This window comes from Typopeltis vanoorti, chromosome 2 (genome assembly GCF_054136105.1).
Source record: "Typopeltis vanoorti isolate ZY-2024b chromosome 2, IOZ_Tvanoo_1.0, whole genome shotgun sequence".
In the NCBI taxonomy this organism is placed as follows: domain Eukaryota; kingdom Metazoa; phylum Arthropoda; class Arachnida; order Uropygi; family Thelyphonidae; genus Typopeltis; species Typopeltis vanoorti.
Window position 1 is genome coordinate 68633618 of NC_143550.1, and position 260844 is coordinate 68894461.

The following is a 260844-nucleotide window of genomic DNA, read 5'->3' on the forward strand; positions in this document are numbered from 1 at the left end:
TGCTTAAAAACAGGTGGGAATATAAACAAAAAGGTGATCAGCATGCCTATGAGCAATGCAAAGTTCAGACAAGAAGAATAACTAGAATGGTGAGTGATGCAGGGTGATGTTTATCAGTTTAATGTTGTAAAACGTATGGTTATATAATACAAGTCCAATACCACCAGTATAGTATGGTGCCTTACACTGATGGCACTGGATTACAAGAACCTGATGTGACTGGGAATTTGAGGGTGATGGTGGATCAAAAGTTGAAGTTCAGAGGACATATTCCAAAAGTTGTTAAAACAGCTCAAAGGATTACTTGGATGTTGAAGAACACACTGACAAGCAGGGATGTACACAAGTTTTCCACTGACATGCAGGAAAAAGGTATATGATACCTTTTATGATAGAAACTTTTAAGTTATTAAAGTTGTTCTATAAGACTGATACAAAATAAATTTTTCAATATATGAGTAGAGAGAAAGAGAGAGAGAGAGCTAGGATCACTCCTGAAAACTGTGTGGTTAGTAGGGGGTGTAAGGACCAGACTGTGAGTACTCAACAGTGAACAAGTCTAAAGAGAGAGAGAGAGAGAGGGGCATGATAAGTATTATGTGAATAACAGTTAGTGTGAGCCTCCCATTTTGAGTCTTCTGACTCCATGTAGGTACCCATAATAATAATAATAAAGAGCAAATAAGAGTAAACAGTTACAAATTAAAGAACACTCATTAAAGCAGATATTTAATATGAGAAATTTTATTTAGCTGATACTGATATTTATACTTATCACCATATGGATTAATACATGTATACAGCAGAGCACCAATTATTCTTTTTAAGCTGGAGACAAACCTGTTTATGCTAATTAATTTCTATAAGAAAACTTTTGATTATTATTTATTTATGCAGTGAAAAAAAATGCATGATATTATGTATCTTCAATTGTCTCATAAATGATCTGTAACATCTGCAATGCTTAGGTCAGCAGCTAGCACTTCTCAAAAGATGTTATCGTGTTTAGTTTTTAAATCCTTTTTTATCTGCAGACAATAATGCAGAATTTTTTCTTTTTTTGTTAAATTTAGGCAAATGTGACACCTATTTTAGTTTGCACACTTATTTGTGAGACCATTACTGTTTTCTCTGAGTGATTTCTGGCTTACATCACTATTTTCTTCCTTCTTTCTCATGCATAAAGGAACTAGATATCACTGGTTTGGCTCTTCATGGCCACAAATCTAAAAAAAGCAATGAAGATACTTATGAAACATCTACTTGATTATAATGGACAATAAAATTCTCCCATCTCAAACATGAACTCTGCCTTCAAATGCATGGTTTGTTGATTATTTTAAAATGCTTGAATAAAATTAAAATAATTGATACTCTCTTGTACATATGATATTAATGATTACTTTTGAGTTAAAAACCATAAAACATGATTCTGAAAGCTTCAAATCTTAAGAGCTGGTATACTGTGAATAATAATGAGAATTAATGCTTGAAAATCATTATGTAAGCAATAAAATAACATTATATATTGATAAGTAATATTAGAAATCTGATAATGCAAATATAATGAGATTCAAATTTTGTTCAAATAAGGATGAGCTAGCTGATTTCAGACAGAGGTGGCTAGCAGTTTGTAAAACAGAACAACAACAAAAAAAGTATATACTACAAATAAAGAAAGGGATGCAAAACACACAGACATGCACATGCAAATACAGTTAGTTGACAAAGTATTATTCTTACAGCTATAATACTGTGTCAATAGGGTTTCATATAATTTATCACAAAGAAAAAATCTGCTGCATACACATTTGGTCAATTGGTAGTCTCTGCTAATGGCTAATGCAAAAAGTTAAGCAAGTTTGAGCACGGTTAGTAGTTGGAAGGGGTTTAATTGTTCGATGCTGTTGGCACACTCTCCCTCGATGAGTCTTTGGACTCCCTGGAGGTGTCACATAATAATAATAATATTCATATTTAAACCTTAAGTAGAAATAATCAAATAAAGATATCAAAAATAGAGCAAAAAGCAAGTTGTCAAAAAAAATTTATGTTTAGAAATAATAACTCTTTCACACATAAATGGAAAAATGTGACAGAACACAACATCAGTATTTGTTCTCAATATACAGTGTATACTGAATACATGTGGTGTATGAAACCAATATCTGGCACAAAGTATAACTTTTGGGAAAACAATGTTTACATTTCTGATGGGATGGTGAGGAATTTTCATCTTAGATTAATGAAAGAAATATTGAAAAACAAAAATCAAAATAAGTCTTTCATTAATCAGAGTGATATATGCCATTTAGTTGGAAAACTATGGGTATGAATCCCATTTAGGACATCAAGAACATTTATAAGTGCTAATAAATGTTCACTGGCCTTACAGGGAGATGGCAGAGTTGCCTGCTTCTGAAAACTTGTGTGTGTGTGGGGGGGGAAATCAAAGCAGGGCAGAGAGATTAAATTAGGTGGATGAGCATATGAATCCAAATGAATTTCTTAATTATTATTATTGCGTGACACCTCCAGAGAGTCCAAAGACTCATCGAGGGAAGGCACCTACTCTACAGCTCTCTGTCTCCACCGCTACAACTACACCAATGCCATCTACCGCCCACCACCACCACTTTCACAGACAATCACAAACATCCATACCCATGGTGAGATTTGAACCCGCAGCCTTTTGGCTGGAGAGCGGATACGCTAACCACTTGGCCAACCAGGCCAGCAATGGAAGAAATCTTGATTTAGTAATTCACTTACATGTTATAATAAAAATGACAACTGGCAGGGAGAATGTCTCACATTTTACAAAATATATTTTATTACACATGGATATTTCCTAGAATTTGCTAACATATTTCATATATTATGTCAAATTACTGCATAAATTAAGATTGATTGAGATGGCTAAATAGATTAGGAAAGTAGCTATCCTCAATATATCAAAGCTTGGAGTATGGAGGAACAGTGTCAAAAGAGGCATTAGGTTCTCTTCTCAAATATTAGTAAATGGAGTTATCTATTCTCCTCTCTCTCTCTCTCCAGAGTACTAGTCACTCATGTAGCTATTTGCAAGTTTCACTTATCAGCTAACAAAACCCTTCAATGCAAACCTAAATGTAAATAATAAATTACTACTGCTGTGCCTTTTTTTCATTATGAGTGTATATTGTTTTTTTTCCCCTTAGCTGGGAATATTTGGATACAAAGTGTTCCACTTTTTCTGTATTGCAAGAAAGAATAGCAAATAATAGATATACATGTCAGCTTGGGGAAATAGAAACAGATTTTTTTTACTCCGTTTGCCTTAATATAATATGAGGCCAATAATTGGAATATATGCAGTATTTGGTCATATAGCTTAAAAAGAATATTTTAAGAAATATATATACAAATGCATGATCTGCTTTCAGTATTTTGCAATTCGTTCACTGGCTTCCTTTCTAACTGTTCACTGTGTGTGTGTCATGTCGATGGCTTGACACACACACGTCAGATTTCCCCCATCAATGCAAGCATACTCCAGAGTTCTGTAATTTCATTAGCATTTCTCTCTCTCTCTCCCCCCCTCCTCAATATAAATAACTTTCTCCCACTGACCTCAAATCCTATTCATAGCTATCCTGAATCTCAGCAATACAGATTCCAAAAGCATATTGTATATGAAGGTACTTTTTTTTTTATATAACTTTTAAGTTTATATACTGTATATAAACTTAAAACATTCACGAAGAAAGAACCTGTACACCCCTTGAGGGTACGTCAGGAATTTGTTGATGACGACAAAGAAAGATGTATATCTTTCCCTTGTTTTGTTTTTTTTATAATTTATGGACTCAACAATACATCCTCATCAATCAAGCCCCCACATTCAGATATTACTATTATTATTAGATCTCCAGGGAGTCAACAACTCATCAAGGGAGACCATACATCACTACACCAGCTGTCATACTGTCTCTAAAACTCATTCACCCTAGATGTACTTACTTACTACTTCAACAGGCATGCTGTTCCACTCACTCACTGTTATGTGACAGAAAAATCTAGCTCTGAACCCTTTCTTAACCACACACAAACTTAACTTCGATAGGTGTTCCTTTGTCATCTCTCCCACCTTCCATATGAAAACTTTTATCAACTGATATTCTATAACATCCTCTCAAAAGTTTATAGACCTCTATCTTATGTATGCTGCAGACCAGCATCTGCAGCCCACATAATCTCAATCTGTCCTTGTAATCTACATTCTGTAATACCAATATAATCTTTGTAACTCTTCTTTGCACCCTTTCCACAGCTTCTTTATCTCTTTGAGCCCGGGAGACCAAATGTATGCACAGTAGGCTGGGTGCAGTCATTTTGCCTCTTTACAAGTCCTTGTAAAGAGGCAAAATGACTTCAATATTTTTACATGTCAATATTTGTTTCCATGTCTTAATTATCTTATGGTTTATTTGCAATTTTTGCTATGAGACTCTTGAACCACCATAACTCCAAGATCTATAGCCTCATTATTCTAAGCATAATCTCACCAATATAATAGGCTGTTGGATATCTCTCTCATGACAAAGTGCATAACTTTACACTTGCTAACACTGAATTGATAACCATCATTGTTTGTCCACATTTCCAGTCTATTCAAATCACCCTTTAAATGCTGTATATCAGTATCATCTCTGGTTACCTGCCTATTTTTGTATCATCAGCAAACAGTTGAAGATCTCCTGTCAGGCTCGTAGATTAAATAACAATGGGTTCAAGGACTGATCTCTGGGGCACATCATTGGTCACTCTAAATCTGGCAGATTCACACCCCCATATACCACTTTCTGATACTTGTCCTTTAACTATTCACTTATTCAAACCAATAGTTTACATGATAATCTCATATTCTTCAGTTTATGCCTTTCATGTTGTATCCTATCAAATGCCTCATGAAAGTCCAACAGTATCATAGTGTGTTCATTCTCTTTATCCGACTCATTATCTACTATGAGCATGCAGATAGAGCATTTCCTTGTACAAATAATAAATGAAGATAATAAGTGATGTTACTCAAGTTATTTATATATATATATATATTTTTTTTTTGCTATACTATAAATAGCATATACAGATTATTATATGATTCATATGTGGAAAATGATATTTGCAGGACACTGCATATTTCTTGGTTACTAATGCACTTACTGAGATTGCTATAATCTAAATCAAGAAAATCTACTATACATTTCCATTACATGAATTACAGTTCAGGAATAAGTTCAAAAAGTGAAAAGGCACAAAAATATCCATTCATGTTGCAAGTTTAGATATAAGAATGCTAAATGAAATTATAGGGTATGATAGAGAGAAAGACAATGTGAAGAATGGTGATAGGTCTAAAGAAAGTGTGAACCAATTATAGGCAAATAAAGTATAATTAAAAGTGAAATCAAGGGCATGAAATGGTATAGAGAATCTTTAGCTTAGTCAGTATTGACAATATCATTTAGTTGGAAAGACATGAGTTTGAATCCCATTTAGGATGTGAAAAAATTATCTTGCTAGAGGCTATTCAATTGAAGGAATGGCTCTTGGAATCTTGGGTTTTTTTTTTTCATCCAAAAAATGAAATGTAAGGAAATTGTGTGTGATCTTCATTCAGGAGAACATACATAATTTACTTACACACACATATGATATTAAAAATTATGATGTTGGAAGCTGAGGATACTTGGCTGGCTGTGGACTTTAAGGATCTGTAAAATACCAATTGTGGTGATGATGATGCATGAAATGGAACAGATTCAGAAGAAAGTGACAGAAGAGAAGTGTAAGAAGAATGGAAGGAGTGAGTAGCCAACATGCAAAAGAAGAAAGATGAAAAAAGTGTGGCAGACAGGTGATCAAATCTAGAGAAAGAAAGAAAGAATGAAAAAACAAGTGACAAGCATTCAACTGTTAGGCATGACAGAATGAGTGGAGATATATGAATGCAAGAGGAAGATGAGAGTGATGTATAGAAGAGAGAATGTAAGAGATGAAAGGGGGGAAGGTACGAATATAAAAGTATCGAACGGAAAAGCAGTAATGGTGTTCAAAGTAAAATAGCAGAGAAAGTTTTGTATTTGGTGACTTTGAGCACTCAGAGTGTATAAGAAAATGGTAAGTAAGAGTGGTGAGAGTGTATGACAGAATCTATGTTGTCTCAAGTGGACCCCCCACGATGAATCTCATGATTCCACAGAGGTCCTAAATAATAATAGTAATACACAGCACTGAAGAATACTTGCCTGAGGGTATACTTGAGAATAACTCTGCCAATAATGTAAATGGATGAAATGAGAGTGGTAATTATTACAAATGACCTGAGAAGCCACATAAATTATATAGCAAGAGGACTGTGGAAATAAGTATGGAAAACAGATTTTGCACTGGAGTAAATGTGAATTAGGGAAGTTATTATTATTATTCAGGCCTCCGTGGAGTCAAAAGACTCATCGTGGGCGGCCCTTCCTAAGAAACGCAAAGTCTATCAAGACTCATCGAAGGGAGGTCCACCCCCCTGAGAAACATCATCATCAAATTCCTGACATGTACCCTCAAGGGTTGTACAGAATAGTACTACATGAAGAACTTGTATCATTACTAACTTCCTATCAACAATTTTCCTCCAAATCAATCTGTTACCTGTCAAGACTCCATCATTATCAGATCTTATATTTCTGTCTTCTAAGGCACTTTTTACTGTATGAATCCACCTACATCTTGGCTTTCCTCTGGGTCTTTTTCCTGCCAACTTGGCAGAGAACACCTGTTTTGGTAATCTTTCCACTCCCATTCTGTTTAAGTGACCATACCACCTGAGATTAGTTCTGCTAACACATTCCTGAATGCTAATAATGTCAAGTTCTTTCCTAATATCCTCATTTTTAATATGATACTGCCATCTGCTCATGCCCCTAATCTTTCTCAGGACTCTCATATCTGCAGTCTCCTGTCTTTGGTCATGTGTTTTATTTCTAAACCAGCTCTCAGATCTATAAGTTAAAACTGGTTTGAACACTATCTCATATACAGCTAATTTAGTGTTTTGACTAATTTTTCTCTCTTATTCCATATAAATCTATTCAGTTGACTTCCTACCACACCAGCTTTGTTGACTCTGTTGTCTATTTTCATATTTAATTTACCATCCTCACTGTTTAAAATGGAGATGGCTTCAGACAGAGATATCCGATCTGTTTTCTCCATGACAACTGACAACCATGGAGAAAAAAAGGACTGGATAACATCTTGCCTGGGTTGGATGAAACTGAAGTGTACACTGAGTTAGCTTTGCATTAGGAACACACCCCAATTTACATACTTGGTGCAATAATGAAGTACCACGTAACATCAATATCACGTGCGGCTACAATAAATGGACACATCTGTTCTCTGTATGTAATCAGTAAACATTTATAAGTAATGGGGAACCATGGCAATGTAAGCCAATTTGACTGCAGGCAAATTGCCCTTCTCCAGGCAACTAAAAAGTGTACCTTTTCTGGGCAGATATCTGCCCGGAGAAGGTACACTTCTCCTTCGTTTTCAATGATTAAGAAATGGGCTGCTGAGTTTAAATGGGGCTGTATCAGCCTTAAAGATGATCCACATAAAGGATGTCCGAAAAGTGTAACAACACCAGAAATGATGATCGATATTTTGGAAACAGCTGCACTTGTTGATTACTCCTGTACTACTACTACTGTACCACTTGAGCATTGGGTGCCACGACTGGTATCTCAGCAACAACATGCAATAGTCACACAGCTCGCCCACAAACACAACAGTGGGGCAGTTCGACCTATTTTCACATTCACCATGTGTGCTTTGGTTGGGATTCCACAGCTGGTGACCAACAAGGGTACTCATGATGATGGCTAAGCATCACAAACAACACCTTGCCGGCAGTGGACCCTTGACAGATGAAAGAACGTCATCTGGAGTGATGAGTCCTGTTTCCTGCTACACCACGCTGATGGATGAGTTCACATTTAGCATAAACAGCATGAAGCCCTATTCCCTGGTTACACAGTTGGGGTTCAACAGGCTGGTGGAGGTAGTGTTATGGTCCGGGGGAGCTTTTTCCTGGTATGCTCTAGGTCTGTTGGTTATCATCTCACAAACAGTGAATGCCACAGGGACCTGTTACACAACCATCTCCATCCATATCTGCAAGAGGTCTATCCTGACCAAAGTGCCATCTTTCAACAGGACAATGCACCTTGTCATCGGGCTTGTAAAACTACTGGAGGAACACAACAATGAATTGCCACATTGCCTTGGCCGCCAAATCCCCTGACCCATATCCCACACGTGTTCAACCCAACTGAACATGTATGGGATATGCTAGAATGGGGTGTGAGAACTGCTGATCCTCCTTCATGGAATAAGCATGAACTGATGGAGTTTTTGCAACGGACATGGGTTGAGTTACACATGGAGGATGCTCAACACCTTGTGGAATCTGTTCCTATTCATCTGCGAGCTGTGATCGCACACAGAGGTGGATCAATGCATTGTTAGGTGGGTGTTCCTAATGCAAAGCTAACTCAGTACAGTATATAGCTAATGTACATTCTAGCGATGCACTGCTTTGTTTATACACAAAGCAGTGCATCAACAGATGCAATGCTTTGCATATAAATGCCAGAAACTTTACAACTAAGGGAAACAAGTTAATGGTTTTAGTAGGCTTCTCCCAAAATTATTGGTATTAGCAAAACATAGTTGACTGTGGATGATATTCCAGCAGGAATAAAGATGGAGAGATATAATACATTCACTGAAGAGAGAAGAACATAGGAGTAGGATTACTGAAAATGACAGCAGAAGAATTATGTTCATCATGCCTCCTCCTCCTCCTCAGAGTAGAGAACCAGGATGGAAATGAAAGGGCTAGCTTTGAAAGTATGGTGTGAAGTGAAGATAAGCATAAAAACATTTGTGGGTGGTCTGAAAAGTTCTTGACCTCGACCATAGATGGCAACACTATTGGCAAGATCTTTTTTTTCTAAGTTGGTACATCTGTCTGAAGCAAAAGTGTTGTCTGTATCCCTTGAAATGGATAAAATTGAGTATCGTGCGATTATAAAATTCTTTGTAAAAGAAGGTTTAACACCAAAAGAAATTCATTCGAAGTTCATAAAGTTTATGGTTACACTTCTCCTTTGTTTTCGATGATTAAGAAATGGACTACCAAGTTTAAATGCGGTCATAGCAGCCTTGAAGATGATCCACGTGAAGGATGTCCAAAAAGTGTAACAACACTAGAAATCATTGATCAAGTGCATGATATGGTATTGGATGACCGGTGAGTCAAAGTGGTGAAACTGCTGAGACTATAGGCATTTCAAAAGAACATGTAGGATATATTTTGCATGAAGAATTGCAAATGAAAAAGCTTTGCGCAAGATGGGTGCCGTGCTTGCTCACAGCAGATCAAAAATGCACTCGCATGAAAATCTGTGATCAGTGCTTGGAGCATTTTAACAAGAATAAAACTGATTTTGCGCATCAATTTATTACTATGGATGAGACTTGGATTCACCGTTACACACCAGAATCCAAACAGCAGTCAAAACAGTGGACAGAAGCCAGTTGTTCAGCATCAAAGAAGACAAGTTGGTTCCATCAGCAGGAAAGGTCATGGCATCGGTGTTTTGGGATGCTAAAGGCATTTTGTTTATTAATTATCTTGAAAAGGGTAAAACAATAACCGGGGAATACTATTCTGATCTTTTAACCAGACTAGATGAAAAATTCTTGAGAAAAAACCCGGTTTGCAGAAGAAAAAAAATATCTTTCATCAGGACAATGCACCTGCCCACAAAGGTGTTTTGGCAATGGGAAAATTAAGGGATCTACAATATGAATTGTTGGAACATCCATCCTATTCCCAGATTTGGTTCTCTCTGACTTCTGTCTCTTCCCAAAACTAAAACTCTTCCTCGCTGGTCAGCGTTTTATCTTCGAATCAAGAGGTGATTGCAGCTGTAGATGGATATTTTGCAGATCTTACTGAAAACCACTACAAGGATGGGATAATGGCACTGAAGCATCACCTTAAGACTAATACATCACATAAATGTATTAGTCTTAAGGGAGATTATGTTGAAAAATAAAAATAATTTTGAAATTATAAATTCGTTTTTTTCATTGTTAGGCCAAGAACGTTTCAGACCACCCTTGTATTTAGTAGGATGTTACCATAGACCTGGAAATGTGGAAGGGAGTGACAATATGCTTAAGCAAATTATCTTGGTAAGTGAAAGAAGGTACTCTTCTCTTTTTCTTGTCATCGTCCGGTAGCATCCTCTAGCAAGAGGGTTGCAGCAGATGAGCAGCTCTTCTCCATTTCTCTCTGTCTGTCGCTTCCATCATTCTTAAACCAGTCCATTTCACAATGTCATTAAACCACCTTCTAGTTGGTCTTCCACATCTTCTCTTCCCCTCAACTTTCCCTTGTAATATATATAGTTCTTGTCAGGTGTCCCGAATCTGGTCTTTCTTTGCATAATATTCTTTAGCAGTGTTCTTTCCATCCCAACTCGTCTTAAAACTTCTTGATTTGATATTCTTTCTGTATAGCTAATCTTTTCCATCTTTCTATAACATCACATTTCCAATGCATTAATTCTTTCCATATCTCTCTTTCTGAGTGTCCATGACTCACTTCCATAATTTGCAATACTCCAAACTGTTCCTTTAACTATTCCAATTCTAACGCCTATTTTAGTGTTCTTGTTTATTAATATTCCAAATCTCAGAGTTGGAAACTAATAAGTTTCCAACTCTGAGATCCAGCTACCTAAATATTGAAATCTTTCCTCCACATCTTATTTTTACATTAATTACTTTTTCTTGTACTCACTAATTATTAGTATGTACAAGAAGAGGAATTTCAATTATGGCTGATATAGACTTAAAGAATCAATTCATGGAAATAAAGAGTATGAATTTGTGGTGTTTCTGAAAGCTAATTATCTTAAGCCATGTAATAGAAGGTAGAATGGGATGAATTGAGAGAGAGAGAGATCTGGACTTTATAATAGCATCAAAGAATGTGACTAGAAATGAGGTGCTAGATTTTTCTTCAGTAGAGGAGAATAATCTGATCATGTGATTATTACTTGAGAGATGAGAGGGTATGTGGAGATTTCATGTAGAAATAGCAGAAAGTTTTTTTCAGTTGGTTAAAATTTCAGTTAGACTTGCCAAGAAATTATACTTGTTTAATCCTTTATCCCAGTGTAAGCAAACAAAATTTGCACATGAGGTATCTTCATCACCAGGCTATTTGTATATAGAGGCTGATGACTTCACATCAATTGCCTCAGTATCCTGTAATGCAAAACACACTTTCTTTCAGAAGTGTATACTGCTATGCTTTATGGGAGGGGTCAATATCCAGACCTGCTTCAATCTTTATTGAGGTCTCATCAGTGGAAGCCAGATCCAGAAGATATATCAAGGCTGAATTAATGCAGATTAATCATATACTTTTCATATAGAAGTATGGATATACAAGTTGGTTAAAGGATTAAAACAGAATATAATTTCTTGACAAGTTCAAATTAATTTCTAACCACATGAAAAAACTTTCCATTACTATCTCTGATCCAGAGTATTTTAATAAGGAAATATGCCTTTTTACAATTTGTATATGAGAAATATATGACTTCTGCATTAATTTACCTTGGTATCTCTTCTGGTCTGGCTCCCACTAATTGTGGGCTTGTTTCCTGTATTCTCCCACTAATTGTGGGGAATACAGCAGTTCTGCTCCATGATGGATTCACCCATTACTGAGTGGAGCCACCTTTATGTCCAGAAGTGATGAGTTTAGTAGTGATCCTTTCAGGTTACTCAGTGAGATTTAGAGTAATCGTGTAGATCACTCAGAGTTTTTGCAGCGGTCCCCCTGCACTTTAGCAGGACTTAAAAAGTTGAAACCAGTCTGGGTAGCAACCCTTCCTATAATACATAGCAACATACACTTCAGAAAGGAGTGTGCTTTGTATTATGAGATACTTGATGGGAAGTCAGCAGCCTCTACAAGGAATGTTCAAAAAAAGACTGAACTTTTGCTATAAAGACTTTATTGCTCATTTTAAGCACTGTGCATTTCAAAGTAATCCCTTCTGCTGGCAATACACTGTTCCCAACATTTCTTCCACTTTTGGAATGCTTCCTGGAACACACTTTCTGTGATGTGCGCAGTTCTCTTATCACATTTTCCTGAATCTCCTCTATGGTTTGGAAACGATGTCCTTTCAAAGTGGTTTTAAGTATGGGAAAAAGGAAAACGTCTGCTGGGGCTAAGTCCAGAGAATAGGGTGGATGGGGCACAATGGATGTCTGATGTTTTGCTATTGTCAATCAACAAACGCAGCACAAATTTTGCACTGACGTGACACATCTGAAGTTTTTCAGTCAAAATTTGATGGCAAGATCCTATGCTGATGCCCACTTCATCAGGAACTTCTCGGACAGTTAAACAAATATTTCCACAAAACGCAGCATGAACTCTCTCGACATGGTTGTCATCTGTTGATGTAGAAGGTCGTCCGGCCTGGGATCTTCATTGTCCGACGTTCTGACCTTTTTAAAATGCTTAAACCACTCATAGCACTGTGTTTGGTTCATACAGTTCTCCCCATATGCTTGGTTAAGCAATTCAAATGTCTCTGTAAAATTTTTACCAAGTTTGTAGCAAAATTTTACACACACACACACACACACACACACACTGTTCTTCAAGCTCTTTCATTGTCACTAATCCAACAAACAGTTCACTTCACGTGCTCACTTCAGCAGATGTGACTCGACAACTAATGCTCATAGCAGAACAGGGCAAATAACAGTTTGTTATCAAAACTGCCACTAGGTGTGCTCAGTAGCCACAATGTGCTTTCTGTGCCAGTTGGCACACTATTTAAAAAGTTCGTTCTTTTTTTGAACACCCCCTCATATATACAAGTAACCTATTTGTGAAGATACTTCACATGCAATCTTTGTTTGATTACACTTGGATAAAGGATTAAACAAGAATATATTATGACAGATTTTGAAGATATCTTTTCAAAATATTTTAACTGAAAGTGCTTAGGGGGAAGGAAATTAATCATACTCAAGTGCAGTTAAGCAATATTTGGAGTCAGTAGTGAGGAACTGTATTCCCAGGGTTAGATGGATACATAAAGTGAGATGAACTTAGAGTACAAGATGAAGTTAGCAAAAGAGGCAAAATGAATCTTAAGTTTTCCATTATATGTCTAGTAGGGAAAAAAAATGTCACGAAATGAAATAAAAACAAAAGAAAGGAAATGGAAAAAATAACTTTACCGGAAAGAACTAGTGATAAAATAATTAGTGGGTATAGTGGAACTATTAGTGATCACTTTGATAAGGTGTTTCACAGTAGTGAAATAAAGTATTTCTAGAAGGGAGAAGAGCTGTCATTTTGAAATTAATGAGATGTTCAGAATATCGAGTAATCTAGATATCAGTAAGGCTGTTGATCTGTATGAGATCAACATTGTGTTAAAACATTGTGTTTTTAAGAGAGAGTTGTTAGGATGCTAACTTAGTTATAGGTGGAGTAGAAGAAAGATAAATAGTGCCACTACACAAAAGCATATAAAAGTTGACCCACTGAATTACTAAGCTGTCCTAGATGCATACTTCTGCAAATGGAGATTATGCCCAAATCCTAGCAAAACAGAAGTTTCATGCTTCCACCTGAACAATAACCAGGCGAAGAAAAGAACTGATGGTCTACTTCAACCACAAACTGCTACGTTACAACAGATTCTTGAAATATCTGGGTGTCACTTTGGATAGTACAAAAGATATAACTCTATCTTTTAAATCACATCTCATTAACACAGTCCAAGATAAAAACAATATATTGCAAAAACTCTGCTGAACAACTTGGGGTGCCTCAGCAGCAATGCTTCACTGCACTGTTCACCCGTATGGCTGAACAGCACCCTTGTGTACTTGACAGATGCTCAGCTTAACACCACTATCCACCTTATTTCTGGAACTGTGAAATCAACCCCAACCAGTACCGTTGCTCAGTACTGGCTCCCAGTACTAAGCAACATTCCACCTCCATAGATCCAACTTTCTTCTACATGATTACAACAAAATCATAGAAATCCAAGATCTCCCAATCCATGAAAACATCCCACCCCTAGAAATAAATAGGCTTATGTCAAGGCATCCTCCAATCCTAACAGCAAAAAATCTTGCAGAGACAAGTTTTAACATGAAGGAGAAGTGGAAAGAGTCCTGGTGTAACACTTCAACAGGGGACTTCCATGAATTAGTGGACCCAACACAGAAGTCTTTGGGTTTTGACCTACCTTGGAAAACTTGGTCTACCCTTAACAGAATCTGCACCAATCATGGCAGACGTGCAGACCACCTTTACGAACAGGTAATGATTGCCTCACCCAGGTGCAACTGTGGATCACCCCACCAGACAATTAGTCATATTACAGCAAAATGTGCCCAACGTGTATAAATAAAATGGAAACCTGCAGGACTTCATCCACTCAAGTGGATGAAGTCCTGCAGGTTGCTCCAGTCGATTGGATAATCAACCTAGACATACAGCTGTATTCTATTCTTGAGTGTCTCTTTTATGACTATATTATGTCACATATGTATATTAAATATTATGTTTATATATACTAAAAATTACTATAATGTAACTTTTCATGTGTGAGCCATATATATGCTAAATAAATAAATACTAAGCTGTCTGCATTTATGGAATAGTGATTTAGACTTTGTGACAGTTGGTTAGAGACCAGCATGCAGGATTGAATGGACTGGAACATGATTCTTTCTAGAGCCAGAATGGAAGTAATATTATGTTTTAGTAATTTAGTATACTTTATAATGGAATAACAGTGGAAGGTACCTCTGGATTTTGCAAAGGTATTTAATTTAAGATTACTACATGACAAATTAATGTTCAATATGTGAAATAGGCATGAATAACAGATTAGTGAATTGAAAAGATTGGTTGTTTGGTGGAAAAAGTATCAAAAGGAAAAGAATGATACATGCTATTGGACTAAGGACAATAACCAGGAGAATGGTTTTACAAGAGATATTCAGTTGTTTGTTGATAATGCAAAGTTTGGTTGAGTTATTAGAAATGTGGCTAACATGGTAGCTACCTAGAAGGATTTGGATCAACTGACCATATAGGTGGGTTGAGTAGGGGGATATTAGGTTAATGCAGCTAAATAGAATTTTGCACTTTAGAATTTAGAGATGAAAAGCTACATGCTGTACTCATGGACTGTAATGCAAGAAGCAGAAAAGACAGAGGATCTTGCAGAGAAAGTGGATGAGCTGTTGAATTTCTAATGACACATTGAAACATTACTGAAAACAACCCAGAGGATTGCATGGTGAGTAAGATGTTAATAAATGAAGACAATGAGGTAAGTGTTCCATTAAAGGCCTTGATCTGATCAGATAATATCTGGGCTGCCATACACAGATTTGTACACCTAGTTTCAGGATGATGCGGAAGTTGTATAGATGTTCTTAGGAATAGACTTAATCGACTTTTAAGAGCCAAGAATGTGCCAAATCTTCCATGGAATGAAACCATTTGACTGCATAATACACTGGATGTTATCAAGTTCTAGTTTAAGATAATAATGGTTGTAACAAACAACATAAGTTCTGTTCAGCAAAGTTTAGGGTGTGAGCTTCCTGTGATGAGTCTTTTGACTCCATGAAGGTATATTATAATAATAATGAAAATAATAATAAATGAATTTCTTTAGAAAATCTTGACAAATAAAAATGCAAACATGATGGATTTTTCTGTATGGAGAATAACAAAGTAATTCTTTGCTTATGTTACTTTTGTAATTTAAAAAGTTAGACCAAACTTTTTTGAAGTTTTCTAATGCTTTTTCATTACTTTAAATTGATACTATAAATGTGAAGTTCAGAAACTCTTCTGATTTTTGGCATTCAACAATTCATCCGAGCCTCCATAGCTCAGTCAGTATAGACGAAGCCCCTTTGGTCAGAAAGATCTGGGTTTGATTCCCATAAGTGATGTGAGGAACCTTTATCTGGTCTCTTTCGACTGAAGGTGAGTTAGCCAGTCTCATACGGAGTTAGGGTTTTTTTTTCACCCAGAAACTTGGGATTTTCATCCCCTAGAAGACATGAACACATGCATTTAGAGACATAGGAGTAACCACCATATCCTTGATACGGTAGTGGTTAAGTGAACAGAAAATCCTCAACACCGCAAAACAAACCCTTTGCGACAATTTGCTCTTGTTAATTTTAATAAATATTGATTCCTGTTATTCTCAACATTTTTTTGGTAATCTTTTGGATCTAAAGATTCAGGTAGAATATCTGATAAGAAAATGAAATGTAAAAGACTTCAAACTCCTTATTTCTGAATGTTATTGTAGATGTAAGTTTAGTTGTCCCTATGTTATTTCATCATTGTATTGAATAACATACAAGGACATACAAATAATCATATATTTTTAATGTGATAATGTAAGGCATGATTCTAAGATGACAAAAAAATAAAATGTGGAGAATAATAATAACAACATACTATTTGAATAAGAGAGAAGATATTTAGTTGGTGTTATGATGGAACTGGTTTTACTAGAGAAAAAAAAATATGGAGAAATTATAGTCTCTTTATTTCATTTTTACAACTCGTTTTCTTTTCTTTTTGTGAAAATAACTGCATTGTGAAATAACAAACATTCTAACCCAGTAATTCTAGTGAATGGATCATGATTTTTTTTTTTTTTTACTTAGATTTAGCCTTATTTAATTCAAAATCATACCATATTCTGGGAAGACCTACTTTTAATTCCAAAATAGTATCCTCTATCAAATGAGAATTACTTCAAGTTATAAACTGAGTACATTCCCTTTAATTCAAACAGTGCACATTGTTTCAATGAATTTGAAAAAAAAAAAAAAAAGAATGAATGAATAAATGAGTCGAGTTGTTAAATTTTGACCTATTCAGAATGGTGATAATATAAATAATGGTTGCGCAACAGTTATAAAGAAGACTATTTGCATTAGCTCCTTTTTGCATTAGCTCCATTTCAACATCTACCACACTTAGTGGTAGATGTTGAAAGTGTTTCTGGTAGTTTGCAAAAATAAATAAGCTAAGCAGTTAGCTTCAATCATAAAAAAAAAAAAAAAAAAATTGGGAACAACAGGAATTTGAAATTTTACATCTGATTATATAATAGGTGACTGTAGAATCACTCTGGTACTTAAGCAAACAAACTGCAGATAATATTTGTCATATAAATTCCTTAATCCAAGATGAAATGCACCTAAAACCCAAATAATATTTGGGTTTAAGGGAGAGTGAGATGAGCAGAGTAGAGTAGTGTCCTCCCATATTGATTCCTTGGGTGTAATGCAATAATAATAATAATAATGTCGAAAAGTTTAACATCTTGCTGTTTGTATTCAGATAATTAAAACAAGAAAACTTTACCTGAAATAATGCTTTATTTGGATAAGTCTTCAGATAAAGCATGTGACTGAACAGGATAAAGCTGATTTTATCCTATTTTAGTCTTGATTATATATATAAAGAACATCTCTGTAAGATTAGTATTTTCTGAGTATTCATAAATATACACAGCAACCTAACTGTATACATTGTGTGACTTTAATTCCAATACGTTATAAAATGGGCAAGAGAGAGAGAGATGATCTTGTTGTTTGCTTCACTAGTAGTTTTTTTTTCTTTTTTCTTTCAGTAATTCTAATTATTCAAAATAAAGAAAAAACTACTTAATGTAATTTAAGTTAATGTATTGTGTGATATCTATATATTTTATACTTGCTTTCATTTTGTCTGACAGACAATCACTCATTTTATATAATTAGAATAAATATATAGTTTATAAACATCTGAATTATGAAAATAGATCACTTCCACTTTAATATTTATGTAACTATAATTTGTAAAGCACCTTAGATAAATCACAAATCACACTGTACAATGATGCTGATTAAAAAGTTTCTTCTTGAAGGTAATGAATCAGTAATTTTTTGATATTTATTCATAATCATCCATCTTCTATTAATGCTATTTTATTCAGAATAAACATTCAACTATCAAACAACCATCATGTTCAGTATAAAAAATTATTAAATTAATTTTCTTTGAAACCTACCCCCCTATGTATGAGTAGCAAGGAGCAGGAAGTATGCAGGTACAAGAAGATTCTATGATCTGGTTACTCTATTGACATCACCCTGTACATGATATTTTGCATGACGATTATCAGTAACCAGACCTGAAGTGAAACGTATAAACAGTTCAGGTTTGCAACAAGTAGGCATATATTGATAATACAAAGTCTGAAGAGACTGGTTGTTTTAGGAGACTACCTCTCACATCATGGATTCAGCAGCCGGCACTTGTAACTTTATTTCAAGAACTGTCTTCCTAAAAAAAAAAAAAAGTTATTGCAAATGAAGCAATTTAATTTAGAAGTTTAACTTTTAAAATTACAGTGGAGTTCTATTCCACCAAAAATAAAAAGAAAAGGACTTTTTTTTTTTTTTTGCTATAGGAAATCATGGTGATTAAAAATAAAATAGGCAGATTGCTCTGAAAGTTTTGTATCAAATCTGGAATTGTTTCTAAGATTGATAAGAATGGCAGTTAAGAAAGGTAACTATAGTGATTTTTTTTTTTTTTTTTTTGGTCACTGCTTGCATCAAAGAATCAATAATTGCTTTCTCTTATTTCTAAGGTATATATTAAAACTAAATATATATAATAGACAGGCTTCTAAATTCATGATAAGCTCCTTTATTGTTGAATTGCATTGATTTCAGCATTGATTATGTAAAAACTTGTTTCACTATGATTTTTACCATGTTTCAGTAAATAATTTAACATAAACTTAAGAATGAGGGCATATTGAATTAAGCAATCGAGAGGTTTATCATATTGACAGTGGGAAGATTTTTCATATGTAGAACAGGAAGGGACCACCTTTGGAAGCAGTGATTAAGAGCATAAAAACGACTTTTATTTATTTATTATTTTTTGCATGGAAAGCAGCAGGACTATATTGCCATGGGAGGGGCATAAGGTAGTGAGAGTGTAGACAGTGAATAAGTTTAAGGAGTGATATGACTTTTGTTCCCCCCCCCCCACTCCCAAGACAAGTCTTATAAACTATAAGGAACAACAATAATATTTTGACCTCTCAGTTTGTATATACAAGTAACTCTCGTTATACGTGATTTCATTATCCACATTTTTGCATATATACACTTTCATTAATACAGTATGTAAGGATTATTATTGTTCCCTCTACAAGGGAAGAATGGAAATTGAAGAAAGTGTTCAATTAGCAAGGGTGAAAAGAACTGGGTATATAATTTTGCATAACATAATGAAAATAATTAATAATTATTTACATGATGAACAATTGAATAAGTTAATCCAAATTTTTTTTTATCCTGGAGGAGCCCTTGAAATAATTTTCAGATCTCAGGGAACCACTGCATAAAAATTATTACATCTTTATATATATATTATTTATACAATGCTTTTTTTTTTCATTCATGATCTCTCTCTCTCTCTCTCTCAGAAAACCCTGGTTGAGAAATCCTAAACTGAATAATTAAATAGCATTATTATAATACTTTTTGTCAAAATTTAGATCTGAGTACATGTATTTTTTAATTCTTTTTACAATGATAGATAATTGAGATCAAGTTGGAGAGTTATACTCCTTAATTTATGAACCCTTAATTTATGATTCATAATCCTAATATCTTTGAAGCAGGAATAAACTTTTACAAGACAGTGAAAGTTACTTATTCTGTTTCAATTGCTTAGTACTTTTTTCTAGAGAGAATGCAGCCCTGTTTGTTGTCATTTCTAACTTTTGTGCCATGTGGTTGTAGGTGTACCTAGCTTGTGGCATATTGATTGTCTTGATCAATTTCTATAGGTTCTGTTTTAATGTTCTATAGCTGTTTAAGCTTCATTCCATGCTATATTATTATAATACAGGTATCTCCAGTAGCAACTATTTAGCAGAGAGGTACCATCTAGAGTGGAAAAGGATGCCAAGTTGTTGAGAAGCTAATGATGTAATTAATGAAATTAATGAAGATAATGATTTCTTTAGAAGCTAAAGAAAGTGTTGCTGGATGGAAGTATAGTGTGTGTGGAAGTAGAGTGTGTGATGCATGCCAGAGATCAGAAGAAAGAGATGAAAGGAAAAATTAGGAGAATAGTACTGAAGAGACAGAAGTGCTTGGCAGTGGAAACAGTAGTAGTGTGAGAGAGGAAGAGAGAACAGGAATACAAGAGGAACAGGGAAATAGGAGCAGCTCAGGTGGACAGGGAGTCATAGAGAGAGCGAATGTTGAAAGTGAGAGTGAATGTGCGTATGAAGATGGAATATATTGCGATGTTGGTGGAGAATTCAAGACTGAGCAGATGTATGTGGTAAGCAGTGATAAAGATTATTGGGCAGGTAAATCACAACAACACATGGCTTGGGTGAATTAAGTCCACATAAGGTAGATATGAAAGGGGGAAATAGTGGCATTGGTTATGAGGCAGCGTGGTGTAATGTCAAGGTTGAGAGGAAGATGTATTTTGTTGGATGTTGCTATAGGCCTGGGAAAGTGGAAGGTGGTGATGAAGAAATGTATAAACAACTCGGATTAGTGAACAAACGAAGGGTAATTATTATGGGTGATTTTAATTATGGTGGTATAGATTGGAATGAAGAGATAGCATATAGGAATAAGGAAAATGAATTTCTCAAGTTCTTGAGAGATAAATATCTCAGGCAGCATGTAAAGAAGGGCATGCGAGGATCAAGAGTTCTAGATCTCATCATTTCATCAGAGGATGTAATTGTTAGAGGGGGGTTTCACATTTCTCTCCAGTTGGTGGAAGTGATCATGAAGTAATTACCTGTGTTGTAGCTAGTCATATGCAAACTTTTGTGAGGAAAGGATATATGTGGAATTATAAGGCTGGTGATTATGACAAGCTTAGGAGACAGCTTGGAGCTATAACGTGGAATGAAGAGTTGAGCTGAGTAAGGAAATAAATGCTGCATGGGAACTAACTGACAAAAAAATACATAAAAGCATCAATGTAACTGTATTCTGAAGGCCAAAAGGTTGAATAAGGTAGGTGTAAAATGCATGAATGTGAAGCTTAAAGATGAAATCTGGAAAAAGAAGGTACTGGAGGAATTACATGATGAATAATGGTGATAATCAGTCACATGAAGAGTATAAAGAACAAGCCAGGAGAGTGACTTAGTAAGGAAAACAAAAGTAGAGTATGAGCAGAAATTGACAAATCAGGCAAAGAAAAACCCTAGAGTTTTTTTTTTAGATATGTGGCAAGTAGAAGGAAGAATGATCATGGTGAGATGAAGTTACAGGATGAAAGTGGTAGAATGGTAACTGCTGCAGAAGACATTGTTGAGGTATTCATTGTTCAATTTATAATGGTATTTCATCCTGATCAGGGTGAGGAACTTAAGCGTAGAGGATATAGAAGAGGATGGCTTAATTGCAAGTGAGCAAGAGGTATTTGAGGAAATAAATAAACTCTATGTCAATAAGGCAATAGGATTTGATGACATATCACCATGCATCATTCCCTTATGATGTGTGGTGATATGTCATCAAATCCCATTGAATTATTGACATCGAGTTTATTTATTTCCTCAAATACCTCTTGGGAATTGGCAGTAGCATTGGCATGCCTGTTTAATAAGAGTCTTACAACAGCAAAAGTTCCAAGGTAGTGGAAGGAAGGTAAAATTGTTCCACTGCATAAAGGTGGTGATAAGGCTGTAGCTTCAAATTATAGGCAGGTCTGTATATCTGGAGTTGTGGTGAAGGTCCTGGAGAGATTGGTTAGAAGTAGGATACAGAAATGGGTTGATAACAGCAGTCTTCTCTGTGGTCATCAGCATGGGTTTGGTAAGGGGAGATCATGTTTCACTAACTTACTTATGTACTATAACAGGGTGACAAATGCCTTGGACAGGGGAGATGCATATACAGTGGTGTACTTAGAGTTTGCAAAGGCTTTTGATAGACTGCCACACGATAAACTCTTAAATAAGTTGAAACAGATGGGATTGGATAACAGACTTCTGAGTCGGATCAGTGATTGACTGTCAGATAGGTATCAGAAAGTTTTATATGGGGAGTGCAGTATCCCAAAAAAAAAAAAAGCTGTGTGCCACAGGGATCAGTTTGGGGGGCCACTGTTGTTCAATTTGTATGTTAATGATATTGGATTGGGTTTAACTAGTGATATTCAGCTGTTTGCAGATGATGCAAAACTGGGAAGAGCAATGCAGAGTCAAGCGGATGTTATTGCCTTACAAGAGGACTTGAATAGATTGCATGATTAGGCAGGTAAGTGGAACTGTCAGTTCAATGTTGCAAAGTGTAAGATTTTGAGATTTGGTAAGCAATGATGGGATGCAAAGTATACACTTGATGGGGCAACTTTAATGGAAGCAGAGGAGATGAGAGATCTAGGAGCGATGGTGGGCAAGGACCTGAAATTCAGGGGCCACATTGCACAAGTTGTGATGACATCACATTGGATAATGGCAATAATACGGAGGACCCTGACATGCAGAAATAGAGAGGTTATGATTCCATTTGTATAAGGCCTTGATCAGGCTTCATATGGATTATTGTGCTCAGATTTGTTTGCTGGGTTTTCATGGTGACGAGGATATGTTGGAAAGGGTCCAGAGAAGATTCACTAAGGTAGTTGTCTTTGGAATGTGGAGTATGAGGACAGACTGAGAAAATGTAAGTTGCAGAGCCTCGTGAATAGGAGAAGGGGGGGGGGGATATGATTGAGACATAGAAGCTAGTTAAGGGTTGTTATCAGGTCGACATGGAAGAAATTTTTCATAGAATGGGAGAAGGGAGTAGAACAAGGGGCCATCACTAGAAACTGTATAAGGAGGGGGGGGTGAACAGAGAAGTGAGGAGTAGGTTCTTTGCATGGAGGTGGCTGGTGATTGGAATGCATTGCCTGAATGTGTTGTGGGTGTAGACACATTGAATCAGTTTAAGGCATGGTTGCATGAGCACTCTGTGCAATAGTGTGTGGGTGTTAGATGAGCATTGTGTGTAATAGTGTGTGTTGGATGAGCACTGTGCAATAGTGTGACTTCCCACGATGAGTTTCTGACTCCATGGAGGTCAAATGTTAATAATAATAATGATATAGAACTGATATGATTGTGCCAAGAAAGGTTTGGAGTAAGAGTCAATCTGAGAAGAGAGATCTGGTCTTGACTGTTCAGCCAAGCATTATCAAAAGTAAGTGGAGAAGATTTGGGGTCTTTTTTTTGTGAGAAAACAAGCAAAACTGTGGTTTAGAAACATTGAAGGTGACTAAGTTGCTTTTACCTCAATCAAGGATACTATGGAGATTAGTGTTGAGGGCACTTATTACAGATGACCTTGAAGCTTGAGCACTGCAAGGCTTGCATATGCAGTCAATGAGAGCAGGTTGCTTATATAAATCAGGAAGAGGTTGGGTGAAATGACAGAGCTCTGAGGACAATGGCATTGATAGGAAAGTCTGAAGAGAGAACACCGTCCACTATTACATATAGGGATTGATCTGGGAGAAAACTGGCAATTCGATTATACAAGGATGAAGACAGTCCAAATGATGGTAACTTGTTGAGTAACCCTCAATGCCAGAACCTATTGGAGATATCAAGAGCAATGGCACAGGTTGCACTGATTATTACTCTTTCCAGTTTTGCATTGTCAGCAAACAACTGGATATTTCCCCTTAAATAATTTTCAGTATCGCTGATGTAGTATCCTGTATCAAATTAAATAGTAGTGGACCAAATATTTAATTTGATACAGCACCAATGTCACCCACCTTCCTCAATTTCCCATATACTGCTCTTTGATGTGTGTTCATCAGTCACTCTCTTTTCCATATCACTAGCTTCATATCCAACTATTTTCCCCAATTTATGTAACAGTGTTCCATGTGTTATCCTGTTGAATGCCTTTGCAAAGTCCACCAGTATGTATTACTATATAGCCATTTTCTTTATCCAAATCAAGTGTCACATTTTTTTAAATAAAAAGTGAGAAAATTACATATGCAAGACCACTTACTTTTCAAAATCCATTCTGCCCCTGTAGAGTTATCATTTTCCTATTCACCCATTCCTGAATTTTGCCTTTTACCAACTTCTCCAAAACCTTAAACACCATTCCCGCAGTACTGATTTTCTGTAATTTGCTACCTTGTCCTGGCACCTCCTTTATGTAATGAAACAATTTTATCCTCTTTCCATTTCCTTGGCATCTTCCCAGAGCTAAATTAATTTAAATTTAAATTTAGTTTTAAATTAAGTCTTAGCTCTGGGAAGATTCACCTGCTTTGAATTCCACATGTGCTCCTTAACTGAGAATTTTACATGTCTGACAAACCCCAATGTCCTTAAGACCACGTAATCACTCTTCCCAACCAGAGGCAATATCTCTACCTTGGTCACTGCAAAGTTCTCTGTTATCACCAGATTCATGTATGTTCTGCACTCCTAGTCCCCTCCACTACATGCTCTCTCTCCCTCTCTCTCAAGTAATTATCTCTCAGCAGTTGTATAAATTCTACTTCCTTCCCCCCCTCCTGACTGTTCCTCTTTCTAATCCATGCCTCCATAGTTGATATTCCTCTGCATTCATTGTGCTAATTAGCTGTGTAAGTAATTAGTAAGGTGGTACAATACCACCTTACCCCAGTCCTGAAGATACTTTCAGGCGCAAACTTTGTTTGCTCACACTTGGATAAAGAATTAAACAAAATTTATTATACTCTAACCAAGTGAAAAATAAACTTTCAACATTTTTTCCTAAATCCAGAGTAATTTATTAAAAAAGGGTGGCACACCATTTGGCAACTCCTATAGGTAGAGATGACGCTTCTGCCTGGTATCTCCACTTGGGCCTGGCTCCCACTGAAGAGACCTTAATAAAGGTCGAAACTAGTCTGGGTTGTTGGCCCTTCCCTTAATGCATAACATTAGACATATCCGCTAGGAGATGTGTTTTGCATTATGGGAGATACTGAGATAGGAGTGTTGGTAGCTTGCTCCACCTTTGCAAGGAGTGCCCTAGTGTTGTACCACCTTACCCCAGTCCTGAAGATACTTTCAGGTGCAAACTTTGTTTGCTCACACTTTGATAAAGGATTAAACTAAATTTATTATACTCTAACCAAGTGAAAAATAAACTTTCAAAACTTTTGGCCAAGTTGAACTAACTTCCCTTTCTACCAGCTGCTTCCAGTATTAGTATACACAAACTTCAGTATTCAGTATTCTCCAGTGTTTTTAAAACTTTTTGAGACAGCAGAATGTTACATTTATGTTTATAAAATATATTTTTTAGAGTTCCTATATAAAAATGTTTCTTTTTTCACAGAACTTCCATGAAAATTTTCATAAAAATTATCAGAAAGGATGACAACGAACCATTGCTTCAATATATTTTAATCAAGAAAACACATGATAATATGATATATAATATTACAAATGATAAAGTATCAAAACTTTTGTAGAAATAAGTTGGGTTACTAAAAATTAGTATTTCTTCCCTTCGCTGAAAGTTTTGTTCAGAACCTGTCTAATATAAGTCATAAATGTCTGTATGCTCTGGGGAATCCCTACAAGTTTTCATGTAACCCTAGGGTTACTACACAGAATGTAGCTTAAGAAATATCAGTCTATCTCACTTAACTGCAGATCATTATTCTACTCAGTTGTGTCAAGGCCGCATCCACTCACCTGGGTCACCACAAAAAACACTAGTTTTCCTGACTCTGCACTTCTGAGCTCACAATCAACAACACTTTCTGCAGAAACCTAACTCCAAATCCCTTCAAATACAAACCATCAGCTTTATATAAGTAGTATTTTCGTCCATCCAACTCACTCCATACTATTCTTCTTGCACAACCTATGCATTGACTTATTTGCAATCATGGTTACTTTTCTCAACATGCCTCTCTTACACTATGGCAGCAGACTCTTGGTCTTTACTCTCTCTCTCTCTCTCTCCCCTTCAATTGTGCCAGAAAACTCTGTTACACTTTGCATATCACACCTGTCACCTGTCAGATTATTTATAGCTGTCAAAATAATGCTCTCTCTCTCTCTCTGTGTGTGTGTGTGTCTCTCCATCCATCCATGAGGAGAGCGTCATCATGTTTCCCTAGGGAAATATGATGACATTCTCCTCATACACATACACACTTCTCTTATCAATGTCTTCATACAAAACTCTCTCTTTATACTCCCTCTTTCATACTCTGTTTTCTCCTCACATACCTCCCCCTCTCTCTCTTCTTACACTTCTCTGTCATGCAACTTGCCAGGTGTTTCTACAACTATTCTATCTTGTGTTTTGCTTGTGCAGGACTCTAAGTAAGAAAACCATCTCTTTTATTACCATCTTATCACTCTTCCTCATCTCTTGCATTTTCTTTCATATTATCATTACTCATACTGCATTCATCCTTGCCTGCTTTCACCATCTTATTTTCAACAACAATCTAGCCAACATTCTCAATAACTTATTATTAGATATATGAAGAGCCAAAGGCTTCAATTCGGCGACATATGACTTGTTAAAGTTAAGGGATATTACATCCCATATCGTTTCTTAGCCGAATAAGAAACTCAAAGAGTTTCATGCCGAATATAATAGAAACTATATAAAGTTCGGCGATTTCAAGCTTACGCTTGGAATCGCGGAATTTTATCGCTCTCATCAGTGAGTAGGTCTACCTACTTACTGATGAGAGTCTACCTACTCACCTACTCACTCTCATCAGTGAGTAGGTCTACCTACTCACTGATGAGACCTCAATAAAGGCCGAAATAAATCGCTCTCATCAGTGAGTAGGTAGACCTACTCACTGATGAGACCTCAATAAAGGTTGAAACCGGTCTGGGTAGCGACCTTCTCTCATAATGTAGAACAGTAATACAGCTCCTAGGAGCTAAGTTCACATTATGGGTAAATATCAAGAATAGTGATCGGAGCTTGCTCCACCTTTGACATGAGTTGCCTCGGCTTGCACTACCTTAAGGGTCAGTTGCTGCAGTATCCAGGTATTTGCTTACACTTGGAATCGCCGAACTTTATATAGTTTCTACTATATTCGGCATGAAACTCTTTGAGTTTCTTATTCGGCTAAGAAACGATGTGGGATGTAATATCCCTTAACTTTAACAAATTCTCAATAACTTTTCCATTTGCTGTTACACTCTCTTTCTCTGCACTTCTGGCAATAGTTCTCAAAACATTTCCAATACATGCACTCGCTAGGTTCACTTTTTTCCAAACCTATCAAAGTTAATACATTTTACACAAACAAAATCCCACTTACTGAATTTGCATGTCATTGTTCTGATATGCATTGGTGATATAACAATATATATATGATATGCATATATATAATACAAGTAACAGTATTTTTCCCCCTAATAACTATACAAACAATACTTAAAAATAAACAGGCAAATACTTATAAAATCCATATGCTACCAAAAATTAACCTGATATCACCAATTATTTTTAACATAATACTAATTTTTCAGCTATAGATATTGTTGCTACAATTGAGAATGTTCAAAAAAAGGGCTTTAGTCTTTTTGTGTGATGATTAGTTTATGTATATTAATAGAATAGTTTAAGATTACTTTAGAATTATTAATTAATTAGATGTAAAATTCTCTGCTGGAGAGGTTGTGTTGGACATATTGGACATATTGTTGGGACAAGGACTACATTCATCCTAATATAATAACAGGCATGGAGAGGCTGACTGTAGATTCCCTATTTTGTATTAAGAAGTCATTTGTAGGAATATTTTAAGATGAAATAGTGAAGTTAAGGTTATAACTCAGGACGATGACAGCTATTTTGAGGGTGTTGTAGAAGAAAGGTTCATTACAGTGTGTTTGAGCAGAAGTCAATTTTCGAAAACAGCATTCTTCATAAGAATGGCCAAAATATGAAATGTATCAACTGTTTTTTAAAGTTCTTTGACTGTTATGCATTGTTGACAACTAAAAAGACTGTCCAAAGATCAATGTAGTGGTGAGTTATTATGGCATCGAGTTATTATATAATCTATGCTGTCATTTCCTTCCTATGTTTAAAAATACCAATGCATAAACTTGAACATCAGAATGTTCTATTTCAAAAAATCTGTTTATCCTAGAGATATCATTTAGGAATTTGTACATATTTCAATAGTGATTTGTTGTTAGTGGTTAGGACATTTATCCGACAACATTATATAAACATTTAGTTCTTAACCTAAGGACATGCACCACAAAACATGGCTTTGTAGAAAATGCATTTTTCAGTTATGTGGGAAACTATGCTTGAATTATTATTATTATTATGGCCAATTCCAATGAGTCCTTAGACTCATCGAGGGAGGCCCTAAACGTCATGTCAAGAGCTATCCAACATTTGTGCAGTATCTATCATACTTTGCTTGGAACTCATTCACAGTAATGGCACCCACAACAGAATCTTGCAAACCTATTCCAATCATTTCCTACTCTCAAAGCAAAAAACTTAGTTCTAACAACACTCTTACTTAGTTTCCATGGATGGCCCCCCTAGTTCTACCACCACCAGACCTATTCTTAAAAATTTCCCATATTAATCTTGCAAAAAACGCTTCAGTAATTTGAACTCAATCATATCACCCCTTTTCTGCCTGTCAACCAATTTCTGTAACCCACAAACCTTCAACCTGTTCTCATAAGGTTCATTCCATAGACTTGCTACTATCTTGGTCACTCGCCTCTGAATCCTCTCCATCCCCCTCCTCATAACCAAGACACCTTGGCACCCGGATCTACCTACAATAGTTAAGATGGGGCTTTATCAAGGCTCAATAAAGAGGAACAATAACCTGCTTGTCAAAGTATTCTTCAGTAACCAAGTGATCTGATGAGCTGCTTTAACCACCATTGTTATGTGCCCCCTAAACTTTAACTCCCTATCCACTAACACTCCCAAGTCTATGGCTTTGTCAATTTCCTGGAGTACAGTTCCCCCAATGTCGTATACAGCTGATAATCTTTTCACCCCAAAATGCATAACTTTACACTTTGCAACATTAAACTGACATCCACTCTCCTTTGCTCAGTCTGCCAAATCATTTTGCAAAATTTTGACATCATCTATATTAACTATTGCTCTACCCAACTTCGCACCATTGGCAAATAACTGAACAATTCCTCTCAGATCCTTTCCTATATTGTTAATGAACAAATTAAACAGTAGTGGTCCTAAAACATAACCCTGTAGCATGCCACTAGTCATAGGCCATCTTTTGGACTCTGCTCCTAAATAAACTACTCTTTGATATCTCTCCATCAACCACCTTCCTATCCATCTCACCAAGCCTATATCCATCCCCATGTGCTGCAGTTTACTGGTTAGGGTAAAGGTTGGATAAAGGTAATGGATTTAAAGGTAAACCCATTACCTTTATCCAACTCAGCTGTCACTGTATTATAAAATGTGAGCAAGTTACTGAGGCATGACTTACCCTTTACAAAACCATGCTGTTCCCTCATACAGTATCCCATTTCCATCTATCCATTTCTGTATTTTGCTCTTGACCAACTTCTCCAATACTTTGCAACTCGTATGTTGAGGCTTAAGTGCTGTGAAGAATTCATGTTGGAGGTTTAATGGAATATTATCAGCACTGAGAAAGAATTAAAACTAATTCTAATGCTTCAATATAAAACTAATTTTAATGCTTCCAGTATTTCGTCTCAGTCACAGAGACATCTTCAGGGATTATAAATAACTTTTTTGTAACAACACACACAAATACAATACAATGATAAGTAAAACAAGTGAGTGAAACTAAAGTCCTTTGGGAAACATTAATTATCAGAGATCTCTCTTTACATCCTAGGCCATCTGCAAATGCCCATAGAGGGCGCACCACCTATATAGGACTTTAGTTTCACTCACTTGTTTTACTTATCATTGTATTGTATTTGTGTATGTTGTTACAAAAAGTTATTTGTAATCCCTGAAGATGTCTCTGTGAACTGAGATGAAATATTGGATGCATTAAAGTTAGTTTTAATCCTTTCTCAGTGCTGATAATATTCCATTAAACCTCTAACATTGATAACTTCTGATATGCTAATCGGTTGGTAATTTGCTACATCAGTCTTGGAGCCTCCTTTATGCAATAGAACTATTTTCTCCTTTTTCCACCCCCTTCAGGACTAACTTAAGATTAAACAATATGGTCACAGGCACTGACAATTCATGTACCGCTTTAAGTAAAACTCGAGCTGCTATACCATCCAATCCCACAGCTGGATTCAGATTAAGGTTCTATAATATGCTATGCATCTCCATTTCATTTACTTCAATTTCAGTATATGTTTTTGGCTCTCTCATCCCTGCAATATCACCACCTGGATGATATACTCTAGCAAAGTGTTCACTTAGTAATTCTACTATTTGACTGGTTCATCACCATCAGCATTCCTTAAAATCATTCTTCCATATATTTTTTCTTTTACTTGCAGCATATCGAAAGAACCATTTGGGATTCTCTTTAGCCTGAATTGCTAACTTCCTTTCATAATCTGCTTTTGCCTTTCTTACCACAGTAGTTACCCTTGTGGCCTGTGTTCATGTGTCTGCAGGTCACCTTTTTTCCTTACTTTCCCTTAACAATTGTTTCTTTTTTGCAGCTTCAGCTTGATGATATTCATCCATTTAACTCTCACTTGATTTACTCTCCTGACTAGCTCTGCCATTACCTCCCTCAAACATTCCTTTACCGCTTCCCATGTACTATCAACATCCAACCCTTGCAGTTTTACATGCTGATCCAAACAATCTCCTAAGCTTATCATACATACCAGCCATGTAATTCAACACATACCCCATCTTAACTGAAAATTCCACACATTTAGCCACTTTGCAGGTCAAGACCATATGATCACTCTCACCGACTGATGGCAACATGGTCATATTCATTATAGACAAATTCTCAGATGCAATTACTAGATCGAGCACTCTTGAACTCCTAGTATATGAGGTGTGACAATTCCCAGAATGCACCTGTAAAAGCCTACATTCAGAACTATACATTAGTGGCTACTGTCACTTTCAAAGTAGTCCCCTTGTGCATTTATACAGTGGTTTAGACGGTGTTCTCATTTTTGGAAACAGGCCTGGAACTCTTTTTCCAGAATACTTTTGAGTTCCTTTATTACATTATGCTGGATATCAGAAAATCTTCGTCCTTTTAGCGCAGTCTTTAATTTTGGAAACAGCCAGAAATTACAGGGAGCCAAGTCGGGTGAATAAGCATAAAGACCTAATTCCGTAATTGATTTTTTGGCCAGAAACTTTCTCATGATGAGCGCACTATGGCTTGGGTATTGTTGTGATGGAGGATCCATTTGTTAGGCCACAATTCAGGTCTTCTTCTCTGAACAGAATCTTGTAATCTTTTCAGCACCTCTAAATAGCATCGTTGGTTGACCATTTGTCCCTATTCAATGAATTCATAGTGGACTATCCCCTTGTGATCAAAGAAACGCACTAGCATGGTCTTGAACTGTGAACGTGACATGCATGCTTTTTTTTGGACATGGCGAACTCAGGGTTTTCCACTGCATGCTCTGGCATTTTGTTTCGGGATCATACTGGAAGCACCAGATTTCGTCACCCATAATTACTCTTGGAAACATTAGTTGCAACTTGAAGCTGAAAGATTAGTTGCAACTTGAAGCTGCTGCTTCTGTTTGTCTGTCAAGATCCAAGGCACAAACTTTTGCATACCCAATTCATCAGTTAAAATTACCCTGACTGTTTCTCGATTTATTTGCAATTCATCAGCCATTGATCACAGACTTAATCCTCTGTCAGACCGTACCAAATCTCTCACTCTGTTCACATTTGTGTCTGTCATTTTTGTTTTTGGCTGCCCACTTCTGGGGCCGTTGTTCACATCTTTTTTCCCACCTTTGAATCTCTTATGCCATTCAAAGACACTTGACTTTTTCAGAGCATCTACTCCATGTACCATTTTCAACAGCTCCAACGTTTCAGTAGCAGTTTTGGTGATCTTCACACAAAATCTGATGTTAACATGCTGCTCCAAATTTGATCACACAATTTTATGCCAAAGTTTACACGCAGATCTCTATTGTTTTTGCAATAGCCAACTAGAAAATGGCTTAATCGTCTTGAGATTTATGCAAACACTAGTTAAAACATGTACAAAAATGATTAATCGTGTGACTCCAACCAAATCACCACTCGGCGACACTATGCGGCCATTCCAGGAATTAAATTATCACACTTTGTATTCTATCACATGCTGTCTCAGGTAATTATCCCTTAGTAACTGCATAATTTACATTTTCTTCCTCCCATGTGACCTCTCCTCCTTCCAATCTCTGTTTCTATAGTTGAAATCACCCATAATATTACCTTTCTTCCATTCATTAAGTCTATTTGTCAATATCTTCTTCATATTTTTCATCCCCTGGTCTATAGCAGCATCCAACTGTATATTTTGTTCTGCTGGTCTCAATATCATGGCAGATAGCCTCAAATGTCTATTTTCACTGGCCTGCGGTTGAACTTCTACTCTTTTTGGTTGCAATTTATCAACTATCATCAATAACAGTCCTTCCTCCATTCTTTTTTTTTCCTCTGTCCTCCCTGAACACTATAGTTCACATTCTATCCCACTAATTATATCATCATCTGTTAACCATGTCTTACTTATGTCTTAATAACCTTCGTCCAGGAATTGAGACAAGACAACCTATTTGTTCCAAATGCTCCTGGCATTAGTATACATAATGAGCAAATGCCCCTTAGGCCCACCGCTATCCTGATGCTTTATACTAACTATCCCATTCTGGTTTGTTACCTGTGGTACTAACTTAGGCATATTATACACATTCTTATACTCAACTGCCTCACTGATGTCTGCACATCCACTCAACAGCTTATCCCCACCTAAAAGCTCTAGTTTCCCACCACTTTCACTTCATTCAACAACACTTTTTCTAGTCTCTGAACACCAAATCCATTCAGATGAAAACCATTTTTCTTGTATAAGTCCTTTTGCCCATCAAACCTCTACACATCCACAAACTCCACATCACTCCTCCTACATAACCTATGCATCGAGTCATTAGCTATTATGGCCCTCCTTCTCAGCTCTACTTTGTCATATTATGGCAACAGACTCACTATTTTAACTCTCTCACTCTGTTCTTTTGCTACTTCCAGTAATTTTTTCATGTCCTCTCTCATGCCACCATACTTTTCTCTTTTTAAATCATTTGTTCCAACCACTATGATCATTTCTTTCACCCTACTCTTTTGTACTCTAATAGCCTCATTAATTTTCACACCTGGAAAGCATGATTTTGTCAAACTCTTGTTGATCACACCTTTTATGATTGAACTCTACAACACTCGTTCCTTGATTTTTCTTTCTCTCTTGGTAAGTCTTCATTTCTCTTATCTCACACTTCTTTCTTTCTTTTGTTATCAGCTGACCCACTCACCAGACATTTCTGGATTCGTTCCAGCTCCTGCTGTACCCTGTATATCACTCCATGCAACCGAGCTATCTCCCTCATTGCAGCCAACTCTTCATGCTTTACATTAAAAAAGATTTATTTTTATTTTATTATTATTATTTTATTATTATCATTAACACTTATTAAGAAAAGAGTAGCAGTGGTAGTAAGCAAAGCCAGCACTATTCTAATGGAACGAAGCTGGTAACATGGGATATGGAGTATACCATAAAAAAAGTCTTTCTTTTTTTTTAATCTGCTTTTTTCAACAAAAAAATAAAATAAAATAAATAAAATAAAAGAAGTAGGTCCAATCTCTTTCCATGCAGAAAGCTACTTCTCACCCTCTTTACTTCCTTTTGCCACCTTTCAGGAGTGACTGTTGTTCTACCATTTAAAAAAAAAGCTATTTTAAAATCTAGCATCTGTTGATATTATACATGTGATGTGGTCAATATTTTGTAAATTACAGACAATTTGCCATGAATTAATCCCTTGATATGAGATTAATGGGATTTTCTGTAAAGGACATGATTAAAAAAGTAGAGGCTATAAAGAATAACAAGAATTTCATTTTATGCATGAAACAACACTTACTAATTGCATTGTTGCAATTAATGTTGTTCTTCTTGGATTGTTACCATTTCTCCTTCAGATATAGCTACCTCTTCTTCTCTTGCTGTATGATCAATGTATCCATTTTCTCGTTCCTTCAGTTTTGCTTCTTCACGAAGAATGGCAATCCAATGGTCATAGTTTTCTTGTAAATGTTTGGTTTGCAGGCATGCAATTTTATGTCGCTTTTGGTGCCGAAAGGAATGCCGCCGTAGTTTTGTACCTAAATAAAAAATAAAATAAAATAACATTGCTGAATAATTATTCAGAGGAGAGTTGCTTATCTTTCAATATGTTTTGAACAGAATAGGATAAGTGAAAAGAAATATTTAAAGGTTGAAAATGCTTTATTAAAATAATAAAATGAAACAAATGTAGTGATGATGCCCCCAAAGCCAGCAAAAAGGGTGCTCTGAAAATTTGTTTATTATTAAAAAAAATAAACCCCCAAAAAACTAGTGATACTGCATATAATTTTAATGGACATAGTTTATAAGTAGTTTGAATTATTAAACTTGAATTGATCAGTTTTTAGTATTAGATATATTAGAATTTGTGTATTGTACATTTCATAGTGTGCCACTGGTACTGATGCTCACTAGAATAATGGTGCCCAAGTTGTCCTCTTTGTTTAATGAGTTCAATTTGAGAGAACTCATGAAGTGAGTTCTCAAGTGAAATGCATTCTTTACTGAGAGTGAGTGGACTTTGCTTTGAAAGTTAGAATGTGAGAAAATATGCAGGAAGCGTTTTGAGAGCGAGTGTCAAAAACGTTTTGGTTGAGTTGAAAGAGCAAGAGTGAAACAGTAGATGTAACAGGTATGAAAATGTGAACTATGCAGAGAAGAAGGATAGGAATTGGGGGGGGGGGGATAAGAGAGAGAGAGTAAAGGTGATCAGCATAAGAATGATAGCATGGATAATGTGAATAATGATGAGTTGGTTCCAGAACAGGACTGAGAGTATTTGATGCCCCTAGGCAAAGAAAATTTAGGTGCCCCTATACATTCTCTCTCTCTATACATATTTTTCATACTCACATAAGCACACGTACACCTATACATGTGGGTGTAGGTGTTCATAATGATATTATAAAGATAATATCATTATGAACATTAAAAAAATTTATTAATCAAAACCAATACATTTGTATACATATATGATTACTCTTAATATCTGTATAGCAAGAAAATTATTACATCTTAAATAAGTCTTAGTGCCTCTGGGCGATTGCCTAGGTTTGCCCAATGATAAAACCGGTCCTGGTTGGTTCTAATGAGAGAGGCAGTATGTTCATGTGGAATCCTTCACAGGATGAAATGCAAGCTTAGGAGATTGCATAAATGACTAGCAAGTGGTACAGACAAGAAGAGACAAAAGAAAGAAAGAAGTGCAAGGAAAGAGAAAGGAATGATCAACCCAGTAAGAAAGGAAGAATAAGGAGAGAATTTTTATGTAGTAATTAGATGATAAGAGAAGTGTTTGGAGAAAGTGATTAAATCATGTTCCCAAGTGTGAAGAGATTAATGATGTTAGCGAGGCTGTTAGGATGCAGAAAGAGTTGATAGTTTTGGAAAGCACAAATGACTTTGCCTGACAAATGACAGCCAAAAGGTTTCTTGTTTGCTTACACTTGGATAACGAATTAAACCAAGAATATCATTTCTTGGCATTATCAAGTCCCACAGCCTTATTATTATCTAGTTTGCTCAACCTCCCATACACCTATTGCTCACTTACAGTCAGTCTCTCTTCCCCATCATCAACTGCTCTCAATCGCTCCATGAAGTCATGTTCACAAAATTGAAAGACCTTTATGAACTGCTCATTAAGTATCTCCACCACATTTCTGCAACAGCTGTCTTTATACCATTTCCTCCAATCAATGTCATCCATCCATAATCATTCTTTCTTTTGCTGGCTACATATCTAAAGAACTCCTTAGGATTCTTTTTGGTTTCATTAGCCAACTGCTGTTCATACCTCTCTTTAGCTACCCTCACCAACCAAGTCACTCTCCTTGCTTGGTCATTGTAGACCTCATGGAATTAGTTATTTCCACTTCTCTTATGCTGCCTCCATAGTAACCTTTTTCTCTGTATTGCATGCTTAATCTCTTTATTCATTCATCTCACACCTACCTTATTTAACCTTCTCATCCTGGGAATACATTTAGACATTGCATCTACTAGATAGTTTTTGAAAATCTCCCAAGCTGCATTGATCTCTTTTCCAGTTAACTCCTCATTCCATGCTACACCTGCAAGTTATCTCTTGAGCTCTTCATCATCAGCCTCCTTATAGTTGCACATATACCCTTTTCTTAGAGGTCCTCACACTGTTGGCAATCACCCAGGTAATCACCTCATGGTCACTCTCACCAATTGGTGGATGATTTGACACCTCATTTATAATTACATCCTCTGATGAGCTGATCAAATTCAAGACTCAATCCTCGTGTGTGCACCCTCTGTTACATACTCTCTGAGGTAGTTATCCCTCAAAAACTCAAGAAACTAATTTTCTTTACTTCCAGTTGCTATCTCATCATTCCAGTCTATATTGCCATAATTAAAATTGCCCATAATGATCACTCTTTTCTTATTTGCTTGATTAATTTGATTATACATTTCATAGTCACTACCATCCACATTTCCTGGTCTATAACAACATCCAACCAAGTATTTCATTCCATTCACCTCTATCTCACACCATACTGCCTCAAAACCACTGGCACTATTTCCCTCTTGCATCTCTACTTTGTATGGACATATCTCTTTCTCTATCATCAATAGCACTCCCCCTCCTTTTTGCCCCTTCTATCCTCACGAAACACATCATATCCTTCCATCTCTATTCCTGCCAGGATGTCGTCCTCATCTAACCATGTCTCACTTATTCCAACAATTTTTGGGTGAACAGACTCAATTAGTGCAACCATTTCATCTGCCTTGTTTTTTGCACTTCTAGCACTTGTATATCAACACAACAGCTCACTCCTGGATCTAATGCTAGTTCCACTGATAACACTCATTCGATGTGATCTCTCCATGCTCGACTGGGGCCATTTCCCTTTATACTTATTCATTTTAGAACCTTCTTCAATTCCAACTGTTTCCTCTTGATCCCAGGTCATCCCATTCATTTCCTGTCTACACATGCTCTCAGATCCTCTTGGAGCATCCACCTTTCTCACGCTGTGTACCTCTGTCCACCCTGAGCTTCCCCGTTTCTCTGTTCATCTTGCACACCTATTCTCTCATTTTCCAGTACTCATGCCACTTACTTTTTATTTATAATCACCTCTTCAATCTCTCCTATCATACTCTCCTGCTCTTCCACATCACTTCCCACTTGATCTGATTCATTCTCTATACTCACTTCTCTACCTTCCAGCAACAGTCTCTCCAAATGACTCGCACCATAACCACTCAAATGCAGTTCATCACTCCCATACAGTTCACTTTGTCCTTCAAACTCATTCCACACATTAACAAACTGTAATATTATAGAGTATTCTAGAGAAAACATCAATGACTAGGCACTGTCATTTCCCTAGTACATTTAATTTAAGTTTCAGCTCTGGGTGGCTACCAAGGGAGTGGAAAGGGAAAAAATAGTTACCTTGCATAAAGGAGGCTCCAAGACTGAGGTAGGAAATTATTGACCAATCAGCATCTCAGAGGTTGAGATATTGGAGAAGTTGGTTAATGGCAAAATTCAGGAATGGGATATTACATAGGGGTTACAACATGGTTTTGTGAAGGGTGGATCATGTCTGTGTAATTTACTCACTTTTTTAATAATAAAATGGCAGCTTCATATGTGCATAAATAATGCCTGTATTTATGTGCAAAAATATGAAGCTGGTAATATGAATAAGAGGATGGCTTATGGATAGACATCAGAGAGTAGTTTATGAGGAACAGAGCGCTGGAAAGGCCTCTGACTAGTGGTGTGCTCTGTACTTAGCCCACTGTTATTTAATTTATTTATATAATATGTAGATGTCCACCCAAGATGCAACACTGAGTAGAGCAATAGTTCATAAAAATGATGTAGAGATTTTTGCAAATGATTTAAACAAGTTACCAGTATGGGCAAAGGTGAATGACTATCAGTTTCAGGTGGCAAAGTATGAAGTCATGAACTTTGAAATGTAAAGATTACCAGCTATGTTATACGTTAATGGAATTGGGTTGCAGGAAATTAATGAAGCTATGGGTGTAATAGATGGTGATGGACATTAAATTAAAGTTGAGAGGACATGCTGTAAAATTGTTAAAAGAACTCACAGGATTATTTGGTTATTGAAGAAGATACTGGCAAGCAGAGATAAGGGGAGATTGTTGTTATATCTCTTTATAAGGCTTTGGCACAGCCCCATCTGGACTACTGTGCACAGATATGTTCACTTTGGTTTCTTGGGAAAGGAACAGGTGAATAGGATTCAGAGGTGAGAGACCAAATACTGACAGATCTATGGAAATTCACTTTATGAGAATAGGTTGAAGATTTGTGGAATACAGAAACTGGTTGATAGGAAAAAAAAGGCAGAGATGATAGAGACATATGAGTTACTTAACAGTTATTATAAGATCGCGTTGCCTTGGTGTGGTACTACCAAGTGGTCACTTACGCTTGGATTCGCCGATAGTTCGTCGGCATGAAACGCTTAGATCGTAGTTTTAGATCTTAGAGCTTCGCATACTGGCTGAAAAACAATAAGGGATTTTTATCCCCTTAATTTATCAACTTTGCCAGAAAAATAGCCGTTTGGCTTTTCATCTAAGTTATTATAAGACTAATATAGAGGAAAATTTTCAGTACATGACTAATGGGTTACAGGAAAATTCATCGAAAAGCGAATTCATCGAAAGACAATTCGTCGAAAATGCAATTCACTGAAAAACAATTCACCGAAAATTTTAAATTTTCGATAATGTTATGGTAAAAGTAATCCATTTAGAACAAAAACTGAACCATGCAGACAGCTTCTTGTACCGACAACTTCTACTAAGTCATTTGAGTCAGAGAGTTTTTGTAATACAGTACATAATTTGGACACATTATTTCATTGTCTTCCCGAATATAGCTGAACTGAAAACTGGAACGGTTCGACATTTTCTTGTAAAAGTTTCAAATAGCGAATCTGAGTAAAATTCATCCCATAATAATTGCTGTATTGAAGTCGCATATTACTACTAGCAACAACAATAATAATAATGAAGCCCTCATAGTTCAGTCAGTAAAAACGAAGCCATTTAGTTAGAAAGACCTGGGTAGTTGGTCCCATTTACGCATAATTTTTATCAGTCCTGTTCTGCTAAAGATAAGTTAGCAGGCATAATATAGATACGGCTGGGCTTTCGGAAACAGGCAAATCAGTCTCATGAACAGACATGAAACAGTTATCGGACAAGAAAGACTATAAGAACCATATTGTTCTATAATTTTTCCCTATGAAAGTAGCATTGTAATCTCCTTATTCACGGTTCAGGGTTTGTTCAAAATGGATCAATTTTCTCATAACATTTTCGAAAATATTTCGATAATTTTAAATTTTCGGTGAACTGTTTTTTCGAGGAATTGCATTTGCGATGAATTGTCGTTCGATGAATTGCTTTTCGATGAATTGTCTTTCGATGAATTGTCTTTTCAATGAACTCTCCGGATACTGACTAATGGGGGGAAGAAAAAGAAGAGACATCTCTGGAAATTGAGCAGGAATATGATTAGCGAGAATGTGAGGATTAAAATTTTTGCTTGGATAGTAGTGAATAAGTGGAAGGGATTGCTTATTAGTGAATTAATTCAAAGCAAATTATAAAATAGATATTTTGCAATTGTGAAAAGCGCTAGGTGAAAATTTTAGGGCTTTCTTTGATGAATCTTGTCTACAATATGAAGTTGATTTCTAAGGTCATATCAACTGAAGGGGTTAGCTGTTCTCATATGAAGATAATGGATGTTTTTCTCCTGGAAACTCGTTTTTCCTTCTAAACATTAGACAGAGAATGAATATATACTAATGGCCATTAGCATGAATGAAAGGAGTAACTGCGTTATCATTACTATAAAGAAACCAAGTTACTTGCTCTAACAAAACATATGGCCTAATATACAAAAGGGAGATGGACATGTATACTCATATATAAATAGGTACACATGTAGCTCGGCATCCTTGTTGTCTAGCAGTAATTCTACAGGTATGTATATGCAAAATAGCACCTACTTTTGCACATATATGATGAGCCATAGATATTAAAATTCACAAAAAATATGTGTATATTTAACCTTTTTGAACCTATATTCAGGTCTCGTCTTGAGTTCCAGCTAGAAAGTGAATTCTAAGAATTTCATTTATTAATTTAATATACTGTATATATATATTATTTTATTTTTTTGAAATCATAAGTTATAATAATAACTTATCATTTCATCACTACCACTGAAAAGTGTTATTATACACACTTTTTTTTTTTTTTGCTTATTTTAAGAGGGAAGCTTTTATTAGCACAGATCATGAATTAAGAGACTAAGAAAACTTTGGGACATTACCACAAACAGTGAATTTCTATTGATGAATTCTAGTTTGTAATTTTTCCATCCTTCATTACTTCTACTACCAAATTAAAGTAATGGCTGTAATCTCATGCAAGGTTCTGTACAACATATAATGTTACACATAAAGATTCTGCTGTTAGCAGTTATTCTATGAAGTGTCTGAAAAATTCAAGAGAAGCTGCTGGGAATATTTAAAGATGAAAGAAATCATAACAACAGAGTAATGAAACAAGAGATGAGGCAGGAATACTGTTAATAATGTATCCTATCTGTTTTTATCTTGTGATGTCAGCTGATTTATTTCACCTTTTTATAAAATATGAGTTGGTGAATTTCTATGGGATTTCTATCTATGATCATCCTAAGATTCCTTGCTTCCTCCACTTTTTCCAGTATAACTCCACCAAGTGAGTATGCAGCATCCCATCTGTGGATCTCAAATTTCAAAACCTTATATTTACGTAATGCCATCATATTGTTTTTAAAGCTAACTTAGTTGTTAATTTCAATAACAAAACCTCAAACAAATATCGAATTAGCATATATTATGTAGTTAAATTTAATTGTTTTCAAAAGTTATTTGTATTTTTTAAAGATTAATTTATAAATGTTAATTATATCTGAAAAATGCATCTGAAAAGGCTGATGTATGTTTTGATTAATATAAATTTTTAATTTGATTTAAAACAGTATTCAGGATTTTTTCAATGTAAAATAATGTAAACATCTTTCTAATCTTAATATGAATGTTATATATAATGTGATTATTTTTGTTTGCTCAGAAATACTTATCCTCCTGTGATATATATGATAAATATTTATTATTATTGATCTCTTTTCCAGCTAACTCCTCAATTTTATAAAAATATAAATATTTTTATAAAACATAAAATATGTTTTATAAAAATATACTTATTTTTATAAAACATGATTTGGTGAATATCCACCAGGGGCCAAAACTTCCTTCTTTTTGATACCATTCCCATAATATCCTTATTATTATTATTACCCCAAGACCTCATGGAGTCAAAGACTCATCTGGGAGGTCCTTTTATCACACACACAGCTCATCATACTGTGTCTTAAACACATTCAAACTCCTTGCAGACACCACACTCTCAGACAAGGGATTCCAATCCTTTACAACTATGCATGAAAAAACCTGCCTCTCACCCTCTTTATACAGTTTCTAGGGATGACCTCTAGTTCTCCCCCGATCTTCCACTATTTTCTGTGGAACCTCTCCAGCATTGATCCTACAACAACTTCTTAATAACTTGTAGGTCTCTATCATATCTTCTCTCTTCCTCTTGTCCACCACGCTCTGCAAGTTGCATCTTCTCAATCTTTCCTCATACTCGACATTCCAGAGGTCAGAAACTACCTTAGTCTTTGGACCCTTTCCAACATCTCTTCATCCTTCTGAAAACCAGGTGACCAAATCTGGGCACAATAGTCCATGTGTGGCCTAATCAAAGCCTTATACAATGGAACAAGAATCTCCCTACTTCTACACGTCAATGTCCTCTGCATCATTCCCAGAAGCCTTTGTGTTGTCTTCACAATTTTGGCGATGTGTCCTCTAAATTTCAGATCCTTATCCACTCTCATTGGTTGCTTGGCTTTCAAAGGGATGATGAGTTGTTAAAAAGGGTTCAGAGAAGATTGACTAAGTCAGTTTCTGGTGTCTGGAATGTGGACTATGAGGACAGATTGAGAGAATGCAAATTACAGAGCCTATCAGATAAAAGGAAGAGAGGAGACATGATTGAAATATATGAATTGGTAAGGGGGTAATTACCAGATTAATGTGGAGGAGATTTTCATAGATTATCTGGAGATAAGGGGAGAATGAGGATCCATCCAGTGGGGGGGGGGGGGGTAAGGAGTACATTTTTTGCATGGTGAGTGGTAGGTTAATGGAGGACATTTCCTGAGAGTGTGGTGAGTGCAATGACAGTGAAGAATGTATTTAAGTCAAGGTATGATGAGCTGTGTATGTGAGAGTGGGACCTCCCATGATGAGTCTCTTGACTCCATGGAGGTCTGTTGATAATAATAATAATAATAATTATTGTATTATTTTGCAGAATATAATGTATATTGTAATAAGGGAATTATCTAATGAATTTCGAAGAGAATTGTATATATTATAATTTGAAATTATATAGCTATTAAAGAGTATTTATTTGTATTATATAGCTTTAGAGACTTTGAAGAATATTAGGTATATTTAGTGATATTTATGAATCAAGATTGGCCACACATGCATAGTTTCAAAATCAGAAGGCAAATAGAATGGAAAAGATACTGTATCTGGTGAGGTAGAGATCAACAATGCAATATAGTCATTTGCTGCTATAGGCCTTCGGGGGGGGGGGGTAAAAGAAAATGTAGATGTCATGCAGTAGCAGATAGCACATTTAGCACAGGATAAGTAATTATTATGTGAGAGACTTTAACTTTGGAAACATAACTTGGAAGGCAGAAAGGGCACAAGGAAGAAGCAAACTGAATTTATGCAACCACTGGGAGATAATTGCTGAAAACAGAATACAACAAGAGGGGACTTGAAATATCTTTACACTGATTGAGAGTGGCTGTCTATAATGAGGTTTGCTTTTCAGAGCAGTGTTACTGACCTCACACTTTCTGAATCTGTAAAATGTGCTCTTCTTGCCAGCAGGTGACTTTTCACTATGCAGATGCTTAGAACTTTTTTTTTTTTTTTTTTTTAGAACTTTACTTTGCAAGTTTAAACTGCTGTTGATTGCTCCAGCAACAGCAGTTTAAATTTGCATAGTAAAAGTTCTGAAATTAGACATTTTGAGCATTATTCAATTAAAATATTCATCTTGAAAAAAAGCATGTTTTTTAAATTTAATATTCAGAATAGATCTTTATTTGTCATAATGTATAATAATAAGTGAAAAATATAAATATATACATTTTGAAAACTTTTGGAATATGTTCGTATTGTACAAATTTGAAATCTTAATCAGAATGATTCTCTTCGTATCTCAGTAATATGATCAACTCTCCAATGATAGGTAATGGTTTCACATAGGTTATTCTGCACATATTTTGTGCACAATGTTATTTATTATGTCTCCTCACAGTTATTAAACGATAGTTTGTTGAGTATGCAAACTTATCTAGAGTGATGTTAGTTATGTACTTAATGTAATGCTGGAATAAAATTGTTTATTCTAGTCGTTTATTATTAGGGAAAAAAACAAAACAAAACAGTTTACTATTTGAATAAACCACTGTTCATAAAAGCTATTTACTCCACTGAAGCAAATTTAAACTTGAGAAGCTTTTCTTGTATCTGCTTCTTACTTCAATATGTAAATAGTCACATTAAACTGCCTCTCATCCCGGAAAGGCTCATCTGCAGATAATCAGACCAATGGCCAAGAGCACTCAACCAGAGTCAATAGGTGGTGCAATTTAGGACCATAAGCCTTTCTATATTTCTTCTATCCATTTTCACTTACTGATATAGTCATGTCTGCATTGATGAAATGTGGGAATAAATAATAAGTACATTTATTTAGTTATTATATTGTTTGTGTTGTTAATTTCCTTAAACAACACCACAAGTAATAATCAATCTATAAGCTTGAACACTGGAACTGACTGCTGTCCATGTGTACATGGATTTCCCAAAAAGATTGTTTTTGTTAAAAGGACATGACAAATGCAATCTTAAACCAATATACTTACAAAAAGAGTTTTTAAGGTATTATTATTTATTTAACAAATAGTTTTATTGCATACCACTAGGAGTATTGTCAGCAACAGTAATAGGAATAACATTTTCTACATCCTGACTATCTTCTCCATCTCTGTTGCCAGCAGCATGTTCAGCATGATCTGAATCAGTAGTAGCTATAAATAAAAATGTAATGTCATAAGAATAACAAAAACAAGAAAATATGATTTTCAAAAAAGTAATGTCATAAGAATAACAAAAAAAATCCAAAAATTATATTTGATAACTCCTATCTTATTTTGATATGCAGCTGCAATTTATATTCAGATAACAACAGCAGCTGATAAGAAGAATAAACATACCATAATATTTTAAGATTTTGCAAAGCCATTTTGATCTGCAAGATCAAAATGACTTTGTAAAATGGCTTGCAGATCAAATGACATTATGTTTGATCTGCAAGATCAAACATAATGTAAACTGATATTCAAGTTGGAATGAATGGATTTTAGTTAACTGGTTAGCAGACTGAATTAATAAACCACCAATCTGGAGGTATCAAATGAGATATCAATTGTTAATATAAAAGCACTTGCATGTGGGAATGAAGAAGAGTTAGGTATGAAAGAGGATTGCAAGTATGGTTATAGCTTTGTTCTTGAGTTGCTATTATTTAACTTAATTATGAAACTGTACTGCAAGGACTCTTGGGTGATTGATGGTAGATAGGGAGTTGGGAATCAGGAGCACATCCCAAAATACTAAAAACAATATAGAGAACTGCTGTGTTAAGCAAGACAGTAATGAGCAGAGAACAGAGATGTATGGTTTATTATTATTATGCAGGCAACTCCTTGGAGTCTAAAGGCTGATTATGAGAGGCTCACAGTAACCATCAATCAGATAATACCCATCATACCTCTTTTTAAACTCATTTGCTAACAGAGCACTCACAATTACCCCAGGCAATCATTCTATTCAATATACCACTCTCCAAGTAAAAAATGTAGTTCTCACAGCCATACTACAGTCTTACCAAATTTACAGAGATGATCCTTGTTTGCTCCCCTCTTGTCATGCACTGAAAAATTTCTTCTGCATCAATCTTATAAAACTCCTTTTGTAACTTTTCTATCAATCCCATCTTTTCCACCTATCACCTAAACTTTGTAGCAAACACTCCTTCAAATCTATCACCACAGAGACCTGTCAAATCTTAGGTCACTCACCTCCACCTTTACCACTTCTATATCCTCAAGAAAACTGGATGACCAAATTTGTGCACAATAGTTAAGATGATTATTGTGCATCTCATCTTGAGAGTACACATAAAAAAGTTATTATCCCTTTTTATAAAATGAGATAATAACTTCCTTATCTTACAGGGATATAATTTAACAGATATTGTATTTTCAGAGAAGACAGGAAATAGGGCAGGAGGAGAGGTATATTATTATTATATAGCACCTTCAGGGAGGCCACAGACTCATCGAGGGAGGGCACCTATTCTACAACTCTCCGTCTCCACCAATCACAACTACCTTCATCATCTACCACCGATCACCACCACTACTACTAGTATTTTCACAGACAATCACAAACATTCATGCCCATGGGGGGGGGATTTTAACCCACAGCCTTTTGACTGGAGAGTGGATATGCTAACCACTCGGCCAACCAGGCCAGCAAAAATCCATCAAGGTGGATTTGAACCACTGGATATCAGTATTTTATATGGATATATATAAAATACTGATATCCTATGGATATCAGTATTTTCACTTCTACAGTGCCCTGCTTTGCCAGATGAGCTATCGACGGAAGCCAATATTATTAATGATAGTTGAAGAACTTCAACCAACAAAAAACAGAAGTTATGGAAGAGTGTAGTACTGAGAGAAATGTTTCATTTGAGGCCTTCTGATGTGAGATAGGCCAATAGCAGAAAATATATTGTTTGTTGCTGCTATAGACCTTTGGGTTCAGAAGAAGATGTGGATGACATGCATCAGCAGATTAGCACAGTGAGTGCAGGCCAAGTAATTATCATGCGAAACTTCAACTATGGGGGATATAGACTGTAAGGAAGAAACGGCACATGGCAAAATAGAAATAGAATTTATACAGTTACTAAGGGATAATTACCTGAACAGCACATGATGAAGGGGACCCAAGGGTTTGAGAGTGTGTTAGATTTAGTAACAGGATCAGAAGATCTATCCATAACTACAGTAGTAACTTCCAGTACCTCCAATCGGGTAAAGTGACCATACAGGTTTGTCCTAGAAGGTTGCTCAACATGGTGATTTTTCAGTAAAAAAAAAAAAGGGGGGGTATGTGGAACTACAAAACTGGTGATTATGACAAACATAGGAGGTAACTTGGAGTAGTGCCATGGCATAAGAAACTACATGGAATGAATGTTATTAGTGCATAATAAACAGTCAGGGATTGTTTGAGCGAGACAGTTTCAGATTGCATACCCAGGATCAGGAGGATAAACTGAGTAGAGAATAAGTGGATGAGTAGCAATATAAAGGAGGAGCTGCAAAAAAAAAAAAAAAAAAAAAAAAAAGAAACCATTGTGGAAGGAATATAACAAAATGGTGATCAGCATGCTCATGAGCAATATAAAGCATAAGCAAGTAGGGAAACAAGTATGGTAAGAAGGCTAAATCTGAGTTTGAGAGAAAATTAGCTAATCAGGCCAAAGTAAATCCATAAGAGAAAGAAAGAGTGACTGCTTCCTTGGACACAGGAGAAGGATACACAGTAATATACTTAAGATTTCGCAAAGGCTTTTTGATAGAGTATCTCATGATAAATTGATAGTCAAACTAGAGCAGATAGGGTTGAATATTAGATTAGTGCATTGGATTGGAGACTGGCTATCTGATAGGTATCAACATGTGTATGGCGGAGCGATATTCCAGGAAAAGGAAAGTCACTAGTGGAGTACCTCAGGGGTCTGTTTTTTAAGGTTAAACATTACTGTTTAGCTTGTATATTAACGATATAGGTGAAGATTTGGATGGAGATATTCAGTTGTTTGCAGATGATGCAAAGTTGGGACGAACCATGAAGAGTAGTGAAGATGTTGTGGCCTTACAAGAAGACTTGAATAAATTGAGTGATTGGGCATGGAAATGGAGTTGTGAGTTCAATGTTGCAAAATGCAAGGCTTTAAAATTTGGAAAACAAAGATGGGACAGAATTTATGCTTGGTGAGGATATATTGTTGGAGGTGGAAGAAATAAGAGATCTGGGGATGATAGTGGATAAGGATATGAAATTTAGGGGACACATAGCCAAAATTGTGAAGACAACACAAAGGCTTCTGGGAATGATGTGGAGGACACTGACGTGTAGAAGTAGGGAGATTCTTGTTCTATTGTATAAGGTTTTGATTAGGCCACACATGGACTATTGTGCCCAGATTTGGTCACCTGGTTTTCAGAAGGATGAAGAGATGTTGGAAAGGGTCCAAAGGCGATTATCTAAGGCAGTCTCTGACCTCTGGAATGTCGAGTATGAGGAAAGATTGAGAAGATGCAATTTGTAGAGTCTAATGGACAGGAGGAAGGGGAGGAGGGAAGATATGATAGAGACCTATAAGTTGGTAAGGGGTTGTAATAGGATGCATGCTGGAGAAGTTCTACAGAAAATAGTGGGAGATCGGGAGAGAACCAGAGGTCATCCATGGAAACTGTATAAAGAGGATGTGAGTAGGGGAGTGAGGGAACAGGTTTTTTTTCATGCAGAGTTGTAAATGATTGGAATGCCTTGCCTAAGAGTGTGGTGTCTGCAAGGAGTTTGAATGTGTTGAAGGCAAGGTATGATGAGCTGTGTGTGATAAAAGGACCTCCCAGATGAGTCTTTGACTCCATGAGGTCTTGGGGTAGTAGTAATAATAACTTTACTCAGTGCTGATGGTAGGAAAGAGACAGAAGCAGAAGAAATAGTTCAGTTACTAAGTGATCACTTTGCAAGGGTACAAACCACTCAGTATATTGAAAAATATCAATGTGAATACAGCAGTGGGCCTGGACAAATGGGAATAGCATGTCAGCAAGTGTGCTATGAGAATATGCAAGAACTGACAGTGCTTCTGACAAAATTGTTTAATCTAAGTCTCGGCTCTGGCAAGGTTCCAAGGGAGTGGAAAGAGGATAAGATAGTTCCATTACATAAAGGTGGCTCCAAGACAAAAGGAGCAAATTACAGACTAATTAGTATCTCTGGAGTGGTGTTTAAAGTATTGGAAAAGTTAGCTAAAAGTAAATTTCATGAATGGATGGATAAGAATATGATACTCTATTGGGGGCAGCATGGCTGTGTTAAAGTCCTGCCTCAGTAATTTATTCACATTTTATAATAAGGTGACAGCAGAATTAGATAAAGGAAATGGCTACACCAAGATACTGCTGGACTTCGCAAACGTACTTGACAGACTGCTGCATGGAGTATCCATATAAATAATAATCGTTACCATCTGTATTTTTGTAAAGGGATTAGAATATACTCTGTTGGAAAAATAAGCGAAACTACCAATTTAATGCTGCTAAGTATAGGGTCATGAAATTTTGTAGGCAAGGACAGGATGCAGAGTATGCAATTAATGGAGAAATTTTGAAGGAGATGAGAGATTTTGGAGTGGTGGTAATGGGAAAAGACTTGAAATTCAGGGATCACATTGCTAAACTGTTAAAACACAACAGATTATGGCAATCATGAGAAGAGGATCTTAATGATATTATTATTAACATCTGACCTCCACGGAGTCAGACTCACCATGGAAGGTACATACTGTTGCACACAATACTCATCCAGCCATGCTTTAAACTGATTCAATGTGTCTACATTCAAAACACACTCAGGCAATATATTCCACTCACCAACCACTCTCCATGCAAAGAACCTGCTCGCATACTTCTTATACAGTTTCGACCAATAGCGTCTTGTTCTATTCCCCCCCCCCACATTCTATGAAAAATCTATTCCATGTCAACCTGTTAACAACCCCTGACTAACTTACGTCTCCATTCCATCATATCCATCCTCTTATTCACGAGGCTCTGCAACTTAAGTTCTCTCAGTCTGTCCTCGTACTCCACATTCCAAAGATCACTACCTACCTTTGTGAATCTTCTCTGGATCCTTTCCAACATATCCTCATCACATGAAAGCCCGGCGACCAAATCTGTGCACAATAATCTATATGAGGCCTGATCAAGGCCTTATATAATGGCATCATAACTTCTTTATTTCTTCATGTCAGGGTCCTCTGCATCATTATCCAATGTGATGTCTTTACAACTTGTGCAATGTGGTCCCTGAATTTCAGGTCCTTGTCCACCATCACTTGTAGATTTCTCATCTCCTGTACTTTGTTTAACGTTTCCTACCAAATGTATACTTCGCATCCCATTGTTGCTTACCAAATCTCAAAACCTGACAGTTCCACTTACCTTCCCATTCATGCAATCTGTTCAAGTCCTCTTGTAAGGCCATAACATCTGCTTGACTCTGTATTGCTCTCCACAGTTTTGCATCTGCAAGCAACTGCATATCACTGGTTAAACCCATCCCAATATCATTAACATACAAATTGAACAATGGTGAGCCCAAAACTGACCCCTGCAGTACACTACTAGTGATCCTCCTCTTTTGGGATACTGCACCCACATATACAACTTTCTGATACCTATATGACAGCTAGTCACTAATCCATCTCAGAAGTCTGTTATCCAATCCCATTTGTTTCAATTTATTTACTAGCTTGTTGTGTGGCTGTCTATCAAAAGCTTTTGCAAAATCCAAGCACACCACTGTATATGCATCTCCCCTGTCCAAGGTATTTGTCACCTTGTTATAGTACATAAGTAAGTTAGTGAAACATGATCTCCCCCTTAACAAATCCATTCTGATAACCACAGAGAATAATGCTGTTATCAACCCATTTCTGTAGCCTACTTCTCACCAATCTCTCCAGTACCTTCACCACAACTCCAGATATACAGACTGGCCTATGATTTGAAGCTACAGCCTTATCATCACCTTTATGCAGTGGTTCCACTCACTTGGAAGCTGTGCTGTTGCAAGACTTTTATTAAACAGGCATTCCAATGCTACCTCCAATTCCCTGGAATATCACCATGCATCTTAAGGGAATGTTATCCTATATCCTTATTGACATCAAGTTTATTTATTTCCTCAAATTCCTCCTGCTCACTCGCAATTAAGCCATCTTCTTTTATGTTGTCTACACTTAAGTTCCTCATGATTCCACCTTGATCAGGATGAAACACCCTTATAAATTGATTGCTGAATACCTCAACAATGTCTTCTGCAGCAGTTATCATTCTACCACTTTCATCCATTAACATCATTCTTCCTTCTGCTTGCTACGTTTCTAAAAAAACTCTATAAGGTTTTTCTTCACATGGACTGCCAATTTGCAGTCCATTTGAAGAAAAACTTCACATGCTCATACTGCACTTTTGTTTTCCTTACTAACTGAGTCACTCTTCTGGCTTCTTCTCTACACTCTTCATGTAACTAATTATTACCACTATTCGTTTTGAACTGTCTCCAAAGTACCTTCTTCTTCTACCAGATCTCATGCTTATGCTCCACATTCATCCATTTTACACTTGCCTTATTCAGCCTTTTGGCCTTTGGAATACATTCTCACATTGATGCTGTTATGTATTTCTTTGTCAGTTCCCATGCAGCAATTTCCTTACTGCTCAACTCCTCATTCCATGCTATAGCTCCAAGCTGTCTCCTAAGCTTGTCATAATCACCAGCCTTGTAATTCCACATATATCCTTTCCTCACAAAAGTCTTCATATGACTATCCACAACCCAGGTTATCCTATTTCCTCCAAAGGAAATAGGATAACCTGGCACACTTTCCACCAACTGGAGGAAAGTGTGAAACTCCTCTCACAATTACATCCTCTGATGAAATGATCCAATCTAGAACTCTTGATCCTCACTTGCCCTCCTTTACATGCTGCCTGAGACAGTTATCTCTCAAGAACTTGAGGAATTAATTTCCCTTATTCCCAAATGCTATCTCTTCATTCCATTCTGTACTGCCATAATTAAAATCACCCATAATAATTACCCTTCCTTTGTTCACTAATCCAAGTTATTTATACATTTCTTCATAACCACCGTACACATTCCCAGGTCTATAGCAATATCCAACTAAACATGTCTTCCTCTTGACCTCCATGTTACACCACACTGCCTCGTAACTATTGCCACTATTTCCCTCATTCATGCCAACTTTATGTGGAGATAATTCTCCTTCTGTCGTCACAGTACTCCTCCTCCCTTCTTGCCCTTTCTGTCCTTCCATTTTTATTCCCATTATAATATCATGTTCATTCAACCATGTTTCACTTATTCCAATGATTTTGGGGCAAATAAACTCAATCAATAAAACCATTTCATCTCCCTTATTTCTGATACTTCTGACATTTGTAAACAAATACAGCAGTTCATTTTTAGGTCCTAACCAGTCCTATCCAAGCCACTTGTTGGTTTTGTGAATTCCTCACCACACTTGCCCTTGTCCAATCACTTTTATCACTGCTTACTACATATATCTGTTCAATCACAACTTCTGCCACTCACATTGCAATATACTCCATCTCCACACCACACACACACACATGCATTCACTGCTACTTTCAACATCCACTCTTTCTCTATGCCATGTTTCCCTGTTCCTCTTGTATTCCTGTTCTCTCATCATCACACTACTACTGTATTCACTGCCAAGCACTTCTGCCTCTTCGATACCAATCTCTTGATCTTTCACTTCATATCTTACTTCTGATATGTAGGAGTAGGAAGGTTATGGTTCCCTTGTATAAGGTCTTGATCAGACCACATACAGACCGCTGTATGTGCAGAGTCTGGTTACCTGTTTTTCAAGGGATGAGAATATCTTAGAGAAGTCCAAAGAAGATTCACAAAGTCAGTGTCAGGTCTTTGGAATGTGGGATGTGATGACAGATTGAGGGAATGCAATTTGCAGAGTCTTGTAAAATAAAAGAAGAGGAGATATGGTTGAGACATATAAGTTGGTGAGGGATTATTACCAGATTAATGTGGAGAAGATTTTTCACAGAGTAGAGTGAGACAAAGGTAGAACAAGAAGCTATCCCTAAGGAGCCTTTGCATGGGGATGGTTTCTAAGTGAAATGAATTCCCTGAGATGTGGTATGTGTGTGTGTGCAAAAACTGTATGGGTTTAAGACATTTGATGATCTTTTTTTCTGTAAGAGTGTGGACCTCTAATGATTAATCTTTTGACTCGTTGGAAGTCTGGTGGTAATAATAACAATAATCTAAGTGATTCCTCGAGTTATTCTGCCTCTTTTGCAATATGCTCTGAACTTCAGCTTCCTGTCCATCATTACTTCCAGTTCTTTAGTCTCATCAATTTCCCACATTCCATATATACATCTTGGAATAATTTCATTCCCAAATGTGCATCTTTATATTCTCCCCACATTCAAATGGTAATCATTATTTTTTTCCACACTGTCATCCCCTCATTGCTTTAATTTGCATGATAACATGAATTCTATGCAGTATCCTGTCAAATGTCACAGTAAACTTCAGCAGTATAATGTAATAGCCATTTTCCTTATTAACTCAGCTCACTTTCTTTTAAAAAGTGAGTAAATTACTAAGGACCTATCCCTTCATAGAGCTGCATTTCCCACACACCATGGAGTAATTATACATATATTTTATTGCTATCCACTTATTCCTGAATAATGTCTTTAAATAATATTTTCTAATACCTTAACCACTCGGGGGGGGGGGGGGGAACCTCACCCCTACCAAGTGTGTCCCTCAGGTAGTGGATAAGGGGAGCCCAAGCAGGCAGCTCTGAATAATGAATAAGGAGCCATGGACCAAAGGCGCACTTCAGAACCATGGTCAGGAGAAGTGCTGTAGATCAGCGTTCTTCAACCTTTTTACACCTGTGGACTGGGGAAAATACAAGAAATATTTCTCCAATGTAGATAGTATTTCATTTATTAAATCCAATGTTATAAAATTAAAGTTTTTAGCTAATGCAACATCTGCTGCTTAGATGTTAGAAAATTTGATATACGTGGCTGGAGCGTTGTTTCTGAGAGACGAAGAAATTTTTGGGGGACCACCAGGAAATTTCCGCGGACTGGTGCCCGTCTGCGGACCACAGGTTGAAGAACATGGCTGTAGACCACTGTAAAGATGCCAGCAAGTAGAAGAAGTAAAAGGCCCCCAGTGCTGTGCAGCGCTTTGCAATCCAATCAAGGTGGTGGTGAGAAATCTGCAAGAGCAAGGGGGTGTAAGAATACTGCAGAAGAAGGTTGATCACCATCTGGAAATCTGGAAATTCAACCCTATTTATTGGTTCTTTCAACACTCGAACTCTGTCTTCTGATTCCCATATTGATTTTCTGTTTCGAGAAATGCAAAATGTAAAGTTTGATGTCCTTGCTATTTGTGAAACCTGAAGAAGCTCTGAATTAACAGCAAAATGGAACAATGGCAACCAAATTTTCCTGGGAGCTGCAGATAATGCTACAATGGCTGGAGGAGTTGGCTTCATCATAAATGAAAAGCTAACTAAAAGTATTATTTCTTGTACAATCCATTCTGAACAACTAAGAACACTAAAATTAAAAATAGGAAAATCAGTTATAATAAAAATCATAGTAGTCTATGCACCTACTTCAACAGCTGACAAAGAAGAAATAGAAAACTTCTATGAACATCTACGAGAAACATTACAGAAAAAAACAACATACACTATAGTGTGGGGGGGATTTCAATGCAAAGATTGGTACAGGATCTATTGAAGAAAAATGCATTGGGCTGTGGGAGAAAAGGCTGTAGACCACTGTAGTGGTCTACAGTCTTTTCTCCTTTTCTACAAGTAAAAAGAAATGAACGAGATGAACTCCTGGCAGAATTTGTTGGACTTGGCAATTCCCAAATGGAGAGACAAGAAATGAAATTGATTACATTCTAACAAATTGCAAAAAAATAATAATAAATGTTGTGGAAAAACTTACTGCGATATCCATTCAGACCACTGTCCAATAAGAGCCACCCTCAAAATACTTAAAAAAAAAAAAAAAAAAAAAAAAAAAAAAAAAAAAAAAAAAAAAAAAAATGAAGAATGCACATGAGCACAGTCCAACCATAAAAAACACTCAAAACAGATAAATCCAGAAGAATTTAGAAAAAATGTGGAAGAAACTTCTTCCACATTTTTTCTAAATTATATCGTAGATGTCATTTTTTAATTTCCAAAAAATGTCATCTACGAAGATTTAACAAACTTTAATAACCTTGGGTATAATAAATGTTAAAGATACCAAGCTATTTTAAACCTGGTTTTACTCCAAGTAAGCAAACAGACAAACAAGTCAAGTTTGCGCCTGCAAGTGTTGCAAGTCTAGCTGACCCTGCATGCATAGTGCAAGACCAAGGCAACTCATGGTAAAAGTAGAATAAGCTCTGATCACTAATCTTAATATTTACCCATAATGCAAAGCACATCTCCTGGAGGAGATGTATGATGCTTTGTATTAAATATTAAAGGCAAGGGGGCCACTACCCAGACCGGTTTTTATTTTATTAAGTATTTTACCAGAACAAGTTATCATAAGGTGTTTTAACCTTATTAAATAAAAATCTCAGGAGGAGATATAAATGTAGAAAGTATTTTACCTTGGGTATAATAAATGTTAAAGATACCAAGCTATTTTAAACCTGGTTTTACTCCATTTCCCAAGTAAGCAAACAGACAAACAAGTCAAGTTTGCACCTGCAAGTGTTGCAAGTCTAGCTGACCCTGCACGTAGTGCAAGACCAAGGTAACTCATCTTGGTATTTCTAGTCTGGCTCCCACTCATGAGACCTCAATAAAGGTCGAAACTGGTCTGGGTAGTGGCCCCTTGCCTTTAATACAAAGCATCATACATTTCCTCCAGGAGATGTGCTTTGCATTATGGGTAAATATTAAGATTAGTGATCAGAGCTTATTCTACTTTTACCATGAGTTTCCTTGGTCTTGCACTATGCGTGCAGGGTCAGCTAGACTTGCAACACTTGACTTGTTTGTCTGTTTGCTTACTTGGGAAATGGAGTAAAACCAGGTTTAAAATAGTTTGGTATCTTTAACATTCAAACTTTAATAATCATTTATTGAACTGCAAAGAAAGAGCCTCCTATGAACTTCCTCCTGAGACCAGGGAATATCAGCAAGAACAATAGAACTATTGAAGAAAAGAAGAGTACTGAAAGACTGTTTAGAATATAAAATTATCTGTAAACAACTGAGGCAGAACATCAAAGATGACTATAATATATATATATATATATATATAGAATGACAAAATTGGCAGAAGCAGCTAGGCTCCATAGTAGCCTAAAAAAAGTAGAAAAAGAAATAAGTCTAAAGCAACCACTACCATCAGCCTTCATAGACAATCAAGGAAACAGACACACAAACAGAAGTGAAATGGAAAAAAATAATAAAATCGTTTTATGAGAACCTTTACTCATCTAAACAGGTAGTCACAGTATCAGATGAAAATTTGGAAATACCATCTATCCTACCTGAAGAAGTAAAAATGGCTATCCACCATATGAAAAATGACTGATCACCAGGAATTGATGGTATAAAATCCGATAAAAATTGGTAGACAAGTACTCTATGAAGCTCTAGCAGAAAGATTTACTCGATATATACAATTAAGGAGAAAGCACCTACTGAATGGAAAACATCAAAGACCATAATTCTGTATAAAAAAAAGGTAATAAGGAAGACATAAGTAATTACAGACCCATCTGTCTATTATCACACACATAAAATATTTGTCAGAGACATACTATACAGAATACAAACCTCCATCAATGAAAATAGCTGCAAAGAACAGGCCAGTTTCAAAAAGGCTTTTCGACAATAGACCACATTCAAACTATTACTCAACTAACAGAAAGATGCAGAGAATATCAGATTCCACACTAAAAAGGCATTTGAAGCTGTTGAGCATAATGCAGTATTCCAAGCTTTAATAGAACAAGGAGTAGAAATAGCATACATCCAGCTCAAAAAAGATCTACAAAGACGGCACAACAAATATCACTCTTTTCAATCACTCGATTAAAATTAACTTAAGTAGAAGAGTATGTCAGGGCAATGTCTTATCACCTAATCTCTTCACATCTACTCTGGACAGCATCATTTGAATAAATTGAAAGGTGGAATAAACATTGATGGTGAAATGTTAAATATCCTATTATTCACCAACGATGTGGTATTAATATCTCACTCCCCCAAACTATTAGAATCAATGCTGAATGACATTAGCCAAAACTGCCAAAAAATTGGATTGGAAATACATCCAGACAAAACAAGATGGATGAAAAACAAATACTGTAAAGTATTTGTTTTTCATACCATAGAAAAAGTTGAAGATTACATCTACCTTGGACAGTCCATAAAAATGAATAACGACATATCAAATGAAATAGCAAGGAGAAAAAGAGCTGTTTGGATAGCCTTCAAGAAAATAAAATCAACAATCACCAACCAAAACATAGATATAGAAATAAGAGCCCACCTTTTCAATAGTCACATCCTACCAGCATTAACTTATGGCAGTGAAACATGGAACTAACTTTAAAAGAAGAACAAAGCGTATTAACAACTGAACGTACAATAGAAAGAAGAATGTGCAAAATAAATAAAATAGACCAGTAAGACACACAGAAATCAGAAAGAAGTCTGGACTCAAAGATGTAATAAAAGCAATCTACAACAGCAAAAGTAGATGGGCAGGACATCTCGTCAGAATGAGAGACAACACATGGACAGTCAGAGTAACAAATTGGTATCCAAGAGATACCAAAAGGAAATCTGGAAGACCAGGTGGGATGACCCAATGATTAAGAAAGTTGGAAGAAAATGGAGAAGAAAGGTCGAAGACAGGAATAGCTGGACTCTTTACTACCTGCAGTCATGGAGAAATCCTGACTGAAATCACAGGTCCATCAAAGTAATCAAGATAACCTTAACCACTGCTCCTGATATAATGATCAATCTATAATTTGCTACATCTGTGGTAGAGATTCATTTATGTAATGTTACTATTTTTCCCTTTTCCCACTTATCAAATTTATCACACCTTATCAAACTCTGCTTTAAATGCATTCACTCTGCACTTACCACATTCTCATGTAATGCATTTCAATCACTCACTACACTCCATGCAGAAAACCTATGTCTTACTCCCTTGCTCACATACCCTTCTTCTACAGTTTACAGGAATGACCTCTTATTTTCTCTCTCTCTCTCTCTCTCTCTCTCTTTCTCCATCTGTCCCTATTCTATGAAAAACATCTTCTACATTAACCTGGTGATATCCCCTTACCAACTTATATGTCTCTCATATCCTCTCCCTTCTCCTCCTACTATACTAGACTCTGCAAAGTGCATTTTCTCACCCTTTCTTCATCCTCAACATTAAAGAGATCATAAACAACTCTAGTCAGTCACCTCTGGAACCATTCCAAAATCTCTTTGTTTTTTTTAAAATCAGGTGAACAAATTTGTGCAGAGTAATCCATATGTGGCTGATCAAGGCTTTATACAATGGAACCATAATCTTCTTACTTCTACATATCAGTGTCCTCTGCATCATTGCTGGAATGAATTTATTGTGGTATCTTCACAATTTTAGCATTCTATCCCCTCAATTTTAGGTTCTTATCCATCATCCCCCCCACATTTCTTATTTAATCCACCTCCTCCAAAGTATTCCTTACAAACTTTAGTGTTATTGATCTATGTGCTTATTTAAAAAAAAATTTTTTTTAAATATCTAAAAAATTTTTTTTAAAAATATCTAAAATATCTTCAGGACTGAAGATATTTTAGATATTAAGGGATTGGCCACTACCCAGACTAGTTTTGACCTTTTTTTGAGGTCTCTTCAGTGGGAGCTAGGCCCAGTGGTGGAGATACCAGGCAGAAGCAATAGCGAGGTCATCTTTACCTATAGGAGTTGCCAAAAGGTGTGCCACCTTTTTTTATTAAATTACTCTGGATTTAGAGAAAGATGTTGAAGGTTTGTTGAAAGATGTTGAAAATTGAAGCCTTTGGCTCTTCATATATCTAATAAGATGTTGAAAGTTTATTTTTCACTTGGTTAGACTATAATAAATTTAGTTTAATCCTTTATCCAAGTATGAGCAAACAAAGTTTGCACCTGAAAATATCTTCAGGACTGAATATGGTGTTGTACTACCTTACTCTTAATTTTTCAATAAGTAATGCATCATCAGTTCCTATATCCGCTGATGTTTTCTTCAGATATAATGTTTCTATTTATTATTATATGGTCTGTTATGGATAAGTTTCCTAAGTTATTTATTCACATTATTTTATGAATTTCTTTATGCTGATAGAATGTTGAAAGTTTATTTTTCACTTGGTTAAACTATAATAAATTTAGTTTAATCCTTTATCCAAGTGTGAGCAAACAAAGTTTGCACCTGAAAATATCTTCAGGACTCTACCTTACCCCAGTAAGGTAGTACAACACCATATTCAGTCCTGAAGATATTTTCAGGTGCAAACTTTGTTTTGCTCATACTTGGATAAAGGATTAAACTAAATTTATTATAGTCTAACCAAGTGAAAAATAAACTTTCAACATCTTTCTCTAAATCCAGAGTAATTTAATAAAAAAAGGTGGCACACCTTTTGGCAACTCCTATAGGTAAAGATGACCTCGCTATTGCTTCTGCCTGGTATCTCCACCACTGGGCCTAGCTCCCACTGAAGAGACCTCAAAAAAGGTTGAAACTAGTCTGGGTAGTGGCCAATCCCTTAATGCATAACATTATACATATCCGCAAGGAGATGTGTTTTGCATTATGGGAGATACTGGGATAGGAGTGTTGGTAGCTTGCTCCACCTTTGCTACGAGTTGCAATGAATATGGTATTGTACTACCTTACTGGGGTAAGGGTAAGGTAGTACAACACTATATTCAGTCCTGAAGATATTTTCAGGCGCAAATTTTGTTTGCTGATAGAATGTGTTATTTATTCTGAATTCATTGTTTGCACAGTCCTGTCAGGTGTCTTCTCCCTCCAGGAGATTGACTACTATGTGTCTCTACCATGTCCTATTCTGTGCCTCTCTGCACTGCAGTAAATTAATTCCATTTTTATTTTGCACTGGTTCATTGAATTCATTGCTTGCACAGTACTGCAGTAAATTAATTTCATTTTTATTTTGCACTGGTTCATTAAATCTTTGGCATTTTCCTGGTATTATCTGGTTCTCAATGGAGGAATAGCATCATTAAGCAGAGGTTGTTTTAAGCACTCCTATAATCACAGAAAAGTGATTAAAGGAGTGCTTATGAATGGGAAAATGAGGAGAAGGAGAGAATAGGAGAATTTCAAGACAGACAGATAAATGGGGGCTGTCACAGTGGACAGGAAGACTTGTAGTGTAAGAAGAGTAAATGTGGGCAGACAAGAAAGAAATTAGACAGCCTGGGATGGGGGTCTAGAGAGAGTTGTGGGATGGGTAATGAGAGAGGAATGGCTAGGGGTAAGGTGTGGAGAAGTAACATCTGAGAAGTGGTATCACTGGGACTTGTTACAGAGCCTGCAATGAACATGAACTATTATGTGTAAAATCAATGAAATCTCCAGCTATAATGATCATTTCTGTTGGTTTTATTTTATTTACAGTTTCTTGTAATTGAATGCAGAATGTATTTATTTCTATTTCTGGTTCCTCTCTTCAAGACTATAAACACTTATGAAATTTATTATATGCCTTTTTATCTTTAACTGCACATGAATGATTCTTTCTGATATGTAGTTACATTCTTTTATATTTAACTGATATTGTTCATGTATCATTATTGCTTACTCCTGCTTTTGCCCTTATTTACTCTACTGTATGCTATTATATAATTTTGTATTTTATACATTCTGTTTCCTTTCTTCCTAGTTTCAAATAATGTTACTATTTTAATATTTCTTTCATTAATTTCTTTAATTAGTTCATCTTCTTTTTGATTTAATGATCTTATGTTCCAAGTTGCTATTTTTAAATCATGCTATTTCGAAGTTATTGATTTCCTTGTCTCATCAGTTGGTTTTGTATGGTTAGTCTGGTTGCAATCTTTACTGCTTCCTTGAGCAAGCAATTTTACATTTTGAGACAGGTTGCTAATCTAGTCTCTCAATGCTCCCTATATATTAGCTGGGCATAGTGATGTGGCCCTCATACCTAGAGTGGCACTTCTGGTAGTATACACTACTGATATGCTTTCTCCCACATCACATCACTTATTTGCCTTGTTACCATGCTGAGGTGCAAGAAGGATTAAGGCCCCTCAAAACCATTGCTACTATTTCTTCCTTGCATGAGCAAACTTCCTTTTCTATTATCATCACCCCCCCCCTTTTTTTTTTTTTTTTTTAGAAACATCATACCCTCCATCTTACTGTCAGGATATGGATACTGTCTTCATCCAACTACATCTCACTTATTTCCAACTATTTCTGGGTGAACAAATTTAATCAATCAATGCAACAATTCTGTTTCCCTTATTTCTGATACTTCTGGCATTTGTATACAAACATAACAGTTCATGTTCATTCCAGGGTCTCTAAAAATTCACAGTGATACCACTTCTCAGATGTTACTCTTCCACACCGTCCCCCTAGCCATTCCTCTCTCAAATACCCATCCTACAACTTTCTCTAGACCCCCATCCCAGGCTATCTAATTTCTTTCTTGTCTGCCCACATTTACCCTTCTTACACTACAAGTCTTCCTGTCCACTGTGACATCCCCATTTACCTGTCTGTCTTGCATTCCTTTCCATTTACCTGTCTGTCTTGCACTCCTGTTCTCTCATTCTCCTAATTTTTCCATTCATACGCACTCCTTTAATCACTTTTCTGCAACTTCTGCTTCATGATGCTACTCGTCCATTTTATTCCCACTGATTTATTCTCCTGACTTTGAGCATTCTCGATAATGCAACTTCCCTCAAACACCCCTTGACATTTCTTATATGTTACTTATTATATCAAAATAAAGAACTATATTTGGAATTGTCAGTTACACAGATTCAAAATAATCTCTCTCCAATTCCATACAGTGTTCATTTGTTGTACAGGTGTTCCAAGGCACAGTGAAAGTCCTGGATGGGAACCTCCTTTTGTGTCTGGGTCACACTGCATTGGATGTCCTCAGTGTTGCTGAAGCGCTTCCCTTTCAAGGCACACTTCATCCTTGGGATGAGGAAAAAGTCTGTGGGAGCCCAAATCTGGCAAATGGGGGGATGGTCGATCACACAGATCAACTTCGAAGCCAGAAACTGCTTCACAGATAGCGCACAGTGTGTTATCATGCAACAGAAACCAATTGTTGTTGCGGAACAGTTCTTTCCTGACATGTTGCATGCAGCTGTACAGATGTTGAATTACTCCTAAATAATACTGACTATTCACTGTGGTGCCCCCAGGAACAAATTCACGGTGGATAATTCCAGCAGTGTCAAAAAAAAACAACGACCATTGTCGTGACAAGTGATTTTTGCATCCTGACTTTCTTCTGCTGGGGAGAAGACGCTCCACAGGATTCCATGCTTTGGTGTTTCATTTCTGGATCAAACTGAAAACACCAACTTTCATCACCAGTGACAATTCTTTCCAGTAGATCATGATCTTGATCAACTGCATGGATGAAATTTTGATAAATCTCTTTCTACAATTCATCTGGCCAATTCCTTACTGACACCAAGCTGTATGGTGAGTAGCCTAATGGTTATTCACCTCTCATGGGCAACAATATCCCTAGCTTTCAGCACATTTTCATTTGTTCTTGCAGAAACTGGCCATCCACAGTGTGGTTCTTCCTCCAGGGACTCCCTCCCCCCTTTAAATGTTGAAAACCAGTGGAACCTGGCATAACACAGACAGTCATTGGTATAAACTTTTTTTATGTCTTGGTACACTGCTACAAAAGTTTTTCCTAATTTATAGTAAAATTTTATCACAGCTCTTTGTTCAATAGCACAACTTTTGACATGCTCCACTCACACACTCTTAATTCTATGGTTGCCACATGAAAACTGCTGCATCATGTGACTTGAAAGTTGCACCTGCGATTACAACACACTTTAGTGGTCAAAACTATAAACACATGTGGTACTTCTATTTAAAGGGCTGTCCTGTAAAAAATCAATCTCATAACTTAATGAGCATACTGTGTACACATCCCTTGTTATATGAAAATTCCACATGTTCTTTCCTAATTAAGACAGCATGATTATTCCCTTCAGGAAAGCAAAATAGCAAATCAAAATTGCTTTCTGAAACTAGTTTCTCTTTTCCCATTAAAAAATAAATAAATAAAAATAAATAATTACTAAAGAATAGCAAAACAGCTTTGTTTAATTAAATTTAATAAAAATAACTAATAACTGAATATTTCTTCTAGTGCAAAACAAATAATATTCAATTTATAATATTTGCAAAAATATTATAGAATAAACATTCTGCTTACGCTCATCCTCACTTTCCAAAGTTTCTATCCATAAACCAGGTAGAAGTCCTGCTTCTCCATATGCACTGCATAGTGGTGCCACTAAATGATTTATAAATGATTCCTGAAGCTTTGCTAGTTGAGGTTTGAGCCTGTCCATAAATGGAGAGATGGGGAGTCCAAGATTGGCCTCTTCATCTCCCTAAAAAAAGCAATGCTCAATGAATAATAGAGAGCAAGAATAATAATATGATTTGGAATATTAACTGTAATTTCGCTTAGCATTTGAATTTAAAGGAAAGTGGTACTTCTAGAAAAAATTTTTCTGTTGTGCTAGAAGTATTAATTCATCTGCAGTTTTGCTAAAAATAATAAAACACATGTATAGCATGTGTGTGTGTGTGTGTGTGTGTGTGTGTGTGTGTGTGTGAAAGAGAGAGAGAAAATGGAAGACTTTAAAATATAAGATGAAATCATGAACATTTATTATACTAGAGTGTGCATTATAACTAAATACTTAAGGAATTGACAGTGTACACTAAAAATATAAATTAAATCAACTTTAATATATATTTTCCGATATTTTGGCAACGTCACGTTGGCATCTTCATGGGAACTTAAGATAAAGACATGTGCATGCAAGTACTACATAACAGCAAATGAGAAACGAAGCGAGGAAGCTATCGTTTTCCTAAAGTCCTGATGGTGCCCTCTGGCGGGCTATATTAGGTGTTCTTGGCCTTTGGGCTGAAGTTCTTCTGATATATGTTTCCCAAATTTGGGGCAGTCTCATGCATCCAAATTTGTTGAGGTTTGGCATGCTCCTAAGGGCTGAGGCAGATTCCATGAATAGTCTTTCATATTTGAACTTGCTGCAGTGTATTACTGTGGCTTTCTTCCACCTTATTCTGTGGCAAGTATCCAGAGCATGGTCTGCAAGCCCAGAGTGGCTGTACTGGTGAAATCAGATGTAGTCCTTGTGTTCTGAGATTCTGATATTTGCTGTCCTGCCTGTTTGGCCAAAGTAGGACAATTTACAGCTGCAAGGGACCTCGTATACACCAGGTAGGTCTAGTGGAAGTGGTTGGTCTTTAGTGGAGTGGATAAGGGATGCCAATTTTCTATATGGTCTGTAACAAGATATCAAGTCATGTTTTTTTAGGATTTTGTTGATTTTTTCCAAGGTGCCTCAGATGTAGGGAATGGTGATAGATTTAGAATAATCTTTTTTGTGAAGAGGTGGGTTGTGGATAACTGGTTTTAGTATTTTTTTGGATTTTTTTTTTGGGTGAGGGGGTACCCATTGGCTGAGAAAGTGTTAAGGATGTGATTTAGTTCAGTAGTCAGGGCTTGGTCATTTGAACAGATTAGTTTTGCCCTGTTGAATAGCATCTTAATAACTCCATATTTTTGTGAGGAGGGAGTGGTGGGATTGTTGGTGAATGTATCTGCCTGTATGGGTGGGTGTTCTATAAACTGAGAAAACCAAGGTTCCATCAGGTTGGTGGGTGACTAGTGTGTCTAGGAAGGGGAGGCTATTATTTTTCTCTTTTTCCATGGTAAACTTGATTCTGGGGTGTTGGTTGTTTAAGTGTGTTAAGAAGGAGAGGAGTGTATCCAGGCCATGTGGCCAAATAGCAAACACATCATCAACGTAGCGAAGCGATATGGTAGGTTTTTGTGGGGCAGAGTTTAAGGCTTTCTCTTCAAAAGTCTCCATAAAGAAGTTGGCCAAGGGTGGGGAAAGTGGTGAACCCATGGCTGTCCCCTCTATCTGTTTCTTGAATTTTTCCTGCCAAACAAAATAGCCTGAGTTCATTGTGAACTGAAATATGGCTGAGATATCGGGAGGAAATTTAGCTTGGATTAGCTCTAAGGTTTCTTTGAGGGGGGACATTTGTGAATAAGGAGGAGACGTCAAAACTGACCATTATGTCATCATGTTGGAATGTAAGGATTTCTATGCTGGCTTTGAAGTGGGCTGAGTTTTTTTATGTGATAGTGTGTTGTCAGTATAGTGTGCGAGTGCTTTGGCCAAATGTTTAGCTAGTTTGTAAGTGGGGGAATCAATGCCATCCACTATGGGACATAATGGCACATTTTCTTTACATATTTTTGGGAGCCCATATATATGGGAGGTCTTAGAGTTATATGGTTTTAGTCTGTTAGTAATCTCCACAGGCCAAGAAGTGACCTTCTTAAGGAGCCTATGGAGTTTTCTAATTTGTGAATTGGTGGGATTGTATTCAGTGGGGAGGTAAGTAGCTCGATCTAATAGTAAAGCCTTAAGCTTACCTGTGTAGTCATTATGATTGAGTACCACAGTGGCATTCTCCTTATCCGCTTTGGTAATAACTATTGTACATGTAGGCGGGATTCGCCTTCCAAACGACATCGCCAACGATATTAGATTGGATGTAGCCTGTGTTCTCACAAAAGCAAAACTACCAAAAAACCAACATATCCATTAATAACTGGTAATTAGTTTACGGAATTAACAACGCATATAAAGTATATTAATTAAAGGACTTTAATAAATAACTTCTATATTTCGGCAACCGCACGTTGCCATCTTCAGGAACATAAATATTTCGGCAACATGACGTTGCCGAAATATAGAAGTTATTTATTAAAGTAACCTTTAATTAATATACTTTATATGCGTTGTTAATTCCGTAAACTAATTGCCAGTTATGTATGACCAACGTATAAGCCTTGCTACTAGAACATATCCATTAGTGAATACAAGTCTCTACAGGAATTGAAGAAAAACAAAGAAATAATTATCACCAAAGCTGATAAGGGAAGCACCACTGTGGTACTCAATCATAATGACTACACAGGTACGCTTAAGGCTTTACTATTAGATCGAGCTACTTACCTCCCCATTGAATACAATCCCACCAACTCACAAATTAGAAAACTCCATTAATCCTTAAGAAGGTCACTTCTTGGCCTGTGGAGATTACTAACAGACTAAAACCATATAACTCTAGACCTCCCGTACATATGGGCTCCCAAAAATATGTAAAGAAAATGTGCCATTATGTCCCATAGTGGATGGCATTGATTCCCCCACTTACAAACTAGCTAAATATTTAGCCAAAATGCTCTCACACTATACTGGCAACACACCATCACACATAAAAAACTCAGCCAACTTCAAAGCCAGTATAGAAAACCTTACACTCCAACATAATGACATAATGGTCAGTTTTGACGTCTCCTCTGTATTCACAAATGTCCCCCTCAAAGAAACCTTAGAGCTAATCCAAGCTAAATTTCCTCCCGATATCTCAACCATATTTCAGTTCACAATGAACTCAGGCTATTTCGTTTGGCAGGAAAAATTCTACAAACAGATCGAGGGGACATCCATTGGTTCACCACTTTCCCGATGGAACCTTTCTCAGTTTATAGAAAACCGACCCATACGGGCAGATACATTCACCAACAATTCCCCCCCTCCCCACTTCACAACAATATGGAGTTATTAAGACACTATTCAACAGGGCAAAACTAATCAGTTCAAATGACCAAGCTCTCTAACTACTGAACTAAATCACATCCTTAACACTTTCTCAGCCAATGGGTACCCCCCCCCCCAAAAAAAAAAAAAAAATCCAAAAAATACTAAAACCAGTTATCCACAACTATGGGAACTTAATGGCAAGTATGTAGTACTTGGTACTTGCGTGCACGTGTCTTTATCTTAAGTTCCCATGAAGATGGTAACATGACGTTGCCGAAATATCGGAAAGTATATATGACAGTTGATTTAATTTATATTTCTAGTGTACGCTGTCAATTCCTTAAGTATTTAGTTATCATGTTTAACCAGCGTATAAGCCTTTCTACAAGAAGAGTGGCATTATTACCCCCCTTTCACAAAAAAGATTACTCTAAATCCATCACCATTCCCTACATCTGAGGCACCTTGGAAAAAATCAACAAAATCCTAAAAAAACATGACTTGACCTCTTGTTACAGACCATATAGAAAATTGGCATCCCTTATCCGCTCCACTAAGGACCAACCACTTCCACTAGACCTACCTGGTGTTTACCAGGTCCCTTGCAGCTGTAAATTGTCCTACTTTGGCCAAACAGGCAGGACAGCAAATATCAGAATCTCAGAACACAAGGACTACACATCCGATTTCACCAATACAGTCACTCTGGGCTTGCAGACCATGCTCTGGATACTCGCCACAGAATAAGGTGGAAGAAAGCCACAGTAATACACCGCAGCAAGTTCAAATATGAAAGACTATTCATGGAATCTGCCTCAGCCCTTAGGAACATGCCAAACCTCAACAAATTTGGATGCATGAGACTGCCCCAAATTTGGGAAACACATATCAGAAGAACTTCAGCCCAAACGCCAAGAACACCTAATATAGCCCGCCGGGGGCACCATCGGGACTTTAGGAAAATGGTAGCTTCCTCGCTTCATTTCTCATTTACTATTATGTAGTACTTGCATGCACATGTCTTCATCTTAAGTTCCCATGAAGATGCCAACATGACATTGCCGAAATATCGGAAAGTATATATTAAAGTTGATTTAATTTATATTTCTGGTGTACACTGTCAATTCCTTAAGTATTTAGTTATCATGTTTAACCAGCATATAAGGCTTTCTACAAGAAGTAGAGTGTCATTATATGCATAAACTTTATAAATATACTAAAAGTCCATGAATACTTTTAATATCAAATAAAAGTATTATGCATGGGACAAAAGATCACTCTTTTGTCCCATGTCTTTTGTCTATGTCGATAGATAGATTTATAAAGTTTCTCCTATTGCCACCAGATGTCTCTAGTATAGAGAAATTATTGAAAAAACAAGGTTTATTATTATTATTCATGACACCTCCAAGGAGTCCAAAGACTCATCGCGGGAGGACACCTATTGTACCTCTGTCTCCACCACTACACCGAACCTCTACTATGCAAAGGGAATTTAAAGTGCAGTGAGAAAATAAATGTTCCCATACCAGTAAGAATTGTTTCTGTGATACATTCAAGGATCATCCCACTTAGTATTCTTATAATGCCAAACAACATGTGGATATAGTGGCTGTATGAGTGTTCCATGGATGAAAGAATCAATTACTATATTGTGGTACGAATTGCTAAGAGAACAAATATTATCCATAGTATACTTAGAAGGATCCCTAGTAAGGAAGAGATCTAGAGTGTTTGGAGAGTGGTTAGGGTAATCTATTATTTTGACAGGCATGTGAACAATTTGTGTAAGATCTTTGGTGATTGCAAATACTGCTTGGTGTCAATGTGCACCATAGTGAGAGGAACAAACAACCACTGTGTCCACTTTAATAAGATGTAGGACCTCCTTTTGCCACAATGACTGCAGCAATCCTGTGGACATACTTTCCACAAGCGTACAATAGCAATCAATGGGAATTTTGAATCATTCTTCCTGTAGGTATGTAATGAGATCCTGGCCTGCTGTACCCAATGCTCTAGATCATCCCACAGATGTTCAATAGGGTTGAAATCAGGGTTCTGTGGCAATCAAGAGTGGCGATGTTCATGTGCACAAACCACACAGTTACAGCAGCCTTATGACATGGTGCATTGTCTTGCAGAAAGAGACAATAGTCAGTTCTGTAGAAATGCTACACAGTAGGAAGCACTGCATTGTCCAGAATGTTCAGATACTTCTCGCCGTTCAATGTTTGTGGTCCTACAAACAGAGGTCCTAGGCCAAACAAGGAAAAACAGGACCACACCATCTGACTGCCATCTTCCAATTTCATAGTCAGGATTATGCACTCTGGTGAAAGATAACAACTCTCCAAGCTTCCACATCACACTATACATGCTCTCTTTGCACCACTGAAAACAATTCAGCATGTTGGTTCAGGTAATGTTTGGCTTGCATTCAATGTATTGACTGATGAATGCTGGTTTTTCATATTATCCTTTATGCCACCTATGGTCACATTTGGTGAACATGGTGGATCATCCACTGCCAGTAGCATGCATTTGACTCCCTGTGCTTCCATCTCAGTATGGTATCACTGATTGTTGACCTGGGATGGCCCAGTTTGTCAACATTTGCCAAACAGATAGTCCTGCAACATGACATCCTATCCCAACACCTCTTTCAAACTCCATTCCTTTCTCACAGCCATTTCACCTGGACACAGTTGTAATGACTTCATGACTTTGTAAGGAAGCATCATATTCCACCAATTTATACTGGTTATAAACATGTGACTCATTAATATGGCATGATGCACCTTGCCTATGGAGGTGTCTGTTGACTTCTTTCTAAGCAGTGTGGTTCCTCAGATAAGAAATCAGAATGAGATAGCTACAAGGTCAATATAAATAAAGTTGTGGACTCTGAGATTACTATACTATTTATTATTATTATTATTATTTGACACCTCCAGGGAGTCCAAAGACTTATCGAGGGAGGGCACCTGCTCTACATCTCTGTCTCCATCAGATGCCAGAAGTATTTGGAACAAGGGGGGGGGGGTCAGAATTGGTTAACTAGCATTAGTAACACAGGGCTGACAACAGTTATTGGAATAGAATGTGAGTATAATGTTTTCAGGCAGGATGGAGAGAACAGAATGGATACAGGTGAGGTATTACTGATGGCAGCAGATGAATGGTAGCTAAAAAAAAGCAGGGATTCCATAGAGGGCCAGAGAAGCAGAAGGCAGTGTATTTGAAGTTATATTGACTTCGAATTGTTGTTCCTTGATATCCATGTGAAGTAAATGAATAAGGAAAAGGTTATCTTTTCTGTATACAGAAAACCTACCACAATGGGAAGATTTTTAAATGCCACTTCACACCACCATCCATTACAATAGATAGGCATAATTAAAACTTTATAAGACAGGGCATACAATATATCAGACACATCAATCAAAAGGAATAAAGAACTGCACTACCTGAGACAGAACCTTGCACTTAATGGTTATGAACCAAGATGACTGGAAAAATACTTAATACATCTCCTGCAACTCCCTTACTTAAACAAGATTTCAAGAATACAATCATGCTGCCTTACATCAAGAATATCACAGACAACGTGGCTACATTGCTCCATGAGTATAATGCAAAAGTAGCTTTTTTACCTTCACAAAAAATCTCATGATTCTTACATCCACCAAAACCTCCACATCACCCCATTAAAAAACCAGCGTTTATGAGATTCATTGCTCTTGTGGAATTTGTTATGTAGGCCATATGAGAAAGTCGGGAGAGATCCGCATGTCTGAACATGTAAAAGACATCAAAAAAAAAAAAAAGGAAGAGAGAATATATCAGGCCTGGCATTCCACACAACTACTACAGGCCATCAAGTACCATGGCAACAATCAAAAATGTCATATTGATCGTAACTGTTTAAAGAAGCCTTGCAAATGCTTAGAATCCCTATACACTGATAAAATTCAAGGCTTAATTTTACATCAAGTATGGTCTGCCTTCATCAAAAATTTAACTGCCATGGACCTAGGATATAACATGTGTGATACCACAGAACATGATAGCAACAACTAGCAATGTTCCAATATGCATACAGACAAATTTACCATTTGTGTTCTGGTTTATCAATTATATGTAACAGTTGTGAAGTTATCAAAACATCTAATATGTGTAATTAATTGTTAATAGGCTTTTGTTGTGTAAAACTTTTTTGTACCAGTACCCCCCCCCCCACGATGTAAGTCTTATGACTTACGAAACTTGTCGGGTTTTAATTGCTTATTTTGTTATTAAACTCTTTATTTACATCATAATATGGTCTCAGTACTGAAAACTTCCCACAGAATTACTAAACCACAGAAACTTACAATTTTCTTCATTACACTGAATGATGGTATGGAGATCAGCATTTAATGCACTGGTGCAGAAGATTTTGAAGCTTAAAATGTCAGAGCCTTGCATGGTTTGTTGATTGAGTAGGATGAATGGAGTGTACTATCAGGGCTAAACAAATTATGCAGAATTCTATTTGTCACAAAAAAAATATATTATACTTGATTAGAAATTACATCCTTGTCAAGTATAATATACTCTGTTTCTGTCTATTTTAATCCTTTATCCAAGTGTAAACAAACAAAGTTTGCACATTAAGTATCTCTTTATGACTAGTCTACTTGCATGTAGAGGCTGCTGACTTCTCATCAATTGCCTCAACATCCCATAATGCAAAAATATTATGGGATACTAAGGTGACTATTGTGAAGTCAACATCCCCTGTATACAAGTAGATTAGTCTTGAAGGTACTTTTTGCATGCAAACTTTGTTTAAATATAAAGGATTAAAACAAGAAAATAATTTCTTGACAGGTATAATATACTTTGTAACCAAGCATAAAAATAGGACAGGACAAGTATAGTCAGCTATAAGCCAAGAGATGCAATATCCAGAGAGCAGAGAACCTGGGCTAGTGTTCCCCAGGGCTCAGTACTCAGCCCCTTACTATTTCTTTTATATGTCAATAACATTCATCCTTACCTTACAGAAGATACAAAAGTAGCTTGCTATACAGACGATATAGCCATCTTGCACACTAGTGACAAAATGAATCGAAAGAGATCCTAAACAAAACCATGAAAAGATTAGAAAAATGGTCAGATGAACTTAAAATCAACCCAGATAAAAAAAAAACTGAGTACCTTTAGTATAGACAGGAAAAATAGACATTCCTAAAATCCCAAAGTCATGATCAACAACAGGCTAATCGAAAAAGTCACAAATCCAAAATACCCTGGTATTACGCTTGATGAGGAATTATGTTTTGCTCAACACATCTCTGACACTTCCAACTCTCAATAAACAAAATATATTGAAAAGGCTTTGCGGAAGAAATTGGAGCACAAAATCAAAAATTCTCAAAACTATTTATATTACACTAATAAGACCAATAATGGAATATGCAGCACCAGTCTGGTCACCTTCTGCTATATCAGTATAGGAAAAATTAGACAAAGTACAAGCAAAAGCATCCAAGATTATCATTGGTGCAGTCTCATCCACTAACAACATCAGAATCCAACAGTAATGTGGGCTTGACCTGCTGGAGGACAGACAGAAATAAGCCACCATAAAATTCATTAATAATATCAGAAGCTACCAAAGTGATCATATCTCCCTAGAAAACTTATGAACACTGGAATCAAAAATGCAGACTTCACATATCATCAACTTTACAATATAATGACACTATCAGGAAGAAAATAGCTCTTGATCATCTAAATGCCCAAATAAGTAAAGAACCTCTATTTTCCAGACCTTTACTTTCAAATACCTCCATAAATCTTAAGTACTGAACCAAATCTTAACCTTACCGAACCTATACAAAAAGAATCAAAAGAAATGCTCAAAGAAAAAGGCCTAAATACTATCAATCTTCTTTCATCCTCCAAACAGGTCACTTGTTATATCGATGGATCGTTAGACACCAATATGATTAATGGAGGCGCTGATGCTCTCCTTATACTCCTAAAAGGTGAAAAAACCTTCCAATAAAAGTTGGATCTGGAAAAATTGCTTCCAATTTTACCAGCAAACTCTATGCAATAAATAAAGCACTCAAAGCCTACTTAAAATTATCATAATCTCAACAATCAGAGGGAATTATAATTTCCAGTGACTCAAGATCAGCTATGGAGGCAATCAAAAATGGATACCAAGCTCACCCAAGATATCCATAAACACTTAAACCAACTAAGGTGTTTGGGGAAAAAGTTGCATTTTACAATGGATTCCTGCTCATGTAGACATTGGATTGATTACAATGAAGCAGTTGATAAATTTAATTTAATTTTATTTTAAAATCAAATAATTATTTTAAATTATTAAATTATAATACTGCTAGCCTTTGCAAAGTCGTCATTATTATTATTATTATTATTACATGACACCTCTAGTAAGTCCAAGGATTCATCATGGGAGGGCACACTACTCTACTTCACTAATACATCTCATCCTCTCCACTACTAATTAATTCTCCAACTACAACATAGTGCCATCTATTGCCCATCATCAACAACAATATTTTTTATCTGTAAATTGCGTTTGTTCTGAAGGCCGATTTGTTTGTATGCAGGATGAAAAGCCCAAGTTTCCGGGAGAAAAAACCCTGCTACTACCGTATGAGATTGGCTAACTCAGCTTCAATGAAAAAGTTCATATAAGGATTCCCCACCTTTGTACACAAATGGATATGGATATATTTATATATATATCTTATATATGGATATTTATAAGGAGTTTTGTCTGTTACATTGTAATTGGCTGTAGATACTATTATGTTTTGAGATTTTTGTTGTTTAGAGTATATTTTTAATATATTTTGTCAATGTCTTTGTAATGATATTACAATAATGGTAGGCTGCTGTACGTCTCTTTGTCAATATGTTGTCGCTCAGCCTACCACCATTCAAGGAGTACATTTTACATCGCATCCTACAGGATTTTGTGGCATGTGATGCCTGCAAAATGTTTGCATCTTGGCAGTTAGAAATGTTGCAGGTAAGAGATTGGGGAGTGCATGTCTGCATAAAATGTAGGAGGTAGGAGGAGCTGTGTGACAAAGATGTCAGCATAGATTTAAATAGCTTCAGTAAAAGTGTATCAGAAATGAGTGAATGCTGGCAGAGAGAGAGAGAGAGCAGTTTAATTGAGAGCGAGGAAGATGAGCATCATGTGGAAGTGAATCCAGTAGATTTAGAGGATTTGGTAGTCAAGCGAGCATAGGTTGCTTGGAGAGAGAGACGTACAGATACCAAGTGGAACATATAAAAAATGAGTGTAGAATCATGAAAGAAAAGATTACATTACAAAGCTGAAAAGGCTAAATAATATGAAGCAAACAAGACAGAATGAGAGAGAGAGAGAGTAGGAGTAACTGGGATTGAGAGAAAGGCAAGATCATGCAGGAGCTAAATATGGAGAGATGACTGGAAGGTAGGTAAGTGGGAATGCAAGGAGAGAGAGAGAGAGAGAGAGATGCAGGCGAGCAGGAAATGGATGGAGCAGTGGCAGCCCGTGAAGCTTTAAGTGGGGGTGCTGCCTATACAAAATAATTTTAAAAAAATTCTTTTTTTCCTAATCAGTAACCAATTTATTAATAAATAAATCTGCAGATTTATTTATTAATAAATTGGTTACTGATTAGGAAAAAAAGAATTTTTTAAAAATTATTTTATTAATAAACTGGTTACTGATTAGAGAAAAAAGAATTTTTTAAAAATTATTTTGTATAGGCAGCACCTCCACTTAAAGCTTCACAGGCTGCCACTGGGATGGAGCAGTGAGAGGAGTGATGTATGGAGATTCATTTGTGGAGTGTAAACAGAATGCTAGATAAGTGCTTGCATGGAGGAACAATAGAGAGTGTGACTATGGCAATTAAATGAGATGAAAGAGTGGATGAGATTATTGTGATGGTGGGTACAAATGACCTGAGAGGTGGTGTGACTCGAGTAGTGAGAGATTTGAGGTTTGTGCTTGAGGCTGTACAGCAGAAGAGTGTGAGATGGAAGACAGTAAGCATGTTACCTAGATATAATGCAGAGATGAGGAGAAAATCATCAGTAACGAATGGCATAATAGGAAGAATGTGTCAAAAGAGAGGCTTGGATTATGCAAATGCTTGGAGTGCATTTGAGGATAGAAGAGAGCTACATGTGAGAGATGGACTGCATCAGAATGAAGGAGGACGTATGCATCTGGAGAGAGTGTTGTTTTGCAGAGCAAATGAAAGTATTAGTGCAGTGAACTTGAGTGTCAGGAGTGAATGGAAATGGAGGTGGCCTCGTGTGGGATAGACACTCAGGAGATGAGGGAATGTATGATGTTATTCAGAGTCAAAGAGAGTCTGGAGGGAATAATAATAGGTACAAAAATACTGACAATTCACTGATGTTTCTTTATACAAATGCCAGGAGTATCAGGAATAAAGGAAATGAATTAATGGTAATAGCCTCAGCCAGTTCGAAGATTATTGGGATCAGTGAAACATGTTTGAGTGAAGAATATATACTGACAGGAATAGAAATACAAGTGTATAGTGTTGAAATACACTATACACAAGTATATAGTGTATTTCAACAGGATAGGACGGGAAAACATAGTGGTGGAGTACTGCTTATGATAATTGATGAGTTGTGTCCTTTTAGAAGAATGGAAGATTTGGAAGGAAACACTAATGGTTTTAAGAATATATGGTATGAGGTGGGGTAGGCAGGTTTATCATTAGACCATTCTTCTTTGAGAACATTTGTCAGTCAGATCCTGTGGCCTGCTCAGTTACTACTGAGAGGTATCATGATATGATAAACAATTTTGTTGTGCCATAGCTACAGCAGCACCTGTGCATGGATTCAATCATTTTCATGCAGGATGGGGTTCCTACGACATAGCGGTTGATCCACACAGGTGGTCCTTTGAAAACATTTCATGGAAGCCAGAGTGTTCAGCTGTGTGTTTCCCCACTGCATGGTCACTTAATTCATCAGATCTGACCACATGTGACTTCTGGCTCTGGGGATTTCTCAAAGAAACGGTTTATTGGGATCATCCTGATAACCAACACTGAAAGACAACATAATGCAGCATGTGTGTAACATCAGTCCCGATCAGCTGTGTTCTGCCGTTGAACACGCTGTGCAAAGAATGCAGTTTGTGGCATACTGGGAAGGCAGGCACAGTGAACAGTATAGCTCATGAATGAATAATGGAAGTGAATAAAAATGCGTTATTTGTGCTTGTGTTGCTTTTTTTTCCTTCTTACACACAGAGAGAAATTACTAGATCTACATTTGGTACAGCATACAGTTCCTTTGATGGTGAATTTAAAAAATAATTTTTTTTTCTTAGATATTGCTTCTGCATCATGCACAATGTATTCCTGCAATGTTTGGCAGCATTTGGACCACTGAGTGGCACTCCACAAGGCCTTAAACAGGGATACTTTAATTTTTATCACCCTGTATATAAAAAAATTATGCTTTTCAACCAGAAAACAAACTGATAACAAATAGAAAGAAGGCATGACAAAACATATTATCAGATTCCAAAAACAGAAAGAATTATTAGAAAAATCATAAAATGGAAATAAAGTACTTAAAGACTAGTTGGGAAGACCAAGGAAACTGGAAGGATGGACTGTAATGAACACTGTTGCAATAGGTCTTAATAGAATTGAAAAAGGACATGAAGTGGATACCAGGAGATTACTGAGGAGAGTGAAAGATAACTGTGTGGTAGAGAAGATAGTTGCCCAGTTATGACAGCAAGTCAGTAAAGATCTAATCAAGAATCAATCAAAGTTAAAATACAAAGAAATATAGGTAATAATTAAAATTAATGATTATGGCTACCACAGAATGAAAGTGATGATATAGTTAGATACTAAAGAGAGGTAGAAGGGAAAATATGATTGCATGCATTAGCAAAAATATAAAGGCTGATTCCAAAATCAATGTGCCTTCTTAAAACTAAAAATGAAATTAATGCTGTTATAGGTATACTCAGCACTTTTTTTTGGAAAAAGAATAAGCATTGATATGCATTATTTTCTAGCAGGAGAAGTTGAATAAATTCATACTGCTTCTACATATCATGTTAATAAAATTGACGGCATACCGTACTATTGCATAATGTCACACACACAATTAATTGCATTACCTCATAACAGGCTATGTTGACCAGGACTGTATAGTTAGCACATAAAGATTAAAATATTGATTTAACCGTCTTCTTTGGCTAATGCTGTAGTACAGATTATTGATGATCATGCTGACAAATCAAAACTGAAGCAGTCAAAATGTCTCTACACTCACCTTTTATATTAAATGTCCAAAAGTATTTACAGTTTCATGTGCTGAAATTCAGCAAATAAATTCAGCATTGCTACATCTGATAAGCACTATGACAAGTCACTATAGGAAAAAAATGTCTTAGATTGGTATTACAGAAAGCTTTTTCTATCAAAATGCTGGCCCTTCTCTTAGTGCATAACATTATACATATCTGCAAGGAGATGTGTTTTGCATTATGGGAGATACTGAGATAAAAGTGTTGGTTGGTAGCTTGCTCCACCTTTGCAAGGAGTCGCCCGGTGTTGTACCACTTTACCCCAGTCCTGAAGATACTTTCAGGCGCAAACTTTGTTTGCACACACTTGGATAAAGGATTAAACTAAATTTATTATAGTCTGACCAAGCGAAAAATAAACTTTCAACATCTTTCTCTAAATCCAGAGTAATTTAATAAAAAGGTGGCACACCGTTTGGCAGCTCCTATAGGAGGAGATGACCCTGCTAATGCTTCTGCCTTGGTATCTCCACTTGGGCCTGGCTCCCACTGAAGAGACTTCAATAAAGGCCGAAACTAGTCTGGGTAGTGGCCCTTCCCTTAATACATAACATTATACATATCTGCAAGGGGATGTGTTTTGCATTATGGGAAATACTGAGATAGAAGTGTTGGTTGGTAGCTTGCTCCACCTTTGCAAGGAGTTGCTTGGTGTTGTACCACTTTACCCCAGTCCTGAAGATACTTTCAGGCGCAAACTTTGTTTGCACACACTTGGATAAAGGATTAAATTAAATTTATTATAGTCTGACCAAGTGAAAAATAAACTTTCAACAAAATGCTGCCATCTGACAAATGTGCACAGATTTGGTCACCTGGTTTTCAAAAGGATGAAGAGAAGTTGGAGAGGGGTCCAGAGGCAATTGACCAAAATAGTTCCTGATCTCTGGAATGTTGAATATGATGAAAGGTTGAGATGATGCAATTTGCAGTCAAGTTAGGAGGGGGAGGAGGGGTGATGTGACCGAGATATAGAAGTTAGTAAGAGGTTGTTATAGGATTAACATTGAAGAGGTTTTTCATCCCTGGAAGCTGCATAAGAAGGGTGTGAGCAACAGAGTGAGAAGCATGTTTTTTGCATGGAGAGTTGTGAATGATTGGAATGCATTGCCTGAAAGCATGGTGTCTGCAGAGAATTTGAATGTCTTTAAAGCACATTATGATGAGCTATGTGTATGACAAAAGGACCCTCCTAGATGAGTCTGTGACTCTATGGGGGTTTTAGGATGATAATAATAATGTGACTGTAGTACTCACTTAGGTAAAAAAAAAAAATCCTCTCAAGATTAATTTACTTTTTGATGAGCAAAAACTCATCACATCCAGAGTATTTTAATAATATGATGATACACCAATTTGCTTCTTGTATATGTAAAATATTATTTCTGTATTGATTTAGTTCACATCTCTACAGATCTCTCTACAAATCCTACTGATGAGAGAGTTTCAACCTTTAAAATGGCCATTTTAATAACATTCATCTTTGGGCTTGATTCTGGGGAAGTAGAGTGGTTCTGCTAGGCAATAGGTTTTTTCCTTCACTGAAGTAGAGCCACCAGTGAGAGTTTGATGAGTTTAGGTATGATCCTTTTGGGTGACTCAGTGAGATTTAGAGTAATATTGTAGATCACTCAGTTTTTTATAGGGAGATTTCCCTGCACTTTAATAGTACCTTTGAAATGGTTATTTTCCATAATGGCAATGTACATGTCTGAAATGGGGCATGTGCTGTACATACAAGGAGCATAGTCATAAAGACCTCATGGGCAAAATTTCTTTGCTTATGCTTTGGTAAAGGATTAAAATATGAATATAATTCTTATCTAGTATAATTTGCATGCTATATCTAAAATATGGCAATCTCCTATGATACTGCTGAATTTGTTGCTATCTGGAATGTGATATAACCCTCCCCCCACACACACATTATTCCATAGTTTATTTCTCTGAACTTTAGACCATAGCCACTGCAATGGATATTATCACTTGCTTGTCTGCAATCTATTCTGTCTATTCCTTTTGAATGAGTGCTAACTCATGCTTTCTACCAGTGAATATAATAATGTGGAAGGTTAACAACATTACGTAATAATAATGAATGCTTATTAAATAACATAAGGAGGAAATTGAAGAGCAAAACAGAATCAGTAAAATGTGTGTGCCATTATATCATATAGCATAATAGTATTATTTTCAAGCCTCCATGGAAGCCAAACACTCATTGCAGGAGGTTGAACTCTCAGAGACCAAAATACCTATCATATCTTGCCTTAATAACATTCAGTGCTGGAGTACTCACCATCCAATCTGGCAATGCATTCTACTCATTCACCACCTACCATGCAAAAAATCTTCCTTCTACTTCCTTACTCACATGATCTTTGTACCGTTACAAGGAGATGACCTCTTGTTTGCCCATCACCCATTATCCTATGCACAAATTCCCCTGTATCTTTCTCCTAGCTAATAAGTTCCGCTCACCAAACTTATTTGTCTCAATCATATCATCTTTCTTTCTCCTATCTATCAAGCTCTGAGGACCATATTCTCTTAATCTGTTCTTATATTTCAGCATTCAGAGTCCTGAGTCTTAGTTATTTGCCTCTGCACTCTCTCCATTGTTTCCTTACCTTATCACCAATATAACCAGGCAACTAGATCTGTACACAGAAATCTAAATGAGACCTGATTAATGCCTTTATATGACTCCCACCCTTGAAAGGTTTATAGTTCTTTGCATTATAGCAGAATTTTCTGGGTACTCCTTACAACTCTGATGATGTGAATCCTGAACTTCAGTTCCCTATCCACCAAGATCCCCAGATCTCTCACCTCCACCTCCTGAAGCAAAGTTCTTCCAATATGATAAACTTCATTCCATCTTCTCTGGCCAACATGCATAATCCTCTTGCTGCAACATCTTGTCAGAACTTGTTGGATCTGATAATAGCATCAGAAGATGTATCAGTAACCAAGGTAGACACTCTAGACACTCTGTATCCAATTGGGGAGAGGGTTCTGGGAAGTTGCCAAACATGTGAAGTTCTCTGTCAAGAAGGAGTTAATGTTCAACTACAAGGCTGGTGATTATGAGAGACTCAGAAGTTATCTTGGACATGGCTTGAGAAGCTACAAGGAAAGAATGTCAGTAGTGCATGGCAAGTGGTCAGAGATTGCTTGAAAGTACCATGCTGCATACCCAAGGTCAGGAGGATAAACCAAGTTGGAATAGAGTGGAAGAGTAGGAATATAAAGCAAGAACCACAAAAAAAAGAAAACATTGTGGAGGAAATATAAAGAAAAAGTGATCAGCATACTCATGAGCAGTACAAAGTGCAAGCAAGAGGGGGTGACTAATATGGTAAGGAAGGCTAATCAGACTATGAGAAAATTAGCCAAACAGGCCAAAGTAAACCCAAAAGAATTTTTTCGTTATGTAGCAAGTATGAGGATAAATGACTATGGTAGAATGACTTTAAACAATGTTCATGGTAGGAAGGTGACTGAACCAAAAGAAATAGTTGAGTTGCTGAGTAATAATTTTTTCAAAGTGCACCATCCAGGTAGTGATTTTACAGTTGCTGATGTTACAGAGATGCATATCAATATGATATGCATCTCTGTAACATATCTCTGATAGATGTATCATTGGGAGACAGAGACAAAAGATTGTCTCTGTCTCCCAAAAGTTTGGGAGATTCTTATCTTATGCAACCATCAATGAAATCATTATGTTTAAAGAATTATTTAATATTATTTTAATTAATCTTCTGGCACGTGGCAACAATTTAATTGGTGATCCATCGACTGTTCTGTACTTTGTATTCCATTCCTTGAACTATTTGTTCTACACTAATGATGTAATGCTAATTTCAGTACAAAATATTTGTACTTTTAATTCATTAAAGTTATTACTGTTGGTTTTATATGTGTTAAGTTATTAATTTATTATGCCACAGGTACCTACCTCTAAATATTAGATATAGGGAAATATTTAAGAGGGGGATATTGAGTTATTTGCTGATGATGCAGAACTGGAGAGAGCAATAGTTGATAAAGGTGATTTAGATATCTTGCAGGATGATTTAAATAAATTAGCAATTTGGGCAAAGGATAACGATTGTCACTTTGAGTTTGCAAAATGTAAAGTTATGCACTTCAAGTTGAAAAGGTTGCATATGGTGTATCATATTGATGATATTGGATGGCAGGAAACTGATTATGAGGGATAATGGTGGACAAAAGAGTTGAAGTTCAGAAGGGATATTGCAAAAGTCAGTAAAAGAGCTCAAAGGATTAATTACTTGGATGCTGAAAAAGCATGCTAACATGCAAAGATAAGGAAGTTATTATCCCTCTTTATAAGACTATGATTCAGCCATATCTTGACTACTGCATGCAGATTTGGTCACTGGAGGTGGTCAAAAAAAGATTCAGAGATAAATGTGACAGGTCTGTGGAATACTCCCTATGAGCATAGGTTGAAGGTTTGTGGGTTACAAAGTTTAGGTGATAGGCAGAAAAGAGGGGACATGATAGAAACTTTTAAGATATTAAAAGGATTTTATAAAATTGATGCAAGTGAAATTTTTCAATATATGACAAATAGTCAGAGAACTAGAGGCTATCTGTGAAAGCTGTGTAAGAGTGTGGTTAGTAAGGGTGTGCAGACCATATTTTTTGCATGGAGAGTGGCGAGTGAATGGAATGGATTGCTAGAATTGGTTGCGAGTTCCCTGATGGTGAATGGATTCAACGAGAGGTATGATAGGATTTGTGTGTATGGTGGTTGATTTGGGTCTCCTGTCATGAGTCTCTGGATTCCAAGGAGATGTCATAAATAATAATAATAACTTCTTGACATTGCTCTTCTAATTTAGCATAATCAGCAAACAACTGAAAATCTCCTCTTGCACCCTGAACTATATCATTGATATATAAATTAAACAACAATGATCCCAGAACAGAACCATGTGGTGGCCTATTTGTTACCTTCCTCTTCTGAGACACTGCACTTCAATACACAACTTGGCAGTTCCTATCAAGCAATGATTCCGCTAACCAAGCTGCCACCTGACTATCAACACCATCTTTCTCAATTTCAACGGTAGATAGTAGTTTATCATGTGGTACTCTATGAAATGCTTTAGCAAAATAAAAATAAAAAAAATTACTGTATAACCATCTCCTCTATCCAATACATTAGCCACTCTGTTATAAAATGTAACTAAGTTACTAAAGTAAGACCATTCCTTAACAAACTCATGCTTTCTCTTGAAAGATTTTCATTCTCATCAGGTTTGTAACCTTCACCACTGCACCTGCTATACAGACTGGTCTACAGTTGGACACTACTGACTGGATGTTCCCTTATGCAGTGGCACTATTTTTCCTTCTTTCCACTTTTTGGAACAGTTACTGTTGGCAGGTGAATAACTATTGTTATTCATTGCCCCCCCCCCCCCCCCCACACACACCAAAAGATATAAATGGAATACTTATTGAGGATTTCCACTACATCTTCAGCAGATGAGACCCACGTTTTATCTCAAGTCAGGCTTCCATATTCACCCTTTATTCTAATAGCAACACAAGTATAGAATTTTTTAGGGTTTTGTTTTACTGCTGTTTCAGCCAATCTCCTTTCATATGCCAATTTCTTCTTCCTTACTGCATTTATCAATTTCCTAGCTGGTGACTTATACTCTTCATGCTGCTGCTGTTCTTTATATCTCCTTCATAACACCCTCTTTCTCAGAAGCTCCTGCAGAATTTCATCATTCATACATTTCACCCCTACTTCATTTATTTTCCTAACCTTAAGAATACAATCTGATATTGCCATAAGTAACTGATTTTGGACCAAGTTCCAGACATTGTTGATTTTTCTCTCTCTCCTTTAATGGATCAAGCCACTGTGCATCATCAATCTGTTTTCTTAATTTATCACAGTCTGCCTCTGCAATTCCATAAATCTCTTTTGTACCATGAAGCTTTAATTGGTAATGTCTTCTATTATCATTGTATAAGATAATAACTTCAACATTTGTGTTCCATGTGTTGCTTCAGCTCCATGCTGCATAAGGTGGTTGTCCCTTCCTAAGTAGCTCAAGGAATTCAATATCATTACTCACATGTTATTTCCTATTTACATTCAACTTTCTATAGTTAAAATTACTAGTATTCTTACCATCTTGATTTATTCTTCTTATGTACTATTTATTCTACTTATTTATTGTATTTATTCTACAAACAATGTTTTTAAATTTATAAGAATGATCATTATAATTCTTTGCTTCATAAATGGCACACCTATTTCAAAAACAAATTAAATAAGATGTAAAAGAATGTATGTACCTGCTCATAGAATTCTTCTGCAATACGATGTGTCCACTGTACATGTAGATCATGCACTTTGCATGGTCCATTAATATCTGCTAATTTGATACACATTTCCATCACTAGGAGACGATCTGCTTCAACTACCCAATCAATTCCTGGAGCATCAACATCATTTGCCTGAAGAACAGATTGCAAAACAAATTTAAATAAATAAATATATCTTAATCCATCCCACTTCTTTTACTTATTATGTCCAGCAGTCTGTAAAAGCCAAATAATGTGGTTTCTTATAAACCTAAGATTGGTATCATAAAATATTATTACTGGAATCACTTACATTTAATTTAAATGTCTTTATTTGTAAAATTTTCAGCTAAGTTTCATAGCCATTGTCAATACAATTATAGGAAAACACACAAAAAAAGAACAACAATTCAATTGAAAGCATGCGATATTATGTGCACTATCGGGCTGCAAGAGAAAATCTCCATCTGCAATAACAGATATTCTAAATAAATTAAAATAAAATAATTTAGTTAATATTATTATTATTCGTGACACCTCCAAGGAGTACGAAGACTCATCGCGGGAGGACACCTATTGTACAACTCTCCGTCTCCACTACTACACTGAACCTCTACTACCAATCATTTACAACAGTGTCATCTACTGGTCACCACCACCACAGCTAGTATTTTTTGTCTGTAAATTGTGTGTGTTCTGAAGGGCCGATTTGTTTGCATATGGGATGAAAAACCAGAGTTTACGGGCGGAAAAACCCTGCTACCTCCATATGAGATCGGCTAACTCACCTTCAATTGAAAAAGTCTATATAAAGATTCCTCCCGTCACGAAGAGAATCACTTAGGCCTTTTCTAATCGAAGAGTGCAATGTACTGTCGTTCTTCCAATTGCGCTGCGGAGGCACTGCAAACATTGTGAAAATTGCTACATGTATGCACCGTAAAATGCAAAAGATTTGTGAACTGTTTAGGTAAATGAGAAGAAGGAAAGCACTAACATATGTAAAAAGTATCTTGATAGATTAGAGCGATTAGAAATGAGCGCAAGCATTGGGACCGTAGTAGAAGTGCTTAGGCAGGAGCTAGTGAAAATGAAAAGTGAAATAAAACATCTTAAAGAGGATATTAACATCTAAAGAAGAAATTAGCTAATGATAATGAGAAAGTTATTATTATGAAGAAAGAGTTAAAGGATAGTCGTATATCATTGTATAGGGACTCGATCATTAGGGGTATGATGACTAATAAAGTGCACAAAACATGCTTTCGTGATGGAAAAATAAAGCAAATAACTGATGTTTTGCAGAAACGGAAAGACCAGGCATCAAAATTAGTGGTAGTTGTGGGCACAAATAACTTAGTTGGGGAGAAAAAGAATGTTGATAGAAACTTGAGGAAGTTGTTGCAGCAGGTAAAGAAGAATAGTGTTGTTGGGAAAGTCATATCATGTTGCTCACATATGACAACAGTGAATTGAGAAGGAGAGCAGAAATAATGAAGAGTAAAATGGCTGACTTGTGTGAAGCAAAAAGGGGGTTCAATTTTAAATCTGTGGGGTGAATTTAAAGGGAAGCTGGAATGGTTTAAAGCTGATGGATTACATTTGAATGGGTTTGAGGCACAGAGTCAAGAAGTTAATGTAGTAAATGATCAGAGTCTACTTGTGAAGCAGGATAACACAACTAAACGATTGTACGACAGGAGGAAGATGCATATGAGATTGAAAATGTGGTTACAGCAGCATAAGATGACGGAATGCATAAAGGTGAGGATGAGACAGGTAGGAATGGAAATCAGAGACAGGATCAGGGAAATGGGAGTGGGCAGACTGAAGAGAGAGGTGTGGCATAGCAGTTAGAATAGAGTATGTTGGTGCTGGTAGAATGGCCTCAAACACACAGGGATTGTTATGTTTGTACACAAATGTAAGGAGTATTTGAAACAAGAGAGCTGAGTTTGTTGCATTGAATGAGTGAATACATCCAAAGATAATTGGAACAAGGGAAACTTGGTTTGAGGAGGATGTGATGTCGGAAATAGAAATAGAAGGATATATAATATTCTGGAAGGGATAGAAATGTGAAAAGAGGAGGAGAGGGAGTGCTGTTAATGATTGCAGAGGAATTGTGTCTGCAAAGTGTGGAAGTTGATAGCGCATGCACAGATTTTGAATCTGTGTGGTGGAAGTTGAAATAAACAGCTTAATATATCTGAGAGGATGCTGTTATATGCCAGAGAATACCGACTGTGAAATGTTTAGGAAAATTAGTTGAGCATATAAAAAGAAAGTGATCCTGATGGGAGACTTTAATTACAGGAACACTGATTGAAAGGATGAGAGAGTGAGTTTGTGGGATTTCTGAGAGATAAGTATCTTAAACAGCATGCGAATGAAGAAACTAGAGGCTTTAATGTTTTGAATTTGGTGATAACTTCACAAGATGTAGTTGTTAATGAGGTGTTGACACTGCCTGCTGGTTGGTGAGAGTAATCGTGAGGTACTTGTTTGGGAAGTGATAAACAAGAAAAGGTTACTGCAAAAAATGGATATAATCCATTCTTCCTATAATCACCAGCTTTATACTGGTGTATAAAGCAGGTGATTATAGGAAGCTCTGTAGTTATCTACCCAATGTACATTGGGTAGATGAGCTGAGCAGAAAAGATGTTGACAATGCATGGAAACTCGCAAGGCAGTATCTGATAAAAGCAATGTGTAACTGTATATCAAGGGTTAAGCAAGTAAATAGAGTAGGAGTGAAATGGATGAAAAGTGAAATCAAGCATGCTGTGCTGGAAAAGAAAATGTTATGGAGGAGGTACAAGACAGTTGGGTGGTGATCAAATCCATGAAGAGTATAAAGTGCAGGCTAGAAAGGTGATGAGCATGGTAAAGAAAGAAAAGGTGCAGTATGAGAGGAGATTGGCTGGTCAGGCCAAGGTTAACTCAAGGGAATTTTTCCACTATATGGCAAGCAAGAGAGAGAGAATAATTATGGCAGGTTAACTGGTGGATAGTCATGGCAGCAGAATAGCAGCTACAAAGGATATAGTGGAATTATCGAATGAGCACTTTATCAGTGTATATCATACTGGTGTAAATAATGCTGTGCAATATATATAAGAGAGGTAAGTATTAGGACAATTGGAAGTGAAAGAATGAGAAGTGTATCAGATGTTGGTTGGGTTAGATGTTCATAAGGCTGTGGGAATGGATGACATATCACCACGTATTCTTAAGGGATGTGCACCACAGTTGGCTATAACCTTGACCTGGTTATTTAATGAAAGTCTTGCAGTGGGTAGGGCTCCTAAGGAGTGGAAAGAAGGCAAAATAGTACCACTCTACAAGCATGGGTCTAGGACAGAAGTCTCCAATTATAGACCAATCTGTATAACTGAGGTTGTAGTCAAGGTGTTGGAGAGATTGGTAAAGAATAAAATACAGGATGAGGGTTGATGGGCATAGCATTCTTTATGATGGTCAGCATGGATTTGTAAAGAATAGGTCCTATTTTAGCAAATTACTTGCATTTTATGATAAGGTAACAAGTATGTTAGATAAGGGAGAATCATATACAGTGATATTCTTGGACTTTGCAAAAGCGTTTGATAGATTACCACATGATTAGTTGGTGTACAAGATGCAGAGGATGGGAATAGATAGTATACTGGATAGATGGATCAGAGATTGGTTCTCTAAACAATACCATCAGCTTGTGTATGATGGAGCAGTATCTCAAAAAAGGAGGGTAACCAGTCACATGCTCCAGGGTTCTGTTCTTGGGCCCTTGCTGTTTAACTTGTTTGTAAACAATATATCATGTGGACTGACTAGAGATCTTCAGTTGTTTGCTGATATGCAAAGTTGGGAAGAATTATAATTAGCACTGTTGATGTTAATTCCCTTCAGGAAGATTGGAATAGACTTTTTACTTGGACAAAGGAGTGGGGTTGTAGTGTAATGTCAATAAGTGCAAGGTATTGCCTTTTGGAATGCAGAAATATAAGGCTGTATACTATATCGATGGTACTGTACTGCAGGAAGGGATGAGATTAGAGATTTGGGAGTGATGGTTGACAGTAGACTGATGTTTAAAGGGCATATTGCTAGTGTTGCAAAGGCTGCACACGTTGTAGTGCTACTACGATAAGAAGTACTCTCTAACATGTAGGGATAAGGAAGTGGTTGTGCCACTAAATAAAGCACTGGTCAGACCACACTTGGACTATTGTGCCCAAATCTGGTTACCTGATTTGCAATGTGATTTATTTATTTATTCATATGGAGTTTTCTCCCTTTTACTCCCACATCCCTATTGGGGCGAGTTGAGCCCCCTCATGGGGGGGGGTTAAGTATTTATGGCTGTAGATCTGTGTGTGTTCAAGGGGCCGGTTTGCCTGCTTGCAGGATGAAAAACCCCAGATAAACTGGGGGGAAAAACCCTGCTGTCCATGCCCAAGACCGGCTAGCTTGGCTGTGGCTGAGGAAGATCCTTAAGCTCCTCACGTCAGCAACGGGAACCAAACCCAGGACACTCCTTCCCCAGGCATATGGTTGTGAAGCACACAGCCACTAGGCTAACAGAGACATTGGAGAGGGTCCAGAGGCAAGTGACTACGACAATGTCAGGACTTTGGAATGCTGGCTATGGAGAGAGAGAGAGAGAGAGAGGTTGAAGAGATGTGGATTACAGAGTTTGATGGATATGAGGAAGAGAGGTGATATGATAAAGACATTTAAGTTAGTGAGAGGATTTTATCAGATTAATCCAGAGGGGATTATAAAAAGAGTAGAAGGTAAGAGAGGAAGAACCAGAAATTATCCTTGGAAATTATGCAAAAGCGTGGTGAAGAGAGGTGTGAGAAGTAGAATTTTTACATGGAGAATTGTCAGTGAATGGAACACATTACCAGAACGTGTTGTTAATGCAAGGAGTGTTAAGGATTTTAAGATTCTATATGATAAATATGTTGTTGTTGGTTGAATGAACCTACCACGATGAGTCTACCAACTCCATGGAGGGTGGAACAATAATAATAATAAGAAATTCCCAAAATTGAGAAAGTTCTGGCAATAATTTTTGTTCAGGTTTGGGTTGTGAATGTGCTTCACAGCTTTCCTTGTCTAGTGTTTCCAGAAGAAAATAACTTTTGTATAACAAAAGTTATTTTCTTCTGGAAACACTTTTCTTTTGGTTTTGTTCCACTGAATCCTGTGTTTTGTAGATAATGTGTGGCTTGCTAAACTGGATTTGTTGGGTTCTTTAAGTGAAATGTATTCCTGATGTTTGCCAAAATGAATTTGCGCAGAACAACCAGTTTGTCCATAATAATATGAGCCACAACAGCAAGGGATTTTGTAAACTCCAGAATAAGAAAGAGGAGGATATTTGTCCTTAAGTGAGATAAGGAAGGTAAGTTTGCAAACTGGATGAAAAGAGACCTGTAAGTTAATCTGTCAAAGTAGTCTTTTTTCTGAAAGCCCTTTAAGATAGAATACAAATTCTGGTAATTTCTTCTTGAGGTGGGTTATGATGGTGGCCATAATTATTGATTATTTTTTCAATAGTTTTTGCATTATGACCATTAGAGATAAAAGTAGTTCTGATAATAAACAGTTCTTTGCTTAGAAGAGAATGTGTAGAAGATATTTTATGAGCTCTGTCAACTAAAGATTTGATTACACCATATTTCTGACAAGGGTGATGACGTGAGTTAGAATCAATCTATTTACTATATGAGTTGGTTTTTCTATATATACTGAGAACATCCAGAAAAGGAAGACAATTGCTATCTTCTACTTCCAGGGTAAATTTGATTCTTGGGTTTATTGAATTAATTTTTTCAAGAAATTCACGATGATCAGACAAGGAGGAGTTCCATGCAGCAAACACATCATAAACATATCTGTATCAAAGTGATAGTTTAGGTAAAAAAACATCCAGAATATGTTGTTCGCAACGTTCCATAAATAATCAGCTAGAGTTGTGGAAAGCGGTCACCCGAATTGTACAGTTTGTTCTGGCAGGTAAAGTATCCTGAATTAATGATAAACTCAAATAATTTTATAATATCAGGAGTAAAATCATTATGAAGTAATTCAATCTTATCTGTTCAGAGGGACTTTTATAAAGAGGGACACTACATTAAAATTTATTACAAGACTAAAAGATCTGTAGGTTATAAGGATAATTCTGAAATTTTATTCTTAAAATCTATTGAATTTTTTCAGAAGGAAGCAGAATTTCCAGTAAATGCAGAAAGAAGATTAGATAGGTATTTTGAGACTTTATTATTATTATTACTACTACATACATAACACCTCCAGGGAGTCCAAAGACTCATCGAGGGAGAGCACCTACACTACAAGTCTCTGTCTCCACCACCAATCCACCAACTACAACGAACCGCAACTGCCATCATCATCTACAGCCCATCATCATCTCTAGTATTTTCACAGACAATCACAAACATCCATGCCCATGGTGGGATTTGAACCTGCAGCCCTTTGGCTGGAGAACAGATACGCTGCCCACTCAGCCAACAGGGCCAGCTAAACATAGGATATCCTATTCAATTCACAATAGATCTTAATGGCACATTTTCTTTAAGCAATTTAGGAATGCCATACATTCTTAGAGCAAAAAGCATGATGAACGTTTAGCCTTTTTACAGTTTCTTCATTCCAAGAATGAACTTCATACAAGAGGCGGTTAAGTTTACTGATTTGTGAAGCCTCTTGGACAAACATTTGTCTTAAAGAACCCAACAAATCTGGTATAGTATGCCATGCATCTACAAATTAAATACAGGATTTGATGGAACAAAACCAAAGTGTTATACAAAAATTATTTTTTTCTGGAAAGACTACAAGGAAAGCTATGAGTTATGATAATCACATATCAGGCAGTTAGGTTTATTATATCATCACTGTTTATATTCTCATATACAGAAATATAACTAACCTTTGCATTGAATTCTGCTAAGATCTCAAAATGTCGTTTAAGGTCTGTTGCTAAGATGCATTCAATAACCAGATAACGAAATCGCTTGAATTCTGCCTTGTCTAGGTGACATAGCCAATTGAAATCGGGTCGAGAGAGAAAAAGACTCCAAGCTGCTGCAGCATGGTGGTTTTCAAGTACTGATCGATCATTATAAAGAATAGCCTGAGAAAAGAATAAAATGAATTAATTAATTAGCAATATGTTAAAATTTCTTATTATGTTACAGTAATTCTTGTGCACTCAGTATCATTATCTGTTCCTTTCAAAATAATAAAAAAATTAAGATTAGTGTTTTTGTGTTACTAAATTAAGAAATATGAATACCCCAAAGAAATAAAATAACCATTGTGGCATATTAAGCTGCAGTGATATATTTACTGTGGTCAGTGGAGAGTTTGGCTTTCCAAGGCTCGAAATAAAACTAACTACATAGCATTTCTTGGATCCTTAATTATTTTAAAATAAATAAGTGTACAATTTTTAAGTCAGAAGAGTTCTCACGAATTCTTAATTCTTATTCTTACACCATTTTTCAAATTCCAGCAGAACATTTAAGCCAAACTTTTTTTCTCATTATAAAAACCTATCTGTAGCAATACATTTCAGTCTAATTTATTATTATCATCCTCAGACTTCCATGACATCAAAAGAAACATTGTGGATGGGTCTCATTTTAAATACAATGCTTGTCATTCATCATGTTTGAACATGAGCACCTTTTCCACATACTATGTCACCACTATATTTTAAGAAATGGCATGCCACTCTCCAAGCAAAAATCCTGCTGCTCTCTCTCTCCTTTAATGCATTCTTTACATAACTTATAATGACAGTCTCTTGTCCTCCCTCTTCTCTCTTCTGCATTAATCTGGTACAAACATCTCACCAATTTATAATATGCCTCAATCATATCACCCCTACACTAGGCTCTGCAGATGATAATCCTACAATCTGTCTTCATATTCAACATTCCAGAGACCTAACACTTTTCTGAACCTTTGCAAAATCTCTTTCTCTCTATGAAAACCAGACATAAGATCTGCACACAGCAGTCCAAATTCAATATGATCAAAGTATAACTATAATCAATTGTGCTGTCTACAAACTTCTCACAATGTATACCTAATTGGTAGGTTCTTGTCTATCCCCTACAAGGTTCCACATCTCCTCCACTTCTTTCAAGATCTTCCCACTAAGTGAATATATAGCATTCCATCACTGCCTTCCAAATTTCAAAACTATACATTTCACAACACTGAAATGGTAGAATGTCCACTTTGCCATGCAGATTAATTTATTCAGATCTTTCTGGAAAGCCAGAGCATCAGTTTCATTTCTCACAGCACCCCAACTATGTATTATCTGCAAACAATTACATGTCCCTATTTAAATCACTTCCAATATCATCATCTTAATGATTTCCTGAACACGTATTCTCAAAGGGGGTAGGGGGTATACACTGATAATACTACATAATTATGCATATATTATGTAAGCTTAATTATGTATCATATCAATTTAGAAATAATATTGCATATACATCTCTCATCCTGTAAGTTTCAAAACTATCCCTTCTTCTCCCTAATAAATACAAGCCAACCCTCTCAGAAAATCCTCTAACATCCTAACCTTAACTACAGATATTCAGACAGATCACATAAACCAGCATGTAATTTGAAGTTTCAGTCTTGTCACTAACTGTTTGTGAGGTGAAACAATTTTATTGTCCCTCCACTCCTTTGGGCCTTCCCTTATGGAAGGATTTGGTTAAACAAGTACATCAAAGATGCTTTTAACACTCTAGTATGTTTCTTTAAAACCTGCATGAAATATGCTATGGAGTCCTATCAACTTATTAACATAAGTTTACTTAATTCCATGTGTACTGCTGACTCTCTAATAGTCCCTTCACCATTCACTCCACACTCGAGCTTTGTATTATATTACACTCACTCACCAGAATGAAATACCTTGATGAAACTGCTCATTAAATACCATAATACATTATTATTATTATTATTAAACAAGACCTCATGGAGTCAAAGACTCATCTAGGAGGTACTTTAATCTCACACACATCTCATCATACCATGTCTTAAACACATACAAACTCCTTACAGACACCACACTCTCAGGCAAGGCATTCCAATCACTCACAACTCCGCACGAAAAAAATCTGCCTCTCACTCCCCTACTCACACCCTCTTTATACAGTTTCCAGGGATGACCTCTAGTTCTCCCCTGATCTCCCACTATTCTCTGTAGAACTTCTCCACCATTGATCCTATAACAACCCCTTACCAACTTGTAGGTCTCTATCATATCTCCCCTCTTCCTTCTCTCCACTAGACTCTGCAAATAACATCTTTTCAATCTTTCCTCATACTCGACATTCCAGAGGTCAGAAACTACCTTAGTCAGTCGCCTTTGGACCCTTTCCAACATCTCTTCATCCTTCTGAAAACCAGGTGACCAAATCTGGGCACAATAGGCCATGTGTGGCCTAATCAAAGCCTTATACAATGGAACAAGAATCTCCCTACTTCTACACGTCAGTGCCCTCCGCATCATTCCCAGAAGTCTTTCTGTTGTCTTCACAATTTTGGCAACGTGTCCCCTAAATTTTAGATCCTTATCCACTATCACCCCCAGATCTCTTATTTCCTCTACTTCCAACAATATATTCTCACCAAGCATAAATTCTGCATCCCATCTTTGTTTTCCAAATTTTAAAACCTTACATTTTGCAACATTGAACTCACATCCCCATTTGCTTGCCCAATCACTCAATTTATTCAAGTCTTCTTGCAAGGCCACAACATCTTCACTACTCTTTATGGTTCGTCCCAACTTTGCATCATCTGCAAACAACTGAATATCTCCATCCAAATCTTCGCCAATATCATTAATATACAAGTTAAATAGTAATGGCCCTAAAACAGACCCCTGAGGCACTCCACTAGTGACTTTCCTTTTCCTGGATATTGCACCCCCATACACAACTTGTTGATACCTATCAGATAGCCAGTCTCCAATCCAATGCACTAATCTAATATCCAACCCCATCTGCTCTAGTTTGACTGTCAACTTATCATGAGGTACTCTATCAAAAGCTTTTGCGAAATCCAAGTATATTACTGTGTATCCTTCTCCTCTGTCCAAGGAAGCAGTCACTTTATTGTAATAAGTAAGTAGATTACTAAAACATGACCTCCCTTTAGCAAATCCATGCTGTCCATCAAAGATTATACCATTGTTGTCAACCCAACTCTGGATCCTAGTTCTCACAAGCTTCTCCAACAACTTAACCACAACACCTGACACACAGATAGGCCTATAATTTGATGCTTGAGTTCGATCACCTCCTTTATGAAGTGGCACAATCTTGCCTTCCTTCCACTCTTTAGGGACTTGACCAAGTGCAAGACTCGTATTAAAAAAATATGTCAAGGCAGGTGTCAACTCTCTGGCACATTCCTTCAGAATACGTGGTGATATATTATCAAGTCCCACAGCCTTATTTACATCTAGTTTACTCAACTCCCCAAACACCTCTTGCTCACTTACAGTCAGTCTCTCCTCCCCATCATCAACTGCCCTTAATCTCTCCATGAAGTCACATTCACAAGATTGAAAGATCTTTATGAACTGCTCATTAAGTATCTCCACCACACATTCTGCAACAGCTGTCTTTATACCATTTCCTAAAATCAATGTCATCCTTCCATAATCATTCTTTCTTTTGCTGGCTACATATCGAAAGAACTCCCTAGGATTCTTTTTGGCTTCATTAGCTAACTGCTGTTCATACCTCTCTTTAGCTACTCTCACCAACCAAGTCACCCTCCTTGCCTGGTCTTTGTAGACCTCATGAAATTGGTTACTTCCACTTCTCTTATGCTGCCTCCACAATGCCCTTTTTCTCTGTATTGCATGCTTAATCTCTTCATTCATCCATCTCACACCTACCTTATTTAACCTTCTCACCCATGGTATACATTTAGACATTGCATCTACTAAGTAGTTTTTGAAAATCCTCCAAGCTGCATTGAACTCTTTTCCAGCTAACTCCTCAATTCCATGCTACACCTGCAAGCTGTCTCCTGAACTCTTCATAATCACCCCCCCCCCATTGTAGTTCCACATATACCCTTTTTTCACAGGGGTTCCTTGCACTGTTGGCAACCACCCAGGTAATCACCTCATGGTCACTTTCACTAACTGGTGGATGATTTGACACCTCATTGATAATTACATCCTCCAATGAGATGACAAAATCTAAGACCCTTAATCCTCGTGTGCCCTCTGTTACATACTGTCTGGGGTAGTTATCCCTCAAAAACTCAAGAAACTAATTTTCTTTACTTCCAGTTGCTATCTCTTCATTCCAGTCTATATTGCCATAATTAAAATCACCCATAATGATCACCCTTTTCTTATTTGCATGGCTTATTTGACTATACATTTCACTATCACCACCATCGACATTACCAGGTCTATAACAACATCCCACCAAGTATTTGATTCTATTCACCTCTATCTCCACCATACTGCCTCAAAACCACTGGCCCTATTTCCCTCTTGCATCTCTACCTTGTATGGACATAACTCTTTCTCTATCATCAACAGCACTCCCCCTCCCTTTTTACCCCTTCTATCCTCCCGAAACAAATCATACCTTTCCATCTCTATTCCTGTCAGGATGTCGTCCTCATCTAACCATGTCTCACTTATTCCGACAATCTCTGGGTGCACAGACGCAATTAGTGCAACCATTTCATCCGCCTTGTTTCTTATACTTCTAGCATTGGTATACAAACACAACTCATTTCTGGATCTACAGCTAGTTCCACTGATACCACTCACTCGATGTGATCTCTCCATGCTGGACTGGGCCGTTTCCCTTTCATTACAAGGTATCTCTTGAGCTTTCAATAATCATCTGTCAGTCTATCACCATCTAGGTGACAACTTCAAATACTTCCACCAACTAAAACAAACTTAATGTCTCATTCACAACAATAATATTCTCTGATGCAGTTATCAAATTTAAGACTCTTAATCATCTTGTATCCTCTGTTACATACTGCCTAATGTAGTTCCCCCGAAAATATACATTTTCCTTATTTCTACCTCTTCATTCTCATCATTAAAATCACACCCATAGCAATCATTCTCCTCTTATTTACTAAACTAATTAATTTATACATTTTCTTGTCATTATTATTATTATTACCCAAGACTTCATGTAGTCAAAGACTCATCTGGGAGGTCCTTTTATCATACAAACAGCTCATCATACCGTGCTTTGAACACATTCAAACTCCCAGCAGACACCACGCTCTCAGGCAAAGCATTCCAATCTCAGGCAAAGCAATCGTTTTACAACTCTGCATGAAAAAATCCTCCCTCTCGCTCACACCTTCTTTATACAGTTTCCAGGGATGACCTCTGGTTCACCCCCGATCTCCCACTATTTTCTAAAGAAGTGGGAGATCGGGGGATCATGCTCCATATCTCTAAGTCTATTAAAACATCAAACTAAATATTTTATTCCGTTTACCCTACACTTCATATAATACTGCCATAAAACCATTGTCATTATTTACTCTCTACATCTACCTTTGAGACAATGGCCTCATCAGCAATACTTTCCTTCTCATCTAGCCCTTCCTGTCCTCATGAAAAATATCATGCATATCTCCATCTTTACTCCCAGTGTATGTTTTCCTCATGACAATGTTTCATATATAAAAATGATTTTTGACAAATCACTTCAAACAGAGCATAAAATTCTTCTTCTTTATTTTTTATACTTATGATATATTTAAACAAAGATTGTTAACTCATTTTTTTGTACACTTGGTCCTAAACCTAAGGACGAACATTATTTCTGAAGATTACAACCACAAATTTAGATCAATCAGCTTGTGGTAATTTGTATAACTGATGATTCTGAGTAGAAAGCAGGTATATATTCAAAATTTCAAACTGTGTGCAAAGGGGTCATGTGGCAGCACTCAACAGGATAAAAGGCAAATTGTGTTTAAAGGCTTTTTTTTTTGTGAAGGAATAAAGTTGCAAACTTGGATGTCTTGTAGTGTCTCAAAGACATCACTAGATGATTTCACACAGGAAATTGGAATATTGTAAAGCTTGAAGAAAGCTACAGAATTACTGATATAGCTCGAGAGTTTGGAATCTCAAGTATCATTGTATCCAAGCTATGGACAGTGTTTCAAACCAATGGAATGTGTTTCAGACACTTGATAAGAGGTTGTTCTTGCTCTACCATGGAGCATGAAGACAGATTTTTGGTTATAAGAGCAAATTATAATCGATGCATCATAGCAGGTCAGCTTGCAAGTTGGTTCCATTCAAACACAGGTATACAAATATCTTTGCAAACTGTGTCAAGTAGCCCTACATACCCAAAGGCATGTAAGTCTGCATCCCTTTATCCACAGCTCATTGTAGAGCCCTTTTCTGGTATCCATAAAAATTGGATCCATAAAAGACACCAATGTGCTAATGTACTGTTTACAGATGAGAGTCATTTAATTTCAGATGACATTGATTAAACAACCGGGAGTCTTACCTTTTGAGAAACCAGTGAGCTTTGCTGTTTTCATAAATGTGGCTGAATTGTGGTTCTTGATTGATACGGCAGTGCTGGAGTCATGGTTGGAGAGGCATTATGCTTAATGAATACACAAAATTAAAAGTGCTGGAAAAAGGGACTATGACTAGTGAATGATATTGCAGCAAAGTTCTTCAATATTATGTTTGGTTGTGCCATGGTGCTGTAGCTGAAGAGTTCATTTTCATGGATGACAATGGCATACCACATCATACACAAGCAGTGAAGATATTTCTGGAGACCACTGTACACGAGCACTGGAGATATGGAAGGCAAAAAGGCAAAGTCATGCTACAAGTCTGTGTACGAAATGAAATAACTCCATGACAGCGCAACTTGTATATAGAGGCTAATGATTTCACGTCACTTGTCTTAGTATCCTATAATACAATGCACATATCCTTACAGACATGTATAATGTTATGCATAAGTGAAGAGAAGTCTCCAACAACTCAGGCAAACCCCCCCCCCCCCAGATCACTCTAAACTTAGCAAGTGTGAGTGACCTGAAGGATCATTTTACTCAGTGGTGGTCCTACTCAGAGACAGGCAAAAACCTGCCCTCGAGCAGAGTCCTCATATCTCAGTGCAGTGACCACTTCTGCACAAAAGCGCATCAGTGGGAGCCAGCCCACTACCCAGACTTTTTTCGACCTTTATTGAGGTCTCATCAGTGGGAGCCAGACTCAGAAGTGATATGACTTCTGCATTACTTCAACCCAAGATTGAAGTAATGCAGAAGTCATGTTTCCATATATAAGTTGCTAAAAGGTGTCATACCTTATTATTAAAATACTCTGGATTAGAGATAGATGTTGAAAATGTTTCCACTTGGTTATATTATAAATTAAAGATGCAAGAAATTATATTCTTGGTTTCATCCTTTATCTAAGTGTAAGCAAACAAAGCTTGCACATGAAGTAACTTCATGAGAATGCCATTAGATTTCAATCCTCATGAAGGGCCACAGCAACTAATTGAATATCTTCTCTCTCTCTCTCTCTCTCTCTATCTAAACCATCTATAGTCGCTAGGTGGCCAAGGTGTTGCACGTGCGTTCATACCGCTCCTGCCTTCCCCCACCTTTTATACGTTTATCCACAAGGAAGGACTTAGTTTTTTATATAGGTATATTCTCCAGTCTGAGAGCTATCTACTCATACTAGTCGTGTATGCGTAAGTGTAGTGATAAGTGATTTATGACAGTTTTCTTCTCCTGGTGTATGAGTTCCTATATATCTTCAATTTCGATGCCATAATTCCTTCTCCGACACCTGCACTCCTCACCTGAGGCTATAGCCAGCAAAGGATTACCCGCCATGGCAACTGCACATTCATGTACTACCAAGGATTTAGCAATTCAAAGACCCCCTACGACTTCGGACTCAGAAGGAAGAGCAAAGTTCACTGGAGCTATGGACATGGAAAACAGGTCAGTCAATTCAAAATCTTATGCTAATGTTGTATCTAATGGAAATATCCTATCGTCTCCCAAAACACTGATCTCACACACGAATGCCACATCAGCCAGCAGTAAATCGATTAACGCAAAAATAACTATCACTGTTACCAACATCATTTCCCAAGAAAATGGAATTGTTATTTTCGCCACCAAAGAAAACATCCCATTAGAAGATTATTTGACGGCGATCAGCAAAATTGTACCCGCAAAAAATATTGGCACTTCCCGCATAGCTGGTACTGTGCAGGTGTATTTTAGCCACATCTCATGGGCACAAAATGTACTGCAAAAAGGTGTAGATATCCGCGATTATCACTTTGAAGCAGCACCAATAGCACTGGCCCCAACAAAAGTAACAGTATCAAATGTTCCCCCTGAAATTCCTCATCAACTCATCAAATCCATGTTATCAAGATATGGTTCTGTCACAGGAAAAATACGCACTTTTTCAGCAGCCAGAAGTCTGAATTTGCCCATGTCAAAAGCTTTTGAAGACAGGCATTAATGCACTTTCCAAACAACGACGCACTACATGACCTCCCAAAATTAATCAACATGGACATAAATGGAATAACCTACACTTTCTACTTATCTTCCTCATCACAGTGCTTCTTCTGTCATGAAGATGGTCACATCAGGAAACAATATCCCTATATTACCAACAGTTCATCAACAAACATCCCAGCCCAGAATAGCAAACCGGCTGAACAGAACAACATTATACATGAAGAAAATCAAAGCATAGGAAAAAGTAAACCAAAAATTCTCTCCCTATCACGAACTTCAGAGGAAAGAAAATCCCAAACTAGAAAAGACAATGCTCATGTCACTCTTTAATGCCTGCAGAGTAATGAGATCCAAGGGTCTGAAAACGAAGTCTCACAGCACGAAAACACGGATCCTCCCAACAGAGATGACAAGGACAAACTAATTAAAAGCAATCCCCAGACCCAGCAACCAGAATCACCAACCCAGCCTCCCACTAATTCAAAACCTCACCCTATAGAAGAAACTACTTAAAATGGCCTTTCATCACCTGCAGCCAGCCAAGGAGAAACAGAGTTCCCAGACAATGAGGAAACTGTACTTCCACAAGACAACCTAGAATAAGAAGAAGCTGAGGGTGAACTTCCCCCACACTGAGGGTCCCCTAACCATGAAGCAGCTGTCATCCTTCATACAGAAAGTGCGAGGCTCTCCTCACAAACTAACTATAGCCCTTAAATACACCACAAGAATCCCAGAACTAATATCTCAACTTCAGGACTTACACTCGAAACTGAAATGTAAAAAGAGCAGAGAAGAGGTTAACAAGGGTAAGTGAATCTACTACCTAATTAATGGGCTACAAACACAGTACCAGGACCAATATTAGATTAAACTTACAATCAAACTTTCATAAATCATGATGTCTATAAGCCTTTTCTCTCTCAATGCAAGAGGATGTGCCTCTGTTCTACGCAACAGAATAGTCCTTGACTAGGTACAAAAATATCATATAGACCTAATACTTCTGCAAGAAACAAACATCAACTCCTCATCCAATTTATCCAGAAGATGGGCAGAGTGGCCTTATGACTTACAGCACTCTGCAGCCCTACAACATCATGGAGCAGGAGTAAGCTTAGGTGTACATCATAGATCTCCCTACAAACTAAAAGTGATTGCTGATATGCCTTGTATGCTCACATAAAAGCACCCAACCATAATACCCTACATGTGTTTAATATCTATATACCACAGCAGGATGCTCTCGCATCACAAATCCTGGATTTCGTTCAAAACCATCTTTCTAGTATAGACCAAGAACATATCATAATATCTGGAGACTTTAATTGCACTCTTGACCAACAAAAAGACAGACTTCAGTGTGCTGAACATCGCAGCCAATTAATGAACAAACTTCAAACACTGGTAAACGATAATGAACGCATCGATGTCTTTCGGCATCAACATCCAGATAAGAAATTCTACACATGGAGGTCAGCAATTAATAAATAAGTGACAAATAGTCCACTCTACCAAGCACGACTGGACAGATACTACATTTCCAAACACACCTTGCCTCTAGTTAGAAACATCTCACACATCCCTTCCTACATTTCAGATCATTGCTTTGTCAAGCTGCAACTTTCATTATCTTTGGAAGCATCCAAATCAGGAAGTGCCTATTGGATCTTTAACAATGCTCTCCTGAAAGATCCAGCTTATATAATAAACACTCAGGCTTTAATAACCAACCTCACTCACTTGAAAGTGGATACAGAACCAATGAAAACATGGTGGCCCACCTAAAATCACGAATAAAATCCTTTACGCAGATCTACAGTCACCAGAAAAATCAACAGAGGAACATTAGAATCCGACAACTTGAAGAACAGCTCAAGTATCTTCCAGAAGAAAGCCCTGAATATCACTCTGCCTTCCAAGCCATGCAAAGAAACACAGAATTATTGGCAAAAGGTGCCCTACTTAGATAGCGGCATACACAAATAAATCTTTCAGATGCCCCCACAAAATATTTTTTCTCTTTGGAAAAAAGAATGCCAGGCAGCAAACTCCATCTCTGCAATCAGACTTCAAGATGGCTGCATAACAGAAGATCCAAGTAAAATCACTTCTGAAATCTTGCAATACTACAAGAATGCATACAGCTATACAGGAACATCCCAACATGCCATTCACGAAATACTGAAAGTAACAAAAAAAATCCCTGCAACAGATCGGAACCACTTAGAAAACAAAATCAAGCTGAATGAACTGAAAACTGCATGCACATCCTTGCCAAAGAACAAATCTCCCAGCCTTGATGGTCTCACTACAGAATTTTTTCCAAGTCTTCTGGAATCAACTCGGACCACTTCTCCTCAAAACACTGCAAGAAGCCTACCTCAATGGGCTCCCATAATCCGTCACGACCTCAGTAGCACGACTGATACCAAAGAAGGGAGACAGCATGGATATCCGAAACTGGCGTCCAATCTCCCTAATTAATACCGATTGCAAAATCATTTCCAAAGTTATAGCAAACCAAATAAACCCAACACTGCCTGAAGTTATTGGCCAACACGAAACGTACTCTGTCCCAGGAAGATCAAAACATGAAAACCTCCATTTAATAAGAGATCTTATCCACATCACAAACAGCCAACACAAAAACCTTGCACTCCTTAGCCTTGATCAGGAGAAGGCTTTCGATAGGGTAGAGCACAAGTACCTTTATGAAGTACCTAAGGCATTCGGCTATGGTCCTCTCATCATTGAAACAGTACAATTGCTATACAGATATGCACACTTCTGTTTAAAAATCAATAACAGGCTCACAAGCACTTTGTCATACTCTCGAGGGATCAAGCAAGGATGTCCTCTCTCTGGACAGTTATACACACTGGCCATAGAATCATTCTTAAACGTTCGCTGCCACGCTACTTCGGCATAGTCTGTTCCCCTAAACCGAGCAATTTCACTTCTTCAAGGTCAGTATGGTAATCTCATTGCTGGCGGTAAGTGTCATACGAGTATACTCATAGTTGGCTTGTGCAGAGCATATACCATCTATGAGAATACACAGTTTTGATGCTAGCTCCACAAGCCAAGCATTTTCCCCTCTTCAAGGTCAGTACAGTAATCTCGTTGCCGGTGGTACGCGTCATATGAATATACTCGTAGCTGGCTTGTGTAGCTGGTTCGCTGCCAACTACGAGTATACTCGTAGTTGGCAGCTAACATGTTAAAAAGAGTACACGACACCATCCTCTCCAAACGAACCAGCATAACAGATCCACATAAAAAAAATAACCCTATCAGCATATGCCGATGATGTCACTGTAATAATCCAAAATGAAGAAGAAATGGCAGTAACCAAGGAAGCACACACACTATATGCACAAGCCTCAGGGGCCAAATTAAATTCTTCAAAAACTACTGGCTTGTGATCAGGCTGATGGAAGGATAGAAATTATTCTTGGATAGAATGTACCTGGTCAAGTGAAGGACAAAGATACTTAGGTGTGTACCTTGGCAACAGCAGAATATATAGCACACTGAACTGGACACAGCTGCACAAGCATTTTAAACAGATGCCAGGTAAACGGAACAGCATTCGTTCCATATCTTCACTTAGAGGAAGAGTACTAATAGTTAACCAGATGGCTGCGAGTGTGTTATGGCATACTCTCAAAGTACTCACACCCCCTGAAGAATTTATCCATCATATTCAAAAGGAAAACAAATGTTTCCTCCAGAACAATACTAACTGAACAACATACTCTGAACTCTGCAAGCCACTCAATAAGGGAGGTCAAGGCCTGATTTCCCTTGAAAATAAGATTACATCCTTCAGGATAATCCTTCTCCTAAAGACACTTCAGTCCAGTCAAGCTTACGTAATCATCTTCGATTACATCATGAAATCATCCACCCGAGGACTTACACTTTCCACAATCCTCTGAATGGCCATTTCTGCACCATCTCCTCTTAAACTACCTCATTTTTACAAAGATGCTCTACAGTGGTGGAAAAAGATTGAACTTCATCACACATTGACAAGATCAATAGAGTCAGTTGTACTATCAGAACCACTGTTTTCGAACAGAAACATAGCAAGTCTCACAACTGGCCAGCCCTTTCGTTTTCCCTACATGGAACTGAGTAGGAATAAGAATCATAGGGGACCGACTGACCCAGACCCTAAAGTGGAAAACATTCACAAGCCTACCAATGAAGACCTCAAAAACTGAAAAGCAATATCAACAGATGCAAGCTGCTATTAGAAAAGCCTATCCAGATATCGCTACACCTCAGGGAATCCGTATTTCTTCTAGAAACTGTGGGGAGTCTACCTTTCATCTTGCATCATCTGAAGCCTCACTTCCAATTATTCACTCCAACTACAAGAAAATATACCACTTCCTCATATCAATGCCTCCAACTTCGCCCTTCTTATATTCATCCTTAACCCTCTCATTTACTAAGCTGCACATGCCACCCAGTTTTCAGTGGAATCTTCCATATAAATCGAGGTGCCAAACCAGATTCCAACATACAGTGGAGGCTATGGCATAACATCTTACCAACTCCTACTAAGCTCCACAAATTTCAGCTAAGACAATCGGATCAGTGTCTATTCTGCAAAGTTTCAGGCACCTTGGAACACACATATCTAACCTGTCCTGCAAACAAAGTGATGATCACCTACCTTGAATACAGCCTTTAGCACCTGTAACTACACACACAGCCAAGAAGACTACTGGGATTTAGTCCATAAAGAAGAAAACAAACACAAAATATGCAATTTCCTCTTCATCTGCACCAAGGCCATCATTTACAGTTTCTACCTTAAGCAAAAAAGAAATAACCAGCACCCATCCATCACTGAATCGGAACAAGCCCTCATGTTTAGCCTACGGCAGAAACTACAAAGCAGGCCTTCACTGGAATTTGATTACTACAAAGAAACAGGAACTGTCACAAAATTCATAGAGAAGTGGAATCCAACTGGTACCCTGTTCTGGATTGCCGACGACAATACACTTCAGCTGAAGAATAACTAAAAGTGATGCTGAACTGTAATATTGACTCTTACTGAAAAGACACATCCTGCCTACCCATGAATGTACCTTTTCCCCTTCAGTTCTATTGTATATCTAAAAAAGAAAAACCTTTTTTTTTCCTGTAATATACATTCTTATAATATGTAAATAGTTTGTTTTTTGTTATCTATCTTCCAATGTATATTTTATCAAGTTCAATAAATACAGTATCACTTTTATATTGTGGCTGAATACCAGCGGACCAAGCACAGAACCAAACACAAAGTACCTTGCCTGTCATTCTCCTTTCCGACCACAGTCCTTCATATACAACTTTATCTGATATCCTCTGCTCAGCCAGTCCTCTATCTAATACAATTTGTTACGGTTTCATTTGCTAAATTATCATGGGGAGTCAATGATAACTGAATGTGTCAAATATATTTGCAAAATGCAGAAATATCTCAGTATATGAATTCTCTTTATCAACCTCTGTCATTAGAATATTAAAAAATATAAAATGTTAACTAACCTTGATAAGAAAGGGAACCTTGCTTTTCATGCAGGAGTCTCTACATGTATGCATGTATTATCACGTATGCATCAGTTTCTGATAAACAGGAAAGGAGTGAGAACCACTTAATGGAAGGTATGTAACATATTCTGTTGAGACTCCTGTCACTATCCATAAACTCACTGTAATTAACACCCTTTAAAAATAGGGTCTTCTTCTTCATGTGCTATGCAAGTCCTTCTCTAAGTCATCAAAATGATCTTTATCAATAATAGTACAGCGAAAAACTCTATGAATAAAATATACGTATCAAAAGAAACAGCGGTTATAATTTAGCAACTAGCATCTCACATAAGAAAAGTGATTTTAAAAGTAACTGGCAGGTACTATGAAAGTACAACTCAGGATGGATTTTTTCCCACTCGTCTTGAAATTTAGGAGCTTCTTTGGTCACTCTAAGGATCCTATTCTTCTTCTGATAACGTTGTAGACTCCCCATTCACTGTGAGCTTCTAACGTCTTCTGCGTTTGTTGCATTCTTTATATCAGTGAAATAGGAAGAACTATCCAAATCAGCAAAAAGGAGTACAAAATTATAATAGAAAGTTTAAGGAGATATGAGCTATTATCAATTATCCAAAACTACACATGATGGCATCAATATATCAAGAAATTAGTCTACTGCTATCCAATTTCAACTTCCACCACTGTTTCATAAATCACAAGGCTCTAGCCAAAAATAACATATCTCTGGAACTGGGAGGAGGTTTTCATATTTATGAATTTAGGGACACAAAACACACGTGTTGAAAAGATTATTTTACTGATTAATAATAAAATAATAACTTGACGTTTCGACTCCTGTATTGAGGTCATCATCAGAAGGATACATGTATATAAGAACCAAGCTACATGCTGTTGCACTCTATACAGGTAAATTACATCTATGTTGAAAAAAAATGGGAGGAGGTGTAATTATGTTGGTTAGAGCCTTGTGATTTATGGAACAGTGCTGGAAGTTGAATAATGGTAGATGAACTTCTTGAGATCACATATACTAGTAGGACAGTAAACATCTTTAGCTACATGCATGTATGTTCCTGAATGGTCCAGACTCAGGTAATATTGCTTGGTGATAAAGCTACAGAGAAAAATATTCAGGATTTGTCAGTTTACAAACATGTTCTTTATTTGTAGTCCTGCCACTTGCCACCTTTAGTCTGTCCTCATCTATAAGTCACGTGACAACTCAATAAGCAAAGTTAGACTCAAATTTTCTGAAATTAGGACTAGGTCCTAACATCAGTCAGAATATATCTAGGCCTTAAACCATTGTAATCGCTGTTTCTCAAATTAATCAGCTGCTATATAGACTCATAATAGATTAAGTCTTCCTAGATATATAGGACTTTGTGTAATTCATTGTGTGTGTGTGTATTAATTAAATAATTTCAATAGGCTCAACAAGACAAGCTGATTGATACAACTAAAATTAGTCTCAAGTGCATTTATTCAGTCACTTTTAAGTGGTGCAATGTGGAGACTGAAATGTTGAGTATAGAAATTTGTTATTGTAATAAATTTTATTTTCTTAGACAGTAGTTTAATTTGCAAATCTTTTATTACAAAATGTAATTAGAATACTAAAGCATGACTGTCTCTTGACAAATCCATGCCAGCTTTCACAAAGAATTATATTCCAATCCACTCCATCCTGTATACCAGTCTTAACTAACTTCTACAAATATCCATTCCAAAAATGAAAATTGGTCAGTGGTTTAATGACATCTGCTTTTGGAGACTTCAAGTGACATACATAAGAGGATGGCTCATAGACTCACAGCAAGACATCACAGAGTAGTATGGTAGAGAAGAATCAAGAAGAAGAATGGAGGTGACTGGTGGTATGCCACAGGACTCCGTACATAGACCATAGCTATTTTAATTTGTACGTTAATGATAGTGTGAATGATTTGAGGGAGGGAATATTCTGTTATTTGCTGCTGATACTAAACTGTGAAGGACAATAGTGATTAAAAGTAGTATAGAGAACCTGCAGGATGATTTGAATAGACTGATATTGTGTGCAAAGGATAATGGCTGCCATTTCAATGTAACAAAGAGTAACATTCTGCACGTTTGAATAAAAATATTACAAGCTGACTGTTACATTTTTTAGGGCACATATTGTAAAATTGGACAAAACACAGTGATGAATAGTAACAAGGAAGTAACTGTCTCTCTTTATAAGACTAATATATAACTACATCTGAGTGAATGAGTCACATTTGGTCACCTGAGTTTTCTTGGGAAGGATATGTCGAAAAAGTTTTAGAGGCAGGTGATCATGATGGTGACAAGTTTTTGGAAAACTCTCTATGAAGATGAACTGAAGATTTGTGATATGCAAAATTTTGAACATTGGTAAAAAAAAGTTGGGGATATATCAGAAACATATGTTACACAAGAGGTTTTTATAGGCCAGATGAAAAAGAAAATTTTTAGAACATGAGAAGAGGAAAGAGATTATCCCTGGAAGTTGAGTAACAGTGTAGTTAGCAAAAATATATAGACTGTATATTATAAATTTTTTTATTCGGAAAGTGGTTAATGATTGGAATGATAGGTATTATGAATAGCAGTCAGTGTCTCAGGATTCCATGGAGATGGGGAAAAAAAAAGTTAAAAAAATAATCATAATAATCTTCCCTGAATATACTATATGCCTTGATTTCTCTTCCTATTGCTGTGTTATAATAATCAAACATTATTATTATTATAATGATAGACCTCCAGGGAGTCAGGGACTCATTGAGCAAGGCCACATGCACAATACTACCAGCGCCAGCTATCATACTTGTTCTTGAATTTATTCACACTGCTTGCACACATACACATCATCCAGTGGCAATCCATTGCAATCACACACCACTCTATGAGAGTAAAATCTAGTCCTCACCCACCCCTTCTTAGCAGAATTCTCAGTTTCCATAAAATGAAAAATTCCATTAACTGAAATCCTGTATAACCCTTTCAGAAGTTTGTAAGACTCAATCATATCACTCCTCTTTCTCCTGTTTCCTAGTGTCTGCAGTCTACAAATTCTCATTCTATCTTCATAATCAGTATTCCACAATCCTGATATCATTTTTAACAGATTCTTCACTGTAATCACCATGAAAACTAGGAGACCAGACTTGCACACAATAGTCTGATTGAGGTTTTATCGAGGCCTTTTAAAGAGGCAAAATGACATCCTTATCTTTATATGTCAACGTTCATTTCAGCATTGCAATCTTTGCTACATGGCCACTGAACTTCAACTTGCTATATACTAATACTCCAAGATCCCTAGCCTGATCAGCTTTTTCTAGATAATCCCATCAACATATGACATTGGATATCTAATCACACCAAAGTGCATAACTTTACATTAACTGACATTGAACTGATATCCATTTTCCAATGGCCACAATTCCAGCCTATTCAAAATCATTCTTCAAATACTGCATATCAATCACATTCCTGATTACTCTACCTATCTTTGCATCATCAGCAAATAACCGCATGTCACCTGACAAATCCTTCCCAATAAATAAGAAATTACATGATAACCACAGTAATTAACTTTAATGAAATAAAGGTACAAATATTTTGTGCTGAAATTAACAGTACATCATCAGTGAAGACAACAAGCAATTCAAAGGAATGGAATACAAAGTACATAACAGTCGGTGGACTACCAATTAAAAACTGTTGCCACATGCTAGAAATTAATATTAATAAAATATTATTAAATAATTCTTAAAAACTACTTCTTTGATGGTTACATAAGATAAGAATTTCCCAAACTTTTTGGGGAGGAGAGAGAGAGAGATAATCATTTCGATTCTGATTTGGCCGATGTAAAAGGCTTCGCAGCTTTCTTTGAAAAGGCTTTCATATTTAAACTTGCATCTATGGAGAAGATGAGCTTTATCCCACTGGATATTGTGTTTAGTGTCAATACTATACTGTGCCAGATCAGACTTTTGAGGTTTCATGTATTCAACATAATATTGATGTTCATTCATTCCTTTTTCCACAGAATGGCCTGTTTGTCCAAAGTATATTAAATTAGATTCACATGGTATCTGGTAAATGCCAGCTAATGAAAGAGGTGCCAGTTTGTCTTTTGTAGATGACAACAGGTGAGAAATTTTGTTGATAGGAAAATATGTGGGAATGAGATGATACTTCAAAATTCTGTCAATCGGTTTTGAGATGCAGAAATACTATAATCTTTATACCATAAGCAAAAAATTATCTCGTACAACACTCCTACTAATAAATAGATTGTGAAGATTTCTGGAAGCCTGTTATCTGACACTGAAACTAGTGCATTAGCTAAAGGCCTTGACTTTGTCGTAGTACCTAAATGCATCCCGTATCTTGATTTTTTGCATAACATAGAATGCAATCTGCCAGGACTTTCTAGCAAAGATGCTAATAAACTAAGCTTTGACGTTGTTGCTTCACTTTTTAAGAGCAAATTACCTCCATGTAATTTATCAAGTGCTGAAACCCATAAGCTAACCTCATTAAGAAAAAAATAGTGATATATCTATTTCAAAAGCTGATAAAGGAAAAGCGGTAATGGTAATGGATAAGGCTGAATATCAGAGAAAAGTAGACTGCCTTTTGCAAAATACTTCCACCTATCAAGAAATCAATCATAACGCTATAAAATCGCAAATTAAATTATTTTGATCAGTTGTGATCAAAATACCATGGACAAGTTGCACACTCGTTTTGGAAGAACTCCTCGTTTTATATGGCCTCCCAAAAATTCATAAAGAAGGTTATTCAGTAATACCCATCATGAATTGTATTGACTCTCACCCTTATAAAATTGCTAAATTTCTGTCACGTTTATTAACTACTCATACCAGACAATCCAGATCTTTCAAAGATCTGGATTGTCTAGTATTTTGATTTCCACACAACAAAATGTTGGAAATCAAAAATTTCCACCCATTTTCTTGAACAAATCAAGAATGTTCAAATACAAGAGTCGGACTTGTTAGTCAGCTTTGATATTGTTTCCCTCTTTACCAATATTCCATTATCTGACACTGTAAATTTACTATATGATGATTACCCTCCTGATATTGCAAAGATTTCTGAATTTGTTATACATTCAAGATATTTCAGCTGGAAAAACAAGATCTATAAATAAGTTGAAGGTACTGCCATGGGTAGCCTTCTGTCTGCACCTTTGGCAAACTATTTTTTGAACCATCTTTCAGATGGTTCAAAAAATAGTTCCCCAATGCTCTCTTTGGTTTTGTTATGTTGATGATGTCTTTGCTATTTGGCCGCATTCTGAAGAGGAACTTACTACCTTCCTAAAATAGATCAATAGCCTTCACCCACGGATTCAGTTCACCACGGAAAAAGAAAAGGCTGGTAGTTTACCATTCTTGGACATCCTTCTTACATGCATAGCCTCTGGTAATTTATCAACCAATTTTTATCAAAAACCTACCTTTACTGGCAGATACATTCATCAAAAGTCTGCTTATTGCAACTCTCAAAAAATTGGTGTTATCAAGTCTTTAATTAATAGAGCACATAAAGTGTGCTCTATTAATTTATCTATCTTATGTAACCATCAAAGAAATAGTTTTTAAGAATTATTTAATAATATTTTATTAATATTAATTTCTAGCATGCAGCAACAGTTTTTAATTGGTAATCTACTGACTGTTATGTACTTTGTATTCCATTCCTTTGAATTGCTTGTTGTCTACACTGATGATGTACTGTTAATTTCAATATGAAATATTTGTACCTTTATTTCATTAAAGTTAATTACTGTGGTTATTGTGTAATTTATTATTTATAGTTATGCCACAGGTACCTTTAAAAATTAAATCCTTCCCAATATCATTAATGTACAGATTGAATAACAGTGGATCAAGGACTGATGCTTGTAGTACACCACTGGTTACCATAAATTTTGCAGACTCACATCCCCCCATATACCACTTTTTGATACCTGTCAGTCAGCCATCCTCTTGTCCATGCTAATATTGTATAATGCAATCCCTTATTTTCTAATTTATGCAACACCTTCCCTTTGTAAACCCATGCTGTTCATTGCAAAGTAGAGATCCTCTGTCAACCCATTTCTAAATGTGACCCGTAACCAACTTTTCTGAAATCTTCAGCACCACTTCTGAGATACTGATAGGTCGATAGTTCAATACATCTGTCTTTGCACCACCCTTGTGCAATGGGAACACCATACATTCTTTCCATTCCTGTGGAATCTTCCCTATTCTGAGACTCAAATTATATAGCCTGGTGAAAGAAATAGCCAGTTTGGCTGAACACTTTGTTTTGCATCTGTGCCTGTGCTGACATCCCATCACTCCTCATGCACCTGAGTTTCTTCATCCAGTGAAGAGGTAGTAGTGAGTTCAATGTTGCATACACCAGGTTGACTTTTAGCAAAATGGACACGCATTAGTTGAACAATCTTTTCTGCATTTGTAACATTCACATCATCTGCATTCAGTAGAGTTATTCTTTCATATTCATTTTACTTGAAGCATAATGATAGAATTCTTTGGGGTTGTCTTTAGTTTGCAAAGCAAGTTTCTTTTCATAATCAGCTTTCAGTACAACAGTTGTGACTCCTCTGGCATGCTGCTTATAATTTTCATAGCAGACATCATACTTATGCACACACAGCATTCCTTCCACATCTGCCTTTTCTTACGAATCTGTTGCTTGATAAGATTACACATCCATTTGACTCCTATCCTATTTATTCTTCGAACTCTCAGAACACATTCTGATACTGCATCATTTAAGTATTTTTTAAGTGTTTCCCATGCACTGTCGATATTCTTCCCATCCAGCAACTGATACCATTGCAATGAAATCAGTATACTCCTCAGCTGGTCATAATTTCCTGCTTTGTAGTTCAGCACATAACTTTTCTAAATGGAATATTCATAAACTTAGCCACTTCCCAAGTGAGTACCACATAATCACTGTCACCAACCGGAGGTAGAACAGCTACATCTTTAATTGAAATGCTCTCTGATGCTATAATAAAATCTAACACTCTCTGACCCTGAGTTCCTTCTGTCACACTTGAGGAAGTTGTCTCGCAACAACTGAATAAATTCAGTTTCATTCTTCTCATGAGATCTTATTGCTACCCAATCAATGTGTGGATAATTAAAGTTCCCCATTATGATTAATTTTTTTTGCACCTATTGTCTTTAGTTGGTGATGCATTTCTTTGTCACTAGTAACTGATCCACCAGGTCTACTATAACAATGCCCCACTATGTATTTGATCTTGTTAGACTCCACCTCACACGAGATGGCTTCAAACTGACTGCCACATGAAAAACTATTACTAGTATTACAATCACAGGTCTCAATACTAACTGAATTCAAGTCATCTGATATCATTAGCAGCATGCCCCTCTTCTCCTATTCTGTCTATCCTTACTAAAAATACTGTACCCTTTACACTCAATACTAATTAGTATGTCTGCTTCTGATAGCCAGGTATCATGAACATTTGGACAAATTGTGTCTTCTGAGATTCATTTCTCTCATAGTATAATTTTTAAATAACGTTTCATGCATCTAAGAGAAAAATAAATTGAATTTATTAATCCTGTATATTTCATTCAATATATCAGCTTCATTCAGGAAGAAGGCAGAAGAACTGGTAACAACATTTAAATTCTGAATACAAGAGCAAGTCATACAGCATGCATATAATATCACATCTCAGTCACAGCTGTACAAGAAGGAGGAAATACTATTAGAGTTCAGAGGTGTAGATGTATAGTTAATTAATTTAAAAAATTATAAACAATTAGAGGCAATCACTCCCAAAACTAGGCATACAGTCTGTCCGATTAAGATTAGGACAGCAGCATAGAACTTCATGCGATTCGAAAAATAGACAATCAAATTTGAAACCACTGAAGTGTAACATCTTGGTATGGTTCAAGTGAACTCTCTGTCTAGTGTTGATGGTATGAGAAGAAAGGCCTCAACCTTGAGATTACAAAAATATTATATAACTTTGATGTTCTTGGATTGAGACAGTAGCAGAATGATCAGTCTGTCCAAAGTAGCAAAGATGGTAAGAACAGGGTATTTGATAAACACCAGGCAAGGATAGAGGTGATAATGTAACTTTAATATTCAGTAAGAAAGATGACAACTTCCAGGCTGGTTTGAATATGGTATACAAATTATATCTGTGAAGGGTGCTTGCTATTTGTTCAGATGTTCCTTTAAGGCAAGGTATACTGATCTTTTTAACATCAGACTGCAATCTGGAGGAGGGAAGATAATTATCAAATATTTTCTGCATCAAGGTCTTACTGCATCCATTAAGTAATAGAATAAGTTTTATTTTATTTAACTTTTCTAATAGAAGAGACTCAGAAGAACAAACTGTGCATGTTCGGTGCACGAGGCTTTTGATAATACCTATTTTATTCCTATTGTGTGAAACTCTACACCACTACCCAAATCTGAACTGGACAGACTGTATGCTTATCTCTAAGCTTTGGGAAGTTATTACCTGATGATTGTTTATTTTTTTTAATTAATTAATTAATTATGCATCTATACCCATGTCTATGAACTCTAATAGTGTTTCTTCCTACCTGTGCAGCAGTGACAGAGATGTGATATTATATGCATGCTGTATGACTCGCTTCTGTATTCTTCTATTCGCTAATGTTGTTACCAGTTCTTTTGCCTTCTTCCTGAATGAAGCTCATGCCATATTGAGTGAAATATAGAGGAGTAATAAATTCTATTTAGTTTTCTCTTACATGTATGAAGCCATTATTTTAAAAAATATATACGTAGGCTGTTCAATAAGTAATAAGACTAATTTTACTGTTGCGAAACCACTCATCACAATATTAATTTCTTTGGAATAAAGAAATGTTGCTGTCTGTATTAACAAAAGAAGTTGATAGATGGCGTATACGGGCTGATGTGCCAGAGTGTCACGTGACTAAATGCAAGCTTGTTTCGACGCGCCTACGAGTGATTAAATTTTGTGTGCGTTTGCAAAAATCTCATCGGACAAGCTTAAGAAGTTGTCACCTTCTTGTTCCAGTCTTTCTTTCCTTTCTGTGCACACATCCACTTGATGCTGCATTTGCTCCGGTGTCAAGAGTTTGGGAATCCATCGGGCGCAAACACGTTTCAGTCCCAAATGAGTGAACACTTCCCACAGAAATATTCAGGACAACATGCAGCTGGCATACTGTAATTCTGCGATCCTCCTTGATGATAATCGTTGCAGTGTTGATCATTGTTTCTGTGATGGACGTTGAAGGTCTTCTCTCACGTTCAAGATCTTCCACATTTTGCCTACCTTCATTAAAAGTTTTATGCCAGCGAAAAACACTTGCCCTCGACATTGCTTCATCGTGGAAAGCTTCGCGTATCATGTTAAAAGTGTCCAATGCCGATTTTTGCAAATGCACACAAAATTTAATCGCATAACGCTGTTCCAAGGACGCTTCCATTTCGACGACTGGTCGAGGTTCGTAAGTGCGCCGAAACAAGCTTGCGTTTAGTCATGTGACACTCTGGCATATCAGCCCGTATATGCCATCTATCAACCTCTTTTGTTAATACAGACAGCAACATTTCTTTATTCCAAAGAAATTAATATTGTGATGAGTGGTTTAATGACAGTAAAATTAGTCTTATTACTTATTAAACAGCCCTCGTATATTATGTCTAATATGCATGTCTCTATTAAACTTCTAATAACTCATTTCTCTCACTTCTAATCCTTCTAGAATATGTATATAAAGAAACAAATGCATTATTAGTATGCTTTTTAGCCATATACATACTGTTACCCTTACCACTTTCACTACACTATCCAAACATCTCTTACCCTCCCAAAGATGTCATCTCCATCTGAGGCAATCTCTGCTGACTTAACTATTCCTTGACAAATTTAGTTTTTAATACGAGTTCATATTCATTCTGTTGCCAAATTGTAAGCTCTCTTACACCTATACACAACATACAGTTGTTGTAGCCTTACAGGAGGACTTGTACAGATTGTATAATTGGTCAAGTGAGTGGAACTGGAAATTCAATGTTGCAAAGAGTAAGATTCTGAAATTTTGTGAGCAACGTTGAGCTGCAAAAAATGAGGCCTTAATCAGACCTCATATGGATTACTGTACACAGATTTGGTCACCTGGTTTTCATGGTGGTGATGAGGATATATTAGAATGGGTCCAGAGAAGACTGACTAAGGTGGTTAACTGGTCTTTGAAATGTGGGGCATGAAGACAGATTGAGGAAATGCTATTTGCAAATTCTAATGAATAGGAGGAGGAGGAGGAGGGATATGATTGATATATAATGTTGGTCAGAGGTTGTTATCAGGTTAATATGGAAGAATATTTTCATAGAATGGTGGACAAGATAAAACAAGAGACCATCCCTGGAAACTATAAGGTGTGTGTGAGAGCAAAGGAGTGAGGAGTAGTTCTTTGCATGGAGAGTGGCAGGGTCGTACTTACACTTTTCCTGAGGTGGACAGGGCCTGAGGTGCTTGAGTGCCCCAGGAGCCTCCTCTCATTGTTTGGGGATCCTTAAATTCGTCTAATTTTTTTGGGGGTCCCAGCTAGAGCCTCATGCATCTGTGTATAAGTACAGCCCTAGTGAGTGAAATGTATTGCCTGAGAATGTGGTGAATGTGAACACTTTGAATGAGTTTAAAGCACAGTTTTATGAGTTTGGTGTGTGACAGTGTGTACCTTCCACGATGAATCTTTTGACTCCACAAAGGTCTGTGTTAATAATAATTTACATTCTGCATACAGATCTCTTTCAAATATTAAATGAACTCACAAATTCCAAGCCTCTTTCCCCACACATTATGGATATATTTTCATTTAAAATCTGCACTATTCTTCTCAACTGAGGACTATCAAACCATGTCAATGCAATCGAGATTCCACATTATAATCGATAAGGAATTATATTCTTGTTTTAATCCTGTTCCCAAGCATAAGCATGAAGTAATTTCATTACTAATCTACCTGTAAATAGAAACCACTGACTTCATATCAATTGCCTCAATATTTGATAATTCTAAAACATTATGGGAGGAGTCTCTACCTGCACTTGTTTTGACCTTTACTGAGGTCTCATCAGCAAGAGACAGACTCAAGAAGCTACCAAAGTGAGATTAGTGTAGAAGTCATGTATTCTCTATTTCATGGTTATTTTCATGCTTATGCTTCAGTATAGGATTAAAACAAGAATATAATTTCTTGTCAGTTAAAATATATGCTGTAATCCAGTGGGGGGGGGGGGGAACAAACTTTCTGCAACTATCTGCCATCCAGAGTATTTAATGGTAAGGTGATAAACCAGGACTGGATGGTATTTCAACACAAGTTTTGAGAGAATGTGCTAGGGAACTGACAGTGCCTTTGACCTGGCTTTTCAATGAAAGTCTGACTGTGGGAAAGGTGCCCATGGAATGGAAGGAAGGTAAGACAGTGCCATTGCATAAGGGCGGTAGCAGACTGGAAGTGTCTAATTTACAGGCCAGTTTGTGTGTCATCAGTAGTTAGTAAGATCTTGGAGAGTGTAGTGAAGGACTGTATATAGCATTGGGCAGATGAGAGTAATGTTATCTGTGAGAGTCAACATGGATTTGTGAAGGGGTGCTCTTGTTTTAGCAATATGCTAGCCTTTTATGATAAAGTTACAAGAGCATTAGATGAACATGAACTAAGTCTAAGAAAAAGGCATATACTGCCATTTTCTTAGACTTGGCGAAGGCATTTGACAAGGTGCCACATGATAAGCTGATATTTAAGTTGCAGCACATGGGTCTGGATGTAAGATTGGTCAACTGGATTCAGGATTGGCTGTCTGATAGGTATCGGAGAGTTGTGTATGGTGGGGCAGTTTCAAGGAAGCAGAGGGTTACAAGTGAGGTCCCACAGGGCTCAGTACTACGACCTATATTGTTTAACCTTTATATCAATGACATTGCAAGGGGATATTCAGTTGTTTGCAGATGATGCAAAGCTGGGAAGGATTATTAGTAATAGTGCAGATGTGGCAGCCCTGCAAGAGGATTTGAATAAGCTAGATAGATGGGCAAATGAATGGGGGTTTTGGTTTAATGCAGCAAAATGTACGGTCTTGAGGTTTGGGAAACATCAATGGGACACTGCATACTCTATGGGAGGAGTTATATTGGAGGAAGTAGGGAAAACAAGAGATCTGGGGTTGATGATTGATAGAAACCTGAAATTTAGGGGACATATTGCAAAGGTGGTGAAGGTAACACAGAGGATTGCTGCAATAATGAGAAGGACGCTGACCTGCAGAGATAAAACAGTTATCATTCCGTTGTATAAGACCCTGATCAAAGCACACTTGGACTATTGTTCTCAGATTTGGTCCCCAGGATTTGAAGGGGATAAATTAACTGTGGAAAGGATACAAAGACGGATGACAAAGATGGTTTCAGGACTGTACAAGGATAGTTATGAGGATCGGCTGAGGGAATGTGGACTGCAGAGTTTGGTGGATAGAAGAAGGAGAGGTGATATGATTGAGACTTTTAAACTGTTGAGAGGTGGTTACAGGGTTGACAATGGGGAGTTCTTTCGCTTGGTTGAGAGTGGGAAGGAGTGATGACAAGAGGCTATCCCTGGAAGTTACGAAAGGAAACTGTGAGCAAGAGGGTGAGGAGTGGTTTCTTTGCATGGAAGGTGGTTGAATGCATGAATGCATTGCCTGATGGAGTGGTGAGAGCAAGAACAGTCAATGAGTTTAAGGAGTGGTATGATAGACTGTGTTTCTTAGGGGGGACCTCCCCTCGATGAGTCTTTTGACTCCATGGAGGCCTGAATAATAATAATAATAATAATATGTAGAATATATCACTTTTGTATTGATCTAACCTTGGCATCCTGATCGATTGGTATCTTGGATTGACATTCTTGAAGTGACTCATTATCAGGTGACTGACTGAGAATTATTCATCTTATGTTTAACAACTTTGGGTTTGAATTTTCACCAGAGGTAAGTACCCACAAGTTACCAGATTTATTCTATTTCTCTCTTATTTTTCTTTTCTTTTTATCTCTTCTCTTAACTTAGAATTTAGGATTGCTCTACGAACTTTAAATGGGCAATCCCTGGTGGGAAAGCCTAGAGTTCGAGCAGGTATTTGAACAATTCAAAGTTTTTATGACTTCTTGCAAACCAAATGGATTGACTCTAGGTTGAACTTAAGAAGCCAACAACCACTCTGATTATCGCAAAGACCAGAGTCCCAGACTCTGGTCTGTTTGTGATAGGAAAAAACGATGCAAGGAACTAACATCAAATGAAACTGCAATCCCATGGAAGCAGAAACAAACCAATGTAAGGAAAGAGTTCCTCTTGTTATCCCACGAGCCAAGGAACAATGGATGGAAGTGGTTGACTCTCAAAAACTGTAAAATAAATTTTACAAAAGCCAAGAACACAGACAAGGGAGTCTGAATACAGCCTGAGACAATAGCCGATTACCACACACTCACTAAACTTTTAGATGATAAAAACATCCAATACCACACATTCACTTTAAAAAGTGAAAAACACTTTGTGGTATTGCACAGTATTGCAGAATCCATCACCACTGAGGAATTCATAGGAGACCTCCAAAACTAAACTCTATTAAAGTTAGCCATATGCTCTAAGCAGATAAACAGCCAATATTTCTTGTCCTAGTGAAATCCAGCAAATGGTACCGAGAAATTTACAACCTAAAAACAGTTTGCAACTTGGCTATAAAACCAAAACCATTATGAAAGGAGACATAAATCGAACAATGCCACCACTGTCAAAAAATTTGGCCACTTGCAATACTGTTACAAGGCTGATTTCCACTGAATTAAATGGTGAGAAAACCATGCAACACTTCCAGCAAAAAATGAAAAACAAAGCCAGCTAAATGTGCCAACTGTGGCAGATTACATCCCACCAACTATAGAGGGGTGCAAGCAATACTTGGCCACCCAAAAATCAACAAAAGGAAACCTAAGAGCCCCATCAACAACTGCATGGGCACCCACAGTGGACATGCAGTTGTTGCTAATACTAATACTCCCCAACAACACAACAAACCAACCAAGCAAATACCTTGTACACAGAGGTGGTGGCTTCAAAACCTACAGTCAAAAATGAGCCCCAATACAGCAAAGCCAGAATTGCAGAGTGAAATGTTAATTGAGCTCAGCAAAGTAAACCCCAGCCAGGACTTCACAAACAAGTTTGTAAGACATACATAAACAATCCTTGCTCCACTAGTGTTGATGGTTAATGAGCATAGAAAGCCAAACTCTCTAAAGGTTGTGTTCTGGAATGCCAGTGTCTAGGAAACAAAATATGTGAACTACAATAATTTACAACATGCTATAGTGCTGAGGTAATCTTTTGCCGGCAATCCAAAGCTCAGGAACTATGTTCTATACTACAATGATAGACCCAATGCTGAAGGATGGGGGGGGGGCATGCCCATATTTGTCAACCTCAATATAAAACACAGTGAAATTGTAAATCCTGCCACTACCAACACAGAACATAGAAATGATGATGATGAAATCATGGGAGTGGAGGTCCGAACTGCAAACATGGGTCACCTGAAAAACTTTCCAAACAAACAGTTACTGGAAGCAGACTTGACTGAAATTCTAGAAACAAATGAAGCAGTATTAGTAGTAGGAGACCTAAATGCTAAGCACACAATGGTCTAGCCTGAAACAGCAGAATTACAAATCAAAACAGTAAAACCAACAATGACTTTGCTGCTGCTGCCAGGAACACAGTGATCAGAACTCATGTATTGCAATATGGCAGGACTTCCTGTTGTCCTTGACATAGCAATACTGCAAAATAGCATGCATCAATACCAAATAAGTGTTATGGACAACCTCAGCTCTGACCACAACCGAGTTTTACTCCAACTGGGCTTACAACATGAAAATAACCCAGATCAAACCCAACTATTAACTGAACAAAACTAACGACTGCTCTACACAAACTGACTTGAATGAAAAAAAACATTGATGACTCAATTTCAAGCCTAGAAAAGCAGATAACTCTTTGTACCATACACAAACTCTAGTGACTTCTGGATGAGATTAAAAACCTGATCTGTGAAAAGAACAGAGTCAGGCAACAATACCACAGAATGCTGGCCCTAGAACATTGACAAGCACTCAACAGGGTTAATTGAGTTAGTTAGTTACAATGGAAGTTCAATACGTATTTAAAAACTATTGAAATAATCAACAGTGAGTGACAAAACTTTAGTCCAGTGGCATAAGTTTTTTTTGCAGGCAAAACTTTAGTCCACAGTACGTAAGCATTGTGACACTGCAGCACCCCCAAGGAAAAAATGAAAAAATTAAATTTTGTTTGTGTTTATAAATAATAACAATGCTTACAACATTATATAAATGCAGTACAACATGTTAAAGGTTACAGCTTATGTTTTGACATTGATTGAATAGTTAATAATTGGAATTGTTCGATTAACGCTTTAGATTACGAAACAAATGCACTGCGATCTAACGCCAATATTCGTTTGCTCTTGCCATTGCACGTTACATCATTCCCAACTGTAACTTCTCAAATGGCAGTGTATATTTAGTATGCTTACACACCTTATTTCTGTGAGATATGAAACGTTTATTATTGCTGCGTGTGCATGCTGAACTATTTTTTGTAAATCTTATTTTATTTTGTTAAAATAACATATAATTATTTATTTATTATAGATACAGGGCTAAATTATGACAAGTGTCACTGTTGAAAATATGAAAAGAATAATATTTTTTCAATTATCGTTACATGAAACAAATGCACTGCGATCTAACGCTGATATTCATTTGCTGTCGTTGCATGTTATGTCATTAGATACAATGCGCTTGCGCAGTGTATCTTATGCCTGTGCTCATTATTTCTGTGAGATATGAAACGTTTATTATTGGCGCGTGTTCGTGGCGAACTATTTTTTTGTAAATCTTATTTTATTTTGTTAAAATAACATATAATTATTTATTATAGATACAAGGCTGAATTATGATGAGTGCCAATGTTGAAAATATGAAAAGAATTATATTTTTTCAATTATCGTTACACGAAACAAATGCGCTGCAATCTAACGCCGATATTCATTTGCACTTGTCATTGCTATTTTATATGAAACTTTAATTATTGGTGTTTGTTCGTGGTGAGGATAAAATATTTTTAATAAAGCAATTTTTAATATGTAAATTTATTTATTAATAAATTCGTTACTGATTAGGAAAAAAGTGTTTTTTTTTTTTTTGTTTTTTTTTTGTATATGCAGCACCCCCACTTAAAATTTTCACTGGCCACCACTGCTTTAGTCTGTAAGCACAGAGGACCAGGTGCTTTGAAAAATGGCCAGACCTCTACTCACAGACTGTAATCTTTTTCTCGCCAATCCATGGTGAACTTGGTATGGTTTACCAGGACACAGATAAAGTTGAAGTTCATAATAAATTTAGTTTAATACTTTATCCAAGTGTGAGCAAACAAAGTTTGCACCAGAAAGTATCTTCAGGACTGGGGTAAGGTGGTACAACACTGGGAAACTCGTCGCAAAGGTGGAGCAAGCTAACATCACTCCTATCTCAGTATCTCCCATAATGCAAAACACATCTCCTTGCAGATATGTATAATGTTATGCATTAAGGGAATACGTAGAGATGACCTTGCTAATGCTTCTGCTTGGTATCTCCACTTGGGCCTGGCTCCCACTGAAGAGACCTCAATAAAGGTCGAAACTATTCTGGGTAGTGGCCCTTCCCTTAATGCATAACATTATACATATCTGCAAGGAGATGTGTTTTGCATTATGGGAGATACTGAGATAGGAGTGATGTTAGCTTGCTCCATCTTTGCGATGAGTTGCCCGGTGCTGTACCACCTTACTCCAGTCCTGAAGATACTTTCAGGTGCAAACTTTGTTTGCTCACACTTGGATAAAGGATTAAACTAAATTTATTATAGTCTAACCAAGTGAAAAATAAACTTTTAAAGATGAAGTTTGCTGACAGTCTAGAGAAGTAGTGTAGTTCAAACCACACCCATGTGGATCTAGACATCATGAGTAACGTACACACCCTTGTACATTATATGCTAAAATGCACAGCGTACAATAAACCTCATTCAACTGATGTCACTTGCTTAGGTATGTGAATCACCAAACTTAAGAACAGGAAAGCACCAGGCCCAGATGGGATTTCTAACAAAATTATCAAATGCATGTCACATAAAGCTGCAATGCATATTGTTGCTGTTATTAATGCAATATTAAGATATCACTACTTCTCTGCATGATGGAAAGTAGCAGATGTGATCTTAATCCCAAAACTAGTAAAAGCAGCAGATATTCCCCTAAACTATTGCCCAATCAGTCTGTTTTCCTGCCTAAGTAAAATAGCTGAGAGAGTAATACTAATAAGAGTATGGAAAGTCACTAAACAATTAAATCTAATCTCCAGTGAGCAATTTGGATTCGAGGTGAACCACTTCAAATGTAGTTACCACAGAACAATAAGTTCTCAAGGTCATGTAAAACATTAGATAAGAAGATCCATCTCATCCAAATGGAAGCAGCACACAGGGACGATTTTCTTGGACACTGCATTTGACAAAATACGGCATAATAGGCTTCTTTTCAAACTCCTGCAGGCCAATTTCCCACTAGGACCAGTCAAACTTATCAAATTTTACCTCAGAAATTGCAAACTCCAAGTGATGATACAGGGAATTAGATTGTCTGAATGCAACATCACTGCAGGCATCCCCCAAGGTTCCCTGCTGTCACACCTCTGCTCTTTGCTATCTATGTGGCTGACATCCCATGCACAGTTGCCACCACAATGGCCCTATACACAGATGATACTGCAATAATGGCCTGCTCCTTGCAACCTGGATTGGCAAAAATGCAGTTTCAGTGCTAGAGCAATGATTAAAAAAATGGTGAATTGATGTTAATGCAAACAAGAGCACTGCAGTGCTATTCACAAGAAGACGAGTTTCCCCTGGAGGGCGAAGTTTTCATGTTTGAAACCCTCATTCCATGGCAACCAGTAGCCAAATAGGGTATGACTAGATAAAGGGCTTCGTTTTATAACTCATATCGATCATGTCTACTCAAAAGCAAATAGGGCAATGGGGCAGCTATAACTCGTTACTGAATCATTGTAGCTGGCTAAGCACAGAACTCAAACTGCTGCTATACAAGATGCTGATCAGGCCAGTTCTGATGTATGGCTCAGCCACATGGAGTCACACAGTGGATTTAAACATGAGCAAACTACACACAATCTAAAATAAATGTTTATGAATAGCATTTAATGCATCATGGTTTATAAGAAACATACAGTTTCACAGAGAAGCCGATATCCCTAAGATCAAAACTTTCCTATGCAAAAAAGGCTGCAAATATCTTTGCACATGTTGCTATCTGACCTAATCCACTAATCTGCCAAGCAATAGGCTACAGTGAGAATGATTCTGCAGAACATAAATATCCCCAAACCATATTGAACAAGGTTTTTTTTTTTTTTTTTTTTTTTTAAAACCCACTACTGCCAGAAGTCCAAAATGGGCAAGCCAAAGGCTCAATAATATTCCAAGCCCATTGCAGTCTACCACTTAGCGGTAAACTAAAACAAATATCTCAGGACAAACATCCCAAAAAACTACACTGAACAAGTAGTTATTTTTTTCTTATAAAAAAAAAAAAAGAAAAAAAAATTCTTCTTCATCCTAAGTAGCTTCTCCAATTTGGAGGTTAGCAATTATGGTATGCCAAAGTGTCTGATCCTCTGCCATTCTTTTGATCTCGTAATAACTCTTGTTACCCATCCATTTCTTTAGATAAAAAAGACTCACTGGTAGTCAATAGTCCACAGTGGTGAGTCAAGTGCTCAATAATATTCCTTAATCCAGAAATTTTGTTGCAAATCTGTCAAAGGGATAATGGACCACAGGTCCAATCAATCCACTGTATTAGAACAGTTAACCTTGCATCTGGCTCTCACTAATGAGACCTCAATAAAGGTTGAAACTAGTCTGAGTAGTCCTTCTCCCTCCTATAACATTTTTGTGTTATGGGATGCTGAGACAATTGTAACTTTACAACTCATCTTCTTGTATATACAGAGGCTGTTGTCTCTATATGCAACAGCCTCTGTATACAAGTAGATGAGTCGTAAAGTTACCTTATGCTTACACTTGGGCATAGGATTAAAACAAGAATAACTAGTCAAAGGCTGGCCTCTAACTGAAGATAAGCTGAATGTACTAGCACGAGGTCATAAGTTTGCGATTTGCCCAAATGTATTCCATATTTAGATTTCATACACAACATTGAAAAGAGCACCAGTCATCTGTCTGGTACTGAAGCTAATAGACTACATTTTGAAATTGCCAAAGTGATCTATGATGCCCGACTATCAGAATTGAATATTCCACCAGCAGAATTAAAAGCCATGAATTCCCTAAAACGTAATAACCATGTAGTTATCACCAAAACTGACAAAGGCAATACCACTGTAGTCTTAGATGATAAATCATATGATCGGAAAATGAATTTACTGCTTCTTGATTGCAATACTTACTCCCAGCTTAATAATGATCCTACCAAAAGTCAGTTCAAATAACTCAACAAGCTGCTGGATGAAAACAATATCCTTAGAAAACCATAAAAAGACACAAAACATACCATGCAAGACTGACTTGAATATATGGTTCACCAAAATTACATAAAAGTAACTGTTCACTCAGACCTATTGTGTATTCCATAGAGCAGTCCCACATATCCTCCAGTATAACTCTATGGGAGGAGTTATACTAGAGGAAGTAGGGGAGACAAGAGATCTGGGGTTGATGATTGATAGAAACCTGAAATTTAGGGGACATATTGCAAAGGTGGTGAAGGTAACACAGAGGATTGCTGCAATAATGAGAAGGACACTGACCTGCAGAGATAAAACAGTTATCATTCTGTTGTATAAGACCCTGATCAGACCACACTTGGACTATTGTTCTCAGATTTGGTCCCCAGGATTTCAAAGGGATAAATTAACTGTGGAAAGGGTACAAAAACAGATAACAAAGATAGTTTCAGGACTGTACAATGATAGTTATGAGGATCGGCTGAGGGAATGTGGACTGCAGAGGTTGGTGGATAGAAGAAGGAGAGATGATATGATCGAGACTTTTAAACTGTTGAGAGGTGGTTGCAGGGTTGACACTGGGGAGGTCTTTCGCTTGGTTGAACAGCAGGAAGGAGCGATGAGAGGCCATCCCTGGAAGTTACGAAAGGAAACTGTGAGCAAGGGGGTGAGGAGTGGTTTCTTTGCATGGAGGGTGGTTGAATCAAGGAATGCATTGCCTGATGGAGTGGTGAGAGTGAGAACGGTCAATGAATTCAAGGAGTGGTATGATAGACTTTGTGTTTCTTGGAGGGGGGGGAACCTCCCCTCGATGAGTCTTGATAGACTTTGTGTTTCTTGGGGGGGGGGACCTCCCCTCGATGAGTCTTGATAGACTTTGTGTTTCTTAGGAAGGACTTCCCACGATGAGTCTTTTGACTCCATGGAGGCCTGAATAATAATAATAATATATCAAGATTCCTGTCTAACCCTCTCCATCTCTGCACTGGCCACTCAACCTGGCAAGTGGCGGTGAATTTGAGCTGTGCAGAAGAAAGTGATTTTTAATCGGTGAATAGTCCGTTTTTTTCCCCCGTTTTCCTACGTTTTTGAGTGCTGAATTGTTTCTCTGAATACGAGTGTACTTCAGTGGTTGTTTTTCGGAAGTTAGTTGCTGTCGCGATATAATATATGTTGGTACCGTCAGAATCGAACGCGTAACGGTGGAAGACAAAACGAAGCTAAGTTACTGTATTTAGTTATATTTCATTTTATTTAATTATATTTAGTACTTAAATGTTCTGATGTTTGTACTTTTTTCCCCTCTTATTTATTAATTGAATAATTATTTTTTTGCATGTACTCATGTAAGGAACTCAGCAGTAAGGAACGATGGTGGATTCAGCAGCAGTCGCAAGTGGCGTAACGCCAAGTCCTCCGCCATTTAAGAACTCAATTATTAGCAATATCATAAGGGACTTTGTGGCATGCAGTACTTGTGGCATGTATGCTTCTAGGGAATTACATATGTGGCTTGTTAAAGAGAGTGAAGAGCGTATGTGCGCAAAATGCAGGCAGTTGGAGGAAATAAGTACATTAGATATATCGATATCCAACTTTGTTGCTCCAGGAACGGAGAATGAATGTAGGAAGACAAGTAGTATGATAGGAGAGAATGAGAAAATAATGGTTGATAGTGTGGAAGGTGTGAGTGACTGTGGAAGTTTAGGAGATGGTTTTGTTTGGGAGAGTGAATTTAGATTAAGAGTGACTGACCTGCAGAGGGAGATAGATGAGTTGAAAGAGGAGGTGGAATGTCTAGTGAATGAGAGCAGAAGTATGAAAGATAAGATTAGGAGAATGGAAGAGATAAATGCAAGGCGAATCAGAGTAGGAGAGAGAGAATTTATGGAGTATGAGTGAGAGGTATGGGGGTGCTAGAAGAGGAGAGATTGGAAACAGTAGAAGAGAGGGAATGAGAGAGAGGTATGGGAATGCTAGCAGACGAGAGGATGGAAACAGTAGGAGAGAGGGAATGAGAGAGATGTATGGGAGTGCTAGAAGAGGAGAAAATGGAAACAGTAGAAGAGAGAGGTATGGGAATGAAAGAAGAGGAGAGAATGGAAACAATAGGAGCGAGGGAATGGTAAGAGGTATAATGTATGGCGACTCAATGATCCGTGGTGTTCAAGATAGGATGCGTGAGGAGTGTTTGCCAGGAGGAACAATAGAAAGGGTGGCTATGGCAATTAAGAGAAGTGAAAGGGTGGATGAGATGATTGTGATGGTAGGAACGAATGACTTGAGTGGTAATGTAAGTCGGGCAGCGAGAGATATGAGATTTTTGCTTGAGACTGTACGGAAGAAGACAGAGAGAGGAAAAATAGTGTGCGTGTTGCCTAGGTATGATAATGATGAGCTGAGCAGAAGAGCGGTGATATTGAATGGCATAATAGCGAGAATGTGTGACAAGAGAGGACTGGTATATGTGGATGCTTGGAGTGCGTTTGAGGAAAGAGAGGAGTTGTATGCGAGAGACCGTTTACATTTGAATGAGGAAGGACGTAGGCATCTGGAGAGATTGCTGTTCTCAACGAGTCAGTGTGTCCCAGGGAGGATGATAGCAGGGGGGTGGCCTCTTGTGGGAATGGATACTTGGGAGAAGGGAGACAATGTCAGGTAAGACTGAGCCCAGTGGAGTCTAGAAGGGATAATGCTGGGTATAGAAACAATGGCATTTATATGCTGTATACTAATGCCAGGAGTATCCGGAATAAGGGAGAGGAATTGGTGGCACAGATAGCATCAGCCTGGCCAAAAATTATTGCGATCACTGAGACGTGGTTGACAGAAGGGGATATAAAAACAGAAATAGAAGTCGCTGGGTATAGCATTTTTCGCCAGGATAGGAGGGGAAAGCGTGGTGGTGGGGTGCTGCTTATGATAAGTGATGACCTATGTCCTCTAAGAGTGGAGAATTTGGAAGGAAGTGAGACAAATGATTTTGAGAGCGTATGGTGTGAGGTAGAGGTAGGCAAGACAGGATATTTAGTGGGGTGTTGCTACAGACCCAGGAGCACAGAGGATGGGGACCAGGAGATGTTTAGACAGCTAAGTTTGGCAAGTGCAAGAAGAATGATTGTTATGGGAGATTTTAACTTCAGTAGTATAAATTGGAGAGAGGAAGATGCATGTAACAATAGGGGAATGGAATTTCTAGAATTCTTGAGGGACAAATGTCTTAGGCAACATGTAACAGAGGGAACAAGAGGTTCAAAAATTTTGGATTTGGTTATAGCATCAGAAGAGTTGATAATAACTGAGTTGACGTCTCTCCCACCAGTTGGAGAGAGTGACCATATGGTGTTGACTTGGAAAATGAATAGACATGCAGGAGTATCAAAGAGACGGGAACTTATGTGGAATTATAAGGCAGGTGATTATAATAGTCTTAGACGTCAACTTCGGGAAGTTTCATGGAGGGAGGAATTGGAAGGCCGGGATATCACCAGTGCGTGGGAAATTGTGAAAGAATATTTGTTATCAGCAATGATAAGTTGTATACCACGAGTGAAGAAGAGGGCGCAATTTGGAGTAAAGTGGATGACAAACAATATTAAACAGGAATTGCATGCGAAAAAGAGGCTATGGAAGAGATATAAGGAGACAGGTGAAGAGATGCATGAGGAATATAAGACACAGGCCAGAAGAGTGACTCGTGTGGTAAGGAAAGCGAAACTGGAATATGAGAGGAGATTGGCCCTAAGATCCAAAGAAAATCCTAGGGAATTTTTTAGCTATGTGGCCAGTAGGAGGAGAAATGACTGTGGAAGAATGATATTGTGGGATAAAAATGGGAATAGAGTGACTGATGCAGAGGACATAGTGGAATTGTTCAATGAACACTTTATTGGAGTATTTCATCCTAGAGTAGTCAGTTTTAATGCTAGAGGGATAGGACTGGTACAAGGTCTGGAGGTACAGGAGGAGAGTGTGTTTCAGATACTGAGTACTCTGGATGTCAGTAAAGCTGTGGGACTGGATGGTATTTCGCCACGAGTTTTGAGAGAATGTGCTAGGGAATTGACAATACCTTTAACGTGGCTTTTCAATGAAAGTCTGGCTTTGGCAAAGGTGCCCAGGGAATGGAAGGAAGGTAAGATAGTGCCATTGCATAAGGGTGGTAACAGACTGGAAGTGTCTAATTATAGGCCAGTCTGTGTGTCATCAGTAGTTGTTAAGATCTTGGAGAAAGTAGTGAGGGACCGTGTACAGCATTGGGCAGATGAGGGTAATGTTATCTGTGAGAATCAACATGGATTTGTGAAAGGACGCTCTTGTTTTAGCAATATGCTAGCCTTTTATAATAAAGTTACAAGAGCATTAGATGAGGGAAAGGCATATACTGCAATTTTCTTAGACTTGGTGAAGGCATTTGACAGGGTGCCACATGATAAGCTGATATTTAAGTTGCAGCACATGGGTCTGGATGTCAGATTGGTCAACTGGATTCAGGATTGGCTGTCTGATAGGTATCAGAGAGTTGTGTATGGTGGAGCAGTTTCAAGGAGGCAGAGGGTTACAAGTGGGGTCCCACAGGGCTCAGTACTAGGACCTATATTGTTTAACCTTTATATCAATGACATTGCCAGTGGATTGCAAGGGGATATTCAGTTGTTTGGGGATGATGCGAAGCTGGGAAGGATTATTAGTAATAGTGCAGATGTGGTAGCCCTGCAAGAGGATTTAAATAAGCTAGATAGATAGGCAAATGAATGGGGTGTCAGTTTAATGCAGCAAAATGTAAGGTCTTGAGGTTTGGGAAATATCAATGGGATGCTGCATACTCTATGGGAGGAGTTATACTGGAGGAAGTAGGGGAGACAAGAGATCTGGGGTTGATGATTGATAGAAACCTGAAGTTTAGGGGACATATTGCAAAGGTGGTGAAGGTAACACAGAGGATTGCTGCTATTATGAGAAGGACACTGACCTGCAGAGATAAGAGGGTTATCATTCCATTGTATAAGTCTCTGATCAGACCACACTTGGACTATTGTTCTCAGATTTGGTCCCCAGGATTTGAAGGGGATAAATTAACTGTGGAAAGGATACAAAGACGGATGACAAAGATAGTTTCAGGACTGTACAAGGATAGTTATGAGGATCGGCTGAGAGAATGTGGACTGCAGAGTTTGGTGGATAGAAGAAGGAGAGGTGATATGATTGAGACTTTTAAACTGTTGAGAGGTGGTTACAGGGTTGACACTGGGGAGTTCTTTTGCTTGGTTGATCAGCGGGAAGGAGTGATGACAAGAGGCCATCCCTGGAAGTTACGAAAGGAAACTGTGAGCAAGAGGGTAAGGAGTGGTTTCTTTGTGTGGAGGGTGGTTGAGCCGTGGAATGCATTGCCTGATGGAGTGGTGGGAGCAAGAACGGTCAGTGAGTTTAAAGAGTGGTATGATAAACTTTGTGTTTCTCATGGGGGGACCTCCCCTCAATGAGTCTTGACAGACTTTATGTCTTAGAAAGGACCTCCCTCGATGAGTCTTTTGACTCCTTGGAGGCCTGAATAATAATAATAATAATAACCTCTTCGATAAAAAATTCCATAGAATTTTATACAATACAAGGATAAAAGACATTAAACTAGCAGATGCAGACATGTTAGACAAGCTTTGACAATGTCTCTCTCTTCACTAATTTATCCCTCACATAGAAACAATAGAATTATTAACCCCAAAATTTCCACCATAGTGGAATTATTCAAATTTGCAATCATATCAGGCTACTTCACATGGAAAGATAAAATATATAAACAACAGGAAGGAACAGTAATGGGCTCAACCAGTGGTGAGCTATAATGGGGCTCACGCGAGCCCTTTGTTAAATTTTTCTCAAATTTGCAAGCCCCTTGTTCTTCTTGTTTAATAATCTTGTAGAACTAGAAAATACCACCGTGGAATGTATACATGCTACTATAATTGCTACTTTAAATTCATATGGATTTTCTGATAACTATATAAAAAATCATTTCATTGCATTTTGTTCTGATGGAGCTAGTGTAATGTTAGGAAACAAATGAGGTGGTTGCAATCAAACTTCTTCAAAACTTTCCCAACGTTGTGATTTGGCATTGCACTCATCGTTTACACTTAGCATTTAGATGATTCACTTACACTTAGATGATTCGATAAAAAAACATTAAAGAAATAAATCATTTTGAAATATTTATGGATAAATTATATGCTTTTTATCATCAATCACCAAAAAATCAACAAGAATTAAATACCATTGCAAAAGACCTTGGTATCGAAATTTTAAAGATCAGCCTTGTGTTTGGACCACAATGGGCAGCTTGCAGTTTACGAACGGCTCTTGCTTTGCGGAGAAATTACCCAGTATGCAAGCATTTTGCATTGAACGATAAATATAAGGGCTTTTTAAACTGACTTCTCAATTTGGAATTTTTAAAAGATCTAGCATTAATGATTGATATCCTACAGGAATTACCATATCTGTCAGAAGCTACAAAGGCACAATATAAATATTATAAGGCTAAGTGAGGCCCTTTTTTTTTTCTTTTTTTTTTTTTTTGCTCGACAATGCAAGCCCTTTGTTAAAATTTCCATAGCTCACCACTGGACTAAACCTTATCAAATAACTTAGCCATCTTTTTTCTGGAACACCTAGAAGATAGAATTTTCACTCTTGACCCAAAACCAACAATGTGGCTACACTATGTTGAGGACAACTTTGCAGTTTGGAGTCACACACAGAACCTGGACTCTACTAATTTCTACAAAAAAAATCTACATCCTGCATTCTCCTATCAAGTTCACACTAGAAAAGGAATCATCAAAAAGGTATTTCCTTTCTTGATGTACACACCCAATGCAACGAGATGGATTCATTTCCACTTTTGTCTACCAAAAACCAACTTTTTCATGTCATTATATCCATAATACATTAGCTGACCATCCATCTCAAAAATATGGCATCATAAAATCTTTAGTATCCAGAGCACACAAGATTTGTTCTTCTGAAGAATCTCTAATACAAGAATTGAAAATTATCAAAGAAATAACAGCCTTACTAAATGGATATAATCCAATAACAACCCAAAAAATAATTAACCACTCTCCTACAAATCAACCCAGATAAGAAGAAGCTCACAGGACTTCTATGCGATATATTAAAGACATCTCTAAACATGTGGTAAAAATTATGCGAAAAAATCAATTCATTGCTACCTACAAACTCATCAACCAAATTTACAACTTGCTACCTTCTCCAAAAGACAAACTCTCATCAATGATGCTACCTGGCATATATACCAAGTACCATGTTCATGTATCAATTTAATTTATGTTAATTTCAGCCGTAGTTTTTAATCCATGAACACGTGACTGTATATGTAGAAGGCTTCCAATTTAAGCATGCACACTACTGTTTTTTGAATTCATTTCTTATTTACTAAAATAAAGAGCTAAAAGGCTTCACTTCGTCGATGCAAAATTATATAAATTAAGTGGATATTAAATCCAACATTATTCCAAAGCCGAATACAGAAACCATAAAAGTTTCGTGCCGAATATAGTTAACAACTATAAAAGTTTCGGCAAAGTTTGACCAGAGAGAGCTTCAGACGCTTACCAGCAATCATGCTTCCTATCGTTTGGCTGGAGCAGATCATAGTATGATGCTGAGTATATTCCCATAAGCTCTCTGGTCAAACTTCACCGAAGCTTTTATATAGTTTATGTATTCGGCTTTGAAATAATGCTTGGATTTAACATCCACTTAATTTATATAATTTCTTATTGTTGTTTGTTAGTTGTATTTATGTTGTCTCATGATACATAAGATGAAATTTTTACGTAAAAAAAAAGTTATTTACTGTAGCATACACGTTATTCTATAGTCATAGATATCCTACAGGCTTTACTATATAAAAAAACAAAACAAGAATAAGCCAGCCTGGTTGGCCAAGTGGTTAGTGTATCTGCTCTCCAGCTAAAAGGCTGTGGGTTCGAATCCCGCCGGTATTGTGATTGTTTGTGAAAATACTAGAGTGGTGGTAGATGGCATTGGCATAGATCAGGGTTTCCCAAACTGTGTTCCGCAGAAGGTGAATAAGTGTTCTGCAAGAAGTTCTCCTGAAATTTGTCATTTTAGTTTTCTAAGCATTTTTCATGAATAAATATTTTATAGTGGAAATATTCCGAGAGAATAATATTTGTGAATATGTCGAAAAGCTCAGACCCAGAACGCCTAATAACATCTATGTAGCAAATGTTAGTGACCAAGTCGTGCATTTTTAAACGTGGAAGTAGTCATGAATTATTGTTAATTTTCACACATCGAAACCTTTCAACATTTGGGAAAGGGAATACCACTGTTTATGACCGGTCATAAAAATTGCCTGCAAGAGGATTATAACAGTGGGTGGGTATCCTCTGTTCTCAAAACTGAAGGAAACGGCATCCGTGTAGCAAATGTCAGTGACCAAGCGGCATATTTTTAAACATGGAAATATTCATGAATTATCGTTAATTTTCACACATCTAAATCTTTCAACAATCGGGAAAGAGAATACTGCTGTTTATGACCGACCATGAAAATTGCCTGCAATTTTCATGGTCGGTCATAAACATATCCTCTGTTCTCAAAACTGAAAGAAATAACATCTGTGTTGCAAACGTTAGTGACCAATCAGCAAGGAAGTATAAAGAAAATTTTTCCACTAAAATTGAAGATCAAGGTAGTCTGTATCCGGTTCTCAAATCTAGTAATACTGAATACTTTCTTCGCAAGGTCGTATTGTAGGGTGAAAGTTTCAAAACCATAGCGCCATGATTTTTTAAAAGTAATAGGCCTGCAGATTTAAATTTAATATGAAGAAATCTCTTATTGAAGGTGTTTGTGACGCAACAGATAGTGAGTAATCCACCATCAGCCTACTAAGCGATCTCCAGGATGTACAAAAGGAGAGGAAAACTACCAGCACACAGGAGAAAAAGTCTGCATTCACTCGTAAGTACTTATAATATTATTATAAATTTTTGGTGCTCAGAATGGGATATGTCAATGAAAATCAGCACAAATTAATTTAATGATGTTTATGTTTAATTAATTAATAATTAATAATTAATGATCAATTGTTAATTAATAATACATTAATACATTACAAAATAACCAAGGTGTTCCGTGAAAATCTCAGGATTTGTGAAGTGTTCCATCTTAAGAAAAGTTTGGGAAATGCTAGTGTAGATGATGAAAGTAGTTGCGGTTCATTGTAGTTGGTGGATTGAGTGGTAGAGATGGATAGCTGTGGAGTAGGTGCCCTCCCTCGATGAGTCTTTGGACTCCCTGGAGGTGTCATGTAATAATAATAATATAAATGTGTCAATTATAATATACATTGCAACCAAGAAGAAAAACTTTCTGCATTGAACATTCTATCTCTTTTACTCTTTTGTCATTCCCAACATTTCTTTCATATCTCTTGTCACATGATTTATGTTATATATCAAAACCGTGTACCTCCAGGTATTCAATGATTGCACACATACACTTCTATCTTGTACCTCATACATCTTTAAAAGATATAGGACACACCATTTTCTTTACCATACAATATCTTCTTTACTGCTCTGCCTTCACTCAGTTATTCTATATTCACACCTGAGGTCTTTTCATTCTTAATATTCTCCCACTTACCATTAACTTCCTCACATTCTCCCTCATGCCAAGACTAAAAGGAAGGTAACTAGTTTTGTGAGGAGATGAAACTTATAATTTGATGAGATTACCATTGTAATCCAAGGAATTTTTGAACTAAGTGGATGGTATGAGGAGAAATGATTGTGGACAGATGACCCTGCTGGATGACTAATGTAGACGGCGAGCTGTTTAATTATCACTTGGCAAAAACCCATTAGTCCCATTGCTTTACTCACACATCAATAAGGCAGTGGGACTGGATGAAATTTTGTCACATGTTTTAAAGCAATGTGCTGAGGAACTGGCTGTGCTATTGGCCTGGTTGTTTAATAAAGTCTTGTAATGGGAAAAGTTCCTGAGGAATGGAAAGAGGATTTGCTATTGCATAAGGGCAAGAGTAGAATGGTGGTATCAAACTTCACAGCAGAGATAAAAGGGTGGTGATTCCATGCTCTGATCAGACTACATCTGGAAAATTATGCTCAATCTGGTCAATGGGATTTGAAGGGCATGAAGTAACCATGGAGACAGAGATTACAGAGGGAGATAACATAAATGATATCAGAAGTATACAATATTGGTTATGAAGATACACTGAGAGCATGCAGACTGCAGAGTTTATTGGATAGAAGATGAAGGTAATATGACCAAGACATTTATGCTATTGAGAGGTATTTACCAGGGTGTCATCACTGAGCAAATTTTTCATATGGAAGAACAAGAGGAAGCAACAAAGACAAAGTACCATCTCTAGAAGCTGAAAAGGATAATAAGGAAGTTTTTGCATGGAAAATAGTAGAAGCACAAAATGCATTGCTTGTGATGGTGATGAGAGTGCAGATGGTGAATGAATTTAAGAAATGGTATGATAAACTTTACATTGTCTAAGGTGGACCTCCCACTTAAATCTTTAAACTCCATGGAGGTCCACAATAATAATAATAAATAATAATACCTGAGGAGCATTAGTTGATACAAGAAAGGCATTTGTTCTACCAGGATGGTCATAATCATGCATAGAAGCTGCAGTGTAAAGAGCCATTAGTTCCAGGGCTGGAAAGTTAGCCCCTATAACTCCATAAGTATCTTCTAGGGTAAAACCTTTATGAACTGGAGTACCTGAAAGACTGCCACCATCTGAAAGTTATAGAAAAATTAAATTAATCAGTCAAAATTTATTATGACAAAAATCACCTAAACTGAAAATGTTACTTAGAAATTATAAGCAGTAAATTTATATATAAGAATCTCTCAATTATTTGACCTTCAAATGAACAAAACTATCTTCAATTAGCCAATCTTGAATAAATAATGTGACAACTTACTTCTGGTAAAGAAAGGCAGTTGTCACACATATATATTCAGTTACCTACCTACCCTTCAGTTATTTCACTGGTAAATTGCTCTTCTGTTGTGTTGATTATTCAGAGTGTCTCACTCATAGGAGGCCCCCGAGCTATCGTTTATTACAGAAATAATATACAAACAAGATGGTTGCAACTACAGGAGTACCGACATGGATAGAGACATGTTTAAATGCAACATGACTCTGGCATGTCTCACCTATGTGCCACACTGCGGCCACCATAGAAACCGTCACCAACTTCCAACGTCCGTTGAAAGTTGGTGACGGTTTCTATGGTGGCCCAACATCCTGATGAGCTCAGTTTGCAGACAGTCTTGGTGCAGTAAACATGCACACAATTGAGAAGAAAGTGTTCTTGGTCAAATCATATTGGACTATGGGGTGTATTCTAGTTTGTGTGCTCAAATTTCAGAAAACAGTTTAATGTTGCAGTCAGTACTGTCGACAGGGTATAGCATAGAGGCAGCCTGCCTCACGGCAAGGCTTAATAAAGCGCTCGTTCAGCGATATTGTGGTAAGCGCTGTCGCTATGCTAACTATTACTGTTAACTAGCAAGTATGGAAAGAATTTTTTCCAAGCTTAAATTGATTAAAAATTATTTGCAAACAGCAATGACCCAAGAAAGATTGGTTGGTCTAGCAACTATATCGATAGAGGCAGACATAGCTTAATTAAGAAGAGCTTATAAACAGTTCTATTGTTCGATATCCCCCATAGAGCAAATTATTTAATGAATATTATTATGTAACTGTTTTGCATTAATGTTTCTCTTGTAAGAAAAACAAAATAGCAATTGGAGATTTTCTTAGATTTTTGTCTTATAATCCATCAGGGGCAATATTTAATTGTTTGCCTGAGGGCGCGATCTAATCTGGCAACGGCCCTGGTTGCAGTGCTGTCAAAACGTGATACAGAGATGATGATAAAACTAGAGACAACAAGCATATTGGTGAATGTCCATTGGGGGTGGGGGACGTCCTGCAATGACTGAGGAAATAGTGCAGGACGTGTATAACAGGTTGCTTAACTCACCAAGCAAGTCCTTATGGCAACTGTCCCAAGAAATTGGCTTGTCACCTTTGACTTGCCGCAGACCAGCAAAAAAAAAAAAAAAAAAAAAACCAGAGCATTTCATAAGCCATATTCCGGTAATTGGACCACATTTTTTTTTTTTAAGCTAAAAGCTCAATAAAGAAATAAAACCCGTCAAGTTTCGCAAGTCGTTTGGCTTACATCTTCAGAAGTAAAAGGTAACTGAAAGTTAAAACAACAAAAAAGAGAAATTAATAGTTCATACTATACAGTTGTAGCCATCTGTTAATGAACTAATTAATGAACTACTAATTTCTCTTTTTTGTTGTTTTAACTTTCAGTTACCTTTTACCCCTGAAGATGCAAGTCAAACTACTTACGAAACTTGCGGGTTTTATTTCTTTATTGAGCTTTTAGCTTAAAAAAAAATGCGGTCCAATTACCGGAATATGCTTTATGAACTTCTAAACCACAGAAACCTCCACTTACAAAGAGAGCATTTACCTGTATTGAGTGTTCATAGTGCAGGAACTGCAACATCCTAGACATAACATTTTTTTCAAACAAAGCATGATTCCACCTGTCTGGGTACATCAATTTGCAGACTATGCATTTGTGGGCCGAAGTGAATCCACATATGATTCAAGAACATCTGCTGCATAACTCAAGACTGGCATGTGGTGTGTGTCGTCACACAGATGCACCACAGGGTCCATATTCTTTAATAAGAGTTCACACAGACATGTACTGTGAAATTATCGACATATTTGTTGGATGTCATGAATCAGTTGGATGACACTGAGTTGCAATGTGGCTACTTCCAGCAAGATGAGGTGACTTGTCACACATCCAGAAGGTCTATGTCAGTTGTAATCAGCTTCTTCGAAGATTGCATAATCTCCAAAGGAATATGGCCACCAAGGTCTTCAGATCTCAACCTCCCCCCCCCCTCCCAGAATTCTTCTTTTGGGCATGTTGAAGGGAAAGTTCAGTTCCAATAAATCATGCACACTCCAGCAATTGAAAGTGAACATCATTGCTGCAATTGACAATATCAGCCACGCTCAGCTAACTGAGACCGTCGCAAACATGGAGTGCCGAATTACCAGGTGCCTGCAGGAAGGAGGTAGCCACTTCCAGCAATGATTGTGATGTGATATATTGGACATCTCACAATGTATGTACTATCACAATTGCGTTTGCCTATCTTCTATATTATGTTTGTAATAAATGATAACTCGGGCCTCCAACCAGAGAAACACCCTGTACATGAGGGATTATTATATTTCTAAGTAAGGAATTCTAGTAATGTACTGTATTTTTCAGACCATAAAATGCAACTTTTTATGTAGAGAAATAGACTTAGAATTGGGGTGCATCTTATGGTCCAAAGGTAGGTGATACCTGGTATGTCTTGGATTCCCAGATTTTTGATGCAAGCCAAACACGTGTCTCGCTGCATATGTGGGAATCTCTGATTTACATATGAAAACTTTACTGATGTCAATAGTAGTTAGTATGTACCTGGGTGAAAAATTCATCTGATTATTAAGTCTTTTAAAAAATGTGGCATAAGTAACACGATGGATGGTACTGAAGATGACTTAGTTTTTTGAAGAGAGTAATAACAATAGTTCAGACAATAATACAAAAAGTGACAGTAATGAGATGAGTGAAGATGAACTGAATGCTGCTGGTACAAGATATGGTAATAATAAATGAAATTTAAGGTTTGTGAATATTTTTATATAATAATAATATATTTTTTTGAAAAATTGTCTCATAAATTTGGGGTGCATTTTATAGTCCAAAAAATATGGTAGTATTTGAGGAATGCTGAAGTACAAAAAAGTATTATTCAGTAATTCTTCCACTCTGCAACCAAGAGGCAAGTGGTTTCAGATCTCACTGTGACATGGTATTTATGGGAGTGGCAGATGATGTTCATTGCCTGGTTGGTTGTTTAAAGCAGTTAAGACTATCAGTAAAGTGATTTGGCAGTCTATATAAGACTGCCAAAGTCATCTTCGGTCAAAAAATCAATATAAATGTTTCTCAAGGTAAAAATCAAACCCCAGTATTCCAAACAAAGGTAATCTCTGATGCTGCCTACACTATGAGGACATGTTCATCACCTGCAGACCATAGTCCTGCTGTTCACTGTATAAGTTAAAATGGCTTGAGAAAGTATTATGATTATTTTCTAGAGCAGGGGTTCCAGATTATCTAATTCTTAGCCTATTCCCAGTAATAATAATAATTATTATTATTATTCAGGCCTCCATGAAGTCAAGAGATTCATCACGGGAGGTCCTTCCTAGGAAACATGAAGTCTATCATACCACTCCTTGAACTTATTGACTGTTCTTGCTCTCACCACTCTATCAGGCAATGCATTCCATGGTTCTACCACCCTCCATGCAAAGAAACCACTCCTCACCCTCTTGCTCACAGCTTCCTTTAGTACTTTCCAGGGATGGCCCCCTTGTCATCACTCCTTCCCGCTGCTCCACCAAGTGAAAGAACTCCCCAGTGTCCAGCCTATAACTGCCTCTCAACAGTTTAAAAGTCTCGATCATATCACCTCTCCTTCTATCCACCAAACTCTGCAGTCCACATTCCCTAAGCTGATCCTAATAATTAACATTGTACAGTCCTGAAATCATCTTTGTAATCTGCCTCTGTACCCTTTCCACAATTAATTTATCCCCTTCAAATCCTTGGGACCAAATTTGAGAACAATACTCTGAGTCTGGTCTGATCAGGGTCTTATACAATGGAACAACGGAATGATAACTCTTCTATCTCTGCAGGTCAGCATCCTTCTCAGAATTGCAGCAATCCTCTGGGTTACCTTCACCACCTTTGCAATAAGCCCCCCCCCCCTGAATTTCAGTTTCCTATCGATCATCACCCCTAGATCTCTTGTCTCCCTTACTTACTCCAGTACAGATCCTCCAATTGAGTATGCTACCTCCCATAGATGTATCCCAAACTTCAAGACCTTACACTTTCTGCATTAAACCGATACCCCCATTCATTTGCCCACGTTATAGTTTATTCAAATCCTCTTGCAGGGCCACCACATCTGCACAATTACTAATAACCCTTCCCAGCTTCACATTATCTGCAAACAACTGAATATCCCCTTGCAATCCATTGACAATGCCATCGATATAAAGGTTAAACAATACAGGTCTCAGTACTGAGCCCTGTGAAACCCCACTTGTAACCTTCTGCTTCCTTGATATTGCCCCGCCATACACAACTCTCTGATACCTATCAGACAGCCAATCCTGAATCCTCTATTACATGTTGCCTAAGACATTTATCCCTCAAGAATTCTAGAAATTCCATTCCCTTATTACTGCATGCATTTTCCTTTACCCAGCTTATACTGCTGTTGTTAAAATCTCCCATAACAATCATTCTTCTTGCACTTGCCAAGCAGCATGCAACATACACATTCAGCATAGCACCATCACAAATTACATTTATTATTATTATTTTCTAATGCAACTTCATGGAGTCAAAGGCTCATCATGGGGAACATGTACTAACCATTATTCACATCATACATATCATGCTTCTCATTGAACTGTTTCACTGACAAAGAACTCATTACCATTTCTGGAAAATCTATTTCCCCACTGTCCAAGCCAAAAATTTAATGCTCACACATGCTAACTACTTCTTGGATAATTTTCATTGCAGACCCTTTATTCTCTCACTTCTTGTATGTATTGAAAAACATGCACACACACACACACACACAAAGATTTCAACTCATCTGTATTTAACACCAATGACCTTTAATCTGTCCTCATAGGTAACATTCTGTAGAGCTGTCATAATCTTGGTCAATGTCTAGTTTCTTTCAATCCTAAGAAACTCAGTGGACCAGATTTGATTTGTGTGTACTAATCCAAACATGACCTTTTTAACCACCATATCCCTGCTTGTCAAAGTGTTCTTTAACATCCAAGTAACTGGATGAGCTGTTTTGACCAATTCTGCAATATACCCTCTAAACTTCAGCTCACTATCCACAGTTATCCCCAAATCCCTGGCCTCAACAATTCCCTGTGGTCTAGTTCCATTGATGTAGCACTCAGCTTATATCATCTTCTTCCAAAGTGTGTATTGTGTTTGTGGACTGCACATGTTATCTTGCCAGGTTGCATGCTTTATGCAATAAAAACTCAAAATTCCAGCAGGAAAAATCCTGCAATCTATGTATATTTATAAGACTGACCTTAGACTTGGCTGCATTAAACTGGTAGCCATTATTTTTTGTCCATACTGCCAGTTTATTTGAGTCATCCTGCAGTATCTCTACATCATCTTCACTGGCTATTACTTAAATTGGTTTTGCAAACAACCGAATATTTCTCTTTAAATTATTTCCTATATCACTAACATACAAATAAAATAGCAAGAGCCTATTTTATATGTATCCATGTTGCTTCCACCCATGAAAGGTTATTTGCAAACCTATAGTACATTTTGTACTGTGAGTGAGCTAACAATTTTTTTTTTTCTATTTTTATCAATTTTCTATTTTTTTTATAATTTTTTATTTATTTTTACATAGTCCGGAAACCCTGCTCTAGAGACCAAACATAGAACTATTATTTTTATGGCTAATATAGCCTACTTTAATTCACAAACATGGAACTTTTTCAAGCCACTTCAGTTCTTATGGTATGACTTCTATTGGTGAGGGCTTGATTAGACACCTTCAGTGGTGCTTGCCCTAGAAAATGAGCAGTTCTTGCAAAGGCTGTTGTTTGGTTCAGTGTTAGGTTTTTGTGTGTCACTTGATGGAGCTAAGGCTTATGCAGATGTTGTCTGGTGAAACGACATCTGAGTATTCTGAAGTGATTGAGAGCAATGAGTTAGAATGATCCTTCAGATCATTCAAGGTTAGAGTGATCCAAAGGATCACTCAGTGTTTTGGAGACAACTCCCATTACTTACAAACTGACCCTTCTCATAATGCATAGTGATATATATATATATATATATATATATATATATATATGACCAAAAGGAAGTGTGCTTTATGTTATGGCATACTGAGGTAAATGACATTGAGTCAACAGGCACTATATACAAGTAGACTAGCTGTGAAGATACTTCACATACAAACTTTGTTTATGCTTAGTTAAAAGGATTAAAACAAGAATATAACTTCCCCTCGGTTTTCAAAATGTTAGATGGGGCTAGAGGGCCTCACCTACTCCCCATTGGAGAATAAAAGCTGTTAGCAGATTTTTTTTAATTTTAAAATTTCTTGTAAAGTATAATATATCTTTCATATCTTCTCATACACCTTGTTACCTGCCAGATCATTTATACCTGCCTGTTTGCATCCCAGCAGTATCACTAACATCCTTAATCTCTGCTCCAGGGGAAACATTTCATCATACTCTCTTCAAGCACTAGTCATGGAGCATATTCTATTTTGCTATTTTCTTAAACCTCTCTCTTCTTTCACTTCTCTGCCACTTGCCATGCATTTTTCCAAGCATTGTATCTCAGGTTTTGTCCTCTGAAGGCCTACATAAGTGCCTTATTGCTTTCATTGCTGTCTTTTCATTCTCCTAATTTTTTGTTTATTTCATGCTATCACCCATACCTCATTCACCTCACTCACTCCTGCCATTTCACTTTCAACCTTGCCAGCATTTTCACTTGCATTTTCTCCCCTTCTGTCATTTATCCCTTCGCTCATGCTTCTTACTCTTTCCACCTTTCTGAAACACTCTTTCAAAACACCTCCTACATGTGTTAACCAGCCTTGTTCTCCTTCAACAAATCTTGTACCTTTTGCAATGAAATACTTTTGCAATGAAATACTGCTTGCACACGTAAACATACCTCTGCCATAAACAAAATTCCACATGCTAAATTTACTTGCAATTGTTCTACTTCCCACTGATGATATAACAAACACATGTAATGCGAGTAACAGTTTGCTTTGTTTTTCTGGTTTTTCACACTTCGGGTTTCTGATGGCTTTTTCTATATGTACACACTTGATATATACTTCTGATTGCATGCCTCTTGAACATTCTCTACACTATTCCATCACTGTTTATCTTGTTTAACAATCTTTCAAAGTAATTACTTCAGATGTGCAGAATGTAGCTTGTCACAGCTGTAGTCACTCACTTCTGAACTGCCCTCTCCACTTTCTCATACTCAAGAACCCCAAGTGACTAAATCTCAATGAAGTTGCCCAAATGTGGCAATATCAGAGCATAAAGACAGACAATAACTACTTTTAATCCTTACTCTTTCAGTATACGTTTCTCAACATTCATGTGATCCTTTGTGCTGTTCTGCTCAATTTCTAGCAGTGGAGTTCCGTGAACATAATATCATGTGGAACTCTGTTATGCAAACTGCAACAAATGGGAATGATTATGAAACTGATAATATGGATAAAAGGGTGGTTGATGGACAGATACCAAAAAGTAGTATATGGAGGAGCAGAATCCAGGAGAAGCAGGTGACTAGTGATGTGCCACAGGAATTTGCGACTTTAATCACTACTGTTTAATGTGTACATAAAAAATAAAGGAAATAATCTGAAGGGAGATATTCAGTTGTTTGTTGATAATGCAAAATTGGGTGGGATAATAGTTAATCAAGGTGATGGAGAGAGCTTGCAGGATGATTTGAATAGGCTGACAGTACAGAAAAATCATAATGGATGTCAATTTAATGTGGTAAAGTGTAAAACGATGCATTTTGGGATACAAAGATTACAAATTGTGTACCACATTGAGGGTAATGTACTCTAGGAAACTGATGAAGCCAGGATTTTGGGGATAGTAATAGTAGATAGAGAGTTAAAGTTTAGAGATTCCTCTGTATAAAGCTATGATATGAATACATCTGTTTGAGTCTGGACATCTGGGTTTTTTGGGGATGGAGAAGTGGTGCAGAGGATCCAGAGGTGAGTGACCAGGATGGTGAGTAGTCTGTGGAATGCTTCCTATGAGGATAGATTGGGGGGTATGAGAATTGCAAAAGTTGTTTGATAGATAAAAAATGGGGAATATGACAGAAACATTTAAGTTACTTAAAAGATTTCATAGGATTGATGCAGGGGGAAATGTTTCAGCACTTGGCTAGAGGAAGCAGAACAAGAGGCCATCCCTGGAAGTTGGATGAGAGTGTCATTAGCCAAGTCATGAGGACTAGATTTTTCACTTGGAGAGTGGTGAATGAATGGAATGGGTTGCCTGAGTCAGTTGAGCATGCTTTGTCTATTAATGGTTTCAAGGAGAGGTATGATATATATTGTGTTGATAGTTTGGGTCTGGTCTCCTATAATGAGTCTTAGGACTCTACAGAGGTGCTCGTGCAAGAATAATAATAATAATAATAATAATAATTATTATTATTATTATTATTATTTATAATAATAATGATAATAGAGTTATAATAATAGAGTTAATGCATAGAGTGGGTCTCCCGCAATGAGTCAAAAGACTCATTGCAGGCTTTTGACAATACCTATCAAACATCTCCTTAAACCTATTCACTGCTGGGATGCTCACAACCACCTCTGACAACCTGTTCCACTTTCCAAGAAAAGAACCTAATCTGCACATCCTTACTAACTACTAACTGCAACAAATGGGGATGAATATGAAACTGATAATATGGATAAAAGGGTGGCTCATGGACAGATACCAAAAAAGTAGTATATGGAGGAGCAGAATCCAGGAGAAGCAGGTGACTAGTAGAGGGGAAGGGAAAACAGGCAGAGGAAAAACAAGTACGACTCCTTGTTTTCCCTCTACTCCCCATTGTTACGTCGCCGCCTCGTGTCACTTTTACTTTTATTCTTATGTTATATTATCCTGTATGTATTATTTATCTCTCATGCATATCAGTTATTTTATTGCCGACAAATTTATATTTTGTTTAGAACGACTGCGCCAGCCAGCAACTAAATTCTGATACTCTATATAACGCTAAACAAGAAAGGGATCACGTGATGTGCAGTCATGCCTCCCCCCTCTCTTTCTTACGTAAATTGCTTCTCCCTTCGTGGTAATTCAATCTCAGAGACAACAGACTCACAAACTTTGATATAAAGAAATACATTTATTATAAACACTTGCATAGATACACTTTAAGTAATAATTTCAATGCTAGAGAGTCTGAACTCACCCCCCCCCCCCCTTTAGGTTAAGATATCCAAAATTTCTATTCATATGTTTAAATGAAACAATCCTATATCTCTGTTATATTGTTATGTTCAGACTCAATTATTCCATACAGGGTTACTCAGTGCTCATTTTCTAAGCATGATTATCAGGTAGCAAAAGATTTAAGAACATTGCTAGATATTGTGAAGAGGAAAAGTGTCAATGGGAGGATAGTGTGTGTGCTGCCTTGTTTTGACAATTACGAGTTAAGTAGACGAGCGATGATAATGATAATGATTGCAAGAATGTGCAAAAAAAGAGGTCTGGAATTTGTTGATGTCTGGAGTGTGTTTGAAGGAAAAAGACAGTTGTATGCTACAGATGGGCTGCATCTGAACATGGAAGGACATAAGCGATTAAAGAAGTTACTGTTTTCTGAACAAGTTGAAGTAATTGGACAGGGAAACTAATACTGAAAAGGTTGAGTGTAAGAGAGAGAAACTTTAGCAGTGATTGTATATTTACTGATCCTTATTCGCAGAATAAATTGCAGAAGAGAGGGGATAAAATCGACATGGGACTACTGAAATTAGTGACTTATATATCAGTTCTAAAGCCAGTACATGAACTAGAGGGAATCTGCAATTTTTGTATACCAATGCAAGAAGCATTCGAAATAAGAGAGAAAATTTTTGGCATTAGTCAGTGCAGTCTCACCAAAAGTTGTAGGCATTAGTGAAACTTGTCTGTCAGCAGAAAATGTGGTCATTGGAATTGAATGTGATGGGTACAGTATTTTCAGGGAGGATAGAGAAGATAGAAAAGGGGGAGGAGTACTGTTGATGATAGCTGATGTGTTGCAGCCAAAGAAAGTAGTATATCAAGATGATAGACATGTGAATGAGAGTTCATTTGAGGCAGCCTGGTGTGAAATAGTAACCAATGTAACCAAATATACAGTTGGATATTGCTATAGGCTAGGAGGTACAGGGGGAGATAATTCATGCATCAGCAAATTAGTGCAATGAGTGCAGGTTTAGTGATTATTATGGGGGATTTTAATTATGGTGATATCAATTGGAAGGAGGAAATATCACGTAGTAAAAAGGAAATGAGTTCATATATCTTCTACGAGATAATTACTTGAAACAGCACATAACTGAAGGGACACGTGGTGTGAGAGTGTTGGACCTGGTTATTGGTTCAGAGGATATATGTGCATAAGTAAGGTGTTCTCGTTACCTCCAAATGGTGAAAGCGATCATGTGGTATTGACTTGGGAGATTGCAAAATCTGTGGACTTTTCTGTTAAGAAGGGGTATATATGGAACTACAGGTTAGGCAATTATAACAAGCTTCGAAGTGAGCTTGCAGCCATCTCATGGCAGAACATACTGCCGGGGAAAGATGTTAGCAGTGCATGGGATAAAATCAGCGGGTATCTGAGGAAAGCAATATCAGATTGTGTCCCCATGGTCAGGAAGTCAAACAAGGCAGGCGTTAGATGGATGAGCAGTAGTATCAAGCTTGATCTGCAAAAAAAGAAAATGTTATGAGAATGTACAAGAAGAAATGCGATCAGCACACCCATGAGCAGTACAAGGCTCAAGCTAGGAAGGTTACCAGCATAGTAAGAAAAGCTAAATCAGATTATGAAAAGACCTTAACCAATGAGATCAAGGGTTCCCAAGGAGTTCTTCTGCTATGTGGCAAGTAAAAGGAAGAATGAATTCAGAAGGATAACTTTAGTGAGTGCTGATGGTATTGAGGTGACAAAATCAGATGTAATAGTCGAGTTACTGAGTGATCACTTTTCAAAAGTCTATCACCCAAGTGAGGATATCTCTGTACCTGTAGCAATAATGTGAGAATTGAAGCTAAGAAATCAGAGGTATTTTAATATATTGCAAAATTTAAATGCAAACATTGCTGTAGGTTTAGATGGAATATCAATTCGGGTGTTGCGTGAATGTGCAAAGGAATTGTCAACCCCCTATTACTTGGATATTTAAACTTAAGTTTGAACTCTGGCATGGTCCCTAGGGAATGGAAGGGAGGCAAAGTGGTTCCTTTGCATAAGGGTGGCTCTAAAACTGCGGTAGTTAATTACAGACCAATCACCATCTCAGGAGTGGTGGTAAAAGTATTGGAAAAGTTGGTTAAAGACAAAATTCAAGAATGGGTGGATCAGGATATGATACTCTATAGAGGCCAACATGGTTTTGTTACAGGTAGATCCTGCCTTAGCAATCTATTAACTTCTCATAATAGAATGACATCTGAGTTGGACAAAAGAACTGACTACACAGTGGTACTTCTGGATTTTGCTAAGGCTTTTGACAGGATACCCCATGGAACACTGTTATGGAAATTGGAGCAGATGGGAATGGATACTAAATTGGTGATATGGATAGGAGAATGGCTCAGGGAGAGATACCAGAAGGTGGCGTATGGAGGAGCCGAGTCCAGGATGAGGCAGGTGATCAGTGGTGTGTTTCAGGGCTCTGTGCTTGGGCCATTGTTGTTTCATTTGTATATAAATGATATAGGAAATGGCTTAAAGGGAGATATTCAGTTGTTTGCTGATGATGCAAAGTTGGGTAGCACAATAAAAAATCAAGCTGATGTTGAAAGTTTGCAGGATGATTTAAATAAGCTGGTAGAATGGGCAAAAGGTAATGGATGTCAGTTCAATGTGGAAAAGTGGAAAGTCATGCATTTAGGGATCAAAAGATTACCAGCTATGTACTACATTGATGGAACAGTACTCCAAGAGATTGATGAGGCTAGGGACCTAGGGGTGTTGGTAGATAGGGAGATGAAGCTCAGGGGACACATTGCTAAGGTGTCCAAGATTGCATATAGGATTACTTGGTTGTTGAGGTAATCCTATATGTAATCCTGTGTGCAAGGTAAACACACTGACATCCAGAGATAAAGAGGTTATTATTCCCCTTTATAAAGCGTTGATACTTCCACATTTGGATTACTGTGCTTGGGTCTGGTCACCTGGATTCCTTGGAGATGAGGAGGCTGTGGAGAGGGTTCAGAGAAGAGTGACTAAGTTGGTGAGTGATGTAAAAAATGCTCCCTACAATGATAGATTGAGAGCTTGTGGATTGCAGAGGTTGGTTGATAGGCGGAGAAGGGGGGGGGATATGATAGAAACATTTAAATTACTGAAAAGTTTTTATAGGATTGATGCAAGGGAAATGCTTCAGCTGTGTGATAGTGATGGAAGAACAAGAGATCATCCCTGGAAATTAAAGAAGAGTGTGGTTAACAAGGGTGTGAGAACAAGGTTTTTTGCCTGGAGGGTGGTGAATGAGTGGAATTCATTGCCTGACTTAGTTGTGAGCTCTTCATCTGTAAATGAATTCAAGAAGAGATATGACAGATATTGTTTTGCAGTTTGGGTCTCCCACGATGAGTCTACTGACTCCATGGAGATACCCGTAATAATAATAATAATAATTATTGAAAATTTAAATTCTGTAATTTTTGTTTCTAATGTATTTAATGATTAAAATAAAATTCATGTTTGAAATTCATTACAATTCGACTGTTCAAAAATAAATACCTTTATGTTTATCTGTGGTTGAATTGAAATATTACTATAACTTCTCCCAAATTGCCTTTTCCCTGAGATTGGGGTATGCTGGTGCTATTAATATTTTAAAAGGGGAACACAAGCACTAGAAAGTTTGGGAAATACTGGTCTGGAGGTTGATATATCTGCATGCTAACTTAACAGACTAATTCTATGGGCAAATGTTAATGTCATTTCAATGTTGCCAAGTTATTCAATTTTTGAAGGAGCACATTGCAGGAGAGAGAGAGACTGAGGAAATGTGACCTTAAAACTATGGTTCTATGAAAGATAGACCCATACAAGTTAGTGAGGAGGTCCTTATAGCATACAAGGGAAATTTTGTTGCTTATGGGAGGATGAGTAGATCTCAGAGTTATCCTAGGAAGATGACTAAGGGGATTGTTAGGAAGCATGTGTGCAGAATGAATTACTTTTAGATGTTTTCTGTGCATTCTTGGTTTCAAATAGAGATATGACTAAAAAGGACTATTTTTCGTTGAGTTATTGGTCTTACTGAGGAAATAATGTTATTATTATTCATGATGATAATGATAACCTTAGACTTTGCCACACTGAACTGGTAATCAATATTCTTTATACACACTGTCAGTTTTAAATTATCCTGCAAGATTAAGGTTGGTCGATTGGTAGAGCCTCTGCTACTAATGGCTCGTAAAAAGTTAAGCAAGTTTAAGCGCGGTTAGTAGTTGCAAGGAGAACAATCGTTTGATGCTGTTGGCACACTCTCCCTCGATGAGTCTTTGGACTCCCTGGAGGTGTCACATAATAATAATAATAATAATAATAATAATTACTCTATCACTTTTATTAACTACTCTCCCCAGTGTAGCATCATTGGCAAACAACTGGATATTTCCTTTGAAATCATCTCCATCATTCTGGGAATGGCTGTGAAATGGGAATGATGATAAAGATGAGGAATTAGGAATGACAAGAATGATTTCAGAAAATCATTAAAAAGGTCTACTTTATATAGTTTGTTTCACTGATTATCAGAATTTCCATCCTACTTCACATATTGTTCATATGACAATTCTGATAATCAGTATCTATCAGGAAATATTTTATTATTATTATTATTTGGACCTCCATGGAGTCAAGAGACTCATTGTGGGAAGTTCTTCTTAGGGTCTATCATACCATTCCTTGAACTCATTGACCATTCTTGCTCTCACCACTCTCTCTCAAGCAATGCATTCCACGGTTCAACCACCCTCCATGCAAAGAAACCACTCTCCACCCTCTTGCTCACAGCTTCCTTTCGTAACTTCCAGGAATGGTCCCATTTTGTAAAAAATATTTGAAAAAATGTATTATAAAATATTTTAAATTATTTGAATTATAAAAAAAAATTGAAAAAATAAGAATATACATACATCTTCAAGGCCCACCTTTCCTAATTGGGTTGTCAGGGCAACAACTGCAAGAGGAACTTCCAATGGTCACATCCTCTGCCACCAAGCTCAGGTGTTCTGGTGGGATTCCCAAACGTATCCACCCAAGGTTTTGGATATAATCTATCCAGTGAGTCCTTGGCCTTCCACCCTCTGGCTTGGCAAAGAGGGCCTGCTGAGGGAACCTCTCTTGTGGCATTCTGACCAGATGCCCGTACCAACGTAACTGTGATCTCTCAACACAGAGAAGCAGCGGTTGAGTATTGAGAGTTTCACGAATTGCAGAGCTTCTGACTCTGTTGAGTCTTGTCAGCCTCGCAACCCCTCGAAGGAACCTCATTTCAGCCGCTTGGATTCGTGTCCGCATTTTTTCGGTCATTACCCAACTCTCATGACCATAGGTGAGGATGGGGACATAGACTGTATTGAAGACAGCCAGCTTTGCCTTCTGGCTTAACTCCTGCTTCAATACTACCGAATGGCTAAGCTCCCGCAATATTGAGCTTACTAAGCCAATTCGAGCATCTGCTCTACGTCCCATTTTCCATCATTTGTGAATATGGACCCAAGGTATTTAAACTTCTCCACCTGCCTCATTGGGACTCCGCTTACATTTAGAGTGCACTGGGATGGTTGTCTTGAGACCACAAATGTTTCAGTTTTGTCCACACTGATCTTCATTCCGGCATCTGCACAAGCAGCTACAAACCTATCCAGGGTCTGCTGGAGGTCATCTGTGGAAGAGCTAAACAGAACTAGGTCATCTGCATAAAGCAGACGTCCAATGCTACATCTTCCAATTCTGACACACTCACTGCCTTGGCTGTGCCTATATTATGAAATCCAGTCCATAAATATTATGAAAAGGAGGGGTGACAGAACACACCCTTGGCAGAGGCTAACAGAGACTGTGAAAGGTTCAGATTTTGTTAGCTGTTTACACTGACACAAAACTCTGGGCATTCATATAGGGACTTGATGGCAGCTAATAGTTGGCCATCCACTCTATACTACTGTACTACTTGCCAAAGCTTATCCCGAGGAACCCGGTCATATGCCTTCTCCAAGTCCACAAAACATGTGTAGACATTCTTGGCATATTCCCAAGATTTCTCAAAGACTTGCCTTAAAGTGAAGATTTGGTCAGTTGTGCTTCTACCAGGATGAAAGCCACATTGTTCTTCCTGGAACTTTGACTCAACTATGCTCCTGCACTGTCTTTCCAAGCACTTAACATACACTTTCTCAGGCAGGCTGAGCAGAGAGATGCCACGATAGTTACTGCAATTCTTCTGGTCTCCCTTCTTAAAGACTGGTATTATTATGTCTGTCTGCCATTGCTTTGGTGCTCGCCCAGATATCCAAGCAGCCTGACACACTCGAGTCAGCCAGAGAACACGTCTCGATTTAAGGCTTTTAGCATTTCGGACCGAATTTCATCATCACCAGCAGCCTTGCCCGATTTTAGTGATTTTATTGCTAAATGGACCTCTTCTGCTGTGAGACTAGTCATTGCCCCGATCTGCACCTCTTGGATGTCCACAACTGCTGGGCCACCCGGGTTAAGAAGGCTCTCAAAGTATTCCCTTCATCTGTGGAGGATATCCTTCTTGGTTGTTAAAAGTACACCATCAGAGGCCTCAATTGCCCTTGCTGTGCACGATTTCCTCCCTAGAAGGCGGCAGATGGTATGCCAGAATACTTTGTTTGCATTTGCATAGGATGAGTCTAATCTTTCTCCAAAGGATTCCCAAGCCTTCTGCTTTGCTGTCTTTACTGCCTCAGCATACCACAAACGCATCTCAGGTGACCTGACTCTAAGCCATGTTAGGTAGGATTCCTTTTTTGCCCGGACAGTTTTTTGGACTTCTTGGTTCCACCAAGGTGTCCTCTCACTGCCCATTGCCACGCCAAGCCGCTTTCTGCCACAGCATGAGAGTGCAGAGGCAGTGACAGCTGTTCTGAACAGCTTCCACTCCTCCTCAACATCTGCAGTATGCTTAGGAATCTCTTTGAACCTGGAGGAAATGTCATCTGCAAAATTCTTCCTCACAGCCTCATTTTCCAATGTCTCCCATTTCACGTGGTATAGCTACTTAGGCCTACCAGCGTTGATGGTAGCATCTGGTTTCTGAAGCCGTAGAGTGGACACAAACAAGGTGGTGGTCAGTTGACAGTTCTGCCCTTCTTCTCACACGAACATCCAACACTGAGGAAAATAGGTCTGCTGAGACTATAAAGAAGTCAATCAGAGACCTTTGTTCTAGTGTATCCCTGTACCAGGTATACTTATGGATCTCAGTGCTGGAAGAAGGTATTCATTATGGACAAGCTGTTAGTACAGCAGAAGTCCAATAATTTCAACCCATTCGCGTTAAGGTCAGGGGTGCCGTTCCTCCCAACCACACCCCTCCATGTCTGGTCATCTGTTCCAACATGTGCATTGAAGTCACCCATTAGCAGGACTGATTCCATGTCTGCCACCCTGTCAAAAGCAGCATCCACTTCCTCTAGGAAGGCAGAGTATTCTGACTCCAGATTAGGTGCATAGGCTTGCACCACAGCCAAATCATGGTTTTTCATCTGAAGCCTTAACACATATACCCGTCCTCCCAATGGGATCCACTCAGCAACACAGTCTGAGAGCTGGGGGCTTGTGAGTATCCCCACGCCTGCCTGAGCAGACATTGTCGGGCTCACACCATAATAGAGCGTCCACTCCTTATCCAGGTCAACAGTTCCAGAGCCTCTCCTCTTGGTCGAAGAAAGCCTGATTAAGTCTAGCCGGTAGCGCTTGGCTTCCTCGACCAGTTCCAACTCCTTCCCTGGTAGAGAGAAGATGTTCCAGTTGCCTAAAGCCAAAGTCTGGTGCCGTTGTCGTTGCCATTTCCATCCTTTTGTAGAACCATTTCTTTGCACTGCCCCTAAACACCTCCCCATACGGGTAGCAGGCCCATTGATGGAGTTTCCTCTAGCAGAGTGCTGAGGAGTGGTGTCTAAGGGAGACTAACATATTTTTCGAACGGGTCCCTCTGCCTAAAACTTGAACACGTCTCTTGGTAACCCGTGTGACGGACGATACGGTATGAACATTTTTTGATGGCCTGATCATGTTACAGTGTTTGATAATGTCCTGTTAGCACAAGACGAAATGACACAGCAAAATAGGAAAGATTCCCCTCGAATACTCCAACAGCATTCAGGGGAAAGAGCAAGAAGAGAAGAAAGAAAGAAGCAAGAGAGGAAGAGGAGGGACCAGTTTACAGATAATATAACAGATGTATATTACATGAAGTAAGGCATGGTCCAGCATCAGGGACCTCGGGTTTGCCATGCCCGTACTCACTAAAGTGAGCCCCTGAGAAGATATATTAGGAAATATTTTGTATGTTGTATTTATAATTGATGTTTATAACAAAATCACGGCTAATACTTAGTAAGTAAAACATTATTTTAGATTCTAGATGATACTTACCTAGGCTTCTGTGTAATGGTGAATCTGTAGAGTCTGCAGGTACTTGAGCAAATCCAGGAACTGGTTGGGAAGTGAGGTAAAAAACACCATGCAGAACATCAGCTGCATGCATACGATTGTGATCTACAGAGATAAAATTTGTAGTTTTAACTGATGTATCAAGTATCATTTTAGCTCATGATGGCTATGAAAATTGTTGTCAAAATGATTTTAAGTAATATATTTTTTTTTAAAAAAAATAAGCACTTTTCAGACATTTATGTCTGTCTAAACTATATCAAATTTTCAAGTATTCTCAATTCAAGACATCCAAAATCTATGAAGAGTCTTGTAAAGAATGATATTTTAGATTTGCATGAACTAAGAATTATCATTATTATTCCCAGACCTTCCTGGAGTCAAAGACATCATAGGAGGTTCTTCCCCTTCCCCAACACATACATAGATTATCATAGCGTGCCTTAAATATCTTCAAATTGTCTGCAGATACCACACTCTCAGGCAATGCATTTCAATTATTTACCACTCTTCACGTAAAAAATCTACTTTTCACTGGTATGCTCACACCCTCCTTATACAGCTTCTAGGAATGACTTTTTTTTTGTTCTCCTCCCTCCCAACATTCTATGAAAAACCTCTTCAACATTAATTAGAAAAGAAGCCCCCTTACCAATTCTATCATCTCTATCATATCACCCTCCTCCTCCTATCTACTAGATTCTGTAAACTGCATCTTCTCAACTTTTCTTCATAAGTCAACATTCCAGAGACCAGAAACTAACTTACTCAATCGCCTCTGTATCCTTTCCAATGCCTGTTCATCCTTTCGAAACCAGGTGACCAAATATATGCATAATAATCTGTATATAGCCTAATCAAGGCATTATACAATGAATCCAGAATCTTTTATAAGTTAATTCTCTTTGCATCATTGTGAGGACAACACAACAATTTGTTGTGTTGTCCTCACAATTTTAGATCCCCCATACACCATTATACCCAGATCTCTTATTTCTTCCACCTCCTTCAATATATCCCCACCTTTACATCCCATCTTTGTTTTACAAATTTTAAAGCCTTATACTTTTCAAGGGAATTATCAGCTCCTCTAACCAGCTGTTTAATTTAAGCCTCAGTACTGGAAATGTACCGAGGATTAAATCACGGAGTAGAAAGTGGGTAAAATAGTCCCATTGCATAAAGAGGCTCCAAGACAGAAGTAGTAAATTATAGGCCAATCAGCATCTCAGGAGTGGTGGTTAAGGTATTGGAGAAATTGGCGAAAGACAGAATTCAGGACTGAGTGGACAGGGAGGAGATACTCTATAAGGGATAACATGGTTTTGAAGGGTAGGTCTTGCTTAGTAATCTGCTTACTTTTTATAATCAAGTGACAATGGAGTTAGATAAGGGTTGGATGTGGCTACTCAGTGATACTGCTAGCCTGTCTAAAGCATTAGACAAGATTCCACATAGAACTCTATGCATAAATTGGAACAAATGGAGATGGATAAGAATCTGGTGATTTGGATTAGAGGGTGGCTGATGGACAGATATCAAAGAGTGGTTTATGGAGGAGAGTTGAGTCCAGGAGAAGGCAAGTGACCAGTGGTGTACTACAGGGCTCAGCACTTGGTCCTCTGTTGTTTAATTTATATATCAATGATATAGAAAATGATTTGACAGGAAATATTCAGTTGTTTGCTGACAATGCTAAACTGGGAAGAGCAATGGTAAATGAAGGTGATGCAGAGATTCTGTACAAAGACTTAAACAGATTAGCAGTATTAGCAGATAAGGTAAATGACCAGTTTAATGTGGCCAAGTGTAAGGAGATGCACTCTAGCAGAAGATCAGAAGCTGTGTACTATATTGATGGAACTGAACTGCAGGAAAGAGATGAGTCCATGGGCTTGAGTGTGATTGTGGCCAGGGAGTTGAAGTTTAGAGAGTATACTGCAAAGGTTACCAAAACATCACATCAGATTATGTGGTTGTTGCCAAACCCACTAACGAGCAGGGATAGAGAGGTTATCGTTCCCCTATATAAGTTTTTAATAAGGTCATATCTGGACTACTGTTCACAGATCTGGACTCCCAGATTCTGTGAGGATGAAGAAGTTGTGGAGAGGATCAAGAGGCAAGTGACAAAAATTGTGGCAGGTCTGTGGAATGCTCTGTATGAGAATAGATTGACAGTCAAAAATTAGCAGATAGGCAAAAAAAAAAAAAGAGATGACAGATGCATTTAAGTTATTAAAGACAGTTTTATAGGATTGAGAACAAAGACTTTTTTTTAAGTACATGGCAAGAATGGAGAGAAAAAGAGGTCACCAGTGGAAGTTGTGTAAGAGTGTGGTTAGCAAGGGTGTTAGGACTAGTTTTTTTGCTTGAAGGGTGGTGAATGGGTTGCCAGAGGTGGTTGTGGGTGCTTCATCAGTAAATGAGCTTAACAATAGGTGTTTATGAATATTGTAGGTATTGTATGAATAATGGATCTCTTGCAATGAATCTTCTGACCCCATGGAGATACCTGTATAATAATAATAATAATAATAATGATACTTTGCAACACTGAATTGGTAATCCCACTTTTCTATCCAATCAGTCTATTCATGTCATGTTGTAAAGTCACATCTGCTGTATTTCTCATAGTTCTTTCCAACTTTGCATCATCCGTAAACAACTGAATATCCCTATTCAAACCTTTTCCAATATCAGTAACACAGAATTTAAAATGCAATAACCTTAAAACAGACCCTTGAGGCTCACTACCTGTGACTTTCCTCTTCTGGGATATTGCTCCCCCCCTCCCCCCCAACATGCTAATACCTATCAGAGAGCCAATTTCCAATCCAATGTACTAATCTAATATACGACTCATCCAATCTCATTTAAATATCAATTTATCATGTAGCAATCTATGAAAAGACTTTATAAAATCTAAGTATACTACTGGGTCTCCATCTTTCTTGACCAATGCTCTAATCACCATATTGTAATAAGCAAACAGATTATTATTGAAATCTGACCATTGTTTAGCAAATTTATGCTGTTCATCAAAGAGAATACCACTCCTGTAAATCCAATTCTGGATCCTGGTTCTCACTAAACCTCTCCAATAGTTTAACCATAACACCTGACACACAGATTAGCTTATAATTTGAAGCTGAGTTCTGTCACTTTCCTTATGAAGCAGTACAATCTTACCTTCCTTCTTCTTAGGAACTGCACCCAATGTAAGAGTCATGCTGTACAAGTATTCCAAGGCAAAGGGAAACTCACTGTCACATTCATAAGGATGAAATACTTTATGAACTGCTCATTTAATATCTCATTTATATCCTTTGTGAGGTTACCCACTTATAATTTTCTTCAACCAATGTCATTCATCCATAATCATTCTTTATTCTGGCTACTTATCGAAAGAATCACCTAAGGTTTTTTGGCTTCATTAGCTAACTGCTGCTCATAGTGCACCTTTACTATCCTTACCAACTGAGTCACTCCCCTTGACTGTTTTTGTACTCCTCATGGAACTGATTATTGCCACTCATCTTATGTTGCCTCCATAATGTCCTCTTTCTCTGTACTGCATGCTTAATCAGTACAGAGAAATCTATTTCACCCCTACCTACTTCTTTATTTAACTTTCTGGCCCTCAGAATACATTAAGACATTACTTCTAGTAGATAATTCTTGAATATCACTCAAGCAGCATTGATATCTTTTTCACTCCACTCCTCCCATGTGACAGTTGCCAGTGGTCTCCTGAGCTTTGCATAATCACCAGCCTTGTAGTTTCACACGTATCCTTTCCTCACAGACATCCTCCACATGGCTGGCAGTCATCCAGGTAATCCATTCATGGTCACTCTCACCAAATGGAGGAAGATTTGACACCACATTTATAATGACATCTTCTGATGAGATGATCAAATCCATGACTCTAGATCCTCACATACCCTCTGTTACATACTACTTGAGGTGGTGACCCTCAAAATCTCAAGATATTCATCTTTTCTTCTAGATGCTATCTTGTCATCCAATATATATTGCCATAATTAAAATCATCCATAATGATAATCCTTTTCTTATTTGCTTGGCTAATTTACTTATACACTTCATGGTTACTACTCTCCACATTGCCTGGTCTACAGCAACATCCAACTATACATATCATTCTATTCATCTCTATCTCACACCATACTGCCTCAAAAGCACTGTCACTATTTCTTCCTTAAATCTCTATCGTGCATGGATATAACTGCTTTTCCATCATCAACAGTATTCCACCTTCTTTTTAACCATTCCTGATGTCATGAAAAATAGTATATTCTTCCATCTCTATGACCATCAGGATGCCATCCTCATCCAATCATATCTCACTTATTTTTAGTGAATGAACTCAATCAATGCAACAATTTTGCCTCATTTCTGATACTTATAGCATTCATTATACAAATATAAGAGTTCATTTCTGGATCTATAACAATTCTGATGTCACTTGTTAGATGTGATTTCTCCATGCCTTCCTCAAGCCATTCCTCTCTTTCATTACTCATCTCAGTATCCTCTTTAAACCCAACTGTTCTCTCTACACCCCAGGCCATCCCATTCCTTTTTTGTATATTCACACTTTTACTTCCTCTTTGAGTACTGAGCTTTCTCACAATAAGTTCCCCTGTCCACCCTATGTTCCCCATTTCCTGTTTGTCTTGTACACTTGTACACTCATTCTCTATACTGATGCTACCCACTTCTTTCTCTATGAATAAGTACTTCTTATTCATAGAGAAAGAAGTGGGTAGGGATCCATTCTTTGCGCTAACTACTCTCCCTTCCAACAACAGCCTCTCCAAATGAATCACACAAAAACCAATCAAATGTAGTCCATCACTTTAATACAATTCTATTCATCCTTCAACCTCATCTCACACATTCACAAACTGTGCTCATTTCTCTTTGCATATTTCTGCTAACGTATCATTCATAATCTTTGCTTTCTGCCTCATCTCATAACCACCTTTCCTATCACATTATTGCCTTTTATTCTTCTCAACAACTTCTTGTCTTACACTTTCCTTGTTCTTAGTCAAGTCATTTGTTTGTACTACTACCAACCCTTTTTACTTGCTTACTACTCATATCCAACACCTCAATCACTGTACTCATTCTACCTCCTAAAAAACAAACATTGTACTTCTCAATCACCACACATCTAGTAATGCAATCTCCATTAAATGCCGCTTGTGAGTCTTTCATTAACTCTTTAATTTGAGCATTATTAATTTCAGTCTTCTACACTCTTTCATACATATGTACAATTCTCTTCATTTTACTCAGCATCCACTACATCTTCACCAACTTGACTTTTCAATCTTGCATAATTTTTTCACTATCATGCTCTCTCTCTGTTTTACTGTGAGGTGTACATGCTTTTATGTCATCATCTTACAGTTACCGGCATTCTTTTTTTTTTTTTTAATGTCACTCTTGCAGACTTTCTAATGGCAAAGGAAACAGTTGCACTGTTTCCTTTGCCATTAGTTTCACATGCTTTTCTAACATTTGAACAGTCTTCCTTGACATCCATTTCACTTATGCTTCCATGTTCCCTACTCTGATTCAAACAGGCCGCATGGTCCATCAGCATATTGCACTTCCTGTATACCCACATTCACTTCTTTCTCTTATTCAACCTATCCACATAAACATCAGCAACATTTCTCCTTGCATACATATTACACTTATGGCACTGTATCGTTCCTGAAAAATACATGCTATTCACTTTATTTGTCTTTCATGCAGATTTACATAATGATCTCCCTTTCACTGTCATTTTGTTCCAAAACACAAAATAAGAAACAAATGATTTAAAATAAAACTGTCTAAAATATTTAATCAACCACTGTGTTCAATCTAAAAATTACACAATATTGTCACACAAAAAATATAAAATTAACTTGTCTCACTGCAGCCCATATGATGACTAATGCATTACACTCACCATCTAGTGGGCATAAGAATTGTCATGAATATCTAATATCATTTCTAACTTCCTTAATTTCAAATAGTAAACAATGAATGAAACAGATGGTATTTTAATATTTAAAAATTACTTACATGGTTTCTCCCTGTAACCAGATTCTAATGCATGGAAGTAATTAAGAAATTCTTGAAGAGGAATTCGAAAGGCTTCAAAGAGGCCAACCTCCAAAAATATGCGATAAGATACCTAAAATATGATACAAAAACTGATTATTAGTATATCAGTTCATTCAGCAACAGTTTGTACATCAATAGAAATGGAGAGATACTGAAAATCTTCTGGGAGGGAGATTAAGAAGTTCATAAGGGGTTGAAGGGGAAAGGAATGCTTCATATTGTGCTCCTGCCATGGAAACTCATCGTAAGACTGCAATATGCAAGCCCAATGCAGCATTATCTTCAGTAAAGATTGTGTAAAGTGTGATGTAGAAGCTTGGAAATCTGTGTTACGGATGACGAATCATGCTACACCTCTACTGAGCAGATGGATGGGTGTGGTTGTTGCAGATGCCCAGTGAACATCTCTTACCAGAGCATGTAACCCCAACTATGAAATTTGGAGGTGGCAGTGGGTTGGTATGATTATGTTTATCCTGGTTTGGCCTTGGACCTCTGTTTGTGGTACCATGAATACTGAATTCTAAGAGGTATCTGAACATTCTGGACAATGCAATGATTCCTACTTTGTGACGTTTTTATGGAATTGACCATTGTCTCTTTTAGCAAGACAATGTCAATGCACTGTGTCATAAGGCTGCTGCTGTAACTGCATGATTTGTGGACATGAATGTCACCACACTTGACTAGCCTCCACAGAGTCCTATTAAACAACTGTGGGATGAACTGGAGTGTCAGGTGAGGTCAAAGGATATCAGCCTCACAACAGTCCAGGACCTCATTACATGCCTACAAGAAAAAAATGGTCCAAAATATCCCCATCGATTGCTATCTTATACTTATGGAAATTACTCACCCCCCCCTCCTTTATGTGAGGAACAAACAGCACCATGGCTGTTTGTTTATTTTCTTCCTCACACTATGATGTCTGGTGACTTCTTTCCAAGTAGTGTGTATATATCAGTGAACATGATTTTTTTTACATCAATCTCATACATGAGAGGTAGAAGAAAAACCTATAGTGCATTATTGATATTATGTGGAGTACAAGTGAGGATTGAAAAAGAAGAAGTTTATTGACATTTTTCTTTAAGAGTTCAAGATTGTAATTCTTTGGGAATATTTAATGAAAAAGGCAAAGCTACTTCTTGTGTTTGCATATATACTGAATAGGAATGCTGGGAACTATTGCAATCGTTTTAGTAGGTTCAAAAAATGGAGGAATGATGGTTCTTAGTTCAGTGGACCAATGACCACTGAATGTAGTAGAAAAGTACTTGTAGTAGGAAAATCACAAAGCTGAAACAGTGCATCTGTGAGCTAGAGGTTGAAGTGAGTCATGTTTGAGGATAGTGATATGAGCCAAACTACTCTCCTCAAACATGTGAACAGTATTCCAAAGACAGATATATTTTGAATTTGTATAGAGTTAATAGTTGGATAGGTGAAGACAAGTATCTTCAACAGAAGAGAACACCTATTATTTCTGAGGCTGAGGAAACTACTGATGTGATGTGTTTATGCCAGGAGAGGCTGTAGGTAAATTCCACTCCTGTCATTCAAAAATCACCAGATCCTGTCTGGTGATTTTTGAATGACACATGAGCACATGAGCTGAGATCCTTTTGTGAGAGAAAAGAGAAGACTGCATTTTGATGGCTTTGAAGGTGACGAAGTTGTTTTTGCCTCACTGTAGGATGGTATGAAGATAAGTAGTTGCAGACAATGTTGAAGATTGGAATGTCTGAGCACTTAATGGTTGGTAGATAAATAGGATGAATGGCACATACTATCCTCAACAAATTAATGGACAGGATTAGTGGTGACTGAAGTAGGTCATTTATGTATAGGAAAAAGAGGATAGGTGATAAATCAGAGCCCTTTGGTGCTCCTGCATTGGTGGCAAAGCTCAAAGAGATGAAGCCATCCACCAAGACACATAATTAATGACCAGAGAGAGAGGTTGTTAAATTGTGAATGAAAGTATTTTGTAAATTATAATACTTTATTCATATTTAACATAATCCTCCATGTCATAAGCAAGACTTGTAAATATTATTTGTTGTTAGTCTCTTGCTTATGTGTTATTCATATAGTTGCCTTGAGTTTTGTTTGTTATTATTTAATAATATAACCTTAAGATACGTAATAGTAATAAAAATACTGTATAAAAATATCATTCATTTAAATTACTTTATTCTGTAAAATTTATTGTAAGAAACCGTGTATATAAATTTAAATGTACCTTATATGAACTGTGATATATGTTTTTTATTATTGTAAATGAAAGTGAAAGTAAATTTAAGGAATTCTGCTAATGAGATTCGACTGGTCTCTGTCAAGGAAACTGAGTTATTTTTAGGTAGTGCGTGATTGGAGCGTGGAGTACTATATACAAAGGGAGAAGCGAGTTGTTATGAGCTGAAATGGTCAGAACCGGATTTTGGCGGGAAAGAGGAGAACAGAGTTAATTCGAAAACAAAAGTAAGATATAAGAAGAAGCCTTGGGGACAGCATAGAGATAGGTAGTGAGTGGTAGAAGGGGAGTTGATATATGCCAAAAATCGACTAGGAAAGGACAGGGAATTAATAGGCATTTTGAATTACTTCTATTGGAATTCTGATACTATGATAAATTCAAAATGGTTAGTGGAAGAATAGTGCAGAACTGAAGTTAATACATAGAAAAAAAATAAGGAATTAGTAGATAACTTAAACCAAGTGCATCAAGACTTGTGTATTTCTGTGTCTATAATTCAGTTATTATAGTGGAAGATTTCTTTGAATTGTGTTGCCATAAAGTAAAAGTCAACCAGAATTTCAAATGTACCTATGCGAATTCGATATGTAGAAGCAGTAATCCGGTAAGAGTTGTCCTTTCTATAACCTGTGTGAAGCAATAACAGTTAACTCCGTCAGATATATTTTGACCTTAGCTGTGATGTTATATCAATTAATGGTCGGATGTTAGATGTACTGAAGTACTTTCCCCTCGAAATAATAAGTGTTATGTTGATCTATTAAGTGTTAGCTGACTAAAAAAGAATATAGTGTAGCCTGTCACAGGATTAGTTATTGTGACATTAAGAAAGTTAAACTTTTAAGAACTATTCTCAACTTGATTGACTGAACATAAAGAACTGAAAAGTGAATGTTCAATAGTTAATGGATTGTAATTATTCTGAATACTTTAAACTGAGCTAATATATTTATGATTTGATTCATCAATTGGGTAGAGAGAACTATGTGAAAGAAATACTAATGCTTTAAGAATTAAGAAATGTCAACATTAGTCATAATCCTCAAACCTAATTAAGAAGTTACTAATATCTGAATATGAATTTTTGTAATTGTTCAATTTGATAACCTTTTGCAGATAGTTATACTTGAATGTATATGTTGTACTATTCCACATTAAATGTTTTCTTCTGTTGAGTTAAACTTGGTGTTTGTCTGATTTTCTTTCATTGTACTGCTCATAAAATTAATCGGACCTTTGCAGAAGCCTTAAATGCTATTAGTAACCACGGCCTGAAGATAAAGTGATAATATAAGTATAGTTGATGATTGATTCCTCTATATTATTTATACTGATCTGAATATAGGGTGGCACAGTATAATATAAATTTCTTTATATTCAGATGAGCATCAATCAACAACTAACTAAGAAACACGGAATTTAAAGTGATAAATATAACATTAACAAACCAACAAAAATGGAACAGTCAGTTAAATGGGACGTTACAACAAGGTGCTAGTCAATTACAGAGGAAAGCAGTAGACTGAAGGATGGAAATTCACTGAGCAGACCTGAAAGCTAGACAGGATCAAAAGTTCTAGAACTATCAAGAGCGCGCGCGCGCGCGCACACACACACACACTTCTCCAAACCTTTCTATGACATATGTTCAGTGGTTGGTGATGTAGCCTAAGACTAATATTATACAAAAAGAACTCCATTTACTGAGTTTCCACAGAAAAGCAGCAGTACAAAAGCCAAACATCACAACAACAAACAAAGTGTGGCTTTTCTGGCGTGGCGCAAAGAGCATGTGAACTGTACAATTGACCAGTGGAAAACAGTACTCTGGAGCGATGAATCCAGGTTCACCTGTTTCTAGTATGATGGCAGGGTGTGGGTGTGGAGGCAGCCTGGCAAATGCTTGTTACCACAGTGTGCTGTACCCACAGTAAAGTTTAGTGGTGGAGGAGTAATGGTGTGGGGTGCGTTCAGCTGGTTTGAAGTGGAACCACTGGTTCCACTTCAAACCAGCTGAATGCATGGTCCACTTGACACATGTCCACACATGATATGTCCACTTGATATTCTGGATAATCAGGTGCTGCTAACACTATGGAGTTTTTATGGAACAGCCCCACATTACTATTAAGACAGTAATAGTAAATTACTGTCTTGATAGTAACCATACCACAAAGCTTCAGCTGTTATGGAACAGTATGAAGAGATGAACTTTGGCCAGGCCAGGGCATAGGACCTGCTCAGTCTTGGACAGCGATTGAGGTCTAGAGCAGCACATACTCAATCTGCAACTGAACTGAGTACTGCTTTGATGGAGGAATGGAGACAAATTCCACCTGATGTCTGCTAAACATTGGTGGAAAGCCTTCCTCAAAGGATGCAGGAGGTGATTAAAGCCAAAGGTGGACATACTCGATGTTATGATTCGCCTGCTGGTATCAATCGTAAATTTCTAAAGTGTCCAGACATTTATTGGTAGATAGTGTAGATAGATATGTCCACAGAAATCCAATTGAGGCCTGATTAGGGCCTAAGTGAAACTATCACTTCCTTACCTGTACTTGTCAGGGTTCTTTGCATTATATATAGCAGCAATTTTCTGAGTAACCTTTACAATTTTTGTGATGTGTCCTCTGAACTCAAATATGATAAACCTCATTCTTTCATCTTTTCTGGCCAACAACATCAGATCAGACATTGCTCTCTTAATTTAGTATCATCAGCAAAACAAATGGACATTTCTTTATACCCTGAAATATATCAATGATATATAAGTTAAACAACAGCAATCCCAGTACAGAACAGGATGGTGCTCCACTCCTCGCCTTCCTTTTTTGGGAACACTGCACCATTATATACAACTCGCTGGCTCCCATCAGTCAACTATCCCTGTAATCAAGCTATCAACTGACTATCATTCCCAATGCTCAATTTCAACAGTAGTTTAATATATGATACTCTATCAAATGTTTCAGCAAAATCCAAATAAACCACTTTATAAGTATCTCCTCTGTGTAGTACATTAGTCACCCTATTATAAAATATAGCCAAATTATTAAAGCAAGACCACCCCTTAACAAACTGATTCTGCTCTCTTGAAAGAGATCCATTCTCATCAATCCAGGTTTATATTACATCTATAACTAGCTTCTCCAGCACCTCCAACACATTCCTTTCTGCTTCTGGGACTGTTTATGTTTTGCTAGACTGCTGATATGTCCAACGAATCAATGGCACTGCTAGCTCTTTTGCACATTTCCATAATGTATATGGTGATGTACCATTCCCCACAGCCTTATTAACATCAAGGTTATTTAATATTCTAAACTCTTCCCATTCTTGAACTGTCAGCCTTCCATCTTCCTTCCTATGGTTATTCAACTCTCCTCCAAACCCTCTAAATGAAAGACAGAAATGAAATACTTAGATTTCCATTGCATCTTCAGCTGATATGATCTGTGTTCCATCTCTAGCAACTAGTCTTTCATATTCACCTTTTCTTGTAATAGCGACAAAACTTATACTCCTCATGCTGCTGAGGGTACCTTGTGCTTTATGTCTCCTCCATAAAATACTCTTTCTCAGAAGCTCCTGCATAATGCCATGATTCATCACATCACCCCTACTTTATTTATCCTCTTAACCTTAAGTATACAATCTGACAATGTCATAAGTAACTAGTTTTTGACAAAGTCTCAGGCCATGTTGATTTCTCTCCCCTCCAACTGGTCAAGCCACTGCACATCACTAATCTGTTTCCTTAATTTATCATATTTCCCTGTTCTGTAATTTTACACATCTCATGTATTCTGAAAGACATGGAAACAAAGAGAGTAAATCTCTGGAGTTCTGCAGAATAACATCATGGACAGAACATGATGGAAGTAATGCAAAGTTTTAATGTTAGATTTGATGATGGTTTCAAAAGATATAATTATGATGAGGTATCAACACTATCACTGGTTTACAAGAGTGATTATGAGGTATTGATATGAGAGACTGCCAAGAAGGAGGTTTCAGCCCAAAAGAGATACATGTGAAACTATAAGGTAGGTAATAAAGAGGAACTTTTGGAATTGGTTTGCATCAATATCATGTGCTGTAAGAGAAAGAGATCAAAAGAGCATGAATTTAGTTAGACTACATCTAAAACAGGTAGTGCCAAGAACCAGACAAATAAGGAAGGAATGAAATGCACGAACAGTATGATTAGGAATGCATTATGGAAAATGATGTTGCTATTTTTTTCTTTTTTTATATCTGGTCCACACACGAAAGGCCGCAAGATCTATAGTACAGTTGTGCTGTGTGTATGGGCAAGAAGAAAGGAGGAGAGTGTTCACATTTTGTTTGAACAGGTGAGGGTTGTTTGTGATCTTTGGGGAAGGCAGAATGGGGGAGACTGTTCCAATGGACAGAAGCATATGGAATAAAAGAGGAGGCAGTGAAGTTGGTTCAGCAAGTTTTAAGAGGGACTATAAAAGGGGGTTGGCTAGCAGTGGCTCTTGTTTTAATGATTTTGGAGGAGGGTGGAGAATAACAGTGACAAATTCAGCAGAGCACTATCCATGAAAGTATCTGTAGAAGAGGTACAAGGGAGAAACTGAATGTCTGTGTGTGAGATGGATTGAAGTGGGTCTGTGTGTGTGTGTGAGAGAGAGAGAGAGAGAGAGTTCATTAATTAACTGTATTGCCCTCTTCTGGATAGAATCGAGCAATCTTAGAGAAGATTTTGATGCACTACCCCAAATATGGGAACCATATTCCATGGCTGGGTGGATTTGGGCTTTGTATAAGTTAGCAGCTGTGAAGGTGTGCAGTAATGTCTTGTGCAAAAAACTGCACAGAGTATTTTTGGCAGCTGCAGAAGCTATAGGTGAAATATGGTTGTGCCAGAAAAGATCGGAGGTGCAAGTCAGTTCAAGAAAAGAAATCTGATTGTGTTTCGATATCTCAGTATTCCTGTAGGTAAAGGGCAGGGATGTGAGCTCTTCCTTTCAAGAGATCACACAGAACTGAGTTTTGGTAGCATTGAAGTTTACAAGATTGTCCTTTCCCCCACTGGAATATAGCTAGGAGATCTGAGTTCAGGTCCCTGGTTGTGGTAGATCTTAAGGATTCTAACACTTAGGCACTAATAGGCTTGTCGAATGAAAAGAAGGAGTGACTGTCATCAGCTAAGCTATGGATAGGATTGGAAGTCTGTGAGAGCCGGTCATTTATATACAAGAGGAAGAGAGTGGATGAAAGAACAGAACCCTGGAGTATTCCTGCATTGATGGGAAAATCTGAGGAGAGTAAGCTATCCACCATGACATGTAGTGAGCGACTAGTGAGAAAGTTGGCAATCCAGTTGCAGAGTGGAGAAGGCAGACCACAGGATGCCAGTTTGGTGAGTAGGTCACCTATGCCAAACCCAATCAAATGCCTTTGAAATGTCGAGGGCAACTACGTGAGTTTCTCCATGGCTTGAGTCCATAGGTGGCTCAGCTGTATATCGTGAGTAGCAGAATCCATACTGCTGGTCGCTGATTAGTTGATGTCTCTAGATGGTTGAAGAGTTGGTTGTTGATGACCTTCTCCATAATTTTTGAGGGAATAGAAGTGAGAGCAATTGGACAGTAATTTGTTTGTTGACTTTTATCACATTTCTTTGAGATGGGCTGGATGTAGACCTGTTTCCACGTTGTCAGGTAGATGCCATTGAATAGGATAGATTGAAGAGGCAATACAGGATAGTACAATAGGCGGAATATCATCAGGATCAGATGCCTTGTTTATGTTCAGGTTATTAAGGATTCTTCAGATTTCTTGTTGTTGGAAGACTATGGGAGACATGAAGAGAGCCATTCTTTGTGGAGTGGAGAGTACTTTCCCCAAGTCATCATTGCAGGAATTGGAAGCGAAAAGTGATGCAAGTAAGTTGCCATTGTCTGTTGGTGACAATGTAACTACAGTACCATCTGGATGTGAGAGTGATGGAAACCTGGGTGATCAGAAGTTGTGCCCAATGGCCTTGGCAAGAAACCAGAAGACGCAACTGCCATGTGGACAGGAGGTGAGCTTGCAGCATTTGGCACTTTCAAAGTCTGACTTGGACTTGGTGATCATTCTTTTACAACTGTTGTGAGCTGCAGTATAGGCAGAGAGGGCAGCTGGAGTTTGGGCAATGAGCCAATTGAAGTAAGCAGAGGTTTTTCCTTTTATAGCATTGGCACACTTTTTTGAAAAACCAAGGCTTGGATGGTGGCTGAGAGTTTGGAATGGAATAGGGGATGAAAGCCTTCATTCCTGTGAGGATGATTTCTGTTATTTGGTCTGAGAAGGTGTTTGGATCAGAAGAACTGAAGCAGCAGTCAGACCATGGGAAGGAGGAATAGAAGTCACAAAGGTCCTCCCAGTAGGCACCCGTATAGTGCCAAAGGACATGAGACTGTGAATTGCTGGCTGTAGATTGTTCTGCAGCAAAAGAGACTTGTTATGAGGGTTTAATTGTGGTCCAAATTTCCTCTTGGAAATATGGACACAATTAAAGTTTACCTGGAAGGGGAGCTTGTTAGGAAGAGGTTAAGTGTGTTGGCAAATTGGAGGGGACTGTCTGATATGACATGGTATAATTTAAGCAACTTCACATAGACTGTTATGTTTATATTCTAATGCAAAGAGTATCAAAAATAAGGGAGTTGAGTTTGTAGAAATGTTGCTTAAGTGAGGATTATAGTACAAATGAGAGAGAGAGAGAGAGAATCTATGGAAACAAGAAAGTGAGTTTGCAGAATTTTTGAGGAATAACTGTCTTAGGCAGCATGCAATGGAAGTATCATGTGGTTTTAGAATGCTGGATTCAATAACAGCCTAACAGGATGTGGCTGTGAAGAAAGTATTGACACTATCACCTCACCAGTTGGTGTAATAAGTGATTGTGAGGTATTGACTTAGAAAGTGGTCATGTAAGGAAAGGTTACAGTTAAGAAGGGTTATATGTCGAACTATAAGGGTGGATACATATAAGAGTCTTTCTGGTCAACTAAGACTGATACCATACTGAGATGATGAAATCTGGGGAAAACATGTCAATAAAGCATGGGAATACAAATGATACAGTGCAACAATTAGATGTTAATAAAGCTGTAGGAATGGATGAGAATGGATCTGTTCCACTTCCCAGATATTTTTAAGGAAAGCCCCAAGAAGGGGGAAAGAACATCTTATTTAGTACAGACCAGTTTGCATAGCTGCAGCTATAGCTAAGGATAATGGTTAGAAATAGAATACAGGATTAGGTTAATGAAACAGGATTCTTCTAATGGTCAGTATGGGCTTGTAAAAGCTAGGTCTTATTTTAGCAATTTATTGACATTTTATGATAAAATGATAAACATCTAATAAATAAATATAATCAATATAATAAATGATAGAGCCTCCATAGCTCAGTCAGTACAGATAAAGCCCTTTGGTTGGAAAGACATGGGTTAGATTCCCATCAGTGACGTGAGGAACCTTTATCTGGTCTCTTTCAATGAAAGGTGAGTTAGCCAGTCTCATACAAAGGTAGGGTTTTTTTTTTTCACCCAGAAACTCAGGTTTTTTCCCTCAGAACAGGCAAACCGCCCCTGTGTACATCCACGACGACAGTCATAAATACTTATGGCAAGAAAGGCAATGGGAAAACCATCTTGCATCATATCTCCCTAGTAATTAGCTGCAACCCTCTCAGAGGAGGCCACAGGATTAGGAATAAATGATAAATGTAAATTAAAATCATCCATAAGAGTAGGGAAGAGTGATCATTATGATCACTCTTCCCTAGTTTACTAACCCAAGTTGTTTATAGATTTCTTCATCATGCCTTCCACATTCCCTAGCCTACAGCAACATCCAGCTAAATATCTCTTCCTGTTAACCTCCACCTCACATCATACTGCCTTAAAACTATTGCCCTTATTTCGCACTTGCATTTCTACCTTATGTGGACATAATCACCTTACTCTTATCATCAGCAGCAGCATTCTTCTTCCTTCTTGCACTTTCTATCCTTGCAAAAAACATTGTACCCTTCCATTTCTATTCCCATCAGATCATCCTCATTCAACCATGTTTCACTTATTCCAACAATTTTTGGGTGAATAAACTCAGTCAATAAAATAATTTCATCTCTCTTATTTCTGATGCTCCTGGCATTTGTAAATAAACACACAGCAGTTCACTTTTAGGTCTATAACAAGGCATATAAGCCACCTCTAGGTTGTGATTTTCCTATCACACTTGCCCTTGCCTAATCACTTTTATCATCACTTATCCCATATATCTCTTCCCTCAACTATTCCTCCCTGATCCATTCCATTCCTATGTTGATCATCCCCATAGACACATTCCTATTTCCAACATTCACTCTCCTTAAGCCATGTCTCCCTGTTCACCTGGATCACCTCATTTCCCTGTCCATCTTGTATTCCTGTTTTATCTTTATTTTTCTCTCTCACACACACACACACTACTACACTTTCCATTAACTAGTACTTCAGTCTCATCCATTCTACTCTCCTGATCTTTCACTTCACCTCTTACTTTTTCTGATCTCTTGATTGCATCACTCACTGCACACTTCCTTCTAGCAATCTCTCCATTTGACTCACATCAAGCCATTCAAATGCAATCCATCACTTTTGTAGAAATCCATTCTTTCCACAAATACATGCTATACATCTATAAACTGCACTCCCTTCCTCATATAGCTCTGCCAGAATGTATGTAAGAAGTAAAAATGGCAGGCAGTAACTTGATGCATGAGTATAACATGCAGGCTAAAAGTGCAGGTTATGACAAGGAAAGGAAAAATCCCATACTTGAGAATTGCCAGTCAAGCCAAATGAAATTTTTCTATTATATGACAAAACAAACGGCAACATTCAAGACTCAGGGAAATAGTAAAGGAACTAGAAGTGAATGAACTATATATATATGGGATGTTGAGTAGGCTTTATGTGAAGAAGCTGAACCTGGCTGAATCAGTCTTGCAATAAGGAAGTTCCTTAAAGAGTGGAAAGAAAGGCAAAAATTGTGCTACTACACTGAGAGAGACGGCACTTATTTGTGATGCAAAAACAGTTTCCAGGTATGGACCACTCTGTATACTAGCCACTGGACAACCAGAGGCTTGCAGGCCTGATGGTGGTGCAAGATCTATTTCAGAGGGACCCACAAAGAGATTTGTAAAGAAATATTTCATTATTTCAATTTTTTTTTAAAGCATGAAGATTGGCAGAAAGGAAAGTATTTATGTATAAATATATGCACATTAGCAATATGTCATTATGATAGGAGTATTTTTATATAAAAAAAGTAAATACTCATCATGCTAAGCTGGAAAAGCTTGTGCTGTGATGAGAAGTAAGTAGTATAAGCAGCACAGCCAGTCACATATGATCAGTTCAGCTGGCATACTGTTCATGATTGCAATTGTTTGAAGTTTGAATATTAGTTTTGCATTTATGCAAATAATATACACTGTCCACTAGTTTGACATTCATGCATGTAAGTGCCAATAGTTTTTACAAACAAAAAAATTATCTTGCTCATGCTAATCTTTAAGCATGAAATATGGCCTGTGGACCAGAAAAGGTTGCTCATTGCTGTATATATGCATCCCTAACACAAGGGATGTTCTTCATTCATCCATTTCACACTAACTTTATTAAACCTTCTGACCCTTGTAATACATCTAGACATTGCTTCTAATAGACATTTCTTGAATAGCACTAAATCAGAACTGGTCTCCTTTCCCTATACTCCTCAATCCATGATAAAGCTGCAAGCTATCTCCTGAGCTTTTCATAATTACCAGCCTTTTGGTACCACATATATCCTTTCTTCACAGAAGTCCTATAGCTGGTAACTAACCACCCAAGTAATCACTTCATGGTCACTCTTGCCAACAGGAAAAAGATTCAACACCTCATATCCCACGATGAGATGATCAAATCTCTCTCGATCCAAGATCCTCAATCCTTGTATGTCCTCTGTCCTAAAAGATGCATGTTCTCTGTCCCTAAAAAACTCAAGAAATTCATTTCTTTACTTCCAGATGACCTCGTCATCTCAAATTATATTAACAGAATCAAAATTATCCATAACAATCACCCTTTTCCTATTTGCTTATATATTTCTTTGTCACTGCAATCCACCTTACTGGGCCTATAGCAACATCTGACTAAATAATTCATTCTATTCACCTCTAACTTACACATACTGTTTTAAATCCACTGCCACTATTTTCGCCCCTTGTATGGGCACAACTCCTTTTCTATCATCAACAGCACTCCACCTCCCTTTATGCCTTTCTATTTTCACAAAAAACATCATACTGTTCCATTTCTATTCCTGTTAGGATATTATCCTTCTCCAACCATGTCTTGCTTATTCCAACAATTTGTGAATGAACAAACTCAACCAACAACAATCTTAGTGAATGCGTCAGATGCACAAGAAACGGTTGTTAAGTGTTCAGTTTAGTAAAGCACATTCCAGGCAGACTCATTAGCTCTCTGAAATTGATGAATGAATAGAGGCAGATGAGGTTCTTCTTCTTAAGTAGCTTCTCCAATTTGGAGGTTAGCGATTTGATATGCCAGTGTCCGATCCTCTGCCATGCTTTTGATCTCATAATAGCTCTCGTTACCCATCCATTTCTTTACAATATCAACCCAAGATGTTGTTGGTCTACCAGATCTTCTTTTCTCTAATTTTCCTTCCAGTATTTCCAGAGACATTTTCTCTGTTGATCTTGTTATTTTTTTCCCTGCCATCTTGCATTTTCTCTTCATAAGGTCTTCAATGAGTGCTCTTTTGGTTCTCATTAACTTCAATACCTCTTCATTACTTTTTTTTTCTCATTCCAAGAAATCTTCAGTGCTCTCCTATAGCACCACATCTCAAAGGTCTGCAATTTATTGATTATGAATTTTGTATATGTCCAAGTCTCACATCCATAATTCAATGTGGACCATACATAAGATTTTATTATTCTATTTTAGTCTGTTTATTTATTCCAGAGGGCATTAGTAATTTATTATTCCAGAATGCTTCTTTTGCTTTAGCTATTCTTGATTTTATTTCCATAACTGTTGTTCCATCTTCTGTAATCATTACTCCTAAATAATTATAAGCCTTTACATTTTGAATAAATCCTGTTGATACTCTTAAATTTATGTTTTGTTGCCGCTTTTTTTTGTTGTTTGTTTATTACCATATACTTGGTTTTATCTGTATTTAATACTAAACCATAATTCTGACTCTTTTTGATTATTATTATTATTATTATTAAGAGAGACCTCCAGGGAGTTAGAGACTCATCGAGGGAGGCCACATACTACACACACACCAGCTATCATACTTATTCTTGAATTCATTCACAGTGCTTGCACACACAACATCCAAAGGCAATCCATTCCAATCACGCATGACCCTCTGAGAGAAAAATCTAGCCCTCACACCCTTCTTGGCGGCCTTCATTCTCAGCTTCCAAGGATGCCCTCTAGTCCTTTCCCCACCATTTCAATTTTGTAATTCTATTTTTGATCTAGCTATGAACACCAAATCATTAGCAAATTTAATATTGTTAATGCTAATGCCATTTATTTTTATTCCCATTTCAATTTTTTCATATGCTTTCATTATCATTTCATTGTCTCACTCCTTTTTTGATATCTATTGTTTCATTATTAATATTGTTTATAATTTGTCTTCTGATTTCAGTATTATTATCACACCTCCAGGGAGTCCAAAGACTCAGAGTATAATTCTAATATAATTCTGAAGTCTTCTGCATCAATTTGAATGTCTTTTAACATTTATATTAACAGATGAGGTTAGAAGCATTAAAGTTGTTACAAGAGCTTGACTCAAATATAGCAGTTGGAATGGATGTTACAGGAATGTGAAAAAAAAGTTAGCAATGTCCCTGATCCAGTTGTTCAACTTGAGTTTCAATACTTGCATGATTTGTAATGAGTTAGAGTAAGATTATTCTTGATGAATGTTTAACACTTCTGAAATTTGCCAAGGTTTGACTGGATTACAAATGCAAAGTTGTTATACAAACTCAAAGGGAATAGAATGATAATAAATAAACTTGTAACATAGAGTGGCTGACTGGAGATTGACTGACTGAATATCAGGAAATAATGTAAGGAGATGCTGTATCTAAGATAAGAGAGTGACCAGTGGTGTACCTTAGGGTTTGTAGTTGGCCATTGTTATTTAATTTGTACATTAATAATATTGGAGAGGATCATGTTTGTGATGTACAATTATTTGCTGATAATGCTAAGACAGGGAGAGTGATAAGAATTTTTGCAGGCTGACATAAACAGATTATATGAACAAATGACAATGAATATCAGTTCAAAGGATGACACTGCAAGATGTGTTATATTAATAAGAATTGATCAGGCAGTCAATGAAGCTAGAGATTTGAGAGTTACTGTGGATAGTGAGTTAAAGTTTAAGGAGACCACACTCTAAAGTGGATAAAGCTGGATAACTGCAATGTTGAAGAGAACATTAATTTGTAAGAAAATAGAAATTATAAGTTTTGATAAGATCACATCTGGACTACTGTGCACAGATATGTCATCTGGTTTCCAGAGGTGAGGAAACAGTTGAAAAAGGTCAAGATAGTAACCAAGATGATAAATGGCCTATGGAACTGCATACATATTAGAGCATATTGAGGGAATGTGGTCTTCAAAGTTTGAAAAATAGATACAGGATATAGATATGATAGAAACACACAAGTTAGTGAGCTCTTAGAATATAGATACAAGTGATATTTTGCAGCTTAAGGCAGGTTGAGTAGAACTCAATCATCCTTGGAAGCTGACAAAGTAGTTGTTAGGAAATATGCGAGGTACAATTTCTTTTCAAGGCCTATTGTGTGGAATGGGCTACTATTATATGTTGTGAATGTGTCTTTGGCATATTCATGGAGAGATATGTTAAGTATTTAAGCATGAGTTTAAACATATATAAACATAAACGGATAAGAGGAGTGCTTGAGGAAAGTACCATGATATTTTGTTTCTCTGGGTCAAAGATTATGGATATCAGTAATGCTACTAGGATGTAGAGACAAAGTAGGAAAAAAGTGAAAGAGATTATTATTTTGGCCAAGTACAAATGATTTGGGAAGTGAAGTGACATGTGGAGCGACAAAAGATATGAAAGATTTGTTGATATAAGTGAATGAGAAGAGTGAGATAGTAAAGATTATAAGTCTGTTGACATAATATGGTAGGCATCAGTTGAGAAGGGCCATGATAGTGATTTTTTTTATTTTATTTTATTTTTTTATGTAGTTCCCATCCACAAAAGTTTTTCTGTAAACCTATAGTACACTTGTATGGATGGGCTAAGAATTTTTTATTTATTTTTTTAATTAATTTTATCTATTTTTTGGGGGGGGGTATTTTTTAAATTTATTTTTTTTTGTAAAGTCTGGAGACCAAACAGAACTTCTTTAAGCCACTTCAGGCCTCCAATAATCAAGGCAGTAGTCTTAACTGGGTGATGAAATTTATCTCCTACCTCAAGACAATCACTAACATCCATGTCCACAGCAGAATTTGAACCTGCAGCGTGTTGGTAGGAGAGCAGGTAAGCTAACCACTTGGCCAACCAAGACAGGGTTACGTATGGAGAAAGTTTGATGGAGGAAAGGACTTATATAAGGCTGATGATTTGTATTCAAGTGGATTTGGAGTTAGGTGTCTTGAGAAAGTACTGTTCAGTAAGGATTCAGAAGTGAACAATCAGGTGTGTGCATATGCATATCTCACCTTGAGAGAGTGGAAAAATGATCAAATGTTTTGAGCGTAACTCTTCGGGTTTTGAAACTGAGTTGGATAGACAACACAAGGTATGAGGGAGATTTGAGGACCAAAACGGATAGCGCAATTATTCACACTAGTGCCACAAGCATCCAGATTAATGTTGAGGAGTTTCTGCTTAATTCAATTTGGTCAAAGATTGAAAGGTACTACGTAAGACTTGATGATGAGTTCCCATTATGAGTTTTTGACTCCAATAAAATTTCCAAGAAAATAATAATGCTTATAAATTCTTGCCCAGTGAAATTAACTAAAGCAAAATCTCATTATGCTTATTGTTAATTATTCTTGTATTAGTATAAATGGATATTGCAATATCTCTTTGTGGCTCACAGTATCTTTGTATTGTGTATCTTTGGTATCTTCACCATATAGCTGCACTATTACTATTGTTTATTATTTATTTTCTTTTGCTTCTTTGTATTTTATTTTAAAACTATTTTTCACAATAACCAGAACCATTTGAAGATAACAGAAAGCTGTAACTGACAAAAAAAAAAAAAAAAGTACTAGAAAGCATAAGGTACAAATTTGTTCATAAATTTCACATGTTCTAGTTAAAATTCAGGAACTTTCTTTTTTTTTTTTTTTTCAGATTTAAAATGGAATGTTAAAATTATTTAACATCGTGAAACTCAAAAGAAACAATAGTTTCAAACTTGTCATTTGTTGTATATGGAATGAAATTATCCAAGCCACTTGCAGTAACTGACAAACAAAATAAATGACAAATTAAAGTAGAAGTTACCTGGCTAAGTATTAACTCTCCAGCTTGATCATAGAGATCAAATATTGGGTAGTCCCAATCTGTGATACGACTAAGAAGAGGATCAGTTCCAAGATTTGATATATCATACAATACATTGTCTACTAATATCCCTGTTTTTTCTTCTTCAGCTGTGATCAAAACCTAAAGGCAAAATAATAAACTGGTTTCAACAGGATGCACTAAATATCTCATATTTAAAAAATATATATATTTATCATACTTTTTTAGAAATTCCACAAAAAGATATATAATGATGATAATATTCATCAATTACATTTCTTTTCTTCCAAAATAATTCAGTACCGGTCCTAAACAAGGTTACACAGCATACGTAATTAAAACATATACAATATACACATAATGTTGAGTGCTGTTGTCAGAAGGGTACCAATGATAGGATATTTTACCAATTATTAAAATTTCACAAAAAAAATCTATGAATTTCCTAAGGGCACAAAATCTTCGTTACATTACTGCCTGCACTTTAGAAAATGTTCATTTAATGTCATGTTCAAACAACTGATATCTTGCAAAGTCGTGTTTGCTGTTAGTGCCAGTATATAGTTACTCAATTGAGTTCTGACATGTTAGAAGCCTTAGTAAGATTTTCACAGATCACTTTCATTTGCTCCTTGATTCAGTAAGATTATCCAAAGTTCACTGAATAATCTATCTTATTGGATTCTTTAGAAAAAAGTATCCGATGGTTATATTCCAAATAAGAATCCTCTTATTTGGAATATAACTCTCGATTCCCGTCCATGATGTGAGGCACTTTATCTAGTCGCTTTCGACTAAAAGTGAGTTAGCCAGTCTCATATGGAGATAGAGGGGTTTTTCGTCCCTCAGAACAGGTAAATAAACTGGCCCATGAACACACCTGGATTTACAGTCATAAATACATACTTAATCCCTCACTAGGAGAGCTAAACTAGTCCTAAGGAATGGCTGAGGAATGAGAGGAACCCAATACAAATAAATCAATTTAAAAAAATTCCAAACAAGGAATGGAGACTACTCTCCAAATAATGGTGCAGTGTGATTGGGAAGCATGATTTCTGTTATCTTCCACACAGTCTTGATATTCTCCATGTCTGAACCTTTTCTGGGGGTTCAACCTGTTTATCTGATATAAAGTTCACTACACGAACACTAGATTTTGTATACACTAATGGATCTGAACCAGAAATTTTCTAGTCATCCTTTGCTGGTGCCCTGGAAAAAACATGGAGACCTTTGAGTATTGTTTTATAGATAATACGCAAAGGTCTCCCTGTTTTCAATTAATATAATAAATAATTTTATTAAAGAATTAACAAAACTATTTAACAACTGCAATAAATATATTTTGATTCCATACATCGATTTGTGGTTCTTTTAAATATAATGCAATAATATCATTATATAAGTTCCTTTTTTGTCACATTGCAGTTTTCATCTCCTAAGTTTTTTTGGGAGGGAGAGAAGGGGAGGGGAAGTGCAATCACTGCTAGAAGATGTGGTTGGGGCCACAAGTCCCTTTCTTACACAGAAGTAGTAAGACAATCACAAACATCCATACTTATGGTATGATTCGAAAGTACAGCCTATTGGTTGTTGGAGAGCAGATTTTCTAATGACCAAGCCAACCTTTATTATTATTATCCCAAAATCCAATGGAGTCAAAGACTCATCTAGGAGGTCCTTTTGTCATACACACACAGCTCATCATATCATGCCTTAAAGACATTCAAATTCTCTGCAGATGCCGCACTCTCAGGCAAGGCATTCCAATCATTCACAACTCTGGATGCAAAAAAAAAAAACCTGCTTCACATGCCACTGCTCACATCCTTCTTATACAGCTTCCAGGGATGTCCTCTGGTTCTCCCCTGGTCTCCTACCATTTCCTGTAAAACCTCTCCAACAATGATCCTATAACAACCCTTTACTAAACTTTTAGGTCCCTATCATATCACCCCTCTTCCTCCTACCCACTAGACTCTGTAAATTGTCATCTTCTCAACCTTTCCTCATATTCGATATTCCAGAGATCAGAAACTATCTCAGTAAGTTGTCTCTGGACCCTTTCCAACATCTCTTCCAATGTCCCTTTGAAAACCAGGTGAATAAATCTGTGCACAGAAGTCCATGGCCTAATCAAAGCCTTATATTTTTGCCCTATGTAAGGACATTCTTGTTCTATGGACAAGAATGTCCTTACTTCTACAAGTCAGTGCCCTCTGCATCATTCCTAGAATTCTTTGTGTTGTCCTCACAATTTTGGCAATGTGTACTCTGAATTTCAGATCCTTATCTACTATCACCCCAAGATCTCTTATTTCCTCCACCTCTAACAATATATCCCCACCATGCATAAATTCTACATCCCATCTTTGTTTCCCAAATTTTAAAACCTTACATTTTGCAATATTGAACTTGCATCCCCATTTCTGTTCCCATTCACTCAATTTATTCAAGTCTTCTTGTAAGGCAACAACATCTTCTCTACTCTTCATAGCTCGTCCCAACTTTGCATCATCTACAAACAACTGAATATCCCCATCCAAATGACAATTATCACTAGCATACAGGTTAGAGAGCAATGACCCTAAAACAGATCTCTGAGGCACACCACTAGTGACTTTCCTCTTCCTGGATATTGCTCCACATTACACAACTTGCTGATACCTGTCAGATAGCCAATCTCCGATCATGCACTAATCTAATATCCAACCCCATCTGCTCTAGTTTGGCTATCAACTTTTCATGCAGTAATTGATTAAAAGTCTTTGCAAAATCTAAGTATACTATCTCTCCTCTATCCAAGGAAGCTGTCACCTTATTGTAATAAGTAATAAAATTGTAATAATAAGTAATAACTAAAACATGACCTCCCTTCAGCAAATCCATGCTGTCCATCAAAGATAATACCATTGTTGTCAACCCACTTCTGGATCCTAGTTCTCACCAACTTCTCCAACAACTTTACCACAACATCTGACACACACACACAGGCAGGTTTATAATTTGATTCCTGAGTTCTATCACCTCCCTTATGAAGCGGCACAATCTTGCCCTCCTTCCACTCCTCTGGAACTCGACCCACTTCAAGACTCATACTAAAAAAATATGTCAAGGCAGATGTTAACTCGCTGGCACATTTCTTCAGAATATGAGGTAATATATTATCAAGTCCTACAGCCTTGTTAACATTGAGTTTGCTTTATCCCATATACATCTTGCTCACTTACAGTCAGTCTCTTCCCAATCCCCAACTGCTCTCAATCTCTCCATGATGTCACATTCACAAGAATGAAAGACCTTTATGAACTGTTCATTAAGTACCTCCACTATATCTTCCACAGCAGTTGTCCTTCTACCATTTTCTCCAATCAATGTCATCTTTCCATATTCATTCTTTGTTTTTTTTTTAGCTGGCTACATATCAAAAGAACTCCTAGGATTCTTTTTAGCTTCATTAGGTAACTGCTGCATTAGGTAACTACTTCACTTTTGCTAGCCCCAACCAAGTCAACCTCCTTACCTGGTTTTTGTAATCCTCATGGAATTGGTTATTACCACTTCTCTTATGCTATCTTCATAATGCCTTTTTTCTTTATATTGCATGCTTAATCTCTTCATTCATCCATTTCGCACCTACCTTATTTAACCTTCTGACCCTTGGAATACATTTAGATATTGGTTCTACTAGATGGTGGTTCTTGAATATCCCCCAAGCTGCATTGATCTCTTTTCCAGCTAACTCCTCATTCCATACTATACCCACAAACTGTCTCCTGACAGTTTGTGGGTATAGCATGGGCTCCTGAGCTCTTCATAATCACCAGCCTTGTAGTCACACATATACCCTGTTCTCACAGAGGTCTTCAAAAAACTCAAGAAACTAATTTTCTTTACTTCCAGTTGCTATCTCATCATCCCAGTCTATACTGCTATAGTTAAAATCACTCATAATAATCACACTTTTCTTATTTGCTTGGCTAATTTGATTATACATTTCATAGTCACTATCATCCACATATACCAGGTCTATAACAATATCCAACTAAGTATTTCATTCTATTCACCTCTATCTCACACCATACTGCCTCAAAACCAATGACACTATTTCCATCTTGCATCTCTACTTTGTATGGACACAACACTTTATCATCAATAGCACTCTCCCTCCCTTTTTACCCTCTCTATCCTCACGAAACACATCATACCCTTCCATCTCTATTCCTGTCAGGATGTCATCCTTATCTAACCATGTCTCATTTATTCCAACAATTTTTGGGTGAACACTCAATTAGTGCAACCATTTCATCTGCACTAATCGAGTGTTCTTACACTTCTAGTTCTTACATTTCTTACACTTCTAGCATTTGTATACAAACACAACAGCTCATTCCATGATCTACAGCTAGTTCCACTGATACCCTAAAACACCTCATACCCTATAACTAATATGACAACAAATCAGGGGCAATGAAACAACCACACTTAACAGACATTTTTATTACACTTATGCTCTGAGAGGGTTTGTTCACAGAATTATCACTCTAGCCAAGCAGTTTGTTAGACGAAAACAAAACATCTCTACCAGTAGACAATGGACTTTATGTTATGCTGTAATGTATGCTAAAGGTATTATTGTTTCATTTTAAAACTGATGGCAGTTACTAACCGGTCGGTAAGATAAAATCGTTATTTTATAATTTTAATATTTTCACTTTACCTTCAAAACAAAAATAAATCTACTCAAAGTTTGGAAATACTTTAAAAGTCGTAAAAATCAGGAAGCAGTGCAGTTACTGCCAGAGCTTACTTCGTGTAATAAGGGATCGAAAACTAGTAGACTGATGAGCCATTATTATTATTTTCTGAGACTCCGGGGAGTTAAGGACTCATTGAGGGAGGCTACACATCATCCAAACCAGCTGTCAAACCTTCTATTTAACTCATTCATGCTAGATACGCTTACTACTCCACCAGGCATTCATTCACTGCTCTGTGAGAAATGCTCTTGCCCATTTCTTAATCGTGAACACAGTGGCGTTGGTAGAGCTTTTGCCGCACCGCTCAATTCACACCAGAAATACTACAAAAATCAAAACGACGTATAGAGTAAGGTTCAAAGTGCCCCCTTCCCCACTAGCTATGCCACTGCGTGAACGAACTTAACTTCCATGGATGCCACCGTATTCTCGCCCCACCTTTTATATATAAAAAAATTCATCAGACGATATCCCGTAACATCCATTCAAAAATTTATATAGTTTTGTCATATCATCCCTTTTCTGTTACTAACCACAATCTGCCATATCAGTAGCGCACTCAGGATTTAATCTTGGTGGTGGTGGGGGGGGGGGGGGGGATGGCGAGTTGAGTAGACGATTTGAGAATACACACTACGCATCGCATACGACTTATGACTGAGCATCTGCAATGATCGCTAATTCATAAGTAGTATAGAAATAGAAGACAAGACACAACATAAATAGAAAAAATGCATTTTATTAATTAGGAAAAGATATTTGGAAAATTTTCTAGCGTTTTTCCTTTTTCTTTAGGGTGGCAGGGCCCTTGTTCCCCCTCTTGGTATGCCACTGATCCCGATACAATCTTTGTAACTCTTTGCGCCCTTTTCACAGCTTCTTTATCCCCTTGGAATCCAGGAGGCCAAATTTTTCCAGTAGTCAAGGTGCAGTCTAATCAATGTCTTATAAAGAGGCAAAGTGACTTGCTTATCCTTATATTTGAAGGTTCGCTTCAATCGCAATTATCCTGTGAGTTGTATTTGCAAATTTTGCTATGTGACATTTGAACGTCAAATTCCTATCCACCATTACGCCAAGATCCATAACCTCGTCAGTTTCTTGTAGTATGACACTGCAAATATAATAAGCCATTGGAAATCTCATTATGCCAAAGTGTATAACTTTACACTTACTAACACTGAATCGATAGTCATTTTCATTAGCCCAAGTTTCCAGCCTATTCAAATCATTCTGTAAGTGTTGGATATCAGTAGCATTCCTGATTGTCTACCTGTCTTTGAATCATCATCAAGCAATTGAACAGAAGGATCTAAAATTGCTTAGATCCTTCCTAATGTCATTAATGTATAGACTGAATGACAATGGTCGAAGGAGTGTAGTGTACTCTCGGGTATACCATTGGTCACGATAAATCTCCCAGATTCACACGCAGCATATGTCACTTTTTGATATCTGTCTATCAGTCATCGACTTATCCAAGTGAGAGTTTATATTCCCAACCCATTTATGTGAGTTAATTATGGTATTATAATTATTTAAATATGCCTACTCATGGTAATTCCTTATTGAAACACAAACCCATATTCACGTTTATGCAACAGCCTTTCATGTGGTATCCTATCAAATACTTTAGAAAATAACAGTTTCATAGTGTACCCATTCCTTTTATCCAACGTATTTAGAACATATAATAATAATAATAATAATAATAATAAAAATCAGCTAACGCCTTTTTATTCCCATATACGGGGAGTAGGCGAGGCCATTTAGCCCTATCTAACTTTTGGAGACTGAGTGGGCAGTTCAATCTCCACTGGTACCCAATCAGAGATAGATGGCCCAAGGCTATCACTAATTAAGCGGTACTCAGTGAAGAGAGACGGCTCAAATGTGCCGCCATCTCGTGGTCCCTAACCCTAACACAATATATTTAATGTCTGAAATAATGTGGGTTCTACGGTCGATTTCTTGAGTTTACAGGACGAAAAACCCGAGTTTCCGGGAGGAAAAACCTGCTTGCCCGTGCCAGAGATCGACTAACTCGGGAACCGGTCGAAAAAAGGCTTAGAAAAATTTCCTCTAGTCGCCGACTAGACTCGAAACCAAGTCTTCCTTCGTGCGGCCAAGCGCCGTGGTTGGCAAATGCCACATCCACTAAGCTACACAGGCTCTAATAATAATAATAATAATAATAATAATAATAATAATAATAATAATAATAATAATAATAATAATAATAATAATAATAATAATAATAATAATAATAATTATTATTATTATTATTATTATTATTATTATTATTATTATTATTATTATTATGTGACACCTCCAGGGAGTCCAGACTCATCGAGGGAGAGTGTGCCAACAGCGTCGAACGATTGATCCCTTCGAACTACTAACCGCGCTCAACTTGCTTAGCTTTTTGCATGAGCCATTAGTAGCAGAGGCTCTACCAATCGACCAACCTTTGCTCGTGACACCTTCAAGAACTCATCGTCGGAGGGCACCTTACTCCACTACATACAAATATCACTGTCCCCACTGTTTAATCCTCTAACTAGACATAATGGTACAATGACCATCAACCAGCTTCCCCCACTACCATTAGTATTTTTTGCCTGTAAACTGTGTATGTTCTTTTGCCTAACCCTACTACCCCCCGTATGAGAACGACTAACTTACCTTCATTTGAAAAAGTCCACTTAAAGATTCTTCTCGTCATGACAAGGATCAGGTCTTGTCCAATTGAAAGACACAAAAACTAGTCGTTCATCCAATTTGTCTATGGAATCATTTATATATGAATGTATGCATGAATCACATTTTAATGATGTGTTAATTAAATACAGAGCTTTCACGTTGCTCAAAAGGATTTTTTTTTAAAATTTGATCAGTCAATTTTGACCGATCAAAAGAAAAGTTAATTTTGAACATCTATGAACACACAGAAAAGTGCAAAACTAAAGCAATGAATAAGTGCGTGTCACCGTTATCATTATTATTATCATAAATTTCTGACGTATATTCTCAAGTGGGGGTGTATAGGATATCATGATAGTACTACATGAAAAAGTGTCATGATTACTTTATATCGACAATTTTTTCCCTAAGTATCAGATCTTATATTTCAATCTGCTAAGACACTTCTTATTGTATCAATCTACCTAGATCTTCGTTTTTCTCTGGTTCTTTTCCCTGCCATCCTGGCAAAGACTACTTGTTTTGATAATCATTCCTTTCCCATTCTGTTCAAGTGAACAGAACTACTGAGAATGGCTCTACTAACACATTTCTGAATGCTTACAATATCAAATTCATTCCTAATATTCTCATTTTTAATGCTACCATTGATGTCATTTGTTTGCTCACCTAATCTTTCTCAAACGTCTCATGTCTGTCTTCTCTAATCTTTGATCAAGTGCTTTATTTTTAATCCAGCTCTCACATCCATAAGTCAAAATTGGTTTGAGCACTGTCTTGTATACAGCTAGTTTAGTTTTTTGACTAAACAATAGAAATTTATTTAGTTGACTTACACCATTCCAGCTTCACTAATTCTGCCATCTTCTTATTTCATTTGCCATCTTCATTAAACATTTTGACTAAATAGCTGAAATATTTTACTTTCGCTGTGGGATCTCTATTCAGGATGAAGTTGTTCATTGTTTCTGCCTATTGCCATTGTCTTTGTCTTTTTATTGCTGATTTTCATGCGAAATTTATTGCAATAGTTCTATAGTTTGTGTGGGAATCGTTAAGACTGGTATCGGATTTATTCAGAATATTGCATCATCTGCACTAAGCAAACAACTAAACTTGATATCTCCAATTCTAATAGCTGGTTGAATGCTACTTTTTTATGTGATGTGATCCATATAAATGATAAATAACGGTGGAGATAATGAACAACCCTGTCTCCCACCTAATTTAACATCAAACCATGTTACTGTACTTCCTTCAATTCAAACTCCTACTTATAACTCAAATATAGACCATATATATTGCTCGATATAATAGCTCGTTTAAACCATACAAATGTAGTATTTTCGAAAATATTTTTTTCTTGGTGCTTTGTGATACGCCTTTTCTAGCTCTACAAAGCTTCAATAAAGACAATCTTTCTATACCCATGATCAGAGCCGGCGCTAGGGTCTTTGTCGCCAACATGCAATGTCTATCTAAGCGCCCCTGTCAGGATCCAGGCGTGTGTGGTTCTTTTACGATAATAAAAATTTAAATTATTATTAAAATTTCTTAAATAAATTTTGACAGAACAGCCACACGTTGGTTCGCTAAATGTAACGAACCGGGGGTGTTGACTAGGCAGGATAATAATTAAAAACCCGGATATTCAAAAAATTCTCAAAAGTTAAAGCAAATTTTGATAAAGCCGCTTCACTTTAATCGTTGAATATAATGATACAGGGATTATAGTCTTCTCACCGATCCGAATCGCTAACAAAATTAAAATGAATTTTAATTAAAGTTAAAATTTATTTGAACTAAAGTTTAAAAAATTCTTGCATTTTACTCAATTCTTAGTATAAGTGGAACTATCTTTTAGGAAAATAAAAGAAACTCAAGATAGATGAAAAAATAAGAAAATAATTCAGAAATAATAATTAGAACATTTCATTAATATTAATATAAGTATTCAAAAAATAAAATCTTTACAGAATAACAGAAAATAAATTAAATTACATAAATATACTTGAAATTTTTTAATTAAAATTTTAGAGTTCTTGATTTCATATTCACCAAATTAGAAATAATGGTCTTAACGTCTAATTCCGCACATACATCATTTTCAATAGCTATTAACGCCAAACTAACAAGCCTTTTTCGTGACAAACTTGTTCTTAAGTAGGTTTTAATCAATTTCAACTTGGAAAAGGAACGTTCACCGCTCGCTACACTAACAGGTAAGGTTAATAGTATTCTTAAAGCAATTGAAAAGTTAGGGAAAGATAAATTATTGGACACAATAAAATTAAGAATATCGAAAGGGTTTTGAATTATTAAATTATCCTTCACTGTCTTCAATGGGAATATTCCATTTTTCCAGTTGTTCCACTATTGTTGCACATAAACCACGTCCTGTGGAATCTGATATATCTGCAAAACCTAAAAAGTTTTCCCTGATCTTAACAATTCCATTGTCACAGGAAACAAAGCGAATAATAATGGTCATTTGTTCTGTTTTACTTACATCAGGTGTGCAGTCTAAAATTATGGAATAATATTTAGATTTTCGAAATGATAATAAAATTGTATCCCTGATTGCGTTACTTAAAGTTTCCAATATTTCATTTTGACTGTCTTTACTCAAATAGTGTACTCTATTGTTTCCTTGTAGGGCCCTTTCAACATGATTTTCTATAACGAAATCAAACTTCGCAAACAGTCCGACTAATTTTTAAAAAATTGCCGTTATTCCTTTCATATAATTTATCAGATGATCCACGAAAAGCTAAATTTTGGCTACCAAGGAAGTTTATAATTTCAATCAAGCGTTCTAAAACACTCGTCCAATGTTTCTTTTCCATTTCATACATGCTTTGAGTCTGGCAATCAATAATAGTTTTGTTATTTACATTTTTATCAAGTTCCTTCCATTTTAATAAATTTTTCATGTGAGTTAAACTAGTCTCATGTCTGTGCAAAGTTGTACTTACATTTCTCCAATCGTTATAATCTTCTACAAGACTACTTGATTCAGTACGTGCGAAAAGTTTACAACAAAAGCAAAAAACGGAATTTAAAGTTTCGGAATAAATGAGCCACGTTCTTGGCACGAGCTCCCCGTTTTCCATTTTTCTATTATAATACGTGTCGCCAAATTTACGACCATATGTATCTCTGGAATATATTATATTTTTCTTTTGACCAGGCTCCGTTTCCATTAAAACAACTCGTAATTTTTCATCAATATTTCCCCATTCACCTGGATCTTCTAAATTTACAGAGACTAACAATGTGTTAGTTTCGTGGTCAACTACAACTAAATCTTCTCCTAACTATTTTTCACTTAAATCCTGCATCTTGTTATCTTGTTCAACAGTTGTAATAGTATTTCGTTCAAACTGGATGATGTGCACGGTTCGTCAACTCTGATTTCTGATGTATCGAGTTGGTTACAATCTGCATTAGAATATTGTAATATTTTAACAAATTTATTAAGAGCCCCAGTTTGTTTCTTAATATCTGCTTCTTTCGCAGCATGACGCTTACGATTTTGTGCACCAGATAACTTTTTTTTTTAATTTTTGATTCCATTTCTATTTTACACCCACAAAAAATTATTACACAACACGACACAGAGACGAAACAATAGTCCGCACTGCGCTACTGTCAGTAGCCTGTTGAGATGCGTACTGTTATAAATCTACTGTTGCTATCCTGTCATTACTGCGACATTGTAAAATTTTATTATTATTTTAACTTTGTATACTTGTAATTTCTATTAATTACTTGTGATGTCTTTTTTCTTTACTTTATACTTTATTCTCATTTATTCTAATGTAGCTGTGCGCACTTTCTCTCTCTCAGAATCTCTCTTGTTTATATTATTACGTGCTATGTTTACAAGAAAGTCAAATAACATTTATTTACATTATATAAAATGTACACGAATTTAAGCATTAGGGAGATTGCTTTCTCTATCCTTCAATAAAAACTCTTTAGCAAAATTTAGAACCTTTTTTCTTCAACTTTAAAATACTTTCTTTAACACAAAACGTTATCTACTCTCAGTTTACAAATTCTACTTATTAAACTCCAAGCTTACTCGCAAAGAGGTTACCTAAATCTCTCTGTTAAGTTATCTTTACAAATTTGATATCAACTTCTAACATGCTAATTGATTCTCTTAAGGACACTTCTTAACCTTATTAAACATTAAACATATATCTTAAAAGTCTTTCTAATACAACTATAAGAGGAATTATATAAAATTTTTTTTGAACTTACAAAGGCTCTGTATCTCACAATTAGTCAAAAGTCTTTCACTAAAAGTTCTATGACAATTCTTTCATCTCAGATCTTCATCTGGAATTTTGGGTTCGGCTATATCAATTGGGAATGTAGCGGGACTTGTACAGCTCCGGAAAAATGTTATTCTCCCACAGCGAAAAGAAAAACTTACGAGCGAAGATACTTCGGGAAATTTGCCTAGCCTTTTCTCCTCTACTTGGGCTAGCCGAAAATGCCTGGACGACTGCTGTCTCAAGTAGTTTGAATTACCGCCTCTAAGAAACTGAAAATGCCACCTCCAAGAAAAATGAGACTGTTGTCAACTGTCAATCAGGATCCCTCTGAACTGGAAACTTTTCTCTTCTACGGCGTTTAGGACTTCTCCTTTCGGCAATTTGAAAGCCGTGTCTGTGGCCTAGAAGTCGTTTCTCTCTAGCGATGTCTCGAACTGAGAAGCTCCTTTCTGGAAGCGGAAAACTCATCTCTCAACCGACGTCTGGATCTGGGATGCTCTCTGACGATGTCCGGAACCGAGCAGCTCTGTCTCTCTTCGGCAACGTCTGGGACTGGGCAGCTTTATCAATGTCTGGAACCGAGCTGCCCCTCTTTGACAGCGTCTGGAACCGGGCAGCCTCTCCTGTCTCTCTCTGTAGATGTCTCTGGAACCGGCTCCCCCTCTACTTCTGCAGCAATCTCTGGATCCGTGCAGCCCCCCTCTGTTGGCTTCAGTTCCTTTTTATCATACCTCCTCTGAGACCTTGCATGAAGTTTGGCAACCCCCAAAGAATCAGTATGATTCTTTCATCTTAAGTTTCAAGTTCGGCACGCCTTTTGTTCTCCTCCGCTTTCTTTTAATTGTAAGTTGCCGGCCATCGGAAAGTTGTTTGAAAATTTCTGACAGATTTAGCAGATGTTTACACTTAGAGCCTGCAAGCCTTTCTCATATAAACAAATTTTAATAACAATCTTTCTAATGCCGCCATGTAGATCTATTACATGCAGCTCCGGCGATATAAACATTGCCTTTGTTTTAAACACTCTAACATATTCTTATTAAAGAAGTATATTCAGTTAACTTCCAGAGTGTTATTTACAATAACATCTAAAACAAACTATACAGAGACAAACAAAGTTTATTTTTACAATATTCACATAAGACTTAACCTAAGTAAACAATCGAATGTAATGTGCTTTGGAATATTTAAGCTACAATCGAGTTTTTACAGTACCATATGACTGGTTACGTGGCAACAAATGTTTTGTACGAAAATTCGTTTCTGCGCATAAAAACCGTTCACCGTTTCACTTTAGATTCTGGAGGCAAACATTTAGCCTACTCTCATTGTAAAATTGTAAACAGCCTGCAATCTACAATTTTTTAAAAATTTTTATTCGGTGTATCCGGCCTTATTTATTTTAATATTGCACATTCTAAGAATTTTTTGTTTTTGTGATAAAAATTTTGTTTCTTAAAAATGAAATTATAACCCGTGCCCTGGCGCTCCCTTCGTAGCGGCGCCTGCATGCACTGCATGCCCGCTTCTGCCGGCCCTGCCCATGATTTCTCAAATATCTGTTTTAAAGTGTAAATCTGATGCCGAAATAAAACCAGTCTTTTCTTCTCTGAGCTTCTCTTCCAATTTTTGCCATCTGATCCGATCTGTTTCTTATCTCATAGCCACAACCTTTCTCAGGTATATTTGCATAAATCTTACCTGGAACATTCAATCTGTATTGAATGTTCTAGGTAAGATTCAGGCTCCTTAGTAATAATTCTCACATTCAAATTGATTTCTCTTTGTATAGATGGGTATTATGAGCACTCTACTCCAAACAGCTGGAATTTTATCCTTCGTTCAGGCTTTCTGAATTATGGAGTGTATGTGTATCCACTGTATAACATTTATATCTCCAACTTCCATATTTGAGCATTTCTGTCGAATATCGTCTACATCAGCTGCTTTTTCACATTTCAGGTTTTCGATAGCGCTTCCTACTTCAAGTATTGATGTGTATTCCTGATTTGCATTTCTCTTGAGTGTTTTCTACCACTGTGCTGTCACAGCTTGTCTCATTTATCTTAATCAAGAATAGTTTTATATTAAATTTTTGGTCGCTTTGTCATTAATGTTTCCGTTTAGAGTATTCTATGCTTCATTTCTAAGTTCTTAGATCTCTTATTGTATTCTCTAAGATCACAAGATAATTTACTCGCAAGAAACTTTCGATATGCTTTCCTCTTTTCCTTGACTGCCTCTTTAACATACAGAGTTCTCCAAGGAGTTCTGATTTTCCTATCACTACAGACAACCTCGCCACATGCATCTCTAGCTGAATCAATCAATGTTTTATTTGGTGTTTAACACTGCATCTGGAAAGTTTACTTCTTTTGTCAAACTCTGATCTATTATTATTATTATTATTATTATTATTATTATTATTATTATTATTATTATTATTATTATTATTATTATTATTATTATTATATAATGCACACACACATTTGGACCAGCTGTCTCTGATTGGCTACGGGTGGATATTGAACTATCCCCTTATTCTGCAAAAGTTAGATAGGGCTAAATCGACCTCGCCTACTCCCTATATGGGAATCAAAGGTGTTATCTGATTTTTTTATATACCACATAGAAATATGTATACACTACTTGGAAAGAAGTCAACACTTCTTTCTTCTCATGCTATGTAACGAGTCACGTGTTTGTAGGCAGTATAAATTGGAGGAATATAATGCTCCCAAGTCAGTCCAAGTGAGTTCAGGTGAAATGGCTGAGAGAAGGGAGCTCATGGAGATCGAAAGAGGTGTTGTAACAGGATGGCATGTTAATGATACCATAGATAGAAGCGCAGGAAGTCAACTGGAAGTGCTACCCGCAGTGGACGACTCGCCACACTAATCGAACATGACTATAGGGTGCTACGAAGGATAATATATAAAAAAACCACCATTTATCTGTCGAGACGTTGAATGCAGCAGAGTTCTGAAACACTAATATGCACAAAAATGTTCAAAACGGACACTCACAACACCTATTTTCATGGTAGGACCGCGCTACATTACCCGAACCAACATGCAGCATCGCCTTCAGTGGTGCAAAGAGCATGTATAGTGTGACATGGAAGCTTGGAAAACTGTGTTATGGAGCGACGAATCACTCTACGCCCTGAACATCTATTACCAGAGTGCACAACTCCAACTGTGAAATTAGGAGGTGGTGGTGCGATAGTACATTCGTATTTTTCCTAGTTTGGCCTCGGACTTCTGTAGTGCCACGAACATTGAATTCCTAAAGATATCTGAACATTCTGGATAATGGAAGGCAATGCTTCCTACTTTGTGACGTTTCTACAGAAGTGACCATTGTTTCTTTCAACAAGACACACTGTGTCAAAAGGCTGCTGCTGTAACCATGTGATTTGTGGGCATAAATGTCACCACTTGACTGGCCTCCACAGAGCCCTGTCTCAACCCTATTGAATATCTGTGGTATGAACTAGAGCGTTCGGTGAGATTAAGGGGCATCCGCCCCACAACAGACCAGGACCTGATTATATGCCTACAGGAAGAATGGTCCAGAATTCCTATTGAACGCTATCGTACGCTTGTGGAAAGTATGCCCCATTGAATTGCTGCAGTCACTGCAGTGAAAAGAGGTCATGCAATTTATTAAGTTGGGCATCATGGCTGTCTGTTTCTCACACTCAGTGGCATACCCAGGGGATGGGAAAAGGGGCCCTGGCTCCCCAAAACAAAAAGGAAAAAAAATATTAGAAAATTTTCCAAAAATCTTTTCCTAATTAAAATTTATTTTTTTATTTATTGTGTTAGGGTTAGGGACCACGAGATGGCGGCATATTTGAGCCGTCTCTCTTCACTGCGTACCGCTTAATTAGTGATAGTCTTGGGCCATCTGTCTCTGATTGGGTACCAGTGGAGATTGAACTGCCCACTCAGTCTCCAAATGTTAGATAGGGCTAAATGGCCTCGCCTACTCCCGTATACGGGAATAAAAAGGCGTTAGCTGATTTTTTTTTTTTTTATGTGTTGTGTCTTCTATTTCTATACTACTTATGAATTAGCGGTCACACAAGGTGGGAAAACACTATAGCTCTCTACCCTATAATTTAAACCTGTATGTTATTAATTGCATGGTTGGTAGAAAAATCTAGATTAAGTCTAGTCGCTGACTGAAGGGGATCTTTTTCTAGACCTTTCTTCAATGGTTCTCGAGTTATTTGATCTCTGGCAAGGACAAGGGGTTTTTTAAAGTACCATGACTGCAGTTTCACTCAAGAAAATTATATTTTATCAAAAAAAAAAAAAAAATAGATAACGTGAGTAGACAGTTCAATCTCCACCAGTAATCAATCAGAGATATCTAGCCCAAGACTATAACTAATTATCAGTGGCAACGTTAGAGACTGGGAAACAAGTGCTGCCATCTCTTGATGCCTAACCCTAAAAGGATATGTTAGTGTGTGAAATATTGTGGGTCGTACGGTCGAGTTTTTTGAGTTTATGAGAGGAAAAACTCGAGTTTCTAGGAGGAAAAAAACACTTGCCTATGTCAGAGATCGACAACTCGGGAACTGGTTGAAGAAATGCTAAAAGCATTTTTTTTTTTTTTTTTTTTTTGAGATCAGAGGAGTTCTACAGCGTTCTTGGTAGAACAGAAGGTGATTTGCCTTTGTCAACTATGCTGGAGGTAAGGAGCTTGATGCGGAAATCTGCTTTATCTTGAAGTGATGTCACAATGGTACATCTACTTGTGAAATAGGTGAAAGAGGCTCATTATAATGAAAGTAATGATATAACTAAATTATGTTCATGAAATAAAAATCCCATTTATCAAAAAAAAAAAAAATCAGATAACGCCTTTTATTCTCATATAGGAAGTAGGCAAGGCTGTTTTAGCCTATCTAACTTTTGGATACTGAGGGGCAGTTCAATCTCCACCAGTAGCAATCAGAGATAATTGTCCCAAGGCTATTGCTAATTATAACATGACATCCGGTGAAGAGAGACGACTGACAAGTTCTGCCATCGCTAGTCCCTAATCCTAACGCTACATTTATTGTCTGAAATAGTGTGGGTTCTACAGTCGATTTTCTTGATTTTAATGGGGAGAAAAAAAATCGTTTCCGTGCCAGAGATCGACTAATTCGGGAACTGGTCGATAAAAGGCTTAGTAAAAGTTCCTTTAATCGGCGACTAGAATTGAACTTATGACACTCTTTCTTCAGGTGAGCTATCGCCGTGGATGGTACACGACACTTCCATCGAGCTACACATTTATGTATTCCTTAATTTGTAATTAATTTTTGATTATATTTCAAAGTAATTTATTAACTAAATTATTTTGTTGTAATTTATTTTTAGATATCTATTAATGCAGATGGAGCTATTCTTCTGACGCCGATTAGTGCACCTAATATCATGCGCTTTAAATTGAATTTTTGTTCTCTTTTTGAACTCTGTTGAAAATGGCTATGAAGCAACCGAAAAGTTTACAAATTTTCGTGAAAATCTGTAAACTTTTCGAAAGGAATCAAGGATGATATAAGTGACACAAAAATAAGATGCAGATATTTCGGATATCTGGTATGGAGTAATTACTTTGAGAGTTTAATGAGATAAACATTGACAAAACAGTAGTAGAAAATATTAAAGAGGAATGTAATCATTATTACATGGCATTAAGTGAGTTATATAAACCCATCAGGAACCTGCAATGTGGAAATATTGTTAGCTCTAAACAATATTCTATCCGAAATGCTTAAATATGAAGCTATGAATATTTTACAGCGGTCACACTGAATAATTCAGTTGGCTTAGTTAGAAGGTGCAGTTCCAGATGAATGGAGGTATAGAACTCTTACAGTGTTTATCTATAAAAAAAAAAAAAGGAAAATAAAAATAAATATGTGAATCACAGAAGAATTTCTCGAATGAATGTTCAAAGTAAGATTTATACAAGCATAATTGAGGCTAATATACTAATTATTAGGATCTATTTTAAATGATTTAGTTGAAAACCGAATTGTGATTGGGGAAAAATTCTGGTGCATATCTTAAATACTAAATATTATATATTTCCGTATAATCAGTACCAATTTATTGCTGGATGTCATTCCAAAGTGTATTTTTCCACTACAAATAACCCGACCAAAACAAAATTTGTGATGATCCTACATATTTTTATGCTTCCAAATACCAAATGTCAATAACTTCATCCAACAAGAGGACAGGATAATTTTCATATGTACCAACGGATGAACAAAAAATCTAATAGGAGCTTATTCCTTTCGCGAATATCAACTAAAACTGAACAAACAGAATATGGAATCCCAAACGACGCTTATTAGAAAGGAACTAAGATAAGAAACCTATTTTCGAAGACTATGAGGCTAGTGTGTTGTTAACTGCATGCATTATCTAGTCTGTATGTTTGACTTTGAGGATGAAAAGCAGAGTTTTCGTTCCGAAAACTATTGCCTTCCTATTTGATCGTTATAGGTGAGTATTCATATGAACATCAGTGGATTCTTGAAAATTTTTACAGTTGGTTTTAAATTAAATTAATGATTCCAGGAAATTATATTATTGGTTTATCCTTTATCCAAGTGTAAGTAAATAAAGTTTGAGCGTGAAGTATCGTCACAACTAAGCTACTTGTATACAGAAGCTAACATCTTCACATTAAATGCTCTTAGTTATTCACATAATGCAAATAGCATAATGCTCTTTCCATTATGTGAAGATATTAAATATCTTCACATAATGTGCTTTGCATTATGTGAAGATATTAAATATCTTCACATAATGAAAAGCACACATCCTTTTTATGTGTATATAATGCTAAGCCTTTATGGGAATACCCAGACCGGTTTCGACCGTTATTGAGAAATGTTTAAGTACGGGGATCAGTGTGAGCCAGACCCAGAAAAGATACTAAGGTTGAAGTTATGCAGAAATCATATATTTCGCATACACAAATAATAAAAAGGTATCACACCTTATTATTAAAATACTCTGGATTAGAGATAGATGTTGAAAGATTTTTCTCTTAATTCTAAATTAAATTAAAGCAGCTGCCAAGAAATTATATATTTGGTTTCTCCTTTATCCAAGTGTTTCCAGTGTATCCAGGTGTTGGCATCTTTCATTTAATCTCGTCTGTGGGTCTGACTTCCATTGATGGTACCTCAATAAAGGTCGAAACTAGTCTGGTTAGTAACCTTCCCCTAATGCTTAGCATTATATACACATATAATGCAATTAGTGTGAAGACATTAGCTTCTGTATACAAGTAACTTGGTCGTGAAGTTACTTAACGTGCAAATTTTGTTTGATTATACTTGGGTCAAGGATAAATCAAGAATTTAATTTCGTGGCTTCTTTAATTCAATTAGTGGATTCTTGTTTAATCGTGCAATTGGTAACAACCCCATCAGCCTATTGCATTTTCCTGGGTCGTCTGTCAATCTCCTCAGGAGATTTTTTCCCCCCTGCTTTTTACAAGCATCGGACTTTGGAATAATAAAACGCCTTATCAAAAAAAAAAAAAAAAAAGCATAAAATTTTCAGTGCCTTTATTATTAGTGTTATCAAAAAGAATTCGTTGATCATATTTTTGAGCAACTGCATTGCTTTTGCAATAGTAATGATAATAAATTCAACACAAAACTTTTAATTAATTTATTTTTTCTTTTATCTTATTTGTGCCATCTTGCTTGGTACTTTAAATAAAAACGCATATTGTATAAATATGCTTGTAAAACATGTTTCAATTTTTTCCATCACTTGAAGGGTATAACCCAGGCTGTGCTCAGGCGAGAACTCCTTTTATCTCATATTACATCTTCAATGCACTGGGCATGCTCGTTTTCTCAAATTTGTTATTATGTGTGGGATGATAAATTCACTACTCATCATCATCGTTATTAAACTCCTGGTATGTTCCCTAAAAGAGTAAAGGAGTATGCAGGATACTATATACCTCTTATGTAATCATATAAGCACAGTATGATTGAGTTGACATTATTATGACATTTTTATCAACATTTTTCTTCAAATTAATCTGTTAATTATTAAGACTCCAATAGTATCACATGCTATATTTCTATCTTCTAGGGCACTTGTAAATGGATCAGTTCTCTTGGCTCTTCGTGTTCCATTCAGTGTAATCTTTCTTGTCCTATTCTGTTTAAGTGACCGTTCCGCCTTGCTCCGATTACACATTCGTGAATAACGGCAATCTCAAGTTCCTTCCTAATATATTCATTTTTAATCTAATTCTGCCATATCTTTGGTGGCTACACAATCTTTGTTCAATTGCTTTATTTGTAACCCAACTCGCAGTTCCCTAAGTTAAAACTAATTTAAATACTGTCTTGGATATTATTACAAGAGTTTAGTGAGTTGGCTAATTTCGCTCTTATTCTATATACATATATTCAGTTGACTTCCCAACATATTTGCTTTTTCCGTTGTTTATTTCCATATTTGATTTACTATCCTCACTAAAATCGTGCCTAAATAGTTGAAGTATTTGATTAGTGTCATAAGTTTCCTATTCAGGATTCAGCTGAGGTTTACAATGTTCCTTGCTATTTTCGTAGTTTTTGTTTTTATTGCTGATTTTCGTGATGTGAATTTCAGCTGTTTGCATAAAGAAAACAGAAGAAATTAGCATCTTCAATTTTGATATCAGGTTTAATGCTTTTCCTCCATAATATGATAGATGAGATGAGATGTAGATAGATAAGGTGATTAATAACAGTGGAGATAGTGTGCATCCTTGTCAGTTTTAACTGTCTGCCTTACAACTTAAATATAAACTATGTATTGCTTGATATAATGCCATCCATTATAATAAAACAGTTTTCTTCCCCTTGGCACCTTGTCCTATGCTTTTTTTTCCAGATCTTCAAAACTTAAACACATATATTTATATATTTTCATGATTTCTGAACTGTTTGTCTTAAAGTAAAAATCTGATTCTGACACCCCCTGTTTAGTCTAAATACAGTTTATTCTTAACATAGTTTCTCTTCCACATTTTTCTTAGCCTCTTTTCATGTTGCTTGCATAAGTCTTACCTGAAATTTAAAATTCCTCCGTAATTCCCACATTACATTACATTTCAATACTTTGGATATTTCGTGTAGAACGAGCGTTAACGCAACTCAGGAAATGGCATGGTTAAGCAATTGTACACGTTCCTGCCACTGAATTAGAAACTTTTATTTAATACCGTGTTGGACCTCCTTTAGCGACTGCCAATACCGATCCTCTTCAATGCGCATAGTTTTCAGTGAGCTTTGGTTCGGGAACAGCCTTCATTAAATGCTTCGGTCAATTGCTGCACATAGGAGTTCTGTTTATCCGCACAAGCCTTCTCAGACGACTCTGAGCTCATTCCCGATAGACTGTCATAGAACTACAGTTAGGCTTCTTAGACAATCAATTTGGGTTATTCTTCTACTGAATAAACACCCAGGATATCTCTCTTTTTGAGAAACCAGTCAACTTTGCTGTTTTCAATATCGTATCTCCAGTCTACACGGGCACCCACAATAAGCCCTTTATCGAACACCGAACGATCCTTTATTTTTCCCATTGTGATCAACACTGTTGACGATTACTGACCAGCAGCAGTCTTAAATAGTTGCGTAGAACGTAATGACACACATAACCAAGTATTTTGCATACAGTCTGTATAAGCGACGTTTACGTATATTTACATAAAGGTTTCTGATTCAGTGGCCAGCATGTGTAGATGTGCTACTTTTCTGGTGCTTTTTTGGTGAACAGCGATAACGTTGAGAGTTTAGCTTGCCGGATAGAATATTTAATACAAAATTCCTTCACTGCTAACATTCATGCACTTTTAAATCTAGAAAATTACTCCAAAAGTCTGTCTGTTTTTTTCGTTGCTTCATATTCAAATATTTTACAAAAATCTTTAATGGTCTCTGTGTTATACTGAGTCTGAACAAAACTTGATAGAAACTCTTTGCATCTTCATACCACTTATTTTGAAATTCGCAGCAACACAATAAACAACCGATGCAGTAAACTTGGTTACATGAAAGCACTGCAAACTGTAATTGAAAACACTAAACAAACTATCCCATAATGATTCAATATAGCACTATCTATCAGTGGTAAGTCGTCTTTTCAGCTGTGCCCCCCCCCCCCCTTGTGTCAGTCCAGGAGCTCTTGAGCAGTCCTGTAATTCCAATTAATTTTTTAAAAAAGTATTTTATGGGTGAAATATATATTGCAGGAATAATTGGTTGAATTTGTGTAAAGATAGCCATGTATGCACATTGTAATATGATTATAAAATAACTGCGCGAGCTTCAAATACTCCATGCAATTCTTGTCAGCCGGAGACTACTAATTAAGTCTTCTAATTAGGGATTTTAGGCAATTAATGTAGCCAGCTCGCCACTCCTCTTCTGTATCCCTAAAGGAGAGTGTTTTAATGTCTGTAGAAATGTGTGTTCACGGGGACCAGTTTGCCTATTTTGAGGGACGAAAAAACCTGACTACGATGCGAATAATTTCAAATTTTCGGTGTTTAATAATTGTAATGTTTAGGTTTATTGTGGTCCAACGACCGATCAGTTTGTGTTCTAAAATCTCACAGATTATTTGCAATTTCATTTTCTAATATTGTCTCGATTTTTTGTTGCTGCTAACTATTTAGAGATAGGAAATCTCCTTTTTTTTTTTTTTTTTGTATAAATACCAATGAATTATCTTGGCCACTTGATCATGACGATAGTTCCAATCGGTTTGAGCAATTTTGCTGCAGGTACTAATCAGATGTTGTAAAATTTCATCTTAATAATAAGAATGATAATTTAAAATTTAATAAAGTCTAATTCTAAATTTTAATGTGTAAATGTTCTGGTGACGTTTCTGCTGATATCCTCAAGAGCGCGCGCGCGGGCACACACACACACACACACACGCGCGCACTGAGAGTGCTTGAATTAGCTTTTGAAAAGAAGGAGGTTTTGTACGGGTAAGCATCTTGAGGTCTTTGTGTTGGTACTTGAGAGAACTTCATTATAGAACGTCACTGTATTTGTTTTCCTGTTCTAATATCTTCTTGGTGTCCTTTCAGATCTCTATAGGTCCCAAAATTTCTCTTGTTGATTGGCAGTTTCTGGATCATGTTTGGTATATAAAAGATCCTTGTGGTTTTTACGCAGTAATTGTTATATTTATATGTGAAAAGCGGTTTGTTGATTGCGGTCTTATCTGATTAATATTCTGGTTATCCTGTAGGAATAAAGTAATGCTTTAACATGACCGTATAGTAATATAGGTGTTTTATTTTAAATATTTTGTGTCCTGTCATTGTGGCCCGTATTAATGTGGAATCTTCTCTTTATTCCCCAAAAAATCAGTTTGACCATTTTGGATTGATGAACTTGTAGTCTGTTCACTTTGCAGTCTGTGCAAAACGTGCGTGTTGTTATTGTTGCGTATCTTAAAATGGGTTCACATTCACCTTATAGCAGTGATGGCGAACCAATGACACGCGTGTCAACGGTGACACGCCATGACGTTTTCGGTGACACGCTAGCGTTCACCAATACCCGACAACAATAAATTTCAATAAATGATCCGTTTGGCAGAAGATTTAATCAATTTAGAAGTTTAGAACAGACAGTTAAAATAATTAAGTATCCAGATGTAGTAGTATACACTACTATGGAATTAAATGATTTCCAATGGCTACAAATTGAAGGATTAGACCTGCAGTTAGCAGAGTTCCAGGCCAGCATCTGGACTCCAGTGCTTGTCGACCTGAGGTCTCAACTTAAGGATCTGGAAAGAAATCGCCTGCAGAATGAAGAGTGCCACTACGACAAAGAAATTTTGAATGCTTGGAAACGAATACCGGAAAGTTCTAGCGCCCTTAAAAATCTAGCAATAGCTTTACTCGCAATTTTCCCCTTTACATACTCTTGCGAGATCTTATTCTTGGCTTTAAACAACATTAAAAAGGGCAAAAGAAACCGACTGACAGATGACGTTCATGCTGCTTGTTTGGGCTTGAAGTACACAAAGTACCTAATTTCAATTTCAGACTTATCCATTAAGACTCAGACAAAAAAGCCAGTAATTGATATTAATGAAATCAAATGCAATGTGTTCCATATTTTTTTTCCAGTTCAATTCACAATTACTATTAAAAGTAAGGTAATTTTTTAATGCACTGTTTTAAGCCCGACTATCAGTGTGCATATCGTTTTCTCAATTGTAAATTAATGATTTTTCATTATTATTATTATTTTACCTGTGTTTGTTTACTCGTATTTCATTTTGTAATTATTTGATATTTCAATATATAATGCATAACACCACACATGATTGGACTGTACTTTTTTAAATAAATGAATATGTAAAGAATTGTTTCTCTTTTGTTTGGTGAGGGGAAGGGGTAAGAGCACGCCAGCAGAGTCAAGTTAGGCATTTTTCAAATTTTTGACACGCCGAGCCTAAAAGGTTCGCCATCACTGCCTTATAGTAATCTATAATGAAACTACATAGGAGCTTTGTCTTTTAGAAGGCAGCTACAAGAAGCTATGCGTTTTAAGCTATATACTTAGTTTGCTAGCTATTATCCGAAGTTTGTTGCCCAGTGGTTCATATGGCTATTCCAAGTTCAGATCATAAACGGAATGAAGTCTCAAGATATCTTGTTGTATTGACTTGTTTGATAGTTGCGGTTTTTAATGGAATCGTATATAGAAGGGATGTTTGTTACTTAGTTTCCATGGGTTAGATCTGTGGTTGTTGAATATCATTAGCTTCGTTTTTTTATTTTATTTTTATTTTTTTATTTATATAGAGTTTATGTGTATTAACCGTTTCGGTTAGCCAGCCGGTGATCAGATTAATGTCGTGTTGCATGTTTGTGTTTGTGTAGGCCATGCTTGCATCGTTATAGATGGACATAACTTTATATTCTATGTTTTGAATGATCTTACTTTTTTAAATAAAAGTTGATTAATGTCGCATGCATGTATGCTAAACAGAATTAGGGAGAGAACAGCTCTCCGTGGGTCTCTAGATTACCAGTAACTTAGTTGATATACCAGTACCTATTAGTTGATCCTATTCTTACGGTTTTAAACCAAGAGAGTAGAGGTTCACCAGATGCAAGGTATGTTGGCTTGCTCGTGTTCTGGACAAGCTAATACATATTTTGTGTCGATACACTACCACACAAAACTAACAAAGTGTTGTGTAGTAGTTTTGTCGATAGCGGCTCTGTAGTTACTTGTAATGTTTCTCTTTCGGTGTTTATGTATGGGAGTGACTGATGTAGTATTTTATATGTCAGATTTGTGTCCCAATTCTAAGATAGTTAACAGGCTTGGAATAATAGAACATATGCTAGCTGAGTGTCTTTTGAACTTTTTGGGTCTGATTCTGTCTCTCTCACTCCTAATCTTAATCCTGTGACCTCCTCTCTTTGAGAGGGTTGCAGCTAATTACTAGGGAGATATAACGCAAGGTGGTTTCCAGTTGCCTTACTTTCCATAAGTATTTATGACTGTAGCCGTGTGTGTTCACGGGGCCGGTTTGCCTGTTCCGGGGGACGAAAAACCCGAGTTTCCGAGTGAAAAAATCCTCTATCTCCGTATGAGACAGGCTAACTCATCTTTTGCCGAAAGAGACCAGATAAAGGTTCCTAACGTCTCTGACGGCAATTGAACCCAGGTCTTTCCAACCATAGGGCTTCGTCTATACCGACTGAACTACGGAGGCTCTCTGTCTCACTGCTGAGGGTTAATTTGATGAACTGCAAGTGACAATTCTTCCTTTGTTACCGTTGGGAATCTAATTGTTTGGACTGCTCGGGCTCTTAGGAGAATATTGCATTGCGTGGGAGAGGATTGTTTTACTGCAGCTGTCGGACGGAGTTCAACAGTGCTGCTTAAAATCATGTGACAACTGTTTGAGGGATTTGGGCTGGCAAGCAAAACTGTATTTTATCGTTTCAGAGGGAGTGGTTTTATGTGTGTGTTATTTGGCATACTGTTGATCAGTTTTCAGGTTTCCTTAATGTTCGCTCTGTGCAGTTGTTAGTTTTTTTGATTCTGATTTGTGTGTTAGATAAATCTGTTTTCTTTGTATTCGGCCTGTAACACTGTATTGTTAAGCGATTTCTTTCTCTATCTTTTATATATACTACTACAGCTTTTATTATTGTTATTAATAATAATAATAATAATAATAATAATAATAATAATAACAATAATAATAATAATAATAATAATAATAATAATAATAATAATAATAATAATAATATTATTATTATTATTATTATTATTATTATTATTATTATTATTATTATTATTATTATTATTAAGCTAATATCTGTATCTGATATAATATCTGTCGTACTACTCCTCGAAGTCTTTCACCTTTAGTGCACTCACACTTCCTCAGGAAACTCCATTCACCTCACAGGCCTTTTTGAATAATCTGCTTTTCTCCATTACTATTATATTTTACGGAACTAAGGAAGACAGCTAGTTTGGTCTTTCTCCTTTCTATATTGAAAAATCTCTCCTTTATATATCTTTTATCTTTGTTATATTAATTTATAACACCTCTTTGAAAAATTACAACTCACGCTTTCTTAATTTCTCCTCATATTTAACTCCACAGTCCTGATATCGTATAGTTATCCGCCAGTTCTCCCTCCCTCCCTCTCTCTCTCTCTCTTCCCCCATTCCTCCCTTACCCCCCTCTCTCTTCATATTTTTGCATTTCCCTGAAACCGAGGAGATCAGACCTGTATAAAACAGATGGAGTAGGATCAAGAGAATGGAGCTGGCAAGTGTTGTGGATTATGTTCCTCTTTATAAGGCTTTATAAAGAGGAACATTACTTCCCAATTTCTCTTCGTTATAAGGTTGATGGTTAGAAGGCGATGAAGACAATACTTTGTGCCCTCTTTAATACCTATAATCCCCTTCCTCCGAAATTCCTGTTCATTATTACAATCTAGATCCATAGGCTTCTCAGTTTCCCGCAGTGCAGTCAAACTAAATCAATAAAGAATGATACATACAAACTCCTAATCATACATATGGAAATATGATAAACAGTCTGCATCCCTTAATTCCAAAATACAAAAACCAAACGCTTGGAAGCACTAAACTAACATCCATCCAAACGCTACTATTCTGTTTCTGGTCATCCTAAAATAATGCTGTGTTAGAATTATTTTCTATCATCCTCTGAACTATGCACCTTCAGAAAATAAATGTATATATCCCTTCAAGACATGCACAATGTCGTTAATATAGAAATTAAACAGCAGACCCAAGGACAGAGTTCTGTGGCAGCGACGATACTTGTCACTTCACCATTCTGTTTGGCTTTGTTACTCTATACAATACTCTTTGATATCTGACAGTCATCTGCTTGTCCTTTACTACCAACTTATTAACTATCTCGACCATCCTTATTTATGTAATAACCAACGTTTCCTCTCATTTTTCCGGTCCATGTGCTCATGAAAAGCATTTTGTGCACAAGCTTCCAGTCTCAGACTCATGTATGAGGAAGCCTGTGCTCACAACAGCGAAAGTCACAAGCCGCAGACGTTTTAATTTAAATTTGCGTAGCTACAAAAATCCATCACCGTTGGACGAGTTTCAAATAACTGTGCTGTCTAGACAGTAAGCACCCAAAACAAATATGCCTCTACCACTTGATGAAATCGGCCTCAGTTCACTCACAGAGAGATGCTAAAAGTAACTAATTAGAATGTATTAAGTTGGAATTAGAGTAAGATTGGAGTAGAGATACTAGAGAAATTACTAATTAAAACAAATGACAAAGTATGATTTATAATATAATTCGTTTTTATAATATGTTCAAAAGACTATAAATTAGAAATTATGATAAGAAAAGTTTGTGCTCGCAGTTACTAGGAGTGTGAGCTTCCGTTTTTGACCGTTGCACGCGCACTTGTACTGAGCTTAGAGGGAACATCCGTAATAACTTACATTGGGTATTTTGTCAAAGAAGACGTCCTCAGTCTAGTAATCTCACGGTGTACTCACTGCTCTTATCCAGTTCACTTTTTTCACAAGATCTTCCATTCATTCATTCATGTTATCAGACAAGTTATTGCTAACTTTGAACGACTTTGTAATGACAGAGAAAGCTGATTTTTAAACTGAGAGATATTTTCCTTTTTATCTTCTCATCCTTTCCCAATAAAGACATCTCTAAATCACATTGAAAACATTAATATTTAATTAATTGAAACAATGAGATATTTTCTTTGTTTTTATCTACCAAGTAGTATGTGGCGTTTATGGCATCATATTATGATTTCTAGTTTTGAATACTCCAGATGTAACCAAATATTTTAGTACAAATAAGTTATTTTTCTATTCCTTATAATCTCAAATCGAACAAGTACCTATCATTTGGGATTTATTAACGTTACTGTGATTGTAAAAGTTGTTGTTCTTTACATTTTACCTTAATATAGTTACTTGGCTCTCAGGGGACCCTGTAACCCCTAGAGAGCGCGTCCCCTGGGTGGCGGATAGGGAAGCCAACCATGTGTGTGTGTGTGTGTGTGTGTGTACATGCTTGTGCGTGTGTGTGTGTATATATATATATATATATGGTGGGGTGGTCCGAATATACTGAATAAGGACTCGTGGACCAACAGGGCCATAAGGGGCAATCATCTTGATTGCAAGGGAAGCGGCACTCCCATGGACCCCTAGCTGGATCTATCCTCTCATTCTTCTACTTTGAGGAAGATCCACTTACTTTAATCTTTCCTATAAGGCCTTATCAGCCAACTCTTCTTACAATGCCCTCTCTATAAACCTTACTATATTTCTTCTATAATCTACTCTTTCCCCTTCAATATACCCTATTCCTCCTATGGGTTTAAATTTGGAAGAAGGCTAGTTCAGAAGCCTTAAGGTAGCAGCCCTACCACTGAACTATTCCATTGTCAGGCTAGTCCCCTGACATGGAGAACATAATCCTACTTGTAAGCTGACAGAAAAAGATAATCGGATTGAATCTATGGGAAACGACCCTGGAATGGAAAAGGGAAAACGAAAATGGAAACGACAAAATATAATACACATAGCAAACTGGAATGTAAGAGGAATAGCATATAAATAAATAGAATTAGACCAGTTATTAAATGAAAGAAATTTTAAAATAGCAGTAATCACAAACAAAAAAGAAATTAAAGGGAACTATGAGAACTGAAAATTTTAATGTGATATACAATGGAGTCGACAGAGACCAAAGAGCACAAGGGAATCATGATTTGGATTCATAACTCCCTTTCAAAACAGTTAAAACATTATAAATTATGGAATGAAAGAATAATAGAAACTAGAATAAAAATAGATAGAGGCTATTTAACAATAATTGGTTTATATGCCCCAGAAGAAGGAAGAGAACAGGATAACATTGATTTTTATAATCAGCTACAAAACACATATAATAAAATAAATAAAAATGACTACATAATTTTAGCAGGAGACTTAAATACAAGAATTGGAAACACGAAAATTAATAATAATATAGGAATACATGGAGAACACACTCTAAACAGAAATGGTAAAAAATTGATTGACTTTGTAGTTTATAATAACCTAAAAATAATGAATTCCTTCTATAAACATAAAGAGACATACATAAATATACTTGGGCAGCAAGAGGATGGAAATCAATATTAGATTACTTCATATTAAATGAAAAGACATCAAAATTTTCACTAGATGTTAGAGTTCACAGAGGATATGAAATAAGCAGTGACCACTTCCTTGTTAAAATAAAATTAAGATTACCACCTAAATGGCTACAAGTAACAAGAACAGAAAGAAAAATTGAAACATTTGTTTATAAAACTAGACTGTTGAATGACACAAATGTACAATGGCTATATGAAAGAATTAACCAATATCTAGATAAAATAAAACAAAATGAAGAAATAGAAATAGAATGGCTTAATATAAAAACGATACTAAATGCAGCAGCAAATGAAAGCTTAGGAAAGACCAAAAAATTCAATAAAAGAAAAAACACTGAAGATCTGGGATGATACAATCAAAGAAATAATTAAAAAGAAAAAAGAAGCCTATCACAAATGGTTAAGCAGTAAAAGATTAGAAGATGAAATAGAATATAAAAGAATAAGAACCATAGCTAAAAGAGAAGTCAGAAAAGGACATAGAGAATCATGGAATAAATTTGTTTCTAATTTAGAACATGATTTATATAAAATAAGACCCAATGTATATAAGATTTTGAAACACCTAAATGCAGATACCAAAGAAAACATAAAATTAAACACCTAATTGAAATTAGAAGAATTTCTAAATTATTACACAGAACTGTGGACAGACAAATATTTTAAAAAAGACAACTGGCAAACAATTAACGAAAATGAAAAGGAAATAACTGAAGAAGAATTAGAAATCAGCCTGAAAGAAACAAGAAACGGAAAATCACCTGGAGAAGATAAACTAGGTTCAGAACTATATAAATACGCAGGAACAAGATTCAAAGAAAGACTCTTATTATTTTTAAATAAAATTTACTCAACTGGTATCCCCCCCCCCAATAGAATGGAAAACAGCAATTGTGATTCCTATCTTTAAGAAAGGTAATAGAGATGACCCTAAAAACTATAGAGGTATCAGTATACTAAATTCCTGTTACAAAATATATAACAGAATCTTAAATAACAAACTAATGAAATATTTCGAAAACTTTATTCTAGAGGTACAGAATGGATTTAGAAAAGGACGATCATGTATAGACCCAGCCTTTTGCCTAAAATTAATAATAGAGAAAAGAAGAGAGTATAATTTAGAAACACATATTGCATTTATTGACTTTGAAAAAGCATTTGACAAAGTTAAAAGAAACATATTATTTAACATATTAAAAGAAAGACAAATACCAAATGATAACCTAAAAGCTATCACAAGTATATATGAAAATAATCAAATACAAATAAGATTAAATCACGAGCTATCATATACAAGAGAGATAAACCAAGGGGTCCGAAAGGGATGTCCCCTCTCAGCAACCCTTTTTAATGTCTACTTAAATGAAATAATAATAAAATGGAGTAAAAATTTACATCAAGGAATTAAACTTTCACCTACAGTTAACTTAAACACTCTCCTCTTTGCAGACGACCAAATAATAATTACAAATTCTGAAGATAACTTACAGAAAGCTATTTTAAATCTAAATGAGATATCCAAAGATTATGGTATGATAATATCAACGGAAAAATCAAAAACTATGGCCTTTAAAGGACAAGATCCAGCAAGAACTAAAATAGTAATAGATAACAAGATCTTAGAACAGGTGAATTCATTTAACTACCTAGGATGTATGATCACATATGAAAATGAAAAAGATATAAACGTAAAAATTGCAAAATATTTAAAAATGACAGGTGTAATTAACTCTATATTTAAACCAAACCTAGTTCAAAACAAACCAGGCTAAAAGTATACAATGCATTAGCCTTACCGGTCTTAATGTATGGAAGCGAAATCTGGACAATAAAACAAAAAGACAAACAAAGATTAACAACAGCAGAAATGAAGTTTATGAGAAAAACTGCAAAGTATACCCTATTTGATCACAAAAGAAACGAAGATATTATGAAAGAATTAAACCAAGAACCAGTAATAGAAAAAATTAAAAAATATAAACATAAATGGATGGAACACGTTCAAAGAATGAAAACAGAAAGATTACCAAAACAAGCCTTAAAGTACAAGCCATTAGGAAAAAGAAAACCAGGACGCCCTCTTAAACGATTCAACGATGACTTCTAAGGCCGGAACAGGCCATGCTAGGCCTAAATCCTTGATACGTATGATGATGATGATGATGATGATGATAGTTACTTGGACTTTGGTACAAAATGAATGTGTTTATTAGAGCACCAAGAAAGTGCAAGCTCTCATTGCACACAATCTGTAGCATAATCATACGGAAGTGGCAGAGTTTTTTCCCTTTCTTGAGACTTTTTTTTTTATCATCTAGCAAAGCGTGTAAAGCCAGAAGAACAGATACCACAAATTAAGGACTTAACAAGCTGACTTTATTTCGAATTTAGAAATAAAGCATAATGGCTTCTTTGTCTTTTTTTTTTCTTTCTAGAAAATCCATGGTTATAATATTTGGCAATCATCATTCTCCCCCTTCCCCGGAAATTCATGAAATAAGTAGTGGGATATTTGATTGAAGAACATCGCACCTAAAGGTAGAAGCCAATTTCGATTGTTAACAAACATTTGTAGTTCATTACGATTTCTCGATTGCTACCAGTATATGTTGTTTTGTGGACTTTGTATTTAGTATTATTTTAATTTGTACGCGTTTGAAAGAAGTAAATAAAGAAAGGGCGTTATTGTTAATAAATAATAATAAGAATTTTTATATGTAATAGAAATCTATAAAATAATCGAGCATAATAAAACTTCAATCGTTTCCATCGGACCGTGTAGAAAAAAAATAATAAAAAAACCCTGATCAATGCAAACCATCGAAAATAGCCATCATCATTGCCAGTGGAGACTTTTCATCATTAGCAATGATTTATTCTGTTTTAAAAGTTAGAGTACTTCTGATAACTTCTTTGTTTTTCTTTTGAATCATTTATTGACTATAATTTACAAGTTTCTCTGATTTATGTGTTCTTAGTTTTGTTTAATATTGTTACACCCTCAAGTTTTCATATTTTTCATCTGAGTGGTTTGTTTACAAAAAAATTATCTAATTTTTGTAGTTGCTATACGTGTTCCTGCTGCATACATTAATAGTACCTAATAACTCCTTTGTATATTCTTATTTTTAATTCTTTGCTTATACTTTTATTCTTCCAGATAAGGCTGTTTAAGACATTCGAATATTCTACTAGCTTTCATTGCATGTTCTTGCACTTCATTTTGTATGATGCCATAGTTATCGCACACAATTAAGAAAATAATTATGGGAAACATTTCAAGAAGCAGGAAGAAAAACAAGAATTAATAAGGTTTGTGAAACACATGTGAAGATAATGGTTATCAAATAAAATAAAGGAATCAAATCTCTAGAGAACATCTAAACGATAATAATAAAAAACGCATGTTTTATCTCTCTCTCTCTCTCTCTCTCTCTCTCTCTCTCTCTCTCTCTCTCTCCAGCTCTGTTATCAATGTTTCTTAGTAAGGAAGAAATGAAATGGAAACTATGAAAGAAAATGGACATAAATTCCCCCATGTGCTCCTCAGATGACGAAGTGATAATTACATAACGTAGAAAACATGTAATTTATAATGAGTAAGATAAAGAATATTAGAAATGGGGATGAAAACTCAACTTTGAGAAGACGAAATAAATAGGGAATAGGAGAAAATAGCAAAGAAGATCTGCATGTGGATAGAGAAACAGTAGAAAAACAGAACATGTTCACGATTTCAGGGTCAGTTATATATGAACCTGGTACATTTATGAAGAAAGTAAAAGACCACAGAACACGCAAAGTAGCTGCAGTAATGTATTATCGGATAGGAACATGTACGTAAGAAGAAAATGAATTTTGATATTATTTCAAGAAGCATTTAGTATCATATAAATCCGAAATATGAACCCTGTGGTGGAGATGAACTTTTAGAAAAGATATGCACAAAAAAAGCAAGCATGGATAAAGCCAGAAACCAATGAGTGAGAATATATCAAGTGAAGAAGTGCTAAAGTAATGTAAAGTAAAGAAAGTATACATATAACTGGTTGCAATATATTGGTTGGAACCATGTCCGAAGTGAGACTTTGAGAAAATGTATGATGCCTGAAAAAATAGAAAGACAGATAAGAAGTTTTGCTAATGATATCGGATGAACGCAGTTCATCCGATATCATTAGAAGTGGATGTATTATGCTCATCGATAATTATGCTTATTCGGAAAAAAGGGGGAAAGAAAGAAAAAGAAAAGACAATAGATATGAAGGATTTGGTAAAACGTTAAAGCAAATAAAGTATATTTAATAGGATAAGAAGGTAACTGTATTTAATTAGAATTAACAATTGTAATCTTGTTTGTTGTTTTAATTCTAATATTAAACACCTATTTCTTACGTTATTTATAATTATACTATAGGTAATAATAACATATTCTCAGTACGAGGACACTGATCAAGGGTCCATTCACAATTACATTGTGAATGGACCCTTGATCAGTGTCCTCGTACCCTGTACAATAAATGTAATATTTTGCATTGTAATAGTATCCAGGTACAATCACAATGAAAATTTCCTTATCAGATAGATTTGTATATTACCTGATTTTCTTGTTGAGTAACAATTTCCTTTGACTGGCTGTCATCTTCTGGAGTTCTGCAAATCTCGTCTGTAGTAACTGTAGTAATACTTCCTAGCCTGGTACATGAACCACACAAACTACACAGATTGTAACCATCTCCATTTAGAGTTCCAGTTTGCACACCGACATGTTTGGGCTTACGGTGGCGAGAATGAACACTACTAATATCGTCCCCAACCATTAATGCGTCATTATTATCACTCCCACTTGGAGATTCATTGCTGCTTTCATAATCTGAAGTGATATTGACCTTTCGGAACAACGGCAAAGGAGGTAAAGGCTGAGAAATATCTCCTTCACGCGATTCGTCTTCGGTGTTTTCGGTATCACCTTCTCCAGCATCATCGCGATTTTCCTTTGGTGTTTCGTCTTCAGAACGTTTTGCATTGTCATGAACTGTATTCAGCACCTCTACGTCGGCAGGCGTTAAAGGATGAAGGCTACACACCGTTTGCCGTTCGCGTTTCTCACTTCGAGGATGGGCAGTGGGTGAAGGGATGGCAGTTGTAGAAAAGGATCGCACTTTTCCGGGATATGCGGATACTGGGGATGTTAGCAGCTCACGTCTGCAACAACAACAAAAAAACAAAACAAAGGTTTTTCATTTATGCTGAAGATTTATAAAAGAACAAAATAAGAAAATTTCTTATAAATTGTGACATGTTCAAATAAAAAAAAAAAAAGGAATTGCTTATACGATTAATTTCTCAATTTATAAACAGCAAAGCAACCTTTTATATGCGGTAATGTGATACGGTATAAGGCTATATTATTATTTCAACAGGACATGCTCGTTTAAATAATAGTTGTCTTTCTTTAGAACTAAGTTTAATCTTCTTATTCCTCAATTTTTTTTTTTTTTTGTCTGATGATCGTCATTTAGTCTAAAATTAGCAGTTCATCTATCAGCCGATCTATGCATCCAGGATTCACAGGAAAATAAACACTGAATAGTTTTGTTTCCTGGTTTTCACTAGACAAGGACTTTTACGTAAATTTCTTCGTCTCTTTCTTTGCTTTCTCCGAGGGCAATGTCCGGCTTTCGTTAGACTGGCAGTATTATTCAGTTATCATTAACAACAGACTTCACTCTCATCCCAGATTTTGTTCAATCACATAAAAAGTAGTATTAAGGCATGCATGCAGGAAGGAAAATTAACAGGATTTGATTTTTCATACGCTGACTCCATCTAAACGAATTACTACTCGAAACTAAAAAATATAAAATAATAATTTAAAATCATTTATCTTGCATTTAAGAGGGTTTATCAAACTACTCAAATAGTAAAGTATCATCATGACCTGTATCCAACAGAAATTATAGTAAAATTTTAATGCATTTATTTTAGCAATATTCACGAGTTTAGATAATTCAAGATGGTCTTTTGTTTAAAAAAAGAAGAGAATATTCGATCATGTAAATTATTCCTCTCCCCTCATGTGTCACCAGCTAAATAAGGAATTAATGCAAACATTTCATTTAGCACTAGACTTTTATGAAAAAGGCACATTTTCCTACCAGTTTGATTCCTATAGCAATAAATTATTGAAAAATATATTTAATTTAAAGAAAGCAACTCCCCCCTACACGCTTTGTAATAACCTGGATACTTCAAGCAAAAATACCACATATTCATTTTGTCTCTTCAACCAAAAATAAAGTCCATTGAGTTTTAAATGTGATTTCCGTTGTTCAGATCTCTTCAGTGATCTATTATGCATATATATATATATATATATATATATATATATATATATATATATATATATATATATATATATATATATATATATATATATATATATATATATATTTGTTCGGCGTCTAAATTGTTGTAATTTCTATTTTCAGAAGTATTACCATTATTGCTCTTGGGACGATAAACCGATGACTATATTACAAACTCTGGAAGGATGCTTAAGAAAATTTGAGAGATCATAATAGAGACATTTTTAAGAATAAAATAGCTATGCACAAATGACTCCTCATTGATGTATAACTGCGATAAAAGGACCGCAATAAAATCACTCTGCAGCAAACAGGCAACGAGAAATTATTGCCTCGTATTGACTTAGAACCTTCTTCATATATATTTCACATTCATGATATTTCCTATTTCTGGAGAAGTACCAATAAAGTTGAAGGAAGGAGATCGGGAGATATAGTGGGCAAATTAATATATATAAATGATATGTTAAAAAGTGACTAGCCACTGCCATAACGCAGTGAGCAAATTGTTTCAATGAATTCCTAAGTGGAAAAAAATCAATAAAATTATTATTTCCATTAGCCATATAAATTTCTTAATGGTTCTAGCTGAATTATTTAAACATCATACATAACATTCCATGAAATACTTAAAAGAAGTAATATATTATTTCTTTTAGAGGGATGGATAGAAAGTATACTAACTTTTACTCTCCTATGTCACCTCAGGTGAGTCTCCCTTCCTTTGCTTTTGCCTCAAGTGATAAATCACTTGATCTGTCACTTGAAGCAAAAGCAAAGGGATGAGAGAGTCACCACCGGCGAGTCTCTCATCCTTTTGCTTTTGAGACAGAGAGAGAGAGAGAGAGAGTAGCGAAGTTTCCTCTTTAACGATTAAATAATCTTCTTCTACAATCATGTTGAACTACAACATAGCAATTTAACAATAGCTTTATGTAACATAAATGATTATTTATTAAAGTTGTATTAATGTAAATGATATTTATATTCTTTCCAATTTAAAATTAAAAACTTTAAATCAATTAGATTTTACCCATTATTTCTTATTATGTACCATACCTTGGTGAAGTCGAAGGAGAAAACCTCTTGCCATTTCTTACATTGCTGGGACCTCCAGCCCCAGGTGAAAGGGGAAATTGCGAAGGGTCTAGAGATCTAAAACTAGTACTTCGTTTCCTCGAAGGCTCAGGTTCCAAAGTTGGCATCCCAGTTGCCGAAGTAGTTGTGGTCCAAGTATTTGTAGACATGCGGCGTAGAAGACTAGGGGGCAAATTTCGCCGTAAACGCTGACAAAAAAAAAAAAGAAGCAAACTCAATATATATTTTTTAAAACATGAAATTGTAATTATTATTATTATTATTATTATTATTATTATTATTATTATTATTATTATTATTATTATTACGGGCAACTCCAAGGAGTCGACAGACTCATCGAGGGAGGTCGTAACACCATGTCAAGAACAACTATTCGACATTCACACAGTATCTATCATACTTCGCCTTGAACTCATTCACGGTTGTAGCACCCACAACAGACTCTGGCAGCTTATTCCACTCATTTACCACTCTCCAAGTAAAAAACTTAGCTCTAACACCCTTGCTAACCACACTCTTGCCTAGTTTCCATGGATGGCCCCTAGTCCTCCTCCCACCACCAGTCCTGTTCTCAAAAATATCCTCTGAATTAATCTTATAGAAACCCTTCAGTAATTTGAATGTCTCAATCATATCACCCCTTTTCCGCCTATCAATCAATTTCTGCAACCCACAAATCTTCAACCTATTCTCATAAGATTCATTCCATAGAACATAATATAACCATAGAACGTAATACAGAACATAATTCAACCATATGATAATTTTCTACAGTTCTGACAGTTTTCTGTTAAAAAATTGAGTAATATCGTGCTACGTATTCTGCATAGGAGCAAGTATCTATCACTTGTTATTTATCATCGTAGAATTTATATAAGAAATATAGACAATAAAGTTATTTAGTAAATGAAAATATTTCTAATATGAGGAATGCAATGGGAGAAAAGATTGGGTGAAATTATTACACAAAATTTTAATCTATTCCGTCAACAGAAGTACAATAACTGGAACTATCGTATTTATATAATAGTTTCTCCCAGTCTGAGGAACCTTTCCTTCCCATTGCATTTCTCATATTAAAGATATTTTCATTGCTTCTACTTTCCATTAAATAATTTTCAAAAATAACTACTGTAAAATACGTTTTATTTATCTACATTTTAATAATAATAAATATAAGAAAATTAATATTTAATGAATGTTAGGTTTATTAATAATTAGATATTATTTATATTACAAATCGGTAAGACCAGCACTGATGTATAGCAGGAAGACCTGACAGATGACCGAAAGATAGTAGAAGAGAACGGACGTAGCTGAAATGAGAATGCTGAGACTTGCAAGTGATATAACAAGATTGACTAAGATCAGATACTTGGGTTACCTTCATTGTCCAGGGGACAATGAAGGTAACCCAAGTAGTTGAAGATTAGGACATCAAGGCTGAAGTGGTTTTGTCATGTTACGCGGCGAATTAAAAGCTATGTAAGAAGGGGAGCGTTGAAGATGAAGTCAACAGGCAAGGAAGTACAGGACAGCTTGAGAGAGGACCTCCAAGATTTCGGGTTGCAGGATAACATGGCCCTAGACGGAACTGAATGGAGGAGGTTAATTCTGCTGTAGCGATCCTACTTGAGTAGGAACGAAGTTGACGAAGAAGCAGATCATAAATCAGCATTATTTAATAATGATAATTATATAAATAAAATTAAAATTGCTAATAAGCTGTTTCTTGTGCATTATTTGACGTACTTCCGTTTAACATAGCGTAACTTTTCCATTTTGGAACCTAGTGAACTAATATCAGTTGCTATTAAGGCGAAGAATAGAAACCCAAATCAAATAAATATGTATATTAAATTGCTTACAAATTTATTATGGAAAGGCTTAGTACCTAGACCGGTTTCGATTTATTGATTTCTCATCGGTGAGAGCCCAACCCAATAAATACTGAAATTAAATCAGTGCTGAAGTCATATATTTTCCATTTACATGTAGTAAAATAGCGTATTGTGATATGCCATTTTACTGACCCTTCCCATAATTCATAGTAATATACACGTTCGAAAGGAAGTGTACTTTTGCATTATGGGATACTAAGGCAATCGATGTGAAGTCAACAGCTTCATGCAAGTAAACTTGCAAGATACTCCACGCGCAACTTGGTTTACTTACACTTGAGGAAAAAAGGATTAAAATAATTATATAATTTCTTATCAAGCTTAGTATTTAATCACTAAATAAAGCCGTCCTACGATCTAGTGATATTCCCAGCAAAACGTGAGTTTTTTATTTATTTTTTTTTTTAAAGCCAAATATTCCTCTCTGGCAACATGCCATATACCGTATATGAATATATAATTCTCAAGTTGCTTATCAAAATATTATTGAACGATTTTATTCGCATATATAAGAGTATATAATATATACTATTAGAGTCTGAGTCTCCATAACTCATTCGCGAGGACGAGTCTCGGCATCTGCCCTTCTGTTGGAAAAACCTGAATTCGCATCCAGTCCATGATCCTTCCTTCCTTCCTTGTGAGGGACCTGTATGAGGGTTTCTCAGATACAGACAATATTCCAAACCAATTTAGATGGGTGCCGCACAAATTTTGGCCCGGGAATTTCAAGTGGTCTCGCATAATATACAAACCGGCAAGAGAACACACGCACATTACAGACATGCCATAGCCCTTAGGGGGATGGAACAGAGGAAAGGTAAGTAGGCTGCATTACACCCCCTGTAATCTTTAAGTGGGGGACCATCCCCATCAAGTGATAGAGGAGGCGAAAAAGAAATCACTTTGCGATATATTGCCAACAATGTGTACGTCATAGGAATTTTTTTTTTTAAATGCTGTTCAGTGCACTAAAAAGTAGGCAAATTTTGAGCCAAGACAAATTATTTGCGCTATGAAAATGATAACGTAATGTGAGATTTTTTTATAAATCTGTGCAGCATGCAAATTGCAGTCTACGATAGTACAAGGAATATAAAACATAACTTGTTAATGACAAGTTTAGAATATATTGAAGAAAGAACTGGATGTAAGAATATTTTAGACATCCAGTTCTTTCCTTTATTTAAATTTTAGTAACACAATCGTTACAGTACCTCAAATTATCTTATATAAATCGGAGAAATGAAGCATTAAAGAATATAAATTACTAAAGCGGACAGATAGTAGTGAAAAGAGAGCGAAAGCCAATTTCTATTCAGCTGCCTTAAGTAGAACAGATTCCACATAGCTAGTGTTGTGCCTGTTCTTAATTTTTATCATTGATATTGATTGCAAAACGAAGAGTTTAATTTTGATTAAAAAAAATACTACTGCTTGATATTTAAATAGGATATTTCATTACAGAAATAATAATATGGATTTAACACCTTCATAATGTAATGTCCATCATTTGAGCAACAAATATCCAAGAATTTGGTTACGATAAACCCAAACAGTAAAGTGCAGAAGGATGTATGATTTTATTTTTAATTAATGTTTTTTTAACTAATTTTTTAAATAAATGAAAATTTCTAAACAGTGTAATAAAGCAGAACTGCAAAACAGTTCTCATTAATTCGCAGGACCTTTGGCAACTTCCTAAATGAAAATGTAATGTCGCCGTTTACACCATATACACGTTCCTATTCTAGTAAATAAAAATTAATATGAAGAATGTAAATTCCTAGAAAAAAAAATTATTTCGCAGATTACAGACCCGTAACTTAATACAATACTTACTTAACATACTTAATACAATAATAAAATCGTTGCAAATTGAAAAATAAAAAATATATCTCCAATGAAAATTATTACATGTTGAAAAAAAATGAACAAACAATATATCCTAAAACAGATTTCATTACAATAAATTAAAATTCGTTTACTTCTACAAATTCTGTATAAGTAAGCATAGTTTCGTGATAATGTCCAAGATGCCAGATTGGCAAGAGAAAATTCAATTCTAGTTGTAGATTAGAAAAACTTTTTCTACGCATTTTTTTTTTTTTTAGGCCAATTTCTGAAATCGGCTAAAATCGATGCTTTGATGCAATCAAGTAGGACTATCTCCAGAAGAACCTCAGAAAAATCATGTAGCGCATATGATTACATGCATATATAATGCTAGTTGGGATTAGGAACATGATATGCAATAGTTATCTTAAGGTCTAACGAGAGGGGACTCAGAGCCAGCAAAAAATTTTTATTTTCTCTCCCTAGCAAATGAAAAGGCTAGACGATTTCTTTATATTTTAGAATTCTGTAAAATTAACCAAATACAAATTATATCTTAAATTCAAAATGGATACAAAATGGTATCTATTTTGAATTAATTCCATATATATATATCAAAAGCTTAATAGCATTTTATTTATTTTAATTTATTTTAATGAATATGTTATCTTCTAATACTGCATTTATTCAGTTTACTGATTCGGATTCTAGTTTGCTCCTAGTCCGAAGTCTCTCACTTTGTATTTACCTTTGGTAGCGCAGATGGCCTTTCACCGGTAAAAGGTATTTCTTCTGTGTCGGAACTAGAGTTAAATTCAGAGAGGGCGACACTTGCTGCAGCCACTCGATGCCTGGGATGCACAGGTCCATGGTTAGGAGGCGAAAGAAGTGTGGAGAGTGCTCTGAGGCCGGTGGTAATATGCGAAGGAAGAGTTGAATCGGCCAACATGTCGGTAACAAGGCCGTGGGCTTCAGCTAATAGTGCGATGTCCACCGTGGAGTTGGAACCCTACAAAAAAATATACTTAATGTCAGAAAATCATCGTAAAGAAATGTCCTAATAAGGCGACGGTATTGAGTGCGTATTGAGTGTTTAACGACATTAAGGTCAAAGTTCTGCAATGTAAAATGTTATAGCTTCTATTTTTTTAATTTTTTTTAAATAATTGAAGATTGTCAAATTTGTTGTAATTTTTACATTTGTATCAGACAATGGAATACGTAAATCGAAGACCATTATTTCTATTTGTATTTCTATCGAATTACATTCACAGTAACCATATTGACATAGACAAGTACTTTGAGTACTGTTACTGATCTGGTCCACTTCGCTGTTTAATGAAGTAAACATTTTTAAGAACATGGCAAAGGTGGAAGGGGGAGGATCAAAATGGGAAAAAATGCCCACGCAATTCAGGGAAAAAACGTGACCAAGAACAACAACGACTGAAAATAATCGAATTCAAATTAATCTTTTTAGGGCAGCTGTTTTTGGATGACTATTTCAGATCACCTCAGCAGCATGAACTTCCGTGTTAAGTTATTTCAAAAATGTAAAAGAATTTTATTTTATTAATATAAGAATTATTTATTTATTTAATGATAAATTCTTTTATATCGGGCAACACCGCTTCTACTTGCATACCTTACCTCCGGCCATTTTACTGATGAAACAGTCACAGATATCAAATACCAAATCGGAATGGCCAAGACTGATAACCACTCGAAGTGACCCAATGCTCAATGATATAAGAACACAATAAAACATGTCTATTTTTTTTATCTTCTCTGACATTCAATCCTAACGTCGACAATAATTGTGCCAACGTTTCAGAAAAAAACATTCTTGGCCATTGTACGATATGTATTTAGTGATGGGATCGATATCCTGCGGACCTTCGTGCTAAATGCGATCTTGCTTAAAGGACACACAAACTGATGTTTGTGTGTCGTCCTAACACCCAAACATAATGAAATAACTATAAATTGATTTAAACAGCTTTGTTGGTACCGCTGATATAAAAATTAGTTTTTATTTATGTACATATTTATGGCAATTGTTTCGTTAAATTAATGTGATGTCGCTGTCAATTATAAATATCGATATAATATTTAATATATAATATTAAATAACGCACCCACTTCTTCATGGAACCAAAGAATAAAAATAACGATAGCGCATTCGTGGAATTCTATCGGAACAACACACACGCATTCAGTTGGATGTATACTTCAAATTTGAAAAGTGAATCAGTGTACCTTATTATAAAAGGGGGAGTCCTGTGAAAAAAAAAAAAATTGTAATAATTTAATTATTACAGCGTTCCCAAAGCGAACGTACTATGATTAAGTTCATTTGCTTGTGACTTCAGCCTTGACCTCATAAGACTTAGCCTTAATTCCAAATAACCTAATCCAGCCTAACTCTGCACCAACTGAATCCTGTCAGTTCTAAGTCACAGTTCCTTTGAGAGCTTCGTTACTGTAGAGAGTGGAATACGCGATTGCGACTATTCCAACTCGGTGATGTACACGAGCATGTGAAGAAGGAAATATCTCACATCAGGTGGGTCTACCTCCATTCTTCCTCAACACAGACATGTTTATAGCAGCTATGCTGTGTGTAGATATGTTATATCCGTTCTCCTGCTTGGATTTCCTTTCTATACTAATTTAAAACTTGAATTCAACAAGCCAAAAAGAATACGATATTTTCTGCACTGAAAACAGCATCATTTTGAATCAGTGATAAGTAAGTGAAATGCAGTAAGCAGGATCACTTATTCAGTGATTCGCTAAATTTTTATGGGTTTTCTACATCAGTGAGACTGAAAATTCATAATTTCACCTATTATTTTATTAAAAGCGATAAGTTTGTTTCAGTAATCTTGCCGGACGTATATTTCGAGACAACTTCTCCGTCGGGGATATAACAAAAATAATCATATTGAGGACTTCACCAATAGTAGTATATCAGAACTTCTGCGTACATATATATGGCTGAGGAAGACAGATGATGATGTTTAAAGTATTAACTAATTCAATAGAATATTTTAATTTAGATTTGGAAAACATCAATACATTACCAATGCATTTCCACATTATATGCAAAATAATATTCATTGTAGTCATACATTAACTCCAAAGAATTATACTTGAACTGCGTGTAATAATAAATATATAATCTTAAACCTTTTTGTTATATAGATGTGACAAAAATGTGTAAAACATTTTTGTCATATATTTTGACATTTTGAATCCTGCCTCCAAAGCGCATTTGCCACACTTGCTTTTCAGTTGCAAAGACTTGGGTTCGAATCCCATCTAAAACCCTACAGAGGTTACTCTATAAAGTTTTACAACTGAAGGTGATTAGCTGGTTTCATCGAATATGACAAGATTTTGCACCCCACAACGCAGATATGAACACACTGGTAAAAACAGACAGTAATTACAATATTTCAAATTCAAATTTTGGATCTTTCCCTTCATTCTCTCAAGTCTTGCGGCTCTCTCTCTCTCTTTCTCTCTCTCTCTCTCTCTCTCTTTAAGCACCATGTTTACTAAGACTGGGAGAAAAGAATATTAAGAATCTTGTTCTCATTTTCTCTTCATATGAAAAGGTTTTAAGATAGATTGTATTATTATTTATTTTGTTTATGTTTTTCTTGCTGGTATCAAATTCATATGTTTGTCAGAAATACACATATATAGATCTGTTTTGCTGACTAAAATTTAATTTTCCACTGAGTTAAAAATAAACCTTATAGAAATGTTTTTAACTATGTAATATTATCTGTCGCAATCGAGACACGAAGATATTTTTAGTAAATAAGATGCTCGAGGGCAAATCTGTGACGTGGGTTGCTCAATTAAATAATAAATTGGCAGTTCATTCACTTTGTGATGGAACTGATACCTGGAGGTAAGAGCAGCCTTCTCATTTACCAAGCACAACGAACAAGACGTCGTTGACATATGGCGATTAATTTGACTGGCGTTCCTCTTACAGAACTATTATAAAGTAGTGAATGGATAATAAAAATAGCACAGATTTGCTCATTCTATTTATATGATGTATGCGATCTAAAGAATGGATAAACAGCTTGTTCTAAAAATGAAAGAAATACTCGGATAATAAGATTAACTTGATAAGCATTTACCATCTGTTGGAACGTAAACTGAAATCGCCCACTCTACATGAGCAGTTGTACAAGCTGTTATTGTCATGGCAACAGAACAGTGAAGGAGAGGAAATGGTTGAACTATATGCTTTGAATAAAACTAACAACGAACGAATGCAACGAAGAAAACTATGGATTAAAGGCATTCGGAAACTTCCCCCCCCCCTACGTCTTTTACGATAGTTGATAACAAGCAAATGAAATAATCCTCCTAATATATAAATAAACTCTGGTTTTTCTGCAACTCAGCGAATTAACACGCATGCATAGAACTCAATATTATCTATGGTTTTGTTATAAATGAAAGAAGCAGAAGTAAGTATAACAAAAATAAATAATTAGATGAAGCTTTGATTTCTATAAATATTAAAATATAATTAATTGGCAATAATAAAATACTTTGTCACAAATCCAAAGTATTTTTCTGAGTCCAAGAGTAAAAAGCTACTTATTACACAGCATTCACGACAGCATGAACACATGTTCGCCTGCGTATTTGATACATGATTGAATTCGATGCAATGATATAAATTCAAGTAAATATTTAATCATAAATTCCGTACATTCTTAATACATTGAATGACTTTTGTTACATACCATAACTTTTGTTATGTATTTACCTATAATTTACCTAATATTTACCTATAATTTTTAATTATTTTCATATAGCTTTTATTTTAAACAATTCACAAAAAGAAAAAGACGCAAAGTTTTTATGGACAATGGAACTGCATTCTGAGCTAAGGCTAAATTTAATAAAAATAATGTTTTTGTCATTTAATGTTTTGAAACTAGCCAATTTCTAATAGGTATGTGAACAGCTTACGAGTAGTTCAAAAATATAATTTAAATGAATCCAACTGGTTAATTAACTAGGTTCTGGAAAAGTTCACGCTGCATTTTTAGCCCCCTTTCCTCCAGGATAAGAACTAGCTTATATTCCTTGGACTGTCAATTACTTTGAACCGTTGAGCCGATGGTCATGAAACTTCTTATCAATATTATGCAGCGAAAAGCTATTCCATTGACAGTGTATGCGTGCAGTGGTGGAAACTGCACGCATACACCCACAAGCATTTAGTATTAGAATCAGGATTCAAAAGCTAGCACACAAATGAAAATAAGTGCATGCTTTTCTCCCTCCCTCCAAAAAAATCAGACACACCAGAAATAATAGATATATTATCCCTTTAAAAGGATGAATAGGAGTTACCTATGTATATAGTACCACTTCCACGAATGTCAGGAATGTCATACTGTTTTCAGCCATTCACTAATTTTGTATTTATGATTTGTCTGTTATGCTAATATTTTTTCAAGGTATTTTTCAGTTTATTTTATCTTCTTATAAAAGCTGGCATTTGAGTCGGAATAAGAAACGCCATAATTATAGTTCATGTAAGTTATAATAAAGCATCCAAGGTAATCTGTCAAATTAGATCTATTCTGTTTGTATTTCTGTTTCGCAGGGCAGCGAAAGCCTTGACAGAGACCATGACCACGAAAGTAAAACAAGAAAACATAAACGAGATAATAATACGTTGTGACAGCCATTATCGACTGTCTTCTGCCTCCAACATGTCTTTGCACAGCTGCGTGTCTCTGATCTTTTCGGTTGCCATAACAACAGCAGCATACCCACCGGCAGTATGCAGTGGTAGCTTCTCTCTCTGTACTGGACTGTGAGGACAATAAACGTGCAGGCTGTTCAGCTACTTACCTTTAATAAGTTAGATATAAGATAGTTTCTAATTACATAGAGATCATGTCAGTCATCAAATATCTTAGATATGGATCCAAAATTGATTTTTTTTAGTGATACACCAAGCTATCGATAAAGTTGATATAAATGATCTTATGACTGGTATCTTTTTTTATGTTCATTTTGAGAAAGCAGTATTTACACACACACACACACACACACACACACACACACACACACACACACACACACACACACACACACACACACACACACACACACACACACACACACACACACACACACACATACCATACGACTTTAATATTTTCCTCAGTGTTCACAGCAACGTGAAATCCTATTGACTTCATTGGGATCGTGGGGTAATATTCTTGATAATATTTCTAGATGCTGCATTATTTAAATTCCGCAGTATAGGTCGTTCACTAGTCGAACAAAAACCGATCTATGTGTATTCACCTCTTCCCAAACAGGTATGTGAGGAAATGGTGTCTGAATTATACCACAAATATCAGAGTCATGTGCGCCTAACAGTTATTAAAACTTGGAAACAAACAAACAAAAAAGTATGAATGAAAATCGGAATCACAAATAAGTACGTTTCGTCTTAAATCTCATTCAGATTTCTATTGAAATCAAAATGGCTCGAAAAATACTAGTCTGCGAAAGTGCCTATGTTATTTACTTAGAGAGAGAGAGAGAGAGAGAGAGAGATACGGTCAAAACGTCACTAAGGTGCTTATGTTGTCTGCAAAAATGGGCTTAAAACGATAACATTATTTTGTAAGTTTATCCCATATATTACTACTAAACTGCTTAGAGTGAAGTTCTCCACGATCTAGAACTGCAAGGTAGATCAGCTGAAGCACACGTGTACTGCCAGGAGTTTGAATTTTTCAAACATTAGCTTTATTTTTGTTGCAGAGAATTTCCAGTGTGCTTAATAAAATTCTCTCCTTCCCTCTTTACAGCCAACCATTCTATTTTTTCACGTTTCTCTTTCTACATGACGTTCTCATTCCTCTACTATTATCTTTCTTCGAAGCTTACCCAAAACATCTCAAAAACTGATCAATTTTGAGCACGTGTAATTTCGTTAGCATTACGATTGGTATTTTCATGTTCAGCGAAATTCTGTTATAATAATTCATCTATTTCAACTCGTACTAGAAATGATTTGATATTAATTGAATCAGCAGACTAGCATTATCCAAAATGAAAAACGAGAGCATGCTGGCATAATGATAACTGATTATTTTTGATAACAAAAGAATTAACACTATGTTCTCTTGGTAGCGTTTTCCTTTGCCTGACTTGCAAGCTAAGAAAAAAGAAGACAGGCAGCACTTCAAATATGAAACGATGATGAAATGGTGACATTAATAAAAGTAGAAGCTCGAAAAAATATAAATGATTTTACATAAAGGGAGATGATTTTGATTATTTCCAAAACTTCGTCACGAAAGGAAAAAATTTATTTAAGAAATTAGAAAATGCAAAAGAAAGTAATGTAGACAAGAAGGGAGTTACAAAAAAGAATTCAAAAATGTTTTGAATAATGGTGACATCACTAGGTGTACGGTGTTCCAAAATGAATAGTTAAAAGTCCAGTTAAAGATTTATCAAAAATACGTAACATGTTATGAGTCATGAGACAACTAACATTTTTTTTTATCAATGTCTTATTTTTGTCAATATTTTTAAATTTTAAGAAATGCATCCAATTTTAAGAAATGAAAATGTAAATAAATAAAAGGAAAACTGAAATTATATTGAGTCAGAGCAAATATTTTAGTTTTTGGAGGTACAGTGAGGATAAAGAGTACTTCTGATTCTTCTAAATTTTAGAAAAGATTCAGAACACACACACACACACACACACACACACTTTATATATATACAGATGAGAGCTTTAATATTTAATGTCAGTCTTCACGAAGTCATGAAGTCCTATTGACTACATAGGATCGTGGGGTAATCTTCTTGACCATGTTTCTTAACCCTTAAACCCGGGAAAAACATGATTATCTTCATTTTTTTTTTTTTTTTTTTGCATTGAATTTTTTGAATCAGCTTCTTTGTTTTATTTATTTATTTATTTTATTTTACACCTTAGGCAGATGTCTCTCTTTTCAGCGTCGGCTCTAAAAGAGATATACGAATAACCAAAATGTTAAGAAATCTTTTCAAATAAATGAAAAACAAAAAAAAAAGAAACGGAAAAAAAAACATTACTTGTGATAAATTGATTACAAAAAATAAATCAGAAATTAGAAAAAAAAGAGAGAACGTTGTATTGTAGTTTTAAAATAAAACTAACGTACACATAAAAAGTATGTGTACGTTAGTTTTGCTTATTTTTTTAATCTTTTATAACCTTTATCCCATCTCATTTTATCAACAGATAAACATGAGAGTAGGCAATAAATTGATAAAAAAGCAAATATGTTCACAATACAAGCCAAAATATTGTATTCAATTTTAAATTATCATATGATAGCAACGGTCCTTCAGAGTCTTATACAGAAGAAATTATTCAATGTATAGAGAAAAAAAGACTTTTGTTGAAATTGGATTTAAATGTCTGCAGATTTCTAGGAAATAAAGCAAAGAATGACGAGGAGGAAGAAAAGTTTGGCTAGGAGTTTGGAGATTAACTGTGAAAAGAGATGATTAGTCCCAGAAGTGTCTTATCAGTTTCAGAGGAGAGAGAAAAAAAAAGGGAATTACTGAAGCCACTCCTGATAAACGGTAACCATAAAAATATCTGCAGAAAATTTACTCGGCAAAACTGAATGTTTCTGTGAGAGAATGTGGAATGCATTAATAAGAGACGGATCATTAATCAACCTAATCACGCCCTTCTGTATTTAGTCAAAGCGGCACTCAATCCAAATATCAGAATAATATTAAGGGGTTGAGAGGAATTGTGATTTGTGTAGTGTTAATATGTATTCAGAGTAATGCCTGCAACGAAAAGAAAACGTACATTCTCAAATGCTGAGAAAGAAGTAATGTAATATGCTGATGTTATGAAAGAAATGGACGCAGTTAAAATTATCCAAAGAAAAGAAATCTCATCTGATCATATGGAGAATTTTTAAAAGTAGAAATGAAAGAAAATAATCATTTTTTTTGGGGGGGGGTAAATAAATAGAGTGTTGCTAGCAAAATTAGCAAGCTTATCTGAATCCCACTGAAGAATAATTTGGAATCAACATTTAGACTTGTAAAAGTTTTAATTATTTATATTTCAGATGATTTGTCAAATAAGAAGGCGCAACGTACACTTTGAAAAACTCTTGATCGGATTTACAGTTGACTGAAAGATATTCGAAGAAAGAATGGAGTTGCCAAGTTTAAGAATAAAGAGGCATTCATCAGTTTTACGTAATGACGATGAATTGAGACGAGAGAGAGAGAGAGAGAGAGAGAGAGAGAGAGAGAGAGAGAGAGAGAGAGAGAGAGCTGGTAACCAAATTACAAACTCAAAAAAATGTTTCAATATTTATAATTAATAACACAACAAAATAGCAATTCGTTATTATTAATTGTCATTGTCATGAACGACATTTTAATATAAATAAACAAATTTATCAAGAAGAAAAATGTACACTAAATAACATTAATTGTGGTGACATCACTATGTGGTTAGGTCTCATACGGAGGTAGGGTATTTTTTCACCAGGAAACTAGGATTTTTCGTTCCCCAGAACAGGCAAACCGGCCCCGTGAAGACACATCGATTACAGTGAAGAATACTTACGTCCCAAGCCATAGGTCTGATTCGTCAGTTATATGCCAGTTCCAAGCCCGGATAAAATCGGGAAGTGGGGAAAACCATGGTGAACTACCCTGTAAAAATCTCACTGGAAATACTTTGCGGTAAGAACATTTGCCTACAAAGTTACCAAAGAGTCGGATATGACTGAAAGTTAAATCATCATCATATCTGTGTGAGAAAATGAAGTGTCTTTTTCGGTATTTCATATGATGAAAAAAATTCAGGAGGGAACGAATGATATGTTTACTCGCTTTTCTTTAACATTGAATTATTTTGCAAAGAAATGAAACAACTCGAAAGAAAAGCTTTTGATCTACTTAGTTATGTCTTTTGAGCAATTATTATTATTGCTCAATGCATAACAATTTGTCGCATAAACAGAAACACCTGAACTGTAAGAAAAAGCTACAACTATGAAAGTCGTTTCAGCACAGTCAGTAGAACAGAAGATAATATTCACACTACATAAAACCAAACCAAAACACTTCTCTAAAATGCATTATTCAACGTGAATGGAGTCGCGTAAAACTTATTCTACCTTCGAATTCAGTGCAATTACACCGCCTCAGTCTCTCCATTTAATCATCTTTGTTCCTATTGTTCTTGTTGTAACTATTATTATTAAAATAAATGGAATAGTTTCAACTTATGTAACGCAGCCTTTCTACATAGTTGAACAATTATTATTTTGAAAAAACGTTATTATTTTTATTTATAAATAAAAGATACTGGAAAATATAAATATAAAAATGTAAAATAGAATGTCATTGTTAACTGTTTCAAATGCTAAACTGTAATTGTAAATTAGTGCATTTTTTTCATAGCATATTCATATAATTATTATTACTAAATTATTAGCAAACAAGTTCTACAGATTAAAAGAGAGTTCCCACACACATAAAACTGTAATATACAAAGAACTATGCGAAAACATATTAAAATACACAATAACAACGTATCGATTTTGTCCAGACTACGAACTAAATTGATTAATATTGTTAGTATAAAATGATAACTCTCTTTTAATTGTCTCTTTGGGGAAAGAAAGAGTTATATTTCTTTCCCCAAAAAAGAGACAATACCAGCTTTATGTACACAGCAATGACAGAACATAAAATATTAGAAGCGATATAGTTATTTCAGTATGTAGCAATGCTAAAATATTAATTTGATGTCAACTATTGGATAGCCAAAACTACATACCGTATATCAAGACCTCAAATAACTAACTATATCACATATAAATTTAATAATTATTATGAAAAAGCTAGTCAGTGCTTCTATGCCCCAGATATTTTAAACAAATTACTTTTTGTAAACAGAAACCTTACAAACTACAGAATCCTAAAAAGGGCCCTTAATTTGTTCCTTACATACCCAAGATGTCATATAGACTTAGTGAGATATACAGTACTAGTTCAGGGTTTCCAGTTCAATATCACTTAATAGCATTCTTAGGCATCATTTGGATGCGTGCGTGCATGCGTGTGTCATGACAAATTTATTTAGTGTAAATCCACTTCCAATACAGTAACAAAACCAATAAACAAGAACTGATCACTGTCTTCCTCAGATAAGCTTAACACAAGCTGCAAGGATGCAAGCTGATACATTACATTTCAAGTGGAATCAGTATAAAGAAATAAAAGTTCATTTATTGCAACTACCGTGCTGTAAATGCATAAAAATAAACAATGGTTCAGTGAAAAATTTGTAAAAAAATTAAAAAAGTGAATAAATTATATCCACACACACACACACACACACACACACACACACACACACACACATATATATATATATATATATATATATAACACAAATATACATATAACACTTTAACGTATTATTATTATTATTACTACTACTACTACTACTTTGCATCGTCATAGAGTCCTAGGACTCATTCTAGGAAGTCACTCTGCACTAGACTGCATCATACAGTTCACGTGACTATTCCACTCATTAAATTTTTTTTGTCTTAATTGCATGTGTTCTCATGCTTTATTATCTAGTTTGTCGGGAAAAAGCCAAGTTTCTGAGAGATTAACCACTACTCGTTTCATATGAGACTCGCTAACTCATCTGAAGTTGGCTTCAAAGGATTCTTCATGTGATGAGAATCAAATCCAGGTCTTTTCTTACCAAATGACTAGACAACAGATGGCTTTGAGTACTGTTAGAAGCATGCTGTTTTAAATTTTGTATATACAAGCATGCTCCCCCCACTCTCTCTCATACACACACACACCCTATGGAAACGTGTTTGTATGATAGTGCTAAGCCCTACAAAGAAAGACTGTTCTAGATCGCCAAACAGATGAATTTTTCTAAGCTTTTCTTCGAATTGCTCCCGAGTAAGTCAAACTTTTACATGGCAAGTCGGGGTTTTCTTCCAGAAACTCGTGTATTTAAATCGCGCATTTGAAATATGCGCGATTTAAATACACGCTGAAATATGCTATGCGAGCATAGCAAGCAATAATACAGGTTGTAGGCGTAGGTTTCTGTGGTTTAGCAATTCATAAGAAAGATTCCAGTAATTGGACCACATGTTTATTAAGATAAATAACAATAAAAAAAAAAACCCGACAAGTTTTGTAAGTTTTGACTTACATCTTCAGGGGTCAAAGGTAACTAAAAGTTTAAACACAAGAAATGAGAAATTACTCAAAATAGTTAATTCTATGCAGTTGTCTAACTATTCATCAAATTAAATATCCGAATGCAGATTCAGTGCAATGCTAAATTTGAACAATGCTGGATGCTGTCACGTTCTGTTGTTCACGTTCACATTCTCCGAGGTCTGACTTGGGTATATTTTTTTTTATCAATGCTGACCAAACTTGGTGTAGAATTAGGCCTTGGTTTTTGTTGCATTGCGTTGGAATTTTAAGCATGTTTGCAGCTTCTTTAAATCAGGGGAAATTCGCATGAACGAACACCAAAAAGACGTGCAAAAAAGAAGAGAACACAAATCAGGCCTAGCATACCATACAACTTCCACCGCCCATAATGTACTCTGGCAAAAAACAAACATGTCTTACATTGAAAAAAATTGTTACATAAGAAAATTTAAAGAAGCTGCAAACATGCTTAGAATTCCAACGCAATGCAACAAAAACCAAGGCCTAATTCTACACCAAGTTTGGTCAGCATTGATAAAAAAAATATACCCAAGTCAGACCTCGGACAATGTGAACGTGAACAACAGAACGTGACAGCATCCAGTATTGTTCAAACTTAGCATTGCACTGAATCTGCATTCGGATATTTAATTTGATGAATAATTAGACGGCCACAACTGCATAGAATGAACTATTTTGGGTAATTTCTCATTTCTTGTGTTTAAACTTTTAGTTACCTTTGACCCCTGAAGATGTAAGTCAAACGACTTACAAAACTTGTCGGTTTTTTTTATTGTTATTTATCTTAATAAACATGTGGTCCAATTACCGGAATCTTTCTTATAATAATACAAGTGTCCGGGTTTCGGGTAACGAGATGGTGGCAGTTGTTTCACATACCTCCTTTTCCAGAAAAGCCTTCATTTTGATAGCTTAAGTTTTTTTTTTTTTTTTTTAAATCAGTGAAAGCTTGAAGGATGGAGACTGGCTTCCAAGCTGCCTTCAAAACGTTATTTAGTTATGGTTAAAGGAGCTCCACCTACTCACTATTAACGAATATAAAGCGTTAAAAAATTTATTTTTCATTTATATACGCAAAAATCTGCCATTTATTCAAACAAATTCAACGACAGGATAGAAATAAATTAATGAATAAATCATAGAAAAATCAATGATCATGATTCTTCTAGTTTATTACATACTATATCATAATAATATACCATTTATTTAATCGACTATAATTGAACTATGCCCCCTAGAAGGAAGCATTTAAATCTAACAGACGACATTAAATATTAGTCTTATTAGTCTGTGTAATGATAATCACAGCGTAATTTTAAGTTTTAATTTAATTTTAATTTAATTTAATTTAAGTTTTAATTCTTGTATGCACTCTTTGTCACAAATTTTTAATAAAAATGCAAAAGTTATTATTATTATTATTATTATTATTATTATACGAGCACTTACATGGAGTCTGAAGAGAGACCCAATCTATTATACCTCTCCTTGAATCCATTTAACAGACAAAGCACTCACAACTGACTCTGGCAACTCATTCCACTATTTGCAACTCCAAGCAAAAAATCTAGTCCTCAAACCCCCTACTAACCACACCTTTATTCAACTATTTGACCCCTTGTTCTGGTCCCTCTAGCCAAGTGCTGAAACATTTCCCCTGCCTCAATCCTATAAAACTCTTTAAGCAAGTTAACTGTTTCTATCATATCCCCTCTTCTTCTTCTTCTTCTATCAACCTACTTCTGCAATCCACACATACATCCTCAATCTAACTTCATAGGGAACATTCCACAGACCACTCACCATCTTGGTCATCTTAAACGTTGTTTCTATCATACTCTCCCTCCTAGTCCCCTCCATTACATGCTGCTTTAAGTGATTATCTCTTAGTAGTTGTATAAATTCTATTTCCTTCCTGCCATGTGATCTCGTATCGTATCGTAATTTAGCGTATAATAATTATCTTTCTTACATTTTCTTATTCTCGTATTAGATATGATGCATGTTACTAATTATTTTATTAATTGGGAACAAAATTTTTTCTTTGCATGAGTTTCAGTTGTTTTACTATATGAAATACTAAAAATAAATAAATAAATAAGTAAATAAAATAAAATAAAAATAAACACCGCACATTTTTATTTTTCATTTCTTTTTCTTTTTGTTTTATTGGCGACTAGTGTCGGCAATAAAACAAAAAGAAAAAAAATGGTTTTGTTTTTCTACCGAAGAACAATTGTTGCTTCCAAATAAAAAAATATACAAAATAGAATCTAGTGAAGATATAATTATAATAATTGAATACGTATATGTAGAAAGTTATTACCACTAAAATTCTGATATAAATTTGCAGTCTGTACACTGTCTTAGCTTTGGTTGGCCGAATAGTCAGCATGTTAGCTCTACACCTAACAGTCTCTGGGTTTGAGTCCACCTCGAATATTAATGTTTTATAATTGTCCTTTGGGGGGGGGGGATGAAAGTCATCGCTCAATATGAGATAACCTCTTAGTAGATGCATGAAGTGGTTTGTAAACGTTTGCTTGATTCTTGAATAGGATTTTCAGAACATGACCCAAGATCTTAACGCAAATGTACTAAAGAATAAAGTCATTTCGTCGGTGTGTTTCGCACACAAAAAATTTCATTTTAAATAGTACGAAATCATCATAATGGGTGAAACATACCTATGTCATAATTTGGATTTCTTTCTGCTGTTGCTCTTTAGATTTTATATATGGGATTTTTTTTCCCCTTTAAACTTTTTTTTCACCTTAAATAGATGTTTATTGAAATGCCACTCACGAAAGAGGGGAATTTAAGTATTACGTTAAAATTTCTAATGCAACATTGTTACGTTACTGTAAGACGTGTTGGGGAGAGGAAATTCAAGAGAAAGGTACCTTGCGGGATTTCTGCATTTTATAACCTTGGAACATTAGTCTGGAATGTAATTCTTTAATGCAATTTAATGTATTCTTAATACATTAGACATAATTCTTGACATAATACATTAGACATAATTGTTGCGCCATCGCCAAATGCAACTAATTTGGGAATGGCGTAACATTTATGTCCCAAAACCCCGAATGAAACAGAGATAAGCTGGTTTAATTAATTACGGCACTCTGAGAGTACATCTAAATGGTTCATAGAGAGCTTGCTTAAAATATTTCCTTACAAATAATCAAGATATTAGTTTATTAACGCCTAAATATGCGACTAACTGCCTAAAATATTCATAATGCTACAAGCAAAACCTGGTCATAAAAGTCTAAAAGGTCCTTCATTCGAAACTGATGAATAACAACAAATAAGGCAACCAATTGCCATTGCTGCTTACAGAAGGGATTACTTTTTTGTTGTATGAATACATCTTTTGGCTATCCGTTCTTATAATGATGCAGAGGTGGTGGCTCTGTTCTAAATTCAAACCTTATTTCTTACTTGCAGGTTTCGAAAAGAAAAAAAAATGTATAATTCAAAACACTGAAACCATACTGCTCATACTAATTAAAAACAAAACAGTATGCATCGTATACATCTTATAGCACGTATACAGTTTTTTCTTTGAGAACTCGGAGACCACCTAAGCGTTGTTTGCAGCTTTATCTAATGACTTTCTTGAATGTACAAAAAATTATAATTTTTGATCTCTTAAAGAGAAGAGTGGGATATTGTGCTACTGTTAAATTCTCCATCTCTTGAATACGTACCAATATCCCAAATAAATATTCTCTCTCTCTCTCTCTTAGATAACAAAAAAAAAAAAAAAAACATAAATAATTTAAACTAGAAAACGGAAACTGTTTTCTTTTCAATTTATACACAATATTATATTGAATAAAATGCAGTTAACAATTTTAACTTATGTTACATTTTTATTTAAGAGAACACCCGAAAGCCACCCGGTGTTTGTCGTTATTCATAAACATTTCAATGCATAGACATTATGATCATTTAATGATTTTTTTTTCCAACAACTGTAGTAGTAGTTTTATTTATTATATCGCTTTGCTTTTCTCAGAAAAAACATTTTTCAGATAAATTCTGTCTTACATTACAATAGAAATTTTCTGTACAGGTGCGTGTGCTTTTTCTTGCGAAAATGGATCGATTAGTTCAGAATTAAAAGAGCTTACCGTAATTCTAAGCTTTCTTACGCATGCTCCGTACGATTTGACATTTACACCATTTCAAAGGTATCGAATAAATGCTTTCAGAAATTTTTGATTTGTGAAAGCATTTATAAGACACCAGCATTTTTATTATCATTTCGTTCACTGAATGATCATACATTTATTAGCATAACTTCTTATATCTCTACTTAATTAATAAGTGAAAACGTAAACAGATCTAATAAGCCACTTGACCTTCAAGAGACGTTTTTATTAATAATTGATGTTTTTAATATTCAGTAATTTTAAGGTTTAAGTAATCTTCTTGCCTCATTTCCAAAGGACAAACTCTTTGACAATATCTGTTTTCTCAAGAGTTTCAGACCATAAATGTCTAGGATACGATATCCGTAATTAATGCGAGTCCGAAACTATGAATTATTTGGATTTTTTTTTAAAAAAAAAGTGTTATGTGATGTCAGTGTAGAATATTCAGATATAAAACAAACTCAAGATCAAATAGAATGTATTCAGTTTCAAAAATTACGAAACACGCAAAAAAAAGTATGATTAATATTTATGTCCTTAATATACGACAACCAAGACATAAATGGAAAAATTCAAATTGTGTTCTTGTATTAATGTGACTTATACAACAAACCACCTGTTGTTAATTCTAAGTGCATGTCCTATTTCGAAATTTCAAACAATTAAATTTCAAGATCATGTTCTACTGATATTATCCATTCAAGTAAAGGCAATACTTGAAATAAATGATCTTAATTTCTACAGGTTTTATAATTGGTTCACTGCATGAAGTAATCAGTTTAACTTATTTTAAAGTAAATATTCCATAAAAGTAGGCAAGATGGCAACGTAGTGATGGCGGTAGCAATTCTCCTACATATTCTAAAAACTGGAAACAATATTTACCATAGAAAAATATTTAAATTTCATAGTTGACTGCAAGTGGTTGTTGCAATAGCTTGAAATCAAGGGAATAATTACTTTTATCCTCGCACCTGAGACATCTATATTACTGGTTCTCTGTATATTTGAAAACTCTGGAAAGGATAGCTCAGTGTGTTGAATTAAAAACAAAATAATTTCCGAGTTAGTCTATTTCTAGCAACGACAAGTGCTTTTTTTTCTCCCGGAAACTCGTGTTTTTCATCCCGTAAACTCAAGAGCACTTACCCTAGAACTACACTATATCAGACAGTAATATAGTGTTAGAGTTAGGGAACACGAGATAGCTGCAGTGTCTGCCATATTCACCTCCCTGGATGCCAATCAAAATTACTGACTTGGGCCAACTGTTCTGTAATTGTCTAAGGATTGAGACTAGCTGCCCACTAGTCTTCGACGTTAGGGATAAATAGCCTCGCTTACTCCCTTTTGGAGGATAAAATGCGTTAGCGATTTATTTTATTGATTATATAATCTATATTTGTTTTTTTATTTCGTATGGTGATTCAACGGCCGTGAGCCCCTTTTACGGGGAGGTACGGCACCACCTCAATCCACACACTATTTTTATCCGGGCTCTGAACCGGCAGAGCTGACAATTCAGACCTATGGCTGGAGAGATCATCTTAGGTATTCCTGACTGTATCCGTGTGTGTGTGTGTGTGTGTGTTCACGGATAACTCCAGTTTAGCTGGGCGCCGGTTTGCCTGTTTGCGGGATGAAAAACCTCAGCTAAACTTCGGAGAAAAACCTTGCTGTCCACGCCCAAGACCGGCTAACTTGGCTATGGCTGAGAAAGATTAAGCTCCTCTCGTCGTCGATGAGAATCGAACCTAGGACACTCCTTCCCCAGGCATATGGTTGCGAAGCGCAAAGCCACTAGACTAACCGCGCATACATCTAGATTTGTTGACAACGAACCATGGATGTTATAAATGGTGAATGGAATAGAATTGCCTATAGGAGGGATATGAGTGCCAAAGCAAAATCGTCCATGAAAGGAGAGAACTTTTCTAGACGTTTTCCTTTTACAATGAGAAATTGAGAATCCTGCAAGAAAAGTTGTGCAGAACACAAGAAGATTTGGTGAGTAGGCAATTTGGTCCGATATACTGCTCATATCAATATAAGCAATGTACCAGGCCATTCCAGCCCGCCTGGATAGGCAAGTATATAATGTCTGCGTTCGCAATCCACAAACTTTGGGTTCGAATCCCATTGTATGGCATGAATTTATAAACTCCGTAGATGGAAAGTGATTTTCATCTCCGAGTGCAAGACTCTTCCATGCTACTGATTGGAATTTTAAAGTAACGTGAAAAAAGTTGATTTTTAGTCTCCAGAGCATGGTTTATTTCGATTGTTCGCCTGGCTGTTTGAGTGGATAGCTTCGCCAGTCTCCAAAAATCATTTTAACTGTAGTTAGTATGGATTTGTGTGAATATCTTCAGGTGAGAGAAGACTTTCATCTTCCAGTGTGAGTTGACTCTGCTTAGTGGAAGCCTGAAGTGGCTTAAAACCTCTATGTTCAGTCTCTACCGCAGGATTCTGTATTATTTGATCCATAGTCTACCCATTGAAAACCTTTCACGAATGGGATTATTGCCTATGAAATAATCCCATTCGTGAAAGGTTTTCAAGAATGGGATTATTGCCTATGAAATCGATCGTTGGCGTATTAAGAAAGCATACAGAACCAAGGATTGAAAACTCGGAAAAGCCTTTCTTGTTTGCCCTCAAACCTAAAAGCAGATCACTATATTCGTAAAGCAAACTTACGAGTATCTGCTTAAACAATTTTTTTTAAATTCCAGTAAATCCTAACAGGATTGAATAAAAATATGAAGTGGTATTAAACCAGGTATATTTTTGTATACTGAAATGGATCCGAACTTTCTGATTGAAAAGGCAATTGGAGAGAGAGAGAGAGAGAGAGAGAGAATAGGTAATTTCTTGTTCGGAAATGGATATTTAATTAATAGCATAACAATGTACATACTCAAATGTTTATATAACCTTAGTCAGTTATATATCCAAATTTAGTATTTCTCGCAATGAAAACAGGCGGGCAGTCCTTTGTTCCTGTATTATCCGCTGTAAATAAGTGATACAATCAGCTTTAGGAAGATCAGATGATAATTATTAGAAGTGTTTCTTGAAGTCGGCCGCATTTACTCCAAGTATCATGGTGTTAGATGAGACAACTCTGAACTTGCAGGAAAACCGTATATCACAAAGTAAGATAATCAATACTTGACCGTTCCTCCGTACTTGGTTATTCATGAGAAGTGTATTATATCGTATGCATTTTTGCTTTGTCCTTATGTCTGTAGTTAATACGCCCGAAGTATCTGTTTCTTTATATTCCAAGTGACTTTTGTAATGCTTCTGAAATAGTAAAATATCTTGCATCTCATAGGCACCTTCAAGGAAACTCAACAAATGCTTGACTCAATACAAACAGATCGAATGCTAATGGCAGTTAAATTTGAATTTCATGAAAAACATCTGATTTTACGACTGCTGTTTATTTTTTTAAGAATAGTGTTTTATTTGATAATATTAATACTACTGAACTGAAATGAACGTCTTTCATTCAGAAATATAGGTTTATTTGAATTTCTAGATTTTTTTACTTTTTAAATATTCGAGGTATTCCAGTGGTGTCAGATTTTAATTTCTAATGGTGTCTCAGATTAAAAAAATTATCACCATTATGCGACACTTCCAGGGAGTCCAAAGATTCATCGAGGGAGGGCACCTATTCTACCTCTCTCTCTCCACCTTCAAATCTACCAAGTACTATGAACGCCACCACCACTAGTATTTTCACAGACAACCAAAAACATCGATGCCCATGGCGGGATTCAAACCAGTAGCCTTTTGGCTGGAGAGTAGATACGATAAGCATTCGGCCCACCAGGCCTTAAGGGAAAGAATAAAAAAAATCTATTTCTGTTTATCCAGTAATATAATTTTAATAGTATCTCATTCAAAATATTATGAAAAGTTATTATTAACTGTTTAAAACTATTATTAATTATATTAAAATCATATTATTAAATATTATTAGGTTGTGAGTTCGAATCCCACTTTGATCTGGATAACTGATCAAAGTGGGATTCGAACCCTCCGTAGACCAATCGATACAGACGAAGACCCTGTTTGTCGGAAAGATTCCCGTCTATGACGTGAGGAACCTTTATCCGGTCTCTTTCGACTAAAGGTGAGTTAGCCGGTCTCATACGAAGGTAGAGGGGGGGGGTTTCCACCCGGAAATTCGGGTTTTTCGTCTCCTCAGAAGAGGTAATCCCCCCCCCCGTGAATACACAAGGATCTACAGTCATAATATATATATATATATATATATATATATATATATATATATATATATATATATATATATATATATATATATATATATATGTAATAAGTTTTTTAACTTGGGGATACTGTATATTAGGGGTTACCAAGTAATTTTATAAGCTTGGTTATATATACGTAATTCCTACAGGAGGGCTCAACCCGCCCCAACCAAAGGAAAGGGAGAAAGGGAGAAACCCCCATATATTATCATTATTATTATTATCATCTGGATATCTTTGAATATCTTTAGGTAACAGATTTTTTCACATGAGTCTCCACCAACCTGCTTATTGGAAGCCTGATGTGGCTAAAAGTTTGGTTGTCAGAGTAGGGTTTCTGGATTATCTAAACCATTTCTCCACATACTGTGTGTAATGTGCCACAAATTTGCAACATTTACGGAGAGTATTAACATAAAAAGATAACTCAGTATATTCTATCTACATAATAATGGATTAGATTCTTATAATAGGTATTATGGTATTGGTTGCCCAAAAATGCAGTTGTAGGAATGTGGACCTGCATCTGGAGTAGGTGCCGTCTCAGTCCGATATATACTGTACTTCTTTATAAAACTCTTAACATTTAGATTTTAAAATATTCTATATACAACTCCTTGTTATTTTGTTTACTACTTGTAAAATAGTATTAAATATGGCTCTAAGCGCGACATATATAAGTGTGACTCTGGAACTTGTGTCAGGATTTATTGATAAAGCTCCATAACTGCATTTTCTTACCTATAACAATAAACCAAATCTTATTCGTATCATAACAGCTATTTCTCATTGAACTGATTCTCGATTAACCCTTGAAGAAGGGTGGATGTGGATTAATCCAGAATTTGGCCTTCTTCAAGCCTCAGAAAAAAAAAGAGAGACCCAAATTATACATACTTTAAACTCTTTTTTCTTTTTTTTAAAAGATATTATGCCTTCTTCTTATTTTTCTGCACATTATTAACTGGTTCTTAGAAACCGACTGAGCTAAGAAGGCGCTTTTCGTAATGTGGTATAGTTAATTCAATATGCGTGATATATTGTCTGCCATTACGTATGTTATGTGACAATTTATCTGTTATTCAGGAGTAAGAATTAAAGTTTCCGAAAGAAAAATGTCGCTCTGTGTGAGATTCACTCTCATTTTCAGTTGAACAGCTCTTAAAAATGTTCTAAGCTTCTTGGACGGAATTCCAGTCACAGCGTTTCCAATCAAAGATGTTATCACTGCAGATTGCACACTACGGAGATGTTGTTGGGATTAATATAATTTAATTGTAATATGCACGATACCAACATATATTCTAAAATAAGTAAAACTACTAGTTTATTATAAGAACTTGCTTATGTGACTAAGAAATCATTTACTCCAGTAAAGAAATTGCACTTATAGAACACACAAATTCCCCTCTTCTTCACTCTTCCTTTCCAGAATACACCGTTTAAGAATCCATGCTTTAGAATATCTTCTTAAATTATTGTATATCTTCTTAATTTATACATTCGTGCAAAGGAAAGCAGCGATGTTAATTATATCGCTCTTAACGATGTACCTCACTCCGTGACAAATAGGTGCTTAGTGTCTGCTGCATTTCTTTCTACAGACGCTTACATTATTATAGTTGTTCAAATGAAGCACCTCTTTAATTCTTCAACTTATTCATTGAAAGCTATTACATTTCGAGCAGCACCTTACCACAATCTGTAAAACGGGAAAACTCAAATTCAGAATTTTGTTTTATTCTTCCCTTTCATTCGACACCTTTCTCGTCTGTATGAAACGGTCTGGCTGCCTATTTTCCAAAACTTACCATATCATCTCTGCTCTACACAAATATGTGAAAGTAATGACCTGTCTCTTTCTCTTTCTTAACGATTATTTTACGTTCAGTGAAAAAAATTCTTGAAAATTAGGAGTGGTCATCTTAATCTAATGGGTTTAACAATTTTGCACAATCGCCATAAACTTTTCTACGTATATTGATTCTGTGACTCTTCCCAAATATCAGTAGCTACATCATTCATAAGATAATCATTTCGGTCTGGACTTAATGCGCTGCTAGAGAAATTCTAGATGGCTTTAGACTAGAGATTTGGATAACTCAAGGCAGACTATCTGTTGACTATTCTGGAACTTTTTTCCAAGCACTTCAGATCTCCAATAAGAAGGCTGGTAGTCTTCCGATGAAGAACTTAATCTTCCATCTTCCATCTTTGCAGTGAGAATTTATATTCTCACTGCAAACAGCCATGTCCGTAGTGAGAATATAAATTCCTCGGAATTGTATTGAGGTAATTTTACGTTCCACTGTTCAGTTTAGAGTTAAGTATCACTTACAGAATAACATGTGTTCCGCAGATTACTTGCGAACACCCTCTTTTTCTTCTAGCTAAAATAGAAACCCATTTTCTAGAGCCAAGAAATGATAATTGCGCCATTTTGTGTTTTCGAGTTTGTCTCATTCTCTCTCTCCTCCCTCTTTCTCTTTGCTTTCTGAGATAAAATTTGTATAATCACATTTGACTAAGTTTCTTGCACGAAGTATATTCCACCTTTATTGCAGTGCTGCACGTGTGTTGATAAATCGACTTCATGGTGGTATACCACTGGGCGCAGTTTTCTGTATCCAACGACGGATATTATTTTCAAATATACTCATGGTTCTTTCTGCTCTAAAAGCGAAGTAGCAGTAATAAATTTGTGCCCTTGATATGTTATCATAATAAACAGTTTGCCAACATATGCTAATCGAGTTTTTATTCAAAACACACAGGAGATTTTCATAAGCTGAATTTCTACTACAGTAAACTTAATATTTTTTAAGCTAATTTAATAGTAGAGGGGGTTTCACGAATTGCTTTGCATTGAAATAAATGACATTTCCAAAAGTATTAGAACGCTGTCAAATAGGAAATGTGCTAGAAAAGTAGTTAAACCAATCTCCAAAATTAATGAGACCTTAGTTTAGGTGAAATAACAATTGAAAGTTACAGCAAAGAGTCTTTATTGACAAGCGGCTAATATAATTGAGTGGTGGAGACAGAGAGTTGTAAGTGCTCTCCCTCGATGAGTCTCGGACTCCCTGAAAGTGTCATATAATAATAATAATAATAATAATAATAATAATAATAATAATAATAATAATAATAATAATATGTCCTTTTGAAACGGATGCCTGGAATAGTGAAAGTACAAAATAATTAGTGTCTACAAAATTTTAACTTCAATGTAACAATGACAATGTTAAGCGTGATATGTGCTTGACCCTTTTGCTACACCAGAACTTACCTTACATTTCAGATTCGATGAATTCATTGAAGTCATTCAAATATGAGCGGAAGCTTTGATATCTCGGTAACTGATTGAGGAATCGTCACATCTCCACAGATTATACATGTATATAGAAACACAGTATAATATAAAGTATACTTCTTTAATTAGGCTGACAGGAACCATCCAGTTAGCATAATTATACAAGAGTCAAAAGTCGAACAAATTAGTCATATTTCGTTATTAATGACATAAAAGTATACGTTTATGCGTACAGATTCACTCAAAAATAGATATGGTGAATAACGTTTTGTGTGTGAGCATATTTATTCAGAATTCTTCAAAATATTATCCCACAAGAACAAAAAGGCACCACCAACCTTCTCTGCCGTATTATTACTCCAGAAATAAAACAGATAAGCATCGAGTAGAAATATTCACCCTGATATTTATCAGGATGAATATTTATTTATTATCCGGGATGTTTATGTTCATGTCTTTATCTCATTTTCAGAGCCTATCATCACTAACAATGACACTGTGAAAATGAATGATTTGTGAAGGGATGAATTCAGTTTTGGCGAAGAGGTTCAGTACTTTGTGACATTTTGTCATGCAGCTTTCAAAGTCATTCTAGAAACAAGCATAAGCCTTTTTGTGATTTTTTTCCTTTTATAGTTGTCTATCGTTTATTTTTTTATATCATTCCCACTCGCAAAAAGTTTCAGAACTTCTTTTAAATTAGTGTCGTGTATGGAAAGAAAGAGAAGAACCCATTGATATTCTTTTTTTTTTTTTTTGAACAGCTGGAGGTTTTAGGCCTTTGGAAATACTTCATGAGAAAGGCTGGCTGTTTTCAGAGAACTGAGGTAAACCGAATGAAAGAGAAGGAGAAGAAAAAGAAGGTTGTAATGAGTCATTTGAATGATGACTTCTTATAATATATTATACATACTAGATCTGAAACGTGAAAAAATCATTTTATCATATTGCTAAATAGTTGACATGCATTTCAAAAACCCTTGTATTTTGATCTTGAAATTAAAAAAAAAATATAATAAAATTGTACAATGTCAGGATACTTAGAATGTTGGTCTGCAGAAACCAAATCGGTATCATTCCGTTCATCATGAGCTTGAATACTCATTCAACGAACAACCATGAAATACAATGCATATTGTTCAAAGTTGGTTAAAAACCATTATGGAAATTGCATATCATGATTGAAAAAAATTGCATGATTGATATTAATCATATTGGTAATATTCTCATGTATATCACAGTAGATGAATGTCACCATCCGTATGTGACCACCACCACCATTACCAAGTTCCATATTTAGTCTCTAGAGCAGGCTTGGTTATCTAACTCTGAGCCCAGTCCCAATACTGGTTCCATATCCTCTGTCTGTATCAGTGATGCTCTATGTTTGGAGAGACCTGGGTTCGAATCCCAATGAATTCGAACCCAGGTCTTTGGAAATTTTGGAATTTCTGTGTGGGATTACGAAGTTTTATAATTGTTTTTACAAATGAAAAATAAGTATCTGGTTTAATACGGGGTGGGGTAGAGGGACTGGGCTCAGGGTTAGATAACCAGGCCTGCTCTAGAGAGCAAATATGGAAATTGGTGGTGGTCTCACACGGATGGTAGAATTCATAAAATCTTCCTGTAAAACAGAAAAACCGGTTTTAACACTTGCAATTAATGGACATAATAAGCTATTGTCATAGACTTAGTTGCTTCGTAATTTTCAACAACAATAACAATAAAAACACTCACGGTACTAATGTACTATAGGTTTAACTTGATCGGACTGACCTAAGCAATTAGTTCACAAAAGTATAGGCCATAGCTATTTCCAAGTAATTTTTTTCTCTAGTTCAAATAGAGAACAGAATCAGTTGAGCGCAAATATTGTAACAGATAAATTACGGATGAGTAAAAAAAAAACAAAAAAAACAGACATTTCGAATAAAATTGAACAGTATTATGATCGTGCAGAATATTTAGGTTTAATGCAAGTCTGTAATCATTCAGCATAAAAATATTACCAAGCAAGATTTTTTTTTTTTTTTTGCAATAAGTATTCCTTTCATATGATGTTGGAGTCCACGTTTTGAGGGTTAAAATTTCAAGCGAAAAGTTTAAGGTGATTTTGAAACAGATTCAGAGATAGTTCATTCTTCTAAAATTATGACTGAAGAAGGTAAGCAGCCTCATCATTAAGTCACCCACATAAAGCAATGCGGCCCAGACAATAAACTACGTTAAATGAATAAATAAATTATTCAGCAGCCTGTTATATGGTAATCTATCTCACTCAAGCTCGAGATGGTGAAGTAATTTTTATAAATTTTGTGCAGTCTGAAATAGTTTCTTCTGCCTTTAACAACATTCACATTTCCGAATCTTTACACAAAAAAATGTTTAAAAAATCATTCAAAAATGACGAAGGAAAACTTATGCAGGCTTTTGCTTGTACATAGCAATAAGTTACTGTTTCAAAACATGAAAAAAAAAAAATCAGGACCTCCGAGGAATTCACCCATTTAGTTCCTAATTTCCACTCGTTTTGTAAAATTGAAGAACAAGTCGTGTGTTTGTTTTTTCCTAATCAATACGACGTACATCGCGAACACCGACTTTTGCTTTATAAAATTTATCGGTTTTAAAATCATATTGCAATAAACATTGATTTCTTGGTCATATATATTTGTTTTGGAATGCTTCTAAATAATTGCTGTATACCTCATTAGCTTGTTATCTGGTAAAATGAAGGGCAGTAATTGTTCAGCTGGGAGAATTCAAAGCAATTGAGCAAACAGAAGGTACATGAGGTGTCCCTTGCTCGGCAAGCGATTTCAATTTAAAATCATTAGATTTAATTGAAGAGCTGCAAAATTATCTTTCACCGGCCAGCAACAGTGATGCTATCCCTTTGATTTAAAGGGTTTCTTATATATCCATTGGGAAAAGCCAATAGTCGATCGGGTCAACTAATGCATTATGTAAGACAGCAAGTATAACTGAAAATGCAAATAAGTTGAAATTTATCCAGAAAGATTCGACATTAATGGAATGATTTAAGAAGAAATAGTTCATCTGGAAAAGCGCAATGCAGTGCTTTCCGGGGGGGGGGGGGAGCTCATTTACAAGTAGCTAACCTTTTGAAAAAAAGTTGTAAAGGGAAGAAATATGAAAAGTAATTATAAATAACAAGAAATATTAAAATGCATGAAAATAGCCGATTCAGAATTTATGTTTGTGAGTGAAGAGGTGATTGAGCCTCCTTGGTTCGGTCAGTATGGATGATGCCATTTGGTTAATAATAATAATAATAATAATAATAATAATAATAATAATAATAATATCTTGGTTTGAATCTCGTATCGCCTGCGAAAAATCTTTATAATTGGTTGTCAACTGAAGTTGAGTTAGTCAATCTCATAGGGTGGTGAGTCAAAAGGTTTTTCCTCAAAGAAAAACAAAAAAAACTCTGTTTTTTTTCGTCCCACTTAAACAAGCAAACTGGGAATACGCAGTTTACAGACATAGCAGACAATGCAGACAGGATTTTACAAATAGTTTTGTAAAATTCTATCCTAATACAAATATAACAAGAAAGGTCTTTGTCATTTAGTGTTTAGAAGAGAATTCAAGATTATCGCCGAACGACTCAAGATCGCATGAGAAATTTAGTACTTATTAAATATTAAAAATTATGCTCTCCTGAACTTAAATTGCAATTCGACAAGGAATGAATTCGTTAAAGAAAACCCCTTAGAATAAAACATATTTCATTTGCTTACAAAAACATTAACAGCATGCTTTTGTTTTTGTTTTTATTATTATTTTAAGAGCTTTTATCACAGTCATTTCCTTTTCGTTTTTTTATGTATAAAAACCATACATTTATTTGGAAAATCTCCAAAATAAACTACACTTAGCGCTAAAAGCATAAATAAATCCGCCGCTGAATCGACTAGTTTATTTTGATTTAATTTATTTGCAATTGAAACTGCAAGTCAATTAAGCAAACGGTTTAACACTGTAATAAGCTTATCCGGATTTTTGCTTTAGTGAAAACTTTTTTTTTCTCATTTGAAGAGTTCATGGGATCCCACATTTTGATATCATCAGGAAAGCACTGGTAACTCCTTCGACAGATCCATTATCATAGTTAATTCACTGGAAACGAGGAAAGACTTTGATTCCAACAGTTCATTTTAACATAGTGTGATGGTAATATGAATCTAGTTGGCGCTGTTATAAAAGAATAGTAGTCGACTGCTCGATCATATTCCTTCAAGAATCAATCAGAAGAGAGGTTAAGCGACCATAAATATTATTACAGAGATAAATCTGGCAGAGGACAAGAATGACAGAATGAAGAGTTAAACGACTGGAAGGTTCTATTGTGATATAACGGTAGTTCTACTGATTGTGGCATTCCATTCAGATATACCAGAATTCTGATACCAACGCTATGTGACGAACCTTGAAAAAAATATAATCTGGAGATTTTTTTTTATCTAAGTCAAATCCATTCAGGAAAAGCCAAATACTGTGGGCAAGGCAAGAATTAAGTAATCCAGACCCAATATTCTTGGGACCCAACATTATGAGACGTTAATAATCTTCTACTGACAATTTTTATTTCATAATCCTTTTTTCATAAAAAAAATAAACACGAAAAACTGAAAACGAAACATACTGTGCAAAACATGATAAAGTAAAAAAATACGAAAATAACACACACACAAATTCTACATGCATGATTCGTGCTGCTCAGATGATCACAAACTACCAGACTACCATTTTATTATATAAGCACCGTCTATTTTCTCAAAGGTTCTATATTCCGTTACTATTTTCATTTAATGTTAAAATTAACTTAAGTGCATAAAAACAACCTTAACTAGGTTCTGCAATTTTTATGGCTTATACCAGTGGTCTCAAACTGGCGGCCCGCGGGCCGCATCCGGCTCCGGAAGCAATTTTACACGGCCCGCGAATACATTTCAATTATGTATTTGTTTTAAATACGGTGCTTATAGTTTTAGAGACATAGAGATATGGACTGAGCTTATGTGCGCATAAGCTCAGTCCGTATCTACAATTTACAATCAGTAAATTTAGTTCGCCAGCCGACAGTTGGTGGCGCTTCAGTATTCTGGTGTTTCCGATGCACAGCTGCGCAGTTCATATTGCAATATAGATGGAGACAAACTAACGTACGGCTTATAAAATCTGTTTATTTGTGCGCGTTGTTAGAACTACATTATATCAATACCTATCGTTTAGAATTGTGCATAACTTTTGACTGTTGCTTTCATACGAAAATTCACCTTGTTGAATTAAAGTTGTAAATAAAATTATAATAGTGATTTTAATTAAGAGATTAAACTGCAAGCCATGTCTTTAACAAAGAGTAAAAGAAAAGTGTACGAAGAAGGACGTGTTTTTCAAGATAAATGGGAAATTATGTACTTTTGTGGTGTTGTGCGCAATAAAATTGTATGTTTTATTTGTAATGAGGGAATATCAGTTCCAGAAGAATACAATTTACGTCGCCATTACGAAACGAATCATGAAGAAAAATTTGAAATGTTAGAAGGCCAATTGAGGGAAGAAAAGTTACAGTTTCTGAAATCTGGCTTACAACGACAACAAAATTTTTTTGCTGAAGCAAATAAATCCAGTGAAGCAACAGTTCACGCAAGTTTTCCTCTCGCGCACATCATTGCAAAACGATCAAAACCATTTACTGATAGCGAATTCCTTAAAGATTGTTTGATTAAGTCTGCTGAACTGCTTCCTGACAAACAACAATTATTTTAAAATATTGGTTTGTCAGCCAACACGGTAGCGGAACGCACTAACGAAATCGCTAGTGATTTACGATGTCAGTTAAAAGAAAAAAGTATAGATTTTGCAGCATTCTCAACAGCAGTTGATGAGAGTACTGACATAACAGATATAGCACAACTTGCCGTTTTCGTACGAGGTGTTACTGATGAATTTGAAGTAATTGAGGAATTATTGGAAATAATTCCTTATGAAAGGAAAAAGTGGTGCACAGGATATTTTTTCTGAAATAAAAACTGTAATAGATAAATATAAGTTAAGTTGGGATAAAATGGTTCAAGTGATGGTACAGCTGCTATGGTTGGTAAAAAAATGGAGTAGCGGTAAAATTAAGAAATATAGTGAAAGAAGAAAAATTTCAGAATAAATTTTGCACTATACATTTCATTATTCATCAAGAAGCACTTTGTGCCAAAAGTTTGCAGATGGATAATGCTATGGAAACAGTAACTAAAACAGTAAACTTTATCCGTGGACGAGCTCCGAATCATCGAGAATTTGTTGCATTGCTTGAAGAAATTGAAAGTGAGTATGGAGAAATGATTTATTATAACGAGGTGAGGTGGTTAAGTCGAGGAGCTGTATTAAAACGGTTTTTTGATTTAATAAATGAAATCAAAATTTTCATGACACAAAAAAATAAAACCATCGACGAACTACGTAATGATACATGGATAACAGATTTAGCATTTCTTGTTGAATTAACCGGCCATTTAAATGTTCTCAGTAAAGATCTGCAGGGAAAGAATAAATTTATCACTGACATGTATGCTTGTATTAATGCTTTTAAAGTTAAATTGCAATTATGGGAAACACAACTGGAATCAAAAAATTTCGTACATCTTAAATCCTGCCCTATTATTTCAAATGAAAAATCTCAAGAATATGCAAGAAAAATAGCATTATTACGACAAGAATTTGAAGAAAGATTTAAAGATTTTAATGATTTGGAGTCCGATTTTACATTATTTTCATTACCATTAAAAAAGAACGCGAAGAACGCACCAGAAAATCTACAAATTGAGCTAATTAATTTACAGTGTGATATAAATCTTATTCAAAGATTTGAAGATACAGATTTGATTAACTTTTATTCGTATTTGTCAAAAGATAAATACCCTCAGTTACGAATTTTTGCAATAAGAATAATCGCTTTGTTTGGGAGTACATTTATATGTGTACAGTTTTTTTCGCAGTTGAAAATTAATAAGTCTAAGAAAAGAACCCGATTGACCGATGAGCATCTACAATCCGTGATGAAGATAGTTTCTAGTAATTTTTCTCCAAGATTACAAACTTTATCAGAATCGAAACGCCATAAAGTGTCAAGTTGCAGTAAGAAATAAAGAAGTTTATAATTATTTACATGCAAACATATGTATTTTTTCTGTATGTGCCGAAGAAAAATTTAATAAAGAAAAGAAAGAGAATAGGTTGTCATTATTTATTCTCAAGTTATAAAGGTTATAAAAGGGTTTCCTAATTATAAAGGTTATAAAGGGGTGGTATCCATACGTTAGCGTTAAATACGGTTCAATATAATATATATATATATATATATATATATAGATTTTGTTATAAAAAAAATTCATGCCCGTCAGCTGCTTTCACATCGTGCATTCGGCCCTCATGCAATTTGAGTTTGAGAACCACTGGCTTATACGATTGATTTCAAAAAATAAACAAATCTGTTCCCTTTTCACGAAATCTTATTAAACTGTAACACATTCTGGTCACTAAGTGTATTAAAGTTTATTTTAAATAAAGGAAAATGTTATGTAAATATAGGAAACTTTTGCCTTAATATTTCGAACTGAGCTCAGAGGCAAAAAGAAAATATGTCTTAGACTTCTGTTAGTATCGCTGATGTCCTTCGGTCGGAAACAAGTGAGTTCAAATCCCGTTTAAGACGCGAAGAATCTTTATAAGGACTTTTCAACACAAATGAAGGGAAAACGGGGCGTTTGTTCATTAAAAGTGTTAAAAAATGTGCACTGGAGTAGTCCAAAAGCGAGTAATCATTTTATCTTTTTTTTTTTTTCTTTTTCAGAATAATTTGTAGAGCACGTAATCCTAAGTAGTACATGTGCGATATACAGTTAATGCTATATCCGATCTCACTTCGGTTCTGGCTTAATTAATAACTGAAAATCGAACTTTTTTTTTTTTTTTGGAATAATTAATATACAAATTCTCGAACTGAGGGGTAGCCAAGATTCACCGGAATCAAAGGGAGGAAGGCAACAAAAATAATTAGTTACACTACTGGACCTAAGCTTTGATTTGTTAAATGATCAATTCAATAGTTCGATAAATTTCAACGCGATGAGCATCTACAACGAAAATTATTCAAAGAAACAAAACTAAAATAAAAGAAAAGAAAAGAACATGACAAGTGGACCATTTCCTGTGGTGAGGTATAGCAGGAAACGGCGACAACTTCTAGTTTAAGAAAGAAAATTGCATTAATGCAGAACTAATTGGAGGAAGGTCTTAGAGAGAGACTATGATTTACGCTTTGGGCTTATTTTGCAAAGATGGATGGATGGAAAAGCAGAGACCATATCTGTTGACTACAGAATTTATAAGTTGTTTGAAAAGCAGTTCACAGTTATCGCAAGATTCATTAATAATGAATTCCATCTAAAAATGTTTCATGTGAACTCTAAGTGTGATGTTTACTTCCAGAATCGACTACGTCAAAAACAAGAATATTTAATTTTAAGAACACCTCCAATACTTTTATAATTTTGGGCTTATTTTGCAAAGATGGATGGATGGAAAAGCAGAGACCATATCTGTTGACTACAGAATTTATAAGTTGTTTGAAAAGCAGTTCACAGTTATCGCAAGATTCATTAATAATGAATTCCATCTAAAAATGTTTCATGTGAACTCTAAGTGTGATGTTTACTTCCAGAATCGACTACGTCAAAAACAAGAATATTTAATTTTAAGAACACCTCCAATACTTTTATAATTTTTCCTGTTCCGTTTAATCCCTTTTATCAGACTAATGCGACATTTATACGAGGGGAGGGGTCTGGAAAGTTCTGATAAACACTAGAACGAAAATGATATTAAGGCAACTGATATAATCACAAGAAAGAACGAATTATGCAGAGTTATGCAGGTAACTTATGTTCTTATGTTCTCGTATGTTCTTTCTTGTGGTATACCAGTTGCTTTAATATCATTTTTGTTCTAAGTGTTTATTAGAACTTTTCAGATCCCCCCCCCCTCGCAAAACCACTCGCATATTACTATTGGTGAGTACTCCTTAAAAAAAAAGTTCCAGAACTTAACGTGATGGATGTAGAAGTGGGAAACATCGGTTCTTCTAAAAGAAATAGAACATTAGGATAAGAATTCTACGCAATCCTTTACCCTTACACAACTCATCAGTTCCTGCAGCATCTTTACTGTAGCAGTTCAGTTACAACTTTTTTTAATGTCCGGGTGACCAAATTCATTGATCTTGATACTCCTTTTAGGCAACTTGAAAATTCCATACCAACACCTCGTGTTAGACTGCTTATTCTGGTTAAAAGTAAAAATAACGCTATTAGTCGATGGTCCTAACAAAGTGACCATTCAGTGTATAGTCAGTTCTTGATTCTCTTTGAGTTTCAAAGGAAAAAGAGCAAAGAATATCATTGATATAATTTGCTTAATGAGATTTTTCGGTTAGGGCATTTGACGTGTTTCAACATAGTCCACTTTGTCTGGCATTTCTAATGTTGATTGAGTCAGTCTTAGTTATGTTCCTCCATTTTGATGATTTTTTAAAACTTGTTCATCCAGTCCAACAGGAAAATTTAGCAGAATGATTATCTTTTGGTTGACTATGAAAAAAAAAAAAAGGAAAAAAGAAAAGGAAAACTTGCACACTAAAATTTCAACACCTATAATCCCACATTGATTTAATGTCATACAGCACTGATGGGATTAAATAAACTGCACGCAGCCTTTTCATATTATCCAGACTGCACACCTTTAAAAATATATAATACATTAAAACAGACAGCAACAAACTCTTTTTAATTAGAAATATCTGGGTTCAAGTCCTGTCTAGTTTGCGAAACTTATTTATAAAGGTGACAGAGATTTCCTACTCGGTGTTCTTCTTCTTTCTCATCCTTAAAAATTAGATTTATAAAAAGAATGATTACTTAATTATAATATGTCATTGGACTTGATATGTAAAGGAAGATACGAAACTTAATTTCAAAGATCATATTATAATTCATCAACTTGGAGATAAGGCAAATACTTTTCATCATTCGCTTTTGTATTTTATTACAAATAAAAAATATTTTATGATCCGAAATTAATGTGAATGAACTCTAAGTGTGATGTTTACTTTCAGAATCGACTACGTCAAAAACAAGAATATTTGATTTTAAAAACACCTCCAATACTTTTATCACTTTTCCTGTTCTATTTAATCCCTTTTCATCCTCCCCCCCTTTGCTGATATATTTCGTATTCCTTGCTGATCTATCATGTTGGCTAATAGTAAAATATAATGTAGAGTATGGCTTATTTTGATTGTTATTGGATTGCCATAATAAGTGTTAAAGGTTATCTGAATTCATAATAACTTATAATAAATAATTATATTAGACTGCTATAATCAATTATAGCAATCCATTAACGTTCCAATGAAACGTTTACAAACATTTTGACTCAAATCGGGAAATTTTGATCTTGATTCTTTGATACAAGTGCTTCAACTTCAAATATTTATTCGAGAAATCAAAATAAGTTAATTTTTCCGAACATTTTTTATTTCAGCAGAGACATTCACAATTGCAGAGGGTTTTAAAAGTGTCAGTCAATTAAAGGGAATTAAATCATTTTCTGTATGTATTACTCACTAGAGGACTTTTATATGTGATCGTTATTTAACAGATGATTTTAATTTCTTTGTCCTTACAGTTTTTTTAAAATTTTATTTAATGCTTAGATTGTCATTTTTTTTATGAATGACAATTCTTCAAGGCATGAATTTATCTGAAATTCAGTAAAGGAACATTATGAAGATGAAAGACTCCCTTAGTCTTCAACCAAACATAAGAGATCTGCTCCCTCATGTTTGGTTGAAATAGCATTCTTATTCCAAACTCCGGGGTTCATCATATCAGTTACGATAGACTCAAGTTTTTTTTTTTTTTTTTTACCAAAAAGGAGCGTATTTTGAGCGATTCATCTGACTGTGCTACAATGTTCAGCAAAAAAAAAATGCTCTAGAACAGCGATGGTGAAGGTGCTGCACACACGCCACTTGTGGTACACCGGGAATGTGGTATATTGGGCCATAAATTCGAAGCAAGAATGTTATTTTTTGTTCTTTGTTTATATTATCTACGTATATTTTGTTATTTAGAATTTATTTGTGCATTAAATATAAATCATTTTAGAGTTTAAAATCAGCAAAACTGATTTTACGACAAATTAAATCATTTGTCGATTCTTAGGCGTTTAGTGTTGTGCTACATTCAAAAAATTTGTTCAGTGCAGCACAACGATTAATCAATTTGTATATTTACTGCACTCAAAGATCTTTTCCATTTTAAAGTGGTGCTATTTAAGAAATATTTGGCCATCGCTTCTCTCTTTCTGCCATGGTCAGAGCGCATATCACACTGCAATATATCCCGCAGATTGTCAAATAGGTTGAGACCCAGGAAATAGGATAGCCAATGAAGTTAACCTATTTCACCATCATATTTCTTAAATTATTGACTGAGAGAGGGAGGGAGAACCCTTCGTTAACAAAGTTGGTCCATAAAAATAAATCAGACAACTTGTTTTAGCAGAACGGTCTGAAGGTTACTGCCTACTTTATTTTTTCTTAGTTCTATCTATTTTGCCAGCATTTCTTTCACTTTCTTAAGAAGAAGGTATTCTCGAATAACCGAAATGTCTGTAAATATGATAAAAAATGCTAATAATACAAATTGTGTACTGCAGTATATTGAAAAATGTATAAAATGATAACACATAACGAATAATTAAAAAACAGTCTTAAATGAATATTAAAATGATCTTTTTTTTGTTTAAAAGAGTACGTGAAAAGTAAGTTAGAAGAGCAAATATGCTTATACGTCCACAGGTGCGTATTAGTATATTACGATAATAAATGGCATAGTGAACAAGCCAGATATGCCAATTAATCTCATTCCGTGCTGGCTAAAAAAATTGTTCTTGAATTCTCGTCGGTTAAAGGGAATTTCAGTTAATCGTGACTCATCTCTATTTGCTAATATTCCCAAGATCTAAGCATCTTAGAATTTTGTTTATCCTATACCAGACTAATTTGAAGTTTTATATATCCGAGTACGCAAAGCAGATGCAAATATTATTTCGACAGATGTGATTAGATTTCTGTTCTTAGGAAACTTAAAACAATTAAAACAGAGGAAACAAATCTCGACTATAACATAACATGAGACCTTATTATTTCGGTGAAGTATTAAAAGAGGCCTAGTTTAATTTACAGCCTCTATGGAGTCACCAACGTATAAAGTTTTGCGATTATTACATTAGCTGATCATTGAAAACAAATATGGTAAGGTCCGTTCATAGTACGTGTCTGAATAGTGTAGATATTAGCAATAATTTTAGAGAGAAAGTAGGTTCATTTCTTAACTGAGTAAGATCTTTGTTTTTATAAAAATGATTCTTTCTAAGCATTTAGACAGACGAGAATTATAGACCAAATCGATCCCTTGCGAAGAAATTCCCTGTTGTTGGCAGTGAAATATCCTGCACAAAATATTCGAGAATGATTGGAGACCGTATTTCACAGTTTCAATTCAAAATTGTCCTCGTATTAGAAGGATGCAAAGATAGATCTTCCCAATATATTCTCTCGGTCTTGATTTGACCGAGAAAATACTAGGTGAAAATCATGTACAGTCTAAAAACATTACCTAAGAAACCATCACCTTTGTTTATCGAAGCCGCTTGAGGTGCCATGAAAAATGTTTCTTGTTTAGTTTCTAGAACAAAGATCCCAGATTACCTGGTTATTGTAAAATATAACTTTAAGAAATACAAAAATTATAAAAATAAATCTAAACAATATAAAAATTATAACAAGATTAATTAAAAATATAAAAAATTCTCAGCACACTTGTACTAATGCACTATAGGTTTTCAATCTTTCGTGGATTGGAAAGATTGAAAGTGGGAAAAAATAAATAAATAAACACAGTTCTCGTCTTCCTATTATATGTGCTATAGATTTACAATCATGACCTGCTTAGGATTAACATTAAAACAAATAATCAGAAAGAACAACACAAGAAGTTCTTTCAGGTACACGGCAGACGTCTTCGAATGCTGTTGAAATATTTTCAGCTAGTGAATCGTTGCATGGGAAAATGAAAGATATTTTTATTGTATCCTTATATAAAAATTGTAGATTTACCAATTATTTCATTTTTTTAAAATCAACATCTCATTTGGTGTTTGGAAGCTGGCATATCTTCTATAAAGTAGGCATATCTTCTGAAGGAGACAAGCCATTGTCTTGTACTTATGCCCTGCCCACGAAAGTGTCTAAGAGTGGCTCAAATTAGTGCTTTCCAAATATTTGTTCAGGGTCTCCTTAAATTTGTTTGCAATTAACCACATAATAGTTTCACTACTTAAAAAGAGAGTAGTCAACCATTTACATTTTAGGTGTATAAAAACCTATATATGGATAAATAACATTCGACATTTTTACAGACTTATAAGCCGTTCCTGTAAAAGGGATTATGCCTACTTCTTTTCGTGAAACGAATGAACATATTTCGTACACACTTTTACAGTTCAAAACTTTAAAACAAGAATGATATTACGATTCTGTATATATGGCTCAAAGACACGCAGCAACAGCAGCGAAATGGCTTATTTATTTAATTTTAATAGCTCATATCATTTTTATCTGATAAATCCAAGAATAATATCTGATTATGTTGATTCAGGTTAATAATAACGGAACACGTATCTAAATGGTATGCTATACACGTTCGGTTGGAATTGCGCAAGCTCATTGTTAAATCTCGGCTTGTTCATCGAGTTCATTGGGTTTGCTACATCACGTAGGGAGTCCATTGCTAATTAATTGAGAACCCTCTCCTCTGTGCATCCATGAAACATCGTAGGATTTCTGATGTAGCTTTATAACATCAGCAAACATTGAATCCTGTTGAATATGCAATGAAACTCTATGAGATGTAGTGCATTGTAAAATCAAAAGGCAACAGTTTCTGTTTACAAAGGAATTCCGAATGCAATATCTTTCATATTTAATTTAGTTAAATAGAGAAAAGAAAAGTAAAAAACAAGGTATAGACTACAGCTTTCAACATAATTTCAATAGCATATACAAACATTGATAAATTATTTCATAATTAAGAGTAAACTGCATGTTTTAAAGAAAAAGGGGATGCCATCCCTAGTGTCATGTCCCCGTTCGGCTTGTGAAAATATTAATAATCCCTATTTCTCGGTATTTACCATTAAATATATTTATTTGGCTCTATAATTTACTTACTGATATGATAAAAGTTATAATAAAGTGAACATATATAGACTATTAATGAAGTTATTTTTATTTTTATTTCGAGTAAGTACTTTATACATTTAGCTGGTAACTTATTTCTAGGATAGCTAACCACAGCAAGAGCAATTTTTTCCATCAAAATCATACTTTTCTGGGAATTAATATTAGCATTTGATGCAAGAAACTGAGGTTTCTACATCATCAGAACTGAAACCTTGGAGAACAGAGGTAGTCTTTTACTTAAACCCTACCCACGAAAGTGTTAAAAAGTCACCCAAATTATTGCTTTCCAAATACTTGTTCAGGGTCTCCTTAAATTTGTTTACAGTTAATCATATAATAGTTTTATTACTTAATAAGAGAGTAATCAACCACTTATATTTTGGGTATAAAAACTTATATATCGATAAATATAGTTCGACATTTTTACAGACTTATACGACGTTCCGTATTATTTTTGTCGGTTCACAAGATCAGACACATTCTGTGTAGCATAATATAAAAGATCGACGGAGTTTAGGATTAATGGGAATCTCATCTAGACGTAATTTTATATTGCTATATAACAAAGTTACAAAAACTACAAATATCTTGGAGCTAAAGGACTGCAACTCGAGTACAGTTCTCTAGGACGCGAGGAACTTTGATAAGAGCTTTTCAATTAATATTGAGTTAGCCGATCCTATACGGAGGTGGAAGGTTTTTTTCCTCTCAAAAAACTAGAACCCGGCTACAAAACATACGCAGTATATAAACAAACACACACACGTGGCTCATGGCGACCTAAGTCATGTAATCTTAATATTGAACAACTACATACTATATAAAATTTATTGATGTTTTGTCATTTGTGAAACGCATAACATTATCAAACTCTTCTCTGATCCAACCGCTCTTTGTAGGTGAGGTAATGGAGAGGGGGGGGTAGAGAAGAGAATCTCCTACCAAACAATGAAAAGCAATAGCATACTAATTCCATCAATCATACTTACCCTGGCGTGACTGTTCCCCATGATGTACGGTACCATACCAGGGGTCATTCCCCACAATCTACATATATATACGTTCTCCTCTTCGCTCTTTGAAACCAGCAAAGAATATCTTTAATCCCCAGACACACGAGCAATTTCACTTAAAATAAAAGAATAGTCACCAAGTGTTTAACATCTGTCCGTGGACTACTTAAATTTCTGTATGTTTAGAGGTCCTTTTCATAGGACCTGTAGCTTCCACTTCATACTTCACAGGTGGTGGTAGTGGTGTTGGTGGTACAACATGGCTACCTCATCTGTCATTCTGATGCCAGAGGCAGCACAGTTGGTAAGCAAGCCAGCGGAGCGTCAGACTGTGTTCGGCGCAGGTAAGATGGTAGTTACCTGTTCGCTGTTGCACAAGCAAGACTCTTTTGGCGGAAGTGGCATTTTCAAAAGAAAGCAAAAAAATAAAACGAGTGAGAAAATCGAAGCAGAGATGCGAAGACACTCCTGATCAGCAGCCTATTTCGCATCTATCTGCGTGTCGTCGACCGGTATGCAGTGGCGAAGGTGGCAGGAGTAGCACGAGCAGGCAGGTAAGCTAAATTTAGCTGGTCGAACAGCAAGACGATCAATGGAGGATTACGGAAACATCCACGGAATGGTGGAAGGGGGGGGGCTTGAAGAGGTTCTGGAGAAAGAGAACAGCATCTCGACGCACTCTCCGTTAGAAGGCGCATCGGTGCCGTAAACAACATCGGCAGCATTGCGGTGGACAACATCTGGTTTCCGATCTGCTCCTAGACGGCCATATTGACATTCACGCTTTTCTTGAATGATGAAAAGAGAGGAAAGTGATGGCCGTAATTAAGGGGATTAGCTAACTCTTTTATCGAAAGACTTATTATTCACAATATCACTTAAAGCGCTGTGCATGAATTTCAAAATGACATTAGACGTTACGTACATTTACACTCTTTTCTGATACGGCATTGTTTAATACATTCTTTATTGAGACAATTCTAATCCTTGCGAAGAAACGTGTGTGTGTTTATTAACATCACTCAAGCTATAACAGACTTTAGCACTTAAGAAACTTGACGCAGTAAGCATGAAGAGCTTTTCATTATTTTAAAACGAAGTTCAGAAACATTTTTACAAAACCTTTTTACACTGAAATTTTACAAATTGAACAATTAACATTTGACAGTGTTTGGGTTTTATGAACAATTAAGATATTATTTCAGTGAAATCACGAAATAGTGTGTAAATTATTATAAAACTCGTAACTGCATACAACTATCATTGAAACTTTTCCTTCAATTAGTACATTTTTTATTATTTTTAAATATATGCTGTAATTAAAGAGGAGAATGGCATTATAAATGTCATGGCCGTTATAATGATTACATGGAACCAGCTACGTTGTAAACATTTGATGTATATAGGGTTCGAGCTGTAACCTGAGAGAGAGAGAGAGAGAGAGAGAGAGAGAGAGAGAGAGAGAGAATATTAATAATTTAATGAGTTAGGCAGTAATTAATATTTAATATTATTTTTCTAACTCATTCATAATGTTTTTATTCATTGTCTGACACTACGACGAAAGTAATGCTTTTGCTCACATCAAGTTGATTCTCATTTCTTTTTTACTGCTACAACGCTAATTTAGTAGACCAGCCGTTATTAAAATCAAGTAAAATTTATAAATAACCAATAACCTTATACATCCAAATGAAACTAACTACTAAAGAGAAACTTTGTAAGTATGAAAGAAAGAAAAGAAAAAAAAAACACTCTAAATAACTTGGTTAGCAAGCGCAGAAGGCTGTACAGTGGAGAACTTCTTTGCTAATACCTTAGTATAGTGTTTCTCAAACTTCAGATATCCGCGTACTCCCCTCTTAAATTTTCATTACTAACAAGTACCCTCTTATCAAATAATAAATAAATAAAGTATATTTCATTGTAAATGTCTATTTTATTTGAAATTATATGTTCATGTAAAAACAAAAAATCTGATTTATTTTTAATAGAACGAAATTTGGAATCGGTTCCTCTTCATTTCCCGTCCATGAAAATCCACATTTCAAGTAATTCATATCATACTTACGAAGATTTTTCATCTTCTTCCTAGTTGGTTCTCTAGAGATGTCTGACGACACACCTTTATCAATTTCATTTGATTCAGATGCAATATGAATGTTTTCTTGTTGCTTACAGCTACTTGTATTTGCTATATTGCTCTCTTTTGTGCGTTTTATAAATCCAGTCTTTAACCAATGATCCATACTTAAGAATTTGAAAGCTAAAAAATTACCGTATTTACTCGAATATAACTCGCACTTTTTTTCCCAGAATTAAAGCTAAAAATGAAAAAAACTTCAAATGGTAAATCATACCATTTGAAGTTTTTTTCTGAAACTAAAGTTTTCAGAAAAAAAACTTCAAATGGTATGATTTACCAAGAAGTTCCTACTCGCTATCGCTACTTTAGGCATCGAGAAGAGTTTCCTTGTATGTGCCTCATCCAAGTCATCTACCCAAATAGCTTAATCTTTTTTCCCATTATTTCAAGCAAAAATTACCAGTAATTTACAAGACTTGAGATACGTAGAGCAGCTATGAAGAAGTGCATATGATTGGTGCGGTATTAACAAAAGATCGCGTGAACCAAAGACAAATTAGCATTTCAACAGTTGAGTTGGAATGCTAATTCTCTTCAACCGAATTCCATAATATCTGAAACACATTCGCTATATATTTCTTAGTTTTAACACGTTCACGACGGGGTGGTATCAAGCAAAACTATATGCTGAACCGGCAACATATGGTTTTGCTTGATTCTATACAGCAGTTTCTGTTGGAGGAGAGATGTGATTCATTAGTTAGTGCCGTTTTTATCCCAGTTGTCTCTAATTGCACTATTTGTTGAGAAATATAATGATTCCATGCGTTAATGATGCATAGCCGAAAATTTCCACGTATCCCCCGGGGTATGCATATCACCCTTTAAGAAACACAGCCTTAGTAGGTAGATTCCTTTGTGTGGACTAGATGCTAGTATTAACTATGAAGAACTGCATACGTGCTCTAGTGCGGTCAGCTCTATGAGAGAATTTTCTATGGAACTAATAGGTTACGAACTACAAGATTCTCTTGCGCACAATTTTGGATTTCTGAAGTGGAGGAAAAAAAAAAACTATAAGTGAAACTTTTTCTGCAGAGCGTTCGATGATAAATAAATAGAACAGTGTTAGGACTATAATATAGAATGTTAGCTATTAAGATATACAGTACTGATACTGACAAAGTATGAATAACGCAGCTTAGAAAATATGTGGAAAGAGGTTGAAACATTGAAAGTTAGTTCCAAGAAAGATTGCTTTCGTAGTGTAAGAGGTGGTAGGATCATCTGTTGAGGCTGTGTATATGGATATCATAGACAAGGGGATATGTTTTTTTTTTATTATTATTGAGGGTGATGGGAAGAAAGCGTTCCTTCTCCAAGTCTAACAATCTGTGAATTTTTCGACTCAACCAAATTTTCGGTCTTAAAAGTAATACGAGTGTTATTGTTAACAATTTCAGTTTTATCTGTGTTTATTTTAAAGTTTATTGATTTTTTTTTCAATTTAAAGTTTTATTGGGACGATTTTATTTTTAAAAGGCGCATATAAATAAAGCCTTTACTTTTGTGTTTATATTTGTTTCAGGGTTCACTAAAAACATTCCGATTCGAACACATTGTTTGGAATTTCTTGAGCGTTCGCATATTTACTTTATTATCCTTATCATCCCTTACGGCATTTCGGGAGAAATGGTGAAATCGAGCACAGAGAAAAAAATCACAACAATACATTTTGTATTTAGCGAAGATTTCGAGAAAAAGTGTTTTCCATTTCCTCACTCACTCTTTAAAATCAATTTCCTAAGGTTTAGTCTGTTTCGAGTGTGTTGGCGAATGCGTGCGCCTTTCAATTAAGGTAACAAAAATTAGATTTACTTTTCGTTACTCATGCTTGATTTAGTAAATCATTAAATATTAAAGAGTCACGAGAGCCACATCCCCGAAAGAAGAAAAAAAAAGGAAAGAAAAAGCAAAGCTATTTCAGCTATTGTTGCAGGTTATTTTTAAAGAACCAACATACGTCTCTCTCTCTCTCTCTCTCTCTCTCTTTCTCTTTCTGGGTATTAAAGATGGAATTCTTTATTAGAACTTCCATATCAAGCGGTTGTTTGAACCTGAGAATTTATTAGACTGTAATTTAAAAGCTTTAACGATCC

General features: G+C 36.1%; 1 protein-coding gene across 1 annotated transcript; it reads right to left on the reverse strand.

The window, feature by feature from the left end:
• Positions 1 to 728: 728 nt before the first annotated feature.
• Positions 729 to 218858, reverse strand: LOC150109140 (cGMP-inhibited 3',5'-cyclic phosphodiesterase 3A-like). Its single transcript, XM_090401631.1, has 15 exons — positions 218736 to 218858; positions 217839 to 218099; positions 213315 to 213541; positions 210486 to 211092; positions 176325 to 176486; positions 159389 to 159500; positions 153263 to 153385; positions 135166 to 135347; positions 90512 to 90715; positions 83536 to 83697; positions 63317 to 63497; positions 44745 to 44855; positions 34377 to 34617; positions 18270 to 18544; positions 729 to 1226 (listed from the first exon to the last, which is right to left on the reverse strand). The coding sequence occupies exons 1-13, from the start codon at positions 218856 to 218858 to the stop codon at positions 34394 to 34396; spliced, it is 2679 nt and encodes an 892-aa protein (XP_090257757.1). The 3' UTR covers positions 729 to 1226; positions 18270 to 18544; positions 34377 to 34393.
• Between the last annotated feature and the right edge of the window lie 41986 nt (positions 218859 to 260844).

Excerpts from the sequence above, each read along its gene's own strand:
- LOC150109140 (XM_090401631.1), bottom strand. The coding sequence starts at position 218,858 with ATGTTTTATTGTGTTCTTATATCATTGAGCATTGGGTCACTTCGAGTG. Across the intron at positions 213,542-217,838 it reads GGCCATCTGCGCTACCAAAG|CGTTTACGGCGAAATTTGCC; the intron begins GTAAATACAAAG and ends TTTTTTTGTCAG. Across the intron at positions 90,716-135,165 it reads TATCAACTAATGCTCCTCAG|GCTATTCTTTATAATGATCG; the intron begins GTATTATTATTT and ends TTCTTTTCTCAG.